The sequence below is a fragment of the Giraffa tippelskirchi genome, chromosome 10 (genome assembly GCF_054371585.1).
Source record: "Giraffa tippelskirchi isolate mGirTip1 chromosome 10, T2T-mGirTip1v1.2.pri, whole genome shotgun sequence".
Classification (NCBI taxonomy): Eukaryota; Metazoa; Chordata; class Mammalia; order Artiodactyla; family Giraffidae; genus Giraffa; species Giraffa tippelskirchi.
Window position 1 is genome coordinate 56,718,134 of NC_137284.1, and position 250,235 is coordinate 56,968,368.

General features: G+C 39.7%; 1 protein-coding gene, 5 long non-coding RNA genes and 1 pseudogene across 9 annotated transcripts; 4 read left to right on the plus strand and 3 right to left on the minus strand.

Moving 5' to 3' along the window:
• Positions 1 to 25,553: 25,553 nt before the first annotated feature.
• Positions 25,554 to 165,586, minus strand: LOC145522604 (uncharacterized). Of its 2 annotated transcripts, XR_014066055.1 has the most exons (3): positions 165,550 to 165,586; positions 145,298 to 145,470; positions 25,554 to 32,197 (listed from the first exon to the last, which is right to left on the minus strand). It is a non-coding gene; the product is annotated as an uncharacterized LOC145522604 (long non-coding RNA). The 2 variants fall into 2 exon arrangements; XR_014066054.1 differs by lacking the exons at positions 145,298 to 145,470; positions 165,550 to 165,586 and adding an exon at positions 132,931 to 133,019.
• LOC145522605 (uncharacterized) lies at positions 35,035 to 42,728 on the plus strand. The gene is made up of 3 exons (XR_014066056.1): positions 35,035 to 36,983; positions 38,917 to 39,120; positions 41,046 to 42,728. It is a non-coding gene; the product is annotated as an uncharacterized LOC145522605 (long non-coding RNA).
• LOC145522607 (uncharacterized) lies at positions 109,609 to 115,184 on the plus strand. Its single transcript, XR_014066058.1, has 2 exons — positions 109,609 to 110,982; positions 111,414 to 115,184. It is a non-coding gene; the product is annotated as an uncharacterized LOC145522607 (long non-coding RNA).
• On the plus strand, positions 120,712 to 142,000 carry LOC145522606 (uncharacterized). The gene is made up of 2 exons (XR_014066057.1): positions 120,712 to 124,062; positions 136,110 to 142,000. It is a non-coding gene; the product is annotated as an uncharacterized LOC145522606 (long non-coding RNA).
• Positions 162,746 to 165,177, minus strand: LOC145523925 (nuclear transcription factor Y subunit gamma-like; annotated as a pseudogene).
• A 13,531-nt stretch (positions 165,587 to 179,117) lies between the features above and the next one.
• Positions 179,118 to 199,785, plus strand: LOC145522608 (uncharacterized). Its single transcript, XR_014066059.1, has 2 exons — positions 179,118 to 181,248; positions 193,693 to 199,785. It is a non-coding gene; the product is annotated as an uncharacterized LOC145522608 (long non-coding RNA).
• A 14,039-nt stretch (positions 199,786 to 213,824) lies between these two features.
• Positions 213,825 to 221,053, minus strand: MTERF1 (mitochondrial transcription termination factor 1). Of its 3 annotated transcripts, XM_081531338.1 has the most exons (4): positions 221,003 to 221,053; positions 220,780 to 220,915; positions 220,395 to 220,456; positions 213,825 to 216,287 (listed from the first exon to the last, which is right to left on the minus strand). In XM_081531338.1, exons 3-4 carry the CDS (start codon positions 220,397 to 220,399, stop codon positions 215,102 to 215,104), a joined length of 1,191 nt encoding a protein of 396 aa, XP_081387464.1. In that variant the 5' UTR covers positions 220,400 to 220,456; positions 220,780 to 220,915; positions 221,003 to 221,053; the 3' UTR covers positions 213,825 to 215,101. The 3 variants fall into 3 exon arrangements, with proteins under 3 accessions (XP_081387464.1, XP_081387465.1, XP_081387466.1); XM_081531339.1 differs by lacking the exon at positions 220,780 to 220,915; XM_081531340.1 differs by lacking the exons at positions 220,395 to 220,456; positions 220,780 to 220,915; positions 221,003 to 221,053 and adding an exon at positions 217,580 to 220,178.
• Positions 221,054 to 250,235: the final 29,182 nt, after the last annotated feature.

A 250,235-nucleotide genomic window follows, 5' to 3' on the forward strand; every position in this document is an offset into this window, starting at 1 on the left:
AGGGCTCACCATCTTTTCCCTCCCACTCAGCACTTGTAGATCATTTAGTGATGCACAAACTAAATAATTCACAGTGTTTTCAAAGTGTATCCTGAGTATATCCTATCATAACAAATATCATGCAACTGATTTTTGTCCCCAAAGAAGTGTTGAGCCCCCAGATTATAACTCATTTATTTAGATAATATTTGATACCAAAAATTCCAGCCAAGCATAATAAGTTTGATGGGTCTTATCAAAATATCAGGCTCTGCTCTAAATTTCCACTTGTCCATTCATTCAATAAACATTCATTGATAACTTCTAGGCATCAAGTCCTGTTCTCCAAGATAGAGATTCAAAGGTGCACAACATAAGATTTCTGCTGTCAATAAGGTTTATATCTTAGCTGGGAGGAGATGACACTTGTACCTAAACATGAATAACGAAGACAATTAAAACAGGCAAGTGTAGTAGGGCATGACAGGGTAGATCCAAGTAAGAATGCATGGTCAGAGAGGCTACTCTGAGAAGTTGACACTTGGGCTGAGATCTGAATAATGAGAAACAGGCAGCCTTGCTAAGATCAGGGCAAGAGTCATCTGGACAGAGAAACAGCCAGACAGCAGGTGCAGAGGCTCCAAGGCAAGAATGTTTGTCATTTTCAGGATCCAAAAAGTTGGCTAGTATGGCTGAAATACAGCGGGTAGGGTGGTGGTTGTTTGAAATGAAGTCAAAGAATTAATCAGGAGCCAGACCACGGAGGCTTCCTGTCTACAGTAAGGAATCTGGGATTCATTCCAAGTGTGATTGGAAGTCATTGGATGGCTTCAATAAGGGAAGTGACATAATCTAATTTACATGTTTAAAAGATCTCTCTGGCTGCTTTTTTAAAGAGTGGAATCAGGTGGAGTGGGAAGAAGAGATAACAGAGAAAAAGCTAGAACACCTGTTAGGAGGCTAGCTCAGAGACATCCAGAAAAGAAGCAAGAGCAGTGACCAGGAGGAATCTGCATCAGACTCCTTGCTGTATCACTTCACTTTTTTCCTTTTTTTTTCACTTTTTTCTTGAGACATAACTATAGTGATTTAAGGGCTTCTCAGGTACTCCCAGAGAGTCTGTGGCTCAGTCAGTCAAGAGTCTGCCTACAAGGCAGGAGACCTGGGTTCAATAGCTTGGTCATGAAGATTCCCTGGAGAAGGAAATGGGAACTCACTCCAGTATTCTTGCCTGGAGAATCCCATGGACAGAGGAGCCTAGTGGGCTATAGTCCAAGGTGTCACAAAGAGTCAGACACGACTGAAGCAACTTAGCATGCAGCATGCAGAGTGCTTTAGACTAAGGAGGCGATAGTGGAGAAGAGAATAAGATGGCTTTAGGATATAAAAGAGTTGGAGGTAGAATCAAAATGACTTGCTAATGGACAGGTTATAAAAGATAAGAAATCAAGATATGAAGGCTAATACCTAGATTTTTGGCTTAAGCACCTGTATGGATGGTGATGTTGATGGCATAAATTGATGAGATGAAAAATTCCATGGATAAACATCTTTAATAAGGAATCATAAATTGTTTCAGCCATACTAACATCTCGTTATGTTGCCTGTGACCTGTTTTTAAATATTTCTTCATTTAAATATCTATGTCATGTATGAATTTGTGTATACACACACACACACACACACACACACACACGCACTAATTTAAGCTACACTCTAGGGATGGTTAGTGGTCCTAATTGAGAATTTGACTTTCCAGTGCATTTGAATAACATTCTATCAAAAATTCTACTCTCCAGACGTCACCACTATGAGTGCTTCAGCTATCGTTATTTCTAACCAACCTCAAGTCTTTGGTTAATTAGCATAAAGAATTCTATAAATGGGGTTTTACTGGTGAAATTAGTTGAAACTGATGAAATCACTGAAAATAAATATATATGCATTAATTCAAATGTTCTTGAAACACTGTCTAGACTTTCATGAACAGGATACAATAATCTAGAGTCTATTATTGTAGCCTGTACTCTTATGAACGGGGCCTAAGTCTTGATCTCTAATGGTACTGTATTTGACCACTGGTTCTAAGGATTCCGAATGTCAGTGCCAACTATAAGGGTAGTTTCCTTCTCCAGGGCATCTTCCCAACCCAGAGATCAAACTCACATCTCCTGCATTGGCAGGAGGATCCTTTACTGCTGAGCCACCAGGGAAGCCCCAAGTATAAGGGTAAGGATCTAGAATATTGTTGGATCTGATTCAAATGAGCATTTCATGAAAGTGCAGTTGAATCACCTGAAAGGACAGAGAACTGGAACTTCATCAAAAATTTTAAACACCAGCTTAGATCCAGAACAAGACAGGAAGGTCTGCTGTAACCATTTTTATTCAGCATTGTACTAGAGATTCTAGCCGGGGAAATCAGGCAAGAAACTGGAATAAAAAGTATCCAGATCAAAAAGCAGGAAATAAAACTATCTCTATTTGCAGATGGCACAACGTTGTATGTAGAAAATCCTAAGGAAACCATTGAAAAAAACTGTTAGTACTAATAAATGAATTCAACAAGTTTGTCGAATACAAGATCAATATACAATGATGATCAATATACAATATTGATATCAATATACAATATGATCAATGATCAATATACAATACACAATCAATATACAAAAAGCAATGTATTTTTATTTACATGCAGTGAACAATCCAAAACTAAAATTAAGAAAAAAATTCAATTTATAATAATATAAAAAAGAATAAAATACTTAGGAATAAGTTTAACAATAGAATTCAAAACTTACAGTCTGAAAACTCCAAAATACTATTGAAAGAAGTGAAAGAACACCTAAATAAATGGAAAGACAACTCATTTCGTGGATCAGAAGACTTAATATTGTTGAGATGGAAATACTCCCCAAAGCGATCCGCAAATTTAATGCAATCCCTATCGAAATCCCAACTGATGTCTGACCCTAAAATTGACATTCAAATGCAAGAGTCCCAGAACAGCCCAAACAATCTTGGAAATTAAGACCAAACTTGGAAAACAAAGTCACATGTTCTGACTTGGGGAAGGAAGAATATTATGGGGCTATGGAATGCCCCTTCTACACTTGCGGTCATGGATTTTAAGTGATTCCAGTTGATGTGGCCATGTGTTTACACAAACATCCAGGCAAGAAAGGGAAGGAAGTGAAGGGTGTTTGTATAAGGGAATGTTAAAGATAACTGAGACGAAAACAAACAAAAAAATTGAACGATGAGTATGATTAGTAAATAGTTTACAGGTAAATATTTGACTGTCCTTTATCTGTTAAATCTTGTCCCTATGCTTTTGGGGGGGGGGGTCTACATTAGAACAGAGAAGGCAATGGCACCCCACTCCAGTACTCTTGCCTGGAAAATTCCATGGACAGAGGAGACTGGTGGGCTGCAGTCCATGGGGTCGCTGGGAGTCGGACATGACTGAGCAACTTCACTTTCACTTTTCACTTTCATGCATTGGAGAAGGAAATGGCAACCCACTCCAGTGTTCTTGCCTGGAGAATCCCAGGGACGGGGGAGCCTGGTGGGCTGCCGTCTATGGGGTCGCACAGAGTCGGACACGACTGAAGCGACTTAGTAGCAGCAGCTGCATTAGAAAAATAATTATCCATATTACTCATTAATCCAGGCTGAATATAACAGCATCTCCAACAATAATCCTGCTCTTTCTCTCTCACCTTTCATTCTTTACCTGTCCTACTCTCAGGTAGGATTTTTAAATATCTTCTAATCAAACGGTGCCTTGCCCAATGCTGCTATCAGATCCGGTTCAAGAGTATGCCCTCTCCCTGCCATATGTCAGACATGAGTCTTATCCAAGTCTTATTGTCCCCTCCAAAAACCATCTCAGTCTCTGTGCTTATATGTCAGAGTCATACTCTTTGGAAGCCATACTCTAGACACCTGGTAGTTAGGTGAATATTGTGCTTGACCCCTCACCTCCTGATTTCTCCTCAGCATTACAGGGGCCCTCCTCTTCCCCTATTTTCCTAGGACACAATGGGTTTTCCACAGTATCTAAATTTATCTTGTTTATTTTTTGTTTCTCTCCAAATTCCCATTTCAGTTTCTATCAATTTCAGTTTCCAACTTCTTGATGATATCTTTGAGTCCTCCATCAAATGCAAGTGACTTTAAATGAATGCCAATAGTTTGGAGAAGAAGACAAGAAATGCCATGAATATATACAATCCATGACATCCTGTGGTAGAGGCAAGCAAATTTGTAACTTCTGATTCTGTGTTTAGCAGATGACTGAACATGCAAGGACTATTAACTATAGAACCCAAGTATAAACCAAGCTATACTGACTAAAGAGGCTAACTAAAAAATAGATTATATATATACATATATATATATACACGTGTATATACTTTTGATTACATGAAAAGATGTTTCTTCACAGAGATTTTGAAAAAAAAAAAAGCTCCTCAACCACATGAAATAAAATCCTCATGCTGTAATAAAATATTGCAAATGAATATGCTGTCACTGAAATATAGAAAATAAAAGAAAACCAAAAATTCCATTAAATCTGCAGCTACATTCATACTCAATCACACGCGAGCATCAGTTAGATTTTGGAAAATTCTCTGGCTTATTTCTTTTGATTTTATTTTGGCTCCCATGTCTTTTCTTAATGTTCAGAAGCTTTTTATAAATAACAGTTCCCTTTGCTAAGCATTGAATATGTAGTGGGTCATTCTGCATTTTAATCTGTCACACTAAACACCCACTGAAGAATCTGAGCTAGTCATTTTATCCCCAAGTCTCAGCTCTACATTAACACCATCTTATTATATACTCTTACCATTAGTTAAATAAAATAAGAAGCCAACATTAAGAGATAAAAAAAAAAAGAAAAAAAAAAAAGAAGTACATTTTTATCAATAATGTTTTAAAAATATTATTTGCAATGTAGAACGATCACACAGCTGCCCTCACATGTAGGTGATTGCTGCTTGGTCAATTTGGTTATGGTTACACTGCAGGTGTTCAATAAATAGTTGCACAATTGATTTTTCCCTTTTCTCTCCTATTACTTGATGCCTAAAATTTCTTTAACAAGACAAATTGTTTAACTGTAGACAGGGCTTCAAAATCTGAGTACCTCTTGAGATGTTAAACATTGACTTAAGTGCATACCAAGGTATAAATGACTTTTTGCTAAATTAGATATGGTTAGGCAGGAGAGAGCACTGAATTTGGAGCTTGGGGTGGTGTAATTTGGGGTGGGGTGCCTCATTCTTGCCATATTGATGATCTTTCCAAGGCCGACTCTATTTTGTAGGTACGTATTTGAATTGTGACTTGTTCTCAAAAAGTACTTACAAAATTTTGTACATCCAAAATCACCACCAGGAAAAATTTTAAGTAAATAAAGTGGAAAAAATATGGACTATGATACACATGTGAACAAAGAGTTTACATCAACAGGAAAAGACAATCTTCCTAACTGATAAATAAACATAAGGCATAATGAGGCAAAAATAATAAAAACGTTCAATATTAATAAGGATTCAAGGACTGTAAATTTCAGACAAAATGTAAAGTTAGTATATCCTTTCCTAAGGATAATCAAGCATTAAGTATTTATAAAATGCCTCATGAATATTCTTTTTTAACCCACTAATCCCACTTGTGGATTCTTAAGGAAGTACTCAAAATGTGCATAAAGATTTATGTTCAAGGAGGATCATTTCAAAACTTTTTTTAATGACTCTTAAATTGAAAAGCTAAAATTTCCAAAATAAAAAATCAATAATTTTCCAAAAATAGAAAAGCAATAATTATGAGAAAAAATTTTTGTAGCCAATGAGCATGATTTCACAGAAGAATATTAACATGAGAAAATGCTTCTGCTATATTGTATGCTACAGATTGCATGTACAACACTTTTCTAGTTATATATAAAAAGAATCTGAAAGGATATGGACAATGTTGTGGTTATATCTGGTTGATAGAATTCCAGGTGATTTTATTATCTCCTTTGTGTTCTAATTTTCACAATTTCTATAGTAAATGTGTTACTTTTATAATAAAAAAAAATAGCAAGAAATTTCCTGGAAAAAAATTTTCACCAAAATCCCCAAATGACTAGCCTCAACCTTGGAGGTCTTTTGGACAGTTTGCTCCAGGAGCTAGTTGGTTCCAAACCCAATACTATTTTAACTCCTGCAATGGAAGGCCCACATTTTATTGGCCAGGGACATTAAGTAGGGCCAGATGGCTTGCCCATTGGAGGAATATTCTCAACCTGGGTGCCCATCAGAACTGCCTGCAGTGCTTTAAAAATGCATGTGCTCAGGCTTCACCATGTGAGATGCTATAGATATGAAGTTGATAGAGCTTGGGAATCTTGTGTGTGAGTGGGGGAGGTGGTGCGGGGAGAGATTTTTCTAAAATTTACTGCCATTTGTGACAAGACTTGTTTTTTATGCAAACAACATATTTCTATCTTAAATTAAGAATGCACCTAGGAAATAATTTTCTCCTGTAGATATTTAGCACGAGAAATAGGGCTAAGACAAATTGATTATTCTAAAATATAGTTATTATTTGGGGAAGATGTTTCTTCTGCTTTGTAAACAACTATACCATACAACGCTTTGTCACTTAGCTACCTTGTCATACAGTATATAAGGGAGGACAAATACCTAATTAGCATGCTCACTGAGAGGCATTTATTTTACATGTATATGTCACAGAGAGTTTATGGTGCATTGGCCAAAATAAACATACTTTTATAACTGCCTCAAAATTCTAAGCCAAAGCTATTTTGATGATACCACATAAAAGAAACAGTAGGATCTTGACTGTACCCTGAAGAGGATTCAGAACTCTTTCCTGCAGAAAATCTCAAGAGTCTTTACTTAAGGGAGGAGGTGGGATGGTCTTCTATGTAAGCATGTTCTTCTAACATTAATAGGTTCCCTAGCTTCAACAAAAGGAGTTAATCCTGTCCTTAGAATTAATGGCTAAGACACAAGGCTTCATGGGCAACCAACTATATAGACCAGATGCACTACAAGGAGTTGTCATAAAATAAAATCCAAGTTCACTGCAGTGCAATATTTTTTCAAAAGGTCAGTTAGACAAACAGTATTTGGATGAAATGGCTTAAATGTCACATTTAGATATTATTTTAAAAACATCCTTGGATCAAGAGAGACATGTAGAGACATATACCTTTCAGATTTTTTGCACCAAATATGGCTTAGAGGAACACCAGCAACTTATATTGAGAATCTCTATGAGGAACAACCTTATAAATGTGTTTCTATACCTATTTTTATGGACATTCCTTTTTTTCTTAAAGTATTTTTGTTTCAACAGTATAATTTATAAAGACAACATATATTCACTGAGTAAAATTCAAATAATATAACGCAAATTATTAAAAAAAAAAAAAACCTAACCAACTCTACCACTATTATTTGCCCTTTAGATATATATCTAAGATATATACAGATATGTTTTTATATCAATACTTTTATATGTATTTATATCTAATCAGTTCAGTTCAGTTCAGTCACTCAGTCGTGTCCGACTCTTTGCGACCCCATGAATCACAGCATGCCAGGCCTCCCTGTCCATCACCAACTCCCGGAATTTACCCAAACCCATGTCCATCGAGTTGGTGATGCCATCCAACCATCTCATCCTCTGTCATCCCCTTCTCCTCCTGCCCCCAATCCTTCCCAGCATTAGGGTCTTTTCCAATGAGTCAACTCTTTGCATGAGGTGGCCAAAGTAGTGGAGGTTCAGCTTCAACATCAGTCCTTCCAATGAACAACCAGGACTGATTTCCTTTAGGATGGACTGGTTGGATCTTCTTGCAGTACAAGGGACTCTCAAGAGTCTTCTCCAACACCACAGTTCAAAAGCATCAATTCTTCAGCGCTCAGCTTTCTTTATAGTATAACTCTCACATCCATACATGACCACTAGAAAAACCATGGCCTTGACTAGACGGATCTTTGTTGGCAGAGTAATGTCTCTGCTTTTAAATATGCTATCTAGGGTGGCCATAACCTTCCTTCCAAGGAGTAAGAGTCTTTTAATTTCAATGGCTGCAATCACCATCAGCAGTGATTTTGGAGCCCAAAAAAATAAAGTCTGACACTGTTTCCCCTGTTTCCCCATCTATTTGCCATGAAGTGATGGGACCAGATGCCATGATCTTAGTTTTCTGAATGTTGAGCCTTAAGCCAATTTTTTCACTCTCCTCTTTCACTTTCATCAAGAGGCTCTTTAGTTCTTCTTTGCTTTCTGCCATAAGGGTGTCATCTGCATATCTGAGGTTATTGATATTTCTCCCAGCAATCTTGATTCCAGCTTGTGTTTCTTCCAGCCCAGCGTTTCTCATGATGTACTCTGCATATAAGTTAAATAAGCAGGGTGACAATATACAGCCTTGACATACTCCTTTTCCTATTTGGAACCAGTCTGTTGTTCCATGTCCAGTTCTAATTGTTGCTTCCTGACCTGCATACAGGTTTCTCAAGAGACAGGTCAGAGGGTCTGGTATTCCCATCTCTTTCAGAATTTTCCACAGTTTATTGTGATTCACACAGTCAAAAGTTTTGGCATAGTCAATAAAGCAGAAATAGATGTTTCTCTGGAACTCTCTTGCTTTTTTGATGATCCAGTGGATGTTGGCAATTTGATCTCTGGTTCCTCTGCCTTTTCTAAAACCAGCTTGAACATCTGGAAGTTCATGGTTCACGTATTGCTGAAGCCTGGCTTGGAGAATTTTGAGCATTACTTTACTAGCATGTGAGATGAGTGCAATTGTGTGGTAGTTTGAGCATTCTTTGGCATTGCTTTTCTTTGGGATTGGAATGAAAACTGACCTTTTCCAGTCCTGTAGCCACTGCTGAGTTTTCCAGATTTGCTGGCATATCGAGTGCATCACTTTCACAGCATCATCTTTTAGGATATGAAATAACTCAACTGTAATTCCATCACCTCCACTAGCTTTGTTCATAGTGATGCTTTAAGGCCCACTTGACTTCACATTCCAGGATGTCTGGCTCTAGGTGAGTGATCACACCATCGTGGTTATCTGGGTCATGAAGATCTTTTTTGTACAGTCCTTCTGTGTATTCTTGCCACCTCTTCTTAATATCTTCTGCTTCTGTTAGGTCCATATCATTTCTATCCTTTATCGAGCCCATCTTTGCATGAAATGTTCCCTTGGTATCTCTAATTTTCTTGAAGAGATCTCTGGTCTTTCCCATTCTGTTGTTTTCCTCTATTTCTTTGCATTGATTGCTGAGGAAGGCTTCTTATCTCTCCTTGCTATTCTTTGGAACTCCGCATTCAGATGGGAATATATCTTTCCTTTTCTCCTTTGCTTTTTGCTTCTCTTCTTTTCCCAGCTATTTATAAGGCCTCCTCAGACAGCCATTTTGCTTTTTTGCATTTCTTTTCCATGGGGATGGTCTTGATCCCTGTCTCCTGTACAATGTCATGAACCTCTGTCCATAGTTCATCAGGCAGTCTGTCTATCAGATCTAGTCCCTTAAATCTATTTGTCACTTCCACTGTATAATCATATCTAATACATACAGATAATATAGCTAATATACATAGATGGATGTACTACACATAAATAGGGTCTTATTATATAGTCAGCCTTCCAATGATTTCCCGTCTGCAGAGTCAACCAACTGTGGATCAAAATTTCCATCCATGGTTGGTTGAATCCTAGGAAGGAAAACCACTGGATATGGAAAACCAACTGCATTCATTGTACTACACAATTTTATATAAGGAACTTGAGCATCTACAGATTTTGGTTACACACAGGGGCTCCTGGAACCAATCTTCTGTGGATAGTGAGAGATGACTGCAGCATACTATTATCACACTTTTTTTTTTCATTTAAATATATCAAAGAATATCAATGCACAACAACCTTCTCAGTGACAACCTTCTCAGTTTCTATTCTATAAGTGTATCAAATTTATTGAGTAAGTATCTTGTTGATGTATTACTAAATGATTCAATTTTTTCACATTAATATAAATGGTACCATATTGAACATCCTTGCATGTACTTGATCTTTGTGCAATTATCTGATTATCTCTTTAGGATGGATTTCTAAAAGTGATATTTCTGAAATCACACTTTCTGATTTCAGGAAGAGAGAAGAGTGATGACATGGAAGGTGGAAGATGGAATCCCCTTCAAGGTACTATTGTTTCACTTATGTAGCATTACAAAATAGCTTTTTGGCTTAGAAGACACTTATTGATTAATATGTCTAAATTGACTTTCTAAAAATATTATCCAAACATAACCTTTCCTACCACCAGTCCTAAGCGGACCATTTCCTCCACCTACTCCCACCATTTTGTCAAGTTTCTTTTCATTTTTTTCATACCAATAAATGAATAAATTTTCAAATGTATACTGGCAACTCATATTTCTTTATTAATTGTTCTTTCATGTCTTTAGTCCATTTCTCTACAGAAATGTTTGTTCTTCTCTTAACGATTCACAAGACCCAGTATATATAGTGGAGCTTGTAACACTTTGCCATACATGTTAACAGATTTTTCATTACTGTTGTTCTTGCTGTTGGTTTCTGCATTTAATAGTTTATCATTTGCTGACTGGAGGAAAAAATGATGAACACAATATGCCACTCACTTTATAAAATGCAATTTCCCCCTTATCCCTGAAGACCTAACTTGAATCCCACATCTTTTCCCAACATCTTTTCCTTACCCATCCTAACATGATCTCTGTCTCTGTCTAACTTCTAACTGATTGTCTGTACAACTTATTTGGCAATTTATTCTACAATGCCTGGTGACACACCTAAGTACTGTCAGTCACTCTCAAGGCTTATTTGTACTATTTGTACTCCTTAACAGGAGTTAATTATTAACTCCATACTCTCAAACCTGGTCTCAATAATAAAACAAGTGCTTATGTAAAGCAATGAATTGGTAAGGGGGGAAGAAATAGATGACAGAAGTCACCTCAAATTTTCCAGGCTTGAGGAAAGGCTCAGCCAGACAGGTTATGTAGTTCTACTGTACTTCTTGCCTCAACATTCTGACCCAAAGTAAAGCTCATTCCAATCACGTCAACTCCTGAGATACAGTCTTTTCTTTATTGCAAGAGCACCCATATTTCCTAGTTTACCTAAAACATTTCCAGTTTGCTTTACTTATTTCTGAAAAGTTCCCACTTCTCACCTCCAAAAGGGAAAAGGATGGAAAGTTACATGCTTACCTTGTCTGCTGCTGCTTTCAGTTTCCTATTTATTTCTTAAGCTAAAAATCTACCACACAATTTAAAAGACTTGGTAGGTGAAGATCGAAATTTCCAAGCAGGATGCAAATTTTGGCCCCTTCTTCTTGGTTTAATTAGTTAAATTTATATGTGAGCCTAACCTTGAAAGATTAAAGGAAACATTTAATGTGCAGATAAAAACATTTGCTATTTATATGAGGTTTTTAAAAGGCCATAAAGTGGAGTCTTTTATAGTGTTCATGTTTTCTTCAACTAAATTGAGAACTTTTTGGAGTACCATTATTCTTACTTTTTTGTACCTTTTCATCATAGCACTTAAAACAGTACTCTGTACTAAGTGGGCATGCAATAAATACTACTGTGAAACCACTGGGGGCCTGGAGATTTTAATTTGCTTTTTGATTAAGGGTGTCCTTCCTCTTGACTCCTACTATGTCATCACAGACATATGAGGGGGTAATAGTGATAGAGTGCTAAATGGGAAGTGGTATCACAAGAACCCAGTTGAATTAGAGGATTCCCCTTTATGTCTTTGGCTCAGTTGTCCATGGATAGAGCTCATCTGAATCAGATGTGTCTGAAAATTCAATTACTGCAAATGGAAACATCTGGATCCCTTTTTCTTCCTTTAATCCTTTGTCCTGGTGACTCTGCCAGACAGTCCATATCCCTTGTTGGTTTGGAAGGAAATATATAAGGGCATAGTTAGAAGTGGGGGGTAGCTGATGGAAATGTGTCCTTGTTTTTTCAGCCTATGTGGTCACTTTCCTTCTCTAGCTATTAGAATCACAGATTTTTATCAGAGTGAGAAGAAATGTTTGTGTAACTCCATCTTTTATAGTAGAATGAATTTCTACCCAGCAAAATTAATGAGCTACTCAAAAATACATATGCAATGATAGCAGAGCTGTGCTAGAATTTTTTCTTTTTTGATTCTCAATCTAGAGCACTTTTTACCTCACCAGATTCTAAATACTGTCTGGAAATTAGTTATTGCCTTATTTCAATCTGTCTTACTAGTATTGGATTGATTTAACCTATAGAAAACAACTGCTCATTTTAAAAATTTGAATGCTATAAAAAATAAGAAATATCCCCCCTACCCAAATTTGCCTGATATCTTCAGTAGATGCTGAGGGATAAAACTGACTTATTTTTTTCATGGAAGATATCAGCCAAATTCAAATAGATGTGCTTTGTGTGTTCATAAGCTAGGACAGAATCAGAGAAAAAAGGTCTGACAAAGAAGATCATGAACCGTCAAATACATCTCATCCTTGCTAATTCTTTTCATAGAAAAAGAAAATTTCTGGGAACAAAGAATAAGGAAGAGGCAGACATATTTGACCTGTGGTTTTAGGTTTAACTTAGGAGAAGCAGAAAATAAGATCTCATTATAATTATATCTGTAGGGGATACAGACAGTCCATTTAGATAAGCTGAGTATCAAGTTTTCTAAACTAAAAAGAACAGTTTTGATTCTTTGGGCAAATCATGACCTCATGCAGTAGAGAGGTTACAAGATACCACTGACCAAGAGAAGTGATTTTTATACAAGCCATCACATGTCTGAGAATACTAAAAAGATATGTTAAAGTCTATTTAATCCTATTTTGGGCATAAATTCTTATCTTCCCTTCATTCCAAAAAAATGTCAAAGTGACATTTCTGCTTCTAGAACACATTAGAAAATTATGTGAAAATACATTTGGTTCATGTACAATATTTTGAAAATCTTTATTAAACCAGTTACTCTAGGGTATAAATTGATCTTCTCATCTCTACCTGCCTTAAGGCTCAAATATGATGTTGGGGTTGTAAAGGAGGATCATATGACAAAAGGAAATAAAATCTAGAGAGAACAGAGGCTTGACACAAAGGCTCCTTCCATTCAGCAAAAGAATAAGACCAGTAAGAGTGCTTTGTGGGGGAGGGGGGGAGGCATAGAGGGAGAGAGACAGGAGAGGCAAGAGGAGGTGGAACACAGCAGACTGGTGCTGCTTCTCCAGTGTTTGACCTAGAGACTTGTGGAGAAGGGGTATTAGCTAAACCAGGGAGCTTGAGGGATGTTGAAAGTAGAGTTCTCCATGCTATGCCTCTCATTTGGTTGCTTGGGAGAAATCCATTGGGCAGGGTATCCTATGTCAACATGGGGTGGGCCCAGCAGCATAAAGAGAATGGACAAGTCTAGCCAAAGGAAAGCATCATCTCCCTAGCTTTCAAGTGGACAACCCAGAAGATTCCATATGCTCCCACAAAGGAAGTGATGGAAAGGATGGTAAATGTATGCATTGAGATCCAAAACAGCCTGCCATAGGCTCACCATGGTAAGAGGTAGGGGCTCCACAGAGAATGTGCAGGATGAATTGCTCAGGCCTGGGAATTAGATGGAAGATATGGCAGATCCTCTTCATACCCTTCATGGGGTTCTCAAGGCAAGAATGCTGAAGTAGTTTGCCATTCCCTTCTCCAGTGAACCACATTTTGTCAGACCTTTCCACCACGACCCCTCCGTCTTGGGTGGCCCTACACGTCATGGCTCATAGTTTCATTGAGTTAGACAAGGCTGTAAATCGAAGAAAGCAGGGAAAACCACTAGGCCATTCAGGTTTGATCTAAATCAAATCCCTTACAGTGGAAGTGACAAACAGACTCAAGGCATTAGTTAGATCTGATAGGATGCCTCAAGAACTATGGACAGAGGTTTGTAACATTGTACAGAAGGTAGTGATCACAACTATATCCAAGGGGAAAAAAAATGGAAAAAGACAAAATGGTCATCTGAGGAGACCTCACAAATAGCTGAGGAAAAAAGAGAAGCAAAAGGCAAAGGAGAAAAGGAAAGATATACCCATCTGAATGCAGAGGTTCAAAGAATAGCAAAGAGAGATAAGTAAGCCTTCCTAAGTGAACAATGCAAAGAAATAGAGGAAAACAATAGAATGGGAAAGACTAAAGATCTCTTCAAGAAAATCAGAGATACCAAGGGAATATTTCATGCACAGATGGGCACAATAAAGGACAAAAATGGTATGGACCTAACAGAAGTAGAAGATATTAAGAAGAGGTGGCAAGAATACACAGGAAAACTATATAAAAAAGATCTTCATGACCCAGATAACCACGATCGTGTGATCACTCACCTAGAGCCAGATATCCTGGAGTGCAAAGTCAAGTGGGCCTTAGGAAGCATCACTATGAACAAAGCTAGTGGAGGTGATGGAATTCCAGTTGAGCTATTTCAAATCCTGGAAGATGATGCTGTGAGAGTGCTGCACTCAAAATGCTAGCAAATTTGGAAAACTCAGCAGTAGCCACAGGACTGGGAAAGGTCAGCTTTCATTCTAATTCCGAAGAAGAGCCATGCCAAAGAATGTTCAAACTGTTGCACAGTTGCACTCATTTCACATGCTAACAAGGTAATGCTCAAAATCCTTCAACTTAAGCTTCAACAGTATGTGAACCAAGAACTTTCAGATGTACAAATTGGATTTAGAAAAGATAGAGGAACCAGAGATCAAACTGCCAATATCGTTGGATCACAGAAAAAGCAAGAGAATTCCAGAAAAGTACCTACTTCTGTTTCATTGACTACGCTAAATCATTTGACTGTGTGGATTACAACAAATTGTGGAAAATTCTTAAAGAGATGGGAATACCAGACCACCTGACCTGCCTCCTAAGAAACCTGTATGCAGGTCAAAAAGCAACAGAACCAGACATGGAACAATGGACTGGTTCCAAATTGGGAAAGGAGTATGTCAAGACTGTATATTGTCACTCTGCTTATTTAACTTCTATGCAGAGTACATCACATGAAATGCTGGGCTGGATGAAGCATAAGCTGAAATCAAGATTGCCGGAAGAAATATCAATCAACTCAGATATGCAGATGACACCACCCTGACGGCACAAAGCAAAGAGGAACTAAAGAGCCTCTTAATGAGGGTGAAAGAGGACAGTGAAAAAGCTGGCTTAAAACTCAACATTCAAAAAAATAAGATCATGGCATGCAGTCCCATCACTTCATGGCAAATACATGGAGAAATTATGGCAACAGTGGCAGCCTTTATTTTGGGGGGCTCCAAAATCACTGCAGATGGTGACTGCAACCATGAAATTAAAAGACGCTTGCTCCTTGGAAGAAAAGTTATGACCAACCGAGACAGCATATTAAAAAGCAGAGACATTACTTTGCCAACAAAGGTCTATCTAGTCAAGGCTATGATTTTTCCAGTAGTCATGTATGGATGTGAGAGTTGGACTATAAAGAAAGCTGAGCGCCGAAGAATTGATGCTTTTGAACTGTGGTGTTGGAGAAGACTCTTGAGAGTCCCTTGGACTGCAAGGAGATCAAACAAGTCAATCATAAAGGAAATCAGTCCTGAATATTCATTGGAAGGTCTGATGCTGAAGCTGAAGCTCTAATACTTTGGCCACCTGATGCAAAGAACTGACTCATTGGAAAAGACCCTGATGCTGAGAAAGACTGAAGGCAGGGGGAGAAGGGTACAACAGAGGATAAGATGGTTGGACGGCATCACTGACTCAATGGGATATGAGTTTGAGCAAACTCTGGGAGCTGGTGAAGGACAGGGAAGCCTGGCATGCAGTAACCCATGTGGTTGCAAAGAGTCGGACACAACTTAGCAACTGAACAACAACAATGGCAGATCCTCGGCAAGGTTCCCATGAAGAACCTAGATAGGGTTAAAGAAGCAGAACGAGGCCACTTGGTCCTCCCAAGATGGGAAATAAGAAAGAAGCAAGTATGTGTTCATAAACCACAGATTTCATGGTGGACACCGGATGAACACTCACATTATTCATATCTGAGACAGTATGAGTTTAATTTTGTAAGCACTCAACATATAGTGATTCAATATTTGGTAGCATACAGTTTATGGTCTTAAAGGTAGGATAAAAGGAAGGTTATGACCAACCTAGATAGCATATTTAAAAGCAGAGACATTACTTTGCCAACAACGGTCCATTTAGTCAAGGCCATGGTTTTTCCAGTAGTCATGTATGGATGTAAGAGTTGGACGGTGAAGAAAGCTGAGCGCCAAAGAATTGATGCTTTTGAACTGTGGTGTTGGAGAAGACTCTTGAGAGCCCCTTGGACTGCAAGGAGATCCAATCAGTCCATCCTAAAGGAGATCAGTCCTGGTTGTCCATTGGAAGGACTGACGTTGAAGCTGAAACTCCAATACTTTGGCCACCTCATGCGAAGAGTTGACTCATTGGAAAAGACTCTAATGCTGGGAAGGATTGGGGGCAGGAGGAGAAGGGAACGACAGAGGATGAGATGGTTGGATGGCATCACCGACTCGATGGACATGGGTTTGGGTAAACTCCGGGAGTTGGTGATGGACAGGGAGGCCATCTGCGATTCATGGGGTCGCAAAGAGTCAGACACGACTGAGCAACTGAACTGAACTGAAAAGACCTAGCTGATTCAAAGTTGCAAGGCTCCCATCTACTGGTAATTTGCTCAAATTTCAGGCACATGATTCTTGAAATTGTTGACAATTTAAGAAGAGCCAAATATTCATACACAGTGACAAAGAACATCACAATTTCTCAAAATTGTTCAAAATTCTTGTTGATGTTCAAATGTAAATTGAGAATTTCTAGAGAAGGGTATATAAATATGAAACAAAGATTTCATTTCCAAGTTGTTTTCAGTATTATAAAAGTTCCTTCATTTTGGAGATCATTTAGGTCATTGTTAGAGAAAATACATACATAGGGGTTGGAAAGGTAATAAAAACATTTTGAGAAGAAAAGCTGTAAGGACTGATTACCCTCCAAGAGTTTTAATGGAAAAAGATAAAAAACAACCATGTAGTCTTACTCAGCACTATCTAACAGAAATATAATGAGCCACATATGTATTTTAAATTTTCTAGTGGTCACATTTAAAAAATACGTGACTATGGGGAGAGCATGTCTCGGCCAAGCACTTGGACTTGGCTCCTTCATTTCCAACATGGAAGAAACTACATTGATACCCTGAAAGGCTAACAATGTCCCTATGATAAAAAAAAAAAAAAATCAGATATGTGCCCGTAGATTTCCTTATCATTTTACCAAATACAAAAAGAATAATCCTGATTATTAAAAAAATCTGACTATCTGCCCCTTCAGTGCTTACCATCAGGTTCCTCTGGCTGAAATCAGGCATATCTCAAGCTGTGATGACAAAAGTTGTATTGAGCAGGATGTAGTCATCCAGGAACCTTGGACAAGAGACTCTGACTGAGAGTACATAACAGGTGCCCTCCTCACGATGAACACGGGGATAAAGATTTGTAGGAACAGACAAGCACCCCATTTATCTGGAGGCACGGCCAACTACTGTGGTAACAACAGCCCTTCCATCCAAGCAACATCGTTAGGGAGCCTAAGAGTAACCTGGCTTCAGGCATGCAAGCTCCCAAGCCTCAGCCATGGAAAAACAATGGAAATGCACAGTAACTGAATATCTATCTCATCAAATGCGAGGCCCTTGCTTCTTCCTGCTACAGCAGGTTCTTCATTTTTTTTCTTCCTAAAGAAAGCTGAGCGCCGAAGAATTGATGCTTTTGAACTGTGGTGTTGGAGAAGACTCTTGAGAGTCCCTTGGACTGCAAGATCCAACCAGTCCATCCTAAAGGAGATCAGTCCTGGTTGTCCATTGGAAGGACTGATGTTGAAGCTGAAACTCCGATACTTTGGCCACCTCATGCGAAGAGCTGACTCATTGGAAAAGACCCTAATGCTGGGAAGGATTAGGGGCAGGAGGAGAAGGGGACGACAGATGATGAGATGGTTGGATGGCATCACCGACTCGATGGACATGGGTTTGGGTAGACTCTGGGAATTGGTGATAGACAGGGAGGCCTGGCGTGCTGCGATTCATGGGGTCGCAAAGAGTCGGGCATGACTGAGCAACTGAACTGAACTGAACTGAATCTAATGATAGAAAGATAAGTTATCTGTGACTTTCAAAGTGACAAGTACCTTTTTTTTCTCCCCCTCTATGATGCAAGAAAGAGCTCTCATGCTCAGAAGAACTGTTTCAAATAAACCATCACTACAGATAACTTGAAAAATAAATAAACTAAAAATAAGAAGCAAAAAGAAACGAGTAAAAGTAGTCTCAATAGTGAAGTTTGTCTAATGCAAGGTATTTAAAATATTTCTCATTTCAGGTATAATCAGTATAAAAATTATTAATGAGATATTTTATAGGTTTTTTTCATACTAAGTCTTCAAAATCCATTGTACATTCTACACTTAGAGTATATCTCAATATGGATGCTAAATATTCAGTGGTTAAAGTAAAATCTAGTCATACAAAATAATAAATTTGTGTTTAGCAGAAAAATGTCACCCTGCTACTTTCTATTTTAAATTTAAAATACTTAAAATTTTGGTTTCTTAGTCACATTACCCATATTTCAAGTGCTCAACTTGAATGGCTAGTAAATACCCTGTTATACAGCAAATATCCAGGTTGATAATTAGCACAGGTATAAAACTGATGTACAATGAATGACTGAATGACTTGTCTGAGTTCCACAGTTTACTAGCTGCTACTTTCATATTTTTACACTGAACAATTATCTGGGACTAATTGGATGTGAGAGGAAAGAGAGAAAGGAGCCAAAGAGTTTGGGAGGAAGCCATAAGGAGAATTAGAGTGCCATGGACAGAATCAGCAACACTGAGAAATAAGTTCAGTTCAGTTGCTCAGTCGTGTCTGACTCTTTGCAACCCCATGAACCACAGCACGCCAGGCCTCCCTGTCCATCACCAATTCCCTGAGTCCACCCAAACCCATGTCCATCGAGTCGGTGATGCCATCCAACCATCTCATCCTCTGTCGTTCCCTGCTCCTCCTGCCCTCAATCTTTCCCAGCATCAGGGTCTTTTCCAATGAGTCAGCTCTTCGCATGAGGTGGCCAAAGTATTGGAGTTTTAGCTTCAACATCAGTCCTTCCGATGAACAACCAGGACTGATCTCCTTTAGGATGGACTGGTTGGATCTCCTTGCAGTCCAAGGGACTCTCAAGAGTCTTCTCCAACACCACAGTTCAAAAGCATCAATTCTTTGGTGCTCAGCTTTCTTTATAGTCCAACTCTCACATCCATACATGACTACTGGAAAAACCATAGCCTTGACTAAGCGGACCTTTATTGGCAAAGTAATGTCTCTGCTTTTTAATATGCTGTCTAGGTTGGTCATAACTTTCCTTCCAAGGAATAAGCATCTTTTAATTTCATTGCTGCAATCACCTGAGAAGGAAGACTTGGTTCAAAAGGGAAAATAATGACTATTGGAGCTCTGAAAGTTCCCTGCTGTGAGGAATATAGCTCCTAACAAAGTTCCCAGGGATCATCAGTAGCACCAACAGAATCTACCATCACAACTGCTCATATCTCTTGGTCCACACTGTCCAATGGCTATAATCCTGTCCTATCTGGTCTGAAACCAAAGTCAAACTCCAGCTGCACTGTGCTTGGTTCTGTTAGTCTGATCCATGATTCTCAGTATGTTTGCCTGAATTTCACACCTACCTGTTCTCTCATAGTTGCTCTGAACCCCGAATTTCAACTGCTTCCTGTTCTGCTCTTCCTCATGCCCTCCTGCCATCCTCGACCACAACCTTTTGCTTCTGACCTTCTTCTAGTCTATGCCCCTGAATTCTGTTATGCCCAGCCCTATCCATCTCTCTTTGTTTTTTTTTTTTTGGCCAAGCAACATGGCATATAGGATGCAGGATCTTAGTCCCCCAACCAGGAATCAAACCCATGCCCCCTGCAGTGGAAGCATGGAGTCTTAACACTGAACCACCAGGGAAGTCCCCAATCCATCCTTTTTTTTAATCAATTCACTTTTTAATTTTTGACATTACAGAACAAGACTGAAATCTATTAATATTCTATGCTTACATTTCTTAGAGACAAACAGAAATAAAATTCATGAACCAAAAACTGAAAACAAACAAAAAAACAGGGAAGAGTTTATAAAAACTAAATATGGATCTGAGCATTAACAGCTGAACAGAGAATGTGATTCTCAACTGTACACTCACAAATGATAACAAGTCCAAGTCACAGGTATGACTTGGACTTCAAGTCATGTCTGTGACACCAGTTCACCTGGATACCTCTGTATCTGTGGTAGGCAACCTCTCAGATGACCCCCAATGATCCTCACCTCCCAATATCTATGTACTGATAATGCCCAACAGAAGACAGCAAAAGTGATGGACTATAACTTCTTCTGATAACTTTCCTCTTGGATTCTCTTTCTTACTTTCTCACTCACTTATTCTGAACAAAGCCAATTGCAGTGTTGCAAGCTGCCCTATAAAGAGGTCCACATGGCAAAGAACTAGGGACATCTCAGACCAACGATCCATGAGGAATTTTGGAAGCAGTGAATTTGGAAGCAGAACCCCCTCCAGCCAAGCCTTCAGGTGAGACTTGTGCTCTGGTCAACACTTTGATTGCAGCCTTGTGAGATACCTTGGGGCTTCCCAGGTGGCTCAGTGGTAAAGAATTCACCTGGCAATGCATGAGCTGCAGAAGACACAGGTTCGAACCTCGAGGCAAAGACAACTAGCTCAGTTGCATCCAGATCTCTAACCTACAGAAACTGTATTTTTAAACTAAGTTTTGGAGTAATTTGTTACACAGCAAGAGATAACTAATACAGCCTGGAACCCCAGTTTTCTTATAGACAACTCATGTAATCCATCCTATCTACAATGAATTGAATTTTGGACATTTCAAGTGATCACAAGATATTCAAACCAGAATGTGCACAAGATATTTGGTAAAACAGACTTGGAGCCTAAGGAACAGTTAGCATCAAGATTATAAAGGAAGTCATGACAATGTATTGACTGTCTTTGAAGACTCTGAAGGTAAACATGAAGCATTTGTCAAATGGATGAGGGGAATAATTTGTTTCTTCCCTTGTGAGTCTCACTTGGCAGAGAGAAGGAAGCTCATGAGAAACATTTGGGGAAATTTACAAACATATCCACAGCCTCACCTTCCCCCTTTAAACCAGACTTAAATCAGAATCTCCAAGAAGAAAATCCAGTCATGTACATTTTTCTAAGTTCCAAGACAGTAGAACTTAAAAACACATTAATCTCATATAGAATTCCATACAGGCCAGATCTGTTACAGGTTCAATATAACCAAGTTTTCCAGAAGGCCTCCATTGTAACACAAGCATTTCTTTAACAAGCTAGCATCATAGCACAGAACTGTACCATAGTTGATAGCATAAGTCACCTTCTTTTGTATTAAAAGTATCCTCTAAAAATGAATTTCAACGATCAGTGACTTATGCACAGGAAGTTCTTTTAATACCTCATCTGGCCTCTCACTGAGGCAATGAGAAATTTGAAGTTTCATTATGATAGACTTGAGGATCTGTAAATTATTTCTAGATGCCTAATAGAAATTATAGAAATTATATTTTTACCGAGGATAAAAGCTACAGGCTAACTAAAATGTCATGTCTTTACTTAAACAGAAATTAATCACCATACCTAATACTAGCATATTATTATTATTATTATTATATGTTAATTAGTATAAAGATGGACAGTTAATGACCCAATAGAAACTACCTACATCAGTATCCAATCTTGATTTTGTAACTGAACTTGAACCTAATACAAAGTGATAGCCAAATTAAAGTGAATCACACTTAAGTATCTCTAGACACTTTTGAATTTTGTTACTAGCAGATAGTATAGTAGAAAAATCAAGAGTACTAGAATCAGAGAATATTAGAACCTGTGCTGTCCTATCTGTAAGACGGAATTTCCAAACGTCAGATTTTTCATCTGTCGTGTCGGGATAATGCTAAAGGATGCTGGGAAATTAAATGAGAAAATGTGGCAGCCTGATGCTTAGCAAATAGCACAAAGCTTAGCACATAGTAGAAGTTCAACGGTTGTTGTTACTGCCTCTTTTCTTTAGTGCTTCTTGGAAAATCAAACATTTATGCAATCTAATATACTTGTAAATCTTGATGAATATAGATCATTGATTATAATTAAGATCAATAACTCAATCTCCCAAGGCAAAAGAAATAAAAGCAAAAATAAACAAATGGGACCTAATCAAACATACAAACTTTTGCACAGGAAATGAAACCATGAACAAAATAAAAAAACAACCTACAGAATGGAATAAAATATTTGCAAACAATGTGACTGACAAGAGGTTAACAGCCAAGATATAAAAATAGCTTATGCTCATACTCAGTATGAGTATATATAACTCAGTATCCAAAAAAAAAAAAACTCAATCAAAAAATGGTAGAAGACCTAAACAGATATTTCTCTAAAAAAGACATACAGATGGTCAACAAGCACATGAAAAACTGTTCACCATCGTAATTACTACAGTAATACAAATCAAAACCTCAGTCAGCCAGCCACCAGGCAGAATAACCATTATCCAAAAGTCTACAAATAATAAATGCTGCAGAGGGTGTGGAGAAAAGGGAACCTGTCTATAATATTGCTGGGAAGGTAAAGTGGTAGAGCCACTATGGAAAACAATATGGAGGTTCCTTAAAAACCTAAAAATAGAGCTACCATATGATCCATCAGTCCCGCTCCTGGGCATATATCCAAAAAGACAAAAAGTCTAATTTGAAAATGATACATGTACCCCAATATTCATAGAAGCACTATTTACAATAGTCAAGACATAGAAACAACTCAAGTGCCCATCAACAGAAGAATGGTTTAAGAATATGCAATCTCTGCCTCTCACTCTCTCTCTCTTATTCACACACACACACACACACACACTGGAATATTACTCAGCCAGAAGAAAACAATGAAATGTTGCCATTTGCAGCAATATGGATGGATGTAGAGAATATCTAAGTCACTGTCAGACAGAAAAAGATAAATATATAATATACCATATATGTAATTAAAAATAATACAAATGAATTTATATACAAAACAGAAACAAACTCACAGACATATAAAACAAACTCATGATTATCAAAGGGAAAAGGAATGGGGGAAGGATAAATTAGGAGTATGGGATTAGTAGATACAAACTACTATGCATAAAATGGGCTTGCTTTCCTGGTGACTCAGTGGTAAAGAATCCACCTGCCAATGCAGGAGACATGGGTTCAATCCCTGGGTCGGGAAGATCCCCTGGAGAAGGAAATGGTAGCCCGTTCCAGTATTTTTGCCTAGAAAATCCCACGGACACAGAAGACTGGCAGGCTACAGTCCCTGGGGTGGCAAAAGAATCAGACACAACTTGGGAAATAAACAACAACAACAGTAATGCACAAAATAGATAAGTAACAAGGATTTGCTATATAGAACAGGGAACTTTATTCAATATCTTATAATAAACTATAATGGAAAATAATCTAAAATATATATATTAGAAAAAATAATGTAGATCAATATTGAAATAAATAATAAGTTCTTTGATATGAAATTTTTTAAAACATAGAGTCCACAGTGAAAAAATAATACAAGGGGTCTCTGATGATGTTTAAAACTTGTGAACAAGACAAGCCAAATATGTTCTAGTACACTTTAATTCTGCTCAGTGTCTTCTTTGATGGAAATGACAAAAAGCCTCGCATCACATTTTATATTCTCCATCATAGCCTTCATATTTGTGTGTGTATAACCCAATGGGACCATGCTAAGTGTTGTTCTCTAGGGCTTAGTTTTCATTTGTAATAATAAATTGCAGACAGATTTCCATGTTAGTACATATAGCTGTAACTCAATCTTTAATATACTAACATTAACTATACTTAATATACTAACATTTATTTAATTAGTCTCTTTTGAGGCACATTTAAATGTTTCAAAATTTTCACTATTATAAATTATCCTTATCTGTGAATCTCTGTACATGTATCTTTAGACACTTGGGTATTTCTGTAGGATTGCATAAATTATGAATGCATTTAGCTAGCACTTACAAAAACCATACCAAGAATGATTGTTAAAATAGATTTCCTCACATAATAAAATGCTGAAAGGTAAGCAATTGCTAGCATTGTTCTTTCAACCCTTCCACTCCAACATCCTCAGCTATTATTTATGCTCATTATGTTCATTATTTTATATGTTTTTGAACTGTGGTGTTGGAGAAGACTCTTGAGAGTCCCTAGGACTGCAAGGAGATCCAACCAGTCAATCCTAAAGGAAATCAGTCCTGAATATTCATTGGAAGGACTGATGCTGAAGCTGAAACTCCAATACTTTGGCTATCTGATGGGAAAAACTGACTCCCTGAAAAAGACCCTGATGCTGGGAAAGATTGAAGGCAGGGGGAGAAGGGTATGACAGAGGATAAGATGGTTGGATAGCATCACTGACTCTATGGACATGAGTTTGAGTAAACTCCGAAAGTTGGTGATGGACAGGGAAGCCTGGCGTGCTGCAGTCCATGGGGTCACAAAGAGTCGGACATGACTGAGCGACTGAAATGAACTGATGTTAATTATTAATGTTCTCCAGGCACTACATCTGCACCACAGCATCCCAGCAAGAAGGAGGTCTCAGGAACCAAAACTTCCTCCTAGAAGGGAAGTGCCCCAGCAGACTTTCACCAATGACATTTTGCTCAGAACTGTGCTACACACCCATCCCCAGACCAATCACAGGCAAAGAAGAATGGAGTCATCAGGACCAGCTGAAATCCACCATGACCCATTTCCTGGATCTTGGGGCTACAGCCTATCATCTCTGAGCTCACTGAACAATTTAACCTGTTGGAAAATTCAGAGTCTTAAGACTCTTGGGAAAGAAAAGGGAATGGAGACCAGCTACTGAGAAAACAGTGAATAGTATCTTCGACACATTCTAAAGGAGAATTACGAAGCCAAAGGATATATGGCACTACATTCTAAATTTGCAATACAAATCACCAAATTACCTTCCAAAAATAGTGTATCGAATGAAAGTTTCAGTAACATGTATGAAATGGCTGAATTGCCCACAACCCTGGTCTTCTAAATTTTTCTAAATGTTTGCCGATTTGATAAGCAGAAAATAATCAAATACAAAGTTAGATAAATATGAGTAGATAGATATATAGTAGTAGATAGATGATAGAATCACAATAGTATATTTTGTACATATTTTATTATTAGTGTAGATGAGAATTTCTTAATATATTTAATGACCACTTGAATTTTTTTTTCTGTGAATTGCTGGTATAAAAATGCCTTTCTTCACTTTTCTATTTTTTTTTTTGCTTTAATCTCTTTAATATGTTATGAGCATTAACTCCCTTTTACAAATACATTTCCCAGTTTATTTCTTGACTCTCCCATTTATTTATGCTCTTTTACCCAATTCAGATGCTTTTAATTTACATCAAATCTATTCATCCTTCCATTTATATATTCAGATCTTAGCAACATGCTATGAAAGAACATGCCTGCTTCAAGACTGGAAAATATTCTCTCTTTTAGTACTGCAACTTAAGGAGTTTGTATGAATAAATCCTTAAACTATTTGGAATTGATTTTTGAAAACAGTGATACATTATCTACATATATTTTCCCAAATTGTCACTCAGTTATAACAGTGATATTTATAACTTATATTTCTAATTAATTTTAAAAGCCCACACACATGTTCTGTGGCATTACCACAGTTTTAATTACTGTAAGTTTCAAGCATCAGATCATGAATTCCTTATGGCAAAATTCAAGCTTAAATTGGAAAAAATTGGGAAAACCACTAGGCCATTTAGGTATGACATAAACCAAATCCCTTATGATTATACAATGGAGGTAACAAATAGATTCAAGGAATTAGATCTGGTAGATAGAGTGCTTGAAGAACTATGGACAGGGGAGGTTCATAACATTGTAAAGGAGGCAGTGACCAAAATCATCCCAAAGAAAAAGAAATGCAAGAAAGCGAAGTGGTTGTGTGAGGAGCCTTTACAAATAGCTGAGGAAAGAAGAGAAGCTAAAGGCAAGGGAGAAAGGGAAAGATACACTCAACTGAATGCAGAGTTCCAGAGAATAGCAAGGAGAGATAAGAAGGTCTGCTTAAATGAACAATGCAAAGAAACAGAGGAAAACAATAGAATGAAAAAGACTAGAGGTCTCTTCAAGAAAATTGGTGATATCAAGGAAACATTTCATGCAAGGATAGGCACAGTAAAGGACAGAAACCATAAGGACCTAACAGAAGCAGAAGAGATTAAGAAGAGGTGGCAAGAATACACAAAAGTACTAAACAATAAAGTTCTTAATGACCTGGATAACCATGATAGTGTGGTTACTCGCTTAGAGCTGTACATCCTGGAGTGTGAGGTCAAGTGGGCCTTAGGGAGGATTACTATGAACAAAGCTAGGAGAGGTAACAAAATTTCAACTAAGCTTTTTAAAATTCTAAAAGATGGTGTTGTTAAAGTGTTGGACTCAATATGTCAGCAAATTTGGGAAACTCAGCAGAAGCCACAGGACTAGAAAATTCAGTTTCATTCCAATTCCAAAGAAGGACAATGCCAAAGAATGTTCAAACTACTGTAAAACTGTGCTCATTTCACATGCCAGCAAGGTTATGCTTAAAATCCTTCAAGCTAGACTTAGCAATACGTGAACCAAGAACTTCTAGATGTACAAGTTGGGTTCAAAGAGGCAGAGGAACCAGAGATCAAATAGCCAACATTTGTTGGATCATGGAGAAAGCAAAGGAGTTCCAGAAAAACATCTCCTTCTGCTTCATTGTCTATCCTAAAGCCTTTCACTGTGTGGATCACAAAAAAAACGTGGAAGATTCTTAAACAGATATATACCAGACCACCTGAGAAACCTGTACTTGGGTCAAGAAGCAACAGTTAGAACCGAACATGGAACCGACTGGTCCCAAACTGGGAAAAGGGTACAGCAAGATTGTATATTGTCATCCTGCTTATTTAACTTATATGCAGAGTACTGTAGCCCACCAGGCTCCTCTGTCCTTTGAATTCTCCAAGCAAGAATACTGGAATGGGTTACAATTTCCTTCTCCAGGGGATTTTCCTGATCCAGGAATCAAGCCCGGGTCTCCCGCACTGCAGGCAGATTCTTTACTGTCTGAGCCACCAAAGAAGCCCTATATACAGAGTACATCAAGCGAAATGCCAGGCTGGATGAAGCACAAGCTGGAATCAAGACTGCTGGGAGAAATATCAACAACCTCAGATATGCAGATGATACCAGTCTAATGGCAGAACGTGAAGAGGAACTAAAGAGCCTCTTGATGAGAGTGAAAGAGGAGAGTGAAAAAGCTGGACTGAAACTCAATATTCAAAAAACTAAGATCATGGTATCTGGTCCCATCACTTCACAGGAAATAGAGGGGGGAAAAGTGGAAGCAGTGATAGATTTTATTTTCTTGGGACCCATAAATCACTTCAGACAGTGATTGCGGCCATGAAATTAAAAGACACTTGCTCCTTGGAAGAAAAGCTATAACAAAGCTAGACAGCGTATTAAAAAGCACAGACATCATTTTGCTGACAAAGGTCCATATAGTCAAAACCATGGTTTTTCCAGTAGTCATGTACGGATGTGAGAGTTGGACCATGAAGAAGGCTGAGTGCTGAATTGATGCTTTCAAATTACAGTGCTAGATAAGACTCTTGAGAGTCCCTTGGACAGCAAGAAGATCAAACCAGTCAATCCTAAAGGAAATCAACCCTGAATATTCATTGGAAGGACTGAGGCTAAAACTGAAGCTCCAGTACTTTGCCCACCTGATGCAAAGAGTGGACTCATTGGAAAATACCCTGATGCTACGAAAGATTGAAAGCAAAAGGAGGAAGGGGTGGCAGAGGATGAGATGGTTAGAAAGCATCACTGACTTGAAGGACGTGAATTTGAGCCAATTCCAGGAGATAGTGAAGGACAGATGAGCCTGTCATGCTATAGTGCACGGGGTTGCAAAGAGTCGGACATGACTTAGAGACTGAACAACAACGAGTTTGTGCTGATAACTTGTAATGCAATTACTTTACTATGATTATTGTTCTTTCTACAGTTTCTGAACATTCTTTTGCATGTCTTTTTCTATATAAAAAATTTGATCAAATTTTCAAGATTAAAAGAAATAACTGGTCAGTGTACTTACTGAAATGTTATTCAATTTATAGTTTAGTTAGGGATGCATCTTTACAGTTATGCATCTTTCTACTCAGGAACATAATATTATTAGAAAATGATGTGATATATTGGTGGAAGAGAATAATAACAATAATAAATTCTACCTCAGCACAGTCAACCCTTTTCTCTTTAAGTTCCCAAAGAAGACAAAGTAAGGAAAAAAAATGCTTGATTATTAACTGAATACTACAATATTACTTGTAGTAATATTACTGAATACTACAGTATTAGCTTTGGACCTACACCATTTTCAGACCTCTGATAGGATAACTTGGACCAAGCAAGGATCTCCTTTTTTAAGCTATATCAGTGTAGCTGGCCCAGCACCACAGAAGAATCCATTATGCCTATGTCATGTCCCCAGTCCCCTTCATTCTTATCCCATGACCTGCCTCCAACTCCACCACCACCAAATAACAAACACCATGTACCAAAACTTGGCACTGCCATGGGAGGAAATGCCAAACTCATCAGCATTAAAGAAAGAGGATCCAGAAAAAATACATTTGTCCCATTGTTAAAAGTAGTATGTAAAATAAAGACAACTACAGTGGGAAAGGAAGAATCCAGTGCAAGAAAGAGAATGGCCAGCTTGGTCAAAAAAAAAAAAAGTCTTTTATTTTTGAATTGGGGCCACTTCATGTTCTCAGCTCAAATATGGACAAAAATCAAGCTTCTGGTTCTTTCAAAGTTCCAGAACCAGAAAAGTGACCTAACCTTTTAGTTACTGTTGAAAGTGACACAATATCTGATCCCCACTAACTGGATGGACAATCCTCTCCTAATTAGGCTTGAAGTACAGACATGGGGAAAGTGTTCAGAGAGGACTTTTAGTAGATGTCAACAGTATTTCTTTATATACATTCAGAACTTTATACCCTTCAGCCAACCCTTACAATTTTCTTCATATAAGTGCTATATTTTCCTTATCAGATACATTGTTAGGAAAATTAAGGATTTTATGACTACAGGGAATAGAATATTTTAAGGTCATATTTTCAAAATGAGTTACAGGTAAAAATAACTGACTTTCTGCCTGTTTATTTTTATCCAACCTCATTGAACTCTTTGTTTTTCTAAATTCTCTGGAATCTTCTAAGAATATTGTCATACTCTCTAGAAAATGAAATTGATTTGACCCTTTTCTTTTAGTTTACTTAAAAATGTATTACACATACAAAAGAGTATTATACATAGTACAGTGTAAAGAATAGTAATAATTTTCAAATAAAATACACACTTATTCTCCAAATGAATAAAATATCAGTTCCTTTGAAGTTCTCTGTGTGTCTTTCCTAGAAGTAACCACAGCCTTGAATTTGTAGTAGTAATAATTCCCTTGCGGTTTAGTGTATATGTATCTGTGTGATTCTGTTTTTGCCAGAGTTTGAATTTTATATAAATGCAGTCACATTGTATACATTCTTTTGTGACTTGCTTTTTTGTTCTTATCATTATGCTTTTGAGATTTATCCATGTCTTAGAGAATAGAAAGAGTTTATGCTGATTCTTTTCACTGCTATATAGTATTCTTTTGTAACAAGACATCACAATTGATTTATTCTTTCCACTGTCATGGACATTTGGATTTATTTTCTTTTTCCTTTTCCCTGTTACAAATAAGGCTTCCTTGAGCATTCTTGCATATATATCCTAATGAGCTTGCTTAAGAATTTCTTTGGGATACATGAACATTGTGGGGGTGGGGGCAGGATTGCTTTAGGCAGAGTGTAGGTGCATATTCAGCTTGTCCAGATAGCACCAACGTTTTCTGAAGTGATTGTGCTAATTCACACAGCCATCAGAAACGTATGTTCCCTTCGCTCTACATCCTTGTCAAAACACTGCACTGTTATCTGATGAAGTGAATGCATCTCTGATAAACCTTGTTCTGAATACTAATAATGTTGCACATATCTTCACAGTTATTGGCTTTTTGTGCTTCTCTTTTTTAAAAACAACTTCTTCATGCCTTCTGTCATTTTTACTTTTTTTTGTTGTCTTTTTATCATTGAAATCTTTTGGATTTGTAGAAATTCTTCATATAACTTAAACATTAATTCTTTTCAGTTTATAAGTGTTATCAAAAAAAACCTTTTAGTTAATAGCTTGTCTTTTGAATCTCTTAATAGTGTTTTTCTTTTTAGGAAAAGGAGTGTTTCACTTTTAGGTGGTCATATTTATTTTTACTTATTATAAATCTTTTCCTCCAAAATATGGCTTACAATCGTGAAGCTTATTTAGAAAATTCTTTCCTATTCTGAGGTCATGAAATCTTTCCCTTATATTTTAAGATTTTGCCTTTTACTTTTAAGAACTTGATCTGTTTAGAATTGATTTTTGTGCAGAAAATGAGTTAGGAAACCATTTTTACTTTTGTCCATATGAATAGCATATTGTCCTGGCACTAGAGTTGCCAGAGTTTAGCAAACAAAAATATAGGACACCTAGTTCTAATTGAACTTCAGACAAAAATGAATAACACTTGAGTGTAATTATGTCTTGTGAAATATTTTAGACACATATACTAAAAAAGTATTTGTTGTTTTATTGAAAATCAAATTTAACAAAGCATCTTGTATTTTATCTGGCAACTCCATCTGGTACCATTTACTGAATCCATTCTTTATCTGTTGATATGTAATATCATTCTGTCATTTTTCAGATTTCTGTATATATGGATGCTTCCATATTCTCTATTCTGCTTCAATATCTGTATTTTCTCAAGCCTCCTGATCATATTCTTATCAGAATTGTTGACCAGATCTGTGTACCTGCAGATCTATGTTGAATCGCAGTATAGTAAAATTGGGCATTTTTGTCTTATTCCTAATTTTAATGGGACTGCTTCCAGTGATTCCTCATTAGTTACTGGCTGGCTTCTTGGTTGAGATATATAAATATACATCAGGTAGAGGAAATGTCCATCTAGTCCTATTTAATTAAGAGCTTTAAAAAAATCTACGATTAATATTAAAATTATGAAATTCACTTTTAGCATCTTTGGACATTATTATGAGTTTCTCCTTTCATCAATAAACATTATACTATATTAATGAAATCATAGTTACGTGAATTTTATATTTAAATTGATCATAGTGTATTATTATTTAAATATGCCCCCAGATTTTGCCTAATAATTTATTTAGGATTTTAAATGCTATTTTTAACAGATTGGTTTGTATTTTCTTTCATGAGATTGTATGTGTGTGTGTTTGTGTGCATGTCTGTGCATGTTCCAGTGAAGGTGAGTAGGAAGGGAAAGGGATGAAAAGAAGGAGACTTGACCATGTGTAACTTTACAACAAATTTTAAGTATCTTTTTAAGTACAAATAGAGTATAGCAGAGCTGAGCCTTCTTTTTCTCTCACAACACACACACACACACACACACACACACACACACACTAAACCATACCTCTTCCCAGGATCTCCCAAGAAAGGTCTTCAGAGCAGTTGGAAAAACATTGGATTTTATTTCATCTCTTCATTTTGCAAACAAAGAAGCTGAATCCTAAAAAGATTAAGAGTTCACGTACCTGGTCTCTTCTTGCTAATAGTATTTAAAAATTGAAGGGAACTAGGTCCTTGAGGGACAGCTAGTGGAACTTTATTTAAGTTGGAGACGGGAGACTGACTGGACATTTCATTACAGTCTTCAAAATGATGAAGGGGGTTCAAATAAGCAATGACAAGCTGTCCTTTTCAATGCGCTTTCTGGAAAAGAAGAAGTAAAATAGCTGTAATTAATTCAAGAGGAATTTAGGTCAATAGTGAGAACTTCCTGAATGAACGAATTCCAAGACAATAGAAGGGGCTGCCACAGGAAGCTGAGGAAGAGCTAAGAAAAGTGTAGACTGTTGTTTTTCTGCAATGATTTCAGTACTGTGAGGTTGAACCAGATAAAACTGCTGATATTCAAATTGTTTTTACCTGTGCATGAGTGTGCGTACGTGCTCAGCTGTGTTTGACTCTTTGAGACCCCATAGACTATAGCCTGTGAGGCTCCTCTGTCCATGGAATTTTCCAGGCAAAAAAAAGCAAATTCATCTAGATCAACCTAACACATGGAAGCACGTAAATCGGTTTCACTCTAGAGGATGGTTTGTCTTCATTTCAGCCTTTATTTTACTCTATCTCTGTAGAATGTGGAGAATAGACTATTTAAGAAGTTTAAGAAGTCTTAAGTCTCTTAAGACAAGAGACCAAATGGAAAGCTTACCAAAGATCCTCTTCTAATTGAAGCTCTTGGTATTTAAAAGCCAGAACTACCAATATTCTTGGGCTTCCCTAGTGGCTCAGCTGGTAAAGAACCAGTCTGCAATGCAGGAGTCCTGGGTTCGATCCCTGAGTTGAGAAGATCCCCTGGAGAAGGGAACGGCTACCCACTCCAGTATTGTGCTTGGAGAATTCCATGGACTGTATAGTCCTTGGGGTTGCAAAGAGTTGGACACAACTGAGTGACTTTCACCAATATTCTGATCTATATAACCAATCATTACAGAACTAATAAACTATAACCTATGTTTAAAATGAAATGTTGTTAAGATCCACATTTTAGATGTTGAGTGTCCTTATGGTGCCAAGCTATTTCATCTAAATGAGATCGTTGGCAGTGGGGGAACCTCAAGGCAGTGTCAGCTGTGCTGATTCTGTTGATGAGATTTGGTATAAATGCTAGTTGAGTAGATTAGCTCTCTCCTTCATTTGGAGGTCAGATGCCATCAAGATTAGCTGTGCTGCTGTTTACAATAGCCAGGACATGGAAGCAACCTAGATGTCCATTGGCAGACAAATGGATAAGAAAGCTGTGGTACATGTACACAATGGAATATTACTCAGCCATTAAAAAGAATGTGTTTGAATCAGTTCTAATGAGGTGGATGAAACTGGAGCCTATTATACAGAGTGAAGTAAGTCAGAAAGAAAAACATCAATACAGTATATTAACACATGTATATGGAATTTAGCAAGATGGTAACGGTGACCTTATATGCAAAGACACCCTATATGTCTTTTGGACTCTGTGGGAGAAGGCGAGGGTGGGATGATTTGAGAGAATAGCATTGAAACATGTATATTATCATATGTGAAACAGATTGCCAGTCCAGGTTTGATGCATGAGACAGGGTGCTCAGGGCTGGTGCACTGGGATGACCCAGAGGGATGGGATGGGGAAGGAGGTGGGAGGGGGGGTTCAGGATGGGGAACACATGTACACCCATGGCTGATTCATGTCAATGTATGGCAAAAACCACTACAATATTGTAAAGTAATTAGCCACCAATTAAAATAAATAAATTTTTTAAAAAATAAAAATAAAGATTAGCTGTGCTGGGGTCATTGTGTATAAATCACCACTAAGCTGTGACATTATTTTATGAACTTTCCAGCCCAGCTAATTGTGTTGTACAACTCTATTGTAATTTCTCTATGGTCATCCTCTGATCAGCTTCCATCCCTCCAAAAAAACTTGTTATATTATTGAGAATAGAAAAATAGAAACTCTTAAAAGCATCAGACTGGGCATATTAAAGAAATGAGGTTGTCTCTCAAATGAAAATTCATGGTTAAGTATTTGCCTGGAACATATACAAGTAAAAAGGACTAAGAATAAACTCCTTGATTTAGTTTACTCATCTTAATGGATACAATACATCTGAAGGGGGTTAAAAATCCCACATGACCTTGACATGGAAGCCAGAAACCCCATCTTTCTGGAGCAGATATGCTCAAGAAATGTAAAGGTAAGAGGTAAAATTGGCAGACTTTGGTGGCCCATCAGATACGGCAGGTGGGGGAGAAAAAGGAATCAAGGTTGAAGCTGAGTTTTCTAGCTTGAGTATCTGGATGGAGAACAGATATCTGGGAACAGATGTGGGGTATGTGCGTGGGTATAGGGAGGCTAAGTTCAGCCTGCATGTGCTCAGTGTAGTACTAGAAACCACACCGGATGCAAAGGTCAAGAAAGCAACCAAGCGGTCTTTCAGTGTATAATTTGTGCAAGGTACTGTGAGTGCTATGAGCACTGTGAGTAGGAATTTCAAATCGCACTTACATATGAAGCACAGAGGCGCACAGAGACTCAGACTCTCTATGCTGAAGGTCACTATACTCATGCAAGTGTCACTGAGATTATGAAGGAGCTTGTGGAGATGGAGATGTTAAGATGCACACACAAACACATCACTTGGTAGGATTAAATACTAGGTTATATGGTGATATCAATGGGAGTATTTGGGAATTTGTATGGGATGTATGGTACCACTGCTGAGGACCTTAGGGCCACTGCAAATGCTGAAAGAACTCCTCTAGGCTGGAAAGTGACCAGTAACTTAAAACAACCTTGTACATACATAGTTGTTGTTGTTGCTGGTTAGTTGCTACATCCCATCCTCTTTTGTCATCCCATGGACTGTAGCCCGCCTGGCTCCTCTGTCCATGGGATTTCCCAGGCAAGAATACTGGAATACGTTGGCATTTTCTTCTCCAGGGGATCTTTCTGACCCAGGGATTGAACCCACCTCTCCTGCACTGGCAGGCATATATTTTTTTTTTTATCACTGAGCCACCTGGGAAGCCATGTATATAATAGACTGCTATATAAAAACCTCATTGGAAAAGCAAACCCAAAAATTACAATAGAAAATGTTAAACCAATTTTCAACCAGTATATTGCTTTGGGAGCCATAGAAAGTCATGATTCATCAGATTTAAAATTATTGGGAAGGCAAGCAAACATAAAACAAATCACTAAATTCCAAAAGAAAACTATAAGCTGGTTCTTTGAGAAGATAAACAACATTAATAAACCTTTAGCCAGACTCATCAGGAAAAAAGGGAGAGGACTCAAACAATAAAATTAGAAATGAAAAAGAAGTTACAACTGACACCATAGAAATACAAAAAATCATAAGAGATTACTACAAGCAACTCTATGCCAATAAATTGGACAATATGGAAGAAAAATTGACAAATTCTTGGTACAATCTCCCACACTGAACTGGGAAACAATAGAAAATATGAATAGACCAGTCACAAGCATTGAAATTAAAACTATGATTTAAAACTCCCAACAAACAAAAGTCCAGGACCTAATGGCTTCACAGGTAAATTCTATCAAACATTCAGAGAAGAGTTAACACCTCTCCTTCAAAAAATTTCAGAGGAAGGAAAACTCCCAAATTCATTCTAGGAGGGCACCATCACCCTGATACCAAAACCAGGCACACAAAAAGACAATTACAGGCCAGTATCACTTATGAATATAGATGCAAAAATCCTCACCAAAATACTAGCAATCTGAATCCAACAATACATTAAAAGAATCATACACCACGGTCAAGTAGGATTTATCCCAGGGATGCAAGAATTTTTCAATATTCACAAACCAATCTGTGTGATACACCACATCAACAAATTGAAGAATAAAACCATATGATCATCTCAATACATGCAGAAAAAAAAAAAAGCCTTTTTGTAACAACAGCAAGAATAAAAACATGTAAATCCTTTATAAAAGAAATTATTTGGTTTCTTTAAACTATAACCCTTATTATTGTATTTTAAATATCTTTAAATTTACCCAAGAAAAGGTTTATAATAGAAATTTATCTATTGTATAATGCAAGTTCATGTTGTTTTATACAGTAGAATTGTGGTTGATAACTGAATAAAGGCAGCTAGCTTTGCACATAGTATTAGTTAAAATTAAGTTATAACTAGAATTAAAATTTAAAATTAAACTATTAAATAATGTGGCTGCTTCTCTGTCATATAGGAGCCCATAGGTGGGTAATCCAGAGAGGCTATGGAAGTTCCATGGTGTCAAGATGTCTAGTCTTCTTTATCTTGTTGTTCTGCATGCATGACTTTCATCCCCAAAATCATGATTTAAGACAGTTGCAGAGCAGCAGCTACTAAATACACATTCCATGAAGCAAGGAGGAAGAAAGAAAGGCAGAAATTTCCCCTCTCCTATTAAAGACAATAGCCAAAAGTTGTACTTCCATTTACCAGGACTTCCATTTACCTGGTCATTCCATTGGCCAGGACTGAGGTATATGGCCACATCTAACCATAAGGGATGCTGGAGATTACAATATGCGTAAGGAGAAGAGGACAGCAGAGGATGAAATGGTTAGACAGCTTCACCAACTTAATGGACATGAATTTGAGCAAACTCTGGGAGACAGTGAAGGACATGGAAGGCTGGTGTGCTACAGTTCATGGGGTCACAAAGAGTCAGACATGACAGAGTGACTGAACAACAAATGGGCCCTGTATAAAACACTGGGAGCTCAATGACTAAAGAAGGTAGATGTGGAGAAGGATTTTGGAGGACAAGTCTCTGAAACAAGAACCATCCTTCATTTTGGATTTAAGCATAAACTAGAGTCTGGAGAAAACAGAGCAAAAAGTTTTTCTCTGCCTTGATCATTGGCAAACGTGTTTTCATTACAGATGAGAAGTTATGGCAAAATATGATACTGCTCCTTATCTGGTGGGTAGGGGTGTCCCTAGAGTCCATATGAACTGCTGAGTGGGAGTCAATGAGTCTCTACCTTTAGACAACACACAGGTCAATTCAAAAAATATTTATGGAACATCCACAATGTTATGGAGCACATACTTGGAGCTAAGCTAGGTACTCTAGGGAGTTTTTTTTAACTTTTTAAAAAATAAAACACATTCCCCACCCTCTAGACTTACAGTTCTATTATTAAGGAATGATGATTTTCAGATGAAAAATGACAACATAAGACAAAGGGAAACTCAATATGGATTTTTCCCAATCCCTCGCAGTACCATACCATCACCTTCCATATCAGAATGTGGTTTTTGTGACTATTTAATAACAAGGTTCCCATCTAATACATTGCTGCTGCTGCTAAGTCGCTTCAGTCGTGTCCGACTCTGTGCGACCCCACAGACGGCAGCCCACTAGGCTCCGCCGTCCCTGGGATTCTCCAGGCAAGAATACTGGAGTGGGTTGCCATTTCCTTCTCCAGTGCATGAAAGGGAAAAGTGAAAGTGAAGTCACTCAGTCGTGTCCGACTCTTAGCGACCCCACGGACTGTAGCCTACCAGACCCCTCCGTCCATGGGATTTTCCAGGCAAGAGTACTGGAGTGGGGTGCCATTGCCAATATGTTGAGACCTATTCATAAGTTCAGATGTCCAACCTGATCAATCTTTAATAACTGTCATCCACCTTTCAGCTTCTCAACAGGGAGAAAGTTCAGCATGTACCCAAACTCAGGATCCTTATTTCAGGATCTTTCTCCCACCAATCAACACTCAGCGGGACCTCACCATTTTGGCCCTCCCCTCCACCCAGTTCTTCTGGGAGAAAAAACAGTCCTGCTTTACAAAAAGATTGGGGCAGGTCTGATTTCCAGAAATCCATTTTTTAAAATAGTTTGAGCTCCTCAAGAAAACAAAATACAAAAGGACCATTAAATGTGTTTTAACTATTAAAAGAAGTAGGCAGATGTTCATTCTCTTTATCTGTAGGAAGAATTTCCTTTCCTGACATTGAGTCATGTTCCTTTTTCCCAAGAGGGAATAAAATGTTCCCTGCAAAAGCACAACCTTTTCTTTTCCAGTGTTCTGGACCCATGCCAGCATAACAGAGACAGCCAAACAAAGAGCTGTGATAAGCTCCTCAGGTGCCAGGGGAATGTTATCAGAGGAAATCATCTTCCTCCCTGTGACAAGACGGATGGATCCTCAGCATACTCACAAAAAAACTGGGGCCCCCAAGGAGTAGAAATTCATCAAATACTCAGTGGGGAATTGTGCACAAAACAGCAATGGGAACCAGTGGGAACATAATTTTATTAACTCCAAAAGGTTCTACCAATTGGGTTCTTAGGAGTAGTCCCCAGATTGATATGCCTGCAGACAAAGGACTTTTAGTGACAAATCTGATAAAATATGTGAGAAACACTGTCTTTCTTCACTTAAGATTCCAATGTTAAATTTGGAGGACTGTTTCAGTCTATAAAATATAGTCATTATATAATCTATTGTGCCACAGCAAGGACACAAATTTAATACAACTAGATGTACAAAAAATTTAGAAATGCAACCTCTTTTATTTTGCCTATGAATAAATATTTTGTCTTTGCCACCTGCTGGGTGACAGGAAAGAAATATAAGTGCCCGATCTGGTTGAAGTTGTGCTTGGCTTCTCCAGGAAAGACAACTTAGTCCCAGATTGTTCATCCTTATAGTCCTTTGCTTTCATTCAAGATGGCATCCAAGGATAGGGTAAAGGGATATGGCTTGAGTTACCAGGAGGAAATATCCTCAGGTGGTTAGATATTGTGTACTTTGATGCCTCTAATCTCTGATGCAACATCTTTTGTCCAAAAGCTTACTGCCTGCCTTGCTAGTATGTGTGGCTAACGCTTGTGGCTACTGTGATTCCAGGTCTGTTCCTTGACTTAACTGCTCTGGGCACTGTTGGAGGGAATGTAAGTTGGCATAACCAATATGAAAAGCAGCATGGAGATTCTTCAAAGTTAAAAAGAGAACTACTATATGATCAATCTTTCTTCTGGGTATATATCCAAAGGACATGAAAACAGGATCTCAAAACGACATCTGCAGTCCCACTTATTCACTATAGCCAAGGTATGAAAACAATACGTCTCCATCAATGGGTGAATGAATAAAGACATGGTGAGAAGGCAATGGCACCCCACTCCAGTACTCTTGACTGGAAAATCCCATGGATGGAGGAGCCTGGTAGGCTACAGTCCATGGGGTCACTAAGAGTCGGACACGACTGAGCGACTTCACTTTCACTTTTCCCTTTCGTGCACTGGAGGAGGAAATGGCAACCCACTCCAGTATTCTTGCCTGGAGAATCCCAGGGACGGCGGAGCCTGGTGGGCTGCTGTCTATGGGGTCGCACAGAGTCGGACACGACTGAAGCGACTTAGCAGCAGTATACACACAATGGAATACTATTCAGTCAGGAGAAAGAAGGAAATCAATCCATCTATTTGCAACAACACAGATGGGCCTTGAGGGCACCATGCTAAGTGAAATAAGTCAGGCAGAGAAAGACAAATATTATATGATGGCACTTCTATGTGAAATCTGAAAAAGTCAAACTCATAGAAATAGAGAGCAGAAAAGTGGCAGCCAAGTGTTGGGGTGGGGTGAAATGGGAGATGCTAGTCAAAGGGTACAAACTTCTAGTTAAAAGATGAATACACTCTAATGAAGAGCATGGCCATGATAATTAATAATACTTTATTATACACAGGAAAGTTGCTAAGAAAGTAGATCTTAAATGTTCTCACCACAGAAAAGAAGTGATAATTATGTGAGGTGATGGAAGTGTTAGCTAACACTATGGTGGTTCTCATTTTGCAATATTTAAGTGTATCAAACCAACAGGTCATACACTTTAAATTTAAACAATGTCATGTGTCCATAATATCTCTATAAAGTTGGAAAAAAATAGAAAAGAACTCTTCCCATCTTTCCCAGAGAAGTTTTCACACTGTGACCCAGAAATAAATAGATCTACATTCTGACTTGGGTTTCCTAAACCAGTTTCCTCTAAAGCAAAAATTTCAGCCTAGGGACTGTCACATGCAAGGAAATATAAATATTTTGACAATAACTCATTTGTCTCTTGGCTCCATAAATATCTCTAGCCAGAAGGATTTACTCAGGAGAAAAAATGATGGCTATTCAATTTTTCTATTCCAATTGAGTGAGTGATTCATTCATTGGAGGTCTAAGTGATGATCATAAGTAGAAATATAGAACACAGTGTTGGAAGGAAGAAATCTCTATTTCATGGGCCTTAGGAAACTGAGGCTAGGTTAAAGGAAGTGACTTACTCAAAGCTTCCTAGTAAGGGGAGGAGATGGAATTTGAATCTGGGATCCCTGACTCTTTAATTATTCCACAGGAGTTTAAAAGATACGTTTAAAATTTATCTAAATTAATCCTGGTTTGCTACAAACTAAACCACTCTTCACCAGGGCTTCCCTGCTGGCTCAGACACTAAAGATTCTGCCTGCAATGTCAAAGACCTGGGTTCAATCCCTGGGTGGAGAAGATCCCCTGGAGAAGGAAATGGCAACCCATTCCAGTATTCTTGCCTAGAGAATTCCAGTCTATCTTAAAGAGTTGGACACAATTGAGCAACTAACACTTTCACTTTCTTCAAACCAGTCTGTACTTCTACTTAGCAATAATTAAAATGTTAATGTGGCTATTGTTATTACCTTTCTATCTAGCCAAACTGGGTCATGAATAGTCATTAATATGAATTAATTAAAAGTCTTTAACTTTTCTACAAAAACTATTTTAAAACTGGAACAATTCCAAATCAATGTGAGAAACAGAACTCTGGTATTATGTTTTTGGAATGCTTTAGTTCAAGCAAGTATTTTTAATGACACCAAACAAATCAATTCTATGAGTTTTTTTACTTTTAAAAATTAGAAAAAGAAACACCCAAAGAAAGAATTTGGATCGATTTGTGATTGACTATTGCAAATCATAATTACACTTAATTTTATTTCTCCATATAGGTCCAAGAACAGAACCACCTGACTCCAGTTTTGAAATCCTCTTGAGAAAATCTCCCCCAAAGCCTGTCTCCCAGCCACGTCTATACATGTGCCTCTGTGAATAACACATTAACACCACTCACAATAGAAGGTATTGTTCCTTATAGCTAGTCAAATTAATTATTTGAGCACCCCAGGATGTAACATGAAAGAGCAGTTTTATAGATATTCAGGGCACTATATAATATGCCATGGTGAATTACTGACTCTAATGAGAACATCCTCAAAAGACTGAACTCCCAAGGGTGCTGGCTGAAGAACTGGGAGGAGGGGCTCATACGTTAAATCAATAATTAGGAAGACAGAAGGAAGAGAAACAGATTGGGCAACAGATTTTTGAAAATTAAAATTTGTCATCTGTGTATCTTCCTTGCTGATGATTCATTAAATGAAGATTAACTTCAGTAACTTATTGACCAGCATGCCAGTGAATCCTGAGCTTTATCCTGAGCCTAGGATGCATGAAATGGACAAGCCTGGGTATACTGTCTAGGGAGTTGACTAAATGTGATATAATTTAGAGAAATTTATGAGCTAGTATTGTGCTAGATATGTATGTTTCACATGTGTATACCATGCTGAGTATTGTGTCAGGTTGATAGGGGATGTAAAAGGAAGCAAATAGCATTCTTAAAGGACTTTATAGTTTATCTAGAGACATCAACTATGCATATATAACGTTATCCAAGAGAACTTACCCATGTTTCTAAAAACACCACTGCAATCATTTGCAACATGGAATTGTATCTTTTACCACATCTCTGACTCTATCCACACAGTCAAAGGCTTTGGCATAGTCAATAAAGCAGAAATAGATGTTTTTCTGGAACTCTTTTGCTTTTTCGATGATCCAGCGGATGTTGGCAATTTGATCTCTGGTTCCTCTGCCTTTTCTAAAACCAGCTTGAACATCTGGAAGTTCACGGTTCACGTATTGCTGAAGCCTGGCTTTGAGCATTACTTTACTAGTGTGTGAGATGAGCGCAATTGTGCGGTAGTTTGAACATTCTTTGGCATTGTCTTTGTTTGGAATTGGAATGAAAACTGACCTTTTCCAGTCCTGTGGCTACTGCTGAGTTTTCCAAATTTGCTTGTATATTGAGTGTAGCACCTTCACAGCATCATCTTTCAGGATTTGAAATAGCTCAACTGGAATTCCATCACCTCCACTAGCTTTGTTCGTAGTGATGCTTCCTAAGGCCCACTTGACTTCACATTCCAGGATGACTGGCTCTAGGTGAGTGTGAGTGATCAGACCATCAGGATTATCTGAGTTGTGAAAATCTTTTTTGTACAGTTCTTCTGTGTATTCTTGCCACCCCTTCTTAATATCTTCTGCTTTTGTTAGGTCCATACCATTTCTGTCCTTTATTGACCCCATCTTTTCACGAAATGTTCCCTTGGTATCTCAAATTTACTTGTAGAGATCTCTAGTCTTTCCCATTCTGTTTGAATCAGCCATGGGTTTACATGTGTTCCCCTTCCTGGACCCCCCACCCACCTCCCTCCCCATCCCATCCCTCTGGGTCATCCCATTGCCCTGGCCCTGAGCCCTTGTCTCATGCATCGAACATGGAATGGTGTTCTGTTTCACATATGATAATATACATGTTTCAATGCTATTCTCCCAGAACGTCCCACCCTCACCTTTTCCCTCAGAGTCCATAAAATTGTTCTATGCATCTGTGTCTCTTATATAGGGTTATCGTTACCATCTTTCAAATTCCATATATATGCATTAGTATACTGTATTGTTGTTTTTCTTTCTGGCTTACTTCACTCTGTATAATGGGCTCCAGTTTCATCCATCTCAGTAGAACCGATTTTCCTCTATTTCTTTGCATTGATCTCTGAGGAAGGCTTTCTTATCTCTCCTTGCTATTCTTTGGAACTCTGCATTCAAATGGGTGTATCTTTCCTTTTCTCCTTTGCTTTTCACTTCTCTTCTTTTCACAGCTATTTGTAAGGCCTCTTCAGACAGCCATTTTGCTTTTTTTCATTTCTTTACCTGGGGATGGTCTTAATTCCTGTCTCCTGTACAATGTCACGAACCTCTGTCCATAGTTCATCAGGCACTCTGTCTATCAGATCTAGTCCCTTGAATCTATTTCTCACTTCCATTGTATAATCATAAGGGATTTGATTTAGGTCATACCTGAACGGTCTAGTGGTTTTCCTCACTTTCTTCAATTTAAGTCTGAATTTGGCAATAAGGAGTTCATGATCTGAGCCACAGTCAGCTCCTGGTCTTGTTTTTGCTGACTGTATAGAGCTTCTCCATCTTTGGCTGCAAAGAATATAATCAATCTGATTTCGGTGTTGACAGTCTGGTGATGTCCATGTGTAGAGTCTTCTGTTGTGTTGTTGGAAGAGGGTGTTTGCTATTACCAGTGCGTTCTCTTGGCAAAACTCTATTAGCCTTTGCCCTGCTTTATTCTGTACTCCAAGTCCAAATTTGCCTGTTATTCCAGGTGTTTCTTGACTTCCTACTTTTGTATTCCAGCCCCCTATAATGAAAAGGACATCTTTTTTGGGTGTTAGTTCTAAAAGTTCTTGTAGGTCTTCATAAAACCATTCAACTTCAGCTTCTTCAGCATTACTGGTCGGGGCATAGACTTGGATTACCATGATATTGAATGGTTTGCCTTGGAAACGAACAGAGATCAGTCTGTCATTTTTGAGACTGCATCCAAGCACTGCATTTCAGACTCTTTTGTTGACTATGATGGCTACTCCATTTCTTCTAAGGGATTCCTGTCCACAGTAGTAGATATAATGATCATCTGAGCTAAATTCACCCATTCTAGTCCATCTTAAGTTCGCTGATTCCTAGAATGTTGACTTCTGTTGCCATCTCCTGTTTGACCACTTTCAATTTGCCTTGATTCATGGAACTAACATTCCAGATTCCTATGCAATATTGCTCTTTACAGCATTGGACCTTGCTTCTATCACCAGTACCATCCACAACTGGGTGTTGTTTTCGCTTTAACTCCATCCCTTCATTCTTTCTGGAGTTATTTCTCCACTGATCTCCAGTAGCATATTGGACACCTACCGACCTGGGAGCTCATCTTTCAGTGTCCTATCTCTTTGCCTTTTCATACTGTTCATGGGGTTCTCAAGGCAAGAATACTGAAGTGGTTTGCCATGCCCTTCTCCAGTGGACCACATTTTGTCAGACCTCTCCACCATGACCCGTCCATTTTGGGTGGCCCCACACAGCTTGGCTTAGTTTCATTGTATGCAGGTCAGGAAGCAACAGTTGGAACTGGACATGAACAACAGACCGGTTCCAAATAGGAAAAGGAGTACGTCAAGGCTGTATATTGTCACCCTGCTTATTTAACTTATATGCAGAGTACATCATGAGAAACGCTGGGTTGGAGGAAGCACAAGCTAGAATCAAGATTGCTGGGAGAAATATCAATAACCTCACATATGCAGATGACACCACCCTTACAGCAGAAAGTGAAGAAGAACTAAAGAGCCTCTTGATGAAAGTGAAAGAGGAGAGTGAAAAAATTGGCTTAAAACTCAACATTCAGAAAACTAAGATCATGGCATCCGGTCCCATTATTTCATGGCAAATAGATGGGGAAACAGTGGCAGACTTTACTTTGGGGGGCTCCAAAATCACTGCAGATGGTGACTGCAGCCATGAAATTAAAAGACACTTACTCCTTGGAAGGAAAGTTATGATCAACCTCGATAGCATATTAAAAAGCAGAGTCATTACTTTGTCAACAAAGGTCCATCTAGTCAAGGCTATGGTTTTTCCAGTAGTCATGTATGGATGTGAGAGTTTGACTGTAAAGAAAGCTGAGCACCGAAGAATTGATGCTTTCGAACTGTGGTGTTGGAGAAGACTCTTTAGAGTCCCTTGAACTGCAAGGAGATCCAACCAGTCCATCTTAAAGGAGATCAGTTGGGTGTTCATTGGAAGGACTGATGTTGAAGCTGAAACTCCAATACTTTGGCCACATGATGCAAAGAGCTGACTCAATTGAAAAGATCCTGATTATGGGAAAGATTGAGGGCAGGAGGAGAAGGGGACCACAGAGAATGAGATGGTTGGATGGCATCACCGACTCAATGGACATGGATTTAGGTAGACTCCAGCAGTAGGTGATGGACAGGGAGGCCTGGCGTGCTGCGGTTCATGGGGTCGCAAAGAGTCAGACAAGACTGAGCGACTGACCTGGACTAAACTGACTCTATCCATGCTAACATTTTAATAAGTTAACTTTCTTTAAAAACAGATTATTTTAGTTCTTATCATGCATTCTACCAAGAAGATGAAGAGGTGATATATGTTTAGTGAAGCATGACTCAAATAAGGAAAAATGTAATTATAGACTTCAGTGAAATTTTCAGAAGCAATCTTTTCTATATGGGGCATTAAAAGCTTTCCTGACTATGTAAATCCAGAGTGGAAGAGCGATGCCTCTAGACCAACTCTCAAAAAGATGCAATCAGTTAAGGCCCTTGTACATGAGCACAATCCACAATATGCAGCTCCTAATACTAATAAAGACATCAACCTATATATATTATGCACTCAGAAATGTTTCAAAAATAGCAATTTGAGGTCTTAGGGAAATAAGAAAGGAGGTATTATGGATCCTCCATTCTTTTATTTCTATGGCAGTACCAGGAGGGTTGGGGATGTGTCTGCAGAGGATTAGGATTTGCTGGGTTCCCTCCACTACACTCTCTTCCATTTGTCCCATGCTCAGCTCAGATTACTCACAGAAAGAATCCATTCCCACCATCACATCCTCAGACAAGGTCAGCACAGATTCAAGATCTGTCTTGCTCTTGGACCCTTCTATTTATTGCTAAGCCTTCTGAAACCTGATTTCTGCTCCCTTCAAACAACTTTCTAGTACTTTCATGACTGTGTCTTCTAGCCCAGGCTCTGGTTTCCTGTTGCAGTCTCACCCCACCTATCGATTCTGTAGCCTGAGATGTTCTTGCAGGTGAAGTTTCAACACACACACACACACACACACACACACACACACACACACAAATCTACACAGTTTCCTCATCTGAGATTCTATGAGAGAACAATGGTAACTGTGGCAACCCTTGTTGTCTCTCTATGGATTTTTTTGAAAGATTGATGTTTTGTATTGTTTTTTTCATCTTAGGAAACATTGGCCTCAAAAGGCAAAAAGTCTCTGGCAAGAGAAATGTTCCTGGAAGGCCCTGAAAATACAATCTCCTTTCATGACAGTGAGCAAATATCTCCTGTCACTTGTGGGGCTCTCATTCCCCCTCCATGTAGCATTCGTAGCATTCAAGTACATTAAACATTCGCATCGTTTACACATGGCCCAGCCTCTGCTCTGATCCTGTGTTTTAGGACAGTAACTGCAGCTCACTTGCACTGCTGTTTGCACAGCTGGACACGTCGGATGGAATGAGTTCATCCCGTCAAAGATGAGCTTAAACAGCCGTCTAGTAGCGTCTTTCTTTTCTGCACCTACGACCATTCCTCATTGTTCTCACAAGCACGGGGAGTTTTAATGAACTCATGTCTTTTAATGTAACTCTGCAGGTGCACAAATGCTGATAAACCTCCTTAACTCACTGTCAGATCAGCATGTTTATCTTGGAGCTGCAGAATGTATTTAATTATAAGATATGAAAAGGTCCTTCAGATTTGTTCTCTGGACCCAGAACTAATGACTCATTCATGAAGCACTGTGTCTCCCCCAAAGGTTATAATGACTAGTTGCTGATCATCTGAAGGACTCATTCATGGTAGCATTTGGACTGCAAGCTATAGAAATTTCTTTTAAAAAGAAAGAAAAGAAATAGCTCCTAAAGGCCCAGGAAATTTTTATCGAATGCACATTTAACACAACTAGACACACACAAATATACACTAACATGAATATATATGAATATGTATATATATATACAGATAGATAGATAGATGCATGAGTGCTGTAAGGAATTCACTGTTAAAATCTTAAAATGTGAATACGTCTCAGGGATTATTAACATCTTAGTGTAAATTAAACTTAATCACATTGCTTTCTCCTGAAGACTAGGTTTCAGAGAGAATGTGAGTTTGACCCGGAAATTGGAAGACAGATGCCTGAGGAGAGGTTGGTTGCTCAAAAGAGGGGAGAAAAGTGTTCTGGAGTGCAGAACTCTCCCCAGTAAGACAGGGCTGAGAAGGTTCCTTTGGAACAAGAACACCATGCACTCAGAAGGGAGACAAGATTCAGTCCCAAAGACAAACAGTCTCAATGGAAAGTGTGTTGACAGTTGGATAAATCATTTAGCCTCGAAGCGTCTTTTCTCTGCCTGTCTCACCTCACAGCTATGAGTGTAGAATAAGGTCATGCCTTATAAACAGCTTAGTGGAAAGTGTTTGAAAACTATGAAGCAAACAGAAGTATATATATAAAGCCTTAGCAGTTGATGTATGGCAGAAACTAACACAATATTGTAAAGCAATTATCCTCCAATTGAAAATTTTTAAAAAGCCTTAGCATAATGTAACTCATCATAACCACTGCTCCTATTAATCGAGTATTTATTGAACACTGACCATTTGCCACGATAAAAAGTCCCTTCACTCAAGTTTCTCGGAGTTCAGTGAGCAGGCAGGTGGGTTAATAACCACAGAACACGATGCAAAATACACACTTAGCATAAAGTACTACAAAGGTAAGGAAGAAGAGGAACTACCTCTGTCTGGGGGAAGATCAAGGCTTTCCAGAGTAGGAGGTGGTTGAGCTGGGTCCTGCTTTACAAGTAGCTCATCCGAGGGGACAATGGAAAGTCGGAGGCAACAGCCAGGGCAGAGGCAGTCAGCCACAGGCAGCGAGTCTGTGCTTCTCAGCGTTGCTTGGTATAAAGAATAAAAAGCACAGGAATGCCAAATCTCATAACTAACTCCCCTGGCCTGATTCCATGCTCACCAAGCCGCCCTCTGATGATAATTTTGCTTCCCGCTTAGATCTGCCTGTAGGGAAAGCACATGCTAGTCAAGGAGCCAGAGTATCCAGTCCACTAGATGATTATATTTCTCATTGTAAATTAATGTCAGCATAAAGGCTGATGCATTTTTTTTAAGTGCAGGAATGAAACTATCACATATAAGGCAGATGCAAAGGAAATTAGGTGAAAATTCACCAGGAAATCAGCCTTCGGGCTGCCAGTGTGGACAATGCTGGAACAGCTGTGCAAACACCGCAGGTAACTTTCAGAAATGGGCAACTGACAAAGCGTATTACACAGCACGTTCTCTCCCTCACATGAAGTGCTCCTGTTCACATTTTTCTCTACTGTTACAATCCCCTCAAACAGCCCAGCCAAAGGTAAGCATCAGATGTCAGTCATCCTAAACTCCTGGAAACCCAGGCCTGGATGGTGAGGTAGTGCCTTCTTTATCAAAGCCTTTGCCTTTCTTGTTATGGGCTCCACAGTGTCCCTCCAAGATTTATAGGCTGAAATCCTAATCCCCAGTGCCTCAGAATGTGGCTCTATTTGGAAATAGGGCCTTCAGATTGGTAATTAAAGCTAAATGAGGTCATTAGCATGAGCACTAATGCAATATGACTGGTCCCCTTATAAGAAGAGGAGATTAGAATACAGACACACACAGAGGAAAGACCAGGTGAAGACACAGGGAGAAGATGGCCATCTGCAAGCCAAGGATTTCCTTCCTCAGAAGGAAATCAACCCTACTGTCACCTTCATCTTAGACTTCTTACCTCCAAGACTGTGAGAAAATAAATCTCTGTTGCCTACACCACTCTGTCTGTGGATCTTTGTTACAGCAGCCCTAGCAAACTAATACAGTTCCCTTCAAATTCTTCCCTCAACCACTCCAACAGAAGATGCTTACCTGGGACATTCAAAACCAAAAATGTTGTCTACTGCCATCAGCAGGGATGCATTTTAGTCCTTCATGCTTATATTCACTCCAGTGACTCAAGTGGATGACTCTGGGGCTCAGCCATGATGAAAATTGCCTAGTCTCACTAAAGTAGTCAAAGACACAATTTCTGAGGTATGAGGTCCTGAGAGTACAACAAACTGCACAAAGTCCTTAATGCAGATAAGATGAAGAACTTATATTCCAAGAGTACAAAAACATATGATTGTGATTATTTTGTTGTGATTTCTTTAATTTCTACTTTTAAAAATCAATACCTTGCTGGACAGGGGAGACACAGAGGGTCAGATCATCAACTGGCTATTTCCTAAAGGCCTCTACCCTGTAACAATCAGGGTATGATGAGAAACTCCTAAATCTCTCTTATTAACAATCCCTTTCTGAATGGGTAGAGAGTCCAAGTTTCAGGCTTATGTTCTTTAGATTTTCTCCCTTACAAAGCTATTTCAAGGACAATTAGTTTGAGAAATTGGAACTCTTTCAGTTTGCAACTGGAACTGGGATCAGGTATGTTTCATTCTTCCCCTTGTTCACATGTTTCTATGATTTCTTTTTTGTGATAAGCGAAACTAATTTTTTTTTCCTTGTAAAAATCATCATCTGATGGGTATTTGTATGGTTCATTAATATTGATGGTTCTTTAATATGTCCCTTTTAACTTCCACTGAAATATACCACAATTGGAGGGTAAAATATTCTTAATTTCTGACACTCAATACCTGCTCCAGTTCAGTTTTCCATCGAAAACACTCTTGGTACATTAACAGTAAGAAGTCATATGGATCGCATTATACCCTTGAAATGATATGATGAAAATGGTACCTCATCTCTGGGGTCTTCCTCCTTGAAACACATAATCCCAGTCTAACCCTGAGAAAAGCATGAAACAAATCCCGTGTTCACCGCTGAGGGGCACTTGGTTAAATATCTAACCAGTACTCCTCAAAATTGCCAAGGTCATCAAAAACAAAGAAAGTTTGGGAACTATCACAGCCCAGAGGAGCCTTAGGAAACAAGATGACTAACATAATATGCATGAGATCTTGGAACAACAACAAAAAAAAAGACATTAAGTAAAAACAAAGGAAATCTGAATAAAGTATGGACTTTAGCTAATAATAATTTTTCAATATTCATTTATTAGTTGTAACAAATGTACCATAGTAATGTAAGTAATCTGAGATGTTACTAATAAGGGAAACTGAATGCAGAGCCTATGGGATCTCTGTACTATGGTTACAATTGTTCTGTAAATCCAAAATTGTTCCAAAATAGAAAGTTTATTTTTTAAAAAATGCTCCAGTTTAACTCCCAAAGGCCATCAATGTCTGTGTTGTTGTTCAGCTGCTAAATCATGTCCAACTCTTTTGCGACCCCAGTCCCCTGTCCATGGGATTCTCCAGACAAGAATGCCGGAGTGGGTTGCCATTTCCTTCTCTAGGGGATCTTCCCAACCCAGGGATTGAACCCGTGTCTCCTGCCCTGGCAGGCAGATTCTTTGCTGCTGAGCCACCTGGGCAGTCCATCACTGTCTGTAATCAGGCTCTAATGTACAGCCAGACAGTCTTCTCCCAAATCCTAATATGTGGCCCCCTGGCCCCCTCCCCCCAATTTCCTCTCCCAGTGAAACTTTGGTACATATTTCATGTAAGCACTTTATCTTTCAGTAACAAGAGCTTCTGTTCACTTTCAACAGTCATCCAAGGGCTGCTGCTCCCTCTTCTAACACAAATACTCTAGTGGAGGCTTCATATCATCACCCCATCCCCTGAATGGACTGAGCACATGACTCCTGTCTGCATGTTTTTTCCATCGGGATATCTACAAGCTCAATTCCTGGGGCAGCTTTCTCACAGCATAAGTCCCAAGTTTTCATTAAATAAAGCCTTCTGGGGCCAAAGCTCAGCTGCTAGAAGTGGTAGAGAGATGCCAAAAGGCTTGCCACTAAATCAGTATGAGGGAAATCAATACCAGGGAGAGCTGGGCTATAGTATTTTCAGCCCTCAGCATTCAAAGTCCTGCAACACTAAAGACATCCAGATGCACACCACCTGGGACCCAAGGTCCCTAAAGAGAGTGTTCTTTTACTGTTGAATCATTCGTGGCTTGGGTTATTTTTGTTGCTGTTGCTTCTTCTTTTGTTTGGTTTTTAACTAATCTGAAAAGCAGTGTTTATTTGCAGAAAAGGCCTATTGGCCTTGATATTCAACTCACACTCAAGTTGGCTTATATTCAGAGCCAAGCAGACCTTGATCTTCATTTATTATTCAGAAAGAAGAATACAATTAGCCTGGAGTTGGTTTTCTGACCCAAAGAAAGGCTCACATAAATCTGAGTGGGGATAATTCCACTCTCTCTGTAACTGATGTGATGAAGGGGCAAGTAGCAGGCATCGAACAGACAGACCACCAATCTCCTCAACACTAGGCTTAAAGGGAACCTTTGTCTCTGCTCAGAAAGCAATATTTCTGAGCAGCAAATATTTACCTAAGGGGATCCTTTGTATTATTTATACTTTGCAGATCATTGATTCAGAAAATATATGGGTACTAAGAGGAATAAAACAGGCTTCCCTGATGGCTCAGATGGGAAAGAATCTGCCTGCAACGCAGGAGACCCAGGTTCGATCCCTGGGTTGGGAAGGGAATGGCAATCTGCTCCAGTATTCTTGCCTGGAGAATTCAGTGGACAGAGGAGCCAAGATGAAGAAAGAGGAAGCCAAGAGGAAGAAAGCCTACATACACTCAGCACAAAAGTAAGCTGATGCTAGGGAAGAATGGAGTTGCTAGTCCTTCAGGAAGGAAAAAACCCAATCCTCCAGTGGGCCAGGTGGAATCCAAGAAGAAGGATTGACATCCTGATGAATCCTGATGACAGGGTTGTTATGGGTGACATACACAAACTGACCTTTATGGAAATAGGATGTTTCAATTTATATCAAATGATCATTGCTAACAATCAAATTAATAAATATATAACTGCATCATAAAAGAGTACATGATAATTTTAGTCTCTGAATAACAGCTATCATCTGTTGAGTGCTACTATGTGCCAGGCACTATGATAAGGACGTCCACTCAACAGCTCAGTCAATCCTCACAAGAATGCCAGGAAGTAGGATTCACTATTATTATCTCCATTTCATGGCTGAAGACACCAGGGCTCAGAAAAAGTAAATAGTTCTTCTGGTAAGTAAAGAAGTCTTACCAGAAGAGGGAGAGATGAGATCTGATCTTTGAATTTCATGTTGTATAAGTGAAGTTCAATAGGACAATGGAGCATGCTGGGGCAAGAGGGGGGCAAGTTGCATGTGGCTTGAAGCCTGGCCTGGTCCCACCTCCCACCATCTCTCCTCCTCTCTGGGATGGGTTCTCAGTCTCCACTCTTCCCTGACCAATGGCACCCCAGCCAACTTAGGGTTGCCCTCCCCAAACCTGCCCCACAACAGCTGCCATCTGGGGCAGCTACCATTCATGTTGAGGGAGGAGGTTAGAGCTTCATCCCTCTGCCCCCATAGGGGCCTGGGCACTTGGTATGAGAAGGACCAGTATTTAGTACAAGCCCACTGGCATCTCTGCATGGGGCAGTGGTGGCCAATCCCAATCCATGCTGACGGCGCCATACAGCATTCTGCAGGTGATTTGGCCATCCAGAGATGGAGAAATTCTTGTCATTCTTCTAAATTCTCAGTGTTCAAGTGTTTGCATGATAGCCTGATCCTAAAGAGAAAATAACTTGAAGTGAATATCATCTCTAAATAAAAGATGCTACAAACTTTTGAAAGTTAGCTTTCAATAGTATATTCTAGGTGCTTTTTCAGCTATTGAAGTGGTCACAAAGAAAAGAGGTATATATAAGACTTAAATGGTAATTTTTTATACAAATTTATTTATTTATTTATTTATTTATGGCTGTGTGGGGTCTCCATTGCTGTGCTGACTTTTCTCTATTGCAGCTACTCTCTAGTTGCAGCAGGCAAGCTTCTCATTGCAGGACCTTCTCTTGTTGCACAGCACAGGCTCCAGGTGTGTGGGCTTCAGTAGTTTTGGTTGCAGGCTCTAAAGCACAGCATCAGTAGTTGTAGTGCATGGGCTTAGTTGCTCCACAGCAGGTGGGATCTTCCTGGACCAGGGATTGAACTTGTATCTCTCCTGCACTGGCAGGTGGATTCTTCACCACTGAGCCACCAGGGACGTCCTAAATGGAACTTCTAATGAGAACTTTATATTATCTTTCTTTCCACCATAGCAATTCATTTGCAGGTGTGTTGAATGATTTATGTCCATCTTCATCATGTGAAGAACACTCTAGACTGCTATTTCTCAAACAATTAAAGTGTGAATAAATCACCTGGAGATTTTGTTGAAATGTAGATTCTGATTCATTAGGCTTGGCTTAGAATCCAAGAGTCTGCACTTCTAACAATCTTCCAGGTGATGGTGATGCTGTTAGTTGATTATAGATCCTTGCATCAAAATATGACCCATTGACTAGTAGCATCAACAATACCTAGATGTTTAATAGAAATCCAGGATTTCTGGACGCACCCTATACCTACAAAAAAGAACCTGCACTTTAACAAGGTCTCTGGGAGATTCATAAGCACATTAAAGTATGGAAAGCACCATCCTTGACCTTCTGAATCTATCTTCCTCTCTCTATTTCTTCCATTTTCCAAAGCCACAAAATAAGAAAGAGTCTTTGGGACTACTGACTAACTGTTGCGAATTTATAACACTGCAGGCCGTAGGAAGGACACAATGAACTTTGTTTTCTTCTTTATCCTCCTTTATCCTTTATCATTATGTTCCAGGATACCAGAATTTTTGCTTCTGGTCTGAGAATCATTTGTAGCCTTGGTTTAAATACTGATCTAAAATGTTGGTAGGACCATTATATAGAGGCTGCTAAATCTGTAGAAGGGGGCATCTGTAGGGTGTTGTGGAGTGCACTTGAGTGGGACCAAAATTTTTCAGACCTACTAAGCTTTTTGAGTAGCTGCAAATTATTCATAGCCTTAGATAATAAGAAAACACAACAGAGGGTCTCTAATATTAATGCAATTCACTAGTGAATAGTCATACTATTTCTTGCTCTGAGAAGTATAGTAAAATGTTTAGGCACACCGAAAGACTCCAGAGACAGTCTGGCTTCAAATCCTACATATGTCTCCTATGAGCTGTGTCAGCTTTGGTGAATTATTTAACCTCTCTGTGCCTTAGTTTCATCATTTAAAACAGGTATGATAATAGTACCTATGAAAAGTTTTAGAAGGATTAGAGTAATAAAGCCCTTGGGACCACGCCTTGTACATAGTAAGCTTTGCAAAGACATCTGAAGGCAAACTTGAAAATATGGCTAATTTTCAGCATCTTTTTGTAGGGCCTCAACATTTCTATAATTTAGCTTATTTCAATCTGTTGTGCTATGACCTGGTACACAATTTCCCTTCCATTAGAGAGAAGAGGAACATCCCCATGGTTCTGTTTATAACAATTAACACATTAAACACTGAGAAGCATGATGAAAGTGGGGCCAACACACATGGCCCCCAAAAGGCCTGAAAGTGAGGCCTTGAGGCTATCTCTGTGTTCCATAGGCAAACACCAGCTAGGGGGAAAAAATTCAAAACATGCCTCCAAACTCCCATATACACAGAAAGTCTTACCAGCATAAAACCAATTTGTTGTACTTCAATATTCACAGAGCACTGTTTTCAGAATGATTAAGCATTTATCAAAAGCTGTCAAGGTACTGTGCAAAACGAAGTTTAAAACTGGGTGCTTGGCAATTAAATCTCACTCAGTAAATTGGCCAGTGTCAATGCAAGAAAGTACAATATACAAACACTGCTTTTCCACTTAAATGAAAATCGAAGGGGAAAACCCACATAACAAGAGATTTTCAGATTTCAATACCCTTTCTCCACCCAAGATATTGAAGATAGGATCAAATATATTGCGCTATGTATGTCTGCTGCACTTACAGGCTTTTCACATGCCTGCCCCATGAAGCCAGTTTCCCCTGTGCGCCATCAATTATTTCTTTGTTTTGCCTGGATGGTCCTTGTACCCTTCTCAAGGTGTGCTTCTGGGCAGTATGCGTATTTGAGATTTTTCCCTTCTCATCCCTACTTGGCTGTCTCTGGACCAAAACTGATTTGCAGGCAAGAGAAAACCGCTGAAAATTTCATGACATTTAGATTTAAAAAGCACATGGTAGTGGCCCAATTAGGTTTGCTTACCTAGGATTAAAACCTATTAACGTTCCAGCATTTTCCTCTCTGTGAGATTCATTTCTGACTCGCGTGCGGTGACTTGCAGAGTGCTTCATTACAGCTCAGGGGCACAGCCGATGCCATACAAGCCATTAAAAATGAGTTTGTGAGAGTACAAAAAAGAAACCTTTGTAGACGAGGGCCAATTTGTTTCGAAGGCAATGCACTGTTAGAGCATTCACAAAGCGGCAAGCATTAGCTCAGATTCAAGCTATGCCATTTCACTCTTATTTTTAAATACCAAATGGAGAACTGGGAGAGTCCTTTCTTTGTGACAGCAGCTTTAGTTTTTGCCCTTATTTTCTGCCATTACAGCTCCAGTTGAGCTGTATGAACAGCCCTGTGTTTTTTGCCTTGGATAAAAATCCACAAATCTATGTTTGGCCAGGGTCCTAAGGAGAGTCATATTCTCTACCCCTCAGTTTCTTTATATTGAAAATATCTCACATATCAGGCTCACAGGGTGACTGGGATGGATGGGAGAGCTTGTGAATATAATTTTTATAAGTAAAAATTCTTTGTAGAGCACAAAGAATTATTTCTGCCATTATTAAAGCAGACAAATTTATAGTTTGACACCTCAAGAAGCCCTCACTGCTTTTCTTAGTTTATTGATATTTAACTTGGTTTTGATTAATCCTGTTATTATTTGCATATTCACTGTATCTACAAGTTCCAAGATAAATATGTTTGGATCAGAGTTTCTCATTCCCAATATTCTCAACATATTAGACTGGATAATCCTCCTTGAGGGGGGTAGCCTTTCCCTTCCCCAGGGGATCTTCCCAACCTAGGGATCGAACCCAGGTCTCCCACATTGCAGGTGGATTCTTTACCAGCTGAGCCACAAAGGAAGCCCAAGAATACTGGAGTGGGCAGCCTATCCCTTCTCTAGAGGATCTTCCCAACCCAGGAATGGAACCAGGGTCTCCTGCTGCATTGCAGGTGGATTCTTTACCAACTAAGCTATAAGTAAAGCCCTTTGTCCTATGCATCTTAGGAAATTTCACAGACTCCTTGACCTCTACCCATTCGATGCTAGTATTCCTCCCTGCTGCCCAACTGTAACAACCAAATACATCTCCAGATAATGCCAAATTTTGTGGACAAAATCACAAAGTAGAGAACCACTTCTTTGGAGTTAATCAAACCGGTATTGTCACTGGTTGTATTTAGTATTAAGTGGAGAACAGCAAGAGCAATTTAGCTAGTGAAAGCTACAGAAACCAGTGGAAACACCCTCAGATCATATCACAAGTTGTACAAGGCAGATAAGAACCAACCCTGAACGCTAACAATGGCCCCTAAAGTCAAGAATGAGGCTGAGACTCTCAACAGAAATTTTAGGTCAGAATGTGGGAGGAGATATGAGTAGCTCAGAATGGTTCCCAGAACTGCAAGCACGTATCTACCTAACAGTAGAAAGTTCCTCTCCTCTCCAGGGGCCTGAGAAAAAAAAAAGTGCAGAGGACAGAGCTGTTCAAAGGTAAGAGAAAGACAGAGAAGGGAAAGGGCTTCTGTGTCGGGCAGAGGGTGACTGAAGAGGAAAGAAGACAGAGGAAAATGTAACAAGAAAAGTGAAAAATAAAATGAGAGAAGGAAGAGCAAGAAAGAAACAAATCTGATAGTGAATACAGAGGAAAGAAATGGGAGGAAAGCCTAGAGATATACAGATATTCTTGCTTCTGAGCTTATCTGGACCCACCTGAATCTGTGCTCTGGCTCTCCCACTTTGTAACTATCTCCCTCCCATTGCTGATATGGCCCTTGATCAACTGCAATGGTAATGTGAAAATCACCGTAGCACACAGGTTAAAAGGTAAGAGTGATAAAATAACTGCTATTGCAATATTTTGTTAATTGATAAACAACATAAAAAGATGCCAATTATGGTATCAACAACAAAAAATAGGAGAGGGGCAAGTAAATATGTAAAACTTTCTTATGCAATTGAAATTAAATAGTTATCAGTTTAAATTAGGCTGTTATAAATATGAAGTACATTTTGAAAGCTTCATGGTGATCATCAAGTAAACAAACATAACAGAAACACAAATGACAAAGAGAAAAGAATTAAAGCATAACACTACAAAGTCATCAATTCACAAAGAAAGACAAGAGAGGAACTACAAAACAATCAAAAAGCAATTAACAAAATATCAATAGTAAATCCTTATAGTTACACTAAATGTAAATGGTTAAATTCTCCAATTAAAAGACAGAGTGGCTGGATAGGGAAAAAACAAGATCCAATTCTATGCCGCCTATAAGAGATTCATTTCGGCTTTCTTTATTGACACTCACAGGCTGAAAGTAAATGGATGGCAAAAGATTTTCCATAAAATTAAAACCATAGTAAATCAACTATATCCCAATAAAAGTTTTAAAGAAAGAAACAGTAAAAAAATTATAAATGAAACAGGAGACATTACAACTAGTACCTCAGAAATACAAAGGATAATAAGAGACTATGAAAATTATATACAAATTAAGTAATTTAGAAACATGGATAAATTCCTAGAAACATATAACTTATCAAGACTGAATCATGAAGGAATAGAAAATCTGAACAGGCCAATAATGAACAAAGAGATTGAATCAGTAATGAAAATTTTCCCAACAAATAAAAGCCCTGGACCAGATGGCTTCACTGGTAAATTTTATCAAATATTGAAACAATTTTTTTCCAATCCTTCTTAAACTCTTCCAAAAAAACTGAAAAGGAAGGAGTACTTCCAAACTCATTTTATGAAACCAGTTATTATGCTGATACTAAAACCAGACAAGGATGCTACAAAAAAGAAAATTACAGGACAAATGTACAGATTCACAGATATATATACTTACCATTAAATTGGGAAAATATGGTCTAGAATTACTAGACCACACAATTATTGTGTGGGTGGGCAACTGTAACCACACTAAGCAAGTCCTTCTCTTGGCTTAGTGTCAGGGAGGTAGGCAGAAAATGTAAGAAATTATGAGATCTGAGACAATGTATATTAGTGTTGTTTAGAAAAGCACAAATAGTCCTCAGTTTTCACCCATTCCCGGAAACTGAGTCATAAAGAAGATCATGTTTCCCACTAGAAAAGTTAAATAATTGGTGGTTGCATTCCTGACCAAATATTCAGCAGCAAGAAAACCATAAATATGAATGACAACATGTCTCAGCCATCAATGATAAACTCTCAAATTATTTAAAACACTTGGCTGAAGCCCCCAGAAAAAATAGGTTGAAATGTATTGCTTGTCCTAAACAAGAACACTCTGTACTTCAAAATAATAGTACAGAACAGACTGATGAATCAATAAATATTTGTTGTGTAAGGCATGATGACTGATGCTGAAAGAAATTCAAAAGGTGATTCCTAACCCCAAGAAGTTGACAGTCTCATCAGGAAAATTTACATAAATAATTAAAATACTTAAAATACAATATAGGAAGGGTTTAGTACCAGAAGAGGAATGCCCGTAACAGCTAGCATTTATGAACACTTCCTATGTGCCTGGCATTGTTTGAATTGCTTTATCCATATGAACTCATTTAGTACTCAAATAAGCTTGTGAGGCAGGTGCTAATCTTAGCTCCTTTTTTCAGATGAGAAAATGGAAGCAGAGAGTGGTTAGACCAGACGACTCAGATGTGATAGAGGTAAAGTTAAACGCACACAGCCTCACTCCAGAACCACATTCTTAAAACAATCCTATACTGATTCTCAGAAGAAAAGAGCTATAGGAGCAAACCCCTGAACAGATTACTTTTGTCTGGTGGAAAATCCAAAGACCAGTTGGGATTTGTGTTGGACCTAGAAGAACAGATAGCTCTTGAATTTGCAGAAATATGGAGGAGGGCATTCATTCCCAGGGAAGAAAAAAATGTCTGGGAGATCGATGCTATTGTTCAGTTGCTAAGTCATGTCTGACTCTTTGTGACCCGATGGACTGCACTGTGCCAGGCTCCTCTGTCCACTATCTCCCAGAGTTTGCTCAAATTCATGTCCATTGAGTCAGTGATGCTATCTACACTTTTCACCCTCTCATCAAGTGGCCAAAGCATTGGAGCTTCAGCATCAGTCCTTCCAGGGAATATTCAGGGTTAGATTTCCTTTAGGATTGATTGGTTTGATTTCCTTGCAGTCCAATAGACTCTAAAGACTCTTCTCCAACATCACAATTCAAAAGCATCAATTCTTTGGCACTCAGCCTTCTCTATGGTCCAACTTTCACATCCATACATGGCTACTGGAAAAAATACAGCTTTGACTATACAGAACTTTGCTGGCAAAATGATGTCTCTGCTTTTTAATATGCTATCTAGGTTTGTCATAGCTTTCCTTCCAAGGAGCAAGTGCTTTTTAATTTCATGTGAAACATGGGGCAAGTATTGTACCTAGAATCCCTTTATTGATCTTTATTCAGAGAATAGAGTATGTTTCAAAGAAGGCCCCTTACCCTTACCTGTCTTGTAGCCTCTAAATTGGGGTTGGCATCCCCAATTACCTAGTGCGTAAGAGAATTCAGAACATAATCTAAGATTCCCTTCTCTACTCCATCACCCACTATCACCACCCACACAACTTTCAAGTCCTCTTCCTCCTTCCTCTCCACTCCCACCGCCTCTGTGTAAGCCCTATGACTTCCCACCTGCACCGTAAGGTAGTCTCCTACTTTGAGTCTCTGACTTCAGTCCCAAAACCCTTCGATCTAGTCTCCAAGTCAATGTCAGAAGATCTTTCTAAAATATTATCTGGTCACAGTGCTTCCCCAACTATATAGGATGAATACAAATTTGCTACTGAGGCATAAAAACCCACTTGTGATCAGTTCCTACCTAGTTACGTCTTCTGCCATTGCCCCATAGGTAACCCATGTTCAGCTGCACTGAACTACTTGTTCTCCAAAAGGTAAAAGCTTTCTCCACAGACAGAGACGGTGAAGGACAGGAAAGCCTGGCATGCTGCAGTCCATGGGGTTGTAAAGAGTCGGACACAAGAGAGCGACTGAACAACGACAGACAGCTCTCTACCCTAAAAATTCTTCCCCAATCACTCCTCCAACCATCCACCTCTGAAAATTCCTGTTCAAGTGATTCAGCCTGGATTCTTCTTCTGGAAATCTTCAGTGACCACCTCATGCAGGCGAGGCATTTTGTCTAGGTTCCCACAGCGTTATTTGAGGCTCCGTTTCCCACATCATATCGTAATTGTTTTTATGTGCTTCACTCACCAGACTGTAAACCCTTTAGAGGCTTTGCAGCTCATTCTTACCTGTATTTCCCCTGCTCACCCCAGTTTTGGTAAGTGAGGGAATGATTTATTAGGTTCTAGAATTCTAGGATCATGGACACACACCCAGGTCCAGCCTATCTTAACCACCCTCTTCTTTAATGGAAGGTTAATTACTTCCTCAACTGGCTCTCTTCTTAAATCAAATTATGATAGCAAGATAAATACATATTATTATCATTACTAATATCTTTCTATTAACATTTTCCAAACTGCTCGACAGAGAAGCTAGTTTAAAATGTTTAAAAACTGGTTAATCCAAATCAAAGAAAGAGATTTATACTTTTTATTTAAATCCAAGGTGCGCCAAATCCTTAAGGACTGACAAAGACATCTTCGTAGCAAAGGGAGGGTCATATGTTATGTGGTTCATAACATAAAATTGATGTACAGATTCTGTTCATAATCTGGAAATATAAATTTACCCATCGATTTTCTAAATGTATCTTGGCCATTCTAGTTACTTAATCATTCCAGTGATTTTCCTATGACATTTGCTTTGTGTTTGTGTCTCTTCCTCCCTAACTTAAGTCCAATCTACCCACACCCTCAGCTGAGTAGCTATAGGATTCCCTTTCCTTCTCTGTCTTTATGTGTGGGGTTGCACTTTCTTCTCCACTGCAAACCCCACAGCTTCCTGGGACTCCTTGACCCTCCAACATGCAGTTGTGACTTCTTATCTTGCTCCAAAGCTGACTGATAGTGGGTCTTGCTTTAAGGCTGGTGGTGATGGTGTTTAGTACTAATGAGATAACCTACTAGGAACAGTCATCATCAAAGACAGAGTAGTAGTAGCAGTAATATTTTTTGAACATGTGCTATGCTCCAGACACAATGCTTTTGAACTGTGGTGCTGGCAATGGCACCCCACTCCAGTACTCTTACCTGGAAAATCCCATGGACGGAGGAGCCTGGTAGGCTACAGTCCATGGGGTTGCTAAGAGTCGGATACGACTGAGCGACTTCACTTTCATTTTCCCTTTCATGCACTGGAGAAGGAAATGGCAACCCACTCCAGTATTCTTGCCTGGAGAATCCCAGGGACGGCGGAGCCTGGTGGGCTGCTGTCTATGGAGTAGCACAGAGTCAGACACAACTGAAGCAGCTTAGCAGCAGCAGCAGAAGCTGAAGAAGACTCTTGAGAGTCCCTTGGAAAGCAAGGAGATCAAACCAGTCAATACTAAAGGAAACCAACCCTGAATATTCATTGGAAGGACTGATGCTGAAGCTGAAGCTCCAATACTTTGGCCACCTGATATGAAGAGCTGACTCATTGGGAGACCCTGCTGCTGGGCAAGATTGAGGGCAAGAGGAGAAGGGAGCAACAGAGGATGAGATGGTTGAATGGCATCACCAACCACTCAGTGGACATTTGTTTGAGCAAACTCTGAGAAATGGTAAAGGACAGGGAAACCTGGTGTGCTGCAATCCATGGAGTCTCAAAGAGCTAGACATAACTTAGTGATTGGACAGCAAGACAATCTTCCTGTGGATTATCACTATTAAACTCTCATAGCATTCCTGTGAAAGCTAGTAAGTGAAAGAACTCAAGTCAAACTCACACCTGTCTGATTACACAATAAAGCAGCAGCTCCGCGACTTCCCTGGTGGTCCAATGGTTAAGAATCTGCCTTCCAGTGCAGGGGTCTCTAGTTCGATCCTAGTCAGGGAACTAAGATCCCGCATGTTGCAAGGCAACTAAGCCCAGGTGCTGCAACTAAAGGATCCTGCAGCCACAACGAAGGTGCTGAATGCTGCCACTAAGACCAGGCACAGTCAAATAAATAAATAAACTGTAAAAAAACAAAAGAGGGAAGTAACCCCTTGGTGGGGCTTATACAGGGTAAATGTGAGAAGTTGTACCTCTCCTCCCCAACCAGGTTACCAGCTCTCCAGCCCCTCTTATCTTCTTACTGCCTATCTCCCTGCTGGAACACACATTACTACTATGGTCACTGCTCACTTTCCTCTGCGTTTCTATCTTTTCACTTTGCCAGAAACTCCTGACTCCTATTTCCTTTTTGGTTGACCCTCTTTTTTGCATCTTTGTTTCCTGATCCAAGGATTATCTCTGCTAATTAAAAGTATTACAACAACAACAATAACCTTTCTTCATTATCATTTTGCAAAGAAATAGAATTTTTAACACCAAACTAAGCAGTCTCAGATTAAGGAATAATTTTTCAAATGGAATAGATTTACCTTTATAAAAAATATATCTAGGCTAGATTCATCTCCCAGCAAAGTCTTAATGCTAAAGCCATGTGGCCTCCACAACTTCAACACTTGGATTTAAAACTAAACTTGGAACAAACTCACAAGCTTACCTGTGGCAACCAGCCCTGCTACCCATCCTGCCAGAGAGATGCCTCCACCACTCAGGCCTCAGTGAGCTCAAGACTCAGGGGAAATTTAAAGTAGCTTCTCTTCTCGAAACAGTAAACTTTCTTGGCTAGGATCACCTCCCCGTGTCTTTTATGTCATTTATTCTTCAGAGAGTAAACTGCTCTTTTTCTCAGTTACTTCTGGACCTTACACATACTCTGTTCCTTTTATATTATTTTGTGGTCATGGTTTGTTTGTCTCCTCCACTGGACCGTGGGCTCCTTGAGGACAAAGATGCTGTTCATCTCATTTTGCTTCCACAGCACCTCGCATACAGTAGAGCCTAGCATACAGTAGACCTTCAATCTGACTAGTGAACAGACTGATCCTTCACAGTAGAGAAACCAGTTCACTAAATAAATGAGAGAAACAGAGGTCAATGAAGTGCTTTGCAGAACAACTGTGTTTATACTTTAAGATGGCAATCATTTTTGAAACACAGTTATGAAACTGTCTTATTTTCAATAAACAGTAGGTAAACATTGAATTCCTAGATCTACCCCTTTCCCACTGATGCCCCCTAGCAAAGGAACAAAGCTAGAGACCAGAGGATCCTATTTCGGTCATTATCCTCTACAGAGAACAGTAAGCATGGACTCTCACCAGTCACAATGGCAGCTAGAGATTTGCTAGTCACTAATGATAAGTCCATGTGGAGTTAAAACTATGTCATGTTCCCTTTTGGAGAAGGCAATGGCACCCCACTCCAGTACTCTTGCCTGGAAAATCCCATGGATGGAGGAGCCTGGTAGGCTACAGTCCATGGGGTCACTAAGAGTTGGACACGACTGAACGACTTCACTTTCACTTTTCCCTTTCACGCACTGGAGAAGGAAATGGCAACCCACTCCAGTATTCTTGCCTGGAGAATCCCAGGGACGGCGGAGCCTGGTGGGCCGCCATCTAGGGTCGCACAGAGTCGGACACGACTGAAGCGACTTAGCAGTAGCAGTAGCAGCATGTTCCCTTTGGGAGGCCTCACTACTTAGTATGTCATCAGAGAACATTTACTAGATAATGGATAGATCCAGTCTTTTGGAAGGACTGTGAGTGTCCGGGTTTCTGAGAGTAGAATAATAACCTTCAGTGTTTTTGTTTGGAAGCGGTAGATAGGAGAGGGAAGAAGATGAGAAAAAGACGAGCTGATGACTATATCTGATGCTCAGCAACAGCAATCTTACCTGAAATAAAGACAGCATTTCCAGCCTGTCCTGTCTATTTATGCAAGTTTCTCAAAGACATCCACATTGACCAAAGGCTGTCTGCACTCAGTTACCCAGAGTCAGTACTTCCTCAATGCATAAGTCAAGAAACATGAAGGATATGAAAATTATGCTTCATCACTCTCTTCCATCTTCTCTTCTCCTTGGTTTCTATCTTCTCTGTTTCTCATAGTGATTCATATTTATTCAAATTCTAGAATTAAATATTCTGTCTGAAATATCACCGGGTGCATTTTGAAGTTCCAACCACATGCCAGGTACTATTCTAGGCTCTGTGTACACTATGATGAAGAAAACAGAAGTCATCCCTAATTTCATGGAGTTTGTAGTCTGGTGGGGGAGACAGATAATGAACAAGGAAACAGATGCACAAAACTGTAGAGAAAAACTATGAAGAAAGTACAGCATAGTAATGGAATAAAGAGAAGGTGGGATACAGTCACCCTGTAAATATGATGGCCAGGGAAAATGCTTTTGAAGCGATTCCAGTGGTGAAAAGAGCAACACTTTCTCTCTGCCCCAGCCAACTTGCTCAAAGATATTTGTTAATCAAAGGATCATTCTCAGTTATATTTCCCTTCAGGGAAAGGTTTATGTCAAAGTATAGTGACATATACAGAAGATTTTCTGTAAATTACCATTGCCTAATTAATTTCACTCTGATGTTCACTTAGGGGCTTGTTATCTAGAAAAACCATTGGACTGTCCCAGTGAATCTCTGACAGTTGCACGAGAAACTTACTCGTTATCTAAGATTTATCCAAAGTACCAGAGATCATCTGACAATGTGTTTTACTTTCAATCACACTAAATGCTCTTCACCCACTGGGATATTGTCTGTTGACATCCAACATCTGTCGTTCATTTCCAAACACTAATCCCTGTGGTGTGTCCTTTGGGTGATCAAGCTTACTCTAAGCTCGTTATAAAAAATTTAAGAAGATTGGAACTCTCCTATTTTTCCATTGACATTTTTACCCCTCATTTGATTTCAACTTGATTTGCTTTTCCCTTTGCTTTCTTTTTTTCTCTTTTACTTCTTTTTTCAGGTAGGATTTTTCCTTTCATCCAGACATACCACACAGTGCTGGCCATGTGCTTTCAAACTTATAAAACACAGAATTTGAGCCATTTTTTAAAAGAAAAAAGCCTGTGTACTAGCATTATTTTATTAAAAAAATAAAATTTTAAAAGGTCAAATTTATTTTCCTGGGCAAGACATAATTTTCATATTTAGGGTCTATCAAAAGTTCTACTTCAGAGGCTCTTGGGTGTCAGGAACCCCTCCCTCCTCAATGCCCTTTGAAGTTAGGAGTTTAAACCAAGGATAACAAAAATAATTACGCTTGTATTTATACTTGTCCAATGCCCTTCATTTCAAGGCATAAGAACAACTTTCAAACCAATTAAACTCTACATGCACTTTTTCTCACATATAAATATTATGACGAATAAGCAGCAGCAAGAGTGTGTCCATCTGCCAAACACACAGTAAGAACTCTGCTAAAACTGGAATGTCTTCATGAACTACTTCTATTATATTTTCCCTCCTACTGCTTCTGATAGCACCCACCCTATCTTCTAATGTGCTTTAAAGTGGCCAATGGTGATAAGAAAGGTTTCTCTCCACAAATCATTTCAATGATGATGCTCTGAAGACTGTTAGCCAATGTGTTAAAAGCTTACAACAGAATGGTTTCATTGAGAAATAGAATTTGCTTGACATTCTCATCTTTCCAAATGTTATGGAAGTTTTCTTTATTCATCAAGCCAACAAACTGGGTATATAAATGGCTCTGAAATTAGCAGGCAATTTTGAAACAGTTACAAGAATAAAATCATGGGTTTAAAGTGTTCTTTCTCTGGATCTTTCCCCATGCTCATAGGTTCCTATCTTCTGAGCCTTTGAAAATTCTAGGAGAATCCTTTAATATAAGTAAAGTGCTCAAAAGGTAACTTTATCCCTCCCTCTTTTCCCCTTTGTTAACCATAAGTTTGCTTTCTATGTAACTGACTCTGTTTCTGTCATGTAAGTAAGTTCATCTGTCTCGTATTTTAGATTCCTTATATAAGTGATATCATGATATTTGTCTTTCTCTGACTTACTTCATTTAAGATGATAATCTCTAGGTCCATCCATGCTGCTACAATTGACGTTATTTCATTTTTTATGGCTGAGTAATATTCTGTTGTCAGAGAAGGCAATGGTACCCCACTCCAGTACTCTTGCCTGGAGAATCCCATGGATGGAGGAGCCTCGTGGGCTACAGTCCATGGGGTCGCTAAGAGTCGGACACGACTGAGTGACTTCACTTTCACTTTTCCCTTTCATGCACTGGAGAAGGAAATGGCAACCCACTCCAGTATTCTTGCCTGGAGAATTCCAGGGACGGGGGAGCCTGGTGGGCTGCCATCTATGGGGTCACACGGAGTCAGACATGACTGAAGCGACTTAGCAGCAGCAGCAGCAATATTCTGTTGTGTATATATATAAATCCATTCATCTGTCAACAAACATTTAGGTTGCTTCTATGTATTGGCTAAATATTTAGTAAGGCCTCCTTGTTGAATAAATTTAACGTGGGGAAACCATTTTTATCACCAAAGGAAGGGAATCAGAATACATAGCCTTTACTAACTCCATAAAAATGGGTTCATCAAGTTCAGAATCTCCTAATACAGAGATCCCACTTTTTAGATTATTTGAGAGTGCTTCCAATAAGAGGAAGGTTTGGGTTGCTTTTCTCCTCCAGTAGAATTCTAGAAGCAGTTTGATAGGGTAGGGGAATTAACTCAGGTGGGCTGAGCAAGGGGTTTCCAGGTGTGCACAGTGAAGCCTGTTCATGAGACACTTTCCAGCAGCCCACACCATAAGGAACTCTGCCTCTGGGTCTGTATGAGCACTGCTACATTCTGGTTTCTTGCTTAATGTGGAAAACCCTTGTTTCTGATTATTTCCCAAAATTTGGCCTGAATCAACAGTGAATAACATATTGCAAAAGAGCTCTGTGTTGGGCAAGCTGATACAGCATGGTGACCCCAGGAAAGGGTCCACTTTGCCCTCCAACAGCCTCTCTGGAGAGCAGAGCCGGGGGCCAGCTCACAAAAACACCTCCCCACCTGCCCGCCCCATGCTAGCCTTTCTAAGCTGTCCTCCCTCTTTGCAATGTCTCCAAGCTTTGTTCATGCAGCAAATTTCATTCCATTAGCATGTCGAAGCCTCCTCCCAGATTATTAATCAAGATGCGAAATAAGATAAAACCTAATCCACAGTCCCTCAGCTATGAATACTTAAAGCCAGGCTCATTAAACATATCTGTCAACAATGGATTGCACCAGCCTGAGGCCCCAAATTGATTGGAAGTTGGGAAAGGGGTGCAAAGCATTTGGTGCAAAGCATTTGGTTGCACAATACATTCATGGGAAGGGACTCCTTTTCAGGTGTGGCCAGTTAAGTCTGTTTAGATAGGCTACATAGTTCTATAGATTCTTTTCTCTAGTTGTTAATGGCAGCCAAAGAGATGGAGAAACAGATGTTGAGATGGGAAACAAAAATTCATGTACCATGTGTATAAAGCTGAAAATCATTATGAATGCGAGTAAAGCAGTATGGCACACTGGAATCAAACCTAGTGAACTGCTGCATGGATTCAAGCACTACTTGTGTCAAAAAGAAGGAAAATGTTGAATTCTGTTAAAGTGCCTAAAGTCACTTTTAGCTAAGGTTCTTATCTATCATCCTGTCATGAGCATCCTCACCACCAGTCCCCATCACAATATACTTTGTATTTACATTGGGCTTTTCAAGTTCAAAGCACCAAGCGGACACATGAAGCAGTTCATCACCTTGAGGGGTCTGCATTGGGTGGAGTGTTCCTGGCCTACAACTTGATGTCATATGTTGGCATTTTGTCAGATTTCAAATACACACTTCCACCTAACAAACTGACAGGCCTATTTTCTGAATCAAAGGAAAAGTGATTTTACTGATTTTTTAGCATTAAGAATCATTCTCTCCATCTGGGTATTTCTGGGTAGTAGCCACATTTTAGACACATCTAAAAGAGAAAGGAGAAATAAAAAGGATAGAGGAAGTAAAATTAAACATATTAATTTTTTTTTTCAATGAGAAAGTGAATGATAGAAAAAAGTAATTAAATCTGAGGAGATTTATAATGGGAAACAGATGTGGGTGTGAAAGTGATTCGAAATAACCAAAGGGTTCAAGACATCTTCCAAGAACATGTTTTAATACAAAAACATTTAACAGCACAATAGCTACGCCAAAATTGCTCAGTTTCAAAACTTCACCTGTGTTCTTTACTTTTTATCCTTTGATTAATGGAGAAAAGGAGGACTTCCCATATTTGAGCAGCTTATTAACAATTCTTTATTTATGACGGACAGGGAAACCAGGCGTATCTGTTTCACTCTCCTGTCCTGGTAGGTTTCATATTCTCCTTCTAATTCCCATGCCCCCATGCTGTTCTATTTGAATTTCCAATGCAGCAGAGGAAATGGCTTCTAAAATATTAAAATCCTGTTTTCATTGACTTTCTTTACGCTTTGTGACCACATTTCTATTCAGATCAGGCTGCACAGCTCTTAACTTTGCCAAGTTTAAATTTAAAGTTAGAGCAACTTCATGGTACCGTCTAAGTGGATAGCTCTTACAACAGGGGAGAAGCAGTCTGGAAATTTCAAAGAAGCCAGACTGATGGGGCGACTCTCTTTTAAAAATTTTACTCCTCTTTTCAGACTTTTTGAAAGTATTTCAAGCTAAAACTACACCATGAACAAGGGCTCATTTGGAGCAAGACATCAACCTGAGAAAGGTCTCCAAGAAACAAACCTGACTGGGTTGACGTGGCATGGAAACATCCAAGGCATGTCTCAGGCACGTCCCCAACCCTCACTCCAAGATTTTTCTCCTTACCTCCAATCTTGCCTTGTCTGTGTCCCAATCCTACGTAGGAATCCTATTTATTGTGCCCAATACTAGGGCTTTATAACTCCCTCCCTGAAGACCAAACAATACAATCTAGAAAAATGAAACAGACCATTCTCTGAGGGAATCAGTTTCTAAAACCCCAGCTCAGCCCCTGAGAAAAATTCTCTGAGAAATCGAACTTCGGATCTCTGAAGTCTGCCCCCTCCTACCTCAGGGAACTTGCTTGCTTTTCCTTAAGTTGCAAGCCTCACAGCAATATTACATATAATTCTGATAATTAATGCCTGTACAGTATTTTATAGCTCATAAAGCCTTTTCATATCTTCATGAGAGCTCTGTGACAGAAGCTAGGCAGGTTTTGTTTCATCTACATTTTATAGATGAGGAAACTTTTGTTCAGAGAGACTTCATCAATTGTCTGAGATCATAATTAGTTGAGAAGCCAGAGCCCCAGCTCCAGCCTCCAAATCCCCAATCCTATTTTCCTTCCCCCACAAGCATGTGTGTTTCTAGAATTCTCTCTCCTGAAAGCAGAGTCATTCTTAGAAGTTTTTATTTTCCTAGTGCCTCCTCTTCATCTCAAGTAGAAGAGGGCCAAAAAAGTTTTGGGGAATTCATTCAGACCACAGTCATTCATTTTGTGTGCAGAGGGGGCCATCTAAACTTTACCCCAACTCACTTTATTTTGATCTGTGTTAGCCTTGGTTAAAGATGGTTTTCAATTCAAAATACTTGTGGAGTATAGTCCAGGCACTGTACTAAGCTCTAAGCTGAGGAGACAACAATAAATAAGACCAACGCCTAGCCATCCATGGAGGCATTTATAGTCTAAATTAAATATACAGTTACAGTCCAATACAACAAAATGGTCATGGAAGGCTTCCTGGGAAAAGGGACATATAAATTAAGGCCTGAAAAACTGAGTTAGCCAAGCACTGGGATTTTTAGAAGTTGGAAACACTCTAAGGAAAATGTTAGCAGAAGAAAGGAAGGGATACCCGAGAACCATGTTACCTGGTCTCTCTTTACCTACCATTTCCCACCTGTACACTCCAGAAAACTGTTCTCCTCGAAGCCAATAAAAAACTGTAAGTAACCAAACTTGAAACAGCAAGCTGAACAGCATTAAAAGCCTATCTGAGATTCTTACATTGTATCCAGTTCCTATCTAGGAAAGAAAAATCACAGTCAGCTGTGAGCTCAAGCTAGCTCAAGGATCTTTCAAACGACTTCCATCAGCTTCAAGATAACAATCCAACCACCCTAGCATGGCATGTTGGACCTTCTATGGTCTGGCCCATTTCATTTTTCTAACCACATATATCACCACTCTGCTCTTACACTTACTCTGGCCATTGTTGCTGTTCTTCAGTTGCTAAGCTATGTCCAATTCTTTGTGACTCCATGGACTGCAGCATACCAGGCTCCTCTGTCCCTCACTGTCTCCCAGAGTTGGCTCAAATTCATGTCAATTGAGTTGGTGATGCTATCTTACCATCTCATCCTCTAACCATACTGAATGATAATATTTGCAGCTACCTGAACCTACTGTATTATAGGTAAGCTGCCACACACACACACACACACACACACACACACACACACATAACATATACACACACATATATATACATTACACACATATATGTATACATGTACATATATACACATACATATACACATTAAAAATATATCTGTATATATATTACAATTCATAGTAGATAGATGTTTCTTCTTATCTAAATTCCAGAAAGAGACTGCCAGCCCACATCACTTGGGTTCATATCTCACAAGTGCTAACTAGTCCTAACTCTAGACTGGGAAATGTAATCTCTAGCTGGGTGCCCACGTGCTCAGCTAAAACCTGGAAGGTTTAGTTCTAAAATGAAGGAAGAAACAGATGTTGGGAGACAGGTGACAGTCTTCATTGTCTCCCATCTCTGTATGCACATGGGCACAACTCCTTAGTCAGAATGCCCCTCATCTGGATAATTCCCCATATCCTTAGGCAGCTCCAACATCAGCTTCTCTGGGACACAAACCCTTGCTGTGCACTCTTTGAGCATCTGTGCTTCTCTCTCTGCTCCAGCATGTATCCCACTCTTAACGTAATTGTCTGCTTGTCAGCCTTCCTATCAGACCATGGACTCACAAGGACAGGGACCATGTCTTCTATTTTTCCACTCATAGAGTTAAGGGCACCCAATAAATGATGGTGGAATGAAGAAATAAAATACAAGAGCAGAAATTATCTGGAAATTCTAACCAGGGTTCAGTTCCAGTTAATCTGGAAATTGTCATATTATTTCTTAAAAGTAATCATTTTAATTTCTTTTATCTGCTTCAATATGATCATGGTTCCTAGCCATGTCCATATTTCACATTAATTCTGATGCTTTTGTAAAAGTAAAGATTTTCTTCAAAAATATGATTGAAATAATATAAGTAGCTAAGTATGGGCATTAGATGAATTCAGAAGTGGGTTACTTGAAATTCAGAACAAATTTGTCATAAAAATATCTTATACATGGTGGTTGGGCATCCAACCAAGCCACAAAACAACTAAAATTCACAGTGTAACTAAACTCAGGTTCTTACAATACTATGCAGAATGAGGGCAATTCTCTGGAGAATTCAGGGCTCCAACTTTGCCCCAACCCAACCTTATACTTCAAAATGAGTTTGGGAGTGTCTTAATTTAGGTTCTCCCAGAGGTGTGTGCGTGCGCAGTCATCTCTGACTCTTTGTGACCCCATGGACTATAGAACTATAGGACTATAGCCTGCCAGGTTTCTCTGTCCATGGGATTTCCCAGGTAAGAATACTGGAGTGGGTTGCCATTTCCTTCTCTTGGGGATATTCCCGACCCAGGAATCGAACCCACCTCTTGTGTCTCTTGCATTGGCACGTGGATTCTTTACCACTAGCCCCAACTGGGAAGCCCTTTCTAGAAGTAGGCCCTGAGAAAAGGATTGCAGTTCAAGTGGTGTATTTGGGAGGTGCAGAGAAATCCTGAAAGATGATGCTGTGGAAGTGATGCACTCAATATGACAGCAAATTTGGAAAACTCAGCAGTGGCCACAGGACTGGAAAAGGTCAGTTTTCATGCCAATCCCAAAGAAAGGCAATGCTAAGGAATGCTCAAACTACCGCACAATTGCACTCATCTCACACGCTAGTAAAGTAATGCTCAAAATTCTCCAAGCCAGGCTTCAGCAATATGTGAACCGTGAACTTCCAGATGTTCAAGCTGGTTTTAAAAAAGGCAGAGGAACCAGAGATCAAATCGCCAACATCCGCTGGATCATCAAAAAAGCAAGAGAGTTCCAGAAAAACATCTATTCCTGCTTTATTGACTATGCCAAAGCCTTTGACTGTGTGGATCACAATAAACTGGAAAATTCTGAGAGAAATGGGAATACCAGACCATCTGACCTGTCTCTTGAGAAACCTGTATGCAGGTCAGGAAGCAACAGTTAGAACTGGACATGGAACAACAGACTGGTTTCAAATAGGAAAAGGAGTCCGTCAAGGCTGTATATTGTCACCCTGCTTATTTAACTTATATGCAGAGTACATCATGAGAAACGCTGGGCTGGAAGAAACACAAGCTGGAATCAAGATTGCCAGGAGAAATATCAATAACCTCAGATATGCAGATGACACCACCCTTATGGCAGGAAGCAAAGAAGAACTAAAGAGCCTCTTGATGAAAGTGAAAGAGGAGAGTGAAAAAATTGGCTTAAGGCTCAACATTCAGAAAACTAAGATCATGGCATCTGGTCCCATCACTTCATGGGAAATAGATGGGGAAACAGTGCAAACAGTGTCAGAGTTTATTTTTGGGGGTTCCAAAATCACTGCTGATGGTGATTGCAGCCATGAAATTAAAAGACGCTTACTCCTTGAAAGGAAGGTTATGACCAGCCTAGATAGCATATTAAAAAGCAGAGCCATTACTTTGCCAACAAAGGTCTGTCTAGTCAAGGCCATGGTTTTTCCAGTGGTCATGTATGGATGTGAGAGTTGGATGGTGAAGAAAGCTGAGCGCTGAAGAATTGATGCTTTTGAACTGTGGTGTTGGAGAAGACTCTTGAGAGCCCCTTGGACTGCAAGAAGATCCAACCAGTCCATCTTAAAGGAGATCAGTCCTGGGTGTTCATCGGAAGGACTGATGTTGAAGCTGAAACTCCAATCCTTTGGCCACCTCATGTGAAGAGTTGACTCATTGGAAAAGACCCTAATGCTGGGAAGGATTGGGGGCAGGAGGCGAAAGGGATGACAGAGGATGAGATGGTTGGATGGCATCACTGACTCGATGGACATGGGTTCGGGTAAACTCCGGGAGTTGGTGATGGACAGGGAGGCCTGGCGTGCTGCGATTCATGGGGTCGCAAAGAGTCGGACACGACTGAGCAACTGAACTGAACTGAAACTGAACTGAGATCATAGGTAGAAAAGTGGAAAGAGATATAGGCAAGAAAAGCTGTCAATAAAAGGTGTGCCATTACACATGCTACCATGGAGAACAATGACGTGAAGTTTAAACCCACCAGGAAACTCTGGAAATGGAGTAAAATGCATGCTTCTAAATAATCCACTTAAGGGGTAAGGGAATTGGGGTATTTATATATCAACTCCTGAGGACCCAGGCACCTTCTTATATATAAGAGGACCCAGGCACCTTCCCTGGTGACTCAATGGTAAAGAATCTGCCTGCCAATGCAGGAGACAGGGGTTTGATTCCTGATCCAGGAAGATCCCGCATGCAACTAAGCTCAGGTGCCACAACTATTGAGCTTGTGCTCTAGAGCCCTAGTGCTGTAACTACAGAAGCCCAAGCACCCTAGAACCCATGCACCACAACGAAAGAAGCCACAGCAATGATAACCCTGCACATGGCAACTAGAAAGTAGCCCCCGCTCACCATACCTAGAGAAAAGCCTGCACAGCAATGAAGACCCAGCACAACCAATAAATAAATACATAAATTTTTAAAAGAGGGCCCAGGGGTGGGGGTGGGCATGTGCTGATTCCTTAATCCTTTATCCTTCTTCCCAGAAGAACAAAGTCTTCAGGCATAGAAATGCAGAAAACTGGCAGTTGGAAGTCATCAGCACACACTGAGAGGTCTAGAGAAAATGCCAAGCACTGAGGAATAACAGAAAGGAAATAGTATCCTTACGGTACAGTTAACAACACTGAGAAGTTACCCCAATCCCATCTCCCCCAAAAATCTCTCCAAACTAAACTGAGAAATCTGAATACCTATCTCCAGGCTGAACCCATCGATCTGAGTCCAATTCTCTCCCAGCCCACAGTGCTCTCAACTGAGACTGATGTAAGAGGACTGGCTTTTATAATTAGGAACACAAGTGAGAGTGAAGTCGCTCAGTCGTGTCTGACTCTTTGCGAACCCGTGGACTAGTCCACCAGGCTCCTCCATCCATGGGATTCTCCAGGCAAAAATACTGGAGTGGGTTGCCATTTCCTTCTCCAGGGGATCTTCCCGACCCAGGAATCGAACCCAGGTATCCCACATTGCAGGCAGACGCTTTAACCTCTAAGCCACCAGGGAAGCCCCAGGAACACAAGCCTATAGTAAGAGTAAACTGGTTTAAAATAACTGCTAAATGGTCAATGAGAGGCAAGTTCCGCACTTTTTCTTTTGTAAAAGTCGTTCCATTTCTGTGCCGTGCTGGTAGCAGTTGACACCCTCTAGAAAGCTGAGATGCCGGCTCATTAAAGGGTGCAGGCATCAGGGGATCGCTTACCTACCATCCTTTAGCAACAACAATGAAATCAATCTCTGCTGTTCAAATTGGGATCTCCTATTACATTAGAGTGCAGCGTTCAAAGCCACAGTGGGGGAAACGCCAGTGTTTGTGGAGCAGAGGAAATCCTATCGCTGGGCAGATTATAATGGGGAAGGCGAGAGGGGGAGACAGAACCCCAGCTTGGGTAACTCAAGCCCCCCACAGTGCCTCGGAGGAAGAGAGCCTAGTCTGGTTTCTGCCTGCCATCTGCATGGCCTGGGCCCTCGGCTGTTTTTACTTCTCTCTGTTTCACCAACAGAGGCCAGGACAACTTGTCATATCGATAAACAAGCTAACGACTCAAAAGGATTTTTTTTTCCTAAACTACTAACTTCACTGTGAATTGAACTAAAGGACTACCGAGCAAAGAGAGGCTTTTCAGACTTGAAGAAAACTACTTCCCAGAGGGGAATCGCCATTGGAGAGTCACATGAGCTGGGAAGTGCTGGAAAAATGCAATCCTGATCAAAGGCAGCTCTTTCCCCCAGCATAAACCTAGGGCTGTGTTCTTAATCAGAGCAGGAAACTTGCAATAGGAGTAATAATTAAGCACTGATATGCATATGAGATGGGTGGCAATGCAGGGATTTCACATTAAATGAGACCTCAAATATTTGTTTGATTACAGAAGTACCTTAGAACAATTTTTGAACTATCTTACTTAGACTCATGTTTTCCCTTAGAGAATTATTTAATTCATACAAATGAAAAGCAAGTTTTCTCTGTTAGAAAATAAGACATATGATTTCCTCTCACACACACAATACTTGCTTTCTGTATATATTCTTTTTAGATATTACTTTTACATTCTCACACTATGGATTTTTACAGATCCAGTGTCATTATGTTTTTTAATTATATTAAACTACCTGTCATAAGTGGCTTCCCTGGTGGCTCAGATGGTGAAGAATCTGCTTCCCCAGGTGGCGCTAGTGGTAAAGAACCCTCCTGCCAGTGCAGGGGATGTAAGAGACGTGGGTTCGATCCCTGGGTTGGGAAGATCCCCTGAAGGAGGGCATGGCAACCCATTCCATTGTTCGTGCCTAGAGAATCCCATGGACAGAGGAACCTGGCAGGCTGCAGTCCACAAGGTTGCACAGAGTCGGACACAACAAGTGACTTAGCACGCACCTATCATAAAAACCTCCAATTTTATGTGCACATTTGAATGATTTTTTTTTTTAGCAAGTTTGCCAAGTTGTGCAACCATCACAACGATCCAGTATTAAAACATTTTCATCACCCCAATGAGATCCTTCATACACTCTTACAGTTACTTGACATTACCACACCTGGGCTTTGGCAACCTCTAACCTACCTTCTCCTTCCATAGACTTGTGTATTTATTTATATTTATTTCTGGCTGTGCTGGGTCTTCACTGCTGCACAGAGGCATTCTCTAGCTACAGCAAGCAGGGGCCACCCTCTAGTTGTGGTGCATGGGCTTCTCATTGTGGTGGTTTCTCTTGTCCCAGAGCACCAGCTCTAGAGTACAGGCTCAGTAGTTGTGGTCCATGGGCTTAATAGCCTACAGCATGTGGAATCTCCCCAGACCAGGGATCGAACCTATGTCCCCTGCATTGGCAGGCAGATTCTTAACCACTGGACCACCAGGGAAGTCCCCATAGACTTGTCTTTTCTGGACATTTCCTGTAGATCACATACATGGTCTTTTGCATATGATTTTTTTCCTTTAGCATAATGTTTTCAAGGTTCATCCATGTTGTAAGTCTATATCAGTATCTCATTCCTTTATACTGCTGAGCAGTATTGCATTATGCAGATACTCCACATTTGTTTAATCCATTTACCAACTGATAAATGTTTGGGTTGGTTCTACTTTTTGGCTATTATGGATAATTCTGCTATGGATATTTCCGTGCAAGTCTTTATTAATCATACAGCTATGAACGTTTGCACATAAGTCTTCATGTAGACTTGTTTTTATTTCTCTTCAACTCGTTTTAAAGCAGAGAAAATGAAGACCACAGAGGTAAAAGAAAAAGAGTCTTCTTCTTTAGACTTAGAATAAGTTTATATAATCTTTTCAGTTGCCTAAGGAAAATATTGCACTTTAAGAGAAAAAAAAACAATCTTTTTTAATGTAACATGCACATTGGAGAAAATTTGGGAAATAAACATAGCTCCTATCAATGCAACATTCAGACATGATCACTACTGAAACTTTAATGACTTTTCTTTCAGTCTCTTTTGTTTTGTTTTTTATTTACTTATTGGCCACATATGCAGCTTGTGGGGACCTTAGATTCCCAACCAGGGACTGAACCCAGGCCCTTAGCACTAAGAGTACAGAGTTCTAATTACTGGACCACTAGCAAAATTCTCAGTCTTTATTTTATATGTATGTATTTTTACATGGCTTATCTCATACTATATAAGTAGTGTTTTATCTTACTTTTTAAATGACTATTTCACATATAATTAAAAACTTCTCATAAGCACATGTTAATGACTGTATAATATGCCATCATATGTGATACCCCATCTTTTATTCAACCATTTCCCACTGTTGAGTTCATTAAATATTTACTGAATGCCTAGTGTATACCAGAAACTGTACTCAGCACTAATGATATAATAATGAGCACAAACAAGTATAATCATTGTCCTCATGGAAGCTATAGTCTAACATATCACTATTATTAATACTGTGATTAAAATCCTCAACACAGACATATATTCTTATTTTACATGAATTTATTATGAATGAAACTTCAAAGGTAGAATTTTGGGGTCAAAGAATATTAAGATTTTTAAGGCTCTTAAGAAATATTGACAAGTTACTTCCCAGAAAGGTCATACAAATTTGCATTCTTATTGACAGTAACATTTCTTTATCAACGCTGCATTTTTAACAAAGCTTCCAGCTACTTCAAAATCTTTTTGGAAATGGATCGGAGTATTTCCATATTAATAAAATTCAACTCTCCTATTTCCAATTTTCAAACTTCTATTTATTCACTTCTATAAAGTCATGTTCATACCCTAAAGCTGATAATTCAGCAAAAGAAAATTTTGATGACTAACAAATTTTTTATAATAGATGTTTTACCAAGCACCTGTCCATGTAGTTACTTATTTTCTTAATAAAGATCTTTTCCCTTTGGAGATACCATTTATATTTGACATTTCTAGCATGTTAAAGTAATTTAATACAACTTTCAAAATATACTAGCGGTAATTAGGATTGGAATATTTAGGGAATGCCTTTTCTCTAAGATTGAAATTTGGAGGAAAGCTCTAGACAATTATCCAAGCAAGCAGGATGCAATCTGAATGATTTCATAAGCTATAATAATGGTTCAGATATGATAGTTTACAAAGAAGCTGAAGGCAATTTTTGTCTTCAGCTACATAGCGGTTTCTCTGGTATCCTAAATGAGCTTTCTTTTGCTACTTCAGAATTGCTCATAGCTTCAATTTGCAGTCTCAGTAGCCTTTTGGAATTCTTTATCAAAACAATAACCAACATATGGGGGGTGAGGAGAGAAATTAGTGGGAGCCTTTGGAGTCAAATTTAAATCAAATGAATTTTAAAGCAGATGAAGCAAATACATGACTTATTCTATGTCAACAGTCTAAAAAACAGAATAGTATACATAATCAAATGGTTATAGAATCACTGGTTCAAGTTGAAAGAAACCTCACAAATCCCTCACCCAACCCTCTTATTTCACAACTATAACTCATGAAAATGAAATGAAATGACCTTCCTGTGGACCCGCAGCAATACATAAAGGAGACAGAACTTCCACCAAGGACTTTTGCTCCAAAACCGATACAAAAATTTTGACTTCTCAGCAAGCTCTTTTTTCTTTTTGGCGGGGGGCCACGGTGGGGGGGTGTCACGCCACAGTAGCTTGTGGGATCTTAGCAATAGTTCCCAAACCCATGCCCCATGCAGTAGACCACTAGGGAAGTCCCTTAGCAAACTCTTGGAATTGTATTCTACTATAAAGACAATGGTAAATCACAGTAGTTATCATTTACTCTATAAAATATTTTCAGTGTACCAGGCTCTCTGTGGCCACTTTCTCACTTAATCCTCACAGCCTCCCTCTGGTATGTGGCAAATGAGAAAAATGAACTGAGAGCAATTAAGTGATTTGCTCCAAGTCACACAGTTAGGAAGTACTATACACAAGGACTAGAACTGGGACTGTGCCACACAAAGTGTAGTCCATAAAACCAACTTACTAGAAAGTAGAATTTCAGGCCCCGCCCCCGACTGACTGGTCATGTTGTTGTGCAGTCGCCAAATCGTGTCTGATTTTTCACAACCCCGAAAAGATTCTCCAGTAATTCATAAGCACGCTGAAGTTTGAGAAGTAACAGTAAACCCCAAAGCTTAATTTTCTTAACAGTTTCATAGTACTATAATAAACTTCTGGAAAAGTCAGGAAAACTGCTAAAAATAATTGTGTAGACATCACATAACTAAGACACCCACTGCTTTAAGAACTTTTAAACATTAGCATTCAACTCTAAAAGGAAAACTGCAAATGACCAATCTCTAAAAACTGCCGAGCAGACAATCAAATGGTATCTTCTATCAATTCCAACAAAGTTTCAATCTACAAAACAAAAGAAGCAAAACTTTAATCTATAAAATCATAGAAACTCTGAATTGTTATTAATAGGAATCTCACAAATATGTGGAAACTAGGAAAACCTGGTGAGATTATGGTGAAAACTTCAATTCTTAATTTTCTATCTTGGTTTCCCCGTTCACATGGAAGGAAGGAAAGCAATAACTCCCATTTGAAAAAGAATTGAAAAACTATTAAGTGTTGCATCTAAGAAAAATTATCACAAATATATTGAGATAGTGTTCTCATTAAGTAATAACAACTAAAGGAACATTTAGAACCAGACAGCAAATTGAATGCAAAACTTCCAACTACTGCCCACAGGAACACATTCAAGTTTAGTATTCTTACCATAATCCCTCCAAAATAACCCAGCTTGATATTTTTGAATCTATAAACAACACATGGAACCTGTAAAGTATAGGATAAATAATAAGCAAAAATTATTTGCCTGAACTTACAGTGAAAAAGCTACGAGAGGGGGACAATGGGGCCCTAAACAGTACAATTAGTGTTACAAAGTTACATTAACACATAAATAATTTCAGTAGCAGGTCATAGGATTCACATGCATATTTTATCAAACTGTAAGAAATAAATTTTCAATCTGACCCTGATCCTTCTGTGTACTTTGAAGTCTGCAAATCAGCAGTATAGCATATAAGCTTAAAGAAGTTTAGAAAGAATTGTGAAGTTAAAAGGTACTTTTGATGTTTGTTCTTTTTCTTCCATCACAAGGGCATTCGATACAACCACCGCAACCACCAATGAGTGGAAAATGTTAATGCCCAAGAAATTTCCATGGCAGGCATATTCATTTAACCATTTGCGACCACTGCCTGTCATAAGCCAAAGGTTAACATCCTAATCCTCGGCGTCTTAATAAATTCCTAAGCCCTGTAAGCCCTTTTTTAATAACTCTCATTACTATCACTGAGCCTCATTCCCACCTACCCCCACAATCAGTCCCCAACATCTCTTCCTGCCTTGACATCCCTCATTTCACAGTGTTTCAGGCTGAATTTTCTGAAACACAGCTCACATAACAGTACTCCCTGCTTAAAAACTTTCAGCAGCTTCCCTTTATTGGCAAAAGGAAATTCATATTCAGAAACAAACTCTCAGGGCCTTTTGAAATACGGCCAAATACCTTGCCTATTTATTTCCCACACGTCCTCCACATCAACCTTAGTCTCATGGCAAACTGAACTCCTTGTTATTTTCCACTTCACAACTTTCCCTTCCTTGACTTTTCTTTATAGCAAGCTGGACTGCCTGAGTTTGAATCCCCAGTTGATCCCTTCCTAGCTGTACTGCTTTGGGTGAGTCATATAACCCCTCTGTGCCTCAGTTTACTCATATGTAAAATGGCAACAGTATCCAAATTGCAGGGAGGACTTGCCTGGCGACCCAGTGGTAAAGAGTCCACCTGCCAATGCAGGAGACAAGGTTCCATCCCTGGTCCAGGAAGATCCCACATGCCCTGGAGCAATTAAGCCCATGAGCTACAACTACTGAAGCCCGCGAGCCCTAGAGCCCACGCTCAGCAACAAGAGAAGCCACTGCAATGAGAGGCCCACACACGGCAGCTGGAGAGTAGCCCCCACTCACTGAACTAGAGAAAGCCCACGTGCAGCAATGAAGACTCAGCGTAGTCAAAAATAAATATAAATAAAATAAATAAAATTAAAAAAAAAAACAAATTATAGGAATAATATGAGAAACACTTGAGTTAATAAAGCATATGCCGAGCATTTAGAGTGGTACCTGGCACGGATTAAATATTACATAAGGTTAGCTATTGCTATGGCTACATTATTTTCTTCCTAAAATCTTGAATGTTCCCTCATTCTCACTCTCCCCAACATTCTCCCCTCATTTTCAGACATGAATGTTTTTCTCCCCCCATCTCTATGTTCAAGCCCACCCTTCAAAATCCAACTCAAAGGAGACCTTCTCTATCTCAACTTTTCTTAAGAAATGCTTGGCATTTAGTAAGCAATGAAATTTACTTGTTGAAAGAATGAGATTTACCATTGACCATGCTACATTGTAAATGCCTGTAAATGTCTGTGTGCTCTACTGATATTTACACTCTTCCAGGGCAGCTGAAGTCATAACCCCGGCATTGACTCAATACCCTGTCCCTAGTGTCCTTAAAAAATACCTATTATGTGAATAAATAAAAGGAAGTTTAACTCCTCTAGCGTCGTATTTGTCATATGCTCCATTTCATATTAACCATGGTATATTATGTATATATATAACATTATATACATCATATATACATTACTTGTCATATGTTCAATTTCATCTTAACAATTGTATATTATTCATATATATTATATATATAAAACATTAATATGTTATATTACTCAGGGTAAGATCTGTATCTGATTTATCTGGCATGTACTCATATATACTGGGGCTTCCCTGGTGGCTCAGATGGTAAACAATCTGCCTGCAGTGAAGGAGACTTGGGTTCAATCTCTGGGTCAGGAAGATCTCCTGGAGAAGGAAATGGCAACCCACTCCAGTATTCTTGCCTGGGGAATCCCTTGGACAGAGGAGCCTGGCAGGTTACAGTCCATGGGGTCACAAAGAGTCAGACACTACTGAGCGACTAACACTATTCAATTTTTAAAAACTTTTAATTTTGTATTGGGGTATAGCTGATAATGATGTTGTGATAGTTTCAGGTAAAGAGCCAAGGGACTCAGCCATACATATACATGTATCCATTCTCCCCCAAACTCCCTTCCCATCCAGGCTGCCACATAACATTGAGCAGAGTTCCCTGTGCTCGATAGTAGGTCCTTGTTGGTTATCCATTTTAAATATAGCAGTGTGCTAGGTACTTAATTTTTAAAAAAGGAAGAAAGGAAGGAGAAAGGGAAGGAAGGAAGGAGGGAGGGAAGGAAAAAAGGGAGGAAGGGAGGAAAGAGAAGGAGGGAACATGTCAAACACTAGTGCTAATATATGAAGAATTTTCCTTTTGCTGATTCCCATTGTCAGAGTGCTTCCATCCATTTTCTAATAAATAAAAAATGCATTATGCCATAAAAATTAGCTTTGTTATGCCAGACTTCTCTAGATTCCAAAAGCATATGCCAGCCACATTGCCAAGGATTTTTTTAACTTCTCTATCTCTATTTAATGTCTCCTTATAAAAAGAAAAAAGGGGTGTGCCAGTTGGTCTCCCAACAAGTAACAGAACTGTCAAAGTGTGTTTTCTGTTCATTTTCCTTGTGAACAATCGTTATGGTTTGTGTCGGTCCTAGGATTCAAAGAGCAGAAGTTCCTCCCTTTCCCTCAGCCTCACAGTGAAATTTAAGAATCCTGCTTGTTCCTTCCTCTGGAATGCCTCTAGGTGTCAGCTAAGCAAGATTGCTCTAGTCTCCAGGGCTCAATAAAGACAATGCCATCCAAGGAGAAGAAGGACATGGGAAGGAAGCCTCCGTCGCTCTCCTCTGCCCAGAACCCCACTCCCGAGCACGGACGACCCTCTGACATGGCTCTCCCTTCTGGTCACTGTCACCAAGCCAGAGGCAGAGGCCAAGAATATCCCCAAGAGGTTCCAAGCAGAGTTCTCAGGCCACAGCCCCCTCAGGAGCCCTAAGAACAGCTGGACCTGTCTGACACAGCCAACAGAATGTTCAAGCAAGGCAAGCAGAAAATGTGTTGCTTGTTTCTGCACTGCTACCTGCCCTGTTGCCAAGGCACTGCAAAGAAAAGTGATAGAAAATTTCGAAAAATTGTCTACAATGAAAACTGCTGGCAGGAGAGAACTCCTAACAGTTCATATTTCCTGTGCAGCAGCAACCTGAGTATCTTTTGCCTGTTAGCTACCTGTTTTCCTTCCTGAACCATAGAATTTCCCATAATCCCCAGTTTTACACCCGCTATTCTATCATTATGGCATTGCACTCCTTCATTGCCTAATAAGGCTGGACAATACTTTCACTCCTCACAAACTAATCAAAGGACTCTAATTTTGAGGATGAAAAATATATAAAACAAACTATTTCCCTGCTTTATTAGGCTTATTGTATTGCATGCTGTGTTTACTTAAAGAACTACTCATACTATGTATAACATCCAAAAATGTTGTATAAGAGCCCTTACTGAATTCATAAGGATTTCTTTATACAGGAATCATCATAAAACGTATTTGTGAAGTGTTAATAGAAGAACATTTCCTGTGTCCAGCCAATGGTGCTCCCAATTTCTACCAAGCATTTTTTTAAAATAATTTTCTGCATTAAAACACACAAGAATCAATGTTGTTCATTAACAAATAATTCTTTGTTCATCAGTGAACGATGCTACCAAAATGACAAATTAAGAACTGTGTATTTTTGAGCCTACACATTTTAGTGAATGTTTCAAATAGTGTAACTTAAAAGGTTATCCCACCAATCATCCTGAGTTCCCAGACGTTAAGAAAAGGTTGGAGCCAATTCAATTACTGTCGTATAATTGCCAAAATAGACGGAAAGAATCTTGCTCATCATAAAAGTAAATTCTCATCTGCAGCAACATGAAAGGATCTAGAAATTGTTATGCTGAGTCAAGTAAGTGAGACAAAGAAGGAGAAATATCCTATGACATCCCTTATATGTGGAATCTAAAAAAATGATACAAATGAACTTATCAAAAAACAGACAGACTCACAGACTTAGACAATGAACTCACCATTGCAGGGGGTGGGGGAAGGGTTGGGGGAAGGGATAGGTAGGGAATTGGGGATGAACATGTGCACACTGCTATATTTAAAATGGGTAACCAATAAGGTCGTACTCCATAGCACAGGGAATTCTGCTCAATGTTCTGTGGTAGCCTAGATGGAAGGGGAGTTTGGGGAAGAAAGGATACATGTGTATATATACATATATGTATGGCTGAGTCCCTTTGCTGTTCACCTGAAACTATCACAACATTGTTAATCAGTTATACTCCAATACAAAATAAAAAGTTTAAAAAAAAAGTAAAATAAATTCTCCTTTTTAAAGGGAGGATGATAATGCTCATCTCCATTATAAAACTAAAGAATTTTGAAATTATCTATAAAGGTCCTCCAAGAGCATTCAGAATAGCAACACTATGTAATTAAATAGTCTTCCACTTATGTATTACTTTAAAAATTACACCAGAGGCTCTATATATTGGCCGGCACAGGATTCCCTTATATTTCCAGTAAAACAAAAGCCGGTCAGTTTCTGCTGCTGCTATAATTGGCACTTCAGTCTTTCTGCCCAGTTAACACAACTTCCCATGAAAGATATTGAACCTACTTGAAGTTGTCAAAATCCTTTAGAAAATAGGGGTTTTGGTGGAAGCAACCTGCCAATAATATTGAACGACTTAAATAAGGAAAAATGGCTAAGCAAGGCTGGCCCACATCCAAGCTCTGAACGCACCATCGATGTGGCAGGGCGTCCGTTCAAAAGCTCATCTCCTCAGTAGCAGAGGAGCCAAGTTCAAAGTGAATGTTTCAAGGAAGCTAATTTCATGTTTGCGTTTAATCTCCATATTAAAGAAACATCAGACAAGTGGTATTTAGAGAGATGCTAAGGTGAAATCCAAATTCAGGGACTCAAAGGATGTTTGCCTTTCTTGAGAATAGCTATTTGGGAGACTAAACAATAAATACAAAAATATTGTCCAAAGAACATTAGATTCCTGTCTACTTTGTCCTCTCAGAAGAAGAAAATGAGAGTATTCTGTTTCCTGATATACTGTACTAGCCATATTCATTAGTCATTGGAGATGATTCTATTCGATATATCTCTCTTTATGGGCTGTCTGGCTCCCTTTCCCTTCTGGAATTCCAAATATGCCAGGCTGCCACATTTTCTTCTCATCAAAGTATAAAATATTCCTGGACAGGTGAAATCGTCTCTGTCACATGCCTTTTACTTTAGATATTTATATTTCCTATGTAATTTTAATGTATCTGTAAATCAAAAGCATCTACTGGAAGCAAAAAGCAGACCTGGGGTTTGCTGATATTCTGTGGTGCTAGGGCTGGGAGGTATTATTGCATGTCTAAGAATTTCACATCTTTTATATGGGTGGTATGCCATCTGAATCTTACTAAACTGCCAATGGCCACGATTGAGCCAGATTATTATGCAGAAAAATTTGACACTGACAACAAAATGACTTTTGTTGAAACAGGCCTTCAAATTGAAATAATGGGGATTATTCTGGAAAAACTCTTGAGCCAAGCTTCTTAATACATATAAGTAATTGAGGGAACTAAGCCTGTTTAACATCCTTCCTTCTTGTCTCTAGGCTCATCCACTGACCAGGCTTACAACACCAGAGAGCTGGTCCAATAAGGCCGCCCAAGGTGGTTGGCCCCACTGGCTGTACCTCAGTGGGAAGCCACAACTGTAGTAAAGACTGGAGAAAAGAGAACAGATATTGTTTAACAGTTTTTCTCAAGTCTTTAGGAAAACGGCAAAAGTAAATGTAACTTTATTTAGCCAAAGAGAGAAGGAAAACATTCACCAGAAAATCAAAGGAAGAAAAACGGAGGGTGGACTTTAGCTCTTTACATCTTATACTTTTCCACAGAGAATTGTGACATTGTACAGATAAGAGTAAAGAAAAGGATAGAGGAAACTTTGAGTTGCTAAGTTGTGACCAAGAAGAAAGAATATAAATTGACCCACCATGGCTGAGCTCCATGCTTCTTCCCAATTAAACCCAAAGAGGAGGATAGTGGTGTGCTCCTCACTCTCAGAGAATAGGAAACACACTAGTATGCAATTGAAGCAGATATTTTTCTACTACTAATTTTTAAGAAAATTTTATGTGAGCTCTCTTGCGGGTATTCTAATTTATGTGACAGACAAGGTCTTTGATGGCACTGTCAAGGCAAATGTGATAATGAATTTCACAGGTATATTAGTTGGGGTTCTCCAGAAAAAAAGATCTAACAGAAGATGTATTTCAAGGATTGGCTCATGGGATTACAGAGGCTGGCACATCTGAAATCTGTAGGGCAGCCCAGCAGGCTGGGGTACTCAAGGTAGAATTTCTGTTATAGTCTTAAGGTAGATTCCTTTTTTTCCAGCAAACCTCAATTTTTGCTCAAAAATTTTTCAACTAATTGGATGAGCCCACATATACTACCCCAGGTAATCTCCTTTGCTTACAGATAAACTGTTTTAAATGTTAATCACATCTACAAACCTTTACAGCAACATCTAGACTAGTGTTTGATCAAACAACATGGTACCATAGCCTAAGCAAAGTGAGACATAAGACGAACCATCAGAACAAGCTTATGTTTTTAATAGCATCTCTCATGAAAGTTAAGGGCACATCAGCAGAAGGCAAAGCCTGAGAGAGAAAAGTAATTTGAGCCATCACCAAAAAGAATCATGTAAAGGAAAGGTCACCTGGAGGAGGGCATGACAACCCACTCCAGTATTCTTGCCTGGAGAATCCCACGGACAGAGGAGCCTGGCGGGCTACAGTCCATGAGGTTGCAAAGAGTCAGATACGACTGAGACACTAACATTTTTACTGTCACAAATAAAGGAAAGTAGACAGGAATCTAAATAAATTAATACATTCTTACAATGAAATAGTATGCAACCAGGAAATAGCATGATTTCAAATAACATAAGAAAACATTCCTGATTTAGTAATAAGTAAAAGAAACAGAAATTTTAAATATATACATATATATAATGCATATAGTTAAGAATGGGAGGAAATACTTCAAAATTTTAGTAGCAGTATCTCTGAATCACAGAACTATGAGTGATTTTTATTATTTTCTTATATTTTCCGTAATTTGTATAAATTATAATCACTAAAAGTCATTAAATACTCAACTTGACTATTTAAGCTCCTACTTTAAGATCCTAATCCTGAAGGATATTTTGCCTGAAGGGCCCATCAACTCAGGCATTCTGCAGAGGCCTCATAGCACCTGCAGACAAAGCCAAAGGTTTCCCCCAAAAGTGGTTCTAGATCTACACCAGATGTGAATAAGCAGTGAATTAAGGTCTTAAAGTTCTTCACCATATATCATCTCCAAAGCTATTTGGTTTCAGTTGTTTTCAAAGAAGAAGCAACTTAAGACAGTAAATGAAATTGCCAATGTTGCTCCAAGAAAATGTCTGGCTTTGAGCAGGCTTTAAGGAAGCACCTGGATTATGCAGCTGCTGACTGGGATACAGCAAAGCCACTCAGCCAGATGATGCACAACTGAGGTCTAGAATAAATGAGCACCCTTCCCTATACTCTGAAGGCTCATCCAGGACAGGAGTAAGAGAGTGGATGGCATTCTCCCTTTCCGCAGACCTATTCTTCTCCTTCCCATGTGGCACTTCAATGGTGTGTACCCCAGGCCACTTTCCAGAAGGGAGAAACCCAGAGGAACCCAGGAATGGAGGAACCCAGCCAGAACTTCCAAGAGGAAACGGTACTAGGGTTTATATTTTATTCCCTGTCATCCAGACCCTGGCACAGATGGAGGTAGGCAGCCCCCTCTAGAGCTGAGGCCACTCCCTGGACTCCTTCTGATTCACAGAGTTCTATGGAATCCACATCAGAGAGTGTTAGTCGCTCAGTCGTGTCTGACTCCTTGCAACCCTGTGTACTGTAGCCCGCCAGGCGGGCTCCCAAAAAATAACTCTAGCAAGTCACAGCACAACATAAATTTCACCTATCCATCCTCTTGGGTTGAGTTAAACCTTTCCACTATGCTAACTCACTCCCAAAATTTCTTTCCCCCTGGTCTGCCACAGTGGTGGGAATTCCCACAGGAAGATTCACACCTCTGGGTAAAGCTATCCAGGGGGCCCCTGTTAAAATGCAAATGTATCACTCACAAGATGTAACACATAGATTCATTAGCATTGCTTACACTTTAGAGAGGCACAAGAAGGAAGCAGAATGGGCTTCAAAAATGACCAAGACTTTAGAATTCCATTTAGGTACATCCCTCAGCTTCTCTTGTGGCTTAGCTGGTAAAGAATCCGCCTGCAGTGCAGGAGACCTGGGTTCAATCCCTGGGTTGGGAAGATCCCCTGGAGAAGGGAAAGGCTGCCCACTCCAGTATTCTGGCCTGGAGAATTCCATGCACTGTATAGTCCATGGGGTTGCAAAGAGTTGGACACGACTGAGCAATTTTCACTTCACTCACTGGCAAACCCAATCAAGACAGATCCATGCCAATGACAGATTTCCAGGTGGTTCTTCTTTAATAGAGAGTGACTGTGAGAGAAGAATAAATTTTTTCCTATAAGCTCTAGCAGCTCTGAAATGTTTGGATATACAAGCTAGTGTTGGGTCTTTTTGAGGAATAAGACATATGCCTTTTGCCAATTTGCAATGCTCTCTCTAATGCATTAGCTGCCAGGGACCCCACTGAGCTCAAGAAGGGCACCCTTGAGAAGTGCAGTTCCATTGTGCCAAAGAACAACAATGAAGCAACTTTGGTCACAGTTTTGCTGGCTCACTGGCTGCCCATAGCATTTCAAAATGTTCTAGGCAGAAGCAGGTCCTACCACAGGCCTTTTAGTTTTGACCATTGATGACTCTGGAGAACAGATCTAATTTTGCCATGAATCAATGATATCTTCAGAAAATGTTGAATGGAATTTGGTTTCCTAACAGGAAATGGTGCAAGAAATGGGAGGAGCCTACTGTCTGCCTAAAAGAAGCATGAGGCCTTCTAGACTCCAAGGGCAAAATTAGGCTAGTCTAATCTAAATTCTAAATGGCTTCCCAAGTGGCGCTAGTGATCAAGAACCCGCCTGCCAATGCAGGAGACATAAGAGACTAGGGTTCAATCCCCGGGTAGGGAAGATCCTCAGGAGGAGGGCACAGTAACCCACTCCAGTATTCTTGCCTGGAGAACCCCATGGACAGAGGAGCCTGGCGAGTTACAGTCCATGGGGTCACAAAGAGTCAGACACGAATGAAGTGACTTAGCACACGTGCAAATTTTAAATAAAACTTTTGGAGGGACTTCCCTGGTGGTCCAGTGGCTAAGACTCTGAGCTCCCAATGCCGGGGGCCAGGGTTCAATCCCTGTTAAGAGAACTAGATCCCACATGCTGCAATTAAAAGGTCTTGCATGCCAGGATGAAGATCAAAGATCCTGGGTGCCTCAACTAAGACTCGGCACAGCCAAAAACACAAACAAACACTTTTTAAAAAAAATCTTCATGAAGTTTCTTAAAAATAAGCACTATATAAATAAAAGGCATAGAATGCCTGATGTTGTAGAGTATATTTTGGACCGTTGTGTAGTTTGCCACGCTGATTCTATACATTCTATGGATGTGTGTATATTTTGAGCTTGTTGTATGTCATGAACTGGTTACCTCCCCAAGTCTGTCACTTCCACCAACCCTTTCTTCTTGTCCTGCCATGTGCAGCCTCCTTCTAGAGGCATACTCCAACAAGGTTTCTTTTGTAGTTTTATCTTAGAATAAAATGAGCTTTAAGTCTTTTTTTTCTCAAATAAGAGTATAAAGACTAGATTTTTTTTTTTTTAGCCTCACATATACATAATGCTGCTTATTTCTGTCCTGCAAGACAGCACCTTGGCACCATCCTCCAGACATGCCACACAGAGCCACATTTGGTGGGTAACCCCTACATGACACACTAGTGAGAGGGCTTGCTCTTCTCTGCCCAAAGCACTGATCATCCTGCCTAATTGGCTACCATGTGTGGCCTCATTAGAAGAACTTGCAAGTGCTATACATGGTAAAGAATGTATTTCTGATAATATTTCAGTTAGGTTTGGATCAAGGCCAACAGTCACTCTGGCAGACTACAGTCACTTTACCAACACTTCACTTTTAGCAAAAAGATCTGTGATAAGAAAATATAAACAAGCCGTCTAGGATCAAAAGGTCACATCACCCCACTTCCTCACCCCACTGTTCCACCTCTTCTTAAGCGTGAGGAAACGTTCCCAGGCAATTAGTCACGACCTCTTTTCTACCGCAGTCTTTCTCCTGCTAGTTCTTACTAAGAAAGTTTGCTTCAAGGGCTTTCGAAATTCAGGGTCAAGTTTTGGAAGATGTTTTTAAAGATGTGAATACCAGCACAACTTCATTCAATTTAACACAACAATTCCTCCCTTAACATGGAATACTGTCCTTTTAAAATAAAATTTCATTTTTTTAAAAAATGCTTTATTAATGAAGGGAAAGCCTGCATAACATGAATAATAACAATGCCAGACTTGAAATAGCTTCTGGGAAAGGAAATAAAAATACAGTTTTTGTGTATTATTTTGTTCTGCCGCTGTATATGTTCATGATTTGCCAAAGCCAATGAGAGACAACAGTGTCAATTTTTGAGCCTGGTTTGAAATTCTACTTCAGCCAGTACTAAGTGAGGAGCCATGATCCATATGATTAATGGACTCATGAAGAAGCAAAGTTGGACGTTACTTAGAAGACATCTAAACAACTCACTTTAGGGTTGAGAAACCCAGGCCCACAAATGCTTAGAAGCAATCCTACAAGGGGCTCAGCACTGGTGCCAGAGATTGTCCCTTTGGATACTCTCGAGACATACGACCACCAGCAACATATATGACTTCTGTAAGCCTCAGCTTGCTTAACAGTAAGAAGAGGCTAATAATCATGCAAGCCACATATGGGTCATAAAGAATCATCAAGTTAATAAAAAAAACACACTTAGTCTGGTACAGAGGAGGAACTGAATAAATATTAGATACACTATTATTGTAAGAGGCATGAGTGAAGGAAGAATAAGAGAGTCAAGCTGATGGAGTTCTTTGTTTGTTTGATTTCTGATTAGTTTTCTCTAAGAACTAACTATCAATGGAGTAATGGGAACATTTTTCAGAATATACAGTCCAGACAAATCTCTAGTATACTGCAAAACTTTTGATGAAAAATGAAACTTCACTAAAAATTAGAGCGATAGTAAGCCTGCAGGTTAAAAGCATGGACTCTTGAGCTGAACAGCCTGGGTTCAAATTCCATTTCTCCTACTTTTTAGCCATAATTTTTCAGCAACTTACTTAACTGCTCTATGCTTCACTTTCCACCTCCGTAAAAGGGGATAATAATAGTATCTATCTCACAGGGTTGTTGTGAAAATGAATTAATATTCAGAAATCACTTATCATAGTATCTGTGCATGTACTATAATACATCAGGTATTGTCATTATTATATTACAAGACCATCTTGCAAACCACCCCAGAAAATCACAGATATTTTTATACTGGAAGCACCCAAAGAAACTTACAGAAATAATCTTACTTCTAACATCATCCAGAATCACAGATTATACTGAGGCAGCAGCATAAAAATCTATTGTTCAAATTCTACTCTTAAAAATAATTCAAAGAGTAATTCACTGGAATCTTTTAAATGCTTGATTCTGAAAAGCATTGGGTGACCTAAAGATAACAGAGTGGTAACAGAATTTGACTCACCCCTACCTCTGGAGACAGTGCTTGTCAACTTCTCTTCGCCCTGAGACTATCTCAGTAAACTGTTGGTAATACAGCAGAGAGGACTTTCTATTTAGCAGAGGTTTAATCATCTTTTTTGTTCTTGCTACTGTAAAATCATAGCATTTTTAGGGAGTGATACACTAGTCCAATCATTTTTCAGATGAGGAAACCGAGATCTAAAAAGGTAAAGTGATGGCCAACATGCAGCTGGTAAATAATGAAGACCAGAGGGGATAATGTTTTAAGAACATTAAACTTCCCTCTCTAGTCATCAGAGAGAGCTCCAACTTCACACTATAAATCTGATTAACTGGATCCATATTTTATAAATAAGGAGCTTAAATTGTAGCAGTATTTCACCCAGTTGAACATCAAATTACTTCAGATGAAAGTAATGTATCTTTTTGGGTATCAGACTCTCACTTAAAAATTTATGTACTTTAAAATTCCTGTTACAGAGAACATAAACAGTACATTGAGTTTGATCAGTCAGTGAAAAATTAATCTCAGGGGGTAAATGTTTCATCTTCCAGGACATCGGAATAACAAGCAATTTACTAAATTCCATCCTGGTCCTGAAATCATCTGTTTATGTAATTTGGATATGTAGCTTACTCCTAGAGACTGGTCACTCCTTGCCACTCCTCACAGGACCACCTCTCTTGAATATAATCATCACAAGAAATCACCATATATATTCACTGTGATTCAAATATGCAAAATGCAGCTTTTTTTTTTAACCTAATGTTCAGATTAAATTTTATCTCTTAGCTCATGGTACACCATTATTTAACTTCACAGGCCTATACTATGTTATATTAATTTTACTGTTTTCCCCTTAATTTCTCATTATAGCTTCCATTTCCCTTGCTGCTAGAGGCATCCACAAAAGTGTTTATAAAACCTAACTGTATTTAGGTATGTTTGTGTCTTTGTGAAATATGTAACGCTGTTTGTGTTGGAGGTGTTTAATTTATACACTTCTAACTGTGCTATGGGCCTCCCAGGTGGCTCAGTGGTAAAGAAGCTGTCAGCCAATGCAGGAGATGTGGGTTCAGTCCTTGGGTAGAGAAGATCTCCTGGAGAAGGAAAGAGCAACCCACTCTAGTATTCCTGCCTGGAAAATCCCATGGACAGATGAGCCTGGTAGGCTACAGTCCATGGGGTTGCAAAGAGTCAGACATGACTGAGCGGCTGGGCATGCTGCACATGTTGCTTTATGTGAGTGAGTGAGTGAGTGAGTGAGTGAAGTCGCTCAGTCGTGTCCGACTCTTTGCGACCCCATGGACTGTAGCCTACCAGGCTCCTCTGTCCATGGGATTCTCCAGGCAAGAATACTGGAGTGGGTTGCCATTTCCTTCTCCAGGGGATCTTCCCGACCCAGGGATCAAACCTGGATCTCCTGCATTGGAGGCAGACGCTTTAACCTCTGAGCCACCAGGGAAGTCCGTTGCTTTATGTACATCTTGACAATTAACTCTGAGTGGTACATAGAATTCCACTATATATGTATATCCTATAATTCACTAATTCATTCTCCTAGCAATGGATACCTCACTCACCTCCAACTTTCTGCCTTCCCAAATAAACATACTCATACACGTTCCCATGTAGACTTGTGTCAGAGTGGCTCTACAGTATATACTCAAAGAGTGGGAGTCTTAGGGTATATGACCAAATTTTTCTAAGCACTGCCAGAAAGCTTCCCCAAACAGCTGTATCACATTAGACCTGCACTAACAGGGCAATGGTTTCCCAGCTCCCTCAGCAATAGTTGGTACTACCTGACTTTCTGATGTTCACCTGTCTAATGGCTGGTACAAAGTTTTGGGAGCTATTCTAGTCTACCAGTCCTCTCAAATGTTTGCACGTTCTCCCTTCGGTTCATGAGGAATTCCAGATCCTATACAGGCCCTGTGCTTAGTCACTCAGTCATGGCCGACTCGTTGCGACCCCATGAACTGTAGCCCATCAGGCTCCTCTGTTCATGGGGATTCTCCAGGCAAGACTACTGGAGTGGGTTGCCATGCCCTCCTCCAGGGCATCTTCCCAACCCAGGGATCAAACCAGGGTCTCCTGCATGACAGGTGATTCTTTACCAGCTGAGCTACCAGTGAAGGCCCTATACAGGCCCTGGGCAACTTGAAATATCTCAGAACCATCTATGCAGACTCTTCCCTCACAATCCGGCTCTACTGTTTCCACATCACAGAGGGCCAGGCTGACCTCAGAACTATTCTCCTAAAGGCTTTCATTCTCCCCTCAGGAGAGAAGGGAATTCCAGGTTCTCCTAAAACTTTTCTGGATGTTTCTACCCACTCGATGGGAGTTTTCATGCATGGAGCCCGTACACAAATGCTAACTTCTTGCCTTCTCGCTTCTTCCTTCTCTCCCTTCCTTCCTTCTTTCCTTTATCTCTTCTTTCCTTGCCTCCTAGAATTCGAAGTTTTCAATGTCTCCCTTTCGACTGACAAGACTAGTCTCCCTTTTTTATCCTCTCCATCCCCTAGGTGACATTCTCCCTGTTCTCTGGGCAATAATGGAGGAAAGGCAATGGAAGGTGAACTATATTACTACAAGGGGAAAATATATGGGAGAATTTTGAAAAGTATTATCTGCATGCATTTATCATTCTATATGAATAACACTTTAACCATTCCAAAGTACTTTTTCATAACATGCAACATCCTTTTACTCTACCATCTTGGATATCTGACTGAGATAGGGAAGTTGTCACTATTTGTAGATAAAACTAGAAACCAAGATTGAGAATGGTGAGAGATTTTTGTGCAGTAATAGGATAGATGGCCCACAGATACACTATTTTAGAGGAATTCATAAGTTTCATACAATTTTTTCCCTAAGTATATTAGAAAACCTTTTTAGAACAGCAAAAATCTCCCCATTTTTTCTTTTGTAGATCTGGTCATCTGAGCCAAAAGGAAATTCTGGCACAAAAATGAAGACTGTTTTGTCTCTGCTTGGCAGCAAGAATTCATGGTTGCTCTTAAGCATTTGCAAGAACCTCTGGTTCTTATTCCTTGATCAACAATTCTTTCATAATTAAATTTTTAAAATATTCTAAAATATGATCACCACTGTTATATTTAGACTCAAACAGGAAACTGTTCATTTTTTAAGTCTATATTGTACTTACTAAATTAATTATGTCTTAGTCTGACAAAGTTGTAGACTTATTAGTTTGGTGGAATAACCATTTTAAATGCCAGTTCTTTGAGTATGGACCTACATACTCAAAAGAATTATTTTTTATTTTATTAGTTTATTTTAATTAAATAATTGTGCCCAGGTTTCGTAATTTAAGCTTCAAATTTTTACTTTTTAAAATCTGAAAAAGCAACATATTTTCCCACCTATTTCTATAATAATTTTCTAAGTTAAGTCCCTTCAGAGGACACTTTGTGTTATATCACAAGTGAGCATGTTCTGCCAGGTTATTTCATCTCTGCTCGAAGGGAAGTAGACTGGGTTAGTGAAAAGAGTCAGACCTGGTTATAAATCCTAGTTTTCTACAACCTACCAATTATGTGGCTTTGGGCAACTGACTTAATTCCCAAACTAGTTTTCTCATTTATAGTAAGGAAATAATAATCCTTATGCTGAAGGGTTAATGCAAAGATTCAATGAAATCACATTATGTACAATGCCTATCATGTTGTAAGCACTAAGAAAGCAGTTTTCTTATTTCTTCTTTCCTTAGAAAAAAATAAAATCATCATGAATACTATTGGTTGTACTCCAGAAAATTTGCGGTAAAAATGTTAAAGACAATATTTCACTTTTGAAATGAATGATACAAACAGGCATTTGTGTGTCTTGTAGTCCAAATATGTGTCTTGGTTTTGCCCTCTGCACACAGTAGGGACCTAGTATGCTAGAGGAAGAGGCATCAATAAATGAATGCAAACTCTATGTGAGCCTAAAGTATAAGCAATATACACCACCCCATGCATGCTGTCATGTCCAACTCTTTGCAATCCCAGGAAGGAATACTGGAGTGGGTTGCCATTTCCTGCTCCCCTGCTCCAAGGGATCTTCTTGACCCAGGATCAAATCTACATCTCTGGCATCTCCTGCATTGGCAGGTGGATTCTTGACCACTAGCAAATGTCACTTGGAAGAATTGTTTCAATTAAATAAAACTGTATTTGGGGCACAGTCTCATTCCCCTCTACTCTCTGAGTATTTCTCACCTACATGAAGTACGCTTTGAAGTCAGGGAGAATGTTTCAGATGAATGAGATATCTAGAGAGTAAAGAAACAGGAGGGGAAAACTAGGCCTGTATTGTGTTTTTAACACAGATGTTGTTTCTTATTGAGCTGAGAACTACCACTTTAGAATTATCCAAAAGGGCAAAACCCAAAGACTTCATGTAAACCTCATGCATTGTGGCCTTCCCTTATGCAAACATATTAAAATGTTTCAGAATTGCTTTTGTCCACAACTTACACAATGAAACTTCTCTAGGGGGAAACAAAAAATCCGTACTCTCTTTATATTGAGTAGTCCAAACAATGACATCTCACTTTTATTCCAAGAAAATAGGAACAGCCAAATTCAGGATAATAGTTAAGCAAAATAAAAGCTTCCCTCAACAACTGACCACATTCCTGCCCTGCTGCAGAGCACGGGCCCAAGAAGCAAGACAACAAAGACTTAGCTGGATTTAAAACAGTGTATAGCAACACTGGTGACTCAGATGGTAAAGAATCTTCCTGCAATGCAGGAGACTGGGGTTCAATCCCTGGGTCAGGAAGATCCCCTGGAGAAAGAAATGGCAACCCACTCCAGTGTTCTTGCCTGGAGAATTCCATGGACAGAAGAGCCTGGCAGGCTATAGTCATGAAGTCACAAAGAGTCGGACACAACTGAGTGACTCACACTTTACACTTTACACTGATAGAAACACGTGACAAACCTAGAGAGTGTATTAAAAAGCAGAGACATCACTTTCCTGACAAGAGTTCATATAGTCAAAGCTATGGTTTCTCCAGTAGTCATGTACAGATGTGAGAGTTGGATGATAAAGAAGGCTGAGCACCAAAGAAATGATGCTTTCGAATTGTGGAGTTGGAGAAGACTCTTGAGAGTCACTTGGACTGCAAGTAGAACCAACCAGTCCATCCTAAAGGAAATTAGTCCTGAATATTCATTGGAAGGACTGATATTGAAGCTGAAGCTCCAATACTTTGGCCACCTGATCTGAAGAGCCGACTCATTAGAAAAGACTCTGATGCTGGGAAAGATTGAGGGCAGGAGGAAAAGGGGTAGACATGAGGTGGTTGGATGGGATCACCGACTCAGTGGACATGAGTATGAGCAAACTCAAGGGACAGGGAAGGACAGGGAAGCCTGGCATGTTGCACTCCATGGGGTCACAAAGAGTCAGATGCAACTGAATGACTAAACAACAACAACAAATAGCAACATTTAAGACTTTGTCTTTTCCAGCCCAGAAAGCAGTTGGCAGGAAAGGCAACCCAAGCCCAATATACCTAGTCAAGCACAAAGTCTTTCTTGAAGGCCTTTAGAATAGAGAATATTCTCTAAGGCCCCCTGGGGAGCCCTACTGAAAAATGATGAGACATAAATCCTACTTTCAGAACACTCCCTGTTTTCCCCATTGGCCTCTATTCTCTCAATATCTCAGCTCTAAGCAGGGCATATGCAGCTTACTAATAAACCTTCCTGGAAAACCCACAGATTATCAACCAAACTGGGATTGAGCTGTGCCACAGCTATAGGGCAATATATTAAGTGACACCTGATGAACTATGCTTCCCTCTAACATATGAGCCAATTTAGACCCAGGAGATCACTGAGTTTATACCAAGTGTAGTGAGTGGGAAGAGAATAAAGGCCAAGATCCAAAAGGGTGTTAAGACAGGGTGGCTGAGGCGGCTGGAAAGTATAAGTCAATAAAATGATGGAGTGATAATGGATGGGAAAGAAAAGGCAAGAGATTAAAGGATATTTTCATAGTGATTATGCCTGAGGAAAGGAATCTCCCTTTAAATAAGAGTTTGCAAATGCTGCGTTATTTTCAGTCCAAAAAAGAAAGAAAATCTTCACAATAGCTCTTATTTATTATTCACTACCACGTGACAGGTGCTGTTCCAAAATGCATTACATAGACAGTCGTCCTCTGTACCCACCGGGGATTAACCCCAGGACCCCCACAGATCCCCAAACCTGTGGGTGCTCAAGTCCCTTGTAAAAAATTGTATAATGGTGGGCCCCCCACTGCAGCGGGCGTGGAGGGCCAACTGTATGAACTTACTTAATCCCCGCAACTACCCTGGCATCGTTGTTGTTTATTATTATCCTGCCCCCTTTTCAGAGGAGGAAAGTAAGGTGCAGAGAATTAAAGTCATACAGCTAGTGAATGGCAGAGCCAAGAGAAAAACTCAGAGAGTCAAGCTCAGAGCCACTCACTTCACTACTCCACACACGGCCTTTCAATAGAGAAATCCAGGGGCCTATAATTCTTGGCTTAGCCCATATATTAATAGCTCACGCTTGCATCTGGGTCTCTTGGTTACCACTAGGAAGCAAGACCCCAGGGTAGCATGGTGGTCCTCTCTAACCTCTCAGCTTCTGAACAGCACCCCATCACCACACACAGTTGGAAACAAGCTCTCTTTCAGGCCATAGAGAGTAGAAGGTATGGTTTATGAAAGGGTCCTATTTGGTCCTTTCTGTTTGACCCCCTATTAAGTCCCCATAAAGCTTCCTGGTAAAAGAAAAGCTTCCTTAATAAGAAATTCCCCATGAGGGCAAACCTGTCATTCTCTCAGGCCAGATTGTCATGGAAACTTTTATAAAGAGGAGCCCAACACTCAAGTCTTCAGGCTGCAAAAGAATCCATGCAGTTGTTCTTTTGTAAAATTATACAGATTTATTCATTGCAACAAGTGAGGCAATGACACAAGTTCCTTTAACTGATGAACAGGAATTGGAACCTAATGAGAGGAACAGTCAGAAATCCATTTGTCAAATCTTGTGCCACTCAGCTAGCCCTCATATGCAGTCCTCAAACAACACAAATGATGCATTCTAAAAACAATGATCACTAGATCAGATTTACAAAGTAATTGTGAACTGAATAAAATGCATTGCTCTCTAAAATAATACTCACATGTCTTAGTGTAAATAGTAACGTGGTCTTTTCTTCTAAAGCAGGAGGTCAGCAAACTACAGCCCTTGGGCCAAATTTGGCTCATTGCCTGTTTTTATACAACCCAGAACTAAAAACGGACTTTACATTTTTAAATTGCTGGAAAAAAATCAAAGGAAGAACATGTTAAAAATCATATGAAATGTAACGTATAATACCTAAACTCTTATTGGAACACAGGCACACTCATTCATTTACTGTCTGTGGCTGCCTTCACACTACAAAGGCACAAAGCCTAAAATATTTACTGTCTGGCTCCTTACAGAGAAAGTTTGCCGACCTCTTTCTGAAGTGATAAATGATAAATATATTGCCCTGACAAATTTCTCACGGTCCAATTATCAAAACTATAGCTTTTAATCATTAGAAAACAGTGAGGATGCTGTGACCTACCCCAGTAATTAACTTCTGAAACCCTATTCTAAATAGACATTGCAGTTTATTGTTCACCCTAATGATAAGTTTCGATCCCTTAATTGTTTCAAGGGGCGTGTTTTCTCTTACACTAAAATGATGTCTGACTGATATAAACCAGGGCCTTTTCTTCAAACGCCCAAGTGAAGCAAAGCCGAAAACATCCCATGCACACATACAGTCACACAGCAAGAATATTTTGCTGCTAAGCTCGAAATCAGAACAATTAAAGCCAGGGAAGACAGTGCACGTGGGCTTCTGCTCCTGATGCTTGTTTATTCCAAAATCCTCAAATCTACAGAAATTTTTCTGTGCAGCTTTTTCATTAAGCATTTCAAAAGGAAAACAGGCTACTAGGCTTCTTTTGAAAGCATATGGTTTGTTGGTGGTGGTGTTTCTGACTACCTTTTGACAGTGGTTAAGTATTGGATTGATATTTCTCCTTAAAAGGAATGATCTGTCATAGGATTTGACTGTCTTGTCATCCTTTTACATCCATATTCGTAATGTCTTATCGTCTGTAGATCCAATATGATTCTCAACCATACTGCTCCCCAAACACATGCCGCTAGAATTCCTCCAAATCTGGCATCATCACTGAACTTCAAAAGCCACTCCCTAAGCAAAGGCTTTGGAGAAAGACACAAAACAGACTCACCAATTATTATAATTCAGACATCTCCTAGGACTTCATAAATGGGCTGTAGTAAATTAAGTATGTTATCTCTTAAGTTACATAAAACTTTTATTCATATTCAAACACTAAACTAAGCAGCGACTTCTTCATGGGAGGTACTGGCAAGAAAGAAGTCACTGACTGAGGGCCTAAGAGTGTGTGATTCAGTCCCAGGTCCTCTCTGTACTCACACCATAAACAGGGACATTAGAGCAAATGATCTACACTTCTGTCAATTTTCACCAAAAAAATATGTTTTAAAGTTTTGCAGAATTCTCTGGAGACATCTGTCTTCTGATCTTAAGCAGATAATTATTCATGACTCAATAGATCCCAAAGACTCCTTTAAACAAGTTGGAGAAACTACGGAAGCTCCATCAACAGCTCTGAAAGCTCTTCTAAAAACATTGTTACAATCAAATGCACTATCTCTCCCAAAGAAAATGAAAAATTCTGCCTCTGACTCACGGTCAACCACTTCAAGAGATGTTGTTTACTTTAGCCCAGAAATTTAATTAGTCAATTTTCATAAGCAGTTTTCAAAAGAAAGAGGCTAGCAAGAAAGTCAACTTAGCCAACAAAAAATTTCATTGGTTCTACTGAATAACTCATGCCTCTACAATATCTGAGTCAAGGAAGAGAAATATCTAACATAAAACCAGATTTTTTTGTTAAAAATTGAGCCAAAGGGAATTTAAAAAGTGGGGGAAGGCAGCACATATTTAATTAGCCTAGGCTTGTTGCCTGATTTTCATTAGGTCCCTGCCTGATTCTTATTTGGCCCACTCTAAGTACTTTTAGGCCACTGGGCACGAAGGCCAGTGCTTATTTTCATGGCTGTTTCAATTAATCAAGAAAATCCTTTGAAAGATGAAAGAAACTCCACATTTTTCCACCTGTTGTTCTTTCTTGTGTGCCTGTCACTTCACTAGCCAAACTTGCTTCAAGCCAAACCAAATGCTTTCCAAAGCTCTACAACATGCCTTTGAAGATCTGAAGTTAAGTATTTTCTTATGCTGACCAGTATAGCTTCCAAATAAGGAATAAAAAAATAATGTAGTTCTTAAGCTATTTTTTTTAATACCAGAAATGTGAAAACACATTCCAGTATGTGCAAAAAAGCAAAATTCCTCTTCCCCAAGTTTAGAAGTCATGTGCCAAAAACACCTGATGTTCATTACCACACCCATGATGCATTGCTTATGTATGACAAAGTTCCTGCAAAGACCAGATGCTGTTTTTATTATTACCACTTCACAAGTTTTCCCAGGCTCACTAGAAAAGTATTTTATAAGACCAGCCCACTGAGTGGGCTCATCTTACCACACTGATGAAATCTGGTTTGCTATTTAGTTGATTATCAATAAACATCTCTCTTTATTTCCAACAGCACAGCAATTAGGACCCTGATCTGTCACCACTAGCTTCAAGTTTTGGCTTTCATCAAAAGAAAAGGAATTTATTAAGAAAGAAAAACACAGTTCTACCTTCAAGCTAAAAATAGTTCTGTCTTCTAAACAATATGCACTTTCACACAGCTCTAGCAAACCTTCTTCAAGCAGCTTACAAAGGAGATGCTAAGAGAAATACACAATAGACCCTAGTTTTAGGTTCTGGTTTAGCTGACAGAGATGCAAACAAGCAAATGCTGATATTGGAAAGCAGAAAATACAACCTAGTTGATGTAAGAGAAAAATGAGGCTTCACTAATCTGTTGATTCTCTTGGAGGTAGTCAAGAATAGACAAGACAAAATTACTGAACATAGAGAATACATCTAAAGTTCCAGAAACCTCAGTGAGAGCCTATGTGTGTGTATCTGTGTTAATTGCTCAGTCATGTCCAATTTTTGTGACCCCATGGACTGTAGCCTGCCAGGCTCCTCTATCCATGGAACTCTTCAGGCAAAAATAACGGAGTTGGTAGCCATTCCCTTCTCCAGGGGATCTTCTCGAGCCAGGGATGAAATCCAGGTCTCCTGCATTGCAGGCAGATTCTTTACCATCTGACCACCAGGGAAGCCTATGAGAGTCTATACCAAAGGCTTTATTTTAAACTTATAAAGTTTACTTTAAATATGTATTTGTAGAAAACCAACTAAAAACCAAAGAACAAAGTAGAGGTAATTCCCTCGGTGGATCTTACATAACATACTCATAGATTATCTGCTTTTAATGGATATTTTAAAGCCATGACAAACCAAGACAGTGTATTAAAACCAAAGACATCCCTTTGCCAATAAAGGCCTGAGTAGTCAAAGCTATGGTTTTCCCAGTAGCCATGTATGGATGTAAGAGCTGAACATTCAAGAAGGCTGAGCACTGAAAAAATGATGCTTTCAAATTGTGGAGTTGGAGAAGACTCTTGAGAGTCACTTGGACTGCAAGGAGATCTAACCAGTCAATCTTAAAGAAAATCAACCCTGAATATTCACCGGAAAGACTGACGCTGAAGCTCTAATACTTTGGCCACCTGATGCGAAGAGCTGACTCATTGGAAAAGATGCTGATGCTAGGAAAGAGTGAAGGCAAAGGAGAAGAGGGTGGCAGAGGCTGAAATGTTCAATAGCATTACCAACTCAACAGACATGAATGTGAGCAAACTCCAGGAGGTAGTGAAGGACAGAGAAGCCTGGCATGCAGCAGCTCATGGGGTCACAAATGGTAGGACATGACTTAGCAACTGAACAACAACATGGATTATCTAAGATATGATAATAATGATAACAATCCTCCTCCTCCTCCTCCTCATCATCAAATGCTTGCCCCCATCCCAGGCACTGTACTAAGCACTTCATATACATTAACTTTTGTACTCACAAGAGCATCACTATGTAGGTGATATTATCTCAGTTCAACAGAATAATCAAGGTTGGGAGATGTTAAACAACCTGGCCAAAGGCACAGTGCTAGCAAGTGATGGCAGACTAAGAGCAATCAGTTAAAGAACTATTCAGCAATAACTTGATTTATCTGAAGTTTACATAGTGACAAAGTCATTTCATTATCTGCATTTTCTTACACGTGTACTTGTTTCTGTAAGACATAGCATGTAAGAAAGAATCCATGGCTTCCTCACCCCAGGAATTTATAATAGATCAGTTCTCCAATCCTGCTGGCTCCTTTTTTTTTCAAGATTCTTTGATGTGGATCATCTTTTTTAAAGTCTTTATTGAATCTGTTACAATGTTGCTTCTGTCTTATGTTTTGGGTTTTTTGGCCCCAGGGCATGTAGGATCTTAGCCCCTCGACCAGGGATGGAGCCCACACTCCCTGAATTGGAAGGCAAAGTCTCAACCACTGGACCACCAGAGAAGCCCCAATCCTGCTCACTCCTGATGCTTATCAAAGGTGAAGAAAGGTCATTCATTCAGTGAAAACTTCTGAGCACCCACTAGGGACCAGGCGGTATACAACTATCCTAAACTTGACTGCAGAAAGAAATAAAAGAATTTGTCTCTATCAACCAGAAAGTTTCACCTGCAGCTAGAGTTTGCTCAGTCCTCATCAGTGGTAAAGAATCTACCTGCAATGCAGGAGACGCGGATGAGGTCCCTGGGTCGGAAAGATCCCCTGGAAAAGGAAATGGCAACCCACTTCAGTAATCTTGCCAGGAGAATACCAGCGACAGAGGAGCCTGGTGGGTTACAGTCTACGGGGTTGCAAAAGAGTCAGACACGACTTAGCAACTAAACAACAACAACATAGGCTTATGGGAATAAAAGAGGTTGCATTAATCAGCTGACTCAGATTTCATGGCTTCCCCCCTCAACTTATCAAGACACACCTATCAAGCAAGCACTTTCCAAGTAACTCTGGTAAATCCCTGGGGCATCTCACCTGTGCTAAGGAACAAGCCTTGTCACACACCACACAGGCTTTTATTCCTCCTGCCCTTTCCAGCACTTTCCATGGATGTCACTGGAACTGGAAGAGAAGTCCTCTCCTCTGTCTTGATTGCATTATATTCTTTCAGAGGGGTCCCTAAGTTATCTTGCTTGTACCTTCATGTCCAACAGTTTTACCACAAAACTTTTCATTTATAGCTTTCACCTCTGAAGGACTGAGACATGATCTAAAGAAAGATTAGAGACAAATCTGAGTCACAGACACCATACCATTCTCAGAATGGCCCCTCTCCTCTGATAACTAAGGCTTGTTACTGGATCCAGCTATCAACCCTGGCTTCTTCATCTCTTATAATAATTACCTCCCAGGATGATCTTCAATCTTCTGACAGACCCTGCCCACCAGTAACTTAACAAGCCCAGAACACGGCTGAACCTCAACAGAAGTCACTGGGTAGGCTTATGGCCATGTTGTAACATCCAACCCTCTCTCCATGCAAACACATGACTTACTAGGAAATAAAGATCTTGGGGCAGGGATGGAGAGTGCTTAAATCCCTGCTTTCTGGTCCGACTTGTTGGGAGATTGGCGAGGGGCGGCGGGGAGAGGGCACAGGCTGGATGGATTGTACTATAAGGTACCCTCCGGTAGACCACTAGGAGATGATGATCAGGGTCAACGCAAGAAAAGCTGCTGTAGAACTACAAGAATAAATTAAGTTCTGGCAGAATGGCTTTAAAATGGGGATTTACGGGATAAGCAGGAATCAGCCACAAAAAGCCCAAAGCATTAAAGATCTGTTTTTATGGTACCTAACAGAGTGAGTTATAACTTCAGAGAACCTAAGTCCAGCTTCCTCAAATCTAAAAACCAGTGTTCAGCAACAGACAGGTGATGCCTTCTCAATATCCCTTGACACATTTCTATTGCTTTGACTGAGTGTGTTATTGATGGACAGTTCTTTTCACAAGGCAATGGGCTCCTGCTTCAAGTACCTGTGTCTCTTTGCCCTTGGACTTCCTCTGCCTGTAGGAGCATGATCCGCCCACTCCCAGGGTAAGTCAGAGTGGTGGCTAGTTCATTCCTCCAGAACCAACCCTGCACTCATGAGCAGCAGAAGATGGCGGATAAATGCCTCAGCTTCCCTTGCTGTGACTACAATCTCTCATAGTGTCCCTGACAGGATGGGCCCCCAGGTTCCCACAGGGTAACCATACCTGAAAGCACTCTGTACTTTCCTCCTGTCTCTGTCTTACATACCTCCACCCTCTCGGGGCCTCCTGGGACCACTTCAAAAATAAACCATCTGCCCCCAAATCCTTGCCTTAGGATCTGATTTAGAGAAAACTCAAACTAAGACATCTTCTTTTAGGTAAGAATTTCCTCAAATACAAACTAACCCATTACATTTATGCACAGGAAAGCAGAGTTTTAAAGGGGGAAAAAACACTAATTCCAGAGGACTGAAGACCCTACCTTCACCCAGCTTCATCACTGGGGAAGTGATCTGAGATCAAGATAAAGTAGATGGAAATGCTTCTGGGCAGGGGCACCCTTCACAGAACCAGGAAGGGTAAAGGGTGAGAAGGAGGAAACTCTTTGCTTCTCAATTTCATCTTCTCTGTCAGGGAGGCATGATCTAGAATCTTCCAACTGAGGTAGGAAGAAGATGGAAATGGAAAATCCATCCACGAGAGGTTCCTTGTCACTCTAGACAGGTAGTATATAGGACCTGTGTTAGTCGGCTCAGGCCGCCATAACAAAATACCACAGGCTGAGCAGCTGAAGTAACAAGAGATTTATTTTTTCACAGTTCTGAAGGCTAAGATTTCAAGATCAAGGTGACATCAGGTTGGGCTTCTGTAGCCTCTGTCCTTGGCTTGTAGATGGCCGTCTTCTTGACATATTCACACATCTTTCTTCTACGTGTGTGGTATCCCTTTGTGCATCCCAATTTCTTCTTCTTAAAAGGACACCAGTAGGATGAGATTAGAGCCCACAACAATGGCCTCATTTTAACTTGATCACCTCTTTAAAGGCCCTATCTACACATATACCAAATACAGTCACATTCCAAGGTACTGAGTGGTTAGGACTTCAACATATAAATTTGGGGAGACACAATTCAGCCCATGACAGGGCCCCAGAGCTGGGCTTACACTGCACAGAAAATCTTTCCAAATTTTCTAAACTGTGTATTAAACAAGCCAGCTTTACCAGATGGCAGATATGATTGAATTCAATCTCTAAAGAATCAAACATGTATTAAGTAACTAGAGAATAGCCTTTAGTTGTGGTAGGTGCCACAGAACCTATGAAAGCTACACACGAGACGATTCCTACAATCAGGTATAGAGACAGGTCATCTGTGAGGAATGATATTAATAATAAAAAATAAACAAAACTGTATAAAGACTAGGCAGAGAAGGAAATGGCAACCCACTCCAGTATTCTTGCCTAGAGAATCCCGTGGACAGAGGAGCCTGGTGGGCTGCTGTCCATGGGGTCGCACAGAGTCAGACATGACTGAAGGGATTTAGCATGCATGCATGCATTGGAGAAGGAAATGGCAACCCACTCCAGTATTCTTGCCTAGAGAATCCCGTGGACAGAGGAGCCTGGTGGGCTGCTGTCCATGGGGTCGCACAGAGTCAGACATGACTGAAGGGACTTAGCATGCATGCATGCATCGGAGAAGGAAATGGCAACCCACTCCAGTATTCTTGCCTGGAGAATCCCAGGGACAGAGGAACCTGGTGGGCTGCCGTATATGGGGTCGCACAGAGTCAGACACAACTGAAGCGACTTAGCAGCAGCAGCATAAAGACTAGGGCTAAATTGCATGGTACAGATCTTATGAAAAAGCTGAAGAACTCAGGTAAAAACTCATGGAGGGAGTGAGTCTTTAGAGTACCAGAACAATTCAGAATAATAGTAGGCAAGAAGGATAAAAAACCCTACACTTGGGAAGCATTAAGAAGACAAGTCTAACTAGCCTAGAAGATTTACATGGGCAGGTGAGAGTTAGGTTTCAGAGTCAGGGGTAGCTCAGATGGTGAAGAATCTGCCTGAAATGCAGGAGACCTGAGTTCGATCCCTGGCTCAGGAAGATCCCCTGAAGAAGGGAATGGCTACCCACTGCAGTATTCTTGCCTGGGAAATCCCATGGACAGAGGATTCTGGTGGGCTAGAGTCCATGGGATCACAAAGAGTTGGACACAACTGAGTGACTAACACTTCACTGAGCCTAGAGGGCCCCAAGTGTCAGGTAAAGGCATGAGTGAAATAAAAAGAGACAGGTGAACTTGAGGATGGGTGAGTATAAAAACAAAGTCTATAAAATACAACATTTCATGATGCCAAGTATTGTCTGGGAAATAAACCTTGGAGCAATGTCATATCATTCCAAGAAAGCATCATTCAATGCTACTGCAAATAAAAGACTCACAAAATTATGGGCATCTCTAAGAAGAGCATTACAAACAAATCTGGGCATTACTAAAACAAAACTCTTAATTTGAAGTCAAGCTACAGCAATTTTGAATCCACTGAGTATGGTAACCACACCTTTGAAAACCCATTATTATGCAATATTGAACGTCTGTGGGACAATAATCACCAAGCTCTGGGAATGTGGGGGAATGGAAATAAAGGAAAAGGTGTCACAAAAGGCAAGATGAATAATTTGCAATCCCTGGCTTCAAAAGCTCAAAGTCTATGAATGAAAACAATAATAATAATAAATAACTTAAAATCATCAAAATGTATTGTGTTGTCACTGAGTGCCATCACCATGGAGAAGGAAGCATTTCAGTAAACATATGTTGAACAAACGAGTAAACTCTGTCAATGGAAGGTATCTGTGTGGTAAACTTTTAAAGATGAGGAGGCCTTAGACAGAAGGAATGAGGGTCATTTCAGGCAGAGGGAATAATGTATAACTAGAAAAGACAGAGTGTGTGAGCAATCTAAGAATCACCACTGGGCTGCACACTGGAACTACCTAGGAAAGCCTAAGTCACACCTCCAGAAACTGGGACTGAATTAGTATGGGACAACGCCTAGGTACGAGAATTTTTTAAGTTGCCCATACTCTAAAATGCAGAGAAGCTTGTGAACCACTACTGCACCAGCCTGCAACCTTCCTTAACACTGCCTTATTGCTTTTTTCCCTCAACAATACTTACTAAATCTTTCAGTAAGTCACAAAAATAGAGCATAACAAGTTTCAACAAATAACTGGGACTCTTTTTGTCCTGCATGTTGTCTACCCTCTCCTCAGTAGAAATCAAATGACTCTAAATAAATCCCATGATGATGACAGGTAGTCACAGAAATTGAACAAAAGAGACGATTGGGCATTCTCAGTCCAGTCCCATACCTGCCACATGCCCAAGCTCTGTCAGAGAACCTTAGAGTGAGTCAAATAAAGACAGAGCTTCTACCTTCCTTCTTTCACTTACAGCCCATGTCCTCGGCTCCTGTAGTTCCGAGACTTGTAACAAAGTTTTATAAATTGTATGGAGTTTACAAAATGATTCCCCTGGGAACCATAATAGCAAAGTTAATGTGTCATACAATTTTAGAAAAGGAGGAACAAGGTCAAAGCTATAGCTTTTCCAGTGGTCATGTATGGATGTGAGAGTTAGATGATAAAGAAAGCTGAGTGCTGAAGAATTGATGCTTTTGAACTGTGGTGTTGGAGAAGACTCTTGAGAGTTTCTTGGACTGCAAGGAGATCCAACCAGTCCATCCTAAAGGAAATCAGTCCTGAATATTCATTGGAAGGACTGATGCTGAAGCTGAAGCTCCAATACTTTGGCCACCTGATGCAAAGAACTGACTCTTTGGAAAAGACCCTGATGCTGGAAAAGATTGAAGGTGGGAGGAGAAGGGGACGACAGAGGATGAGATGGTTGGATGGCATTACCGACTAGATGGACATGAGTTTGAACAAGCTCTGGGAGTTGGTGATGGACAGGGAAGCCCGGAGTGCTGCAGTCCATGGGGTCACAAAGAGTTGGACACAACTGAGTGACTGAACATTACTGAGTACAGAAATTATAAGCGGCACTATCTACATGGAGATAGGAATTCTGCTCCCAACACCATTTCACCTTTGTGTCTTTTGTTGTTGTTTACTTATTAAGCTGTGTTCGACTCTCTGTGACCCCATGGACTGTACCCTGCCAGGCTCCTCGGTCCATGGGTTCTCCCAGCAAGAATACTAGAGTGGGTTGCCATGCCCTCCTCCAGGGGATCTTCCCAACCCAGGGATTGAACTCGAGTCTCCTGCATTAGCAGGCGGATTCTTTACCAGTGAGCCACCAGGGATGAACAGCTTAAAGGGGGAGGATGGTTTATACCTGAAGGGACCTATTTTGGCAGAACACACAAAACAGATTTCTTCCTAAGGGAGATTTAGACAAGTTTCTTTCTGTTTATGACATTTAGATTTCATTCTTTTTTTAGGACACAGTATTTTCGTGTGTGTCACTATGACATTCCAACAAAGGACAAAGGGGAAGGAGTACTATTCCATGTGACATTCAAAAACCTAACCTTTATCAACTGTTTCTGAAGGTCATTCTCCCACAACTTGGAGTTAGCTATGCAAGGCCAAAAGCCCTGGCACACTGAATGAGAAGGCAGCAACATCAGGGGCTGAGACTGCCTTTCGGCATGTTCACTGCAGTTTCTCCTTTCACTCATTCGTTCCATTACCAAGTATCTACCCTGTAATGTGCATTATGCTAGGATACAGTAGAGCAATGTTTCCGGATCTGTCAGAAGAGAAAATCTCTTTGGGGAACTTCTCTGGCAGCACAGTGGATTCCTAGGAAGATTTCAAATGCTGCGGAGCAACTAAGCCCGTGTGCCATAACTACTGAGCCTAAATGCTTCACGCCTTTCGTGCTCTGCAGCAAGAAAAGCCACCGCAATGAGAAGCCCACACACCAGCATGAAGAGTAGCCCCTGCTCGCCACAACTAGAGAGAACCCAAGTGTGGCAACAAAGGCCCAGCACAACAACCAAAAATAACCAAAATTAAATATATTTTTTTTAAATCTCTTTGAACTCTTGTTAAAAAGACAGGCTGCCAGATTCTGCTACAGTCTCCTTGAATCAGAATGTTTAGGAGGAAAGTAACCAGAGTTTGTATTTTTAACAAGCACCTAGGTAACTCAAATAAATAGTTTGGAACAGTAGGTCCCTGCTCTTGGTAAATTCTAAGGCCTCAATGTTCTGTGAATCTAGTTGATGCAGGTCCTTTCTAGTTGGACTTTGAGATGAAGAGATGTTTTCTCTCTCAGCAAGTTCTAGATCTCCACGTTCCATGAAATGCCAGACCCACCCACAAGTCCTTAAAAAGTCAGTAACAATGCATATTTAGCCATGTAAGTCACCGGCTTTCTTTCTTACACTATTTCCTTTTCACCATAACCAAATGGACAGAGAGTCCAACCACCTCATTAAATGTGAGTATCATTACAGGTTTTTCCAACGTAACCTTGTTTTTTTAACAAAATACAACTTTCAACAGCAATTACACGGGTGAGGTCAGCTGGAGTCCTATGGAGTGAGATGGAATTCTGAAAGGGTTCTGAAGTTCTTATTGCCGTTGCTGTTTTTGTTTAGTCGCTCAGTCAAGTCTGACTCTTTTGTGACCCTATGGACTGTAGCGCGCCAGACTCCTCTGTCCATGGGATTTCCCAGCAAGAATACTGGAGTGGGTTGCCATTTCCTTCTCCAGAGGATCTTCTGACCCAGGAATTGAACTTGTGTCTCCTGTGGCTCTTGCACTGGCAGGTGGGTTCTTCACCACTGAGCCACCAGGGAAGCCCTTTTGAAGTTCTTAAAAGATTGAAAACCTCTGTTCTAAACCTGAACTGTCCGTAGCTTCACGGAGGCCCCAGGGGAACTCCTGCTTGGCCGACCCAGAGCCTATGATCCACAGCCACGCTTGATGCATTTCCCAGCCACGCAAACTGAGAAGGCAAATAATTTGCGTCAAGTGTCCTACGTGGCAACAAACTTTGACTTTACACAGCAAGTAGCAGTCTCTTGAAGGCTCACCTGCTGCGAGTAATGATCAAGTGCTGGCATCACACAGGCCACAAGGTGACCAAGGGGATGTGCTGATACAGATTAGAATGCATCTCCCATGACTGTGTTCCTCTTATAAACTTGGGTCTCGGTAGCTGCAAGTGTTGTCATTTGTTGTCTTTTTTTCCCCAAAGGCCATTTTGTCTTATCTGATGTTGAAACTCTGCCACACAGCTTTGAACACTGAAGCACAGGAACGAGAAATTTGTTCGTGTCTCTTTCTATGTTTGACATTTCCACACTGATAAGGTACAGCTAAATATTGACTTTTGGTTAAGTTTGGATTAAGTGTCTGGTCCATGAGCATTGACTGTGAACCATTATCTTTCTTCTCCTTTTGGCACTGAATTGTCTTACAAAAACAGAAAGGACAAAAGGGAAAAACTGTTGCCTGAGGTGCTGTCATTAATTACTTAAAGATCCTTTCTACGCTGTGATAGAAACTGTCATTAACTTTTGAGATATGAGGGCAGTTTTGTTGAAGATGGTATTGGTGAACATAAGGACACATTAAAAATCGTATTTTTATATTGTAGGTTATTCAAATATATCTTCCATTGAAGATCTATCCATATTTATCCATTGAAGAAAATGTCACACAATTACCAATATAAGTGCACAAACCAGCTATCTGGCTGACTTTATGTGTTCAATATTTATCACCACCATACTAAAATCAATAGGTAATGATCTCTGTGCTCAATTTAGCCAACACAGACTCAATCTGGTGGGATAAGCTTGACCATTCCACTTGGAACAGAAGAGTTAAGAGAATGTCAAACAGCCGAGAGATTTTCAAAGTGTATTTTCTCCCAAAGGAGAATCTCAGCTTTGTATTATCTACCAAAGGAGACTGTGGCAGGATGATCCTGGATTGGTTTCTCAAAATGCAACATTCCTAGTCCTCTGAATAGTATTTCCTTGTTACTCTACCAACTTAATAGTTAAATCCTACCAGAATACTCTCCCCAAGTCAAATGTTCAGGCAAATCAACACTTACTGGAAGCTATCATAAAGAGTCAAGGAATGGTCTCTGTTCCCAAGGAGTTGACAGTTTATTTAGAAAGAAGATAATATAGAATTATTTACTAAAATAATGGTAGCAAAGTGGAAAATCATCAAGTTCACAGGAAACAACCCTCACTGTGGACGAGAATGGTGATTGAAGCTTTTATGAACAGATTAGCTCCGGGTCCTGGGAGAATTTTGCTAGATGAAGAAAAAAGGCATTCTAGGTTTTCTGTAGACAGGATATTTTTATTGCATCCCACCCCACAAGACTAAAATATTTTATGTAAAGAAAAGTGCTGTTTTAAGACCCAGGTGATCCGCTTGATTATTGGTTTTTAAGAAAAAAAGAAAACTAGACATTATTATCCTTGTTACTGCTTTGGTAAGGCATACCTGAACCACATTATATTGCTTATATTTGTTTGAAAGCTGCAATTTAACATGATTTAACCACACATACACATGTGTGTTCAATGTAAAACTTCTCACGTTTTTTTGAGCAAAATCCCCTAGCTGTGCTAATTTTTAGTTGTATTAACATTTAACAGGCAGTAATAAATTCTCAATAAGGCAAATTCTATCAACACTATTAATATGTATGACTATAAAGTCTGTTCTCAGTATCTATATAATGACCCTGACTTGCCAAAAAGAATATTTGATGATTCAAGTTGTGAATAATGAAACAAAGGTTTTGATTCATATTCAGATGGACAGTTGTATCAGCCCCTCACCCTTAGGTATCCACACCAGCGATCTATAACACCAGCAATCAGGAATGAACGAAATTGAAGGTCTTGAGTCATCTCTCCACTGAATCTGTCATCCACATGACAAAAGTACAAACAAACAGATACAAGAGTTTCAGATAATGAACATAAGATAAAATCAAATAAATTAAAATAAAATAATAAAATAGGCCACTGTCGGGTATCTGGGCCTCAGAGGGAAGGGAAGCCCAAGGAAGCCTGGTAATGAGGTGCACATCACAGAAAGAAGGACGCACAGCAAATTTCTCTTGGTTTTCTCTACAACAAAGGGAAGCCCATTCTGAGCTTCACATAGGGTACAACTCCAAACTAGGCAAACCAAGGAAAAAGATTCCAGAGATTCCTAACACATATGACTCAGCCATCTGGGTAACTGTCGAACCTAAAAATAATCAGCATATTCCAGAAACCATGTTTGTACTAGTTCATAATCAACCTTGGGCTCTAAATCTATGTTAGATCAGAGTTGCTCACACTGGGGTAGGCTGACCCATCTGGGAAGACTGGCATATTCTCATTGGAATATATTTTTTAGGATTTGATAGAGTATTCATTTCACTGATAATCTAAAGTACACATGTTCTAAATCATCTGGGTAACCACACATAAACTGGAATTCCAATTGAAACAGCATTCCAGTTGGAATTCCAGTAGAGGCTATTTCAAATCCTAAAAGATGATGCTGTGAAAGTGTTCCACTCAATATGCCAGCAAATCTGCAAAACTCAGCAGTACCCACAGGACTGGAAAATGTCAGTTTTCATTCCAATCCCAAAGAAAGGCAATGCCAAAGAATGCTCCAACTACCGCACAATTGTACTCATCTCACACGCTAGTAAAGGAATACTCAAAATTCTCCAAGCCAGGCTTCAACAGTACGTGAACCACGAATTTCCAGATGTTCAAGCTGGATTTAGAAAAGGCACAGGAACCAGAGATCAAACTGCCAACATCTGTTGGATCATCGAAAAAGCAAGAGAGTTCCAGAAAAACATTACTTCTGCTTTATTGACTATGCCAACGTCTTTGACTGTGTGGATCACAATAAACTGTGGAAAATTCTTAAAGAGATGGGAATATCAGACCACCTCACCTGCCTCCTGAGAAATATGTATGCAGGTCAAGAAGCAACAGTCAGAACTAGACATGGAACAACAGATTGGTTCCAAATCAGGCAAGGAGTACGTCAAGGCTATATATTGTCACCCTGCTTATTTAACTTATATGCAGAGTACATCACGTGAAATGCCAGGCTGGATGAAACACAAATTGGAATCAAGATTGCCAGAAGAAATATCAATAACCTCAGATATGCAGATGACACCACCCTTATGGCAGAAAGTGAAGAAGAACTAAAGACCCTCTTGATGAAAGTGAAAGAGGAGAGTCAAAAAGTTGGCTTAAAGCTCAACATTCAGAAAACTAAGATCATGGCATCTGGTCCCAACACTTCATGGCAAATAGATAGGGAAACAGTGAGAGACTTTATTTTCTTGGGCTCCAAAGTCACTGCAGATGGTGACTGCAGCCATGAAATTAAAAGACACTTGCTCCTTGGAAGAAAAGCTATGATCAACCTAGCCAGCATATTAAAAAGCAGAGATATTACTTTGCCAACAAAGGTCTGACTAGTCAAAGCTATGGTTTTTCCAGTAGTCATGTATGGATGTTAGAGTTAGACTATCAAGAAAGCTGAGCACCGAAGAACTGATGCTTTTGAACTGTGGTGTTGAGAAGACTCTTGAGAGTCCCTTGGACTGCAAGGAGATCAAACCAGTCTATCCTAAAGGAGATCAGTCCTGAATATTCATTGGAAGGACTGATGCTGAAGCTGAAACTCCAGTATTTTGGCCACCTGATGCAAAGACTCATTGGAAAAGGCCCTGATGCTGGGAAAGATTGAAGGCAGGAGGAGAAGGGGACGACAGAGGATGAGATGGCTGGATGGCATCATTGATGAGATGGACATGAGTTTCAGTAGGCTCTGGGAGTTGGTGATGGACAGGGAAGCCTGGCATGCTCTAGTCCATAGGGTCACAAACAGTCGGACATGACTGAGCAACTGAATTGAACTGAACCACACGTAACCAAATGCCTCCTCATAGGCCCAGTCTGTCTTTGTGTCTGCAATCAGATTTGTGCCAAGTAGCCCTACTTTAATTGTCTTCAGCTAATTAACAATGTACAGAGATAGACTTCAGAGGTAAATGAGGCTTTTGCACCAACCGTGGGCCAGATGACTTCAGAGTGTGCTGGAGGAACAAAGGTGTTTCAGTGATTGAGAAAGAATAGTGGTGAGAGAATTGCATCATCTCGTGACACCCAGTGGGAAAGGCAGACCAAGCCCAAAAGAAAAGAGCCACAGTCGCTAATACTTTGTATAACATTAAACTATGTAGGCTAACTTAAAGTTTTTTGGCTTTGCAGAGGAGAGAGTTGTATGCAATTTTTACATTTGTTTTTATAAGAACTACAAGCTATAAGAACTGAAAGTTCTAGAAGTTTATGTCTAGTTTTAGTTTGTATATATTTAAAGAGCATTTGAAATTAAAGGATTTAAATCAACAAGACGTAATACAGGAATTTTTAAGGGGTGCATAAAATATGAACAGTTTTAAATGTATGAAAAGATGCTTCTTATCACTCATGAGATATGAAAATTAAAACCATGAGTTACCCTTTACCACCTTTTATACAATTGCAAAACTTTTCATTTACATACTTTGTATTACCTGCTCTGCTTATTATTTCTCCAGAGCATTTTCACTATCTAATATACATTTACTTTGTTTATTTATTATTTTATTGTCTATCTTTTCCTCCAGTATACCCCCAGAATGGTTCATGCAGTCTTATTCACTGTAGTATCTGTAGATAGGCAACAAAAGATGCCTAGAATGGTGCGCGCATGCTCAGTAGCTTTAGTCATGTCCCATTCTTTGTGACCCTAAGGACTGCAGTCCACCAGGTCCTCTGTCCACGGGATTCTCCAGGCAAGAATACTGGATGGGTTGCCATGGCCTTCTCCAGGGGATCTTCCTGACATAGGGGTCAAACCCACGTCTCCTGCATCGCAGGTCGGTCCTTTACTACTGAGCCACCAAGAAGCCCACCTAGAATGGTACATGGGAAATAATGGACACTGCATTATTTGCTGAATGAATGAAGACCTATGATCTAGCAATTTCCCTTTGAGGCACATACCCTAGAGAAATTCCCTCACTTGTATACAAAGAAACAGGAGCAAAGCAGTATTGTTCACCATATTAGGAAACTGGAAAAATCCTAACTGTCCTCAGTTAAGGAATGAAACACATTGTGGTATGATCATATGAGGGAATTTAGCAATTAACATGAATTATATTGATTTCCATGGATAAAAATCAAAAGCACTGCTGGGGAAAAAAAAAAAACAAACTGCAGACAGATACATGTGGTAATATACAAATGCCCAGTTAGAAAGTTGACATCAGAGCACAGATAGCCTCAAGACATAGAGGGGATGAAAGAAATAAGCTTTGACTATATTGTAATTTTTGCTTTAAATTTTTTTATTTGAACAAAAAATGGCAAATACTAATATATGTTAAATTTGAATAATAGGTACATAGGTGCCCCTGGAGAAGGAAATGGCAACCCACTCCAGTGTTCTTGCCTGGAGAATCTCTTGGACAGGGGAGCCTGGTGGGCTGCCGTCCATGGGATCACAAGAGAGTTGGATCTGACTTAGTGACTAGATAGCAATACATAGGCGCGTGTTACATTTTCCTCTGTATTTTTCTAATGCATAAATGTTTTCTAATTTTTAAAAAACATTTTAATACAAGTGAAAGTTACCATTAGTTTCTTTTCCTACATTTATAAGTAATTATAACTCCCTCTGTGACAATGATGACAAGGATGATGGTTCTCTTCCCTCTTCCTCTTCTCTTGTTTAAGTCCTTTTTAACAGCTACTATTTCATTTCTCTTTACATAATGCTTCTTTTCAAAAACCATTTGATATGGATTACAGCAAAAGATATGAAAAGCAATCTGCTGCTGCTGCTGCTAAGTCGCATCAGTCGTGTCTGACTCTGTGTGACTCCATAGACGGCAGCCCACCAGGCTCCCCCATCTCTGGGATTCTCCAGGCAAGAACACTGGAGTGGGTTGTCATTTCCTTCTCCAATGCATAAAAGTGAAAAGTGAAAGTGAAATCACTCAGTCATAGCTGACTCTTCGCGACCCCATGGACTGTAGCCCACCAGGCTCCTCCGTCCATGGGATTCTCCAGGCAAAAGTACTGGAGTGGGTTGCCATTGCCTTCTCCGGAAAAGCAATCTAGCAAGGTTTTAAAAAGTGATATGTAAATAGGCCATCTATTAAAGTAAACATTGATGCCATCATTGAACTTCAAATTTTGCTTCAAGCTCTTTGGAAGCTGAATAGCAAGCAAGTATACCAAGTAATTAATTAAGTCTCATTATTCACTGGGCTTTCCCAGTGGTTCAATGGTAAAGTGGAGAAGGCAATGGCAACCCACTCCAGTACTCTTGCCTGGAAAATCCCATGGACAGAGGAGCCTGGTAGGCTGCAGTCCATGGGGTCACTAGGAGTCGGACATGACTGAGCTTCACTTTCACTTTTCACTTTCATGCATTGGAGAAGGAAATAGCAACCCACTCCAGTATTCTTGCTTGGAGAATCCCAGGGACAGGGGAGCCTGGTGGGCTGCTGTCTGTGGGGTCGCACAGAGTCGGACATGACTGAAGCGACTTAGCAGCAGCAGCAGCAATGGTAAAGAACCTGCCTGCCAATGCAAGAGACACAAGAGAGGCAGGTTCCATCCCTGCGTCAGGAAGATCCCCTAGAGAAAGGAATCGCAACCCACTCCAATATTCTTGCCTGGGAAATCCCATGGACAGAGGAGACTGCCAGGCTACAGTCCATGCGGTTGCAAAGAGTCAGACATGACTTAGCAACTGAGCACACATTGTTTACTAGAGTACCTTGGGGAAGGCAAAGCTTTTCCTGGTATTAAGTTCTCAAAAAAAAAAAACCCTCTCATCTATGACTTTATATAGGGGACACTAAGTGTTCTCAAGAGCATTTTCACTAAAATCAAAAGTTGATTTCATATGTCTTTTCTTGTAACAACTTTCTTAAAAAGCTGAGGACATAATGTATTGGTATGGTTCATGGAAGGGTATCCATTCTTCAGAAGCTAAAGTAACATATGCCTTCAGTCATCTAACTAAAACCAAAGATAAAATATGCAAGTGGGTAGGCAGGGAGCATGTTTCTTAGATAACTGTTCCTAAATATAATTTCCCTTAGACAAGCTATTGATAGATGGAAACCAAACATCCATCAATTGAAGATTATAGTCACAGACCTGGACCCGTTAACTGTTATTGAGCAAGCATGGGAAGCTTTATTAAGTATCACTTGCCTCTTTTTAAAAATAACTTTCAAAAGAAAAGTATAAAATAAAGCACTGATTCATCACAGGCTTCAACTGAGAGCTACATTTTCTTTTCAATTTGTCTGTAAGTCTAAAAGAAATGCTATTTTGAGTTCTAAGTCCAGATTTGGCAGACCAAGGGTGATGCAGGCCAGGGGATCCTGTGGTTTACTGGTAGCATTTTTCTATATCTTTTCTAATGCCTGTAGTGTAGAGATATATTGCAGGGATTTAGGTATGGGTCAGTCCCAAGAAAAGACTGTAATTGAAGACCCATTTATCCATTGACTATTTCTGCTACTACCAGCAAAATAATATCCAAAACACTGAACTTGAGGTAGAAAATCAGCTAGAGCTATAAAGAGCCTGTAGTAATAACAACCATTCCATCCATTTGCATCACCCTTTTATGCATGGTCTCATCTAATCCTCACAACAACACTATCAGATGGTTAATATTAACAGTAAAGAAAATTAACAATAATGGCACTGAAGTTTACAGCAACTTGTGCAAACTTGTGTAAACTGATCCGAATCACAAAGCTGGTCAACAGCACACTTGGGACTTGAACTCATTAAGTCCTGACTGCAAATCCAGGCTCCTTGCAGTAGCCATGACTTGGTAAGAGAACCAAGGTGCAAGACTACTTCCCCTTCTTTTCCAGGGACAAGGCTTTGTGGTCTTCGTTCCATCTGTCACGTAATTGGGAGGATCATGATGGAAGTCTCTCTATAGATCTTTCCTACACCAGCCCTCGCTGACAGAATAATAAAGTTTCCACAGAATCACATCATCTCTGAGAGATGGAAACCACCTCCAGAGAGGGAGTTTCCACTGGGAAGATTTTTCAGGGTTAGTTGAATTGGAATTAATAAAATTAGAAATGTGAGCAGACACCCATCTAAAAGATGACAGGCGATCACATCCTGAGTGATATGTGAAAGAGATAATATCCTTTCAAAAATGAAATTCATAGTTTTAATGGGTTCACTAGCAGATTCAAAAAGACTGTTTTCATATAGAAGTTATGTTTTCCTTTTGAGCTTGTTTCTCCTACATTTGGAGCTCAGTGTTGTGAGATAAAATTAATTTCTTTGAATACAGAATTCAGCTTAAAGCTTATTTAATAAAAAAAGGGTAGTCTAAAAATAATAGGGCTTTGCAGACATGAGTTGACCATATTTTCAACCTCTCTAGTCTAAAGCTACTCTCGACAGGCAGGAGCCAGGCGGATGGCTGCCCTTGCTAAAGCAATGTGGGAAGGCCCCAGGGCTCAGTGCACAATGTAAGCAAGACATTCTTTTCCACAAGTGTCAGGATCACTTGCCTTCAAATACCAGAGCAGTGCAGCTAGGGGACTGTGGGAGCCTGATGCCGAGAAGTATATTAAATAGCTTGCCTAATTTTAAACCAGCGTTGACCTCCATTTATCCAAATGCGTAAGTCATACTATTTTGTGCTCCCTCTCCCCAAATTCGCTTTGTTTTCTTTCATTCATTCAAACTGACTAATAGGCATCCTAATTTGATACAGACCAGATTTCAACAGTATCTAAACCTCTCCTGGGTAAACAAGTGTCTGTTTTAAATCAGTCATCATAAATATGACTCTTTAAGGTAATATTGTTCTGAAAAAAAAAAAGCCCTGCTATTAGAAAAATACATGTTTCCACAGAAATTAGAGCAATTACTCAACTACAACCAGTTACATGGCATCTTCAGTTATAAAAAAGAAAGGAGACTGAATCACTGAAGTAAGAGTCAGGTATCAAACAGTACAGTTAGTATGGATTTATCCAGAAGTGTCCATGCTTGATGAGGATGACATGACTGGTGGAGAGTGAAAAACTCAGACACAACAGGAGGAAGAATTCTCTGCTGGAAGAGCACATTTCTCTGTCTGCATCTCATAGCCTGAGGCTAATATCAGGAGGACTCATAAAAGATAAACCATCTTTCTCAGCGATGATTTATATCTTCCAGAGCAGGAGAACCAGTGCTGAGATCAATGAAACAACTTGCCTGAACAACCATAACAGACATCTAATTTAGTGCTAACAGTGTTGGTTAGTGACAGCCAGAAGCCTGTTATTTGTCAAATTTAAGGGTAAGCATCATTTTAATTAATACTTTCTTTCTTCTCTAAGGCCTGCTAAAAGTCCTTTAGTGCAGGATTAGATAGTAAAATCAAGGAGTTGCGGGGAGGGGTCAATTTCTACGTAGCAAAGAATCACAGTAAGTGTTCAAGGAAGATGATCAGTGTTATTATCTGACAGCTCCACCAAGAAGGGAAACCTGTGGCATCACAAATTCACCAATATAAAGGAAGTTGCCTAACTCTTCCTGGACTTTACCACTTTTCTCCCTTGGATAAGCAATAGAATAGTCACAGCACAGGTTCAGGGTCTTAAGAGTTCAAAGATGTCACAAAGTACAACCATCGCTTCAAGACAGCAATACTATTAGATGCAGTCATTCATTCAAGAAATACTTTTAATGCACGATACCAGACTCTATCCTGGCATGCTGAACAAGACAGACCAGAATCCCATCTCATGAAGGTAACAGTTTAGTGGGTGAAACTTTGCACAAGTAAATTCATGAATAACTACAGATTTTTGAGACTGCTTATGAAGGAAACCAATAGTTGCTGGGATAGAGAACAACACAGGGTAGAGGGAAATCCAACCAACCACAAATAGGGAGGTCAGGCAAGTCCCCTCTGGAAAGATGACAGTTAAGCTGACTTCTGAAAAAGGAGAAATCTTCTATGCACGGAGATGAAGAAACACTACTCTAGTTAGAGGAAACAGTGAAAAGACTCTGTAAGGGTAAATATCTGGATTGAAGTGAGGAGAGGAAAGAAGATAAGGTTAAAGACACAGGCAGAGGTCAGATAATGCAGCCCTGTTGACCATGATAAGGAGTATAGACTTTACCTTAAGAGTAATAGGAAGACTTTCAGCAGAAGGATGACCGGACGCAATTTACCATGAAAAGGGCACTCGATCATACACCACCTCCTATGGCATAGGAACGTCCCTAGATAAACTAGCAAGCTCAGCTCCACTTGCTTTTGAATCTCCCTGGATAAACTGGCAAGCTCAGCTCCAGTTGCTTTAGAATCTTTAGACTCCTCATGGCCCATGTGATCACCATTTTTTCTAAAAAGAAAGAATATGTGCCTAACAACTCATCCTGTAATAACAGTAGACACATTAGTAGTAGCAGCAGCAGCGGCAGGTAATATCTGTTAAGTGTTTTCTCTATGGAAAGCACCACTTAAAGATATTTTACATGTATTAGTTTGTCTAATCCTCACAGCAATCCAATGAAGTAGGTTTGATCTTTATCTTTATTTTACAGATGAGGAAACTTAAGTAACTTGTGTAACAAGTAAACACTTTCTATCTCAATGGTTTCTGTTCTTATCTTTATTAATTCCTTCCTCCTACTTTCTTTAGATTTAATTTGATCTTTTTTTCTCTAGATTCCTGAGATTACAAAATAGATTGCAAACCTTTCTACTTTGCTACCATATGCATTAATTTTCCTCCAAGCACTACTGTAGACGCATCTACAAGTCTTGGTAGGTTTCTGCTGCTGTTATAATTCAGCTCAAAATGTTTTCTAATATTAATTTCAATTTCTTCTTTGATCCAAGATATATCAAGAAGTGTTCTACCAGGAGATCAAAATGGCAGGGTAGGAGGATACTGGGCTAACCACCTCTCATGAACATATCAAAACTACAACTATATATAGAGAGACTCTTGCTAAAATTGACCTGGGAACTAGCAGAACATTTCTACAAACAAGGCTGTAAAGATCCACATTCAGTCTGGTAGTAAGGGAGGAGAGGGAATCTGTGTGTCGGCACCCACACCCCTGGCAGGGAACACAGAAGAGGAGTGAGGAGAGGGATTTAAGTGACACATTAGGTATCCCAGTCCTAGGGTCCACAGCTGGAAGATGACTCCCCTTAACGTGCTGGAAAACCTATGGGGCTTACTGGAGGGCTACAAGTCACCGAGACTCTGCTCCTGAAGAGAGGGCACACACACTTGCTTCCTCCCAGTAACAGCATGGAGGCAGCAGACTGAACACTGCCCTGGACTCTGGCTTGTGTGCTGGGACCATCCCCATGCACTCCCCAGGCCACACTGAGCCACTGCTCCAGGCCCTGTGCTCTGATGCTGCTCTCCACTAAAGGAGAGACGAACATTGCCCATAAGAGTGCACACACATGGAGAAAACAGAGTAAGCTTGTACCCCGGCCCTGCTTCTGACCAGAGTGGAGGCTGCCATTTCCAGCTTGCACACCCTGCACACACTCCAAAGGGAGTGAAGCTAGCTCCAGGGCAGAGGTCATCATCACAGGAGGACGCATGCCTACACACACTTGGGAGCCGGCAGGGCCAGGTCTGTGGTATGGCACCAACTCCTCCAGCCCCAAGCCAGCCTCTAAGCAAGGCACACATACTGGGGGGAAAGTGAAACTAGCACAGAAGTGTAGTCCCAAGCCCTCAGGTCCCAGCCACATCCCAGACCAACACAGAGACCCATGAAAGATCCAGCTCCCCAAGGGCTCCAATTCCAGCTCCTCAGTGCTAACCCCTGGCCCTCAATAGGGTTTGTTGTTGCTGTTGTTCAGTGGCTAAGTCATGTCCCACTCTTTGCAACCCCATGGACAACAATATGCCAGGCTTCCCTGTCCTTCACTATCTCCCAGAGTTTGCTCAAATTCATGTCTTTGAGTCAGTGATGCTATATAACCATCTCATACTCTGTTGTCCCCTTCTCCTTTTGTCTTCAATCTTTCCCAGCATCAGGGTCTTTTCCAGTGAGTCAGCTCTTTGCATCACATGGCCAAAGTACTGGAGCTTCAGCAACAGTCCTTCCCAATCAATCCAATGAATATTCAGGACTGATTTCCTTCAGGATGGACTAGTTGGATCTCCTTGCTGTCCAAGGGATCCTCAAGAGTCTTCTCCAGCACCACAGTTCGAAAGCATCAGGGCACTGACGGCCATTAAGCATAGGAGAAACCCTAGCTTGCAACTGGCTCTGGCTCTAGCTCCTCCAACTCTAATTCTAACTCCACCAAGACGGTGGCTGGGAGCACACCTCAGAGGAAGATGCAGACCATGCTCACTTCAGATCCAGGTCTCCCATCACAGCCCCTGGACACAGGCAGACTACACAGGGATGCTCCCACAAAAGGACACGACCTCAAGGCTGGGGAAGGTAACTGTTTCACTTAATTTTACAGAGACAGATTAAGTAAAACAAAATAAGAAGTCAGAGGAATATGATTCAAATTAAAGAACAAGAAAAAAAATATCTGAGGAAGAAAATCTAATGAAACAGATAAATAATCTACCCGATACAAATGCAAAGCAATAGTAATAAGAATGCTAATTGAACAGGGAAAAGAATAGTTGGACACAGTGATAATTTTAATAAAGAACTATAAAAAAATAACTGGCCAGAACTGAAAAATATAGTAGTTAAGATGAAAATACACTCAGTTCAGTTCAGTTCAGTCACTCAGTCGTGTCCGACTCTCTGCGACCCCATGAATTGCAGCATGCCAGGCCTCTCTGTCCATCACCAACTCCCGGAGTCTACCCAAACCCATGTCCATCGAGTCAGTGATGCCATGCAACCATCTCATCCTCTGTTGTCCCCTTCTCCTCCTACCCCCAATCCTTCCCAGCATTAGGGTCTTTTCCAATGAGTCAACTCTTCGCATGAAGTGGCCAAAGTATTGGAGTTTCAGCTTCAACATCAGTCCTTCCGATGAACACCCAGGATTGATCTCTTTTAGGATGGATTGATTGGATCTCCTTGCAGTCCAAGGGACTCTCAACAGTCTTCTCCAACACCGCAGTTCAAAAGCATCAATTCTGCAGCGCTCAGCTTTCTTCATCGTCTGACTCTCACACCCATACATGACCACTGGAAAAACCATAGCCTTGACTAGACAGACTTTTGTTGGCAAAGTAATGTCTCTGCTTTTAAATATGCTATCTAGGTTGGCCATAACCTTCCTTCCAAGCAGTAAGCGTCTTTTAATTTCATGGCTGCAGTCACCATCTGCAGTGATTTTGGAGCCCAAAAAAATAGTCTGACACTGTTTCCACTGTTTCCCCATCTATTTCCCATGAAGTGATGGGACCAGATGCCATGATCTTAGTTTTCCGAACGTTGAGCTTTAAGCCAACTTTTTCACTCTCTTCTTTCACTTTCGTCAAGAGGCTCTTTAGCTCTTCTTCACTTTCTGCCATAAGGGTGGTGTCATCTGCATATCTGAGGTTATTGATATTTCTCCCGGCAATCTTGATTCCAGCTTGTGTTTCTTCCAGCCCAGCGTTTTTCATGATGTATTCTGCATATAAGTTAAATAAGCAGGGTGACAATATACAGCCTTGACGTACTCCTTTTCCTATTTGGAACCAGTGTGTTGTTCCATGTCCAGTTCTAACTGTTGCTTCCTGACCTGCATACAGGTTTCTCAAGAGACAGGTCAGATGGTCTGGTATTCCCATCTCTCTCAGAATTTTCCACAGTTTATTGTGATCCTAGAGGAAATTAAACGCAGATAGGTGATACAGAAACAGTCTGGAAGATAGAATAATGGAAATCGCCCAATCAGAAGAGCAAAAAGAAAAACAATTTTCTTAAAGTGAGAATAGCATAAGGGACTTCTGAGACAATATCAAGCATAACAACATATACATTATTGGAGTTCCAGAAGAAGAGAGAACAGGGTTTAAAATGTATTTGATGAAATTATGGCTGAAAATTTCCTAAACATAACAAAGGACACATCAAGGTACAGGAATTACAGAGCCCCAAACAAGACAAACCCAAAGAGACCCACACAAAGAAATATCATAATTAAAACGACAAAAGTTACAGAGAAAATTCTAAAGGCAACAACAGAAAAAAAAGAGTAACATACAGGGGAACCCCAAAAGGTTTTCAGCAGATATTTCAGGAGAAACTATGTGGGCAAGATGGGAGTGGCATGATGTAGTTAAAGTGCTGAAAGGAAAAGCCTATAACCTAGGATACACTACCTAGCAAGGTTATCATTCAGAATTGAAGGAGCAAGAACGAGCTTCACAAACAAGCAAAACTTAAAATACTTCATCAATACTAAACCCACCTTAAAAGAAGTGTTAAAAGTTCATCTTTAAGTGAAAAAGAAAAGGCCATGATAAATCAGAAATTATAGGAATGGAATAATCCCACTGGTAATGGCAAATATATAGTGAAGGCTATGCATCGACCACTTAAATAAGTTAGTATCAAGACTAAAAGACAAAAACAACAAAATCAACTATAACTAGAGCAAACAGTTAAGGGATAGACAAAAAAGGTGCAAAATATGACATCAAAAACACAAAACACAGGGGGAGCAAAAAATGTAGCTTCAGAATCCACTTGAACTTAAGTGACCGACAGTTGACTGACAATATATGCCTTTTAGCTGGAGTGCTTAGTCCAGTTACATTTAATATAATTACTGATATACTAGGTTTAGGTTATCCTTTGATATTTTTCTCGTCTGTTTTTTGTCCTTTATTCTGCCTTTTCTGCCTTCTTTTCTGCCTACTAATCAAGTATGCTTTTGTTGTTTTTGTTGTTTAGTCACTTACTCATATTTAGCTCCTCTACTGGCTTTGAATATTATTCATTTAGTAGCTGACATAAAAACTGCAATATCTCTTTTTTTCCTTCATCACAGCTCATGACTATGACAGGGCAAAGCACAGCAAAGTTCCCTATCTCTAGTGCACTTCATTCAGTACTAGTGTTTATGTCTTCCACAATATCATGTGGTGTTTTCATCAACATATAGCAATTAAGTATATGATTTTTTTCTGAGTTTTGTTTTTCTGGCTAATTCCATTAATCGTAGATTCCCATAAGTTTTTAAGAAAATCCTTTCTGTCTTCTTCATGCAATATATTATAGACATTTGCTTCATCAAGTCTTCTTGCTTACAATACAGGTGGTTGCATTATTTTTCTGACAAATACCATGTTTCCATAATGATTTACTGCAAAAAGGAAACCATCTAATGTCTGAAGTAAAAGCAATAAGGAGTAGGACCTTAGTATCAGTAACTCCCTGTCCTTTATCAGTAACTCGCTGTCCTGTAGATACGTCAGCTTTCTGAACATCATCTTAACAATTCTTGAATGATTATCCGCTGAACTCACACTTTTACCATGTCCTTACTAATGCACCAAACTTAGAACAACGCTTTTCCTCCCTCGTGCCCTTTGTGCTATTCCCGCCATATATTTCACTTCCACATGTTATAAAACCCAGAGACATTCTTACCATCGTTACTGTAGTCAATATTCTTTATGTTTACTAGTTCTGGTGGTCTTCATTCCTTCCTATAATTTTGTGCTTCATCATGAATCATTTTCCTTTTTGTGTTTCTTCTCATATATATACAAAATCTGAGTTTGTTTTTCTTTTGGAAAGTCTTTGTTTCATTATTAGTCTCCAGTATAGGAAAAAAGGAAAACTACATTGATATTGCAACAGACTGCAGATAATTGTGAATGCTAAGCTGAAGGATAGGTATTTTACTGAATGGGTAATGAAGAGCCCTAAAGAAGGCTGAGTACTGAAGAACTGATACTTTCAAATTGTAGTGCTGGAGAAGACTCTTGAGGGTCCCTTGGACTGCAAGGCGATCAAATAAGTCAGTCCTAAAGGAAATCAACCCTGAATTTCATTGGAAGGACTGATGCTGAAGCTGAAGCTTCAATACTTTGGCCACCTGATGTGAAGAGCCGAGAAAAGACCTTGTGCTGGGAAAGAATGAAGGCAAAAGGAGAAGGGAGCAGCAGAGGATGAGACGGTTAGATAGCATTACCTACCCAATGGATGTGAATGTGAGCAAACTCTGGGAGATAGTGAAGGACAGGGAAGCCTGGCGTGCTGCCGTCCATGAGGTCACAAAGAGTCAGGCATGACTTAGTGACTGAACAACAACAACAAATGAAGAGACACTAAATTAGGCCATGCTGTGCTGTGCTGAGTTGCTCAGTCATGTTTAACTCTTTGTGACCCCCCTGGACTGTAGCCCACCAGGCTCCTCAGTCCATGGGGATTCTCCAGGCAAGACTACTAGAGTGGGTTGCCATGCCTTCCTCCAGGGGATCTTCCCAACCCAGGGATGGAACCCATATCTCCTGCATTGCAGGCAGATTCTTTACCATCTGAGCCACAAGGGAAGCCCAAGAATACTGGAGTGGGTAGCCTATCCCTTCTCCAGGGGTCTTCCCAGCCCAGGAATCAAACGGGGTTCTCCTGCATTGAAGGCAGATTCTTTACCATCTGAGCTACCAGGGAAGCCCAAATTAGGGCACACAATGAGCTTTGTGGTAAGTTACTGGCCCATTTAGTGGAAAGAGAAACTAGAAGTAGGGAGACCAATTAGAAGGTTATCAAAAGCTATAGTAAGGATGCAAACTTCTGAAGGGGCCACCACCAGACTAGAAAGAAGTGAGCAAATCAAAGAGATGATGATAAGGAAGAATAAGTATGATTTAAGAACTATTTGGATATGGACAAACAAGAGAAAATGGCCAGTGAAACATGGTTCTCAGACGTCAAAGCCAGTAACTAATAACTGCTGGTATTAACACAAGTGGGAAGTTGAAAGGAAAACTCAGATTGTCAAGGGAGATGAAATACTGTATATCAGGTTTTAGGTGGAAATTCCCAGAAGACATCTGGAAGTTTCAGAGAAATTAGAGACAAAAATATGGGTCTGAAAGGCATTTACTAGAGATATTAACTGAAAATACAAGTAGATTGTATATAAGAATGGAAGCACTGGGTACTTCCCTGGTGATTCAGTAGCTAAGACTCTGCACTCCTAATACAGGGGGCCCGAGTTCAATCCCCGGTCAGGGAAATAGATTTCACATGTTGCAACGAAGATCAAAGATCCCACATGGTGCAACTAAGACCCCATGCAGCCAAATAAATAAATAAACTTTGTTTAATTACTTTATTCTATAACTGTAAATGTCAAATCATTATGTACTACACCTGAAACGAACATAATTTGTATGTCAACACTATTTCAATTAAAAAAATACTTTTTTGAAAAAAAGAATGGGAGAAAATGAAGAAGAATCTAGAGAAGTTGTACCCCTCTCTTCTCATTCCACTGCCTCTCCAATCCACTAATTCTTCTTCCATAGACTTTGTTCCATATACTAGGCTCAGCCTGTGATCAGCTGATGAAATCATCATCGATTTTATGCAAGATATTAAATAGATGACTGGTCCTTGGAAAACTTTCTAGGTTTAGTTTGTAACTGGCATGTGCTTCTTTGGAGACTGGACCATGAAATGATAAAAATCTGATAATCATGTGCATGCAAGCAATTGCTTTTTTATAGGCCTTAATTAAATGTTTATCAGTGCTAACAATTAATTCTTTTTTCTTAATATTGCTATTGATTGCAGACTGGGAACGTCATGGGTTCCATAATAGCTTGCAGACTATACACTGACACATCAAACTAAAGCAGTTATAACTTCAATTACTTAGGTAACCAGCTGGGAAATGTCAGAAAGATCTTCAGATGTTTTAAGTATAGTTTGGTTCCCACTTGTATTTTCCTAGCAAACATCTAGATCCTTCATATTTTTTATATTAGCAAGTCAGAGTGTCTTCAAAGTGTTTCCACATATCATTTTCCTTCTTATGGTGTTCAAAGGGCCAGTTCTAAGGCATTCTCTTCAAACTGCTGAGAGACTGGCTTATTTTCAGTCCAAGAATGCACATGATAGGAGGTACATGGAACTGCCTTATCTAACATTCCTAATATATACCACAACTATTCAGCTGAGGTTTGTTGACTTGTCCCACTGACAAGTCAACACAACTCAAAACCCAAGTCACCAAAACAGTACCAGGCATTTGATTACGAGCAGGACTCAACACTCCCAGGTGTGATGTGTGACCAGACCAATCTACTGTATTTGATACGTTCATGATTAACCTCCTTTGCAGCTGCCAGTCTGGAAGAGGCCAGCAGGAGCCTGTGAAGGGTCTTAAGTGAACTCTCGGCCACACTCCCCACAACTCTGCTCTTATTTAGATAGCCGTGCAGATGGATATATCACAGACTGTGCTCATGATATGAAAATGTGCCAAAAGGAGCAAGCAAATCTAACTTCAGTTTAGAATCAAAGGTAGGACTATGGATATGATCCAGGGCAGTGCAATGCTGAGCAGGCCAAGTGGAGAGACATTTAATGATTCACCTAACCAGGGGGTTTTCAGGAAGGATCCAAAAGCACTCGCCCCCGACACTCTTCATTTTTCCCACGGGCACTGCAGGCACGGAGACAAAAAGCACAGAGCAGGCAGTGGGCTAGTAAGACAGAAGGTAACTGTAGTTTGATTGGGCACCATCTGATTCTGTTCCCCTGAGGCTAGAGAAATTGTTTCCTTGAACTACATAAACTCATCTATTTAAATTATATCCAAGATAAGATACTGCATTCTTTTGGAGTCAAGTGCAGTTCCTTTCAACAAATCTTCATGTCAGACTTTCTAAAGTTCTATGCCAGAGCTTCAGTGCTAAAATTGGGAAAAGGTCCTGTGTACAAAGATGCTCCTTAGTAAATTACCTCCTAATAAAAGTTATTTGCCCCCTTTTTGAGCAACTTACCACAAGTGGAAATATCAAGAAATGACTTGCGATCCCCTCCCCAATCGTAATATTCAACAGCCTCTTCCAAGCCACCCCAAATAAATATACAATCCTAAGTAAACAACTGGGTTGGTTATACAAATACTACAGGAAATTCCCCTGTTCCCCCTCCCTGACAGCCACCCCAAGTATGTCCTATATGGAAATTCTAGAACCATTGTGTACTCTTTCTTTTTCTTCTCTTTCCATCTCTGTATTTCTTAAAACTCCCTCATTCCAAATAGAAAACTGTTAACTGCTGCTGCTGCTGCTGCTGCTGCGTCGCTTCAGTCGTGGCCGACTCTGTGCGACCCCATAGACAGCAGCCCACCAGGCTCCCCCGTCCCTGGGATTCTCCAGGCAAGAACACTGGAGTGGGTTGCCATTTCCTTCTCCAATGCATGAAAGTGAAAAGTGAAAGTGAAGTCGCTCAGTCGTGTCTGACTCTTCGCGACCCCATGGACTGCAGCCCACCAGGCTCCCCCGTCCCTGGGATTCTCCAGGCAAGAGTACTGGAGTGGGGTGCCATTTCCTTCTTCCTTCAAAATCTGGGAACAACAGTATATTTACCAGGATGGGTCACCATGATTGGACTAACCCTCAGCCTTTCAAAGGTGAGGCTATAGTTCCTGTAGTAACATAGCATAGTCTGGATATGCTTCAGATGTTGTCTCCCACCGCTAGCCTTGCCAGGAAGCAGTCACCCAGCAGAAAGATGGGTACCAAGAAATAAAGGACAAAATTCCTCTGAGTCCCTATAGCATTTTATTTGTGTTATTAATACATCATTTTACGTATTACAGACAGCTTCCCAGGTGGCTCAGCGGTTAAAAAAAAAATCTCCCTGCAACACAGGAGACCCAGGTTCAATCTCTGGGTCAGGAAGATCCATTGGTGAAGAAAATGGCAACCCACTCCAGTATTCTTGCCTGGAAAATTCCACGGACAGAGGAGCCTGATGGACTACAGTCCATGGGGTCGCAAAAGAGTCAGACACAACTTAGTGACTAAACAACAACAGCATGCATTATAGCAGAGTTAATTATTATTATGCCACGTCTCTTCCTCGATTATAAGCTATCTGAGGGCAAAAATCCATAACATATTTATCATTATCTGATTATCTCTTCACACAAAGCTTAGCACACAGAAGTTATAAATATATGTGTGTTGAATGGATGAATGTCATAAATTAAGACTATCTCTTGTAAGAAGGAAACTCTACACCAAATTTGACAATCATGCCAACTGACTGTCTTTACAAAAGAGGGTAGGTGGAATAGAGATCTGATGTAGCTGAAAAGGAAGATGAAATAATGTGATGTCAAAAAAAAAGAAAATGGAGAAAACAAATCTAGTTTTTTTCCGAAATACCAGCTTTATGAACTAATGAAACTCATACATGTAGGCACACACTGTATGTGTAAGATCACCCATCAGGAGGTTTTCCTGGTGGCTCAGTGGTCAAGAGTCTGCCTGCCAATGCAGGAGACATGGGTTCGATCCTTTATCCAGGAGGATCCCACACGCCACGGAGCAACTAAGCTGGTGTGCCACAACTGTTGAACCTGTGCTCCAAAGCCTGGGAACCACAACTACTGAGCCTACACGCTGCAACTCCTAAAGCCCCCACACCCTAGAACTGGTGCTCAGCAACAAGAGAAGCCACCACAGTGAGAAGCCCGAGCACCACAACTAGAGAGTGGCCCCAGCTCACCACAACAGAGAAAAGCCCAACAGCAAGACCCAGGACAGCCAAAAATAAAAAAATTACTTTTTTAAAAAAGTACCCATAATGAATGTGATCATTCTGAAAGTTCTGGCCTTCCAAAGCTTGAGCCTGGAGAAGCGGACAAAGCTACTGAGTCAACATGTGATGAACCATCCATAACAGCCTGTCATCTTGGCGTCATATGTCAGTGGGCCCATGGAGCATGGTGAAGGTGCAATGAGAGGAAATGAGAACTTAGTAGAGTCCTTAGGCTAAGTAGGTCTCCTGAGTGAGATGTCCCTGCTCCTACTTGGCTTCTTTCTCCAGCCTCCAGCACTGAAGCCAGTGATTGTCCATCCACAAGACCAACATTGATTTCATGACAAGAAAGAAACAAGGTACCTCCCACCTATCATGGGAGCCACAAGTTGTCAGTCACCTCATTTATGTGAATGTAGAGCAGGAACAGAGATCCAGATATAAAGAACAGCACGGTGGGGTGGGGGTAGGGGGGTAGGAAAGGGTAGGATTTGAGAGAGTAGCATGGAGATATATACATTACCATATGTAAAATAGATAGCCAGTGGGAATCTGTTGTACAACACTAGGAACTCAATGCAGTGCTCTGGGACAACCGAGAGTGATGGGATGGGGTGGGGGCTTGGGGGGAGGTTTAAGAGGGAGGGGACATATGTATACTTATGGCTGATTCACCTTGTATGACAGAAACCTCTATAATACTATAAAGCAACTATCCTCCAATTAAAAAGAAATAATTTTTTAAATCACAAAAAAATAAATAAAATTTTTAAAATTACCTGGACAAAGGTGTTCTGAGAAGTCACCTTAGTCCAAGAAATAGAAAAATTATTTGAATGTTGAGTGACCTGAAATTAATGTGTCTTTCTTCAGGCTGTTATAACAAAATATTACTACAGACCAGTGGCTTAAACAATACATACTTACCTTATCACACTTCTGGAAGGTCCCAGATCAAGGTATTGGGTGAGACCCCTCTTCCTGGTTTGCAGATGGCTGCCTTCTTCTGAATCCTCACATGGCAGAAAGAGATCACCTCCCTTCTGTCTCTTCTTATGAAGCATTAATATCACTCAGGAGATTTCCACTCTCATGACCTAATTACATACCAAAGCTCTGTCTCCAAATGCCATCACATTGAAGATTAGGGCTTCAACATTTGAAATGGGTTGGGAGGGGTGGGGTGCAAGGGAAGCAGACACAAACATTCATTCAAAAGCAGTGTGTGACTAAGTTAAAGGATTTTCCATTCTTAGTCATCAAGAGAAGGCTTTAGAAAGGTCTCTACTGCTCAAAATTGGTCCTTCATGATCTGAAAATCAGTTCCCTGGAAGAAGCCAAGAGTATAGAATATAAGCCTTCCTTGGTTCCTTCCCAGGAGGTCCCACCACAGTTAAGAATAATTAGTAAACAATTACAGATAATTAGAAAATGAAATAACACTCTGAGTTTGGCCTCTTTCTCCAGCCTCCAATATTTGAATTTCAGTGACCATTCACAAAACCAACAGAATCATAGGCAATTTATCCTCCCTGAACACAATGCCTTATCACACACAAGTCTCTCCTCTCCCAAATAAGACAGGAAACAGATGAATCTCAATGTTTTCAATCTTTTGCTCGCCCATGTTCAATGAATTTCTTTTTCTTGGGGATGGTCTTGATCCCTGTCTCCTGTACAATGTCACAATGTGCATAGTTCATCAGGCACTCTGTCTATCAGATCTAGTCCCTTAAATCTATTTCTCACTTCCACTATACAATCATAAGGGGGTTGATTTAGGTCATACCTGAATGGTCTAGTGGTTTTCCCTACTTTCTTCAATTTAAGTCTGAATTTGGCAATAAGGCGTTCATGATCTGAGCCACAGTCAGCTCCCGGTCTTGTTTTTGCTGACTATATAGAGCTTCTCCACCTTTGGCTGCAAAGAATATAATCAATCTAATTTCGGTGTTGACCATCTGGTGATGTCTATGTGTAGAGTTTTCTTTTGTGTTGTTGGAAGAGGGTGTCTGCTATGACCAATGCGTTCTCTTGGCATAGCTCTATTAGCCTTTGCCCAGAGTGCTTGATGAACTATAGATGGAGGTTCATGATATTGTACAGGAGACAGGGATCAAGAACATCCCCAAGAAAAAGAAATGCAAAAAAGCAAAATGGCTGTCCGAGGAGGTCTTAGGAATAGCTGTGAAAAGAAGAAAAGTGAAAAGCAAAGGGGAAAAGGAAGGATATTCCCATCTGAATGCAGAGTTCCAAAACACAGCAAGGAGAGATAAGGCAGGCTTCCTCAGCGATCAATGTAAAGAAATAGAGGAAAACAACAGAATGGGAAAGACTAGAGATCTCTTCAAGTAAATTAGAGATACCAAGGGAACATTTCATGCAAAGATCGGCTTGATAAAGGACAGAAATGGTATGGACATAACAGAAGCAGAAGATATTAAGAAGAGGTGGCAAGAATACACAGAAGAACTATACAAAAAAAGATCTTCATGACCCAGATAATCACAATGGTGTGATCACTCACCTAGAGCCAGACATTTTGGAATGTGAAGTCAAGTGGGCCTTAGAAAGCATCACTATGAACAAAGCTAGTGGAGGTGATGGAATTCCAGTTGAGCTATTTCAAATCCTAAAAGATGATGCTGTGAAAGTGCTGCATTCAATACGCCAGCAAATTTGGAAAACTCAGCAGTGCCCACAGGACTGGAAAAGGTCAGGTTTCATTTCAATCCCAAAGAAAGGCAATGCCAAAGAATGCTCAAACTGCCGCACAATTGCACTCATATCACATGCTAGCAAAGTAATGCTCAAAATTCTCCAAGCCAGGTTTCAACAATACATGAACCATGAACTTCCAGATGTTCAAGCTGGTTTTAGAAAAGGCAGACGAACCAGAGATCAAATTGCTAACATCCGCTGGATCATTGAAAAAGCAAGAGAGTTCCCGAAAAACATCTATTTCTGCTTTATTGACTATGTCAAAGTCTTTGACTGTGTGAATCACCACAAACTGTGGAAAATTCTTCAAGAGATGGGAATATTAGACCACCTGACCTGCCTCTTGAGAAATGTGTATGAAGGTCAGGAAGCAACAGTTAGAACTGGATATGAAACAACAGACTGGTTCCAAATAGAGAACGGAGTATGTCAAGGCTGTATACTGTCACGCTGCTTATTTAACTTATATGCAGAGTACATCATGAGAATGCTGGGCTGGATGAAGCACAAGCTGGAATCAAGATTGCTGGGAGAAATATCAATAACCTCAGATATGCAGATGACACCACCCTTATGGCAGAAAGCAAAGAAGAACTAAAGAGCCTCTTGATGAACGTGGAAGAGGAGAGTGAAAAAAGTTGGGTTAAAGCTCAACATTCAGAAAACTAAGATCATGACATACGGTCCTATCACTTCATGACAAATAGATGGAGAAACAGTGGCAGACTTTATTTTGGGGGGCTCCAAAATCACTACAGATAGTGACTGCAGCCATGAAATTAAAACACGCTTACTCCTTGGAAGGAAAGTTATGACCAACCTAGACAGCATATTAAAAAGCAGAGATATTACTTTGTCAACAAAAGTCCATCTAGTCTAGGCTGTGGTTTTTCCAGTAGTCATGTATGGATGTGAGAGTTGGGCTATAAAGAAAGCTGAGCACCGAAGAATTGATGCTTTTGAACTGTGGTATTGGAGAAGACTCTTGAGAGTCCCTTGGACTGCAAGGAGATCCAATCAATCCATCCTAAAGGAGATCAGTCCTGGGTGTTCATTGGAAGGACTGATGTTGAAGCTGAAACTCCAATACTTTGGCCACCTGATGCAAAGAACTGACTCACTGGAAAAGACCCTGATGCTGGGAAAGATTGAGGGCAGAGGAGAAGGGGACAACAGAGGATGAGATGGTTGGATGGCATCACCAACTCGATAGACATGAGTTTAAATAAACTCCGGGAGTTGGTGATGGACAAGGAGGCCTGGCATGCGGCAGTCACATGGGTCACATGGGCATGTGGCATGGGTCACAAAGAGTCGGACACGACTGAGCAACTGAACTGAACTGAACTGTTCAATGAATCTTAAATCTAATCCAGTGAGCACAGTTTCACGTCATAATCCAAACATAATACTGGTCAAGAAGAACAGTTACATACATGATGGAGTGAAAAACTTTGAACTAAGATAATGGTTAACAAATAAGAAATAATTTTCTAAGAAACTCTAGAAAAGAAATGCAAAGTATATGCAGCTTGAGCATATTTTCCTTTAACCCTTTCCCAGAAATAAATTAGTTGAAAAAGTAACTTTCAAGTGTCATCTAGAGTTAGAGACAGCTAAACTCCACCTCTTAGGATAACCATGAGTGGCAAAATCACTGGAGGGATTTGAGGAGCCAAACAAGTTTATTTCGCATCTTTAATGCCAGCAAACTAAACATGAACACTAAAGTGTGAAAGAAAATTCTTAAGCTGATTTCAAATCATAGGCATATGTTTGGCTGGAAAAACACATTGAGGAACAAACACTTCAAAGGAAAATCCTTTAGAAATGGAATCACTGGCAGTAGACCCACAGCCTGTTAAACTGTTTGACCAAAAAGACTGCTTCAAGAATCCACAGCTCTTTACTCCTATAACCAAAGCAGGAATATTTGGAAGCAGTCCTGAAACCATGACTTGACTTGCGACACAATCCCTTTTCCATAACTCTGGCCAAACAGTCTAACTCTCTAAGGAACTAAGAAGCAAGCAGCCTCTTGTTCCTGATGTATCCAAATAGAAAGGAGTTCCCAGAGGTGACTGTGATACAAATAAATTGCAAAACTACTCCACAGAGGCAACACTAGCTTTGATAGTCATTGTATTACCAGTTTTGTTATTTTCTTGTAGGCTCATTTATACCTCATCTTTCAGATGAGTCTGCATTTGTGTGTGTACATATACCCACATATGTATAATAAAAACTTCAACTCAGGACTTAAAATCAGTGACAATTTTTAAACCACTTGGGGGAAAGTTTGAGAAAATTTTGTCTTTCTTTCGTTCCACAAAGTACACATTTAATTCTCTATGTTTATTGAATAAGGTTAGATGGAAGAAGGCAAATAGTAGAAGATAAGAATAAATTCTCATCCATACAGTCTTAGTTGGAATATAAATTATAGTTTTTGACATAAATTATACATAGACCATTATTTATATATATGCATATTTCTGCATGTTTACATTCTTCATAAAATGAGTACAAGAGGGGACAATTCTCATATCTTTAGGTGGCAGCAGCATTGAAAGCATTTAGTAATAAATAATCTTCAGAAGTTTTTCAGAACCAATTCTTTTCCAAGTACTTTATGTGTATTAAGTTCACCTTTCATTCAGCTATGAATTAGGAAACATACACCCCACCAAGAAAAGTTTTCTGTGATGCTAAGTAGCTTCACTGTTATTTTCTACACAAAAGCACATGGTGTGTCCTATTCTACTTTCCACCAGATTGTGAGAGGAAGTTTTCTCCTTCTACAGCTCACACGAGTGTTCATTCATCCAGGCTGCTCTGCTTTCTGCCTTGCTCTCTGGCAGGTCTCAGACCTGAAGAAATTTAAGGCATCAAAAACTTGAGAACCTCTAGGAGTCAAACAGCCTCACCCTTAGTGTTCAGAAGCACTAGTGTTTTGGGGGGCCAAAAACAGCATAGGAAAGGGGATACCAACAATGGATGCACTGCATGCTAAAAGAGAAAAGCCCCTTCAAACCAACTATTTACGTAAAGCACAGTGAGACTCCCCCACTACCATTACCATCACCTTCCAAAGACTGACTGTCTCTTGATGTTCGCTTATTGCTCAAAAATGCAATCACTGTCTTGGAATTCATCATTCTTTTCCCTACTTGGATAACATCTAAAGGGCTATCATGACAGGATCTCTTTCTGAACCCAGTTAGATAGCATGAGAGGTGGTGCTACTTCTGCCAAAAGAACTGAAGAGCAAAGGGGAATAATTCAGGGGTTATACAAGATATTTGCAACCCAGGTTTGCTCTGATTCTCCATTCTCAAGACTAGGCAATGCAAAGTGACACAAACTTTAGCTATTCTCATTATACTCCTAGGTTATCACCTCTAGGTCACCATCAGTGGCAAGTCTTAGCAATTGGTTGTAAAAATGTAAACCTCTCTGACTTTTGCTTTTCAGAATTTTTGAAACTAAAAAGCAACTTACTCTAGAAAGAATGAAGATAAAGACCAAATGGCAAATGAAATAAGTTATGTGACAGATACTTGCTTCAGCTTAACATTAATGTCTTTGTCTTCTTTACTAAACCTCAAAGATCTCACATGTCCCCTCTTCCTTGCCCAATCCTTTTCCATCACCCTACCCTACCCTCAAGTTGGAATAAATCCCGTCCTTCTTTATGTCCCCAGAACATTTTTCTCAAATACTTATCATATCCTGCTATAGCTATACCATAATTGCATGTATGTCTGACCTCCTCTGTGCGTGTTAAGTTGCTTCAGTCGTGTCCGACTCTTTGCGACCCTATGGACTGTAGCCCACCAGGCTCCTCTGTCCATGGGATTCTCCAGGCAAGAATACTGGACTGGGTTGCCATGCCCTCCTCCAGGGGATCTTCCTGACCCAGACATCGAACCCATGTCTCTTACATCTCCTGCATTGGCAGCCCTAGGTTCTTTTCCACTAGCACCACCTGGGAAGCCCCTGATCTCCCTCACTGGAGAGCAAACTGGTTGAGATCAGAGAATAGGTTTCATTTTCCAATTTTTCTTGCCAGTGTGCTTTGAAATAAATGTTTGTTGGATTAAAATCACATTGAAGATAATTAAAAGTACTGAAAATAGTTGAATCCCTATTGCCTGTATAGGATATTTATCATGAAGTTGAAAAATGTCCACATGTAAAGTCTGTAGCAAAAATTGTGAGAGTAACAAATGAATCAGGAGAGTAACAGATTAGAAATTGCTTTCTTTTTCTTTAGGAAGGACACAGTATTATATTTAGGAGCCAATATAAGCATCCTGTTATCCATGTGAATGACAATCTATTAATATCAGACTGCATGTAGCCTTTCTGAAGTAAATGGGTACAAATATAGAGGAGTTTAGAGCAAGGGTTCAGAATAAGGACTCTGAACTTAAAAGGTCTCCCCATGGCTAACTTGGGGAATATTTGAGCAACAAAATAAATAATTATAATAATAGATATAACCCATAAAATAAAATAAGAAGTCATGTAGTCTCTGCTGATATAAATAATGACAGCACTTTCTTGCAATAGCATTCCACTAATAATTGTAGAAGAAATGGTGGAAAAATCACCATACAGCAAACACCACTGTTACAACTGTTTCAGGCAACTATCATTAACACATGCTAAAATGCAAGGCAAGAGTATGATGAGAAATAGAAAGTTTGTCTCAAAATATCATTTGACAGCAAAGAATGAGACTTCTTTAACAAATAAAACTCTACATTCAGTGAGTGGTCCTGTAATATTGCCTTGAAAGACTATATACTCACTCTTGTTTGGTACATTTTTTTAAACTACACTTTCAAATGTCAAAGGCAAAAATGGTCTATTTTCAATGGAGAAATCTGGCAGACACCACATTTATCAAATGATCAAACATTACCAGTGATAGGCAAATCAAAATCATGTGTATCTGATATGAAGTGATGTTGAGACATCAATTCTATAGCATTTTGGCAAAAAAAAAAAAAGCAAACCCTGAATCTAATAATGAGGAAATATTAGACAAACCCAAATTGAAGGCCATTCAATGAAATAATTGGCCAATACTCTTAAAAAGTGTCATGACCATAAAAGACCAAAAAAAGAAAGGGGGGGGGGGTAGCAGGAACTTCCTAGATTGGAAGAAACACTACAACTAAATGCTCGAGTGAGTTTGACTGTTTTAGAGTCTTCATATAAGCGGTTATCCTGCAGCATTTATCTTTCTGTGTCTGGTTTATTTCACTTAGCCTAATATCCTCCAGTTTCATCTATGTTGCAAATGGCAGGATTTCCTTCTTTCTCATGGCAGAATAATGTGTACGTGGCTGGTAGAAATATCAACAGCTTCAGATATGCAGATGATACTACTCTCATGGCTGAAAGTGAAGAGGAACTAAAGAGCCTCCTGATGAATGTGAAAGACAACAGTGAAAAAGTTTGCTTAAAACTCAACATTCAAAAAACTAAGATCATGGCATCTGGTCCCGTCACTTCATGGCAAATAGAAGGGGAAAAAGTGGAAACAGAGACAGATTTTGTTTTCTTGGTTCCAAAATCACTGCAGATGATGAAATTAAAAGATGTTTACTCCTTGTAAGGAAAGATATGACAAACCAAGACAGCATATTAAAAGGCAAAGACATCACTCTCCAACAAAGATTTGTCTAGTCAAAGCTATGGTTTTTCCAATAGTCATGTATGGATGTGAGAGGTGGACCATAAAGAAAGCTGAGAGCTGAAGAACTGATGTTTTCAAATTGTGGTGCTGGAGAAGATTCTTGAAGAATTTCTTGGACTGCCAGGAGATCAAACCAGCCAGTTGAAAAGGAAATCAATCCTGAATATTCATTGGAAGGACTGACGCTCAAGCCCAAGCTCCAATACTTTGGCCAACCTGATGGAAAGAGCCAACTCACTGGAAAAGACCCTGATGCTGGGAAAGACTGAAGGCAAAAAGAGAAGGGAGCAGCAGAGAACGAGATGGTTAGATAGCATCACCGACTCAACAGACATGAATTTGAGCAAACTGGGAGACAATGAAAGACAAGGAAGCCTGGTGTGCTGCAGTTCATGGGGTCACAAAGAGGTGGACATGACTTAGTGACTGAAAAACAACAACAATGTGTACATACACACAAACACACCACATTCTCTTTATCTATTCTCTTTATCTTCAGTAGTCAATGGAGTTAAGGTGCTGCCACATCTTGGCTATTGCGAATCATGCTGCAATGAACATGGGAATATAGATACCTCTTTGAGATATTGATCTCATTTCTTTAAGACATATACACACAAGTGGGATTGCTGGATCAAATGATAGCTCTATTTTTTAGTTTTTTTGAGGGCTCTGCATACTGTATTCCAGAGTGACTGCACCAACTTATATTCCCACCAACAGTGTACAAGGATTCCTTTTTCTCTGCATCCTTGCCAACATTTGTTATCTCTTGTCTCTTTTGATAAAGCCATTCTAACTATTATGAGGTGATATTTCATTGTGGTTTTGATTTGCATTTCCCTGATCGGCGATATTGAACACTTTTTCACCTGCAGACCACTTGGGAAAATGTCTATTCAGTTCCTATGCCCAATTTTTAATTGTTTATTTGGTTTTTTGGTATTGAATTGTGTGAGTTCCCTATATTTTTTGGATAGTAACTCCTTATCAGATAGATAGTTTGCAAATACTTTTTCCCACTCAAATGGTTACATTTTTATCTATTTTATTTTTTGATTGTTTCTTTTGCTGTGCAGAAGTTGTTTAGTTTGATGTAGTCCCACTGTCTACTTTTGTTTTTGTTGCCAATATTTTTTGTGTCATATCCAAGAAATCATTGCCAAGACCAATGTCAAAAAACACTTTCACCTACGTTATCTTCTAGGAGTTTTATGCTTTCGAGTCTTATGTTTATGTCTTTAATTCACCTTGAGTTAATGTTTGTATATTTTGAAAATAAGGATTCGATTCCATTTTTTGCATGTGGATATCCAGTTTTCCTAACACCATTTATTGAAGAGATTCTCCTTTTCCCATTGTGTATTCTTGGCACCTTATAAGTTGGTAATATATGCCTGGGTTTATTCCTGGGCTCTCAATTCTTTATTTTTTAATTCTTATTTTTATTTGGAGGATAACTGCTTTACAATGTTGTGTTGGCCTCTGTCACACAACAAAGTGAATCAGCCATAAGTACACATATGTCCTTTCCTTTTTGAATCCCCCCCTCCACTCCCCACCCCTTCCCACCCCTTTAGGTCATCACAGTGTACTAGGTTAAGCTCCCTGTGTTACACAGCAACTTCCTACTGGCTATCTGTTTAACCTACGGTAATGTATATGCTTCAGCGTTACTTTTTTAATTTGTCCCACCCTCTCCATCCCCCACTGTGTCCCAAGTCTGTTCTCTATATCTGCGTCTCTATTCCTGCCCTGCAAATAGGTTCATCAGTACCATTTTTCTAGATTCCATATATATGCTTTAATATATAATGTTTGTTTTTCTCTTTCTGACTTACTTCACTCTCAGTAACACTAGGGCTCTCAATTCTTAATGACTTCATGCTTTTACAAAAAGTCAGCCTCCTCTCAAAAGTTCTTCAAATATGCTAACAGATTAAAACAAAAAATTTTCACGGCCTTCCAAAAATAATACGTGAATTGTTGAAATAAGCAGATAGTTTCCCAGGAAAAGCACTTTGAAGTAACCATATTTTACATATATAGATTCTGAATTAAGTTTTTCAAAACTCAGAATTTAGACATTTTGTATCTCGGTTGTAACCAGCAAACTTTATGAACCAGATGAACAGCGGTTTCTGCCTTTTTGTACTGACAGCATACAATTGCTGTTCTTTATTTGATCTGAAGATACATAATTGAAACCTAAACATTTGCAAACAAATATTACTTTTTATGTTTCAATACATTTAGTGTTTTGTTTTTGTTCTTTTTGTTTTGAGTTTTGTTATTGTTTTGTCTTGTTTTGCTTTGCCTCTAAAAAGTGTTCAGTACCTATCTGGCTCGCTGGCAGGACTCTGAAATTTTACAAAACCTGAGGTGAAAATTGCAATCCTGAACTAAGACTCCAACAACACAGGATTATAAAAAGTCTGGTATTATTTCAAGTCAGGATTTTCTTCTATATCCAATTTCACCCAAAGTCAAGTATTAGTCAGTCTTCACCTTTCATACAGCAGAAAGGCAATTTGATTAATATGATTTCTTTGTAGAAAAATCTAAGAAGATTAAGGCACAGTGATATAGGTAAAGCATGCCCTTTCTCCACATGACATTCTTCAGCACTATATAGAGGTCTGCAGATCTTGCAAGTCATTAGATTGTTCACACTAGCTGCATGTGAAAGAGGAAAAAATCTATCATTGGGGAGAACTTCCATTTTTTCTCACATTTTAGTTTCCATCTCACGAACAGGTCAACAAATCTGGAGGCTGGTATCGATTTCACTCTATAACTAAGCAGGAAAGTGCATCTTTCAAGCAAACATTTGCAGATCATTTTCCCCTCATCTACCCCACCCCTGTTTTGGAGGTTATATTTTGTGATACTCTCAAAGGAAAAAAATTAAAGCATTCTAAATGACTTCTGTACTCAGTGAAGCACAATGCAAAATAAATCTAATCGGGGTGGTTTCCATTAACTATTTTCCATCTGTACATTCTGAAACCCTAATAGTAACCAGGAGGCATAATTTTCTCCTTTTCTGATATGTGGAAGTCTGGTTAAAACATATATATATATATATATACATATATACATACATATATATGTATGTGTGTGTGTATACTTATATATACATATATATACACTATATATAAATATAATATAAATTTAAAATGTCATTTACCTCTTCTACTTTTACCTTATGTTTGTGTGAATATATATATAGAGAGAGAAAGAAAGAATAAAATGAAAGTCCCCTTCCCTAGACCTTCTCAACTTTCAGAATATGGGTATTATACTCCCACTGCTTTGCTCAAATGCAGACCATTTGAGAACATGATAGATGAGGGAGTAAATTACTTTCAATAGACCATTTCCAACATTGTTTTCTCCTCAGACTATCACATGTCAATTTGATGGATATGAATCTGAAGATTCAATTTCAATAGAAAGGGTTACAGGGTCAGAATTCACTGTGCAGCCATCTTTGTACATCTCAGCAGCCCAGCTAAGACACTTCAGTGCTCACAACTTAAAGAACCCCTACTGTACCAGTCAGGGGCCTCTTCATCCCATGCCTCTCTTCAGAAATCTGACAAGCCATGCAAGGTTACCTAAACAGACATAAAACTTACCTTATTTCTTAAGCAGGGCAGTGAGGGGGACTGATAAACTTGCTATTTAACATCCAAACGATCAAATGCAATTTATACTTTATATGATACAAAGACTTAACTCTTGACTTTGAAAACATAGCAGGTTCTAAAACAGCCTTTTTTTTTTTACCTGTTTTCACCATCTTTACAGCAAAGTAGAATACAATACTATTGTTAATTAGTCAGTTACTCCTACTACTCCTAGTTTTGATACATGAATCCTAGAATAGGTAATATACAAAAAAAAACATAATATAACTCATCATAGAAAAAGTAATGTGGTTATTTGAATAGAAGGGATTCAGTATCTGTCCCCAGGTAAAATCTCAAGTTTTTACTATTAATATCATAAAGAAAAGATATACAAAACCAAGAGTTAGCATTTTTAATACAGAAACGGTAACAAGCAAAGAACTGATTCATTGGAAAAGACCCTTATGCTGTCACACAGTGTGCTCTTTGCTGTATTTGATTTTCTCACTCAACAATGCATTTGGGTTGGCTTGTTGTTTCATGCTATTGTGTGAAGCAGCAACCGTTCATTCTCCTCGCTATGAGTATATCATAGAGTATATCATTGTATGAGTATATCACAACTTATTTATCTATTCCACTGTTGATGAACCAGAGTGATCTTTTAAAAATGGAGATAAGATCAGGTAACTTCCCTAATTAAAACTCTTCATTTGCTTTCTATTGCATTTAAAAGATCCTAAGTTCTTACCATGGTACTAACCCACCCTGCCAACTCACCTTCCCACACTCTCAGTTTCTGTAATTCCATGGCTCTAGCCACACAGTCCTTATTTCTGTTTCTTCTCTCTGTTACATACTAAGCTCTTTCCCAACACACAGCCTTCACACAGGCTAGTCACTTTCTGGAATGTTTTCCTCGACCACAACCATCACGTCCTCCACCCAACCAAATCAAGGCCAAATGTACAGGGCTGGCTCTAACTCAGCTTATACCAAGGTCATCTTTTCAAACATGCCTTCCCTAACCTTAACCTCTTCCTATAAATACCTCCTCACTCTATTTTACACTACCTTGTTTGTTTCACTTTGACTTTTCACTTAAGTTCTGAGCAAAAAATAGTAAGGATATAATGCCTTTTATTTACAGAAGAGAGAAATAGTTATTTTTAAATCATAGCTCCAATGAGGGGGGAAAAGGGAGATTTAACATCTAGTGTGTGCTCACTCATGTCCGACTCTTTGCAGCCCCATGGAGTGTAGTCCGCCAGGCTCCTCTGTCCATGGAATTTTCCAGGCAAGACTACTGGAGAGGGTTGCCATTTCCTTCTCCTGGGGATCTTCCCGACCTTGGAATCGAACCCACATCTCTTGCGTCTCCTGCACTGGTAGGCGAATTACCTGGAACAGTTAAAGTCAAATGTCAATTCATGGAATCAATTCAATCAATTTAATAGAAACATCGCTCTCACTCATTTAGAGAGATGTCTTATTATTGCAACCTCCAAATTCCTAACTAAACTTCTAAGGTGCCTTGCAACACACCTTGTGGGAGTATTCCCTGCAAACCAAGTGGCACTAACTTCCCACAAACCATAAACAAAGAGTTCCAAGAACAATTCTTAAGTAGGCTGATAAGGAGTCTGTGGGGCCCTCAAGGAAGAAGGGGTGCAGGGCTCTCAAGGAGGAGAAAGGGGTCCAGCGTTCTAGAGGAGAAGAAAAGGACAAACTTTTATTTCTACATTCTTTTGTCTTAGTCACAAAAGACATTTTTTCTTTAAGCCCAGAGCTAATGATTAGACAACAAAACAACTCTTCTTGCTCAAGGGTATGTTTTTCTTTAAGCTCTGTACTAATGATTATATAACAACAATGTAACTTGCTTGAGGATATGTTTCTCCTTAACAAGAACCTTCTGACTAATCTTGCTTTCTTAAGATGTATGTTGTGAGAGTGGGTCTGGTAAAAGTATATAAGGCCTTGATAAGACTAGCAACTTTAGCCATAGGAATAAAGACTTTATTTTGGGGGGCTCCAAAATCACTGCAGATGGTGACCGCACTCATGAAATTAAAGGACGCTTGCTTCTTGAAAGAAAAGCTATGATCAACCTAGACAGCATATTAAAAAGCAGAGGCATTACTTTGCCAACAAAGGTCAACAAAAGTCAAGGCTATGGTTTTTCCAGTAGTCATGTATGGATGTGAGAGTTGGACTATAATAACAAAAGCTGAGCCCCGAAAAATTGATGCTTTTAAACTGTGGTGTTGGAGAAGACTCTTGAGAGTCCTTTGGACTGCAAGGGGATCCAACCAGTCCATCCTAAAGGAGATCAGTCCTGAATATTCATTGGAAGGACTGATGCTGAAGCTGAAACTCCAATACAATACTTTGGCCACTTGATGCGAAGAACGGACTCACTGAAAAAGACCCTGATGCTGGGAAAGACTGAAGGCAGGAGGAGAAGGGGCTGACAGAGGATGAGATGGTTGGATGGCATCACCGACTCAATGGACATGAGTATGAGCAAGCTCCAGGAGTTGGTGATGGACAGGGAAACCTGATGGACAGGGAAGTGTGCTGCAATCCATGGGGTCACAAAGAGTCGGACACGACTGAGTGACTGAAATGAACTGAACTGAACTGAAACGACTAGCGAGGTGGGGGGCACTCTCCATCCCCCTTTTGATGATTATGTCAGAAGCTGCCTCTGTCCTTTTTTACTGTAATAAAACTTCTGTCACACACACACACACACAAAAGAGTTTCAAGAACAAAATCACTCCATCTGAAGAAAGAGAGGTTTTATATAGAAAGTGTTTATAACATTTTCTACAAAGGTACAAAATGTTTTACAGAGGAAAATGAAGCAAAATTTCTATTCAGTTTTTCAAAACTAAACTAGAATTTTCAATGAACCAACTAGAGAAAGTAAACCAGCATATTTACGTAATTTGCAATTCCTGGACATTTCTAATTAAGCAAAGAAAAGCGGTATGTTTTTGAAAAAGTAATGTGTTTTTAAAGGATAGTAGGGAAATTAAATGTGTTCAGTTGGGTTTAACTTCTTCAAGAAAATAAGCTTCTTATTCTGGTAAGAAATGGGTCATAGCAATAAAAGTGTGCTGTAAATTCAACTTGACAAATGAGAAAATGAATTCCTGAGGGTAAGGCCTATTAAAGGAATATTTTAATTTAATCATGCAGTGAATATTTTTGAGAAGCTTCTATATATGCAAGAAACTGCCTTACATATTTTAATGAGGCAAAACATAGTATTAGCTAATATAGTAATAGCTTATTCTATTACTAACTTCTCAGACATAATATAAAAAGATCAAATATAAGGACAAAAATGCTAAACCCCTATATGAAGATGCCAGCTTCCAATATTTGCTTCTAAACTTCAAAATTCAACAATATGTTACACCTATAACTTAAAGGCATGTGCAGAGCTTAGTCATTTCAGTGAACAGAAAAAGTAGGCTTCTTTGACATAACATGTGATGTGATGCCACCTTATGGTTGAAAATTAAATATAATGATAAGTAATCGTTTTTTCAGATATTTTTTCTTAGATCCCTGGGAGTGGGGGAAATGGTGCATACTACTAAATCTATAAAATTCACAAACCTAAATACACACAACCAATTTAATCCTGGGAAGAAAATATAAAATTAATATCAATGCCTGACACACAGGAAGACTGCATTTTGTCAAAGGGTCTGCTCATCTGTCTACCTATTCTAGGTATTCTCATAGCAAATGTCAGTTGCATTTTTCTAGCTCAAATAACTGTTCTTTACTCTCAGGTTCAAAAAACCCAACAAAAACAAAGTGAAACCAAGCGAAAAATCTTTTAATTAGCCGCTTTTAATTTACTAGGCATTAGGGGGAACAATACAGAAGTCCCAGTTTGAGGGATAAAAATGGTCGAATATTAGAAATGTCATATCCTTTCTTGCATAGTTTTTTGCTTAAGCATAAATGCAAATTTAAGGAACTCAAAAAATAAACAAATACAATTGCTGTATTAGTCCAGTACGTAGTGTCAGTGGCTCCTCACTGAACGACGGGGAAACCCAGGCTGGGTCTTTCCCGTGCACTCTTCATCAATGGCACTGCTCTGCAGCACTCTGACCTTCTTGGGTCCCACGTCCTTCCATATCCTCCACGAACCTATGATTCACCTCCTTGTAAGCATTGTAGAAATCCCTCACTCAGTCTGCAATTGCTCAGAGTCCCAACTTGAAAGCTGAGCATCGCTATCAACCAATTTTTTTTAACTTTTTTTGCCACTATTTTTTAATTGAAGGATAACTGCTTTATAGAGTTTTGTGGTTTTCTGTCAAACGTCAATAAGAATCAGCCATAGATACACCCATGGCTCCTCCCTCCTGAACCTCCACTATCAACCACATTTTTCTAGTCCTAGTTAATTCTGTTTCTATTTATAGTTCAACAAATCCAAGGATTTGGGGAAATACATATCTTCTTTGATGTTTATTTAATCAAATGCTGTTTGCAAAATTGTCTATCATTGCAACACTGCTATAAAGCCTCAGTGGTTCCTGAGAGGAAGAGTGCCTTCTGGACTGAAAGTTACCAGAAAAGGCTCTCCTTTCATTTGAAAGTTATTTCTCCTGTTATACTATCAAATATTCTTTTTTCTTCTCTTCCTTCCCCTTTCCTAGCAATGGTAGCTGTGGGTAAAACCCTCCAGTGACTTTATAATAGCAATTTTAGTGTTCAATTATTGAATCCTTATCAGATATATAGGTTATTCTCTCTTGGTAGTCAATTTTTGGAAAATGTTATAGGAAAGTGATAGAAACAAACCCACTTGTAGACAAGGCTCTATTTAAGGGGTACTCATGCATTTAGGGGGAACAGGTTTGATCCCTGGGTAGGGAAGATCCCCTGGATACAGCAAACCACTCCAGTATTCTTGCCTGGAGACTTTTATGGGCAGGGGAGCCTGGCAGGTCCACGGGGTCGCAAAGAGTTGGACACGACTGAGAGACAGCATACATGCATGCATGCATTCAAAATGACTGCAAAATTAAAGAAATCAAATATAAAATGCTAATATCAGGGGAAACGATGACATTTATATGGGAACCATCTGTATTATCTTTGCAGCTTTTCTATACATTTAAAATTATTTCAAAAACAAAAGCTTATTAAAAATAAAGTTCAGCGAATTAGAACCGAATCCAGGTAATTTGTCTTCTCTCCATAAGCTTTACCAGACTGAGTCTTTTTCCCTCCTCCGCACATTTCCTTATGTATTCTATATACACAAGATCCTTTACATCTGCTAAGAGATTGGAGCTGTCATCTTACTCCTGAGGAGAAAGGCCAGCTTGGTGGCTGCTGGGTTTGAAGCTCCCTGTTCAAATGCCAGTGTATATAGAGACATGACTACTCTGAGAGCTTAGCCAGGTCACTTCCCTGTCTGTGATTTGCTTTTGTCTTATGCCGAAAGGGACAGATAATGCTTACCTCCCACCTCCACCAGAAAAAGGAAAAAAGTTGAAATGTTAATCTGAACATATTTTTTAAAAGGAAAAACAGCTTTAAGTGGCACTTTCATATACAATACAGAATATTAATATCTACTGGTTTTGTCAGCCCTAGCTAGTAAGCACCTCAGGGCAGATCCTACTTTTTGAATCTCAATAGCTACTCTTGAGTCCTTTCACAAATAATGATGCCAGTCCTTAAATCTCAAGTTTTAATTCTGAAATTTAGGATTCACTGATAGTAGCTACTAACAATGCACCTATTGCCATTTCCTAAATATTTGTTTTCCTTCTAATAGAGCACAAAGATCTCAAAACTCTGTTTTTATAAACCTGTTGACATCCTGAGAAAGGACTCGTCACCAGAATCACATCATAACACATAGATACCTACTCAATGACCCACTTGGGCTCTCCCGTTTGGCTGCCACTTCACTCCTGCCTCTCTCTGTGTTTAACCTTTTGCCTCCTCCAGAGCAGTTAGCTGAAGCCACAGGGTGAGGAACAGGGGTTCTTAGAAGCCGGGGAGATCAAAAGGGTCCACCCTGCATGAACAGCATCCCTCTCTTCCTGGGCAGTTTCTGCTACTGCTGGGGAAGGGCAATGGGGGGAGATTTTTCTATTAATTCCTAGCTAACATCTTCAGAGCAGGAATTTAAAAGTTTCATAATGAGAAGAAATGCAGAACTTAATGGTTACGGGTGATGTATACAGCCTTCTGTGTTAAGGAGAGAGGCAAAGCCTAAAGATTCTTAGTCCAAGTGGAGCACCACCCAGACTGTGTATGAGGAAATCTGTTGGACAAATGTTAGCTGCCTACCCTCCTCTTTCTTCTGACTGTAGACTTGCTTTTTTTTGGAAATGATGGACATTTTCTTTCCTAAAGATCCAGACAAAATATCATTGACCCTCGAGAACTGAGAAATTCCCACGGTCATCTCCTTGAGCCCATTCCAACACTTTGCAACTCCAAGAGACAAGTCACTCTTGCTTTCCAGAAAACACTCCAGGACAGGGAGCGGCAGGAGGGAGGCTTAAAGGGCAGGGAGGACCTCCACCTCAGGTGCAAGAGAAAGTCTCTGTGTACCCTTCATCACCTTACTGGCTCTGCAGCCCCATCAAAAACATAGTGAAAATCACCTGTATATGGAGGGACCTAAATACAGTCAGATTTGAGAGATCCAACAACATTCAAATACATGAAAATTTAGAACTACACTGTCTAATATGGTAACCATCAGCCACATGCAGCTATTTAAATTTAAATTACTTTAAACAAATTAAAAAAGTCTGTTCCCGAATCACATTAGCCACTAATGGCTCTTGTGTTGGACAACTCAAATATGAAGCACTTCCATCACTGCAGAAAGTTATACTGGCCAGGACTGATATAAATGGTACACAGAAGTACACCTGGACTCTTAAAACCCTGCTATTTCATCTTTGATTCTTTTTACTAAATATTCACGGAGTATTTATGTCATGCAAGACATTGGAAAAAAGTTCAATGAAGCATACAAAGATGAATATGATGATAATTGGGCATCAGGAGCTTACATTTGAGATTTAGAAATATACAGATACACGACTACCTATATTATAAAATAGAAGGATGTACAAGAGCAGAAGAACAAGCAAATTATTGTGCTTAGACAAACAGAGAAGGATGAAACCATTTTACACAGATCCTCGACAGTTCCAGGATTCCAAGATAACAGGCACCATCCTGATTGAGAAATCGCACATTTCCATGCTGTCAGTTCCATGTAAATAGCATTTGAACATATTCCATCAAAACTGCTTTGAAAACTTGTCCAAAATAAAATTTTCTTTGGTGAGAAGATGTAAGAAACCTAAGAGGCACCACATGCTAATGGAAAGAACATAGGATTCAAAGCAAGAAGATCTGTTTGACAGCTAAGTCCTATTTTCACAAGCTGTGTGACCTGAGTAAGCTATTAACTTTTCTGAGCCTCAAGATCTTCATTTTCAAAGTGGAAGAAACAATTCCTACCCCATCTGTCCCATAAGTTATTATTGTAAGAATAACCATGATAGTGAAAGAAGCTTAGAAACAGTAGAATGTCGTATTACTATTATCACAGAAAGTGACACGAAACATTGGAGGACATATAAATCCATTGCTGGCAAGTAACTTTGGACTGCATGTGGAAGGTTCACAATTCTGCACAAGGATATCAAATTCTGAATCCGTAAATCTTTATTTAGATCTAAAAGCAAAACACACACTCCCCGTCATCATACCTATCTCTTCTGTTGGGGTCACAACCATTGAAAGTTCACTGCTTCTTAATCCCAGAGGACAATCTGCCTCTTGCCAGCAGAAAGGAGGCCATGGTATTGAGGGTGAACTTACCATGAATGACAAATTAAAATTTTCCTGACTAGGACAAATTAGCAAATGAATGGGAAAGTAGGGTAGGTTTCTTTGCTATGGAGAAGAGAATGGATCAGTGGGATAATTGCCACAATGTACAAATGGAAAGAAAGGAGGCCTTGGAACAATTGCCAGATATGGGTTCTGTTGATTTCATGAGGAATTTTAATAAGAATTTCACACTTTGTAACCACAAGCTTTTGAGTCTGTCCGAGAAAATGCTAAATGCTTCTGTAAACGTAAAATGACACCACTTTTACTTTCCTACAACTCCTGGAAATAGCATGGGATGATTTCTTTTTCAGCAGAGAGTGTGACTAGATTGGGTTTTTCCCCAGATGTGTAGGGAATGGTTTCAATTACCTGGTGCCATGCCTTCATTTTTAAGCACCCCCTCGAACCTATTGGGTTTGGCAGTTCCAGTAAAAGGGTGGAACCACAGAGGGGCCCTTCTAGCCATCCAAGCTATGGTTTCACCATGCTCACCATGTAGCTGGCACAGACTCACATACAATAGAAAAGAAATGCTTACACCGGGATGCGAGGCACTGAATAGCATAAATTTTCAACAAGGAGGACTAAAGGTTAAAATAATAAACTTCAAGTGATGTATGCCACATGTGACATTTTGGTTCCAGACGTAACAACCCAAACCAAGGTCTTTTGCTTAACAATTCCAAAACAATATTACTCTCCTAGGTTTCTGATTTTGATTTTGCCTCAATCGTTCACAGATTACACACTTTGGCAAACTTGGACACAACATAGGACTGTTCAAAACGCACATGCCGGGAAACCTGCAAGATGATCTGCACTAAATCATCCCCGAATTCTTCGTTCCTGTGGTCACTTAACCATTTCCACAAATATGGCATGGACTTTTTCTTCAGGAGGAAAATTTGAAATAATCACTCTAAGTAAGTAGTACAGTGAACTCTCCCCTTCCGCAAATAAAACAATAGACATTTGTTCTAATATAATTGGCCATTTATCCCAGATCTCAGCAATTTATGGCTCAACTGTCTGAAACTGAAATCACAATTTTAATAGCAAAGTAGAGACTTATCAGTCACAGAAAAGTCTGGAAGTGGGCTCCAAAAAGGCCAAACTTTGGTATGCATTTCATAACGTAGTTGAAAGGTCCAATAGTCTAAGCAGTTCTTCATTATTTTAAATTATATTTTTAAATTATTTTGAAGACTTTGAAGCACATATTTTATCTTGAAATACTTCAACTTAATGTCCTTAAGTTCAGGAGTATAAAAAACAGCATGGAAATAACCATTCTTTAGTTTTCTCTTCTAGCCTCATGTTTGTAAGGAAGGTAAGTTATTGATTACCTTCCCTTGTTACATTATAATAAGGCTAGTATGAGACCCATGATCACAAAAGTGATTAGTAATGAAAACAATGGTGAATACTTAGGGATTTGCAGGTGACGGTATCTGAAAATAAGTGATGGCTTTTCCAACACTTTAGTTGAACTACATGAGCATAGGTAAATTTGTAATAAAAATACCATATATTACAATAGTAAAATATTAAAAGAGTAATGAGAAAGAAAGTCAACCAGACAGCTTCTAAATCACAGTTAACACAGGCTAGGTGACTAAATGTTTTTTTTCTTTTAAGCTCTTCAGAAAAACTACTTACAGTCCAAAAAAAAATGTATCACTGGGGCACAGGCAGAGTGGAGAAATGCAAATCAAATGTGATCCAGGTATTTACAGATAAAAGCCAAAGGAAGCAATGTACTCTGGGAGAAAAGTCAAAGGGAGTCAAATGACCATAACATGTCAGAGCTGAAAGGCCCTGGGAGCTTGCCTATCCTATCCCAGTATTTTATAAATGAGAAAAATAAGGCTCAGGTAAGAAATTAGCCTAAATTGAGGAAAGAGAAGAACTACAATTAAGTCTTTTCCTCCTATTCAACCAGTGCTCATTCTTTAGTCCCAGTTCTGATCAGGACACTTAATTGTCCGTGGGTGACAATGGGCAAATTCCAAAATCCTTCCATATCTCTGATTCCTCCTCTGTAAAAGGAGGATAATACCAACTACCCCATCATCTACATTAGATGACTGCACATTATTATATAGACAATTAGCATAAGAAAGTTACATGCTCAAAAGAATGAAAAGGCAAACATCAAAGCAGTTTCCTTTTTAAAGATTATTTGAAGTTACAAATAGATAGGAAATTCTCAAAGTTCAAGGCCCTAGGAAGGCTAGAGTCAGTAGACCCACAGACCAGTTATAAAACAAAGATGTTTTATCTTCTTGCAAATGCTTTTCCAAACTCATCCAAGTCAAAATGATCATGGAGAAGAAAAGAAAATCATGGCATTTGAATTAATAGGCATTAGACACTTGAAACACAGACCTGCAATACATAAGCAAATTTAAATTTAGGAATTTTCCTTTTGTGTTTTCCTCATAGTTATTCATGATACAGGCAATATCACTTGCAAGCAAAGTTAAACATTCTACACTGATGCCAGCAAACATTCTTTGCAGCAAAAACCTACTAATGAACATCTTCTCACCAGTGGGTCCCTACCACCTACCAAGAAGAAAAACAAACTAATTATTTTTCTTGAGTTTTTTTCAATTTTTATATTATTTTTTATATATTAAGCAAAAAGATGACTGAAAGCCTCTAGGCCCTTTAAATCATATTTTATTGCATTTTTCTTCACCTAGTCATACTATGGGAAGAAATAGCCCATTCTTGTTGATACTTCTTTGTGAAAGATACCGATATATGATTGTCTCACTCAAGTTAATATATGAAGAAACTGGCATAGAAATATATTATTAGCTTTGTTGACTGGTTGGTTTAGTCACTAAGTTGTATCCGATTCTCGTGACCCTATGGAATGTAGTCCACCAGGCTCCTCTGTCCATGGAATTTTCCAGGCAAGAATACTGGAATGGGTTGCCATTTCCTTCTCCAGGGAATCTTCCTGACCCAGGGATCAAACCCTGGTCTCCTGCATTGCAGGTTGTTTCCTGCATTGCAGGGGGATTCTTGACCAACTGAGCCACCAGGGAAGTCCCATATTATTAGCTTATTTCATTATAATTAATGCGCTTCTGATGACTAAAGAAAAGAAGCCTTCTTACATGACTCTGTGCCTTGAAGGTTCTTTGCTCATAGGAAAGCCCTGTCCTTTTCTGATAGATTCAAGTCTTTCTAGCTTTAGAGCATGGAAATAAGCATAGATTACAATGATTCCAATTACCACCAATATAATCAAGAAGTTTTTTTAAATAAAGGTTTATTAGAAAAGAGTTCAGAAATGAACCCATCACATGGGCTATCATCTATATGATCTGGATTCTTAAATATATCAAGCACACAGCTACATGTACTCCTTCAGTTACTGATGAGTTAATTTTGTTCTGTTCTCGATGATAGACTGATTCTCTGATACATACTCAACACCTGTCCTGCTCAGACCCTTAGTCCTAAGAGAAACTTGATAAAAGTGTACGGCATGAAAGCAAATCTCTCACCACTACAGCACTGAGGTGAGATTCTTCATTATAGAGATCCTGTGGTAAGGTAATGAGGACTAAAAATGGAAAAGGACTTCCACTTCTGGCCACCTGGAGAAGAAAATGGCAACCCACTCCAGTATTCTTGCCTGGAAAATCCCATGGACAGAGGCAGGCTACAGTCTACAGAGTCGCAAAGAGTCAGACACAACAGAGTGACAAATGCTTCTGGTCACCACAGAGAAACTTTTCCTCTTAAAATTATTAAACTTGACAAGACATATGAAATAACTGTTTTCAGATGTTGGACAACAGGCAAAATCTGATCCCTGAAAGATGGAAAATGAACAAGGTGAGCCTGGAAGTACTTTGCAGATCTCAGTGTGGAGCAGGAGGAAACAGATCAGAATTCAAGGCCACTGAGGCAGCTGGAATTCATGGGGCATGGTGCTAGACAGAAAGGGGCTGTGTAATTTGTTTGTACAAATATACAATTCCAACTTGAAAAAAGTGCTATAAAGAAATAAAAGGAGTTCCAGAAATCTGCACAGGGGCCCTCTTGAGTCTCAGGCTGAATACTAGGCAACAGATGCACAGAACAAGCCTCCACAAAGCCAGGGAAAGAACAACTATAGGGACCTATGGGCTGAACAACTACCACAGTTCCCACAAGATTTGGAAATGTTCAAGTTTCAATCTGTCAAGTAGAAAGACCTCACTAGACACTCTGAGCATTTGACAGACCCTAGAAAGACCACGCCTTAGGAAGAAGACTGCTCTAAACCCTGATAAAGGCACTCTGTATCTGCCCTAGCAAAGCTGAAAAACAACCCGTTAGTGATACAAAGTGTTAACTATGCTGCTTATCATTAAATCATGACCAGTGTGTGTTTATGCTGAATTAGATCCAACAATCTTACTCAACATTTACAGGCAATATACTAAGTGATCAGGAAGTGAACTAGATGGAAACTTTATGTGGACTCTATTCTTTCTTATCTGGTATTTTTCAAAATTAAGGCAGAGGTCATGGTTTGCAAATTCCACAGTCTTACAAGGAGACCTTGAATCAATCAATGGACAACTGTGGGCAACTGTGAAACCTATCTCAGTATTTTCAAAAATCCCACAAATGCTCATCAACAGCTTTCTCCTAAAAATACTAATTTACATTTACAAGTGTTTGTTGGGGCCAGGCAATGTGCTGAGCTCTTTATATGCATCGTCTCATCTTCACAATTCTATGAGATGGAATTAATATTATTTCTGTTTGCAGAAAAGAGAGGCTTGGACTGGTTTGGTATAATGTACCACAAGTGACAGGTGGTAAGACATGGAGGGAGGTCTCTCACCCACAGCTGTAGGATTCCAAAGCCAGGCACTTAAACACTCAACTCATTCCCTATGTTGAAAGTGAACATCTGGATTCTACTCTCAGACACTCTCAGAATTCCCACACAAAAATTTCCACAAGAACATAGCAATCAGGGAGGTAAATAAAAGTCAGACCTTGCCTGATTTCTTCCTATCCTGGGCAGCTAGAGTAATCTAGATTGTATGAATTTTTGTTTTGATCTGGGCATGGGTTAAGGGGTGTGGTAGCATTTTTAAATTTTAAATTATGGGATCTGAATAACTTTTTCTCTGTTGTGGTATTTTACCAAAAAATAGCAATTTCCAAAGAAGGCCAAATTTCTTGATACAGTCTGCTCTAACTCTCGTCTATAATTTTCACTCTAAACCAATACTTTCCTTATTGATTCAGCTAATCGTTTAAAGATGCTACAGACATTCTTAAAAATTTAGACTTTCATGAAAGCCCTGACTGCTACAAAAACTCACAGAATAAACCTAGACAAGTCAGAGAATCTTCCTGGGCCACAGTTTCCCTGTCTAGAAAGTGACGATCTTGGGACTTCCCTGGTCCAATGGTTAAGATGCCACACTTTCAATGCAGGGGGTGCAGGTTTGATCCCTAGTCGGGGAACTAAGATCCCACATGCTGCATGGTGCACACCCAAAAAAGAAAGTGGGGATCTTGAAATACATTGGCATTTGCCAAATAACATATCACAGAATACCTGTCCTAAGAGATGCCCCAAGCAAAAGAAATTCCAGGTCAAATAAATAGGAGAAAAGCTACAAACAGTTGCTCCCATTTAGAGACTAATGACCCATTAGCAGTGGATAATCTGCTTGCAAATTAAAGCCTCAGCAAAGTCTAGCAGTAAAAAGATCTATTTAACTGGGTTTAATTTTGAATTTCCCAAACCTGTTTGACTCTAAAACCATTTCCCTGGAAAAGTGTCTACAAACATCCCATGGAAGCAATATCCATTTATTTACTCATAAAACTATTTATTGAGCAACTACTATGTGCTAGACAACACACTGGGTATTAAGAATACAAAAATAAACATCATCCCTGTTTCCCTGGAGCCTAGAGTTTAGTTGAGATAACAGACAATAAATATGCAAAAAATAAATAAATGTGATTTTGTGTTAAGAGTACTATGAAGGAAATAAATAATTTTTTAAATGTAAAATAAAGAAAAATGGAGCATATTTAAATGGGATAGTGAGAAAAAGCCACTTTGGCCTCTCTAATGTCATTAAATATTACTAGCATCATTTAAGAAGATATTTGGAGAATGATAAAGAGACTGTATGTGAAGAGCACTAAGCATCTGTGAAAACCCCAGGGTGTGAAACTGCTTAACAAGTTCAGAGAATCAAAAGGCCAGTGAGATGGAAGAGGAGGACTGACTTCAGGACTGGAGAGACTGGGCATGCAGGGCTTCTGGGTCACAGAAAAGAGCTTGGATTTTATTCTAAGCACAATGGAAAGGAGTTTCAACTGGGAAGTCATCTGACAAAATTTTGTTTTATTTTTTAAAATATGAAAAAATCTGCCTGCGATTCAGGAGATCAGTGTTCAATCTCTGGGTCAGGAAGATCCTCTGGAGAAGGGAATGACAATCCACTCCAGTATTCTTGCCTGGAGAATTCCATGGACAGAGAAGCCTGGCGGGCTACATACAGTTCGTGGGGTCGCAAAGAGTCAGACACAACTGAGTGACTAACAAACAAACAAAACAAAAACACACATATATATATATCTTTTAAATTTATTTGGCTGCACCAAGTCTTAGTTACAGCACTCAGGATCTTCAATCTTGGTTGCAACACATGGGATCTTTAGTTGCAGCATGCAGGATCTTTTCATTGTGGCATGTGGGATCTAGTTCCCTAACCAGGGATCAAACCTGGGTCCCCTGCATTGGGAGCACAGAATCTTAGCCACTGGGCCACCAGAGAAGTCCCAAAATTTGTTGGTGTTTTGTTTTCTAAGTTCATTCTGGCTATCCTGGGAAGAAGAGTTTTAAGAGCTAGAAGAATACTTAGGAAGAATTCAGAGAAGCTGTATTGGTTTTCAATTGCTGCTAGAATAAACTATCACAGACTCAGTGGGTGAAACAATACAAATTTACTATCATACAGTTCTGCAGGTCTGATGCCTGACATGTCTCACTAAGCTACAATCATCAGGACTGCATTCTTTTCTGGAGGCTCAAGGGGAGAATTAATTTCTTGCTCATTCAGGTTGTTGGCAGAATTCAGTTCCCTATGGCTGTAGAGCTGAGCTCCCTGTTTTCTTGTCCCTGTAAGCTCAGACATTCTCAGCTTCTAGAAGCCACCCACATTCCTTGGTTTGTGGCCTCCTTCCTCTATCTTCAAAGCCAGCAATGGTGGGTTGAATCTTTCTCATTCTTCAAATCTCTCCTTTTTGTTCCATTACATCTCTCTGACTCAGCCAAGATATATTCTTTGCCTTTAAGGACAAATGTGATTAGGTTGGGCCCATCCAGATAATCCAGGATAATGTAAACATCTGAAGATCTGTAACCTTAATTACATGGGCAAAGTCCCTTTTGCCATGTATGGTAACATATTCACAGATTCTGGGCATTAACGCAGCACGTCTTTGGGGAGATAGGAGGAGAAGTATTATACAGTCTACCACAAACCGCTCTCACTTGGCAGCAGTTCCAAGTGAGAAACAAGATAAATTAGATCAGCGTGGTGGCAATGGGAAAAGGTAGACAGATTTAAGGCGTATTTTAGAGTCAGAATTAGTAGACTTGGTGGTGATGTGTTATTTAGGTGGAAGTACTCAATAGTAAAGAGGAGGGAGTCAGTGATCAAGAATCCGCCTACCAATACTCCTGGCATTGGGTTCCATCCCTGGGTCAGGAAGATCCCCTGAAGCAGGAACTGACAACCCACTCCAGTATCTTGCCTGGGAAACACCATGCACAGAGGAGCCTGGCGGGCTATAGTCCATGGTGTCACAAAGAGTCAGACATGACTGAGTGACTGAGCATGCATGTGTAAGAGGAAGGAATTGCAGACACACACAAGAGGAGGGAATCAAGGCTAGCTCCTAAATTTCTGATCTTTCAGGCTTATAGGCTGAGTGCCAGGGGCTTTCAAAAAATAAAGAATATTGGGAGTAAAACCAATTTTAGAGGAAAATTCAGTAGTTCTGTTTTCTATGTAATACTAGAGAAACATTAACCAGATCACCTCTGAGATCTCTTACTGTTAACACTTTCAGTTCAGTTCAGTCACTCAGTCATGTCTGACAGACAGTCCAGGCCTCCCTGTCCATCATCAACTCCCAGAGTTTACCCTAACTCATGTCCATTGAATTGGTGACACCATCCAACCATCTCATCTTCTGTCATCCTCTTCTCCTACCGCCCTCAATCCTTCCCAGCATCAGGGTCTTTTCAAATGAGTCAGTTCACATCAGGTGGCCAAAGTATTGGAGTTTCAGCTTCAGCATTGGTCCTTCCAATGAACACCCAGGACTGATCTCCTTTAGGTTGGATCTCCTTGCAGTCCAAGGGACTCTCAAGAGTCTTCTCCAACACCACAGTTCAAAAACATCAATTCTTCGGCGCTCAGCTTTCTTTATAGTCCAACTCTCACATCCATACATGACTACTGGAAAAACCACAGCTTTGACTAGATGGACCTTTGTTGGCAAAGGAATGTCTCTGCTTTTTAATATGCTGGGTTGGTCATAACTTTTCTTCCAAGGAGCAACATCTTTTAATTTCATGGCTGCAGTCACCATCTGCAGTGATTTTGGAGCCCAAAAAAATAAAGTCTGTCACTGTTTCCATCGTTTCCCCATCTATTTGCCATGAAGTGATGGGACCAGATGCCATGATCTCAGTTTTCTGAATGTTGAGTTTTAAGCCAACTTTTTCACTCTCCTCTTTCATTTTCAGCAAGAAGCTCTTTAGTTCTTCTTTGCTTTAACACTTTAAAAAAGACTAAAAATATCTCTTCTATTCAGGGGTCATAAAGTCTTAATTTTTATAATTATATGTTATTCTTATTATCTTGAGAAAGAATGACTTGTTTGTGACTCATCACATTCTTCAAAGTGAAGGAACCCTTCACTTTAGGTATTTTAGATAACTAGTATGCTAGTTACCTATTCCTCTGTTAAAAAATTGGCCCAAAATTTAGCAACTTAAAACAATATAGATTCTGTGGGTCAGAAGTACAGATGTGTATTAGCTTGGTCCTCTGCTTCATGATCTCTCATGTGACTATAACCAAGGTGTTGGTTAGGGCTAGGGTCTCAACCAGAAGCTCAATGGGGGAAGGATTCAGTTTCAAGCTTATTTACATGGTTATTGGCAGGAATAATTGTTGCAGTACCGAGAGCCCCAATTACTTACTGACTGTTGACCAGAAGCAACCCCCAGGTTCCTGGCCATGTGGGCCTCTTCACTGCTGCAATTTATTTCATCAAAGCTGCCAAGAGAAAGTCTGCCAGGAATTCACAATATTTTCTAGCTTAATCACAGAAACAACATCCCCTCAAAACTGCCATATCCTATGATTTAGAAACAAAGGAAGAGAAATACCTGGAAGCAGGGATCACTAGAGTCCATCATAGAGACAAATGGACCACACTTGGGAATTGAAGAAACCAAAGAAGAAAAAAGGAAAAAGTGAAAAAGGTAATCTTCATCTCCTCAACTTTTTTAGGACAGCAGTCCTAAACAGTATCCCTCAGCCAGTAAACTGCTCCCAGGAGAGGTGATTAGGAAACTAGTCAAGAGGTAGAAAAGGGCAATCCACGAAGGACTGCAAGTCGGTTTGGCAATAACTTCTAAAGATTATAGCAAGGGAAAAAAAAAGATTAAGATAAGTTATTTTAAAGTATTTTAATTCAAAATTAGAAAAAGAAGACTTTTAGCACAATTGGAACAAAAATATAAGAAGAAAAGGACAACATATTTTGGAAAACAGACTAGTCAATTCTCAGCACTAACAGTGAAAAATGTAAGTAATTGCTAACGGGCATTTCCTAAAAATAGAATGCTTCCAAATTCTGTCATCTTGTACGTTATCCTCCACATTGACTCTTTTTAATCTAAAATGAGATTTATTGCATTTCATGCAATTTGAAGTCCATGCAGCAGAGGAGATTGTCACAAATTTCAATGCATTTAAAAATAAAATAAAGTTAAAAATGAGGGGCATGGGGGAGAGGGAAAATGCACAAAGTTCTAGTCTCCTTGGGTGCCTGGAGGAGAAGGGTTTGGGAATGAAACCATCCACTCTCCATGGCAAATGAGTCCCTTAAATGCAAGGAATGTTCCCACCACCTCTGCATGCAAACCCACAGAGCTCTGGGGCAGGAGCAGGGACCTGGGGAGAGGAGTACTAGTGGAAAGGAAGCTACACACATCACCTAATTTTACCTGAGGGCAGAACAAGGTAGCGAATCCTGAGGCAACAGCTGTTCTAAGAGTCAGGAGATTACACACAGCCCCGAGGAGATCTACTCCTAAAAGAAGTGGCAGTAAGAACCAAAAAAAGAAAAATAAAAGAAATATTTCTTTAGCCATACTCTCTGAGAAAATGTCATAAATATGCTATTCCATATTTTCATATCATAGCATTGGACACACAGCTCAACACAGTGAAATATTGATTGCATGGAGGAAAAAAAAAGGGAAAAAAGGAAATTAAAAATATTACATCTTACATCTTTCTGTTGGCAAATCTCAGCCTCCAAGCACAGAACCTAGTACACCAGAGACCTAGCCTGCAGGAGGTGCTGAGGTCCCCAGGCTCCTGTGTGGAGGGAGGCAGTGCCCACCACCTGGGGCTGAATGGCACAAAATTGTGTTGGGTGTCCTCGGCCTTGCCAGCTCAGGCCCTCAGTCATGGGTCACCCGGGGGCTCTGCCTGTCAGAGCGCTGGATGGCGGCTGACTGGATAAACACCAGGTAGGCGAGTTCCTGGCCGGGAGGCATGGTGACTCGCTAGATCTGGTAGAGCTGCTGCGAGGGGTGGAGAGGAGAGAGTGAGGTCACCCTGGGGAGAGAGGCATAGGCCTCTCTTCCTATAGGCCTTCGAGTTGGTTGGGGGCCCCGGATACCTCAACTAACACCCACTGCAAGGCGACAGAGGGAGGAGGGGAAGTGGAGCTCTGCTAGGGCTGGGAGGCAACTGTGGTGTGTGTGGTGAGCGGGGAAGAGGTGCAGGGGAGTTGTGTTTCCAGTTCTCTGGAACTTCCTGGCTTCCACTTCTCTGGAGGCTGTGTCTCCAGTTGGCTCTGAGCCTCGAGCTTGCTGTACGCTGTTCCTCTGGCCATCCGTGAACTGGCTGAACTGTTGCTCTTGCTGGACCTCCCTCTGCGTGATCTGTGAGCATTGGTGGCACGCGTCTGGGTCTGTCCCTGCACCACGTGGGGTGCCTGTAAGGGCCCCCTTACAGGCTGGGCTAAGCGAGTCCACTGCAGCTGGCTGCCATGCGGGGGCACCGGGATCTGCTGGATCTTGCCTATGTTGGGGATGCATCACCTGCATGGTCCATCCAGTGCTACTCTGGGCTTGCTGGGCTTGACCGTGTGGCTGGGCCTGGACCTGCTGACCTTCTTCAGCTTGCATGGTCACAGGTGTGGTCTGGCTCTGCTGAGGCTGTGCAATGATGATCTGCCCAGGCTTGAGGGTGGTTGTGAAGTGAGTGGTCTGCTGGCCTTGCTGCTGCCCCTGGACTTGATCGGCAGTGGGCTGCTGAGCCAACCTGAAGCAGTCCTAAATAGGTTCGGCAAGAGTTACAGACCCGCGCACCTTCTCCTGACACTTTGCTGGTTTCCACTCATCTCTCGGAACAACATCAATGAGAAAGTCAAACTCATCACATTGTGTAATTGCCATGGCAATGTCATGCCTCTGAAGAGTCTGGCGCTGGTTCTCCTCTGTGTGGATCCAGGCCTCAAGAGTCAACTCTGTGATAAAAATCTGGGCTTCCTGGCAAACAACACAGGGGCTTCTGCACTGATTATCTTCACATCGCCAGCCAGTTTCATAATCTTCTTAACACGAGCCAGTGGGAGTTTCTGTACTCAGAAATCTTTCACTGTTAAATTCCACATTTCTCCCGTGACACGAGGCCAGAAAGAATACAGAGTTTGCTGGGCACCACTGCTGCTAGCACCACCAAATCCTCCTCCTGTGGACACTGTGACAAACGCCTCGACTGGGAAGTCCAGGGACCAGCAGGAGCCGCCTCAGCACTTGGGCAGTGGGGCACTGCAGAGGGCAGGGCACTGCAGTGGGGTAAGGGGGGAGCGTGCATCACTGAGAACGGAGAACGGAGTGGGCTAGAAGCCAGGCTACAAACAAGGTGGCAGCCATGCCGTTTACACCACGTCCCCCCTTTACCCTCCCCCTCCCTTGGTGCCTTCCACAGTGATTCTTTTAAGTTGAAATAAGGGCAAGGACCACTTTTCTGGCCTTCTCAAGACGCATCTGTGACTATGATCATATGATCATACTATGACTTTTCCTTTCTTTAACTTTAGGCTTATTTAAGTGCTGCTTTATTGCACGAAAATCCTTATAATTTCAATTTTGAAAAGCAAATGTTAAGGACACAAATCTAATAATATACCAATTGGCTCATTAATTATAACAAACTCATCATACTAATGTAAGATGCTAATAATCATGCAAACTGGGTGTCAGGAGAGTATATGGAAACTTTCTTTAGTATCTTCATAATTTTTATGTAAATCTAAATTTGTTTTTAAAAATAATGTTTATATTAAAAAAAACACAAATCCCAAAGTACAAGTTGGGATTGAAAAGTAAACTGGAAAATTTTTAAAAATGAACAAAATAGATTCTCTGGTTTCTTTTTTTATATTGGCCAAGACTCTTCATTGCTCTGAAATAGGTACCCAGGCAGGGACTTGATATCCCAGTCACTCCTACTCTAAGGCTTCACCAACAGCAGGACCCTTCCTGGACAGAATACAGACTCAGCTTCTAATATCTGAAAATGCATCTTCTGTTTAAAAAAATATATATATGTATAACTCCTCATTCCCAAAGCTAGCAACCTGGAATAATACCTGAGGGGAACTTTCTTAGAAAAATACCCAAGGGATGGTATAAGCTGTTACGCACAGAGCTGTTGCTCCCTGTGTTATTTACAGCATTGGAAAAATTAGAAGACACTAAGTGTTTAAGGACAGCAGCATGATTAACTGTCTTAAGGACAGTCTAAACACTGAAAGACTATATAGCCATTAAATGATTATTACGAAGATTATGTTACCTGAGGGAAAGAGTTTACAATACATTTATTACATAGATGGATTTTTTGAAATCAAAACACAGAAAAATGTATATAGTAGTGAAATATGTTGGGCCTTGGGACCCTTTGCTGCAGTGCTTGCACCTGGACAAATATCTCCTTGGGCCACAGAATACAACGAAACTACATAAGGGACCAAAAATCACTGCATGCACAGTTGGGGCGTATTATGAACAATAAGACTACAAAAAGGCCAAACACCAACTGCCACTCATGAGGTGCTAGGAGCAGAGAGGGTTCTGCATGCGATCCTGACAGGGCTCCTCAAAGGGCGGGCAGGCCACCCAAGCCACCCCTCCAGCCCAACCCCAGATCCGCCCCCACCCTCACCCCATGTAAAGAACCAGCTTGCCCCTACCTCAGGGAGCAAGCAAGAGAACCTGCTTCTCGTTCTCCCTTGTGGAGCAGCCAGGGACCAGGAAAGTCTTGCCTGAACTCCTCAACTGGCCTCCTATCAATTTCTGTTAATTAAAGAGTTCAAGAAACCCAATTGGTATCAGAATGCAAATGTAACTTTTGTTTGTCACCAAAGGGTCCAGATTATTAATCTTATAAGTAACACCCTGTCCTTTAGGATGTCTCTCATCTACAAACATCTATTTCACACCAGGCAGCATCCTTTTTCATCATGTACCAATTTTGAAAGCAAATTCCTGTCAGAGAATTACAGTAAATGCTTTGAGTAACAGACAGTGCAACCTGACCCACATCAGATATTTGAGTCATTTTCTGGCAGGCAAACTGTAAGTAAGTAAGTAAGGCAAACAGGTCCTCCTTCCCCATACCAACATGTTTACATGTATACTTGTAGCTGATTCACAATATTGTATAGAAGAAATTAACACAATATTGTAAAGCAATTACCATCTAATTAAAAATAAAAGTAAAAAAGGAAAGAAGAACCTAGAAAAAGTGAAGCTTGTTAAAACTGAAAAAGCAAACAAACAAGCAAACCTGTGCTTCTTTTCCCAAGTCTTGCTCTGAGACTAAGGAAACAGTCTTTATTCAATCATCCATTCAGCAAACATTTACTGATTATCTACTGTGCTGTGCTTAGTTGCTCAGTCATGTCCAACTTTTTGTGACCCGGTGGACAGTAGCCCGCCAGGCTACAAACAAATCCTCTGTCCATGGGGATTCTCCAGGCAAGAATACTGGAGTGGGTTGCCATGCCCTCCTCCAAAGAATCTTCCCAACCCAGGGATTGAACCCAGTCTCCCGCATTGCAGGCAGATAATTTACCATCTGAGCCATCAGGGAAGCCGAAGAATGTTGAAGTGGGTAGCCTACTCTTCTCCAAGGGATCTTCCTGACCCAGGAATCAAAACTGGGGTCTCCTGCATTGCAGGCAGATTCTTTACCAGCTGAGCCACCTGGGAAGCCCGAATATCTACTAAGTGCTGCAAAATATACTCTGCAAAATGCTGGTGATCCAATGGTAAGCAAAATGGACATAACTCTTGCCTTCATGGAATTTACAGTCTAGTGTGAAATATAAATGATCCCACCAAAATGTATAGTAGAAAATTGTGTTCCTTCTATGAAAGAAAATACAGAGGACTATGAAAGAATATTATTAGAGGACTTTATATAGAGAACCATTTTTGCTCAAGGTTATGGCACATATTAAGCACTATCACTGTAGACTATTTGTTAACTTGAAACTATTGAGGGCAATGTGAGGCTTAAATGTTCATTCATCCCATTCACAGAGATTTATAATCACATCTTGCTGAGGGTTTCCCAGTACAGAACCATTCACTTTCCTAACTTCTAACTTCTCAGGTTTCCTGTAAGTTCATTAAATGCTCCAGATTCTCATCAGGAACATTCTCATCTCACTTTTTCTAGAGTTGACCTCACATTTAATCTTAGAAAAGATTTCACTGCCCACACAGGTCTATATTCTTTCTTTTTTTTACCACATACAAACTAAGAAAAGGAGAAAGGTATAATGCCTGCCAATATACAGTGTGCAGAACCTTTACAGCTGGTCTACCTGGCATCTACACCCCTCCTTTCTCTGGAATGACTTTAAAATTCATTTGGGGATTTATCCCTTCCCCACTCTCAGCTGGATGGGACAGTCTTCCCAGCTCCATGGGTGAAATACACAATTCGACTCAAAGTCATCGTTCAGGGCCAAATACGTGACATTAGCCAGTTCACTAGAAGCAAATCTCAGGCCATGTGCTAAGAACAGTGGGGTTACCTCCTAAGGTCAACAATAACAGGTACCCAAGTGACTTAGAAGAAAAGTTACCACCTTGAGTTTTGTGTATTCACCTGAATAGTCAGGGAACTTTCACCTATTTTATTTAGGTTTTCGTTTATTCAAATTCCAACCAGAAGCTAAATACAATAGGAAATTGATAAGCATTAAGTTTTACTCCAAAGGAGTAGGATCATTCAGATTTATTTCAGCTAAAGTAAGCAACCCTTAAAGCTATTCTTCATTTAAAAGAGAAATAAAAGCAAATAAACCAAAGGAAAAACAGTGGGATAAAGACTCTTGCTCTATTCCCCTGGTTTTGAAGCTAGAAGAGGATTTACCCAGGAACTTCTGACATCCATCCTGTAATTACTAAGAGAGGGCCTACCAAGAACAGACTGAACACACACACACACAAAACTACCCTGAGAAATGGAGAAAGAACTAGATCCTAATATTACTTTGAGTCCCAAACTGTAAGCCAGTTTTCCCTTGCACATCCCACATCTGGTCCACGGCAAATACTCTCAGTATTCTTTGCCCAACATACACTGGAATGAGAGTCAATCAACATAGCTACTTCTCCTTCATTCCTGCAATTAGAGCATCTAACAGGCTGGTCTCTCTGCCTTTTAGATTTTTCCATGTAATCACCTACACTAGTCCACAATATTCCCTTAATGACGGGGGACACATATGAAGTTCTCCATGCCATTTCTTAAATCTCCTTTCTCCTGATCTGAGATGAAGAAGAAAACACCCTCCCAATCTGCCTCCTTGGAGATAGGATTCCCCACAATGCTCTCCAAAAAAAGTCCTTACAAATCTTGAAACCTCCTCTACTGTCTCAAATTTTTCAAGATCTTTATATGGGCGAGGAATTTAAGAATCATGTAACAGGGATGGAGGCTCAAGAGGGAAAGGATACATATATAGTTATGACTGGTTCATGTTGTTGTACAGCAGAAACCAACACAACACTGTAAAGCAATTATCCTCCAATCAAAAAGGTAAGACCTAATAATCATGTAACCAGTTCTCAGTTTACTCCTTGTGAAATCCTGCATAGGAATCACCTCCTCCTTTAGAACACAGCATTAATCGGAACTTTGGATCTTGGCTGAAACATCCATTTTAATATTGTTACACATGTAAACATTACCCATCAGATATTTTACAAGGGAAAAACACTGAAAATTGCTTCAACGTTTTCACATCTCCTGTAGAGCCCAAAATGAGAAGTCTGACCCTGAGATAATCATCAACAAGAACCAACTTCATAATTTCTGTATTCAGGGCACTTTGAAGGGTTTAGAGGAAAGCAGTCAAGATGACTAAGGAGTATAAAAATTAAGGATATCGCAGCACTGTTTACAATAGCCAGGACATGGAAGCAACCTAGATGTCCATCAGCAGACGAATGGATAAGGAAGCTGTGGTACATATACACATGGAATATTACTCAGCCATTAAAAAAAATACATTTGAATCGGTTCTATTGAGATGGATGAAACTGGAGCCCATTATACAGAGTGAAGTAAGCCAGAAAGAAAAACACCAATACAGTATACTAATGCATATATATAGAATTTGAAAGATGGTAACGATAACCCTATACGCGAGACAGAATAAGAGACACAGATGCATAGAACAGTCTTATGGACTCTGAGGGAGAAGGTGAGGGTGGGACGTTCTGGGAGAATAGCATTGAAACATGTATATTATCATATGTGAAACAGAACACCATTCCATGTTCGATGCATGAGACAAATGCTCAGGACTGGGGCAATGGGATGGCCCAGAGGGATGGGATGGGGAGGGAGGTGGGAGGCGGGGTCCAGGAAGGGGAACACATGTAAACCAATGGCTGATTCATGTCAATGTATGGCAAAAACTACTACAATATTGTAAAGTAATTAGCCCCCAACTAAAATAAATAAATTTATTTAAAAAAAAAAATTAAGGATAAAGGAATTTTGGTTTCCTGAAAGTAAGTATCTAACCGTAATCCTCACTTACAAGAATGTCTACATTCTTGTCTACACTACTCCAGGGGAGAGTGTCAGGCTAGTTCATCTAAACTCATAACAAGTTTCACTTGGCTATAACAGAACAAATGAACCTAAATCCTGACAGAAAGGGTTATTAAATATTTTAATGGGTTACCAATAGAGGCCATGGGTCCTTCTTTGGAGTTATTTTTAAAAACAGAAAATCTTCTCTTTAAGATAGCCTAGCAGAAGTCTTGCTCTAAAATAGAATGTGATCTCTTTAATATACTGTGAATCTTTTGCATGTATGACCATTGTTGATTCTCCAACTCTAGCTTCTTTGGGTCTCCTATTGGTGACCTTTCCTCTAATCTCTTTTATCTTGGGTATTGATACCTCCTGTTTCTCAACATCCTACACAAAGCAGTTTCTGGTTAGCTTCCGACACTGTCTCAGTGTAGAATGAAAAGTGAAGAGAAATACTCCATCCATAACTGAAACGTAACACTATGCCTAATTTCTGGTTTTGAAAGGCCTTGAGATGTTTTCTCATTTATGCCACCCACAGAATTCCCTTCTAAATTCTGAACTTGGTTTTAATATCCTATAGAATTCTGTCGTTGGAGAGGAAACTTTCAAAGGTTTTGAGATTTTGCCAGTTACTGGAAGGTTTTTATTGGCTGCAAGTTATGATTAAAATTATTTACTTGCTATTTGGTTTAATATGTTTAGAGACATTTCTAAATAGGCTGCCTCAGGCTTTTCAGTGACATCTAGAATAATGATGTAAAAACTGTACAACAGTGTGGGAAATAAAAGATAAGTTTAGAGGAAAATACCTCAAGTCCCCAAAGAAAACCCACGCCAGTATTCTTGCCTGGAGAATCCCATGGACAGAGGAGCCTGGCGGGCTACAGTTCATAGGGTTGCAGAGTCGGACATGACTGAAGCAACTTAGCATGCACGCACATACCCCAAAGAATTCTTTAATAAACACTTCTGTGTTTCTGTCACACACAGTCTCCTCCTGTCCTTCAATCTTAGTATCTATTATCCCTGCATAAGGAGTTTCCAAGTAGGTGAGGAATTTCTGTATGAATGTGTGTATATGTTTGTGTATGCGTGTAGCATTTGCATATATACATAACAGACATAAGAGTTGGTAGCACATAAGACATATCATATTTCCTCCAGACCCCAATGAAGATGAAGAATATATTTCTGAGAAGAAAACTGATAATTTGCATATAAATAGATACTGATATAGCCAACTCCCAGCTTCCTATTTCTTTCATCATTTTGAACCCCTGCAGCAAAGGTGTGCCCAGCACCACACATTATTTTTTCTCCATAGTAGAACTTCTGAGTTTACACATGTGAAAACAAAGGATATCCTGAGTTCACATGTAAAAACCTTTGTGAGAAGAAAAATGCAGTATTCATCGCTGTCTTCAATAGAACAAAAAAGGTCAAATAAGAGAGGATATTAAGAAAAAAAACTGATAAAGTATTGACTGAGAACATTAAATGATCCAACCTAATATTTCTGCAAGATCTAATTGACAGGATCAAGACATCATTCCATTGAAAAGAAAAGAGGCTTCTTTTTATAATCCATCTTCCTCAGTAAGGTTGGTTTCCATAGCCACAGGCTTGTCAGCCGGCTGGCTTGGTTAATGATGACCCTGGGGAGCCAACAACATGGCCTCCATTTCCCCATCTCTATTTGCAAACCACAGCCAAATTGGTTCTAGAAGTTGTCTGAGAAGGAGACTGTGTCCCCAAAGAGGCTAATACTCTCTGATCAGCAACATCCTCAATAAAAAGGAGAGACAGCAATTATTGCTTTGTCTACAATCCAGTATTCTCTTAGGGAGCAGCAATGGTGTCATGGAATTCCCCTCAGTCTGAGGAGAAGGGCAAACAAACCCATCATCCTATCAAACAACGTGGATGCTTCTTCATGAAAACCCAGAGGTCCCAGGGCTTCTTTCTGAACCTCAGCTGCTTTATTTATAAACAGAGATGCTTGCTTGGTCTCTTCTGTTCCAATGAGCTGATTCTGCTCTGGGACCTAACAATTTCTGTTCCACCATAAAAAGTTCTCGTGACCTTTCCTGCCTCACTTCGCTTTTCCAGTGGTGGCCACATAACAAAGCATAAGTACCCAGAGTACCCAGCAGGACACTCTTGTGGTTTGTCAGGCTAAAAGCTCCATGCTTTCTCCAACTTTGTAACTCACTCTTTTAGCTCTAGCCTGATTTTGGAACCAACCACTCAAGATATAGAACACTAAGTTTGTCAAAAGTGCACCACACTTCAAAAGGACAGCAAGAAATCTGTTGATTGTGCTGACCTTCCAAGATATTATCCAGTTTCTCTCCTTTCCTTGCCAAATTTAATTATATGGTCTACTGAACGTCACCTCTCCTACTGTCACCAAACTGTCACCAAATTCCTTTTTAAATACCTAAGATTAGATAACTGGCAATACTCCACTGATATATGTCCCTTGAAGGTCAAAAGTGACTGAATTAGGCTAAGGCTGATGAGCTTTTCTCAGTCTTCATTATTTTCTATCTTTTTCCAGCATCTGGTCCAGCTAATGACCTCCTGTTATTCAAATTATGTTCCCTCCTGGATTCTGTGATACTGTCATATCCAAGTGATCCATTCTGTGGCTGCCATCTCCATCTCCTTTTGGCTTAACTTTCACCTCCTGGTACCCAAATGTGTGTTTTCCCAAAGTCCTGACCTCTATTCTTCAATCTTTCACTCTATGCCCAATCCTTCTAAAACTTCATCTACCTCCATCTTCAATTATCATCTCTAAATTGATAACTTCCAAATAAACATTTGTGACTTTCAAGTAATAGCTCTTTTCATGGCTCTAGATTTATCTACTGGAAATTTCTCCTTTAATCATTCTGTTCTAACTTTTAAATCAAAATACCCAAAGTTGAAGGCTTTATCTTCCCAGCTCCCAAATTAGTTCACTGTCCACAACTTTTCTATTTGGTCAGTAGAAACATCAATTTGGAGACCTGAACATTTGCTTTACATTTCATGTGAAAAGTGAAAGTTAGTCACATGTCTGAATCTTTGCGATCCCATGGACTGTAGCCCACCAGGCTCCTCTGCCTATAGAATTCTCCAGGCAACAGCACTGGAGTGGGTTGCCATTTCCTTCTTCAGGGGATCTTCCCAACCCAGGAGTTGAACCCAGGTCTCCTTCATTGCAGGCATATTCCTTATCATTTGAGCCACCAGGGAAGCACATTTCATGTGGTAAATATGAATTGATGGTCTCTCTAATGCCAGGCAGATTTCTAACTACTAAAAACACAACCATAAGGCCCAATCCTTGTCCTCCCACTCTACTTACTCTATCATATATTTATTCCATGTCCCTTTTAAATTGGGATTATAATATTTTCCCCCAAATCATCTCCTTTTTGAATTTCGCTTTTCCTTCGCATACATACCTCAAAATTCTACTTATATACAAAGTTCTAAAGTAATCCTTTATTTCTTCTTCCTTTACACCCTACTGGTTTCTAGGTCCTATCAAACTTCCTTTCTAATATTACTCATGTGTGCTAAGTCACTTCAGTTGTGTCCAACTCTTTGTGATACTATGGCCTACAGCCCGCCAGGCTCCTCTGTTCATGGGATTCTCCAGGCAAGAATAATGGAGTGGGTTGCCATGCTCTCCTCCAGGGAATCTTCCAGATCCAGGGATGGAACTCACACCTCTTATGTCTCCTGCACTGGCAGGCGGGTTCTTTACTACTAGTGCCACGGGAGAAGCCCTCATACTCAATAGTAAATATTTATTGGGTGTCTTCCAGCTGCTAAGCACTGTGCTAAACCAGGACAACACAATGATTAAGTAAGACAAAAAGTCTCTGCCTTCAAAACTTCAGAGTGAGTGTAAGAAAGAGACAGGTAAATCAATAATTACAGTGCACTAGGACAAACATTATAATGGGCCTAACAGAGAAGCCCTTAACCTGACTCGGACTCAAGGAAGACTTCCCAAAGAAAGTGACTCTTAAGCTGAGCTGTAAAGTATCACATTGTGCTCCCCTATCAGACTGGGGCATTCCAGACAGGACAACAATAACCTGTTCAGCATGAGCACAGGGAGTGACAAGCAAGAGGGGAGACTGAGAAAGTGGAAATGGGTCACATTAAACGTAGAGTCATGGCATTATAGGCTGAATTGTGTACTTCAGAAATATCTGCTGAAGTCCTCCTAGCCCTGGTACTCGCAAATGTGACCTCATTTGGAAATAGGGTCTTGGCACATGTAATCAAGTGAACATGGGGTCATTAGGATGAGCCCTAATCCAAGATCACTGATGTACTTATAGAAGAGAAAAATTCACAGACATAGAAAACAGGCTGGTGGTTGCCCAACGGAGAGGTTGGTGAAGGGATAGAGTGTGAGGGTGGGGTTAGCAGATATGAGCTAAGAGCTTATATATATTATTTTTTTATATAAAATATACAGAATTGATAACAAGGTCCTACCATATAGCACAGAGAACTATATTCAAAATCCTATGATAAGCCATGGTGGAAAAGAATATTAAAAAAGAATGTATGTATACATAAATGCCTGCATGCTCAGTCACTTAGGTCATGTCTAATTCTTTGTGACCCCATGGACCGTAGCCCACCAGGCTCTTCTGTTCACAGGATTTTCCCAGCAAGAATACTGCAGTGGTTTGCCATGCCCTACTCCAGGGGATCTTCCCCACCCAGGGCTCAAACCCACATCTCCCATGTCCTCTGCATTGCAGATGGATTCTTTACCACTGAGTCCCCAGGGAAGCCTATATATTTATACATATATATAAATAACTGAATCACTTTGCTGTATAGCAGTAATTAACAAAACATTGTACATCGACTATAATTCAATTTTACAGAATGAAAAAACAAAGAAGAGAAAAATTCCATGAGAAGGCAAACACACTCAGGGAGAACATTCCGTGACAATGGCATCAGATACAGAAGCACAGCAGCTGCAAGCTTGAGGTTACTAGAAGAAAAGGCCAGGAAGTATCCTTCCCCAGAGGATGACCTTACCAACACCTTCATTTCAAGCCTTTAGTCTCCAGTACTGAGAGAGAAAGCTGGCTTAAAACTCAACATTCAAATAACAAAGATCATGGCATCTGGTCCCATTACTTCATGGCAAATAGATATGGAAACAGTGTCAGACTTTATTTTCTTGGGCTCCAAAATCACTGCAGATGGTGACTGCAGCCATGAAGTTAAAAGAAGCTTGCCTCTTGGAATAAAAGTTATGACCAACCTAGACAGCATATTAAAAAGCAGAGATATTACTTTGCCAACAAAGGTCCGTCTAGTCAAAGCTATGGTTTTTCCAGTAGTCATGTATGGATGTTCAAGGTGGACCATAAAGAAAGCTGAGCACCAAAGAATTGATGCTTTTGAACTGTGGTGTTGGAGAAGACTCTTGAGAGTTCCTTGGACTGCAAGGTGATCAAACTAGTCAATCCTAAAGGAAATCAGTCCTGAATATTCATTGGAAGGTCTGATGCTGAAGCTGAAGCTCCAATACTTTGGCCACCTGATGCGAAGAACTGACTCGTTTGGAAAAGATTCTGATGCTGGGAAAGACTGAAGGCAGGAGGAGAAGGGGACAATAGGATGAGATGGTTGGATGGCATGACCGACTCAATGGACATGAGTTTGAACAAGCTCCAGGAGCTGGTGATGGACAGGGAGGCCTGGCGTGCTCCTGTCCATGGAGTTACAAAGAATCAGACACAACTAAGTGACTGAACTGAACTGCGAGAGAATAAATTTCTGTACAGCTGATTGTATTTAAACCAAAGTAACAAAATTTACATTTAATACCCCTAAAATGTCCCTACTTCTGTTCATCTCATTCCTACTCATCCTTCAGTCCTAGCTCAACTCTCATTTCCATGAAGCCCTTTGTCCTCAATGGAATGTTTGATTCTATTTCACCACCATTTACTGAGCACCTACCATGTTCAATATATTTTATGCTTCCCAGTGGCAAAGAATCTGTCTACTGGTTTCTTGGAGGAGTTTCCTACAGGAGTCGCAAGAGATGCAGGTTTGAGTCCCGGGTTCAGAAGATCCTCTGAAGTAGGAAATGGCAACCCACTCCAGTATTCTTGCCTGGGAAATCCCATGGACAGAAGAGCCTGGTGGGCTACAATCCATGGGGTCGCAAAGAGTTGGACACAAATGAGTGACTAAGCACACACATGCACAGATAAAACAAAATCATTTTCAAATCCAAAACCATGCTTCCTTTCACAAAAGAGTTTACAAACCAAGCAACAGAAAACAGACCATGGTATTATTGTTTCAACCAACAGATAAGTATTGAGTGCTACTATATGTCCAGCATGTTCAGAGTTTTTGATGAACCAGTGACCAAAACTAACAAAAGTACTTGCGCTAATGGCACTTACATTAGGTAGGAGGCAGTCAGGAGCAGGAGCAGGGAACAGACTATAAAACAAACAAAAAAAAGTTTAAAACATATGGTATATCTGAATGTGATAAGTACAATAAATAAAGCAGGAAAGGGAAATCAGAATGGATTCTGCAAGAGTGACTACTTCTCTGCATCTAAAATCTGATGGGTTGAACTTAATGGTGAAAGACTGAATGGTTCACTCTTATGAGAGGGATAAGATAAAAACATCCATTCTCACTACTTCTATTTGACTTGTAATGAAGGTTCTAGATGTGGAAATTAGGGAAGAAAATAAAGTAAAAGGCATCCATATTGGAAAGCAAAAAATAAGATTATACCTATTTGCAAATGACATGACCTTGTATACAGAAAATCCTAAGAGATCCACTTAAAAAAACTACTGGAACTAATATACAAGTTTAGTAAGGTGGCATAATGCAAGATCAATATACAAAACACAATTGTACTTAATTAGTCATGAGAAATGAGAAAATAGAGAGTGAAATTAAGGAAACAATTTCACTTACAATATTAGCAAAAGATAAAATACTTAATAAATTTAACAAAAGGAGTGAAAAACATCTACTCTAGAAACTATAAAATATTACTGAAAGAAATTAAAGAAGGCCTAAATAAATGGAAATATATCAGTTCATGGACTAGAGACAAAATTATTAAGATGGCATTAGTACCCACAGTGATCTATAGATTCATCAAAATCTCTACCTAAATACAGCTGGCATCTCTGCAGAAATTGACATGCTGATGCTAAAATTCATATGGAAATTCAAGAAACTCAGAACAGCCAAAAAATCTTGAAAAAGCAGAAATCATTCCTGATTTCAGAATTTTCTTCAAAACTATAGTAATTAAAACAGTAGGTACTAGCCTAAGAATAGACACATAGATCAAAAGAATAGAATTGAGAATCTAGAAATAAATCCTCACATTTACAGTCAATTGATTTTTGGCAAGGGTGCCAAGACAATTTAATGTGGGAAGGAAAACTTTTTCCAAAAAGTGATGCTGGGTGAGACACTTTGATATTCACATGCCATCCTAATTCACATCATACACAAAAATAACTCAAATGTCCATCAACTGATGAATAGATAAAATGTGGTATATTCATACAATAGAATATTATTCAACAATATATGAAGCTCTGATGCTTGCTACAACATGGATGAAACTTGAAAACATTATACTAAGTGAAAGAAGGCAATTACAGAAGAACTATTATATAATTCCATTCAAATGAAATATCCAGAATATGTAAATCTAGACAGACCAAGAATAGAACAGAGTTGCCTAGGGCTGAGGAGGTTAGGGGAATGGGAAATGGCTTCTAATAAATATGAGGTTTCTTTTTGAGGTGATAGAAATGTTTTAAAATCAGTTGTGGATGGTTATGCAACTCTGTGAATACACTTATGACAACTGAATTGTACACTTTGAGTGAACTGAATGGTTTGTGGATTATACCTCAATAAAGCTGTCATAGTTTTTAATTGATTGGTTGACTTGGTCAGATTGGTCGACCTTAGCTGCAAAGAAGTGTGGGAAAGTGACTATCTGGCTTTTTTCATCTTCCTCCTACCAAAACTCTTACGGTAAAGAATTCTCCAAATCTAGAAGGATAACTCAGGTCCTGCTACTGCTAAGTCGCTTCCGTCGTACCCGACTTTGTGCGACCCCATAGACAGCAGCCCACCAGGCTCCCCTGTCCCTGGGATTCTCTAGGCAAGAACACTGGAGTGGGTTGCCATTTCCTTCTCTAGTGCATGAAAGGGAAAAGTGAAAGTGAAGTCGCTCAGTCGTGTCGGACTCTTAGCGACCCCATGGACTGCAGCCTACCAGGCTCCTCCATCCATGACCCAAAAACTGGATAAATATTTTCTAAGGTGGTTAAGTGTATAATAAGTACTATGTGAGTTGAGAGTGTAATAAGTAAAACCAAGTGCAAAAGGAATTAAGTCTCCCAGGAGGAAAAAAGTTTTTTGAGAGGAAAAGCACTGATAGTGGCCCTTTCCTAAGCTCATTCATCATATGTTGTATTCTCCTGTCATGGGTATATATTATTCTTATCTCCTCTAAGAAACTATAAGATCATTGAGAGCTACTTGCAGTTCTCAACTAAATCTGCTACTGCTGCTGCTGCTAAGTCATTTCAGTCGTGTCTGACTCTGTGCGACCCCACAGACGGCAGCCCACTAGGCTCCCCCGTCCCTGGGATTCTCCAGGCAAGAACACCAGAGCGGGTTGCCATTTCCTTCTCCAATCATGAAAGTGAAAAGTGAACGTGAAGTCGCTCAGTCATGTCTGACTCTTCACGACCCCATGGACTGCAGCCTACCAAGCTCCTCCTTCCATGGGATTTTCCAGGCAAGAGTACTGGAGTGGGGTGCCATTGCCTTCTCCGCAACCAAATCTAGCAAGTCCCAAATGGTCAGTAATTGATTTAACTAGTTGTGATATCATACACATTCGCAACTGTAGGATTATTTTTATCCAGCTTTTTAAATCATACACTAATGGAAAGATTGTGGTGCTTTTAAACATTGAAGGGGCTTTCGTGTTACTGGGTGGCTGGCTTACTGCGCTTGTGCTGCTCAGTCCCTCAGTCATGTCTGACTCTCTGCACCTCCATGGACTGCAGACACCAGGCTCTCTGTCCATGGAATCAAGAATACTGGAGTGGGTTGCCATTTCCTACTCTTGTTTCCAAATGTAGCTAAGATTGGATTTTTAGTAACAAACCTTCTCCTTCCTGACTTTTGCTTAGACAAATATTTTCAATTAATGGGTTGGTTACTTCACTTTGTGAGGACCTACATCAGCTCTTTACAAAGCACCTTGTACTCTTAACTTGATAAAGCTCTAAGCCCAAAGACTGATATGTAGATTGAAAACGAAAGCCATGTAAATCCCTCCAGCATTTAAGCAAAGGTGAGGGGGAACCCAGGACACCAAGATCTGTAATTTTGACAATATGACTTTAATTTATCTTAAAAATAACATACTTCACTGTTAATAGTAATACTTAATACTGCATTGAGGCAAAGCAACGGGGCATAAAGATAAAACAACAAAACCTGTATTTCTTGTGGGCTTACCCTTTTTTTTTAAATTTGTATGTAAGTCACTTTCAATTTACTTCTTCAAAATAATTGCATAGCTAATTATCCTTGATATTTAATCACCCACAGAGCTTTAAGCATCTCTTTTTTTTTTTTAACAGTATCTATACCTAGAAAGGCTTCTGGAAAGTAACAACAACATAAAAAGCAGATGTTTTCAAATCCTCACTCCAATTTAACTTAGGGGATCCTTACACATCCTGATGCAATTTTGACTCAAGCAGCCTAACTTATAAGTTATGAAATTCCAAATGTTGGCATTTTAATCTGTACTTAAGAAGCTCTAAATAATTTATATTTATATTTCTTTCAAGTTTTATGTGCTTAGAGTCTAACATTCTCTCTTCAAAAGTCAACACAAAAACAGCATGCTTTTGTAAATAAGATGTGCATTCCAATAATAAGTATTTATTGGGTAATCCTTCAGTTTTTGTTTTACTATAACCATTACTGTGCTATCATTCACAAGTGTTTTCCTATTCTGCAGCTAGTGCTTGGGACAATGGAAAATGTAAATGTGATTTTCATCTGTTTGCTGAATATTTCCAACTGAACAAGGAATATTTTGTTCTTGATCTCAGCGCTGTTTATTTTTGTTGTTGCTGTTTCTTTTACCTTTTTTTTAAGTTAGGATAAAGCAAATAATCTTGGGAAAATTGATTCTGCTAGGTCATAATTTTTCTTTCTTAGTGAAATCTACAAACTGAGTACCTAATCCTCTAAGTCAGCCACTGGACTTCTGCTATACTATCTTCTGCTGGTATTCTAAAAACTCAAATATGGGGTGGGGGGGATTCTAGAAAGAATGGCATGATTCAAAGGGATTCAAATATAATGAACATTTGTCTGTGGCATTTTTATACTTCATTTGAGAAAGATAATTTTCTTACCACACCCTAAATGAAGCCAGTTTTCTACCACGATCTTAACTTCAAGCATATCACTCTCTGACCAGCTCACTCTGTCCCACACCCAACATGACACCTCTAGTCCATGGAACCTACCACCTCTTCACTGTCCCTGCCCCTCATGGACTCTCTTCTCTACTTACTCAGCTTCAACTCCAGAGCCGATCACTAAATCATTCCCGAGTGACACTCGACTCTCTTTTCCCACCCTTCCTTCTCTAAGTCACTTGGCAAAACCTCAGCCCTCATTAAATCCTACTCTACCTGCTCCACACAGCTGACTGATCTCACTTTAAATTATGACCAATAATCCTAAGTGGGCCTTCCATGCTGCCTGGTACTCACATAATTTCCCCCATTAAATCATTGTCCCACTCTCCTAAGCGCTGCATCATAATCTCTACCAGCTCCGTCTCCTTTCTCCACACTCTCAGCTGATGACCTTGCTTCCTATTTCAGTGAAGAAGTCATAGTGATTCTTTTTTTTCTTTTTTTAATTGAGTAATAATTACAATAATGTTGTATTGGTTTCTGCCATGCAACAATGCAAATCAGTCATAATGATTCTTTTAAAACAAATCAAATAGTGCTATCTCTGCTCATAACCCTCCAGTGCTTCCCCTTCTCCCTCACAGAAAACAGCCAAGTCCTTACAGTGACTCCCAAAGCCCTATATGATCTGGCCCCATTACCTCTCTGACTTCAGCCCCTATCTTCTCCACTCCATTACTATTCCCACCTTATCAGCCTCCTTGCTGTTCAGTTGACACAATCAAGCACTCTCCTACCCCAGGGCCATAACATTTGTTGTTTCTTCTGCCTAGAATGCTCTTCTCTCAAATATGTTTACATGGCTCACTCCTTTGCTTCCTTTGTCTTTGTTCTCAGTGAAGTCTTCTCTGACCATTTGATTTAGAGTGGAATTCCCTTTCTTCATCCTGGAACTCCCTTACCCCATTCATGTTTCATTTTTCTCCATACAACTTATTAGCATTTGCATACTATATGTTTTAATTATTTGTTTAGTTCTTTGTCTATATCCATTCACTAGAATGTAAGTTTGAGCCTATGGGCCAAGATGGTGGCCTATTTTGTGCACTGCTGAAACCCCAGCCCCTAGAACAGTACCTGGTACATTGTTGTTATTGTTCAGTCGCTAAGTCGCGTCCAATTCTTTGCAACCCCATGGCCAGGCTTCCTTGTCCTTCACCATCTCATACTGTTGTTGTTGTTCAGTCGCCCTATCGTGTCCGACTCTGTGACCCCACGGACTCCAGCACGACAGGCTTTCCTGTCTCTCACCATCTCCCAGAGTTTGCCCAAGTTCATATTCAATACATCAGTGATACCATCCAACTGTCTTATCCTCTGTCACTCCCTTCTCCTTCTGCCCTCAATCTTTCCCAGCATCAGGGGCTTTTCCAAAGGGTCAGTTGCTCACATCAGATGACCAAAATACTGGAGCTTCAACTTCAGCATCAGTCCTTCTAATGAGTATTCAGAGTTGATTTCGCTTAAGATTGACTGGTTTGATCTCCTTGCTGTCCATGGGACTTTCAGGAGTCTTCCCCAACACTAGAGTTTGTAGACATCAATTCTTTCGATGTGGTGCCTCCAGCACCATGGTTCAAAGGCACCATCTCATAGTGGGTACTTAATAAATATTTGTTGGAAAAATGAATGAGTAAATGAGTGAATGAATGGATGGAGCATCTTCACTAATGGAAGTTAAGTCTAAACCTCACTTATTGCTTGCTAGTCTATCCTCTATCTAACTGACTCTAAAGCTGTCAGGTTGTTGCCTCTGTAATCAGTAACAAAGAACACTTATATCCAAATTTATATTTGATTGGCAAAAAAGAAAAGTCAGAGAATCATGAAAATAATATTCACTGCCAGAGTAGAGTTGCTGTGACCAATGCTGTGTCCAGCAGGAGCATCTGTGAGCAGTCTCCTTTGCCCAGAAAAAAGGAGTAGCTGTAGTTCTTTCTCAGCAGTTATCTCAGAAACAATGACTTGTAACTCAAAGCTTCTTCTCTAATCATAAGACTCACAAAAATTATATTAGGCCCATGAGATTTGCATAAGACCTGTTCATATTAACTAATACTACTCATCTCACTACAAAAGTACGTTTTAAGTAACTAAAGGTTGCCTCCATGTCAAAAGTTATTGGCATGTCTAAGCAATGCAAAAAATTAATATTAACTTTTATTAATATTTTATCAATTAATATTAATTTTAATTAATATTTTATCAATATATTAAACCAAATTTTATTGTAGCACAAATCACTCAGAAGTGTTTTCTTATTATCTATTTTTAAAGACAGAATTAAATCATGTAGATGTATACCAATACATTACAATCTGGGGTGCTGAGTTAGAAATTTTAACTAAGTAGTGATTTTGGAATTTTTCTTAAGGAAAAAAAAAACAAGATCAATTTTCACCTTGCAGACTTTAGTAAGTAATATGAAAGTCATGTATATCACCTGCTTTATAAATCACTTTTTAAGTTCCCTCTCCCATCTCGGCACTCAGAACAACAATCCACCTGAGCACTGAAAAACTCCCCAAATTTAAACCTCAAATCTGTCTCTGAATGTTCGAAAGGATTTACTATAAAAATATCAGTTTGAGATTAAGTCAGTAAAATTAATCACTCATGACCACGAAGGAGGAAAATGGTGGAGGATGGAGTTGGAAAACACTACAGAATTTAATGCTGCTGAAGAGATGGGACTTGGGAGATTACTAGAGATTACACCAAAGCCAAATTCAAATACAACTTTTCTTCGTGTTCTTTTTTTGTGGTCTCTTTTTGTCATCAACAAAATTAACCACAAAATATCCACTAGAAAATTTTCATTGGGATGTATTAATTACATAAGCTAGTTTAAATCTATATAAAAGTTTTAAGACAAATTAGCTGACTTAAATGCCAACTACAGTGATAGGCTCAACTTATTTATTTGTTTTTGTAAAGCTATTTTGCAGTTGATAACCATAGATGTGAAAAACACCTCCCTGGTGGCTCAGCTGGAATAAAATCCACCTGCAATGCAGGAGACCTGGGTTCGACCACTGGGTTGGAAAGATCCCCTGGAGAAAGGAACAGCTACCCACTCCAGTATTCTGGCCTGGAGAATAGAGTCCATGGGGGTCACAAAGAATTGAACACAACTGAGCAACTTTCATTTCATTTTTACTTTCTGTACTAACCATTGTTTACTGATTCCAAAACGTGCAAAGCTCCGTAGGGGAGGCAGGGAGCGATGAGCTGAGAGAGGCAGCCTTCTGTCTCCTGGTAGCACTTGCAGATAGACCCACTCAGTTCAGTTGCCATCCGATATCACTTCCTGTTCTGTGAGTGCATGTCTTATCTCCCCCAAGACTGAGCCTAGAGCAGTGCTGGAAGTTTCCTACATCCTCTGCTGTCCATGTGTTCTTTAAGCTTAGCACCATGTCAGATTCACCATTCTAAATCTTACAAAACTAGTTTCATTGAAGTCATGGATGTATATCTTTCCTATTGAACAACAAGCCTTTAAAAGAATAAAACACCCAGTCTGGTTAATCTTTTATTCTCTAACACAGTACCTTGAACCTAGCTGTGTGTGTGTGTGTGTATAATATTTGATGCTGAATGAATGATTGAAAAATGAATAAATGAATACCAAATACTCTATGACCCCTTGATAAATGCCCTCAGGAAATACATAGCACAGTGACTTTGTGGTTCAAGTCCTCCTATCCCAGCTGCCTGCTTCAGAGATGGAGAAATCAGAAATATTGATCCCGCAGTAACTTCAGCATAGCTTGGACCAGTCCCAGCACAATTTACAGTAACTTGTAATATTCATGTCCTAGACCTAGTCCTTTTAAGCTGGTATGGTGAAAGTCAATTTCTCTAGCATTTTAACTCAAAGTGAAAGTGAAGTCGCTCAGTCGTGTCCGACTCTTTGCGACCCTGTGAACTGTAGCCTACCAGGCTCCTCGGTCCACGGGATTTTCCAAGCAAAAGTACTGGAGTGGGTTGCTATTTCCTTCTCCAGAGGATCTTCCTGGCCCAGGGATCAAACCCAGGTCTCCCACATTGTAGGCAGATGCTTTTTTTTAATAAAAACTAGTTAAAAACTAGTTTGGCCACTAGATGGCACTTGAATTAGCCAAGGCTCTGGCACCCCACTCCAGTACTCTTGCCTGGAAAATCCCATGGACATAGGAGCCTGGTGGGCTGCTGTCTATGGGGTCGCACAGAGTCGGACACGACTAAAGCAACTTAGCAGCAGCTAGTTTGGGAAGGGGCTATGTTCAGAAAGTCCTTTGGTAAATATATAAGCTGAAACCAGAAAACATTCATTTTTAAAAACAGATAAAAGACCCCAGAAAACTTAAATTCTAACTAAATTTATAACATGCCTTACAGTACCTGTTACAGACCACCACAATAAAGTGAGTCACACAGAATTTATTTCCCAGTGTATATGAAAGATATACTGTAGTCTATTAAGGGTGTAATAGTATCATGTCTAAAAGAGTAATGTACACACCTTAATTTAAAATAATTTATTGCTTAAAAATGCTAACTATCATGTGAAACTTCAGTGAGTCATATCTTCTTCCTGGTGGAGGGGTCTTGCCTGGATGTTGATGGCTACTTACTGATCAGGGTGGTGGTTGCTAAAGGTTGGGGTGACTCTGGAAATTTCTTAAAATAAGATTCTTCCTTTCATGAATGATTTTCCTCTGCAGCATGTGACGCTGTTTGACAGCACTTTACCCACAACAGGACTTCTTTCAAAATTGGAGTCAATCCGCTTCAGCCCTGCTGCCACTTTATCAACTAAGTTTATATAATATTCCAAAGCTTTTCTTGTTATTTCAACAGTTTTCACAGTATCATCACCAGTAGATTCCATTTCAAGAAGCCACCTGCTTTACACATTCATAATAAGCAACTTCTCATACATTAAAGTTTTATTATGAGATTACAGCAATTCAGTCATATCTTCAGGCTTCACTTTAAATTTTAGTTCTCTTTCTATTTCCACCACATCTGCAGTTTCTTCCTCCACCGAAGTCTTGAACCCACCCCTCCCCAAAGTCATCCATGAGGGTTGGATTCAACTTCTTGCAAGCAACCGTTAATGTTGAAATTTTACCTCTTCCCATGAATCACAAAGCTTCTTAATGACATCTAGAATAATGAATCATTTCCAGAAGGTTTTTGATTTACTTTGCCCAGATCCATTAGAGGAATCACTCTCTATGGCAGCTATAACCTTATGAGATGTGTTTCTTCATAAAAAGACTGCTGAAATTACTCCTTGACCCATGGGCTGGAGAATGGATGTTGTGTTAGCAGGCAAGAAAACAACATTAATCTCCTGTGCATCTCCATCAGAGCTCATGGGAGACAACGTGCATTGTCAATGAGCAGTGATATTTTGAAAGGAATCTTTTTTCCTAAGCATTTTTGTCTCAACAGTGGGCTTAAAATATTCAGTAAATCATGTTGTAAACAGATGCACTGTCAACTAAGCTTCACTGTTGCATTTACAAGAGCACAGGCAGAGTAGATAGAGCATAATCCTGAAGAGCCATAGGATCTTTGGAATGAGAAATGAGCTTCAACTTCAAGTCATTACCTGCATGATCCCCTAAACAAGAGTCAGCCTATCCTTTGAAGCTCTGGTGTCAGACATTGACTTCTCCTCTCTAACTATGTAAGTCCTAGAATGCATTTCTTCCAATAGAAGGCTGTTCCATCTACATTGAATATCTGTTGTTTAGCGCAGTCACCTTCATTAATTATCTCAGCTAGATCTTCTAAATAACTTGCTACATCTTCTACATCAGCTCTTGCTGCTTCACTTTGTATTTTTATGTTATGGAGATGGCTTTTTTCCTTAAACCTTATGAACCAACACTTGCTAACTTCTAACTTTTTTTCTGCAGCTTCCTCACCTCTTTCAGCCTTCATAGAACTGAGAGTTAGGGCCTTGCTCTGGATTAGGCTTTAGCTTAAGGGAAAGTTGTGCCTGGTTTGATCTGCTATCCAGAACATTAAAACTTTCTCCATATCAACAATAAGGCTGTTTTACTTTCTTATCCTTTGTGTGTTCACTGGAGTAGCAAATTTAATTGCTTTCAAGAACATTTCCTTCACATTAACAGCTTGGCTGTTTGACACAAGAGATCTAGTTTTCAGTCTATCTCAGTTTTCCATATGCCTTCCTCACTAAGTTTAATCATTTCTAGCTTTTGACTTAAAGTGAGAGACATGTGACTCCTTTCACTTGCACACTTAGAAGCCATTGTAACATTATTAATTGGCCTAATTTAAATATTATTGTGTCTCAGGGAATAGGGAGGCTCAGGGAGAGAGAAAGAGAAAAGGAATCAGCTGGTCAATGGAGAAGTAAGAACACACATTTATCAATTAAGGCAATTCATTGCCTAATATGGGCATGGTTCATGGCACCCAAGAACAACTACAATAGAACATCAAAGATCACTGATCACAGATCACTATAACAAATACAATAATGGTGAAAAACTTTGAAATACTGAAATCTTACCAAAACGAGACATCGAAACATGAAGTGAACAAATGCTGTTGGAAAAACAACACTGATAGACTTGCACAATGCAGGGTTGCCACAAACCTTCATTTTGTTAAAAAACAAAATAACTTCCAAGTGCAATAAAGTGAAGAGCAACAGAACAATGTATGCCTGTATTTGACAACTCTCACTATAGGAGAGGAAGAAAGCACACAAGTGATAATGGCAAGCCTTTGGGTGCCCAAAGGACCGCAGCAAGAATAACCTACATGTCAGGAAAAGACCCTGATGCTGGGAAAGATTGAAGGCAGGAAGAGAAGATGACAGAGGATGAGACGGTTGGATGACATCACTAATTCAATGGTCATGAACTTGGGCAAACTCTGAGAGATAGTGAGGGACAGGAAGGCCTGGCGCACTGCAGTCCATGGGGTCACAAAGAGTCAGATATGACTGAGTGACTGAACAACTGAACAACAGGAAACCCAGACTCAAACTCCCCTTGAAAGTCTCCCCTCAGGTGCAGAGACTGCTGAGATGGAATGGAGCCTCCCAAGACTACAGACAAGCCTTGGGCTGAGGCAGGCAAGACTACAGAAACAAAATAGAACAGAGTAGAAAACAGTACAGAAAATACCAGAGTGCACCATATATAGTAAAAGTAATTATTGTATCCTTAACAACACGTACGAAATTTTCACATTGGTATATATGTGCTGGTATCATATCATCATGTAAAATACATTTCTTATTGAAGTGCCGTCAAACGCAAAGGTAGCTGCCCTCAGTGACTGTAAGAGATAAATATAAGTTGGGAAATATTAATATCTATAGTATGTGAGTCTCTCTATCTAAGCATTTCCTACTCCCTAGTATATATCTTTGATATGCATAATCTAGAATAGTCTGGCTGTATTCTTTTCTTTCTTGATAAAGTATCAGACCACAGTTCTCAGATGCTTTGCAGCTCCATAGGATTTTGTGACTAATTCTCACTGGTGGAATGTAGGGAAGGAAATGACGTGCATCACCTCCAGTGAGATAGGATTTTGTGACTAATTCTCACTGGTGGAATGTAGGGAAGGAAATGACGTGCATCACCTCCAGTGAGATAATTAAGAGCATCGGCAGAGACTTCCCTAATGATCCAGTAGCTGAGACTCTGCACTCCCAAGGAGTGGGCCTGGGTTTAACCCCTGGTCAGGGAACCAGATCCCACATCTCGCAACTAAAGATACTGAGTGTCGCAACTAAAGATACTGAGTGCCGCAACTAAAATCTGGTGCAGTCAAATTAATTAATTACAAAAAAAGAGCCTGAGGAACTTCTCCACACTCTCTCCCCACTTGGTTACAAGGCTGAAAGACCTTAGAAGATATCAGAACAATCCGCCAAAAAAGGCTTGGATTCCTGCATGATGCAAAGCTCCAATCTACCCCTGACAAACTGCATTGGCTGTGCTGCTGCTGCTGCTAAGTCGCTTCAGCCATGTCCAACTCTGTGCGACCCCATAGACGGCAGCCCATCAGGCTCCGCCGTCCCTGGGATTCTCCAGGCAAGAATACTAGACTGGGCTGCCATGTCCTTCTCCAGGGGATCTTTCCAACCCAGGAATGGAACAAGGGTCTCCTGCATTGCAGGAGGAATCTTTACCAGCTGAGCCTCCAGGGAAGCCCAAACTCACCATGCTCCACTACCATTTCTTGACCATTAGTTTAGTTCCCAGAAGTATTACTAGACTATTTTTAGTGAAATTTGGGGACAAAGACCTAAATTTTCATTCCCTACTTCACTTCAATCTTCTGTGAGTGTTTTAGCAAATCACTTCTATTTCCTTTTCACATTCCTCATCTATACTATAGGACTAACATTTGCCAATAACCTTAAGAGTGAGTAAAAAAAAAATCATATATTGAGGTTCTAGGAAATAAATCACTGAATATAAGTGCAAAATGTAATTATCGTGAAAGTTTTCCCTGTTGCAGTATTGGTAAAGCACATATTTCAAACATAAATGTTGAAAAAGATCGTTCTCGTGATTAATATTATTAATAAATATTTATTGAAATGCCTATTGGGTATTTGGCAAAGTACTAGTCGGTGATCTAGTGATTTGATCAGACATCAAATCTTAAGTTGATTCACATTGCAAAGAAATATATATTCTAAATTAGAATTTCAGGAATTGGAGACTGACTGGGTTCTCCTCTGGGAAAAAAAATAATTCAAACACATGGAAAGCTGACTGGGTGCCTAAGAGCTAAACACAAATCTCAATGGCTGAGCTAAACCACTTTCTCAGATGTCAATCCTACAAACATCACTTTCAGATTTCTTCTATAAAGAGGTACAACCGCAATCCCCAGGAGACCTGAAGGAGCACCTCCTTTGAAGTCTAGGACTTCCTTCTCCAAAGTCTATGAACCACGTCAGCTCTTCTCCACAGCCCTCTAAGCAGAGGGTGGCCCAAAGGAATCACCATTTTAATAAAACCAAAAGCCTTCCCACAGAGTATCCTCTACTTAGAATTCCAGACTTGGCTTCTTAGATTAGGGATTCTTTTTAACCAATTTGTAGAGCTTTAGTCAAGACAGGAAACAACATGTTGCAGAGTAATTAAGCCAAAAACTCTGTGTCAAAGGTTCAAAAGCCCATTCTACCTTTGACTCACCCTAGTATCTATGAAGGTGACTTCACTTCTCTGGAACTCTTTTTTCCCATCTAGAAAATGGAAAGATGAATGCTAACCTGCTTTGATCGGAGGATGGTTACATGAGGGAAAAATGCATTTGTAAAGGTCTTTGGAAAATACAAAGAACTATAGAAAGGTTAGATAATACAGGTTTTGTCTAAGCAAGACTGGAATGGCTACTTCTCTTCATAACTCTGTTGAACTCACCTTTCTTTTCAGTCTACAAAAGAAGGAACCTTGTATTTCCTCCCTAAGGAAGTTTTTTTTTAAACAGTTTTTAAATGTCTTTTATATTCATGTTTTGAGTTCTCTGGGAATAGACTTTTTTCCTCCAGCATTATATATCCAACCAAGATAATGAGGAATTCAGAAGAACCACCTGCTTATGAAAACATTCATAGGCTGGCCTGATGCCCAACAAAGATGAGTCCAATCCATAAGCAACTAGAGAAACCTTCCTCTTTCTACACAAACAGCTGGGTCTCTCATCTTGTAGCACAGGCTTAAGGCCTAACAATACTTTATCACATTCTCATGGAAGAGGAATACCTCTCCAAAGGGATCTGAATTTTGAATAGGCTGAATTTCTCCCCAACTTAGGAGCTTCTCCATTTCTGGTTTATTTTCTAAAAATAATTCATTTACTTCTATTTTACAGTTTACCAAGCCCTGGTGGCTCAGACAGTAAAGAATCTCCCTGCAATACAGGAGACACAGATTCGATCCCTGGGTGGGGAAGATCCCCTGGAGAAGAGAATGTCAACCCAGTATTCTTGCCTGGGAAATTTCATGGACAGAAGAGCCTTGTGGGCTACAGTCCATGTGGTCGCAGAGTCGGACACAACTGAGTGACTAACATTTCCACACTTTCACTTTTGTGTATATTTTAGCATATGTACAACCAAAGTATATGGTAGAGGAGTACTACTTTAATGAATTCACACATATGTATGAAATGATCTGTCTACCCAAGTAATGAACGGACAGCCTCAGGACCAAAGAGATAACAAAAGAGATAAATGTTCTACCCTACCCCCAAATTTTAAAGCCATTGTATTTTGTGTTTCTGATGGCAAAGAAAAGAGAAACAATTGAGATATTTTTAACGTCTTACTTCACTCATCTTGAAACAAGCTAAATCATGAAATAGAAAAATAAGACATAATTTTGAGTTCTAGAAAGAGATAAACCCCTTAACCCATCCAGAAATACTAGACAAATGATTGACAGCAATTATTTTTCACATGGGAGCACCTCTTTAAAAAAGAAAAGAAAAAAAAACACTACATGTATGGCCACATGTTACAGTTAGACAGAATCTTAGAATTCCTAGTTTCCACATACATTATTTAATTGAACTTCACAACAACCCTGTGGTGTAAGCAGACAAACTGTTAGTATTCCCATTTTCCAGATGAGCAAACTGAAATTCAGAGGAGCCGAAGGGCAAGGCCTTGTGTGCTTAGTGATAAGTGATAGAGCTAGAAGTCAAACCTAGGACTAGACTTTTTATACTGAACAGTGCTGCTTGCCTTGGTTATTTTAGGTAGAGTAGAAAATAAGACTGAAAAGGCAAGCAGGGACCAGATCATGGAGGGTCTTGAATGCCAGACAATGCCAAATCACTCAAGGATCACTGTTGTTTTGGGCTGAGGTGGGGGTGTCTTTTTTTGGTTTGTGTTTTAAATCAGAGGTGAGGTACAAGAAGAGTAATCTGGCAGATGTATACATAATAGATTAAAGGCAAGAGAGTGCATCATTTTGGGTGCACTCAGGAGACAGAAACCACACAGTAATCTGCAGAAGCTTAGCTTTAGAAAACTATTTAACTGTGATAGAGGAAGGCACATGCCTTGAACAGTAAACAAGGAAGAAGAAATTTGGGTGGATGGATGGCCTCCTCCTCAAGGTGTGTGTAAAGATCCCATTGAAGAAGCTACGGTTGCAGCCCACTGCATAGTGATGTTTCCTGGTCTGATGGCAAGAGTTGGTCCACAGTAACAGGAGAGCAAGAGATGACCCTCTAGGGAGTCGGCGAACAGAAGCTTTTGAGTGAACACACAGAAGGAATCGGAGCACTACTACTAGTATGAAGCCTGGAGCACATGGTGTCCATGGCAGGACCATTACAGGGAACCTTCTGAGCGCAAGCAAGCAAGGTTGGTGGGCACACACGAAGAAGAAATCAGGGTGCCACTTTCCAGCATGCTGCTGCTGCTGCTAAGTCGCTTCAGTCGTGTCCGACTCTGTGCGACCCCATAGACGGCCTCCCACCAGGCTCCCCATCCCTGGGATTCTCCAGGCAAGAATACTGGAGTGGGTTGCCATTTCCTTCTCCAATGCATGAAAGTGAAAAGTGAAAGTGAAGTTGCTCAGTCGTATCCGACTCTTCACGACCCCATGGACTACAGCCCACCAGGCTCCTCCGTCCATGGGATTTTCCAGGCAAGAGTACTGGAGTGGGGTGCCATCGCCTTCTTCCAGCATGAGACTTGGGGTATACCAATGTCACCCTGGGAGGGCTGAAGCAAGGTTTAGGACAGATCTGTGAAGTCACCAATGGATTGCCCATTCTGGGGCACATCTCAGGTAGAGCATCAGTAGATGCCCCCCACTATACACACAGACACACAGACACAGACACACACACACACACACACACATATACACACACACACACCACTCACAGACCCCAAAGCAGGAGCAAGGAAAAGCAAAATGTAGCAGATGAAACAGGGAGAGAAGCCCTCACCTTCAGGCAGTGTCCCTCCAGCAACCTCTATTGACAAAGCTTAACACTGTGCTCGCTGTGACAGAGAAATGCTTAGAGTCCAGTCCGTTATCCCAGACAGGTATGTGGAGCTGAAAGTCATAAATTGATGACTGGGACACATAGCCTGGAAGTCCTCCTCCCCTCCCAGAGTAACAAGAGAAACTGCCACTGATTGGAACGATGATTTAGTAAGCGCCTACAGCCATTTTCCAGGCTGAGTTCTTGTAACTGTGATCTTCAATTCGTTAAAAATACTCTCCTACTTATCACTCTAAAGTAAAATTCTAGCTTTTCAAAAGCTTTCTTTTTCTTCCATTTTTGGGAAAAGGCAACTAGAAAAAAGGAAAGGGAAAGATGGCATCTGGGGGGGGTGTAGACATTCATTTCAGCATCCTGCCACGAACAACTAAAGCTGACCATGGCAATAAGATCAATTTGAAAACAACTGGTATTTCAGTTAAAAACTTCTCTATCCATCACTGACAGATCCTCTTGCCCACTTGACAAACACTTCTTGCTTAAAGAGGGGGATCAAAAACCTTTTCCCATTGATCTCTTCAAGCTAGTCACACCCATTCAGGCATGAAAAAGACCAAAGGGAAAGGGGGAATTAAGGTGGATAGTATTTATTAAACAAACATTACAAAAAGTATGTTCTTGCTCAGAGGTTTGTAAATAAGGGAATATCTAGTACAAGCTTCTCCACCCATAATGCATATAAGTGGATTTCTGTAAGTTCTTTAATGTTTAGTGCTTTTAAAGTCTCTAATGAAGGAGGAAAGCCCAAGCAGGGGAAAAAACAAAACAAAATAATAGAAAACTCTGAGTTCTTCCATCTGTATTGAAAATGTTAACAACAACAAAAAAAAAGTGCTGCCTTTTTTACAAGATATCAAACGTTAACTTTTCTTTTTAATTGTGTAACAGTGATTCATCTTTTACTGTAAGAGCACCTCGCAAATATTCCACATGTATTAACTAAGAATAAAAATCATATTCTTCAATGACATAATTCCATTTGATATTGTTGATTATTCACCTCTTCTAGTGGCTTCCATAAAATAATACTCTTCTAATTTTCCTCCTACCTCTCCACAGAGCATAAGAATTTCTCAGGGTTTTGCTATAGGCCTCTTCTTTCCTCATCCTACTCATCAGTGATCAGTTGAATTGCATGGTTTCAACTACTACCTGCATGGAACTGACATGTTTCTGCAGCCTAGACCTGTTTTCTAAGCAACAGACTGATATATCCAACTGTCTCTAAACACAATATGAATGCCTCTCAGGCACCTCAAAAGCAGCATGTATAAAACTAAAGTCATCACTTTGCCCATAAGCTTTTCTTGCTCCTTTACTCTTTCTCTGTGAAGGGTACCACCGTACACCCGGTTACCCAAACCAGAAACTTAGAAGCTGTTCTCAATTCCTCCTGCCTTATCAATTCCCACAAGAAATTCTACTTCCCAAATATTTCTGAAATCCACTCATCTCTCTCTATTTCCTCCAGTAACTCCCCTAACTCACAGCACTATCATCTGACGCCCTCTTGGTAAAGATCTTTCCATTCAACCCATTCTCCACACAGCAGCCACAGACATACATTAGAAATCACATCACATGATTTGTTGCTGTTGTTCAGTCATTAAGTCATGCATGACTCCTTGCAATCCCATGGACTGCAGCACGCCAGGATTCCCTGGTCCTTCACTATTTCCCAGAGTTTGCTCAAACTCATGTCCACTGAGTTAGTGATGCCATCCAACCATCTCATCCTCTGCTGCCCTCTTCTCCTTTTGCTTTCAATCCTTCACAGCACCAGGGTCTTTTCCAATGAATCAGCTCTTAACATCACATGATAAAAAGGGCTTAAAACCTGTCAGTCACTCTTAGGATGAAGTCTAAACTTAACATGACTTTAAAAATCCTTATCTTGCCCAGTCTACCTCTCCACACTCATCTTTTTAAATTTTTTTTAAATTGCCATATAGCATTCCATTACATAATTGCACCAGTTTGCTTATCCATTCACTTGTTTTTTCCAAAATGCTTGTTTCCAGTTTGGAGTTATTAGAAATAAAGCTGCTACTAATATTTACCTACAAGCCTTTGTCTGGACATTTATTTTCATTTTCCCAAGGCAAAGACCTCCAAGGAGGCTTTCTGGATCTTACAATAAGTATATGTTTAACTTTATAAGAAACTGTCAAGTTGCTTTCCAAAGTGGTTTTTCATTTTGCATTTTCACCAGTATATGACAGTCCTAGTTGTTCTATCTTCTTGTCAACACTTTGAATCATCAGTCATTTAAATTTTAGCCTCTTAAGCAGGTGTACAGTGGTTTCACGTGGTTTTGAAATTCTACTGCCACTTTGAAATTCTAGTGGTTTTGATTTGCATTTCTCTAATGACTGAGGATGTTGAGTGTCTTTTCACATATTTCCTTGCCATTTATATATCTTCTTTAGTAAAGCACCTATTGATTTCTTTTGCCCATTTTGCATTGGGTTCTTTGACATCTTATTAATGAGTTGTAAGTTTCTCTATATATTCTGATTCAAGTCCTTTATTAAATATGTTTTGAAAATATTTTTTCCCAGTCCAAGGCTTTCCTTTTCATTTTTTTAATGGTCTTTTGAAAAGCAAGATTTCAATTTTGATATGGTCCAATTTATCCATTTTTCTTTTATATCACAGTCTATTCCCCCAGACACTGACTGAGGGCCAGTAACAATGCATTTTCAAGTAGGACACTTAGGACATTACCAATTGCATATCCCCTATGAGTATCCCTTATGAGTAAAAGTAACAGTATTATCCCATTGTCCCACAGACTTCTACTGCCTTTTATTTATCAGAGCAAACCCCTTAGACAACAGTCCAGATTGGACCTGAGTCAATTACTCTCTTTTGGATACTGTATTTTGACTTGTGGCCACAAGTTTTGGGTTTTCAAGCCTGACCTTCAGCTCTGACCATGTCCAGAAACAGGTTAGTCCCCTACCCCAGTATGTCTCTTTCCAAGTTACTGAATAATTCAACAGATATCTGAGTCTCTAATATGTGTCAGACACTATGTTAGTCATTAGGAATTCTGAATCTGGGCAGAAGGAGATTTTGAGTTTGATTTTGGAGTTTGTTCTTGATGGAAATGGTAGCAACGTTCCACAGCAGTTGGAAATGTAGATCTGGAACTTGAGAAATAGAGTATATGGGCGTGCCAAGAGAGTGGGGCGGGGGGGGGGAAGCTAAGTCTTGGTTAATAACCAAACTAAAAAATATAGAAAAGATAGCGCAATTTTAGAAAAGGAGAAAAAAGAGGAGGAGAAAAAAGAGGAAGGAGAAAGAAAAGAAACAAAGGAAGTACAAGTATATAAAAGAAGATCCAGGACAACGCAGTGTCATAAAATACATTGGAGCAGAGAATTTCAAGGGATGAGAAGAGGGAATTCAACAATGTCAAAAGCTGGGGATGCAGGGCATTAAACAATGTCAGCAACTGTAACAACATGAAAGAAAATAAGAAATGAAAAATCATATCTGGAGATAAGTGAATGAGAATGAACAAACATTTTAAGACTGATCCAAAAGCAAAGTATAGTAAAAATAATGGTTTTAATTTACAATTTTGAAACATTTAACAAAGTTTGCAAAACATCTGTCAGGCCAAGTGTCAACACAGTGAAGCAGATGGAAAAGAAAGTGACCAGAAGTTAGCCAGCCAGCCAGTTTGGGGGCCTCAAGAAGAAAGGCATTGTAGCAGGGAAAAAAAACACCAGTTTTCTGAAATTATCACTATTGCTTATGAAAAACACAACACTTCTTAAAAGTTAGAAAACATTTTCAATATGCTTCATTTTGCAGATTTGGAAACAGTACCCGAGAGAGGATCCAGTTTGAAGGAAAAAGAGCCAAAAAAGGAGGAAAAAAAAAAAAATTGGATTGCTTAAGCAGCCAAGATCTTTCTTTGATGGCACTCAATGGGTGTTCTCTGAATTTACAATAAGGGGCTTCTAATTGATAAAGCTTTGATAGCACAAAAGGTCACCGTGGATTACTCAGCCCTGCTTTGCAACATACCGTGATCTTCACAAACACAAGCAATTAACTGGGATAAATGATGGCATGAGTCACCCCTTTCAAACACAGGACAACATCCTGAAGCTCCTTACTTGCAGTAAACAGGGTAGGAACTGGCCTTTGTTGTAAACACTTTTCATTCCATAGTTCAATTCACCTCTGAAGCTTGCCTGCTATTTTTTCCCATTTAACACAAATAACTTTACATGGGATCTAAGTCTATTTCTCCAGCTGATAAGAAACCATATTTTTAAATAAAATCTCTGTATCATAAGCAATGTAAGTAAGAACCTGCCTTTTTTTTTTTTTTTTTTTTGGCTGCACCAGATCTTAGTGGCAGCATGCAGGATTTTACAGTTGTGGTCTGTGGATCCAGTTTCCCAACCAGGGATCGAACTCAGGGTCCCTGCATTGAGAATGTGGAGTCTTAGCCACTGAACCATCAGGGAAGTCCCTGAACCTGCCATTTTAAAAAAATCTCTTTAATTAAATTATACCTTCTTATAACCAAGAATGCTTTATTGTCCTAATGATTTATTATTTTAATTCAGTCCAACTGGCGAGAAAGGATTAGGTACCATTCTGTTGTAACATGTCACATTCCCATTCCAATTTTGTTTGCAATAAATGTGCTACAGTTCTTCCACTGGCAGTCAAGGAAACTTCATACAAAAGCAGCATTTACTTGCAGTTACAACAGAGCCAAGCAATACATACACTATTTGACAGTCTGGAATATCTGTTTTCCAGCATTCATCTGGAGCTGTTATTGGAACCATTAAAATTATTTTTTTACAGTTTTTAAAGGCCCAAGGCACATTAATTTGTCCTGATGGATGGTAAAATACATTCATGTAAAAGAAAAACAAGTATTACATAAAACATGACTGAAATGGTCAACCACCTCTCTTTATGTTTCTTTCGACTCCATGTATTTAATTCATTCTCCATGGAAAATGGCAACCAATAAAAAAATAAAACTCCCATTTTTATTTACTTTTTACTGAGTGATATTCACACTCGTTATCACAATGAGAAATGCCATTTTTGATCCAAAATAAGACTGAAACTTTTACTTTCACACAAAAGTAAACACAGATGGTCTGATAATGGTAGAGAAATTTGTACAAACTGCCTCGTTTAAAAGGCCCATCTAATGCCATATTTCATTAAGTATGGCCTGTCCTAAATCAGACAAGCTCTCTGACAAGGAGCCAATCTTTATCTTTATTTAAAATCAGGGTGTGTGGCTTATCTGTCAGTATAAAAGACCTTACCTTCTTTGCACAGGGGCAGACATTAAAGCTGGGGAGCAGGATGGGCCTTTTAACCTAGTCAGGCCAATCCAACTTACAGACTGTATCCAAAGGTTCTTTTGCCGGTTGTTTTACCTAAGAGACAATGTTATATTCACTGGTCAGGTCTCTTAGGAATCCTGTATAACCCACGACATAGCTGTGCTAATAGTTTAATAGTACCAGATGCACCTGTGCTAAATAATACCATAGAACTGTGCAGAGAGTTTTTACGAGAAATTTCACTGGGACGTCCCTGGTAGCACAGTCTAAGTAGGAACCTGCCTGCTAATGCAGGGGACATGAGTTCGATCCCTGGTCTGGGAAGATCCCACATGCAGCAGAGCAGCTAAGTCTGAGTACCACAACTACTGAACCTGTGCTCCGCAACAAGAGAAGTGACTGCAATGAGAAGCCCTACAAGGCGAGAAAGAGTAGCCCCTGCTCGCCACAACTAGAGAAGGCCTATGCAAAAGCAAGGATGACCCAGTGAAGCCAAACATAAATAAATAAATAACAAAATTTTAAAAAAAGAAAATTCATTGAGAGCTCCAAGTTTTTATGCCTGTGACACAGCTTCCCAGTAACACCCTCTTGAGTTCTTCTGGCAGACTCCCTCCCTGTTGAGCAATGGGAGTTGGATTTCCTTGCCCTGAATACAAGAGACCAATGTTGGCTGGGAAAGACTGAGGGCAGGAGGAGAAGGGGCAACAGAGGATGAGATGGTTGGATAGCATCACTGACTCAATGGACATGAGTTTGAGCAAACTCCAGGAGATAGTGAAGGACAGGGAAGCCTAGCATGCTGCAGTCCGTGGGGTAGCAAAGAGTCGGACACAACTTAGTGACTGAACAACAACAACGCTGTCCACTATTATTTGGAGCCACCATAGTAGAAGGATCACATATGGTAGGTGAAGACAGAGACTGGGATCAAGGGGTGAAGGTGAAGGATAGTGTCTAATAGATTAAGGCTAGACAGAAGTCTCTTGCCAGCATACACTTCAGGCTACACTCCTGATCTAACTTGTGAACCATCATGCTTTTCTTTCTGAGAATTATTCTGTCTGATTCACCTTCAATTGCTACTACCTGTTGCTTCTATCAAGGTTTCTCTCTTCTACCTAAGTCTACTGCACCGCAAAATAGCAGTCTCAGCTTTTCTCCTTTGTTCCTGTGTGTCCTTTTGAAGGTTCCTAAAGATGGTTATAGCTGTTAACAAAGGAAGTCAGGAAATAAAAGAGCTCTCCTGAATTTACTTTCCACATCTGTTTTGTTGTTGTTAACTTAGACTAACCTGACAAAGACAAAAGTACACCTGGATGATAACAGTAGATCTGGGGACAAAACAAGGTATGAATTTCTTCTACAATATTCAAGAGCAAGCTAGATTACAATAAATGGATATGTTCTATGTAGGAAAAAAATCTAGCTTAGCCTCCTAGCAGTCAGAGGTATCAAGATATTCCAATTCACATTTGAGAGACTGCCTTCACCCCCTCAACACCCCCAGTGCAACACAGAGGACAGGATAAATCTCTTTTTCTGACCCTCACCTCATGATGGTCACACATGATGTTGAACGCTCAAGCCCACCAGTCCAAAGACAGGCCACACCATTCACTGTGTCAGGGATCTATTAAGTCAACTTCCAAGACAATTATAAGTGCTCCCTGTCCATAGTATCAACAAGTCCCACCTCAACTTCCCATCAGAAGATCTCATTTCAAGTGTAAATTATACAGGTTCCATCTACTCATAAAGCTGTCACCTAGATTGGCACCCTACCCCAGTCTCTAAAAGCTAATCCCACTCTTGCCAGTTCTGTACCCCTAGTTCTTCTCAGCAAACACTCAGACTTCATGTTCCCATTGCTACTCTCCTCCTATGTCTGTATTCCCAAAACAAAAACTTGGGTGGTGGGGTTTTATTCTAGGTATCAAGAAACTCCTTTTTTATCCATGTTCTTCTTTTCAGACCTTCTATAATACGGGCTGTTTATAACATCCTGAAGCTAGGAAGCCCAGAATCAGTACATACAAACTTCTGGGGATTGTGGAAAAAATTTTAAATTATGTCAGTGTATTAAGCTGCCAAATACATTTCAGAGGAACTCCAAGACTCAGGTTTTTCTGTGGGGTTTTTTTTTAGGATAAGTTAGCTATAAACAAGACAGAGACATAAGTGATACAGTGAGAAGGTCTAACATCAATATAACTGGAATCCGAGAGCAGAAGGAGAGAAAGAATAGGGCAGAAAAAAAGTCTGAAGAGAAAATGTCTGATTATTTTCCAAGACTGAAAAATACATCAAGATATAGAATTAAGAATGCCATAAATTCTAGGCAGGATAAGAAAAATATGAATACACTTAGGCACATCAAGCAGAAATCACTAATCTTTTAGGTATGATGGTTTTGTGATGATTCAATAGATAAACTGAATGCAGTCTCAAAACCTACAGACTGATCTCTGTTCATTTCCAAGGCAAACCACTCAGTATCACGGTAATCCAACTCTATGCCCCAACCAGTAATGCTGAAGAAGTTGAAGTTGAACGGTTCTGTGAAGACCTACAAGACCTTCCAGGACTAATATCCAAAAAAATGTCCTTTTCATTATAGGGGACTGGAATGCAAAAGTAGGAAGTCAAGAAACACCTGGAGTAACAGGGAAACTTGGCCTTGGAGTACAGAATGAAGCAGGGCAAAGGCTAATAGAGTTTTGCCAAGAGAATGCACTGGTCATAGCAAACACCCTCTTCCAACAACACAAGAGAAGACTCTACACATGGACATCACCAGACGGCCAACACCGAAATCAGATTAATTATATTCTTTGCAGCCAAAGATGGAGAAGCTCTATACAGTCAGCAAAAACAAGACCAGGAGCTGACTGTGGCGCAGATCATGAACTCCTTTATTGCCAAATTCAGAATTAAATTGAAGAAGTAGGGAAAACCACTAGACCATTCAGTTCAGTTCAGTTCAGTCGCTCAATCGTGTCTGACTCTGCGACCCCATGAATTGAAGCACGCCAGGCCTCCCTGTCCATCACCAACTCCCGGAGTTTACCCAAACCAATGTTCATCGAGTCAGTGATGCCATCCAACCATCTCATCCTCTGTCGTCCCCTTCTCCTCCTGCCCCCAATCCTACCCAGCATTAGGGTCTTTTCCAATGAGTCAACTCTTCGCATGAGGTGGCCAAAGTATTGGAGTTTCAGCTCCAACATCAGTCCTTCCAATAAACACCCAGGATTGATCTCCTTTAGGATGGATTGATTGGATCTCCCTGCAGTCCAAGGGACTCTCAACAGTCTTCTCCAACACCACAGTTCAAAAGCATCAATTCTGCAGTGCTCAGCTTTCTTCACCATCCAACTCTCACACCCATACATGACCACTGGAAAAACCATAGCCTTGACTAGACGGACCTTTGTGGACAAAGTAATGTCTCTGCTTTTTAATATGTTGTCTAGGTTGGTCAGAACTTTCCTTCCAAGGAGTAAGCGTCTTTTAATTTCATGGCTGCAGTCACCATCAGCAGTGATTTTGGAGCCAAAAAAATAAAGTCTGACACTGTTTCCACTGTTTCCCCATCTATTTGCCATGAAGTGATGGGACCAGATGCCATGATCTTAGTTTTCCGAACATTGAGCTTTAAGCCAACTTTTTCACTCTCCTCTTTCACTTTCATCAAGAGGCTGTTTAGTTCTTCTTCACTTTCTGCCATAAGAGTGGGGTGATCTGCATATCTGAGGTTATTGAAATTTCTCCCAGCATGATTATACAGTGGAAATGAGAAATAGATGTAAGGGACTAGATCTGATAGAGAGAGTGCCGGATGAACTGTGCACGGAGGTTTGTGACACTGTACAGGAGATAGGAATCAAGACCATCCCCATGGAAAAGAAATGCAAAACAGCAAAATGGCTGTCTGAGGAGGCCTTACAAATAGCTGTGAAAAGAAGAGAAGTGACAAGCAAAGAAGAAAAGGAAAGATATACCCATTTGAATGCAGAGTTCCAAAGAATAGCAAGGAGAGATAAGAAACCCTTCCTCAGTGATCAATGCAAAAAATTGAGGAAAACAATAGAATGGGAAAGACTAGAGCTCTCTTCAAGAAAATTAGAGATACCAAGAGAACTTTTCATGCAAAGATGGGCTCAATAAAGGACAGAAATGGTATGGACCTAACAGAAGCAGACTTTATTAAGAAGAGGTGGCAAGAATACACAGAAGAACTATACAAAAAAGATCTCCACAAACCAGATAATCACGATGGTGTGATCACTCACCTAGAGCCAGACATCCTGGAAAATGAAGTCAAGTGGGCCTTAGGAAGCATCATTATGAACAAAGCTAGTGGAGGTGATGGAATTCCAGTTGAGCTATTTCAAATCCTGAAAGATGATGCTGTGAAAGTGCTGCACTCAATATGCTAGCAAATTTGAAAAACTCAGCAGTGGCCACAGGACTGGAAAAGGTCAGTTTTCATTCCAATCCCAAAGAAAGGCAATGCCAAAGAATGCTCAAACTGCCGCACAACTGCACTCATCTCACACACTAGCAAAGTAATGCTCAAAATTCTCCAAGCCAGGCTTCAGCAATATGTGAACCGTGAACTTCCAGCTGTTCAAGCTGGTTTTAGAAAAGGCAGAGGAACCACAGATCAAATTGCCAACATTCGCTGGATCACGGAAAAAGGAAGAGAGCTCCAGAAAAATATCGATTTCTGCTTTACTGACTATGCCAAAGCCTTTGACTGTGTGGATCACAATAAACTGGAAAATTCTGAAAGAGATGGGAATACCAGACCACCTGACCTGCCTCTTGAGAAACCTGTATGCGGGTCAGGAAGCAACAGTTAGAACTGGACATGGAACAACAGACTGGTTCCAAATAGGAAAAGGAGTACGTCACGGTTGTATACTGTCACCCTGCTTATTTAACTTATATGCAGAGTACATCATGAGAAACACAGAGCTGGAGGAAGCACAAGCTGGAATCAAGATTGCTGGGAGAAATATCAATAACCTCAGATATGCAGATGACACCACCCTTATGGCAGAAAGTGAAGAAGAACTAAAGAGCCTCTTGATGAAAGTGAAAGAGGAGAGTGAAAAAGTTGGCTTAAAGCTCAACGTTCAGAAAACGACGATCATGGCACCCGGTCCCATCACTTCATGGCAAATAGATGGGCAAATAGATGGGCAAACAGTGGAAACAGTGGCTGACTTTATTTTTCTGGGCTCCAAAATCACTGCAGATGGTTACTGTAGCCATGAAATTAAAAGACTCCTTGGAGGGAAAGTTATGACCAACCTAGAAAGCATATTAAAAAGCAGAGACAATACTTTGCCAACAAAGATCCATCTAGTCAAGACTATGGATTTTCCAGTAGTCATGTATGGATGTGAGTGTTGGACTATAAGGAAAGCTGAGACCCAAAGAATTGATGCTTTTGAACTGTGGTGATGGAGAAGACTCTTGAGAGTCCCTTGGACTGCAAAGAGACCCAATCAGTCCATCCTAAAGGAGATCAGTCCTGGGTGTTCAGTGGAAGGACTGATGTTGAAGATGAAACTCCAATACTTTGGCCACCTGATGTGAAGAGCTGACTCATTGGAAAAGACCCTGATGCTGGGAAAGATGGAGGGCAGGAGGAGAAGGGGACAAAAGAGGATGGGATGGTTGGATGGCATCACCAACTCAATGGACACGGGTTTGGGTAAACTCCAGCAGTTGGTGATGGACGGGGAGGCCTGGCGTGCTGCGGTTCATGGGATCCCAAAGAGTCGGACATGACTGAGCGACTGAAGTGAACTGAATTTGAACCTCACTAATAGAATATAAAAATCTCATGGCCACAGAGGACCTAAAAAATAAAATAGGCTTGCTTATGTTGTTTGAAGATGGTTACCAGACATATGCATGAGAATAGTATGACCAAACTCTCTATTGCTATGGAGAGACTTTATTAGCAGAACATATGGTCTAAAGTTGCATTCTCCAATACGGTAGGCACTAGCCATATATAGCTAATTAAATTTACATTTTAATTAATTAAAATGTTTTTTTAAATAAAATTCAGTTCCTCAGTCTCTTTAGCCACATTTAAAATACTCAATAGCCACATGAGGTAGTGCCTACTATATATAACAGACAGAGCAATTTCCATTGTTGCAGAAAGTTCTATGGCGGAGCACTGGTCTAAAAAATAGCACAGGCACTTAAGTTTCTTGATTAATACTGTCAACCCTTATTATTATTAATTCATTACTAATAAATATCTTATAATTGAAATTAACATTTGACATCCAGAAGTGGTATCCAAATAAGTATAACAGATGCACAACATATAGCAAAAGAATATGTAGGAAAAGGGTATATCAAGGCTATATATTGTAACCCTGCTTATTTAACTTATATGCAGAGTATATCATGGAAATGCCAGACTGGATGAAGCCCAAGCTGGAATCAAGATTTCCAGGAGAAATATCAATAACCTCAGATATGCAGATACCCCCCTAATGGCAGAAGGCAAAGAGGAACTAAAGAACCTCTTGATGAAGGTGAAAAAGCTGACCTAAAACTCAACATTCAAAAAATTACGATCATAGCATCTGGTCCCACTACTTCATGGCAAAATCAGTTCAGTTCAGTTCAGTCGCTCAGTCATGTCCGACTCTTTGCATCCCCATGTATTGCAGCATGCCAAGCCTCCCTGTCCATCACCAACTCCCGAAGTTTACTCAAACTCATGTCCATTGAGTCGGTGATGCCATCCAACCATCTCATCCCCTGTCATCCCCTTCTCCTCCCACCTTCAATCTTTCCCAGCATCCGGGGCTTTTCAAATGAGTTAGTTCTTCCCATCAGGTGGCCAAAGTACTGGAGTTTCAGCTTCAACATCAGTCCTTCCAGTGAATCTTCAGGTCTGATTTCCTTTAAGATAGACTGGTTGGACCTCCTTGCAGTCCAAGGGTCTCTCAGGAGTCTTCTCCAACACCACAGTTCAAAAGCGCTCAACTTTCTTTATAGTCCAACTCTCACATCCATACATGACTACTGGAAAAACCACAGCTTTGACTAGACCAATCTTTGTTGGCAAAGTAATGTCACTGCTTTTTAATAAGCTCTCTAGGTTGGTCATAGCTCTTCTTCCAACGAGCAAACGTCTTTTAATTTCATGGCTGCAATCACCATCTGCAGTAATTTTGGAGCCCAAGAAAATAAAGTCTGACACTGTTTCCACTGTTTCCCTATCTATTTGCCATAAAGTAGTGGGACCAGATGCCATGATCTTATTTTCTGAATGTTGAGTTTTAAGCCAACTTTTTCACTCTCCTCTTTCACTTTCATCAAGAGGCTCTTTAGTTCTTCTTCACTTTCTGCCATAAGGGTGGTGTCATCTGTGTATCTGAGGTCATTGATATTTCTCCCAGCGATCTTGATGCCAGCTTGTACTTCATCCAGCCTGGTATTTCACATGATGTACTCTGCATATAAGTTAAATAAGCAGGGTGACAATATACAGCCTTGATGTACTCCTTTTCCTATTTGGAACCAGTCTGTTGTTCCATGTCCAGTTCTAACTGTTGCTTCTTGACCTGCATACAGATTTATCCAGAGGCAGGTCAAATGGTCTGGTATTCCCATCTCTTGAAGAATTTTCCATAATTTGTTGTGGTCCACATGGTCAAAGGCTTTGGCATAGTCAACGAAGCAGAAATCGATATTTTTCTGGAACTCTCTTCCTTTTTCGATGATCCAGCGCATGTTGGCAATTTGATCTCTGGTTCCTCTGCCTTTTCTAAATCTAGCTTCAACCTCTGGAAGTTCACGGTTCACGTAATGCTGAAGTCTGGCTTGGAGAATTTTGAGCATTACTTTACTAGCGTGTGAGATGAGTGCAATTGTGTGGCAATCTGAGCATTCTTTGGCATTGCCTTTCTTTGGGATTGGAATGAAAACTGACCTTTTCCCGTCCTGTGGCCACTGCTGAGTTTTCCAGATTTGCTGGCATTTTGAGTATAGCACTTTCACAGCATCATCTTTTAGGATTTGAAATAGCTCAACTGGAATTCCATCACCTCCACTAGCTTTGTTCGTAGTGATGCCTCCTAAGGCCCACTTGACTTCATTTTCCAGGATGTCTGGCTCTAGGTGAATGTGATCATTGTGATCATCTGGGTCGTGAAGATCTTTTTTTGTACAGTTCTTCTGTGTATTCTTGCCACCTCTTCTTAATATCTTCTGCTTCTGTTAGGTCCATACCATTTCTGTCCTTTATTGAGCCCATCTTTGCATCTTTGCATGGTGTGTGATTAGGGAGAATGCTCATAGTATATTTATAATAATGTTTAAAACAGCTACAATAATCTAGCATCAAACACAACAGTACATAATTAGTATTAAGCAAATATATGTTGAATTATTCATTTTATAGAAAAGAGACTATTTTTCACACATAATAATGCATATGCATAAGAAAGAAAAGACTAGAAAGTTATATACCAAAACATTAACAAGTCCTATCTCTGGAATATGAGGATTATAGGTACTTTGTGTGTTTTTCTATATTTTCCAACATTGTGTAATTATATGATTAGTATGCAATCAGGAAAAAATGTTATTTTTATAAACAAACCAATGAACTATCAAAGCTACTACTGCACTCTTCTAGGCTACCAAGGGCCTCAATTTTGGCAGAGACTTTGATTGTGGTAACTATATAAATATTAGTCTGACTAGGAAAATAAAGGAGAAGGGGGTGAACTTAGATTTCTGAGGGATCTAGTTAGTGAAGCCATTACGCAAGTGACTCCTTTGTTCACTGACTCTAGGGAAGAAAGTTGCAGAGTACAAAGTAAAGCTTATCTAAATAGGTACTAACCACCTGCAGAGGCAGGAAGAGAAAAAGCATCCTTCTCTGTATGATGACCATTCTGTTCTAGAGTTTGTTGTCAAGTTTCCAGATGCCAGGTAGAGTGTGGACCAGAATTCAACTTGATGAAGGCATGATGCAGACAGAAAAGACATGAAAGACAGCATTTAACTGCAGAGATTTTATGGTAGCTCTTTTGTAGCTACCATAAAAATATAGGGCATGCACTGTACATATGGTGCTTTACATAAAGGTATTTTACTTTTATTTCCAATTCTTCCATTCTGGTTTACACACTGATCCTCAAAACGACAACTGTTCAGCCAATGAGAGTTATCAATGAAGTCATCAAAACAGCTTGGGAGACCCAAGAGCACACACACTTGCATATGCAGCGTCTTCTCAACAACACAGAAACCAAGGGTGGTTAATAATGTGTCTGTTATATAACAGTCTTACAACAAAATCTGATTTCCTCACTTCAGATGGAATCATTAAAATCTTTACTAAAAACAAATAAGCAAACAAACAAAAAAATCCTCCAGTTCCAAAAGAATGAAAGCCAACTCATCATGTCAACTGCAGTCATGTGGCGACCACACTACCTTATGTGAGGATTTTTATACAGACATATAATCAACACCCCCAAGTTTAAAGATGGAAATTAAACAAGAACAGAGGATCTGGCAGTACAACTGAAAAAGTTCAAAGACATCACTGCATAATACTAAGAGTTGAGACTGTGTAACAAACAAGAACTACAAACTCAGGTTAAAATGCAAAAAGTGCCCTAATCATGTCATTTTGGAACTGTCTCAAACAACTGAACAGTAACATTTGCTTAAAAGGAAGGAGTAACCATTTAAGGAATATAACTTTTGTATTCTTTTAAACAAACATTAAACCATCAGGGGAAAAAAACTGTACACAAGACTATCAGTTTATTTCTTCCAGCTTGAGGCTGACACAATCTACAAATGAAATGATCCGCTGCTAACTTTCTTGGTATTTAAAGGATTCTTTACTTAGTTTGAATTATCAAGCCAGACTTATAGCTGATGTTAGAAAACTGTATAAACCAAATTGCTGTCTACAGTTCCCCCTGCAGTTCATGAACTTCTGTGCATAAGTACACTCAGGTTGACTAGGCCTTAGTTTTAATTTTTTAACAGTAATTATTTTTAGTTATCAATTAAATATGTAATCTATAGAACTTTTAATTATTTTAACATACACACTCAGCTAAACTTTAATTCTGTGAATACATTATCACACTTTAGCTAAATTAACAAGCTTTAGTCAAGTGTATCATGCTTACGTGATATGCAGTCAGATATGGCTTTGGTCAGGAGAAAAAGGTATTCTGAAGAAGCTGAGCGAGTCTGTAAAGGCACATTCCCATGTGCAAGGGAATAATGAGGACCCAAGCGCATACTTTTGCCATAGACACTTCAGCTGATGCTCAGAGTGTAACATGACAGTCAGTATTCCCCATCTGCAAGAATGCAAAAAGGAGAGAATGCCCCTAACTTTGGTCCATCAACATGAATCAGCCATAGGTATACTTATGTCCTCTCCCTCTTGAACCTCCCTCCCTCCTCCTAACCCGTCTCACTCCTCTAGGTTGCCACAGTAATCTTTGATGTTCTATTGTAATTGTTTTGTGGTGCCATGAATCATGCCCATATTGGGTGTTGAACTTAACTGATAAATGTTGTTTATGTTCTGACTACACCATTGACCAGCTGATTCCCCTTCTCTTTCCCTCTCCTTGGGTCTCCTTATTTCCTGAGACACAACAATATTGAAATTAGGCAAATTAACAATACTACAATGGCCTCTAAGTGTTCAAATGAAAGGAAGATTAACCTGTCTCTTACTTTAAATTCAAAGCTTAGAGAGGAAAACATGAGACAGACTGAATGCTAGGCCTCTTGCCCCAAGAGCTAAGCTGTGAATGCAAAGGAAATGTTCTTGAAAGCAATTAAATGCGCTACTCCAGTGAACACACAATGGACAAGAAAGTGACACAGCCTTATTGCTGATATGAAGAAAGCTTTAATGGTCTGGATAGAAGATCAAACCAGCCACAACGTTCCTTTAGGCCAAAGCCTAGTTCAGAGCAAGGCCCTAACTCTCAGTTCTAACTCACAAAGGCTGAGAGCGGTGAGGAAGCTGCAGAAGAAAAGTTGGAAGTTAGCAGGAGTTGGTTCATGAGGTTTAAGGAAAAAAAATGCTGTCTTTATAAAAGTGCAAGGTGAAGCAGCAAGAAGTGATGTAGAAGTTGCAGCAAGTTACTCAAAAGATCTAGCTGGGATAATTAATGAAGGTGACTGCACTAAACAACAGATTTTCAATGTGAACGAAAATAGCCTTCTATTGGAAGAAATGCATTCTAGGACTTGCATAGCTAGAGAGAAGTCAGTGCCTGGCTCCAAATCTTCCAAGGACAGGCTGACTCTCTTGTTTAGGGAATCATGCAGGTAATGACTTGAAGTTGAAGCTCATTTATCTTTCCAAAAATCCTATGGCTCTTCCGAATTATGCTCAATCTACCCTGCCTGTGCTCTCATAAATGGAACAACAAAGCTTGACGGTGCATCTGTTTACAACATGGTTTACTGAATATTTTAAGTCCACTGTTGAGACGTACTGCTCAGGAAAAAAGATTCTTTTCAAAATATTACTGCTCACTGACATTGCATTTGGTCTCCCAAGAGCTCTGACGGAGATGCACAGGCACTTAATGTTATTTTCTTGCTTACTTAACACAACATCCATTCTGCAGGCCACGGATCAAGCCACCATACATAGCGATTCCTCTGATACATCTGAGCTAAGTAAATCAAAAACTTTCTGGAAAAGATTCACCATTACTTTTAAGTGTAGTACAGCTGAATATATATATTCTCTTTCATATTCTTTTCCATTATGGTTTATTACAGAATATTAAAGATTCACCATTGTATTACTAGATAATATTAAGAATCTTCATAAAAAATTTAAATTGAAAAAAAGAAACTTTTTGATTCACGGGAAGAGGTCAAAATATCAACAGTAACAGCAGTTTGGAAAAGACTGACTCCAACCCTCATGGATGACTTTGAGGGGTTCAAGACTTCAGTGGAGGAAGGAACTGCAGATGTGGTGGAAACAGAGAACTAGGATTTGAAGTTGAGCCTGAAGATATGACTGAATTGCTGCAATCTCATAAAACTTTAATGGATGAGAAGTTGCTTCTTATGGATGTATAAAGAAAGTGGCTACTTGAGATGGAAACTATTCTTGTGAAGATGCTGTGAAGACTGCTGAAATGACAACAAAGAATTTAGTCCATTACATAAACTTGTAAAAGTTGATAAAGCAGCAGACTGACTTAAATTTTGAAAGAAGTTCTACTGTGGGTAAAATACTGTCAAACAGCATTACATGCAACAGAGAAATCATGAAATGAAAAGTCAATTCATGTAACAAACTCCATGTTTGTTGTCTTATTTTTAAAAAATTCCAGTCACCCCAACCTTCAGCAACCACCACTCCGATCCGTCAGCAGCCATCAACATCCAGGCAAGATCCTCTGGGACTCCCCTGCACTCCAGTGGTTAAGACCTCGCCTTCCAAGGCAGGGAGCGCAGGTTGGATCCCTGGTTGGGAAGCTAAGATCCCGCATGCCTCATGGCCAAAAATCCAAAACATAACTCAGAAACAATACTGTACAAATTTAAGATTTTAACAATAGTGAAAGTCACTCCGTTGTGTCTGACTCTTTGCAACCCCAGGCCAGAATACTGGAGTGGGTAGCCGTTCCCTTCTCCAGGGGATCTTCCCAACCCAGGGACTGACCCAGGTCTCCTGCATTGCAGGCAGATTCTTTACCAGCTGAGCCACCAAGGAAGCCCAGATTTCAACAATGGTCCACATTAAAAAACTCTTTAAAAAAAAAAAAAAGACCCTCCACCAGCAAAAAGATTGACTTGCTGTAGTCTCAGATGATGGTTAGCACTTTTTAGCAATTAAGCATTTTGAATTAAAGTATATATTGTTTTTTTAAGACAGCATGCTATTGCACACTTAATAGACTACAGTATAAACATAACTTTCATATGTGCTGGGAAACCAAGAAATTCCATGTGACACACTTAATTGCAATATTCACTTCACTGCAGTGATCTAGAACTGAACCCACAATAATCTCTAATTTATGCTTACAACTCACTTTTTTTTTTAACAAGAACTGACTGTTCCTTCAACTCAAACCTTAAAACAGGACATGTTTCAAACTACTATATAAAAATAGATAAACAACATCCAAATGTATAGCACAGGAAACTATATTCAGTATTTTGTAATAAACTACAATGGAAAAGAATCTGAAAAGGTATATATTCTGAATCACTTTGTTGTACAACAGAAATATAAATCAACTATACTTCAAAAAATATGTGTATGTATATGTGTGTATATATATTTATATTATATAAGTATACATATATTTATATGTATACTTATGTAAGATTCATTTCAGTTCAGTCGCTCAGTCGTGTCTGACTCTTTGTGACCCCATGAACTGCAGCACGCCAGGCCTCCCTGTCCATCACCAACTCCCTGAGTCCACCCAAACCCATGTCCATCGAGTCGGTGATGCCATCCAGCCATCTCATCCTCTGTTGTCCCCTTCTCCTCCTGCCCTCCATCTTTCGCAGCATCAGGGTCTTTTCCAAAGAGTCAACTTTTCGCATCAGGTAGCCAAGATACTGGAGTTTCAGCTTCAACAGCAGTCCTTCCAGTAAACATCCAGGACTGATCTCCTTTAGGATGGACAGGTTGGATCTCCTTGCAGTCCAAGGGACTCTCAAGAGTCTTCTCCAACACCACAGTTCAAAAGTATCAATTCTTCGGCGCTCAGCTTTCTTTATAGTCCAACTCTCACATCCATATATGACCACTGGAAAAACCATAGTCTTGACTAGATGGACCTTTGTTGGCAAAGTAAAACTGTGGAAAATTCTGAAAGAGATGGGAATACAATACCTGACCTGCCTCTTGAGAAACCTGTATGCAGGTCAGGAAACAACAGTTAGAACTGGACATGGAACAACAGACTGGTTCCAAATAGGAAAAGGAGTACATCGAGGCTGTATATTGTCACCCTGCTTATTTAACTTATATGCAGAGTACATCATGAGAAATGCTGGGCTGGAGGAAGCACAAGCTGGAATCAAGATTGCCGGGAGAAATATCAATAACCTCAGATATGCATATGACACCACCCTTATGGCAGAAAGTGAAGAAGAACTAAAGAGCCTCTTGATGAAAGTGAAAGAGGAGAGTGAAAAAGTTGGCTTAAAGCTCAACATTCAGAAAACTAAGATCATGGCATCTGGTCACATCACTTCATGGCAGATAGATGGGGAAACAGTGGAAACAGTGGCTGACTTTATTTTTCTGGGCTCCAAAATCACTGCAGATGGTGACTGCAGCCATGAAATTAAAAGACACTTACTCCTTGGAAGGAAAGTTATGACCAAGCTAGATAGCATATTAAAAAGCAGATTAATATTTTATATAAAATGCTTATTTATATAATGCCTGACAGGCATTACCCATTTGTTTCTACAAAGAATACAAGGGAAGTTGTCTCTTTCCCAACCTCCAAATAGGTACTGTATTTTACTTCTGTGCATCCCACACCCTCTTTGGCCGTTGTTGTATCATCTCTCAAAAGTCCAGGTATAATCCTCATGACCAGCTGATGCCAATAAACTTTTATTTCCTCTGCCCACCTCCCTCAAGTTTCTTATAAACTTGTTAGACTTCAAACCAATATCTCAGAAAGTATTCCTAAACAAGTCAGAAAACAGGGACTTAAGGGGGTTTATATCCCCTCTTCCTTCAAAGCCAGTAAAAATGCATCAAGTCCTTTCATCACATCACTCTGACCTGCTCTTTCCCCTCCCTCTTCCACTTTTAAGGGCCCCTTTGATTACACTGAGCCCACCCAGATAATCTGGGATAACCTCCCCATCTCAGGACTTAAACCATAACAATAAAATTTACTCCCAATCCTACTGCTGTATCTATACAATAGGTTATTTGCCAATACAGAATGAAATAGATACACAGTATAGAATGAACCTGAGAAACATTATGTTAAGTGAAAGAAGCCAGCCACCAAAGGCCATATATCATATGATTCCATTTGTATGAAATGTTCAGAATAGGCCAATTTATAGAAACATCAGTGGTTGCTTAGGGCTGGGAAGAAAATGGCAACCCACTCCAGTATTCTTGCCTGGGAAATCTCATGGACACAGCAGCCTGGCGGGCTTCACTCCATGGGGTCGCCAATGAGCTGGGCACGACTGAGCAATTAAACAGGGCTAGGAAAGCAGGAGGGGACAATGGGGATTGAGTGCTAATGTGTATAGGATTTCTTTTTAAAGGGCACAAACACATTTTAAAGTAGACTGCAATGATTATTGCACAGCACCACAAACATTTTTAAAAGCTGCATATTTTGAATTGTATAATATGGGAATGATGTCTTTAAAATGCTACTGTGATTACTTATTCTGGCTACCACTGAACAGCTATTGTGTGCAGGAAACCTTAGAGGCCCTACATCACCTGATTCTTAACTCTGGGAGGTCCATTTCTTACCTTATAGATGAGAAAATAGGTTTAGTAACATTAAAAATATGTATACAAAGTTACAGAGCTCGTCAGGAATAGTGCCCAGATAGACTAAAGAAAATGTCTCTAAAGTCCATGCTTTCTAAATTATGCCATGTTTGCCATCAAATAGTTTTTCGGAAATAGCTGAGTATCATTTACATACAAATGGCCTTGAAAAAACATGCATTTTGTTTCTATCACTGGTGGGAATAAAATTTTTTGAGGTATCGATAAAAAATAAGGCTTAACACAGGGCATTATACCCATTATTTTGGGGGGGGTGTATCATATGTATCTATGATGGAGTATAATCTGAAAAAAATAATATTGAATCATTATTCTGTAATCATGAAACTTAATACTGCGAATCAACTATATTTCAATAAAAGAAAATATGCTTCAAAGATTAAGTGTCATTTGTTACTTAATTCAAAATCCGTATCTAGAAAACAAATGCCTCTGGAAAACTGGAAGTAATTACAGTCATATAATTGGTTCCTTCTCTTTCAATTTATGCAGAGCTGGCACCCCACTCCAGTACTCTTGCCTGGAAAATCCCATGGACAGAGGAGCCTGGTAGGCTACAGTCCATGGGGTCGCTAAGAGTCGGACACGACTGAGCAACTTCACTTTCACTTTTCCCTTTCATGCACTGGAGAAGGAAATGGCAACCCACTCCAGTATTCTTGCCTGGAGAATCCTAGGGATGGCGGAGCCTGGTGAGCTGCCGTCTATGGGGTCGCACAGAGTCGGACACGACTCAAGCGACTTAGCAGCAGCAGCAGCAGCAGACTGTGAATGTTTTCAAAATACAGATATGTGTCATTTTTGAAATTAATGCTTCTAGAAACTTTTGGCTCTTTATTTATATTAGTAGAAACACCAGCAAATTATAAATAAACAAAACCCATCATTTCTTTAAACTACATTCATTAAGCAAAAACATTCCTTTATTTAGACTTACATTTAGTTTTTTATCCATATATTTATAGGAATTTACAAACAGTAACTTACTAGCCATTCCAGAAAGGTAAGTGGACCAAAAAAGTAGAAGAGGAAGAAATACAGATATGATACTAAAGGTATATTTCTTCATCTAAATTACTAAATTATCTATTTAGTTGTTATATTAGTCTGTTTGTTGCTGTAACAAATTATCACAACCTCTGTGGCTTAAAACAACACAGGCTTATTATCTTCTGGTTCTGTAGGTCTGAAGTTTGACAAGGGCTAAACTCAAAGCCCTGACATGGCTGCCTTCCTTTCTGAGGCACCAGGGGAGAATGCTTCCTTGCCTTGTCCATTGTCTGGAGGCCACCTGCATTCCTTGGTTCATGTCCCCTTCCTCCTTCAAAGCCAGTAAAAGTGGGTCAAGTCCTTCTTCCATCACATCACTCTGAACTCTCCTTTTACCTCCCTCTTCACTTTTAAGTAACCTTATGATTATACTGGGTCCAACCAGATAATCCAGGATAACCTCCCCAACCCAGGACCTCAAATCAAGGTTCTTAAATCATATCTGCAAAGTCCTTTTGTAATATAACAAAACATATCCACAGGTTCTGGGAATTAAGACATTGAAATCTTTGGGTAACTATTATTCTGCCTGTCACAGTTGCCTTCATCTTCAAAGAAATCAGAATATACCCACAGTAAATTTAGCCTAAACTGGAGGAGCCATGAGGCATACTAATGATTTAAATGGAGTATGTAGAATTTGGATGAAAAATTCCTCCTCTGTGTTGTCTTATTTCTACTGACACTGTATTTTGAAGATGAACTATAATTATATATATAGAATAACAGAAATAGGTTGTTATTCAAAATCATGATAAGAAAGAGATCTAAATCAATCTCTCAATTTTTAAACAGGAACAGAAGCCAAAAAAGCTTATTTTGCATTTTTTTCTACATATTGTTCTGCCATAGCACTCAGCAATGACCATTAATACAATAGCCACAGCCTATATCATAAAATCGGATGTTGTACTATTAATAAAACTACAGAAGAGGTAGCTGGGAAGACTCTATACTTGGATATACTAACAGTGAGTTTTTATGAACCTTTAAAATAAAATATCCAGAGGCACATTACATATGTATATGTGGTTAAGAAAACAAATCTCTCCTTTTTGAAAGGTCCAAATTCAAAATGAAATAAAATCACTACATTAGAAGACTGACTTTTGCTTAATTCTCCAAAACAATGTTCTGCTCAATATATAACTTTTTCAATTTAGCATTATATCTTTTTTGACTCCACGACAGAAGGCTGATGTTTGATGTACTCAAGTCATAGCCAACGTTTACCAATTCTTTTATACGACTTTTTAAAGTACTTATGCTTGAATCCAAAATCCGAGGATGCTCAATTATTTGTGAAATGTTAACTTTTTCTTCTATGAGGCAGTCTATTTTATCATTAAACTTTTTCTCTCCCAAGAAGATTACATCTGGATAGCTTAAAACAAACTTCCGTATCTCTTTCGCAGTACACCCAAGAGAAAACAGTTTTCCTTTGATATTTTTGTAGCTTCTTTTCATACAGTCACTGGAAAGGTCTAGGATTTTAGCTCCTGGACCACATATCAGACTAAGCAGCTCCTCATTATTCAAGCAGAACGTGGACTGTAAAAATTCAATATTAGCTTTTATCCGTTTGGTGCTCTGAATTAAGATGAAAGGGTTTTTAAAAATTATCTTCCTGACAAAATCTGTGGGACTATTGTGACCCAACAACAAACAGACTTCTTGCAAAAATTCAACCATCTGTTTATTCAGATTAAGACTATTGGAGAAGGTACGTGGGGCATTGGTCAACAATCGACAAAGGTATTTATGGGTCAATCCAACTGAGTAGAGGAACTTTATGTTATTCTCTAAGTTTCGATTGTCACTGGACCGAAAAAAAGATTCAGGAGAACGTTCCAAAATATTTACAATTTCAAGGTCTGATGCCACAATTCTTCTCCACAGATCCCATCGATTTGAAAGACTTTCAGGCGTGCGAGTCATGGCTCGTGGGTATCTTGATATGATGCTAGCAATCACTTCTTTGCTGGCTCCTTTAGACAGAAGGAATGTCTGCAGGTCCTGCTCATTAGTACCTGTCCTGTTAAAAACTCCAGGCTGTCGCTTTCTTGCCATGTCAACATCTACTCCCATGGAAAGTAAGTTATTCAGCAGTTCTTCATTTTCCAAAGGTTCACTGTCTGCATTATCACATTTCTTATTGGAAAGCCTAAAAGAAACTGATTTAAAGACTTCTGTTGAAAATCGGATCGTCCAACATCTTGAACCAACGAGACAGTTACTCCTCATATACAAGAGGTTCCTTGGCGCCATAATGGTCAGGTAGCCCAAACCTTTTGGAATGCTGTATAAAACAACATATACAGTATTACACAAACAAACATGTTAGACAGCTAACAGATTACATCATGATCCTGTATTGTGGTCATTTCTCTAAGAAAATACTACAGATCCAGCTCTCCTGGTTCTGTGATAACAATCTCACCACCACACTCCCACTCCCTGGCTCACCACTTCCGATTATCTGTGGGCCAGGGGCCACTTCTATTCTTAACATAAATAAAAGCAGCACACAGCAACAACAATGCCCCAGAATCATTCTTGCCTTTACTTGCTGTATGGTCCTGCCTGCGCTGGCTACCCAAAACCAATTGCCCCTTCCCATCTCTGCTTTATCTAACTGCTTTCCAAAGCTTTGGTTTATTTTTACTAACTGATGCTTTCAATTCTGCCTTGTCTTCTAACTTCCCAGATTTCTTGCCTTGAATCTGCCCACAGATAGCAGCCTTCTTTGCCTCTTGTTTTCACTTTTGGTTATCAAACTCTAAATCTAGCCCTGAAAACCAACACTTCATACTACGTTATTTCTACCCTAAACACTTTTTTCTAGGTTCATGGTATTCTTTAAATCCATCCTTAATTCTTATCTTACATGGATCTCTGGTCAACAGCCCGGATCCCAATCTCCTTGTCACTCAATTTACCCTAATGCTCCCTTGGTTGTTGGGTTAACCCAACAACTCCAAACTAATTTTCACTTCATTATGACCCAGTTGGGATATTTCATACACAGTGTCCACTACATGTGGAATTATACAGAGAAATGAGATATACACATTCTGTATACACATTTTGCCATTCTCCTTCTTACCACCATTTTACAAAAGACTAACTCAGGGCTCTCTGCATCTGCTTCACAATACATATAACTTTGATCAAAAGATTAAAACCTTGACAACTCATTTTCCTGATCATTTAGAAATGGGGCATAAAATTTATGAACTTATACATGACAATAATCATAGGTCCCTACTAAAACAAATATCTCTGTTTATAGGAAATATTTTAACAGAAAAGCAACAGAGAAGTTTTTGTCTTGCTATCCAACTTGTCAGACAATTTATGCTCTTAAATTGCTTATGGTCTCAGTCATACAATACATAACACTTTTTTGAAAAGTGTTGTACATAATATTTTAACGGTACTTTCTCCTTTTCAGACTATATAGCTGTGACAAACTGCTCTTAATTTCTAATTACTTACAATGGGCTCTTATTACTTAAAAGAGGGTTCTTCCTCTTCCTCTCTCCTAATTAAGCATAAAACAAAGAATAGAGATAGATGGTTCCAACTCACCGCTACTATCTCTGGGCTTGAGATGCTGCTTTCAAGATCAATATTGAGAAAAGCTCCTCTGTGCCTGTCCTTTTAAATACTCCAATTTAACAAGAACTTGGATTATCCCTACTGGCTGGGAACATTCTTATAATTCAGATAATCCATCAATTCTCAAAGAATTAGGAAAAGATTCCAAAACTACAGATTCAAGTAACATTCAAACAAAATGCAGGTCACTCACAAAGTAAACAGGAAACACAAAAGCATGTTTTAGATTGCCCTATACTCTGAGTTCATTATCCTTCATGTCTTCATAATAACATATACTCTGTAACTACATAATCTTCCAAAAATACATGAAGACAGAAACTTAAACATAAGACCCTCGTAATTAAAGAATGAGGCTTTACCTTGCCCAACTCAAAAACCTGCTCTCTTCCAGATGCTCGGGGTGACCTCTACTGGATAATGAGACAGAACACTGACAGCTCTAGATAAAACCAGTGCTTTCCAAAGAGTGGGTGTGAGATGATCCAATGGGATGCAGGAAGAAAACAGTAAAGCCCCAATTTATATTTGCCTTGGCCTTTTAAAATTTCTACTTTTTACATGTTTCATAATTATACAGTATATTAATAATAGTAGCATAAGACATGTATATAACTAGTCAGTAAATATACATATATTGGAGGTATATTTATAGACCTTTTTAAAATTAAGATTGTATATGATCAAAAATGTCTAAGACTACTGCTTTAGACCACACTCTACTCTTGAGAAACAGAGCTGAATGAATCACAGTAAGTTCAAAAGAAATCCTACTGATGACAAACTGAAAGTAAAAATATATGCCAAATACCTTAACAAAAGAGTAAGAAATTAATTAGTTGGATTTGTCTTTGTATAATTCATTCTCCATGGACATACCCTTCACACAAATTAACAAGTCCAAAACCAAACTGAGCATCTTTCCCAGCCCCCAAACAAACGAGCCCTCCTCTAATTGATGAAATCACCATTACTCTCCTAATAATTACTCATAATAAAAAATGTAAGAGCAAGCTTTGCTTTTTTTCTCATCCTCGAACCCACAGTCATTCATTCATGTAGACTCTGCTTCTTCAGTATCTCTGAAATCCAATCTCTCTACTCTTCCCTAATTCTCTCACTCGGACTATCACTTGCTTAACTCGTTTCTTTAACACCAGTCACTCAAAAGTGCCCCGCACAGAACACTTATGAAACAAAGATGTGGTCATGTCCCTCACTCCCTGATTAGACACCTCTGTAGCTCTTCCCTGGAAGGTAAAATCTTCAGACTGACCTTTCTAGCTATCTCTTCTATTCTGCAATCTCACAATGAAACACTACTGCCTGTTAAGTCTCTGGTCCTAGACATCCTTGACCATTCTTGTCTTCCTGCCTTTTTAAAGCCACTCTGTCTTTCAGAAAGGCCCATTCTCCTAAATCTATCCATAGTACAAGATCCCATTCAAACAGTATTTTCCCACAACTCTTTAACTTAACAAATACTTCAAGGTCAAGTGAATCATTTGTTTTATAGTAATTCGTTACTAAGGAGTCTAAAATTAAGTATTCTATTTAAATAGAAAAAAACTGAACTAGCCACAAAAATTTGGTTTTGATTACAATACTATAAATGAAAAAACTGGACCGCCCAAATATCAGTAGTATGAGCAGGATCAGCTAAACCTAAAAACAATGGTAACTAACATCAACAATTGGTAAACACAGGAAGAAATAAGAATTCTCAAATATTACTGTTGGAAGGGAATTTGGTACCATCTATTGTATCTTTCAACCCAGCATTTCTACTTCTTGAAGATTATCCAAAGGAAATGAAGGACAAGAATGCACATTTGTTACTTCACAGGGGGGAAAAAAAAAGATGAGCATTATAATACTGTCTGTGGGAGTAAAAAAAGAAGGAACCCAAATGGCCACCACGAGTAGAACAGTGGTACATCAATACAATGGGGCTTCCCTGGTGGCTCAGACAGTAAAAAACCTGCCTGCAATGCAGGAGACTCAGGTTCAATCCCTGGGTCAGGAAGATCCCCTGGAGAAGAGAAGAGCTACCCACTCCAGTATTCTTGCCTGGAGAATTCCATGGACAGAGGAGCCAGGTGGGCTACAGTACATGAAGTCACAAAGAGTCCCACAAGACTGAGTGACTAACACACATCAGTATAACATTACACAGCCTACTCTTTAAAAGGAGGCAGATCTAACACAATAAAAATATGTCCTAGGCATTCTTAGTGGCAAACTGTATGGCTAGGATAATATCACTCACATAAAAAGGGCAGAGGGACATACATACACAGAGAGGGGATAAAAATAGGGTAAGTTATCTTTCAGGTTTCAACACAGAAAAAGTTAAACCTGATAAATATCAAAAGTTATTTTACTCTTTTAGCACCCAATCTCCCTTCAAAATAGTCCGATTACACCTAGTATGGTGAATAAATATTTAAGCAGCCTAATGCAAGTAGTATCAACTGACTCAATTTATAAATTTCAAAAATAATTAATATTCCAAGTTATTTCCATCTGTCTCTCAAGTTGACGTTTTTAATTACCAAAGCCATTATTCCAAGCATTAAAACCCAAAGTTAACAAATATATGGAAAACCTCTGTACTTGTGAGGTCTAAGGAATAAAAGTGGGTTTATGTTCCCCTCTGCTCCACAGTTCCCCGGACAAGAAAGGGCTTTTGATGGAAATGGGTAATCTCTGGTTACAGGGTACTGCATTCTAGTTAGTTTTTTGACAAAACGAGCTGTTTGAAGATCTGAAATGAATTTCTCACCTCATCTGTCTTAAGGAAAGAGGACTTTGCGTTCCTCCAGAAAAGCGGAGAAATAGTTGTTCCTAGAAACAGAAAAAATAAAGGAGGTGGAACAAAATGTTGTCAGGACTCCGTAATACAGAAAAAAGAGATCCATCTCATTTAACAGTGCATAATGTTTTCGCATAATCTTCAGCATACTAAGCATCTCTCAGAGATATTGAGAACAAAATGCCAAGTACAAGCCCGAGAATGAAGGGGAAAAGGCAGCAGAATCACGAGCATAATTTGCAAAACCGAGAACTAAGTGCTTCATACACATCATCTTACTTAAAAGGTAGGCAACTTAAAAGGCTGGCATTATTCCTAAAATTACAAAATGAGAAAAAGCGCTGAGCTCCCTTACTAGCTTGTCTTAGCTGGTGGAAGTAAGGTTCGAACCCACGCGAGTCTGTAACTCAAAAACTCTACGGGTATGTCTACCGGTTCCATTCCTCGGGTTCTTCCGTCCCTCGTCCTCCCAAAAGGAAAGTCAGCCAGGGCTGCGAGGGAATGGGACTCAGTTACACATCACAGCCATCCAAACCCGCTTCTAAAAAGAAAAAGCACAGCAGCAGCGAATCACCAACCTCAACCTGGAATATAACACGTCACGGGAAAATGCCTTTCCTTTCACCTCTGCAATCGCGCGAGAAACAGGAAGTGGACAGAAATAACTTCCGGCGACGGGCAGCGCACAGAGATGACGTCACGCGTCTGACACCGCCCCTCCCACGCGGCCGCGCGAATCCGTTCATAACCTGACGCTGGGTCCCGGCAGGGGGCAGCAGGAGACCGCGGTGAGCACGCTGGGAGTATTTCGGAGGGCAAAACGGGACTCGGAGCTTTCCAGCCAACGGCCAGAGGCCCTGAGTTGCTGCTAGAAAGTGACATGCAACGGGAAAATCACTATTATATACAAGTATTTTGCAGCGTGATAGGTTGATTATGCGTATTTATGTGATTAACATGATGTAGATGAACATTTCAGCGTTTCAGTTCAGTTCTGTTCAGTCAGTCTGTCCGATTCTGCGAACACGTGGACTGCAGCACGACAGCCCTCACTGTCCATCACCAACTGCTGGAGTCCACCCAAACCCATGTCCATCCAGTCGATGATGCCATCCAACCATCTCATCCTCCGTCATCCACTTCTCCTCCTGCCCTCCATCTTTCCCAGCATCAGGATCTTTTCCAATGAGTCAGTTCTTCGCATCAGGTGGCCAAAGTATTGGAGTTTCAGCTTCAACATCCGTACTTCCAATGAACACACAGGACTGATCTCCTTTAGGATGGACTGGTTGGATCTCCTTGCAGTCCAAGGGACTCTCAACAGTCTTCTCCAACACCTCAGTTCAAAAGCAGCAATTCTTCTGCGCTCAGCTTTCTTTATAGTCCAACTCTCACATCCATACACGACCACTGGGAAAACCATAGCCTTGACTAGACAGACTTTTGTTGGCAAAGTAATGTCTCTGCTTTTTAATATGCTGTCTAGGTTGGTCATAACTTTCCTTCCAAGGAGTAAGCGTTTTTAAATTTCATGGCTGCAATCACCATCTGCAGTGATTTTGGAGCCCAGAAAAATAAAGTCTGACACTGTTTCCACTGTTTGCCCATCTATCTGCCATGAAGTGATGGGACCAGATGCCATGATCTTAGTTTTCTGAATGTTGAGCTTTAAGCCAACTTTTTCACTCTCCTCTTTCACGTTCGTCAAGAGGCTCTTTTATTTGAGGTTATTGATATTTCTCCAGCAATCTTGATTCCAGCTTGTGCTTCCTCCAGCCCAGCGTTTCTCATGATGTACTCTGCATATAAGTTAAATAAGCAGGGTGACAGTATACAGCCTTGATGTACTCCTTTTCCTATTTGGAACAAGTCTGTTGTTCCATGTCCAGTTCTAACTGTTGCTTCCTGACCTACATACAGGTTTCTCAAGAGGCAGGTCAGGTGGTCTGGTATCCCCATCTCTTTCAGAATTTTCCACAGTTTATTGTGATCCACACAGTCAAAGGCTTTGGCATAGTCAATAAAGCAGAAGTAGATGTTTTTCTGGAACTCTCTTGCTTTTTCGATGATCCAGCGGATATTGGCAATTTGATCTCAGGTTCCTCTGCCTTTTCTAAAACCAGCTTGAACATCTGGAAGTTCACCGTTCACGTATTGCTGAAGTCTGGCTTGGAGAATTTTAAGCACTACTTTACTAGCGTGTGAGTGCAATTGTGTGGTAGTTTGAGCATTCTTTGGCATTTCCTTTCTTTGGGATTGGAATGAAAACTGACATTTTCCAGTCCTGTGGCCACTGCTGAGTTTTCCAAATTTGCTGACATTTTGAGTGCAGCACTTTCACAGCATCATCTTTCAGGATTTGAAATAGCTCAACTGGAGTTCCATCACCTCCACTAGCTTTGTTCATAGTGATGCTTCCTAAGGCCGACTTGACTTCACATGCCAGGATGTCTGGCTCTAGGTGAGTGATCACACCATCATGATTATCTGAGTTGTGAAGATCTTTTTTGTACAGTTCTTCTGTGTATTCTTGCCACCTCTTCTTAATATCTTCTGCTTCTGTAACTAATTTAGGCCATTTAAATTAAAGTGTAGGGATTTCCGTGGCAGTCCAGTGGTTAAGACTCCACTCTCCCAATGGATGGGTCACAGATTTGATCCCTAATCTGGAAGCAAAGATCCCTCAAGGCGGGGCCAAAAAAATAAATAATAAAAAAAATTTAATGAGTAAAAGTTTCAATAGGAAGTTAATTTCTGCAACCAGTGCATTTTTGTCCCCTCGGGAGGTGTCACCTTAAACCTTTGTGTCCTGTCAGTCTCACTGGTAACCCCAAAAGAAGGATTATACAGAGGTTAATGAGATAATCATCAGACCACCAATTTCTTCTGAAGGAAGAAGATAAATCCTTGGAAAAATACAGAGTTGGCGAGAGGGTTGATCCTGAATTCTACTGCAAAGAAGAATTTCCTGCATTACCCTCTTCTATATAGGAGCATAGTGGTAGAATTTTCTTCATCCCATTTCGGCACCAATAAACCAGTTAATATTTTATCCTCACTCTGTCCCTTAGATGACTTATAGCTGGTTTGTTGTCATCACTTTGTCTTGAATTAACATTCGCTTTTATTGGATTTTAAGCATAAAAATTTACTTTTGGAACTTTGTTAATAATCAGTCTATCTGCTAAGTAAAACTATTTACTGTAGTTCCTCCAGGTTAAGAAAAATTTTTTTGTCATCAAAAATTAGAAATGGTCTCTTTTTGTGAGTTTCTAATATCTATTACTGCACGGAAGGAACTCCTATATCCCAGTTAATATTTATTATTATATATAAATATAATATAAATATAAATTTATGTATGCATGTGTACTAAGTTGCTACAGTCATATCTGATTTTTTGCAACTCCATGAACTGTAACCCTCCAGGCTTCTCAGTCCACGGGATTCTCCAGGCAAGCACACTGGAGTGGGTTGCCATGCCCTCTTCCAGGGGATCTTCCCAACCCAGAGATCGAACCTGTATTTGCTGTGACACCTGCATTGCTGGCAGATTCTTTACCACTGAGCCACCAGGGAATTCCATAAATTTATGTATGTAAGTATATAAATATTGTATCTTCAACCTATCTTACAGTCAGATGCAAAACAATAAAATCTTCTTTAGGAATCATGAAACTTCAGACTTGAAGAAGAGCTTTGAGATTATGGAACCATGGTCCTCTTCGTTTACAGATGAAACATTGAAACCCTCAGAGTAGAAGCCAGCAAGAGAATGCATGTCTTATACGTGCTTGACCAGGAAGTCTTCTGTGATCTACACATCATACTTTGTTGTTCAGTTCAGTTCAGTTGCTCAGTCGTGTCCGACTCTTTGCAATCCCATGAACCGCAGCACACCAGGCCTCCCTGTCTGTCACCAACTCCCGGAGTTTACCCAAACTCATGTCCACTGAAGGAGAAGGCAATGGCACCCCACTCCAGTACTCTTGTCTGGAAAATGCTATGGACGGTGGATTTTCCATCCATGGGGTCTCTAAGAGTTGGATACGACTGAGCGACTTCACTTTCACTTTTCACTTTCATGCATTGGAGAAGGAAATGGCAACCCACTCCAGTGTTCTTGCCTGGAGAATCCCAGGGACGGGGGAGCCTGGTAGGCTTCCTTCTATGGGGTCGCACAGAGTTGGACACAACTGAAGCGACTTAGCAGCAGCAGCAGCAGCATGTCCACTGAGTCGGTGATGCCACCCAACCATCTCATCCTCTGTCGTACCCTTCTCCTCCTGCCCTCAATCTTTCCCAGCATCAGGGTCTTTTCCAATGAGTCAGCTCCTCACATCAGGTGGCCAAAGTATTGGAATTTCAGCTTCAACATCAGTCCTTCCAATGAACACACAGGACTGATCTCCTCCAGAATGGACTGGTTGGACCTCCTTGCAGTCCAAGGGACTCTCAAGAGTCTTATCCAACACCACAGTTCAAAAGCATCAATTCTTCTGCACTCAGCTTTCTTTATAGTCCAACTCTCATATTCATAGATGACTACTGGAAAAACCATAGCCTTGACTAGACGGACCTTTGTTGACAAAGTAATGTCTCTTGTAGGGACGTAGATTATCAAAGATTATTTCAGACTTAAGCAACATCATGATTTGTTGTCAGTGATGTCTTGTAGGCAATCAGTTCTTCTGAAGAAATTAGTTCTTCTGAAAATAAGTTCCATATTTCCTATCTAAAATTTTCTGATTACAAATATATCTTAAATGCATATTATAAAATGCTGAATAAGAAAAGCATAATAATGGTTGGATAAGAATGGTGTATTATTGATTCATTTTTTTCCTTCTCATATTTTTGCAAAGAGGTTTACTCATTAAGGATTAAAAAAAATTTTCAATCCCCTAAACGATGTCATTACCTCCAATAGGAGAAATGACTTGGTTGACATTGGTGTTGCATTAGAATGGAATCTTTATATACCTTGCCTGTGTTTTATTCATTATTCACTATACCCCCCACCCTGTTTTCAGAATGGGGGGATATGGTGAAAATCAAGACAAAGCCCTGCCCTCCTGGACTTTCCAAGGTAGGTATCATTCTCAGCCTGAGTGAGCTCATCTACGTGCTTCCCCAAGACCACAGGTGACCCAAGGCTCTACTAAAAGGATGTAATTAAGAAAAGAAAATGTGGTTGGAATCACTGGGAGCTGTGTATGGGAGAAGACCAGTGGCAGGGAGTAAGCAATGATGAAGGAACAAAGAAGAAAGGGGATGAAGTGAAGGAGTAGCATGGTAGAAGAGAATTTTTCCTAGAAACAGTTCTAAAGTTTTCATCTTTCTGAATTTTTTATAAAGGCTAAAGTAACTCAATTTTTAAGTCAATTTATGTTGTCATTATTGTCATATATCTCTTTTTACAGTTCTCTTCCTTTTCTGCAACCATGGCAGTATAAGATCGTATATGTGTTTCTTTTTTAAAATAGGGGTATAGCCGAAGAATGTTCAACCTGCCACACAATTGCACTCATCTCACACGCTAGCACAATAATGCTAGTTATGACCAATCTAGACAGCATATTTAAAAAAGCAGAGACATTACTTTGCCAGCAAAGGTACGTCTAGTCAAAGCTATGGCTTTTCCAGTAGTCACGTATGGATGTGAGAGTTGGACTATAAAGAAAGCTGAGTGCTGAAAAATTGTTGCTTTTGAACAGTGGTGTTGGAGAAAACTCTTGAGAGTCCCTTGGACTGCAAAGAAATCAAACCAGTCAATCCTGAAGGAAATCAGTCTTGAATATTCATTGGAAGGACTGATGCTGAAGCTGAAACTCCAATACTTAGGCCACCTGATGCGAAGAACTGACTCATTGGAAAAGACCCTGATGCTGGGAAAGATTGAGGGCAGGAGGAGAAGGGGATGGCAGAGGATGACATGGTTGGATGGCATCACCAACTTGATGGGTGTGAGTTTGAGCAAGTTTTGGGAAATGGTGATGGATAGGGAAGCCTGGCCTGCTGCAGTGCATGGGGTTGCAAAGAGTTGGACACAACTGAGCAACAGAACTGAACTGATAGTTGCTTTACAATGTTGTGTTAATTTCTGTTGTACAACGAAGTGAATCATCTATATGTAGACATATATCCCCTCCCTCTTGGACCTCCCTCCTTCCTTGCACTCCTCCTATCCCAACCGTCTAAGTCATCACAGAGCACAGAGCTGAACTTCATGTGGTATACAGCTGGTTCCCATTAGCTATCTATTTTACACATGGTAGTGTATATATGTCAATCCCAATCCCAATCTCCAAATCATCACACCCACCCACCCTTCTCCCTGTATATGTGTTTTTAAGTGACCTTACTTGGGGTGGAAATTTGGAAAACTTAACAACTCAGCAGTGGCCACAGGACTAGAAAAGGTCAGTTTTCGTTCCAATCCCAAAGAAAGGCAATGCCAAAGAATGCTCAAACTACCACACAATTGCACTCATCTCACATGCTAGTAAAGTAATGCTCAAAATTTTCCAAGCCAGGCTTCAGCAATACGTGAACCGTGAACTTCCAGATGTTCAAGCTGGTTTTGGAAAAGGCAGAGGAACCAGAGATCAAATTGCCAATATCTGCTGGATCATCGAAAAAGCAAGAGAGTTCCAGAAAAACATCTATTTCTGCTTTATTGACTATGCCAAAGCCTTTGACTGTGTGGATCACAATAAACTGTGGAAAATTCTTCAAGAGATGGGAATACCAGACCACCTGACCTGCCTCTTGAGAAACCTGTATGCAGGTCAGGAAGCAACAGTTAGAACTGGACATGGAACAACAGACTTGTTCCAAATAGGAAAAGGAGTCCGTCAAGGCTGTATATTGTCACCCTGCTTATTTAACTTATATGCAGAGTACATCATGAGAAACGCTAGGCTGGAAGAAACACAAGCTGGAATCAAGATTGCCGGGAGAAATATCAATAACCTCAGATATGCAGATGACACCACCCTTATGGCAGAAAGTGAACAACTAAAGAGCCTCTTGATGAAAGTGAAAGAAGAGAGTGAAAAAGTTGGATTAAAGCTCAACATTCAGAAAACTAAGATCATGGAATCTGGTCCCATCACTCCATGGGAAATAGATGGGGAAACAGTGGAAACAGTGTCAGACTTTATTTTTTTGGGCTCCAAAATCACTGCTGATGGTGATTGCAGCCATGAAATTAAAAGACGCTTACTCCTTGGAAGGAAGGTTATGGCCAACCTAGATAGCATATTAAAAAGCAGAGACATTACTTTGCCAACAAAAGTCCGTCTAGTCAAGGCTATGGTTTTTCCAGTGGTCATGTATGGATGTGAGAGTTGGACGGTGAAGAAAACTGAGCGCCGAAGAATTGATGCTTTTGAACTGTGGTGTTGGAGAAGACTCTTGAGAGTCCCTTGGACTGCAAGGAGATCCAATCAATCCATCCTAAAGGAGATCCATCCTCAATGTTCATTGGAAGGACTGATGTTTAAGCTGAGACTGCAATACTTTGGCCACCTCATGTGAAGAGTTGACTCATTGGAAAAGACCCTAATGCTGGGTAGGATTGGGGGCAGGAGGAGAAGGGGACGACAGAGGATGAGATGGTTGGATGGCATCACTGACTCGATGGACATGGGTTTGGGTAGACTCTGGGAGTTGGTGATGGACAGGGAGGCCTGGCGTGCTGCAGTTCATGGGGTGGCAAAGAGTCGGACATGACTGAGCGACTGAACTGAACTCAACTGAACTTGGGGTGGGGATCAAAGTTGCAGGATTGAATGGATCTCTCCTTCCCTGGCCCCCTTTTTATTTGAAAGCATGTTGCAGGGAAAGGACAGACTCTGGAGCTCTCCTTCCACAAGCTATACTTAGACACTCAGGACATGGGCTGAAAGTCCAGTACAAATGTAGTATCTGTGCTGCATTCAGAAGCACCTCTGCTCTTTTATAAATAAAGTTGTTTGCTTGTTCTTGTTTGGGGTTTTTTGGTTTTTGTTGTTACTGTGCCCAAAGTACCTGCCTGACCAGCTCTGCCCAGGAAGTTTCCTTAGTTTTTCATGCAAATGGACTTCTAGCAAAACCACAAGCCTTTGGTTGACCACTCATGTTTGAATCCCAGAAGATCCAACTGAGGTCAGAGAGGAAATGGTCATCCATTCCCCCTCCCCCTACCCAATGAAACTACACCTGCAGACTCCTGGACTCAGTGGACAAATGGATCACCCACACCACATCAACTTCCCAGACAGATTGCCAGCTGCCTATAAGTCTCACTTGAGGGCCTTCAGAGGAACATCAGGTCTCTACCCAGAACTCTCTTCCTCCATTCTCTTGCCTGGCATTTGGTTTGCCTGCAAACCAAAGAAAAGTCTACAAAGCTTAAGGCTGAGTAAACCAGTAAAGTTACCCATGTAGTCACAGGTGATTAATACTCTTTGTTTGCAAACAAACAAAAAAGCTAAATTTTCTTCCTTTACAAAACAATTGTTTTTAATAACATTAGATTTATACAGAATTTCTTGCTGGCAACTTTATTTCTCTGAAATGTGCCTAACCAGAATCTAGAAAGACTTCATGAGTAAGCTCTCCTATTTCCAGGCTAATTACTACAAGGGTCTGTTACAAGGAACTGGATACTTAGCCTGGCAAATTTGTTGATTCCAGCCCTGATATTAAAATGGGAATCCGAGTTCTTGTTCACAGAGCCAAAGAATGAACTTTACGATCCCGCAGACACTCATGGTAGTCAATATGCAGGATTTATTTTAGAGAAGTGAGTAGTACAAACTCTCAGGATAGACACTGAGATGGGGTGAAGTGTCCCAAAGGCAGGAATTACAGCAGTTTATATTTTTACCAGTATTGATCTGTTTGGTTTTGGTTGACTTGGGTCCCTGACATATATGTAATTTCTAACCAATAGTTTTAAAGGCAACTATGTCTGGTTTTAATTTTTTTAGTTTTTTCTAATTTGCTTTTTTTTGATCCCCAAGTCCTTGACTTTTTCTTAGACACTGAGTTGCCATCCCATGACCCTTTCTAATGACCCCAGGCCATTGTTCAAGGACCAGATGTATGCGGTAAGAGTTAAAGGTCTACCTGGTGTTTTTCTTCTTGTTAAGTTGGACAGCAGTTAACAATTGTCCTGTCTTGGGTCTGGATGTTTTATTACCTACTAGATTAAGGAGGTATTTCTCTGAATGCCTGGAAACTGAAACAACAAATATAACTTTAGGTTAATGGAGCAAGATATTTGTATGGGAGAAAAATTTGAAATTTAAAAAAGAACCAAGGTCCCAGCTCTACACTATCTGCCTAACAATTTCTGCCTCGATATGATCCTGGGTTCTCAAGGTGGTTAGATTGCCACCATCACCAGAAGAGAATTGGCTAAGAGAAACACCATAATACTTCAGATTCCACTCAGTCTGGTGAGTTTAACAACCTTTTGGGTTGTTTGATCCTACACTACTCTGCCTTAAATTACCATAAGGTAATTCTTCATCACTGGTAGAAAATGTTAACATTACTGCAGAGCAGGGGAGCAAATATTCACAAGATGGAATAAAACCCGCTTTTTCCAAAATTATCTTCCTTCCTATTTACAGTCTATCTTGAAATTCCACCTTTAGAGATTTATTCCTTGGTATTTATAGCATGACAATTTTAAATCAGAAATGTATTTGAAAGGGAAAACAAATTAAGCCAACAGTCAGCAACCAGCAACCAGTTCCTCTGGTTCTGCCAGCTGTACATGCTCTCTGATAAACCCAGAACCACCCTGAGTTCTGCTAAAGTAAACCATGTCACCTGAAAACATGAATGAGCAAAATGGACTTCACTGCAGATTTTGTCCAAGGGGTTACTTACCACACCACACAGAAAAACAACTTTCAGATCTGTTCTTGGACAGCCTGGCTCACATTTTCTTCCTACTGGATGGTCTTCAGGACTTCAAACTCCTCTCCCCACTATTTCACCCGAAGTCAGCCATGCTCCAGGCCCATCTTTAGATCCAAACCCACGTGAGGCCCTGTGAAATAAAATCCCACCTAGGTAACAGATCCTAGTCTTCTTAGTAGTGGAGAGGGATTCAAAATAGCAGATCATATTAAATCACGCCTTTAATAGTTAGCAGTTATTGAATAGTTATTATGTGTAAGGTCCTGTTAACCCTGCAAAGCATATTTTGTTATTCCTACTTAACAATTAAGAAAAGGGAGACAGGAAGCAGTTAAATAAGTAGCCCCGTATCACACACCCAGGAAGTAGAAACCAGAAATCAGATCCTGGCTATTTGACACCAAGCTTGAGCTCTTAATAATTAAATTCTATTAACCTCCATGGCTTACTCTTTCAGCTATGTCCGACTCTTTACTACCCCATGAACTGTAGCCCTCCAGGCTCCTCTGTCTATGAGATTTCACAGGCAAGAATACTGGAGTGGGTAGCCATTCCCTTCTCCAGGGGATCTACCTGACCCAGGGATTGAACTCAGGTCTCCTGCATTGCAGGCAGATTCTTTACCAACTGAGCCACCAGGGAAGCCCTATTAACCTTTATAGCACCTAATAAATGCCTTCCCTAGTAAGTGCATGAAAATGTTGATTGAATAAAATTACTTATATTTCTAAGATGATCAGAAATATTCTAGCTCCTTATAGTTATTTTTTCCAGCTGCAAAAATTTATTTTTCTTTGCAGAATACCAAAATAATCCACTATAAAAAAGACTACATTATCTTAAATGAAAGTGAAAATTGTGAATATATTGCAATTGTTTGCTAGTTTTATTTTTCCAGCTTTATTGAGGTATAATTGACAAATTAAAGTTGAGTATATATTAGATATACAACACAATCATTCGATGTACCTATCCATTGTGAAATGATTACCACAATCAAGCTAATTAACACATCCTTCAACTCACATCATTACTATTGTTTTATGTGTGGGGTGAGAACACATAAAATCTACTCTCAGCAAATTTTAAGTATACAGTACAGTATTATTGACTATAACCTCCTTGTTGTACATTGATTCCCATAGATATCTAAAGTTTTCTGTCTGGTATTAAGTGAATGGATGAATAAATGAATGAATGAACTGACTAATATACTGACTAAGCAACTCAGCTTCCTCATCTAAAAATGTGTCCTTTCAGTTGGTCTTTTGATATTTATACACCAGGTAGGCACCAGAGAAACAAAGAAACTTAAGAAACACTCCTTGCCTTTAGCAAGTCTAATGGAGATATTCATAGTCCAAGAGAAAAGCGTTGAACCAAATGACATTGAAGGTCCCTTCCTGCTATAGGTTTCTGTGATTCCATTGAGTAGGAGGTTTGCACTCCATGTACTGAGGTGGTAGAATTATGGTCACATGAAGATGGCCCATTCTTCCTCCCATCTTAAGCACTCAAATCAGTGAAAAGGATAAGATTTTAAATGACTGCTAAATTAGCTAGATTTTGGGAAGGGGAGTTGGGTGCTGTCAAATAATCACTGAAGAGGTAACTTAGGGCTTCCTCTTCCCTGATGGCTCAGACAGTAAAGAATCTGCCTGCAATGCAGGAGACCCAGGTTCAATCCCTGGGTTGGGAAGATCCCCTGAAGATGGGAATGGCAACCCACTCCAGTATTCTTGCCTGGAGAATTTCATAGACAGAGGAGCCTGATGGGCTGCAGTCCATGGGGTTGCGAAGAGTCAGGCACAACTGAGCCATTAACACTCACTTTTCACTTTCACTAAGCAAAATAGCAAAGATGGGAAGTCTTACCTTACTGCCATCCAGCCTTCCTCACTGCGCTCCTGATTACGCTATCTGCTGAACAAGTTAGTACCTCCTGCTTCTGCCTGAGTTCCTCGCACCTCACTGCGACACCAGGCAAGCCAGCTAAGCATAAAGAGTGCTGCTACTGCTAAGTCGCTTCAGTCGTGTCCGACTCTGTGCGACCCCACAGACGGCAGCCCACCATGTTCCGCCGTCCCTGGGATTCTCCAGGCAAGAATACTGGAGTGGGTTGCCATTTCCTTCTCCAGTGCATGAAAGGGAAAAGTGAAAGTGAAGTCTCTCAGTCGTGTCCGACTCTTAGCGACCCCATGGACTGTAGCCTACCAGGCTCCTCCATCCATGGGATTTTCCAGGCAAGAGTACTGGAGTGGGGTGCCATTGCCTTACCCTTCTCCAAAGCTGCCTGTAGATCTTCTCTCTTCACCTTTACCTGTGAGCTGGACTCTTGACCTTTTCACCTCTGTATCTTTCATAACCTGCTGTTGTCTATGCTAGCTGCACACTAGCATTGCCTCGGGAGCTTTTTAAGTATCCCAAAGCCCAGATCTCCACCCCCAGGGATTCTGATTTAATTGGTTTGACGGGAAGCCCAGACATTGGTCTAGGTTTTTGTTATGTTTAACACCAGTTTTGGTTTTCAGCGGATAATTCTAATGGATAGCCAGAATTGAGAACTACTGTAGCTTTGAAACTGGAGTTGCTTCATTTTTACCCACAGGTTAAAGCCTCTTCTGGATGCTGGGACCAGCTCTGTTTCTAGCCAGGGAAAATTCAAAGAGCCTTAGGCTAGCAGCTCAGCAACTCAGAGCTTAATCCCACAGTGGCCTGGGCTCCCAGTTTCAGTAATTACAGGCTGTTGTTCCTTGTGATTGAGCCTCTGCCCCAAAGGAATATGGGAATAAAAGAAGGGGAAACAGTTGCTGGGCAGGCAAAACAGTAGTTGTTGAGGCCTTCCCACTGTGTTCTGCCTCTCTTCCTCTGCTCAAACCACTGTAACAAATTTGACCGGAATAAACAGTATCACTTAGTGACAGGCATGGATAGGAAATTATCTGACCTAACATCACCCAGCTATGCCCATGTCAAGCTGCAGATTTTTCTCTTTATTTTACTACATCCACCACTCCTAGTGATAATTTTTAATAATCTCTTGCCCAGAGATATCTCATCTTTAATCCCCTTTCCTTTATTCTCTCCCTGTCTTAACTTGAAACTGGTTATTTCTAGAATATTTTCCTCTCCCTTGATCCATTTTTACCTCCTCCACCACGACTATAACCATGCCTAAGCAAAAGACTATTATCAGTGGTGTATTTAAACCAGAAAAAAAAAGAGAAGGACATTTTAAAGTGAATTTTTTTTTTTTTTGGTGTAAAAAGAAAGAACAAGCTCTAGAGTTCATAAAAGTGCTAATAAAAGCTATTCACAATTCTCACAAGAGCCTGTATTCTTTTTATTCTCCTCTAAAGAAAATTTTTCTTCAGATACCAGCATTCAACATAAGTTATTTTTAATTGGTATGTTGTTTTCTCTTTTGATACTTGCTTTATTTGTATGCAGGTCAGGAAGCGACAGTTGGAACTGGACATGGAACAACAGACTGTTTTCAAATCGGGAAAGGAGTATGTCAAGGCTGTATATTGTCACCCTGCTTATTTCAGTTATATGCAGAGCACATCATGAGAAATGCTGGGCTGGATGAAGCACAAGCTGGAATCAAGACTCTCGGGAGAAATCTCAATAACCTCAGATATGCAGATGACCACCCTTATGGCAGAAAGTGAAGAAGAACCAAAGATCCTCTTGATGAAAGTAAAAGAGGAGAGTGAAAAGGTTGGCTTAAAATTCAGCATTCAGAAAACTAAGATCATGGCATCTGGTCCCATCACTTCATGGCACATAGATGGGGAAACAGTGGAAACAGTGGCTGACTATATTTTGGGGGGCTCCAAAATCACTGCAGATGGTGATTGCAGCCAAGAAATTAAAAGACACTTGCTCCTTGGAAAAAAAGTTATGACCAACCTAGATAGCATATTAAAAAGCAGAGACATTACTTTGCCAATAAAGGTCTGTCTAGTCAAGGCTATGGTTTTTCCAGTGGTCATGTATGGATGTGAGAGTTGGACTATAAAGAAAGCTAAGCGCTGAAGATTTGATTCTTTTGAATTGTGGTGTTGGAGAAGACTCTTGAGAGTCCCTTGGATTGCAAGGAGATTCGCTCAGTCTATCCTAAAGGAAATCAGTCCTGAATATTCATTGGAAGGACTGATGCTGAAGTGAGGAGGTGGTGAACAAGGAGGCCTGGCGTGCTTCAGTTCATGGGGTCTCAAAGAGGCGGACACAACTGAGAGACTGAACTGAACTTGTTTCACAGCTATTTTGGGTTTTACTATTTTTTTTAACACTTCATTTTATAGACTCTTTCCAGAACATTAGCACCACTCATAATATTGTCTTAATTGAAAATTCTACTCTGGTACTAAAGTTTTGAAACCCAACTCATCTCTAAACTGAGGACTGCATGAATGTAAATATCTAGCACCATGATGGAGGTTCTCTTCACTAAGTAGTCTGCTTTTCCAGTGTCACAGGGGACGGGCCTTGAGATTTGACAAAGGACAGGAATGAACATGAGGGCAGATTTTAATGACATCTGTTTCTGTTGGTAAGATTGATGACTTCCCAGCCATCAGTGACATGGAGAAAGTTAGTCTCTTCTTTAGCCCAAGAGAAGCTTCTAAATATCATTTTCCTAGTACAAAGGAGTTTCATAACACACCATTCTTTGTACCCAGTTAATTATGGTGACAATCTGAAGAAGCAATCCCTATTGTAAGGTTTAGAACAAATCTCAGAAAAAGTACTTTTTAAAATTCAAATATTTGTCTAGTTAAAGATAAGTGCTCTAAAATATGTTCATTTTTCCTGGCATTAAATATAAACCTTAGCTTGATTCTGTTCTCTATTTTGATCAGGCACTGTGATTCTCTGTGAACATTAGCAAAAGATAAAAAAGGTAGAGAGAGAGAGAGAACTCTCAAATGTTTTAAAGCACATAAAACGATTAATTTTTTCTATTGTGTGTTGAATTATGTGTTCTGTATTGCCCTTGAGAATATCACAATCATGACTTATGATCTGTATGTATTTTTAGGGCATATTTAAATTAGTCATTGTGAATCAGATATCCTAAGATCATTTAATTAATTAACTGCATTACCTAACCTCTACTTAAATTTCTTCTTAAGACATATTACTCCTACAGACTAAATTATTCATCTCACCAAACTTTCTAAGCTGACAAAACCACTTGCTTTCTAGCTTTGGTACTACTGTGAAAGCAAGTCTCAGTTCAACAAATACTTTCTCTTTTATTGAAAGATAATGGTAAAGAACCATCATGTCTAAAAATAGATACTTGGAGCTTAGAATCTGTCAGACCATATGTTGTACGACTCCAAGATCCAGGAAACAAAGGCATCCTTCTCCAGGGGGTATGTATTATTACATTCTAGAGGATCGAGTGCCAGTCTAGTTGTATTGACTGCACAGTCATTGAAACATATTTAGAAGAGAAGCAGATATGAATTCCTGGGGATGGTGGAGGGAAAACATTAGTTAATTGGCACTGCATACATTTGTACCTGTGTTGTGAGAATGCATATGATGATGTGAATATTTTTCTAGTATTCTTGAGATTTCTTTTAAGAAAATTACTTTTCTTGTTTCTCATTGACAGTCAATGAAATAACCACAAAATATAGAATTTGAGGCAGTCTTCACCTCTAAGCAAGAGAGCCTTTCACAGAACTTTATAAGATCTTTGTAATTCTTTTTCTATATTGAAATTTTAATGGTTTTTCTAATAGACATTATTTCATCGTTTTAACCTTTAAAACTTCTTTTAAAACGTGGAATAAGTTTTCAAACCTGTTGCCATGAATCTCTAAATATGTTTTACATATATGGTACACATTTTATAGCATGTCACAAATTCTATATGGTGCAAACTCAACCATATTCAGAGATTTAATTACAGTTTTATATTAGAATATCATTCTGAGACTGTATACATAGTATCTTGAAGCAATTTGACCATTACCCAGTTTAGACCGCAAACAATTCCAGCCTCCAAAGGGGGATTCTTTTATAACTATCTAATTTCCACTTCTCTTTAGACTGCAGAGACCCAACTGCATTGTTATATTTACAAGACCAAACACTTCTAAAATGTAAAAGTCAAGAGGCCCAAGTCTTCTCTAACTACTTAGCAACAGTTGTGCTGGTAGCTGTAAAGATAGAAATGTCTGTTCTTTATTAACAAAAGAACTTAAGTCCTCTTAAGTGATGGAAGTTATAGAAGGGGAAAGAAGAAATGAAAGTAGTATCGGGCAGTATATTTATTCCAAGACATGAGGCTGTATGTGTACTTCCCTGGTGGCTCAGAAAGTGAACAATCTACCTTCAATGCAGGAGACCCGGGTTCGATTCCTGGGTCTGACTCCTGGGTCAGGAAGATCCCGTGGAGAAGGGCACGGCAACCCACTCCAGTATTGCCTGGAGAATCCCATGGACAGAAGAGTCTGGTGGGCTACAGTCCATGGGGTCACAAAGAGTCAGACACTACTGAGCAACTTTCACTATGAGACTATATTTCTTTTATTTTTTAAAATTATGTATGTGTGTACATATATGTATGTGTATATGTAAAGTAAGCTTACATACATGATACAAGATACAAAAGCAGATACAATAAAAACTTATCTCTCTCCTTTTATTTAGTTACCCAGTTCCCCTCTCTGAAGGACAAGCTGTACCCAGTTTCGCGGCAATTCTTCTAACAATAAAATCCATGCATTTGCCAACATACATGTGTAAATTTCCCCCCTTCTCCTTTCACTCAAGAGGTAATATGTCATATACTCTCTTCTGGTCCTTGAGTTTTCACTCTTGAAGATTGTTCCAAATCCATCATATAAAAGTCATCACTCTAGCTACTGTCTGCATAGTACTCCACAGTACAAATATAGCATAATTCATCTAAACAGTTTGTTAATAATGAGCATTTACTAATGTTTCCAAATGACAAATAGGCAGCAATAAATGTTTCATTTGTATGCATTTTGTGCTGCACATATGCAAGATTATCTGTAGAATAAAAACCTAGGTGTTGAGATGGTTGGGTCAAAATGTGAGCATTTTTAATTTTGACAGAACCAAACTACCCTCCATGAACATTTTACTGGTTTTCACTGCCAGTAATAACGTACGAAATGGAAACAATGTTTTTGGCCAGGACCCACTTCATATTTGTACTCCAGAAGAAATAAAAAAGGACAAATATATTCTTGTTACATGTTATAGATGTCAGGAAACTCTAGCATTTGAAAGATAGAAAATATAAAGTAAGAGATAACAAGCTGACAGTACATAGTAAACATTTCATAGTTTGTTGACAAGCAAGAAAAGTATCATCATGTTACAGTAGAGAATTTCTAATGAAAACTGTTAAATCTTTCTATTTCTATTGATAATGCTATTACTTAAAGTAATAAAGAGTTATTTCTAGTAACAACGATAACAACAGAGGAAATATTAGATGAGATTTCTAAAAGTTTCATAATACATAAAACAAGTAAATATATCAGTGGACTGTGACTTTTAAAAACTTATTTATTATATAATTATTTATTATTAGATTACAATAATGGGTATCATAATGTCACAAGGTTCTAATTAGTCCTCAAATTTACAAGTAGCTATTCTGGAAATACACCTTAAAATTATTTTAGGGAAAAAACTCTTGAAGAAATATTTAATAGTGCTATAAAAATTCTTAACTGGAAGACTAGGTATTAATACTACATTATTCATAAAATGAAAAAAGCTTTAAAAACTTATAAAACTGATAGCAATGATACAGAAAAATCAAAGCACATAGCTTCAGAGGTAAGAGTCTTTAAGGAATATGAATGTAAAACCAGATAGTTCTTCTCCCAGCAAGGTTTTTATGGCAACCAGGTGACTGATCCATAAAAAGGAAAATAAGTATGCATTGGCACCAGCTCATATTGTCACTTCTAGATATTTGTAATATAAATAGATAAAAATGTATTTTTATGAAGAATTGATTAAGTAAGCTTAGAGTGATGTGTTCTATAAAATTGCATAACAATGATATGAGATACAAATTTTAAAATTAAACATAGTAATTAAACCCCCTTTGTTAGGAAACAGGGCTTCCCTGGTGGCTGAGACAGTAAAGAATTCGCCTGCAGTGTAAGAGACTTGGGTTTGATCCCTGGCTTGGGAAGATCCCCTGGAGGAGGGCATGGCAACCCACTCCAGTATTCTTGTCTGGAGAATCCCCATGGACAGAGGGCCCTGGTGGGCTAGGGTCCATGAGGTTGCAGAGTCAGAAATGACTGAGCGACTAAGCACACACACACATTAGGAAACAAATTCTCAAGAATTCTTAACCATCCTTTTATGATTCAAAATTTATTTCATTGTTCAAAACTTAAGCTCAACTGAATGTCAATACCACTGTGCAGATTTTTCTGATCATAAGATAAATTGAACTAAACAGTTCAGTGGTAAACCTTATTACTGAAACTCTAAAAGTGATTGAACAAGTAGTTTTAAAGACAAAGTCCCACAGAGCTAGTCATCACATTTAAATTGTGTCTGCAAAATGCAAAAGAAAATAATTTGGTCAAACAACTACTGGTCAAGTAGGTGAAACATAAAATCAGTCAAACAAATCTTTCAGCATCATATAAGGGACAAACTGCCACTTGACTGGATTTCACCCAAATATTTATCATGCTATAATCTTAGCCCTGTTCTCAGATGACAGCAGAAAAGGTGGCAAACACTGCTTTGCAGTAGCCCTTTAGAATTAACCTCATTATGTAACTGTCATATATTTCACTCCTAGTGGTAAGGAACCCTCATGCCAATACAGAAAACACAAAGAGATGCAGGTTTGATCCCTAGGTCAGGAAGATCTGCTGGCGGAGAGAATGGGAATCCATTCCAATATTCTTCCCTGGAACATTCCATGGGCAGAGAAGTCTGATGGGCTACAGTCCATGGGGCCTCAAAGAGTTGGACATGACTGAGCACACACACATACACACACGAGTCAAAAGGCAGTACTACAATATAGAATGCACATCACATGAAAATAAAGTTGCTCGGTTCTTTAAGAAGAATGGGCCTGAAATGTATGAAAATGATTGAGTGTTTGCATTTAACAGTAATAATAAATTTTCTGTCCCGATTCACTTACAATCCCTTCTTCATCATCACCATCACTATTACCATCTCTAGCATCAGCATCATGTGTGATACCAATACATCAAGTAGGTTTAAAAACAAAAGACCAGTTCTTCATCCTAGTATCATTTCAACACATTTCATGTCTGTAGTTATTTGATGTTGGCCATCTTTAGATATTCTGGAATTTTCCACACTAGTAGCTTCTCTCTCAGGAAGGTAGCATTTCACATAATTCAGGAGTGTACAGAGAATTAATGTGATCTTTTTTCAAATAAACAAGTCTCCTTATACAAATATAGAAGTCAACCTCTGACTTTTTAGTATCTAATCATGTGTTCCCTAGACGCTGCTACCATGGTGACAGAATAATTGGTAACATTCCGTGCTGCTATATTGTGACAGCTGGCTCCATTATTTCTTAAGGCAGAAAAATGATTTTAAAAAATGAACAACAAAAATTCAGTGTTTCTGAAGTCATTGCCCCCTTTTCTGTTTATATAATGCTGAGTCAGCTAAACACAAGATCGGCAACTAGATCAATATCCTACTGACGTTTCTCATGTGCAGTCTCTATTGTTTTCTCCATCCTTATGCTAAGTTTTAAACTAATGAATTCATTAATAAACATGATATTTAGTCACCCTGACAATTAATGTCTACACAATGAACCAAAAAATCATCCATAGAGGTTGATTGGATTCTGTTATTAAAATAACCAGGATAAAACAAGTGAGATATTTCTTTTTAGATTATGTTTAATTGTTTTTGAAGCAAACATTACCAAGTGAAAGAATTAATCTAATCATTTTTTCTTCATATTTTGTAAAAATATTCTAAGATCACAATGATTGGCTTTCTATAAGTAATGAGTACTTCATAAATATTGGCTCATCTAGGTCTTATAATAACTCTAAAAATGAGAAATTATTATCCTTGTTTTCCTGATGAGCAGCTCAGAAGAGTTAAGTAACCTGTCTACAGTTATAAAATTAGCCAGCTTGTAGCAAAGCTGGCCTTGCAACTAGATATCAATTTCAAATGCTATACGCACTCATTTGTGAGTGAAAGCCAAAGTGTTCCATAGATATTATTCTTCAGAGAATAGAGCCAGAAGAAATTAATTTGAATCGTAACAGAAAGTTGTGAAGTGTGTATAGAGAATGCTGTTTTTCAATAAGGATGGGATGTGGACAGAAACATGCAGGGAGTTGCTATTACGGTGTTGGTAATGTTCCAGCTCTTAAATTTGTTATATCACCATACTTTATCCCTTACACATGTGTTACATTTTTCAGTATGTATTAAAATATTACATAATAAAAGTATTTTAAAAGAAATTTTGAAACAAACTAATTATTGAGAGATGTTGTGATTATCTTAAAAAATAAAAACAGACATTTCCCCCTGGGTAACCTCAAAGTAATTAATGAGTGGGTTCCATGGAACCCACCACAGCACACACAGAAGTCCTGACTCAGTATTTACCTATTGTGATTGTTTCTTTGCTATTTCTGTGTCAGAACTCAAATGACTCCAACAGGTATTAGGGAAAATCTGCTCCTAAAATAAGATTAGAACAAAATCCTAAGAGGATTAATTTTCTTACAGGAAGGTCATTTTGATTCAAGTGGACAGTTTTGAATTTGGATTTCAGTATGCCTATTAAATCAACAGGTACCTTTCCTCGATATTAAGATACTAGTTTTCAAAATGGCAAATCATTGTGACAGCATCATGTGGAAGCCCAGATATGTTCATTTTCTCAAAAGGGGTTTCTTTCTGTAAGTGCATGCATTTTGATAGAAGGCTCTTAATGAAATATAGGCTAATGAATTTTCTCTTATGAATACAGGCTAATTCATAATTATTTTTCAGGACTATACCATGCTCACAGACATCTGATTGGTCAACTTTTACTGTGGTTTGGTCTTATTCATTTAATTTTGTTTTAGCAGTCATGCCTGTAGTCATAAAATAGTCAGCCCACAATCCCGCTTTTCAGAGGTAACCATTGTCTTGTACCATTTGTGCTCAGTTCCTTTTATTATTTCCATAACTCTAAATGACATTTCTTCATGTTACATGAGCTTATGAAATTTTAATTTTTACTTTTAGCAAAATTGCATTCACATAACCTAAAAAGTCAAATAGTACTACAAAGCTTATAGTGAAGAGTAGGAGACTCTCAGGGTCCTGTCTCTCTCAATCTCTTATGCCCAGTCTCAACTGGCAGCTTCTTTCAGCTCTTTTCTTTCTTTAGTTATTTATATTCTATATAATATGCTTATAGTGCTATTTTCTGCTTCTACTTTAGGTGTTTATATGTCAGCTTTTTACTCTGAAAAATTTGGATTGGCTTCTGTACATAATGTCCCCACATTCTTTTCTACCCATGGTTACAATTTTTAATCAAATTATTTGACCATTGTTTTATATTACTATTATTACTGTGCAAATATTGTTCATAACTAAGCCACATAGCATTGTTTAGTTTTCTATTTATCTGTTACTAGTTATTTCATGAACTCTCTTTACCGGACTGTAGAAGTCCTTTCCTTATGAGTAAATACGTATCAAGTGAGCTATTAGTTCTGGTTTTTAACTCAAAGACATCTTTCCTGGAGTCCAGGTCCTCCTGCTTCTGTATGGATTGATCATTCTCAAGACTTTCTGTATGACGACAGCCTAGAATGTTACTAATTATTACCCTAGGTCTTCCCTTTGCTTTTCCTCTTGTGTTGAAACGATTGTTTCCTGGAACCTATATCTTCCTATTTCTTGGGGTTTTTTTTTCCCCCTCATTTTAATGAAGTCAGTCACCTGATAGCTGCCTAAGAAAGAGTTCATGAAAATAATATTTTAAATATTTATTTTTATTTATTTATTTGTTTGACTGTCCCCGTTGTTAGTTGCAGCCTGAGCGATCTTTAGTTGTGCCATGTGGGATCTAGTTCCAAGACCAGGGATCAAACCCAGGCCCCTGTATGGGGAGCCCAGAGTCTTAGCCACTGGATCACTGGGGAAGTCTCAAGAATAATATTTTTGAAATCTTGCAAATCTGAAAGCATCTTTAGTTTACCCTCCTTAACACTTTGCTTTGAAATCCAGGGAAGCTGGAATTCATTTTCATCTACATTTTTTTATGGCATTGGTCTCTTGCCTTCCACTTTCCTGTGTGGCTGTTGAGAAGCATAGTGCCAACGCTGACTCCTGAATCTGTTTTTCCCGTATGAGAGCTTTTATTAAACATACATTCACTCATTCACAAGTATTTGTCGAGCAGCCATTATTGTTCTAGGTTCTGTTTTAGAAGCTAGGGATTATAGTATTGAAAAAAAGAAAGGCATATATCCCTGCCTTTGTGGAACTTATATTCTGAGAGTGGGTGGGTGACAAATAATACGCAAAATAAATGTAACACATGCAATATGTTAGATAGTGATAAGTACTCAAGCAGAGAAGGAGAGTATGCAGTGTGAGGGGTGGAAATTTGGATGAGAAGGGCCTTACTTCGAGGGGAAATTTGAGTGAAGACTTGTAGGAAGTGAGGGAGCAAACCATACTAATGTCCAAGGGATGACAATTCTGAGCAGAGAGAACAAAGGGAACAGGCCCTGAGACAAGAGTGTCTGTCTTTTTAAGGAATATTAGAAAGATTAGGGGCTGGAGCAGATATACGAGGTACAAAGTAAATGTCCATGAGCTCTGAGCAGTAAGATGGAGCCAGATCTTGTGAGAAGTTGGCATCTTATTCTGAAAGAATGGGATACTTTTGGGAAAAAGCAGAAATATGGTTGCTCTCAGGACTTCCCATGTGGCTCAGTGGTAAAGAATCCACCTGCAATGCAGAAGACATGGATTCAATCCCTGAGTCAGGAAGATCCCCTGGAGAAAGAAATGGCCACCCACTCTAGTATTCTTGTCTGGAGAATCCCCATGGACAGAGGATCCTGGCAGGCTACAGTCCATGGGATCACAAAGAGGCAAATACCATTGATCGACTGAGCACGCATACACGCATGACTGCTCTCACTTTTGGTACCTGGGTAAAAACATGGAGGGCAGAGGTGGGGCAAGCACTCAGGATGCTATTATGATAATCCAGGTAAGAAGTAATGGTAGTTTGGGCCAGAGTGGTGTTAGTGGAGACGTGCTGCTGCTGCTGCTAAGCTACTTCAGTCGTGTCCGAATCTGTGCGACTTCTATCGTGTCCGACTCCATAGACGGCAGCCCATCAGGCTCCCCCATCCCTGGGATTCTCCAGGCAAGAACACTGGAATGGGTTGCCATTTCCTTCTCTAACGCATGAAAGTGAAAGTGAAGTAGCTCAGCCGTGTCCGACTCTTAGCGACCCCATGGTCTGCAGCCTACCAGGCTCGTCCATCCATGGAAGTTTCCAGGCAAGGGTACTGGAGTGGGCTACCATTGCCTTCTCCAAGTGGAGATGTGAGAAACGGTCAAATTCTGGGCATATTTTGAAGGTAAAGCTAACAGCATTTGCTGACTTACTTGATGTGGGGTGTGAAAGAAAGGAATCAAGCATGACTCCAGGGGTTTTGACCTGCAAAAATGGAAGAAAACAGTTGTCCTTATGTGAGGTGAGAAAACCTATGGGAGGAACAGGTTGGAAGGTATTTATCAACAGGTCAGTTTTGTCCATATTAAATTTGAGATACAAGTAGAGATATCAAACTGAGAATTTAAGGAGAAGTCCAAGCTAAGATAGAAATTTAAGAGCCATCAGTATCAGCTCAGTTCAGTTCAGTTCAGTCGCTCAGTCATGTCCAACTCTTTGCAATCCCATGGACTGCAGCACACCAGGCCTCCCTGTCCATCAGCAACTCCCAGAGTTTACCCAAACTCGTGTCCATTGAGTCGGTGATGCCATCAAACCATCTCATCCTCTGTCATCCCCTTCTCCTCCCGCCTTCAATCTTTCCCAGCATCAGGGTCTTTTCAAATCAGTTGGTTCTTCACATCAGGTGGCCAAAGTATTGGAGTTTCAGCTTCAGCATCAGTCCTTCCAATGAATATTCAGGACCAATTTCCTTTAGGATGGACTGGTTGGATCTCTTTGCAGTCCAAGGGACTCTCAAGAGTCTTCTCCAACACCACAGTTCAAAAGCATCCATTCTTCGGCGCTCAGCTTTCTTCATAGTGCAACTCTCACATCCATACCTGACTACTAGAAAAACCATAACTTTGACTAGATGGACCTTTGTTGGCAAAGTAACGTCTCTGGTTTTTAATATGCTGTCTAGGTCTGATGGTTATATGCCAGTCAAATACCTGGGTGAGATATCCCCTTGGTGAGTAGATACACATCCAAAGACTGAGCCCTGAGGTGCTGCAACAGTTAGAGATTGATGAAATGAAAAGGAATCAATCAAAGAAAGTAAAGAGGAAAACTAAGTAAATGTCATGTGTCCCTGAGAGTCAGGTAAAGAAGAATCTCAAGGAAGTGAGAGTCATCATCTGTGTCAAATCGTGCCGAGAGGTCAAGGAAGCTGAGGTTTGAGAGATGACCATAGATTTGGCATCATGGAGACCATCAGGGACTTTGGGTGGAGCAATTTTGATGGCATAATGGAGATGAAAATAATTATTAGAGTAGATTTAAGAGAGAATGAGCAGAGAGAAATTGGAGATAACTGGAGCACTGCTGACAAGGAAAGGAGAAAAATAGAGTAGCTGGGGAAGGGGGGGTTCCCTGGTGGCTCAGATGGTAAAGAATCCGCCTGCAGTGCGGGAGATCTGGGTTCAATCCTTGGGTTGGCAAGATCCCCTGGAGAGGGGAACAGCTACCCTCTCCAGTATTCTTGCCTGAAGAACACCATGGACAGAGGAGCCTGGCGGACTACAGTCCATGGGGTCGCAAAGAGTCGGACATGACTTTCACTTTCACACGTCTTTCACTTTCAGCTGGGGAAGGAAAGAGAAAGTTGGTTTTACTCACACACACAGAGTGAGAGTGAGAGAGCTAGAGGGAGAAAGAGAGAGGACATATTTGTATTCTAATGAAAAATTATCCTGGAGATAGAGAAAATTTGATGCACTGGGAGAGGAAGAGAAGAATTACTGGAGCAAAATCCTTGAGTAGGCAAAAGGGAATGAAATCTAATGCACAAGTGGAGAAATTTGCCTTTGCTCAGAGAGTTCATCAAAAGTAAAGGAAGGAGGTAGGATGTGGGCCTTGTGACAGGGATAGCAGGATCTTGTGGTGGTAGGAGTGTATGGAGGATCTCTTTTAGTTAATTCCAAACTCTTCCCAGGAAAAGAGAGCAGAATTATCAGCTGAAAGTTAGGGTGCTGCTGGTAGGTTGGAGTTTAATGAGAGAGAAGAGGTATGAAGCAGTGAGAAAGAATGAATCATGGAAATATGGCACAAGTAATGTAGCATTAAGAGCCTTGGTGACACTTGGGTGCATGTTATTAAAGTGAAACCAGTCAGCATGGTTTTTCTGCAGTCTCGTTTGTGGGGCTTGGGTACAAAAAGTGAGTTTAGTGTTGGATCCAACCAGAGTTGTGGTTTTTTCCAAGTAAAGACAAAGAAGGAAGAGGAAAAAGATCGATGAGGATACAAGGTCTTTATGCCCAGAGTTCTATAACTTTTTCAGTGATTGCCTTTCATCCATTGTAGTAGGCAATCTATAGGCTCTCAAAGTGGAATGTCCTGCTTTTTAGTTCTAGAAAATTCTCTTGTATTATTTCTTTCATATTTATTCCCTTCACTTTCTCTTTATAACTTTCTGAAACTGCTACTAGTTGGATAGACCTCCATTTTTTTTTTATCTTTTCTCATCCATTTCTTTCTCTGCCTTGTTTTATTCTATTTTGTGGGAGATTTCCAGAAGGTGAGCTTCCAACTCTTCTACTGAATTTTTATTTTCACTATTCTTTTTATTTTCTGAGAGCTTGCTCTTGGTCACTGACTACTGCTTTTTTAAGATCACCTCCTGTTTTTGCCTCTTGTATATGATCAATAACCTCTCTTTCTCTCTGGGGATAAACATTATAAGTGCTTAAAATTCTTTTTTCCTTCACTCTCCACACTGTCTCTGCTTTCTCTAAGTTCTTTGTTTATTATGGCTTCCATTTTAAGTATTGTAAGTCTCCTTCAATTGTCTTATAATTCTTGATTATCTGCTCGTGTGTGTGTGTCCAATGGAGGGCTTGCTGATGAATGAGCTACTCTAAGGGTGATTTGCAGGACTGTTGATTTAGAGAGCATCCAATGTGTTGATCCATTTTCTAAGAGTGGATTCTTGGAACATCCCTCCGGCCAATATATGTCTAGCTTCCCATGCTCTGGAAGCCAAGAAGGAAAATGGGGGCAGAAAGGCTTAATAGATTCTGCTACATCAGTTTGCCATCTCACCCCTGATCTCAGCTGTTCCTGTTCTCTGCAGGCCTAGAACCTCTCTGATTCGGAATTTCTAGGTAGGACTTCGGGTTTCCAGTTCTGCATTTAAGTATCTTGAAAGTCTACCCTGACAAGGGAAAAACTGAACAGACTGAAAAGTCACGCTTGTTGGATCCCAAAGAGAAGAGGAGGACACAGGGCAAACAGCTGCCCCCAAGGTTGTTGTTGGTGGTGGTTTAGTCACTCAGTTATATCTGACTCTTTGTGACCCCATGGACTGTACCCCACCAGGCTCCCCTGTCCATGGGATTTTCCAGGCAAGAATACTGGAGTGGATTGCCATTTCCTTCTCCAGGGGAACTTCCTGATCCGAGGATCGAACCTGGGTCTCCAACATTACAGGCAAATTCTTTACTGACTGAGCCACCAGGGAAGAGATGGGTAAATACAGAGTCACAGCTTACCAGAGCAGAGATTCCTGGGTGGGAACAACTGGGGGAACCAGTGACAAGGTAGGAAAACCTGGACTGTAACTGATGAATTGCTGGAGACTCAGTGTGGACAAGTATGAGAGTTTAAAACGCGGATGGTTATGTGAGCTAGACAATTGAGGCTTGGCCATTAACTATCTATCTATATAAGACATATAAGAAGTTAAAATAATTCAGTGGAGCCAAGAGTTCTTTATTCCTGCCTCTTCCCATTTCCCAACCCTGCAGAAAATTAACAGCAAATTGTAAATGCTTTTTCTATTTTCTGAGAATGAAGAAACTTCACCTAATAGCAAAGCTTCATGATTTGAACAAGAACCATATTCACTTAAAATATTTTTATGGGAATTTTCTAAACACTTTGGGCAACTGGGTGGGGGAGGGAAGGTGCTAGTCCATTTTTATGATTTTACTAAATGTTTTCTCAAAAAGCCTCTGATTTCTTCCTTTTTTGAAAAAAGGTTATTTTTTGAAACCATTTTATCACTGACTAGTTTTAATTAATGTTTTTGCAATTGTGCTTCTCTTGTCTTTTAAAGATTCAGTTCAGTTCAGTTCAGTCACTCAGTCATGTCCAACTCTTTGCGACCCCATGAACCACAGCACGCCAGCCTCCCTGTCCATCACCAACTCCCGGAGTCCACCCAAACCCATGTCCATCGAGTCAATGATGCCATCCAACCATCTCATCCTCTGTCATCCCCTTCTCCTCCTGCCCTCAATCTTTCCCAGCATCAAGGTCTTCTCAAATGAATCAGCTCTTCGAATCAGGTGGCCAAAGTATTGGATTACAAAGATGAAATTGCAAAACTGAAAATATTCTAGTTACCTTTAGAAAGTTGCAGTGTAGCTATTATTTATCATTATCTTTTGAATTCTTTGTGTCTCTGTAAGTATCTTACCAGATCATAACTGATCATTATTCTAGTATCTTGTGCAAAGTTTTACTATCATTTAAATATGAAAATGAGAACAGATTATAGAATGTGTCAAGCTACAGAATTGCAGTGTGTTCTACAAGAGCTGTGATTAATAACTACAATATCTTTCTTTAGTTCAAAGTGAGATAGTTTTTCAACTTTTATAAGGAAATACAGTTTTTGAATTTACAGTTTAAAGAACACCCTAGTGAGGGTCAGAAATTGTCAAAGTCTTTCTCACCTATTTGTCAAGCAAAAAGTAAAACTAAAAAATGCTGCTTTAAACTCAATACAATTGTGATGCATTGTCCTGTGGTGGCAAGGAGAAAGTAAAGAGAGTCATGATTAAAGACCCAGGGTCAAGGTCTGCCTCTGCCTTTTATCAGCCCCATGACCTTGGGAAAGTTACTTAACCTCTCAGTCTCCTCATACCAACATAGAGATAGTACATTCTTCATAGAGTTGTTAGAATTACGTTGAGATAGTGTACATGAAAGGGGCTTCCCTGATGACTCAGCAGTAAAGAATCCACCTGCAGTGCAGGAGACGCAGCAGATGGCAGTTCGGTCCCTGGGTCAAGAAGATCCCTGAAGGAAGAAACGGTACCCCACTCCAGCAGTCTTGCCTGGGAAACCCCATGGACAGAGGAGCCTGGCGGCTACAGTCCATAGGGTGGCACAGAGTCAGACGTGACTAAGTGCACACGCATGCGGTGGGCATAAAGCATTTCGTGCTTACCTGATACATACTTGAGAATCACTCAACGAATATTAACTGTCATAATTAGTTTTATGGTGGGTAACTTGAACTTTTTAAGCCAGTATAATTTCTTTTTATTTTGGCAACTGTAGTTTTGTTTCTTTTCAGGGACCAGAATTTCAAAACCAAAGAATGTTGTATTACATTGTGTTCTTTATTCTTATTTTCCTTATTTATTTTAAAAAACAATTCTTAAGTTTTATAAGTATACATTCTAGTTTATCATTGCAATAGTAATCAATAATGAGGAAACTTCTTTGATATGCCTATTTTCCCATGTTAGTACTGCTACAACAAAATACCATAAACTGAATGGTTTATAATCAACAGAATTTTCTCACTCATAGTCCAGGAGGCTTGAAGTTTGAGATCAGGGTACCAGCATGATTGGGTTCTGGTGAAAAGTCTCTTCTGGGTTGCAGATTGCCAGCTTCTCTTTGTGGATTTCCCTGGTGACTCAGACGGTAAAGAATCCACCTGCAATGCAGGAGACCTGGTGTGATCCCTCGGTTGGGAAGACCCCCAACTTCTCTTTGTATCCTTACATGGACGGAAAGAGTGAAGGAGCTCTCTAGAATCTCTTTTGTAAGGACACTAATCCCATTCATGGGGCTTCCCAGGTGTCACAGTGGTAAAGAATCCACCTGGCAACGCAGGAGACACAGGAGACATGGGTTTGATCCCTGGGTCAGAAAAATCCCTTGGAGAAGGGAATGATAACCCACTTCAGTATTCTTGCCTGGAAAAATTCCATGATCAGAGGAGTCTGGCAGGTTACAATCCATGGGATCACAAAGAGTCAGACACAACTGAGCAACTGAGCAACTGAATGCGTGCGCACGCACGCGTGCGCACACACACACACACACACAATCCCATTCCCAAGGGCTCTGCCAGCAAGACCTAATTACCTTCAAAAGGCCCTTACCTTCTAATAACCATCATAACAAAGGTTAGGATTTCCATATATGAATTTTGGAGGGACACAAACATTTAATATTTAGCCTTGTATTCAGACCGCCTGCATTACTGTCACATGAGCGGCTTGTTAAATGTACAAATTCCTGGGTCCTTTAGGCTCTACTCAGACCTTCTGACCTAGAAATTTACATTTATAATAAACACTTCATGTAATTCATATGCACTTTAAAGTTTGAGAATCACTGTTATAGACAGTGTC